General features: G+C 47.4%; 3 protein-coding genes across 4 annotated transcripts in view; all 3 read right to left on the bottom strand.

Moving 5' to 3' along the window:
• Nucleotides 1–1,364: 1,364 nt before the first annotated feature.
• Nucleotides 1,365–43,679, bottom strand: rab7a (RAB7a, member RAS oncogene family). 2 transcript variants are annotated; one of them, XM_086002125.1, is made up of 6 exons: nt 43,555–43,679; nt 20,923–20,984; nt 12,632–12,758; nt 11,460–11,678; nt 6,951–7,079; nt 1,365–2,449 (listed from the first exon to the last, which is right to left on the bottom strand). In XM_086002125.1, exons 2-6 carry the CDS (start codon nt 20,973–20,975, stop codon nt 2,354–2,356), a joined length of 624 nt encoding a protein of 207 aa, XP_085858251.1. In that variant the 5' UTR covers nt 20,976–20,984; nt 43,555–43,679; the 3' UTR covers nt 1,365–2,353. The 2 variants fall into 2 exon arrangements, with proteins under 2 accessions (XP_085858251.1, XP_085858252.1); XM_086002126.1 differs by lacking the exon at nt 43,555–43,679 and adding an exon at nt 41,777–41,847.
• A 39,274-nt stretch (nt 43,680–82,953) lies between these two features.
• Nucleotides 82,954–204,251, bottom strand: LOC147111333 (host cell factor 1-like). Its single transcript, XM_086002123.1, has 26 exons — nt 204,054–204,251; nt 163,164–163,312; nt 159,256–159,416; nt 157,174–157,382; nt 153,136–153,220; nt 152,894–153,000; nt 152,152–152,331; nt 149,465–149,827; nt 142,412–142,587; nt 141,153–141,350; nt 139,978–140,205; nt 134,708–134,809; nt 132,270–132,489; nt 128,337–128,473; nt 127,431–127,578; nt 124,498–124,697; nt 122,165–122,423; nt 121,048–121,208; nt 111,534–111,966; nt 108,684–108,986; nt 104,128–104,246; nt 100,584–100,724; nt 97,877–98,065; nt 90,747–91,044; nt 88,511–88,568; nt 82,954–87,514 (listed from the first exon to the last, which is right to left on the bottom strand). The coding sequence occupies exons 1-26, from the start codon at nt 204,211–204,213 to the stop codon at nt 87,469–87,471; spliced, it is 4,830 nt and encodes a 1,609-aa protein (XP_085858249.1). The 5' UTR covers nt 204,214–204,251; the 3' UTR covers nt 82,954–87,468.
• Nucleotides 204,252–218,203: 13,952 nt separating this feature from the next.
• Nucleotides 218,204–240,257, bottom strand: part of rpn1 (ribophorin I) — a 25,370-nt gene continuing 3,316 nt past the window's right edge. Inside the window, exons 2-10 of the mRNA XM_086002122.1 lie at nt 236,706–236,770; nt 233,198–233,504; nt 231,282–231,491; nt 228,869–229,061; nt 227,864–227,963; nt 225,481–225,619; nt 223,178–223,297; nt 222,106–222,351; nt 218,204–219,081 (exon numbers count right to left, since the gene is read on the bottom strand). Of these exons, the coding sequence (XP_085858248.1) occupies nt 218,899–219,081; nt 222,106–222,351; nt 223,178–223,297; nt 225,481–225,619; nt 227,864–227,963; nt 228,869–229,061; nt 231,282–231,491; nt 233,198–233,504; nt 236,706–236,770 (1,563 nt within the window). The 3' untranslated portion in view covers nt 218,204–218,898. The remainder of the gene's footprint in view (nt 219,082–222,105; nt 222,352–223,177; nt 223,298–225,480; nt 225,620–227,863; nt 227,964–228,868; nt 229,062–231,281; nt 231,492–233,197; nt 233,505–236,705; nt 236,771–240,257) is intronic.

The following is a 240,257-nucleotide window of genomic DNA, read 5'->3' as shown; positions in this document are numbered from 1 at the left end:
ACAGCCACTGCAGGTTATACACAAGGTAAATTGAGCAATTGGCTGGGAATATCATGTGGCTTATGTTACTACAATGTCCTGCAACTTGCTCAGAGGGAATGTTCCTCCTTCCCGATTATGTTGTAAATTGACCACAGGTTATTTTTTTTGCCTTTCCATGCGATACTGCGACTGAGTGGGTGGGATGGAGTTTTTAGGTGTACATAGCAGGATAGGGTGGTCTTGCCCCATACTTCTGGGCCAGGAAGATTGATCCATGGGATGAAAGGATTGTCCTATTAGGAAAGATTAAGCCTATACTCTGGAGGCAAGGAGAGGTGGTTTCCCCTGGCTGGAGAGTCTAGAACTAGGACATAGTCTCAGAATAAGGGGTCGGCTATTTAGGACTGAGATGGAGGAATTTCTTCACTCGGGGTTGTGAATCTGTGGAATTCTCTGCCCCAAAGAGCTGTGGATGCTGAATTGTTGAGTATCTTCAAGGCAGAGATAGATTTTGGGACTCTAGGGGAATCAAGGGATATGGAGATCAGGTAGAAAAGTAGAGGTCGATGATCAGCTGTGATCTTATTGAATGGCAGAGCAGGCTCGAGGGGCTGTATGGCCCACTCCTGCTCCTAATGCTTAGGTGCTTATTTACAAACCGGAGAGGGGGAGTGGAGAATGTGGGGAAATAGTTTGGGGGGTGTAGGTAGATGAGGGGGAAGGAAATTAAAGAGAGAGATGGCTAGAAACTGTGTCAAAGCAACATATTAGAGGGAAAGAAAAAAAAAGTGTGTTATTTCAGGATGAGCTAGATGGACCAAGTCTTTTCTGGTACAATAGCAAAATACTGCAGATGCTGGAAATCCAAAATAACAGTGCTGGAAAAACTCAGCAGGCCAGGCAACATCCGTGGAGAGAAATTAGAGTCGACGTTTCGGGTCGAAACCCTTTTTCAAAACTGGAAAGGAAATGAAATAGATCGAAGGCAGGGCTGGGAGAGATCGAAGGCAGGGCTGGGAGAGAACAAAAGTAGAGACATTAAGAGGTATTCAAAACCAGACAAGATGGTGATAGGACTAGTAAAGAGACAAAAGACAGCTCTAGATTAGGTGTGACATGTTCTGGCAGAATGGGAAACAGCTGCCATGTGGGAGAGAAAAAAAAGGGAGGAAGGGAAAAATCAAAACAAAGGGGTGGATAAAATATAAGTGAAAATGTAATAGGGGCCGAGGTTATGATCTGAAATTGTTGAACTCGATATGGAGTCTGGAAGGCTGTAAAGTGCCTAATCGGAAGATGGTGTTTTCTGGTCTTGTGTCTCCTCCTGATGTATTGAGACTGGATGAACATGTAACACCAAAAATGGAAGCACCACACACCAAATCACTCCTGTTCTTTTATTGGCAATATCCGCATGATTTACAGAAATTATTCATCCCACTTACTAGAATGTGAACCTTAAGAAAAGGAAGTACACAGAAGTGTTGGAATTTTGTAAGCTATGAAGCAAGACCAGTAACTTTGGCAAGTTGTCACTAGTACCAGACATGCTATTAGCAAGTCTGTTCAGAAGTAACTTGGTTACTAATCTCATCCATGGGTAGCTACAGGCAAAAGTCAACTTCTAAATCAACTTAATACTGATTTTTGCATACAGTACATCAAGCATGTTAAGTAAATCAATTTAAGAACACTTATAAACTGAAAAAACCCAGATGCTGAGATTAAGCAGTTGAGATAAATCTGGTTACAGAATATTGGACCAAAGTTACTTTCAGCATTTAGTTTTAACTGCCAATAAAATATTTTGGACCGGTTATGCAGTCTCCCAGGAATTGCAGGTGCCCATTTACCATGTCATTCTCCTTATCCCAAGATTGAATCAGTTCAAAGTACAATTCATGGGTTTAAAAATGGGCTTACTCAGTGATCTGGGAGGCACTGCACAAGACTAAAGAGGGAGCGGATAAGGAACGGGGTGAACACAATCCACACCAAGATGGCTTTCCTCAGTCATCTCCAAGAACCGGGTTCAATAACGGGCTTTGAAGAGGATTTGTGGAGAACTCTGGCCATTTCCAGTTCTCTCAGGACAGGAGACTTTTAAAAATCATTTTTAATTATTCATTTTACAGTACAATTGTAAAACACGGGTCTTCAGACAATAAACTTAGTTCAGTATACACATGTTTTTTTTTCCTTCCAATGTTATACAACAGGTCTGCTAATTAGACGCAGCTCTCCCTTGTGCACACACGGGCACTATGTAATGTGCATGAAGGAATCTTGGCTTGTGGTCAGAGGAAGGGGGAAGGGCAGGATGAGGACTGGTGTCAAAGGCCTGGTTCGTGGAAACTATTCCCTTCCACACTCAGCAACTACAACTCTCCGCTGAAGTCTTTGCCCGGTCATTCTTGTCTAGTTTGATTGGTTCTGGGAATTCGTTGTAGAGTTCCACTTCAGTTTCCTAGGAGACAGATCAGATCAAGTCTCAACTCAGGCTACAAATTAACAAGGCAATGCACACAATATGTAAAACTAGTATCTTTGGTACAGAAGCTCGATTCTGTATCAGCAGTTAGCACACCTGTGTGCACATGCAAGAATCCTCACCACCTCCAATGCAGCTGGGCAGAGCCATTAGCTACATACAGGAGTCAAAATAGAATTTGGTAGCACTGAGCCCAAGGAAATTGGTTCACCAGGACTTGTCCAAAAGGCAGCCAGTAACTTTGATGTCTACAGCAGTGGCAGAGTTGGGCATGATTTAATTCATTGACCTGATGTCATTAGGTAAATAAAGAGGGAGGAACACCAGGATGAGGCACACCAGAGTGGACCAATGGCATGGGACAATAAACCACCGAGATGTAGTGAATGTGTTGGGACACAAGTGGAGCCACAAGGAGTAGGGGAGAATGAGTGATTAACCATGGCAGACATTGCTCAGTCATAACCCATATTAGTGGCTGCCCAATAGGATGAGTGCATAGTTGGGTGGCAATGACTCATTCAAGGATTGGTTAGACGTGGGGTGGCATCAGGTGGGCTTTAACAAAAAGGTGAAGACAGCAGCTAGGATGTTAACAAATTGGGTAGTCAGGAGCTGGGCAGGGCAGGCTTCATTGAAGAGACTTTGGATAGGGTTGAGGGGGCAAGAAAGTGGCTGCAAAAATGCAAGGGGGTGGGGTGGGAGGAGACAGCATTAGGAGCAGGGTGAAGAGGTGGGGATAGACAGTTGAGCACCTGGCCTTGATTTTTTTGGAAGCAAGGTTGTCCAGATGCTCACCTTTAGATTGAGGTGAAGTGGAGGGAGGCACAGGAAGGTACGATGTAGGTTAAGTCATCAAAAAAAGGGGAGTTTAGGAATGGAAGGACACGGACTTTTCAAATTACAGATTGAAAGCTACTTGAAGAGCAAAGCACACAGGGACGACAGGCAGTTAGGAAGCCAGGGAGTGCAAGAAAGGAAACTGGGTGGCTAGTGGAGTTGGGTCAGGAAGGGATCAAGACAGGAGACTTAGACTGGAAAGTCCCAGCACTCATCCATTCAAATATTATCCCAGCAGTAAGTCAATCCTATCCTGCCTTCACCTTCCACTAACATTGGAACATATACATAGAAGATAGGAGCAGGACCTGAAGCTTCAATATGAAAACTAAGGAATAGGAGTATTAGGATGAAGGAGAGCTGTGGAGCACAAGTGACAAGGCTGAATGTTTATATACACACAAGCAGGAAAAGCATTGGTGATAAAAACCAGGGAACTAGAAGCATGAATTAGAGCCAGAATGTCAGTTGACAGAAATTGTCCTCTGCCAGAGCAAGGAACTACATTCTTGGCTGTAGTGTAGAGAAAGGAAGGCACCAAAGGACAATCACAGCACTAAAAAGATGCTTGGTAGAGGGTATTTGGAGTGTGTCTCAAGAAATTGGGGTACTGCAATTAGACAGACTGCCAAATAGGAAGAAGTGTGTAGACAATTCAAAGCTTCATTAGAAGCAATAATGGGGGACTTCATCCAGCAAGAGTGCCAGATTCTGGGTGAGGTTTACAGAAGATAGTTCTGAATGTTGAACTTGTACTGATTTGGAATACAACAAAGAGGCAGTGCTAAATCTGGTGTGGTTAATGAACCAGGACAAGTGACCTGGGTTGGCTACAAACTAAACATTCGGACCAGGAATATGAGGGGGGGGGGGGGGGCAACGAATGTGGGGGCAAAGGCAGAACATTTTCCATGAATAAATATTAGATCATACAAAGGAGCAGACTGACAGAAAACCAGGAATACCAAACAAGCAAAATAAGGATCAAGCAGTCAAAAAAAAAGTCAAGGATAAAGAGCTTTGAGCAGGATACCAAATAGGATAGTCAAATGTGCGAGTGGAGACAGTGAATGAGTGCAAGCGAATATATATATATTTTTAAACAAAGAGTGGGGCTTAAAACAGTCACCAGATCCAGGCAGTCTACACTCCAGAACAGATTAATGACAGCACTGCAGAGGCACTAAATCAGAAGTGAGAAATCTTTGCAAACAGGAAGTGTACCAGAAGGTGGAAAGTGTCACATCCTGGTTAAAACAGGGACAGGAATACACCAGGCAACCTCAGTAGAAGAGAACTGCTAGAGACAAGAATGGATAAGACAACACCAAGGAAGGTATAGGCTGAGCAGACAGCTCTACAGAGGTGGTCATGCTGGGCTCATTTAAAGCAAATTAGAATCATAGAATCAGAATTGTTACAGCACAAGTCCGTGCCGGCTCTCTGCACGAGCACTTCAGCTCCTTCCACTCCGTAGCCCTGCAAATCTCCCCTTCAGGTACTTATCCAATTCCCTTTTGAAAGTGATGAGTCTGCCTCCACCACCCTCAGGCAGTGAATTCTAGATCAACCACTCGCTGTGTAAAAAAACTTCATGTCGCCTTTGGTTCTTTTGTCAAATCACCATAAATCCATCCTCTGGTTCTCGACCCTTCTGCCAATGGGAACAGTTTCTCCATCTTGACCCCTCATGATTGAGCACCTCGATCAAATCTCCTCTCAATCTTCTCTACTCTGGAGAACCACCTCAGCTTCTCCAGTCTATCTACGTAACTGAAGTCTCTCATTCCCAGAATCATCCTTGTAAATCTTTTCTGCACCCTCTCCAAGACCTTCACATCCTTCCTAAAGTGCGGTGCCAAGAATTGGGCACAATACTCCAATTGTGGCCGAACCGGTGTTTTATAAAAGTTTATCATAACCTCCTTGCTTTTGTAGTCTGGGCTTCTAGTTACAAAGCCCAGGATTCCATAGGCTTTGCTTGCTCAACCTGCCCTCTGCAAACAATGTGCACATACCCCCAGGTCTCTTCATGCACCCCCTTTAGTTTATATTGACCCTCTTTCTTCCTACCAAAATGTATCAAGAGGAATTTACAGAGAAGGCAATTGGAATTCAGTGAATATGGACTATTTGGACTAATGGTGCCACATGAGATCAGCAGCCCATGGTACAAAAATGTGAAAGGTAAAATGGATAGAGGGATGGCTGAATGCTAGAAAGCAGACAGTAGATCAAGATGTAATTGGTGTCCCTGGCATCTGGATAGGATCTAGTGTTCTTCACATACCAATAATAGAAACATGGTTAGAGGGAATATCAAATGTCTATCAGCACCAAATTGAAGCAGGGCAGAAAGTGAAGAATGCAAGAATCTGAAACTCTTAAAAAAGGTGCAGAGAAACAGGATTAGAACAGGCAGCTCAGATTTGGAGCTAGCAACAGCAGGCATTGGCTGAATGGGTCCCCTTCTGCACTGAAAACTTACAATGCCAGAGAATGGAGACTGCAGCAAGGAAATACCAGAGCCTGGAGGGCAAGCACAATCATGGAGGTGGGAAGGGCAGGAGAGGGGCAGCGTTGCAAGGTGGAGAAGGTGGCAGAGGAGAATGGGCATAGGCCAGTAGTGACAACAAGTGCCATGCCAGCCCTTACTGGTTCAAGGTGAAAGGGCAACCTCAGCAAGAAGGAAAGTCAGTCAATCAAGGCCCATGACTTGCTCAGCAGGAAGGAGTACTGAACGGAGACGATTCAATGCAGGATAGGGGAAGTGACAGATTTTAAGAGCACCTTGTACAATTTCTCACATGGTGTTATAAACTATATGTAGTGAAAGGGACACCAATGAGTTTGACGATTTGAGCACGGCACCAAAAAAAGTACAACAGTGTCATTTGTACTCTTACCCTTCTCTGCACCCAATCTAAACTGGGACGTGAAACTCAAGGCACGAGCATTTAAAACTACACAGCAGGAGGGGGGGAAAGCAAAAAAAAAAAAAGGCATTGATGATCAAAGTGAAATGGCTCACTGCCCAATTCGTTCCCTCCTCTGGGAGGTTTGTTGGATTCAGGGTGGACAGATGGATGACAATTCTCTGTTCAAAGCCCCAAGGAGATTGGATAGTTAAAATGACCACTTGTAATTTAGCTCCAATTAGTCGAGCTGTCCCAGATGTGACAAGGACAGATGGTATAGGAAGAGGCAAAAAAAAAAAATCAGCAATAAAGAGGGGGGAAGGGAGTCCAACTCACCAATGTACCCATGCCTTCAGAGAACAGCACAAACTAGTCTGCAGAGAAGACTGCTGAATTTCACAAGTTAACCAGACCCAGACATTTGAGCAAAGCTGTAAATGGTAGAGGACCATCTGAAGGATTAAGTTCCTATGCTATGCTTTGTGTTCCACTCATGCAAGGTACTAAAAAGCTTGGGAGGATGGAGAACACCAAATAAGGCAATTCTGCCAGACTGCTGTGTTAGGATCACTCAATCTCTTCCCTATGCCTCATGAGAAAGCTGTGCTTGTGAATATCCCATCTCATGACAACTATGTGCAGTTTAGAACTACCCATGTACTAGTTCCACAGCCAGAATGAATAATAGAAAGAAGCAGGCCGAGTACTGCGGATTGTACCTGTTTAAGTGCATTCCGTGCAATTGTTTGAAAAGCCTGTTCCACATTTATTGCCTCCTTTGCACTGGTTTCAAAGTATGGGATATTATTTTTGCTCTGACACCATGCCTGTGCCCTTTTTGTGGTGACCTGGTGGAAGAGAAGAGATATGTCAACAGCAAATAACATTTGCAGTATTAGAAGAAACAAGTTTTCATAGTACCATTGCTCAGTGCAGGCATGTCTGGAGGGTTGTAGCCTCAATCCCTACACTGCCGAGGGGTTTGTTTTCTTGGGACGTAGGCTTGCCTGTGTCGCCCACATTTATTGCCCATCCCTAGTTGCCCTGAGAACAGGGTGGAGGGCCTTCTCCAAATTGCTGCAGCCCTTGTGGTATTGGTCTTAGATGGGGGATTCCAGGATTCTGACCCATGACAATGAAGGAATGGCACTAAAAATCCAGATCAGCATAGTGTGTGATTAGGAGGGGGGAACTGGGAAGGGATAGTGTTCCCAAATTGCTAATCTTATTAAATGGTACAGGTCACAGGGGAGGGATGCGCTGCTACAGTGCATCCTGCAGCCAGTGGTGGATACTGAATCCAGTGGCAGGGCACTGAGTGAACAGCTAGCCAGGTGAGTGGCGAGTGTTTCATTTACACACCTGATGAGCTGTGTAGATGGCAGAGGGGCTTTGAGGGTCAGGAGGAGAGCCACTTGTCACAGGATACCCAGCCCTGTTGATGTGGCTGGTCCAGTTCAGCTGCTCAATAGGGACTCCCTCAGATGTTGGTGGGGGAACCTAGCAAGTGTGCTATTGAAGGTCAAGGGGAGATAGCTGGGCTTGCTCTTGTTTAAGCTGTTCATTATCTGGCACAAATGTCACTTCAGCCCAACATTTTTCCAATTTGTACAGTAGCATACTTGCTAGAATAACTAGGGCTGTAAACTAATTAGTTGGGGGGAGAGGTTTTATGAGCACGAAAAATAAAAATGACAGCGGAGAAGGCAATAGAGCAAGGTAGCAGTGGGGGAATTAAAAACCAGAGCGTGTCAGGAAGGGACAGAATGTATAAAGATAAAAGTAGTAAAAGGGGTAAAAGCAGGAATAAATTGCCAGAAAACATTTGAAAGTTCTTTATCTGAATGCACGCAGCATTTGTAACAAAATAGACGAGTTGACGGTGCAAATAACTACACATGGGTATGATCTGGTGCAATTACAGAAACATGGCTGCAAGATGATCATGACTGGGAACTAAACATACAAGGGTATTTGACAATTAGGAAGGACAGACAGGAAGGAAAGGGAGGTGGGGTTGCTATGTTAATCAAGGATGGAATCATTGCAATAGTCAGAAATGATATTGGGTCAAAGGATCAGGATAGTGAAACAGTTTGGGTGGAGATAAGGAATAAGGGGAAAAAGTCACTAGTGGGCGTAGTCTATAGGCCTCCTAACAGTTGCAACTCTGTTGGTCAGTGTATAAATAAGGAAATAGTTGGGGCTTGTAATAAGGGAACAGCTATAATCATGGGGGATTTTAACTTTCATATTGACTGGACTAATCAAAAATTGGGCATGGCAGCCTTGAGGAAGAGTTCATTGAGTGTATTAGGGACAGGTTCCTTGAGCAGTATGTAACTGAACCAACCAGGGGGCAGGCAATCTTAGATTGGTCCGGTGTAATGAGACAGGATTAATAAAAAATGTCCTAGTAAAGGATCCCCTTGGAATGAGTGACCATATTATGGTTGCATTCCAAATTCAGTTTGAGGGTGAGAGAGTTGGATCTCAAACCAGTGTACTGAGCTTAAATAAAAAAGGAGACTATGAAGGTATGAGAGTAGAATTGACTAAAGTGGACTGGGAAAACAGATTAAAGTGTAAGACGGTACAAGCAGTGGTCTACATTCAAGGAGATATTTCACATCTTTCAAGATAAAAATATATTCCACTGAGGAAAAAGGAGTAAAAAAAAAGCCATCCGTGGCTTAGTAAAGTAATAAAGGATAGTATCCGACTGAAAACAAGGGCATATAAAGTAGCCAAATCTAGTGGGAGGATAGAAGATTGGGAAGCATTTAAAAGCCAGCAAACAATAACTAAGAAAGGGAAGAGAGATTATGAAAGTAAACTAGCAAAAAATATAAAAACAGCTAGCAAGAGTTTCTACAGCTATATAAAAAAGGGTGGCTAAAGTGAACATTGGTCCCTTAGAGGATGAGACTGGGAAACTAGCGGTGGGGAACATGGAGATGGCAAAGACGCTGAACAAATATTTTGTATCAGTCTTTACAGTAGAGGACACAAAATATCCCAACACTGGACAAACAGGGGGCAAGGGGGGGGGGGGGGGGGGGGTGAGGAGGAGCTGCTAAACACGATTAAAATCACTAAGGAGATGGTACTCGGTAAAATAATGGGACTTAAGGCAGATAAATCCCCTGGACCTGATGGCCTACATCCTAGAGTCTGAGAGAAGTGGCAGTAGGGATTGTGGATGCATTGGTGATTATTTTCCAGAACTCCCTGGATTCAGGAAAGGTCCCGGCAGATTGGAAAACTGCTAATGTAACACCCTTATTTAAGAAGGGAAGTAGACAAAGCTGGAAACTATAGACCAGTTAGCCTAACATCTGTGGTTGGCAAACTGTTGGGAGTCCATTACTAAAAGGAAACAGTAACAGAGCATTTGGATAAATATAATTTAATAGGACAGAGTCAGCATGGTTTTATCAAGGGGAAGTCATGTTTGACAAATTTGCTCAAATTCTTGAGGATGTAACATACAGGGTGGATAAAGGGGAACTAGTGGATGTAGTGTATTTGGACTTCCAAAAAGGCATTTGACAAGGTTCCACACAAAAGATTACTGATCAAGATTAAAAAAAAAAATTTAAAAACCAGGCATGGGTGGAAGATTGGCTAACAGAAAACAGTTGGGATAAATGGTTCGTTCTCAGGCTGGCAATCAGTAACTAGTGGTGTTCCGCAGGGGTCAGTGCTGGGACCCCAACTCTTTACAATCTATATTAACGATGGAGGAAGGGACCGAGTGCAACATATCCAAGTTTGCCGACGATACAAAGATGGGAGGGAAAGCAGTGAGTGAGGAGGACATAAACCAGCAAAAGGACATAGACAGGCTAAGTGAGTGGGCAGAGATTTGGCAGATGCAATATAATGTTGGAAAGTGTGAGGTTATGCACTGGCAGAAAAAAAAAATCAAAGAGCAAGTTATTATCTAAATGGAGAGAAACTGCAAAGTGCTACAGTATAAAGGGATCTGGGGGTCCTGGTGCATGAAACACAAAAAGTTAGTATGCAGGTGATCAGGAAGGCCAGTGGAATCTTGGCTTTTATTGCAAGGGGGATGGAGTATAAAAACAGGGAAGTCTTGCTGCAGTTACACAGGGTATTGGTGAGGCCACACCTGGAATACTGTGTGCAGTTTTGGTTTCCATATTTAAGAAAAGATATACTTGCTCTCGAGGCAGTTCAGAGAAGGTTCACTTGGTTGATTCCAGAGATGAGGGGGTTGACGTATGAGGAAAGGTTGAGTAGGTTGGGCCTCTACTCATTGGAGTTCAGAAGAATGAGAGGTGATCTTATCGAAACATAAGATTGTGAGGGGGCTTGATCAGGTGGATGCAGTGGGAGAGACTAGAACTAGGGGGCATAATCTTAGAATAAGGGGCTGCCCTTTCAAAAGGGAGATGGAGAAACTTCTTCACTCAGGGTAGTAAATCTATGGAATTTGCTACCCCAGAGAGCTGCGGAAGCTGCAACATTAAATAAATTCAAAATGGAGATAGACAGTTTCCTAGCAGATAAGGGAATTAGGGGTTACGGGGAGAGGCAGGGAAGTGGACGCGAGTCTAGATTCGGATCAGCCATGATCCTATTGAATGGCAGAGCAGGCCAGAGGGGCCTTATGGCCTACTCCTGCTTATGTTCTTATGACTAGTAATCCAGAGAATGCCAATTCAAAACCCACCATGGGCAGTTTGAGAATTTTAATTCATTAAAAAACCTGGTCTCAGTAAATGTGACCATGAAGCTGTCGTATTGACACAAAAACCCAACTGGCTCACGGATGTCCCTCAGGGAAGGAAACCTGTCTTTACCCAGTCTGGGCCTATAGGTGACTGCAATCCCACACCAAATGTGGTTGATTTGTAACTGCCCTCTGAAGTGGTCTAGCAAGCCACACTGTTGTCAGGGCAACCAAGGATGGGCAATAAATGCCAGTCTTGCCAGCACCAACATGAATTTAAAAAGCTTATGGGCAGGGGAGGAAGAGGAGGGGGTGAAAGTGCAACAACGTTCAAAAAAATCGTAAGCAACAAAGGAGAAATTCTCTACAGATTAGAGAATCTGTCGAGTGGCAGAGTGTCCTGCAATCATTCAAAAAAAGATGGTGGCAAGCCAAGCACCAGGTCACAATATAGCATAGAGGGACCAAAGGCATCAAGATAGCAAGTTTAATCAACCTAGTGAACATATCAAAAAGGGACTACACATACTTGTCTGTTTTCCAAGTCTATCTTGTTTCCAAGGACAACAAATGGAAAGTTTTCTGGATCTCGCGGGCTAGCTTGAATGAGAAACTCATCCCTCCAGCTATCGAGGGTTTTGAACGTGTTGGGCGCCGTTACATCAAAGACCAGCACACAGCAGTCAGCTCCTCTGTAGAACGCCACTCCCAATGACTGAAACCGCTCCTGACCTGCTGTGTCCCAGATCTGAAGACAAGAACCACAAGGTTTAAAAATCCATTCACAAATTCAAAGCCTTTGGACCCTTGGAGAGGAGCCCAGCAACACTGCATCTATAAAATTATAAAAATCAACTTTAAATGCCCAGTTTACAAGAGGTCTTGCCAAGAGATCAATGACGATCACCAAGCCACTTCACCCAAGCATTCCACAAGGTTCAAAACACAATCTAAAAGCTCAACTGGAAGAATTACACATCTAAATGAGGAAAATAGTGTGCTACAGTTTTAAAAATATAGCTTCAACACTTAGTCGCAGTTTAAGCTTAAATATTTCAAGATATAAAGCACAAAGTTGATCTTTAGATCAAAATACTGGATCAAGGTTAAATTCATACACAATGTCCAGTGAGCCTTGGGATTTAAAAAAAGTTGTCTGTATTAAGTCACTAGTCACAAAACAACATCTGTAAACCTGCAAGGGAGCCTACAAGTAGGACAAGGATTGGAGCATAACAAGTGAAGGCCAGAAGCTGGGTGGCAAGATGCCCACTTCTCAAACAAACAGATGGAGATTTTAAACTGATGGGCCGCCCCCACTAAGGATGTCTGCCAGTTGGAGCTCAAGCAGTTGAGCCACAGTAGAATGGCTTGCTTTCCGACGAGAAACAGATGCAGCACTGGGGCAAGGGGAAAAAACAAAAGAGATGGCAAATCAACTGGAGTAGAAGCAGTCACTCTCCTGCCCAAAGGAGCTTCATAGGAACTTTGAAGAGCATTTTAAGCACCTCAAGTTCAGCACTAGCATCCCACCATCCATCAAATTTGTAACCAGTTCAAGTTGTAGATACATTTTCAAACTCCAGAAAAGGGTTTGTACACAGAAAGTTAGAAGCAGAGAGTTGACTTTTACCAGCTCCCCAAACCAAGTCCCTGTAAAAAGCAATCAGACCAGGAATGAGACAAGTGGTGTAGCATTACCTGCATGGTCACCAGTCGATCGTCCACCATCACCTCCTTCGTTAGAAAGTCTGCCCCTATTGTTGCTTTATACTGGTTACTGAACTTCTTGTTTACATACTGGTTCATCAGTGAGGTCTTCCCTACCCTGAATAACCAAAAAATGTTGGTAAGCAAGGTGTGGTGTTGCAGTTTCACAAGACACAATTTGCCTTAAATCTGTGCCAAGTGCAGAAACTACTGGGAATTTATTACACTAAGTAGAGGTTACAGTATGACTGCTCTTTCACCTCATGCACCCAAGGTTCTGGCTACAAGTTGGCCCACTAGCATTCAATGTCCCCAGATTTACACCAAGATACAACCAAGGACCAGTGTAACATTCACAGAAACCCCCAGTGTGCAGATAGAGGCCATTTCGGCCCATCGAGCCTGCACCGACACATATCCCACCCGATCCCCGTAACCCCTACACCAACACATATCCCACCCTATCCCCACGTATTTAATCCCCCTAACACTAAGGGTCAATTTATCATAGCCAATCAACCTAAACCCGCACATCTTTGGACTGTGGGAGGAAACCGGAGCACCCGGAGGAAACCCACGCAAACACGGGGAGAATGTGCAAACTCCACACAGACAGTCGCCCGAGGCCGGATTCGAACCCGGGTCCCTGGCGCTGTGAGGCAACAGTGCCAACATTGAATGGAGCTCAGAGGCTTAGTAAATTCAGCATGGCCTGCGACTGAGCCACATGAACCAGAAGATCACCTGTTGATTTGGAATGCCTCAGTCGATGATACCAGGGCTAAAAGGGTTAAATGGAGACAGGTTGCACAGACTAGGCTTGTACTCCTTGAGCATAAAAGAGTAAGGGTTGATCTAATGGAGGTGTTTATACATGATCAAAAAGGAGTTGATGGGTAGAGGAGAGAAACTATTCCCTCTGGTGGGGAAGAGTCCAGGGCAAGGAGCATAACCTTAAAATAAGAGCTAGACCATTCAGGAGTGATGTCAGGAGGGTTGTGGAAATCTAGAATTCTCTCCCCCAAAAACCTTAAGGCCGGGGGGGGGGGGGGGGGGGAAGAGAAAGTCAAATTCAAGACTGAGATGGACAGATGTGTGTTAGGTAAGAATATCAAGGGGATATGGAACCAAGGCAGATAAAACAGAGTTGAAGTACAGATCAGTCATGATCCAACTGAATGAATGAAAGTGTTTGCTCAAGGGCTGAATTGGCATCAGCACCCTGGGCTAAGGAGAGTGGGGAGATCAGTCCAGGCCTGGGTGACATGCAGTGCTGACATTTCAAGGGACTATTCTTCATGCGACCCCAGAAGGCTGATGGTGCCTGTGGAACTGTACCCCAGTGGCGAGTCAGCACTGAGAAAGGGAACAGGAGCCATGGTGAAAAGTGGAGGTAACACCTAATGCACTTTAATGTAAACTCAGACACAGCTCACTAAAGACTTCAGCATTTAACATGATGTGGATGCAGATGAACAGGAAGGGGGGGGGGGCAAGGGATAAGAAACTTTCAAATATAGGCTTTATCAATGCTTTAAGGTGGAGGGAGATGGCAAGCAAAATGGGTTAGAGAGAATTAAAGAATAGGAGTGCAGTAACTGCACTGTGGGTGGAGCAGGAAACTGCTACAAGCAGTTTTGCACAGTGTGAAATCTCACATTTATGGCATTGACTGCAAAGTGGTTTTGCAGGATCAGGACCTTTTAAAATGGGGATGTGAAACCAGCAATATTTCTCTCAACAACTTAGTATCACAATGGCCTTTTCCCTCAACAAATGGACACACTGGGGTTTTGTAGAAGAGGCAGTTCTGCTTTCTATACACGAGCCTGAGACACATGTGGGTCTTAGTCTTCAGGTGGAAGGAGTTGGAGGGCAGAGAGAATTGGAGCAGGGCAAGCAGACCCAATTCCATCCGGATTTCACCCTTATTTATTTCAAGATTTATGCTCATCAAAACTAACTGCAAATGCCACAATTTACACAGGGCTGGTTGCACCAGAGGAATGTCTCGGCTCCTCCACCCGAGAAACAACTGGGATCTACTTTCTCCTTAGCTTTATTCCTGCGCAACTCTGTGCCCTGCACTACAAGCCTCGAGCCTTCACCTAGGTTTGAACAAACCCAGAGCTCCTATGTGCCAAAAGCCAATTGTCAGGGTTGCATTTTTACAGGTGACTGAAAAGTTTTTTTTTTGTTTTTTATTAAATCAAATTCCAGGATTTTTAGTGGTGTTTTGGAATCACCTGCAATTCTTCCCATTTTTCCATGAAAACTGGTTTCAGCCCTGCTAGCTGTGCTTTAGTTTCTGTATTCAAGGACAGAGTCCCAAGCAACAGTTGAAGAGGAACAGTGAAAGAATTATTTTTAAAATTTATTTACAGGATGTGGGAGTCACTGGCAAGGCCAGCATTTATTGCCCATCCCTAATCACCCTCAACAGGGGGAGCTGCTGCCTTGAGTACAGCAGAGTGTCTCGCTCAGCTATTTCAGAGGGCAGTTAAGAGTCAACCACAGTGCTGTGGGTCTGGAGTCACATAGGCCAGACCGGGTAAGGGCAGATAATTTCCTTCCCTAAAAAAAGACATTAGTGAACCAGATGGGTTTTTCCCCCCAGACAATCTGGTAGTTTCATGGTCACCATTACAGATACTATTTGATGTTTGATGCACGGTGGCATAGTGGTTAGCACTGTTGCCTCAGCGCCAGGGACCCAGGTTCAAATCTGGCCTCGGGTGACTGTGCAAACTCCACACATTCTCCCCGTGTTTGCGTGGGTTTCCTCCGGGTGCTCCAGTTTCCTCCCACAGTCCAAAGATGTGCAGGTTAGGTTGATTGGCCATGATAAAAAAAATTGACCCTTAGTGTTAGGGGGGGGATTAAATATGTGGGGTTACAGCTTGGGTGGGATGGCTGTCGGTGTAGGGCTGATCAGCCATGATCTTGTTGAATGGTGGAGCAGGCTCGAAGGGCCTACTCCTGCTCCTATCTTCTATGTTTCTATGTTTCACCACTGGTCACAGACCATCCACCACCCCTCAAGTGTATAAACTAGGGTGACTCAGTACAGAGGCAGCGTACTGCTGTGAGCACTTCAGGCAAGATATTAGATGGAGGTCCTCCCTTTTAGGTGGAGATTAAGAGACTCCACAGCACAGTTCAAAGAAAAGCAGGAAGTTGTCCTGGTATCCTGGCTAATATCCTGATTAACTGGGCAGTGACTGTTAGTGGGGCATGCTAGTGCAGAGACTTGTGTTTACCTATACAAGTCACTGCACTATGGTGCTACATAAATCTTTACCAGGTGAAGTCACAGTACCGGTTAGAGCGAGGGCCACTGTATGGAGATGGTCAACTTCAGTTTTAATGGTGTGGGATTGCAGAGATTCGATTTTGCAATTCTGTCCATATGCTCTCCCCACCCCCAAATTAAAAACCAGTCAGCTGCCTTTGTTATAGTAACCCAATGACATCTCAATATACAGAGCAGGATGTGATACCAGCCTTAAAGAAATGGATCAGGTTTCTGAATGCAATTCAATTTTGCCTTTTAGAAAAGACAATTGCTGTTGTTCATGACCATACCACCTCAAGGTAAGGTTACATCAGAGATAAGGCTAGAGTTTTAGGTCAGCATAAGACACTGAGGAGGGGAGAGAGGGGACACAATCAGTCTCTGCACTGTCATTTGAAATGCAATCCATTTTATTATGCACCACTTGTTTTGCTGGGTTTGAAGGCATGACGTCAGATTTGTTTATGTACAGGCTGCAGCTCCAGTTACAGCCACGGGTAAAGAACACACCACGGCAATGCCTTGCCTTCCTAATCTGTGGCTTTCGACACTGCAACTGAACAAACATCAAGCCTTTGTTACACTTGGTTTCCCCCAGAATGTATTCAGACAGGTTTTCTACTGACTGAATGTGGATTTTCCAGCAGCGAGTATTACACAGGCTCCTAAAGCTGCAGCCAGACAATGCTCAGCTTGTCACTGGAAAAATGAAGCCAGCAAATTTAAATTTTAATGTACCCAGAGGGCTGTGCTAAAACATCCCACACTAGAGGCTTTAATCAGAAGCCTCACTTCACTCAGTGATCAATGAAGAATAACTAAAACCCAACATCCTAGACTAATGATCACAAAGCACTGCTCTGGCCAACATTTCCCTCAACTACCAGAAACAGACCAACTAGTCACACATCACATGACTGGTGTCACAGGGCCTGAAACAATTGCATTTATAGTGCAGTCTCAAAGTTCAATATAAATCCAAGTGTCATGTCCCCAGCACCCTCGCCTCCAGCAGGGAGTCACTGGCTTGCCATTAGTAACATTGCACCACCTCCTGAACCCCAGATGCCATTACCGTGACTTGAAATAAAAAAGGCAGCCAGACCAGGCATCAAGGCTGGGGCGTTCCTGGTCTGTACGATTCAGTGGTAGGCACACATTTTAATTCCGGGTTCTCGGTGGTAATCAAGGGGAGTCAAAAAGAACCAGAGGCGACATGTGGAATTTAATATATAAATGCAGCGAGTTGATGATCTGGAATGCACAGCCTGATAAGGCGGTTGAAGCAGATTCAACAGAAACTTCAAAAAAAAGGGAATGGAGTAAATGTTTGAAGGAAAAACTTGCTGGGCTATGGGGAAGAACAGGGGAGTGGAACTAATTGGATTGCTCTTTCAAAGAGTCAGCATAGGCACGATAGGATGATGGCCTCCTTCTCTGATGACTGGGACTGACACCAAGTATTGGTACCGACCACAGACTAGATAAGAGTTTCTTTAATCTCCGTAGTACCCAGACAACATATTTTCACACAAGCCATCCTTCTAGTTAGTGCCATGTGATGGGAGCCATGTAGCCTCACCCACTGAAAGTGCCAGAAACCACCCCTTCTCAATCTGGCAGTCAAATCTGAATGAAAAAGACAGTTCTCCAACTGCAATCCTGCATCTCAAAACAGCCTGCACAAAGGCAGAGAGGCTAGTCAGTGCATGCTCAGCACCAAGCAGTAAAGGAATAACTCAATAGAAAGGTGGGAAAAAAAAACAAAGTGAATTTAATGTAAGTGAAACCGAGAAGCAGAGACGTTAGAGATCCAGCAGTTAATAGGAAACTATACTAACATAGGAAGCAGAGGGGATTTGCAACCAGGCAGAGCAGTTGGTCTGATGCCAGTTGTGGGAAAACCTCTTAAAATCCATAAAGTTACTGAACATTTAAAAATGCATGGATTAATCAATGACAGTACATTAAGGGAAGTCATAAATTAAATTGGGTAAATAAGTGACTGAGAGAATGCAGTAGATGCAATGAATATGGATTTTCAGATGGTGTTCAATGAAAAGTTTGTGCACATGGTAAGAGGATGAACAGAGTTGGGCAATTGGATTTTGCCTGCGTTGGAAGTGGTGTACTCCATGGGTCAAAATATGCCGAGGATACGAGGTTTGACAAGCAGTGAGGAGGACTGCGAGAGACATCAGAAAGACAGTGGTTAGCAGAATGGGCAGAAAAGCTCATGTGGGCAAGTGTTAATTGTGGACAACAAACAAGGAATGCATTCAATGGAAAGATGAAGGGTGTGGAGGAACAGAGACCTGGGGATTCAAATACATAATCACCGATAGATAAAACCACGAGCACAAGAGTAAAATAGTCATGACAAATTTGTACAACACCATGGTCTGGCCACAGCATTTTGGGTGCCCCATTTGTAGAAAAGGGCATTAAAGCAATGGGGCGTGTACAGCGTAAATGCGACTGGATAATACCAAAGATGGAAAACAATATATAGTTTTAAAAAAGAGATTTGAGATACTGGAACTATTTCCACTGGGAGCAGAGAAGGCTACAAAGTAGATTGAAGGTTTTTTTTTTAAATAAATGATGAAGGGTTGCAATAGGGTGAATGAGGAAATACTATTTCCTGTGCTTGGGGAAGTCAGTGGCGAGAGGTTATCAATTCAAAAAGTCTGCACCAAGAATTGTTTCTGTGGCAGTTGTTGGGAGAGTGGAATGCTGTGTCATGGGGAGTGGTTGGAGCAGAGACCAATGCACCTAGAGAAATTTGGACAAATATTTGAAATCAGAAGATACAGGGCTATGGGTAGACAGCAGGGCAACAAGGATTAGTTTTGGATTGCTCTAACAAAGTCAGCATGGGCACTTTAAATGGCTGCCTTCAGTCCCAGGTGTAGGTGATTCATCACAACTTCTGACAAAAGACTCCCCCCCAAAAGGCCAGGTTGGCTTTACTGACCAACTTTATGAACCTGCTGTTTTCACTTCACATTTCCAGCAGTTTTTACTTTCAACATCTAGACACAATGGCGATGAAATAGAATTCTGGCTGGGCTATATAGCCAGCACAGTAGAGTACGAAGCTACAGAGGTCATACCTAGGCATAATATACTGGACAGAACATTTCAGTATGCCCAGAGAAGCCACAGGTACTGGACAGGTGCAAAGAGCAAGGCAGCTCTGAAAGATAGTGTAGACAAGCTCAGAGCAATGATTGGGAAACCTGGGAGGTATAAATTAAATGGCAGAGATCAGGTAAATCCAGATTAATAAGTACAGATAGAGAACTTGGTTTTTCTTTTAGGTTGAAAAGGAATGGCAAAAACTTCCTTCCAGTAATAGTCAGTATAATCATCAACAACCTGAACAAGCCAAACTACCATTGAAACCAGCTGTACAGAATTCAGTTCAGCTAGAATGGTGAACAGTAAATTAGTACAATATGCTAAGAATATCAAAGGGCAGACAAATCTTTCCCCCTTTACTAAGTTTTGGTAAATCGCCAACCCAATTCTCATTCCTGCTTATGGTTTAAAGATGCCTCAAGCACCTCCTTCATGCAGACTTGTATAGATGCCAAACTAGATTGCCTTTGATACTATTTGGACTGGACTGCATCAAGCAGAGGCCCAAAACCAAACCACAGCAATGCAATACTCCTACTGCCAAGCATCACAGGTAAAGCCAGATACCGATGCATTACCAGCACTGTGAAAACAGCACACGATTAAACACTGAGTATTATAATTACTTGGTTCTTAAGATCAGCCTTAGCTGGGTTGAACAGTATACCTATATAGAATCCTAATGACGCAGGGCAGGAGGCCATTCACCCAATCGTGCCAGTGTCAGCTCTTTGAAAGAGCGATGCAAATAATCCCACTCCTGTGCTCTTTCGCCATAGCCAAGCAAATTGTTCCTTCAAGTATTTATCTAAATCCCTTTCGAAAGTGGTGAATCCGCTTCCACCACCCTCAGGCTGTGGATTCTAGATTACAACTTGCTGCCTAAACTTTGGACCCCACCTCCTCTGGGTCTTTTGCCAATTACCTTAAATCTGTGTCCTCTGGTTACTGACCCTTCTGCTACTGGAAACAGTTTCTCTTTATTTACTCGATCAAATCCTTTCAAAATTTTGAACACCTCTAATCAAATCTCCCTTCAACCTTCCCTGCTCCAAGAGAACAACCCCAGCTTCTTGCCACGTAACTATATTCAACGACTATTTATATAGCACCTTTAACATAGTAAAATGTCCCAAGGTGCTTCACAGGAGTGTGAGAAGGTAAAAAAAAAAACCAGAAGTTAGGGCAGATGACCAAAAGCTTGATCAAAGAGGTAGGATTTAAGGAGAATCTTGAGGAAAGAGGTAGAGGGAATTCCAGAGCTTAGGGTCTAAACAGAAGGCACAGCCACCAATGGTGGAGCGATTATAAAATCAGGAATGCTCAAGAGGGCAGAATTAGAGTGCAGATATCCAAGGGCTGGAGGAGGTTAGAGCTAGGGAGGGGCAAGATCATGGAGGGATTTGAAAACAAGGATGAGAATTTAAAAAAAAAGGCATTGACTTAACCATAACCAGGAGCCAATGTACCAGCAAGCACAGGGATGATGGTGAACAGGACTTAGAGAGTTAAGACACAGGCAACAGAGTTTGGGATGACAGAACAGACAGGCAAAAAGTGAACAAAAGAAACTTGCATCTTCACCCAAGATTCTCAGCTTCCACATGGTTTTGGACTCAGCTGGTGAAACGAGCACAGCTGATGAGCTGGTGTCTAGGTATCCAAGTGAAGTGAATCAAGCACAATTATTGGGCAGTACCTTCCAAGTCTTGTTCCAAGTATAACACAAGCAATCCACACTTGACAAGCTGGAGAACTGGTCACTTTTCTATTCATGTGGAAACAGCAACTAAAAATGTCACCTGAACCAAGAATTAATAGGATTATAAAAATGCATTCTTACCCTGAATCTCCCAAGATGATGACTTTCAGCAAAACCTTCTTCCTAGATGTCATCTTTCAAAGCTGGAAAATAGATTTAGTTAGTTTAGACAAACATTTACTATACACCAGGATCGCTGTTGAGATTAGTTGGGACATTATCAATCATCTCCTTGTTTCTCCACAATCCAAAAGGTTACAGTTATAGTCCAGCAAACCAGTTTAAAATGACACGTTGTGAAATGGAATTTAATAAAAATCAGTGGGCTGGCATCAGGAAAATACCATGCAAGCTGCTGGATTGTCAAAAACCCAACTGGTTCACTAATGTCCTTCATGGAAGGGAACCTGCCACCCCTACCAGGTCTGAACTACACAACTCCTTGCCTTCAGGGCAAGGAATGGTTAATATCACCTCACCAGTGTCATATTACAAGAATAAAACAGTGTCATCAGTTGCTAAAACAAACCTGGTTTGATTTCCCCCTCTAGGGGTGTTAATTGGTCAATATGGTGACAGCAGGGACAAGGTTCAGCTGAAGATTGCAAAGTTGAAGTCCAAATTGGACCCAACATTACTGCCATCATGAGAAAGAGTACTAGGCAAACTAATGGAACTAAAGGCCAACAAGTCCCCTGGACCCGATGGCCTACATCCTAGGGTCTTAAAAGAAGTGGCTGCAGAGATAGTGGATGCATTGGTTGTAATCTACCAAGATTCCCTGGATTCTGGAGCGGCCCAGCGGACTGGAAAACTGCAAATGTAACACCCCTATTTGGAGGGAGGAAAGAGCAGGAAATTATAGGCCAGTTAGCCTAACATCAGTCATTGGGAAAATGCTGGAATCCATTATTAAAGTAATATCAGGACATTTAGAAAATCATAAAACCATGTTGATTCTGCTTGATTGTATGAAAGGGAAATAGTGTTTGACAAATTTACTAGAGTTGAGAGAATGTAACGAGCAGGGTGGATAAAGGGGAACCAGTAGACGTAGTGTATTTGGATTTCCAGAAGGCATTCGATAAGGTGCCACATAAAAGGTTACTGCATAAGATAAGAGCTCACAGGGTTGGATACAGGATTGGCTAAGTTGGGATAAATGGGTCATTTTCCAGTTGGCAAACTAACTAGTGGGGTGCCACAGGATCAGTGCTGGGGCCTCAACTATTTACAATCTATATTAATGACTTGGATGAAGGGACGACTGTACTGTAGCCAAATTTGCTGATGATACAAAGATAGGTGGGAAAGCAAGTTGAGGAGGACAGACTCTGCAAAGGAATATATAGATAGGTTAAGTGAATGGGCAAAAATTTGGCAGATGGAGTAGAGGTTAACCACTTTGGTGGGAAAAATAAAAAGCAAATATTTAAATGGAGAGACTACATAATGCCGAGGTAGAGGAATCCGAGGGTCCTTGTACATGAAACACGAAAAGTTAGCATGCAGGTACAGCAAGTAATTAGGAAGGCAAATATAATGTTGGCCTTTATTGCAGAGGGGAGTATAAAAGTAGGGAAGTCTTGCTACAACTGTACAGGGCACTGGTGAGACCACACCTGGAGTACTGCGTAGAGTTTTGGTCTCCTTTTATTTAAAAAAAAAAAAAAAAAAAAAGTGGGATATACTTGCATGGGAGGCAGTTCAGAGAAGGTTCACGAGGTTGATTCCAGAGATGAAGGGGGTTGTCTTATGAAGAAAGGTTGAGCAAGTTGGGCCTATACTCATTGGAGTTTAGAAGAAGGAGGTGATCTTATTGAAACAAGATTCGGAGGGGCTGGACGTTTCCCCTCATGGGGAATCTAGAACTAGGGGGCACAGTTTCAGGTAAGGGGTTGCCCATTTAAGATGGAGATGGAGGAATTTCTTCTCAAGAGGGTCGTGAATCTGGAATTCTCTACCCCAGAGAGCTGTGGAGGTGGAGTCACTGAACATATTCACAGCAGAGAGACATATTTGAGCTCCAGGGGAGTCGAGGGTTACGGGGAGCAGGCAGGAAAGTAGAGAGTTGAGGCCATGATCTCATTGAATGTCAGGACAGGTTTGAGGGGCCATAATGGCCAACTCCGATTTATGTTCTTCTGTACAGTTCTGGTCACCACATTACAGGAGATGTGATTACACTGGAGAGGGTGCAGAGGAGATTTACCAGGATGTTGCCAGGGCTGGAGAATTTTAGCTATGAGGAAAGATTGGATAGGCTGGGGTTGTTTTCTTTGGAAAAGGGGAGACTTGGTGTATTAAATGATGAGGGGCCTAGATAGAGTGGATAGGAAGGACCTATTTCCCTTTGCAGAGGTCAATAACCAGGGGGCAGAGATGTAAAGTAATTGGTAGGAGAATGAGGGGAGTGGAGGAGAATTTCTCACCCAGAGGGTGGTGGGGGTCTGGAACTCACTGCCTGAAAGGGTGGTCGAGGCGGAGACCCTCATCACATTTAAAAAGTACTTGGATGTGCGCTTGAAGTGCCGTAACCCACAGGGCTACAGACCAAGAGCTGGAAAGTGGGATTAGGCTGGAGAGCTCTTTCAGCCACAGACATGGGCCAAATGGCCCCCTTCTGGGCATACATTTCTATGATTAGATCTGCTAAAATTTGAGCACCATTGTAAAGAGGCAACTGTGCAGGGTACCTTAAATCTTAGACCCATGGTTTGAGCAGAGTATACATCATTCTTTTCCTGGACACTTACAAATCAAAATTTAAACTAACCCACGACTCAATTTCTCCAGCATCCTCCACCTTCCATTAACCCTGAATCGGGTTGAATGTTACTCTGGTTTCAGAAGTGACCAAAGTCAGCTTTTTATAAGGAATGACTCCAGTCAAGTGGTTTTAAGAAGTGTTTAAGTGCACACTGCACTTGCAGGCTGACGTATCACAGCAATCAAGCATCCCATCAGTTAGTGTTGGACACTTGCTATTGAGCAATAGTAAAGATATGGAAATTCTTGAACTTTTAACTAAGAATTTCTCTTTGTCCATTCACACTGAAGGGTTTCACCCAAGTGCTTTTAAAAAGCTAGATTAGCCACTGCATCTAATTAGGGCCGCTCACACCCTCGGGGAATTACTCATCAAGGTCATTTATCCTCTAGAACACACATTAGGAAAAAGCAGCATTTCGCCAATGTACCCCTAGGGTAATTTTCCTGCAAACACACAGTAGAGTTCCTTGATTGATAGTCTGCAGGGCAAGTCATGTGTAGATTAAAGAGAGCTTCCTAGTACTAGGACAAAGAAAACATGCATTTATATTGCACCTTTAACATAGGAAAAGGTCCTAAAGTGCTTATTGTGCCGAGCAGGATTAAACTGAGTGTACTTAGTGTTTTATTTTGGAATTTGGAAAGAGTGGGAATTTGTGGCAAGTAGATGATGTAAAAAGTGAAATTTAGTTTAAGATTTTGATTTTAACCTAGAACTAAACAGTTCACGGCCACTGGCAGGCAGCCGTCAGTCAGTCAGCTGTCAGTGCTGGTCTTGACTAGGTGCTAATCACCAGGAGCAGGGGAACAGAATCCACACTTGTAACTTGGGCAAGGCCTTAGTGTAGTGCACTTGAACAGAGTGTTTTATTTGGGATTTGGGAAAGAGTTGTTGCTTTTTGCCTACACTACTTGTAGTGCTTTGTTACAGGTAGACATTTAATTTCAGTACCCTTAAGCTAGATCAAGTAAAAAAACTAGACTAAACTAAGTTACCCAATTACAAGCTTAATTAAATAAAACAAGGTCATATAGGGATGGCAGTGCAGGTGATGTGCCACAACTGTGTGGAGAGCACTGTGATCCTGGACAGCCACATCTGCAGTAAGTGCCTGTATCTGGAGGAACTTCAGCTCAGAGTTTGAGCTGGAGTCAGAGGTGCTGACATTGCAGGGCATGAGGGAGGGGGGAGTGTGACTTGGGCACTTATCCAGGAGGCAGTCACACCCCTTAGGTTAGGCAGTGGTCAGGGACAGGAGGGTGTGGCTGCAACTCAAGGTGCAGTGCTGGAAGAGCCTCAGCCCTTTTTCAACAGGTACAAGGTTCTTGCTGCCTGTGTGGATGAGGGAAAAGCCTGCAGGATGGACGAGCAAGCTGACCATGGTGCAGGTGGTCATTCAAGGGGGAGGGTTAAAGACATCTCCTCGCAGCTGGAGAAGAACTTGGAGTGGGAGGGGAGAGGATCCAGTTGTTGTGGTCCATGTAGGGACCAATGACATGGGTAACCCCACTATTTAAGAAAGGAGGGAGAGGAAAAATGGGGAACTACAGACCAGTTAGCCTGACATCATTAGCAGGGAAAAATGCTAGAATCTATTAAAGACATGGTAACAGGGCACTTTAATAGGACTGGGCAGAGTCACCACAGATTGATGAAAGGGAATGTGTTTGACAAATCTGTTTGTTTTGAGGTTGTAACTAGCAGAATAGATAAGGGGTGTTGGGGGGAAACCAGTGGATGTGGTATTTGGATTGTCAGAAAGCATTAGATAAGGTGCCAAACAAGGTTATTAAACAAAATTAGGGCTCATGGGATTGAGGGTAATATACCACCATGGATTGCAGATTGGTTAACAGACAGAAAAAACAGTAGGAATACACAGTTGGCAGGCTGCAACTAGTGGGGTACCACAAGGATCAGTGCTTGGGCCTCAGCTATTCACAATCTACATCAATGATTTGGATGAGGGGACCAAATGTAATATATCGAAGTTTGCTGATGATACAAAGCTGGATGGGAATGCAAGTCGAGGAGGATGCAAGGAAATACAGGCTAAATGAATGGTCAAGAACATAGCAAATGGAAAAATATGGTTATCCACTTTGGTAGAAAAGCAGTATTTTTTTTATTTTATTTTAATTTTATTTATTTTTTTTAAATGGAGGGGGATAGGAAATGTTGGTGTTCAGAGGGACCTGGGTGTCCTTGTACACAAATCACTGAAAGTTAACATGCAGGTACAGCAAACAATTAGGAAAGCAAATGGTAGGTTGGCCTTCATTGCAGGAGGATTGGAGTACAGGAGCAAGGATGTCTTACTAGAGTTATACAGGACCTTGGTGTATAAGTAAAGATATCACTGCAATTATATAGGGCCCTGGTGAGACCACACCTGGAGTATTGGGTAACAAGACCAAAATTCCACATAAAGGATATACTTGGCATAGAGCAAGTGCAACAAAGGTTCACCAGACTGGTTCCTGGGATGGGGGGGATTGTCCTGTGAGGAGAGATTGAGGCGACTAGGCCTATATTCTCTAGAGAGTTAAGAATAAGAGGTTCTCATTGAAACACAGAATTCTTACAGGGCTTGTCAGGGTGGATGCAGGGAGGATGTTTCCTCTGGCTGGGGAGTCTAGAACCAGGGGTCAGTCTCAGGATAAGGGGTTGGCCATTTAGGACTGAGAGGAGGAGACATTTCTAGAGGGTGGTGAATCTTTGGAATTCTCTATGCCAGAGGCGGCTCACTGTATATTCAAGACAGATTTTTGAATATTAAGGGAATCAAAGGATATGGGGATAGTGCAGGAAAGTAGGAGATGAGGTAGAAGATCAGCCATGATCTTATTGAATGGCAGAACAGGCTGGAAGGCCTGCTCCTATTTATGTTCTTATACTTCAGGAGTTCAGAGATATTTTACTTCCATGTGAGACACTGGACCACTGTAGCAAGATACGGTGTTAGAGCCGACAACATTCCTATTAGATAACCACCTCCCAAAAATGAACTGAATTTTCATCCAAAAATAGTACTCCTTTCTACAGCACCTGTCATCACCTCAGCCCCTTATGGTAATCTACTTTAGACTCCATGACTAGCAGGCTGACTGCAAGGCAGCTTTTACACAAAGTCATGTCTTCATTGCATCAATTCCAAATTATTCTTCCCCTCCCTCAACTTTTCTACAGTACATAGCAGTTGTCTTGGTACACACTGGGCCAATGTGTAGCAAGATATGGTGTTAGAGGATTCAGCAATATGAATGACTACTGACTAACAGATGGTCACCTAGTCTTTATTTCTGGCCAAAAATGGAATACGGAGGGTGAAAGGCCACCCTGGCATTTGACCAGTTTGCCAAGTTCACACAACTTGACCCTGTCAGCAAATGAAGACAAACACCCAGGTCATCAAATGTCTATTCAACCAGGTCCAGACAACTCAAGTGGAACATTGATTGTAAATGCCCTAGAGAACAGAAGGGAACTATAAAGTAAACTCGTTTTCCTGAAGCTCATACAGCACTACACATCCAGGAGCTGACAACAGTCCTATTAGATAACCACCTCCCAAAATAGATTGAATTTTCATCCAAAAATAGTAAAAACACTAATTTCTAGAGCACCTTTCACCACCTCAGGCCATCCCAAAGTGCTTTACAGCCAATGAAGTACTTTTGAAGTGTAGAACATGGCAGCCAATTTATGCACAGCAAGCTCCCACAAACAGCAATGGGAGAATGTCCAGATAATCTGCGATGTTGATTGAGGGATAAATATTGGCCAGGACACCAGAGATAACTCCCCTGCTCTTCAATAATACCATGCAATCTTTTACACCCACCTTAGAGCAGACAGGGCTTCGGTTTAACATCTCATCCGAAAGACAGCACCTCAGACAGTGCAGCACTCCCTCAGCACTGCACTGGAGTGTCGGCCTAGATTTTTGTGCTCCCCAAAAATTCTTCTAGTCAATCCCAACCTACAGCAGTGTTCCAAGCATCACTGGTCGATTCTTCTCCATCTGCCTTCAAGGTTTATTGGGGTAATTGCAGCAACCTGACTGCTGCCAACACGATCAGCTAATTCGTTAGGTGGCCTCCTGGTCTCGGCTATTTAGCTTGGTGCACAATGGGCAGTGACTGTACCCACTGGGCTACTGGAGGAGTTGGAGATACTTAAAATAACACTGGCAGCAGTAACCTTAAAAATCAGAGACAATCTAGAAAAGTGCTTTTTGCCAAGTGCATTCTGATGGCCGTACCTTCCTGTATGCAGGCCTTTCATTAATGAAGGGGAATTCAAACAGAATAAGAGGTCAGAATTTTGCATTTAAGATTACAAAGCAAAAATACAGTTCTATGTATATACATCAGTTCTGCCAGAACTGATAAAAATAGGTAGCAATTACAAAATTCAATCCCGTACTAGATATTCCCTTGGGGTCAGGGTCAGAATCACCAGTCACTCTTGTAAACAGACCCTGCCTATGATCAGGAGGAGTATACTGCCACTGCCCAGTAGCTAGTTATACTACTATATAGTGTGATCTGGGGACCTATCAGTGACTCCTTGTGTGCACTGGATACTGTAATCTCATACCTGCCTCTGGGTGAGTTTGTCATTTTGGGAAGGCAGACTTTGCAAAATGAGGTGTATAAAAATAAGCCCGTCAGCTAGTTTACATGAAATATGAACAGACAAGTTTTCCAGTAACATTCAATCAATTCCCTGCTCCTTACATTAAAAATAAATTGCATAATCACCACTTTTGGTATGGGCCTGCTTCATAAAAGTGACTGACACTATCTTCAGAAAATAAAGAGGCTGCTCTGACTATTTGACTCAAGCTTGCTAAAAGCAGCAAGGGGAAGAGAAAGCAGTTTGACCTCTGATCAGTGCCTCAGCTGCATGAAGATGTGCAGCTTGGCAAACCAACATTACAACCTTGAAAGACAAATCTCCTCTTCCTTCTTGGAGGCAGAGACCATTGTTTAAAAGGCCACTGGAACAATGAATATGACCAATTATGAAAGATTGAATATCAAATAGGCTAGGAGAATGGAAAGATAATAGCAGATGAAGTTCAACATTAAAAAAAGGACAAATACATTGAGTAGAGAAAGGAAACATAGCAACAATATGCACAGATAGCAGAATTTCCCAATTCCGGTAAATCTCCTCGGCACCCTCTCCAAGGCCTCGACATCCTTCCCAAACTGTGGCACCCAGAATTGGACACAATACCCTAGCTGAAGCCTAACCAGTGGTTTATAAAGGTTTGATTTAGCCTAACTTCCTGCTTTTGTACTTATTTATATAGAGTCAAGGATCCTGTACACTATCAACTTGTCCTGCCACCTTCAAAGATCATGGACATGAACCCCCCCAGGTCCCTGCACCAGCTTTAAAAATTGTACCATTTAATTTAGATTGCCCTCATTCACTTCACGTGTCTCTGCATTAAATTTCATCTGTCATGTATCTGCCCATTTCACCATGTTCTCCTGAAGTCTATCTTCCTCACTTGTCTCATCTGCACATCTACAAACTTTGAAATGTTTACGTTCAGATGACAATGTGTAGTTTAATTTTTGTTGGTAAAATGGCAGACAAAAAGCACGTGTACGAGTATTTTTGATCATTGTGTGCACTTTACTTACTTGGTCACCTGCTAAAATGGTGTGCAACAGGCGAGTGCGCCAGACTGCAAGACCATGGAAGTGCCAAGGGAGCAGTTGTGGTAGTTAGTTCAACCAATCAAAATAACCACTAAAGGCCAGAAGAAAGCAAGGCCAACCCATAATAAGCCATTCTAATAGAGCAGAAATAATCAGCATCCAATTGCATTACAGAGCCAAAGGAGGAGACATTAGGACAGGTGACCAAAGGCTTGGTTAAAGAGGTAGGCGACAGAGCAAAAGCATTTTAGCTTAGGGCCTAGACGGCTGAAGGCACAGGCTAATGGTGGGGTGAAGGGAGTGGAGGATGGACAAGCAGTCAGAATTAGAGGAACGCAGAGTTCTTGGGAGGGTTGTAGGAGGAGGTGGCAGATACAGGGTCAAGGCTGTGGAGGGGTTGGAGAACAAGGATGATTTTCTTTAAAACCAAGGCATTACTGGACCAGGAGCCAATGTAGGTCAGCGAGCGGTGGTGCTGGCACCCTACCATAGGATGGATATAAAAGCAATGGGAAACATGCAGCATAGTTTCACTAGGATGTTACAGGAATGAGGGATTATAGTTAGAGAAAAGTCAAGGCTTCATATAAAAATGGTATAGTACTGAGGGAGGTGCAGTTCTTCGGATGACATTTTAAACAGAGGCCCTGGGTACCTGTTGGTATACTTGTAAAGCAGGGACTTCTGGCATTCCAGCCAACATTTAGCCCACCAACAAAACAGTAACTGACCATCAGCTTAGAGTATTTTGAAAGCAGGATGTGTCAGTTCTGAGAAAGTAGCCAAATCGACCCAGCTGACCCTGAACCGTAAGGCATTACTAAGTCAACCAACCAATCAGGTAGTAGTTTAATTAGACAACTGCATTATACTCAAGTAAAGCTTAGATTCATCATCTTGAAAGTTTTGGCATTTTTCCACAACAAAATCTCAGATCCTCTTTTACAGGACACAAACTAGTCACATCTACTGAAGGCTAAAAAAAAAAATCACAGCTACTAAAACATTATATTGGAGATAACAACAGAAAATGCTGGAAACACTCAGCAGGCCAGGCAGCATCTGCGGAGAGAAAAACCAGAGTTAACGTTTCAGGTCTGTGACCCTTCAGATGAAAGGCCCCAGACCTGAAACGTTAACCGTTTCTCTCTCTCCACAGAAGCTGCCTGGCCTGCTGAGTGTTTCCAGCAATTGCTGTTATTTCAGATTTCCAGCACCTGCAGTATTTTGCTATTATATTGGAGATAAATGTTGCTAGAGAGCATGGAGCTTGTTCCACTACCAATAGTAAATTTCAGTTTCATAACTTACTGGTTTTCTTTGCAGTGGAATTATTCTAGGTTGCAGAATTTTTAAAAAGTGTGTTTAATATTCAGCCAGTTAAATGTTAAAACATTAGTGACCAGTGAACCAACAGTGCACATGTTCACTGCTTCAAGGTGTGAATGGGAGGCAGAGATGAGCAGTTGCATTAATCAGCCACTGAATGTTACCATTTGAGGTAGACTAGAGCAATCTAGAGATGGCATTAATTGAATCCAGTTAGCTTCCTGATGACTGAGGATCCCCACAGGGCAAATCTCTCCTAGCTGAGAGATCAGAAGTGAAAAGCTAAGGAGCCAAGGCACTCTAAGGTGTGCTTTCATTTAAGGGCCAAAGAGTAGCATAGGCCTGCTTCCCAAACTGGACAATCTCAGCCCTAGAACATTGCTGCACGAGTTCCTCGGGGCAGCATTCTAGGCCCAACTATCTTCAGCTGCTTCAATGACCTTCCATTCATATCAGAAGTGGGGCTGTTTGCTGATGGTTAGAGTGCTCAGCTCCACTTGCAACTCCTCAGATAATGAAGCAGTCCATGCCCATGTGCAGCAAGACCTGGACAACATCCAGGCTTGGGCTGCTAATTGACAACTCATTTTAGCTACACAAGTGCCAGATAATGATCTCCAACAGGAGAGTCCAACCACCCCAATGGCATTAGCAATGCTGGATCCCTCACCATTAACACAAAAGGTCACAATTGACCAGAAACTCAATTGGACCAGCAACATAAATACCATGGCTACTGGAACACATCAGAGGCTGGGTATTCTGCAAGTGGCTCTCTGACTCCCTAAAGCTTTTCCACCACCCACAAGGCACAAGTCAAGTGTGATGGAATGCTCTTCACTTGTCTTGTTGCAGCCTTCCAGGCAAGAAGCTTGGCACTATCCAGGACAAAGCTGTCCACTTGACTGGCACTTCACCCACCAGCCTAAACATCCAACCCCACCAGCATACCATGGCTGCAGTCTACAAGATACACTGAAGCAATGCACCAAGGCTTCTTTGGCAACACCTCCCAAACTTGTCCTTCATGATGAAAGAGGACACAAGGGAAGTAGGTGGTGCCTGGGATCACTATTACAAAGTCTCAATCCTAATTTAGATATAAAATTGGCTTCCCTTCATAGTCACTGGGTCAAAATCCTGGCACTATCTACCCAACAGCATTGTGGGAGCACTTTCACCACAGACTGCAGCAGTTCAAGAAGTCAGCTCACAACATACTTAGATAACTAGGGGTGGCCAATTAATGCTGGCATTGCCAGTGACACCCATATACAAAGAATGACATTTTACATGAGTGATACAAATCTCAGTTCATGCATGGAGATTAATTCAGGCTGAAGATCCAAAGACTATGGGGGCATTCGCCAAATTTAAATGCCCAAAAGCCTCAAATCAGATCCATTAATCACTCCTGATTAATGACAATGGTAGGGGAAATTGCAGATGCATCATTCAGGTCTCGCATGCAGCCAATACTCTGACTAGGTACAAGGTGGTTAGTCTCAAACAAAACCCCATGATCCTTAAATTCCCTCAATCAGGCCTGTTCCTGTTGACAAATGGTTCCTGACCTGCATTTTGTTTCAGCAAGTTGGCATCCATTTTAACTCTAGCTGCTTCAGGACCAAGATAAAGTACATAAATACCACATCACCTCAGGACTACTGTCTGGCTAATGAAGGAATTGGTGTTCATGTAAACTATGGAGAAGGAAGAGCCAATATTTCATCTAAGCTTTGGTCATCTATATTTTCTACCTCTTGACCAATTAAAGTAAATGTTGACAAAGTAAACAGACGAAGACCACTAAAACTACCTACACACAAGTCAGTTTCTATACCAAAAAAAAAAAGTCTTTGACCTGAAACTTTAACTCTTTCTCTCCACGGATGTTGCCTGGCCGGCTGAGTTTTTCCAGCGTTTTCTGTTTTCAGTTTCTATACTGTTTGTTGGTACCAGTCTATGTACACTGAAAACAGACCTGCTCTTCCAAATATGCACAGGAGTCAGCTGACATGGTGTGCCAATGCCATGACTCATTACTGGTAGGATACCTGGCCTTCAGTTACCCATCAATAATTAGAATCAGATTATCCAAGAGAGCACATTCACCTGAATCTTAGAATAAAAGTTCTTCTGAAATCATTTTTGCACTAGTTGTATCCAAGACATCCATCTCACCTGTGTAAATGAAATATTGACTCCAGACAATTGTATGACAGATTTTAACCCAATGCTGAAACAGCAGCATATTGTAGCAGACATTAATCCAAACTGGATCACTGTCCAGTAGCCATTTTATTTAGAGATCTAACATGCACACTTCCAAGTCAACTTTTAGTAAATGTCCACATTTAGAAGAAATGAAAACTAGCCACGTAAACAGGTCACAACACCACCTTCCTGCTACACCTGCACCACCAGCAGAAGGGGGATTATTGTGACAAGCTTACAGGTAGTTTTCAATCTAAATGCAGAAACAAATATTTATAATGGAAAACCAAGAACAGAATGTAGGATTTTTAAACAGGGGTCTGAAATACATCTGCATGTCCTGGTCCAATGATACCCCAGCTCAAGCCCACTTCACAATGACACTTGATCTCTGTACACAACAGCATGGCAGATTGCTGACTGACAGACTCCTAGCAACCATGCACCAAGTGCAACCATAACCATCTTGGAATACATGCCATTTCTCTCAACCACTCTTCATTTGAACAGATGGAATTCATTGTTTCAATGATTCCATGACCAGGAGGTCATTACCATTACTGAAAACTAGAATCAATCCCAACACAAACATCTGCTTGGAAGGGAGTAGAATGATAGCCTGCTTCATGATTCAGCCTGCTTGCATCATGAAGCCAAGTTATGTTGCAAGAACCAGTTCTATGCATTTTTGCATGCCAGGAGGTAGTGGATCCTACAACACAACACCCACAAAAATTAGTTCTGTGCTGCTCAGGCCTATGAGGATTTTTTTTTGGCGTGCAATTGGCAGCAAGAAACATGCACGTCTGCAGTCAACCATGCTCAGAGGCAAAAGTGTCACTACCTGAAGACTAGAGGTTTTGAATTAGATATACACAATGGAGCAGAAAGTTATTACAGAAGCATGGCTCTTCCAAGATGGGAGTGAATTCCAAATACAGGGGTGTAGACTGCTCAAAATATAGAAGGGAGAGATAGCTTTACATAGAGTATAATCTGGAAACAGGGAAGCTGAATGGATACCAAGTGCTTTAAAAGTCACCCAAGCTGGTCTTTTCCTGTCCTTCATGTTCACACAAGTCATGAGGTTGTGAAAGGCACAATATAAAGCAAAGGCTTTTTAACCATAGACTGCTTCACAGGCAGACTATTAGTACCAGAGTACAGTTAAGTTGAAGAAATACATTTAACAAACTGCAAGTGAAATGTTTCTGCCTCTATTCTGAGCATTATGTTCAAAATGTAGTTTGAAGGGATGAGCTTTGTGGGGATGCATGATCCTCAACTTTTACATAGCTGGTAATACTCAATGCTTCACCTCAAATTGCTCCATCAGCAGGTCCTACAAGCACCAGCATTCACTTTTCCTTCATTATACAGCTCAAAAAAGTGCCTCAACAACCCAAGTTTTGTAGGACAGAGGCCCAATTTCACTGCTGCATTTCTCTACACTTCAAGAGGACATGGTCTGAAAATTTAACTAAGTGTTTAATCCTAGTGACTGCACCAAATGTACCAGTCGAGTTAACTATTAAGGGTCTGAGAATCCTCATACTCCCTGTATTAGCTTTTTACTGGGCAAAGGAACAGCTTCACATACCTGTATGTCAAACTGCTTAGCTGGTACCAACTATTGCTACTGATCCAGACAGACCACATTCAATTAGTGGTCATTGTTGGGTTAGATGCACCCACCAGGACAGAGGGGCTGTTACAACTTGCCATCAAAAGCCTAGAGTTTGGGCTAGAGTCAGGGGATAAAGGAGGAAAAAAGTCAACTTTGCTTCCTGCCTCTGAATTACTATTCATTGTCACCTTTGCTGAAGTGTTAGTGGGTTAGGACAGTTTGAGCTCAGCTGCAATTTCACCCTCCATCTGGTCAAATATCTTGTCAACACTCACCATAACTTCAGGGAGGTAAAGAACAAACGAACTTGCATTCAAATATAACGTCACAACCTCAGGACATCCCAAAGCACTTTACAGCTAATGAAATACTTTAAGTGTAGTCACTGTTTTAATGTAGGAAACAGAGCAGCCAATTTGCACAGCAAGCTCCCACAAATAGCAATGTGATAATGACAAGATAATCTGTTTTAGAGATGTTGGTGGAGGAATAAACATTGGCCCTCGGACACTCGGGAGAACTCCTCTGCTGGTGCTCTTCAAATAGTGCCAAACAATATTTAAGTCCACCCAAGGGGGCAGACAGGACCCCTGTTTAACATCTCAGCCAAAGACAGCACCTCCCAACAGTGCAGCATTCTCAGTACTGCACTGGGAGTGTCAGCCTACATTACAAGGGCAAAGTGATACATTTGGTAGGAAGAACAAGGAGGCAATATAAACTAAAGGGTACAATTCTAAAAAGGGACTGCAGGAACAGAGAGACCTGGGGGTATATGTGCACAAATCATTGAAGGCGGCAGGGCAGGTTGGGTTGAGAACAGTTAAAAATGCATATGGGATCCTGGGCTTCATAAATAGACAGAGTACAAGAGCAAGGAAGTTATGACGAACCTTTATAAACCACTGGTTCGGCCTCAACTGGAGTATTGTGTCCAATTCTGGGCACCGCACTTTAGGAAGGATGTGAAGGCTTTAGAGGGGGTGCAGAAAAGATTTACAAGAATGGTTCCAGGGATGAGGGACTTCAGTTACATGGATAGACACAAGAAGCTGGGGTTGTTCTCCTTGGATCAGAGAAGGGCAAGAGGAGATTTGATGGAGGTATTCAAAATCATGAGGGGTCTAGATCGAGAAACTGTCCCCATTGGCAGAAGGGTCACGAACCAGAGGACACAGATTTAAGGTGATTAGCAAAAGAACCAAAGGCGACACGAGGAAAAACTATTTTATGCAGCGAGTGGTCAGGGTCTGGAATGCACTGCCTGAGGGCGGTGGAGGCAGACTGAATCATGGCTTTCAAGAGGGAATTGGGCAAGTACTGGAAGGGAAAACATTTGTAGGCTACGGGGAAAGGGCAGGGGGACTGGCTGAAGTGCTCTTGCAGAGAGCTGGCACGGACTCGACAGGCTGAATGGCCTCCTTCTGTTGTAACTGCTCTATGATTCTGTGCTGAAGTCTCTGGCGTGGGACTTGACTCGGGTGAGTGCACTACCAACTGAGCCACACCAGATGGTCAACAGAATTATATTCAGCAATCCTTGGGTCAAACAAGATCAAACCCCCAATATTCTAGCTCCCTCAGCAATTCACTTTATTCCATCAGGGGGTGAAACAGCATTTGAAGTTCTTTTAACTGCATGGGAGGGTAAACATCCAAGAAGACTGCTAAAGTTTTAGCATTAGCAGCCAGTGCAGAGTCTGATGGCACTTTGGGGCAGAGACTCAAAGTTGGACAGCAATCAGGAACCACAGCCCATGAGATACACAGGTTTGATGTTCAAAAAAAAAGTGTAACCTAGTGACAGATTGGATTGGTCAAGAATATAATTTTTAATAAAGGTCAGCAACCTGAAACATCACAGATGCTGCTGGACCGGTTGAGCACTTCCTGAAGAAAAAACTGGCTTAAACAGGAGTAGCAGCAAATTGTTCAGAGATGATCACATTCAGTCTCACCAGCATGGAACCAGAATTTCAAGAAGGATTGGACAGAGGTCATCAATAAACAGAAGTTAGAGAAAGACAGGGCAGCACAGCAAGACAGACTTCAGATGGAGTAGCTCATTACAGGGTAGCAACTTTCATTTATATAGCACCTTTAAAGCAGAACAGCCAAGGCACATACATTTAGTGGCTAATAGGACCAAAAATCAAGCTTCACAGGTACAACACATTCAGCTGCCAAGCAGTTTACAGGAACCAATTTCATCCAAGTGGATCCTTCAGTGATCTGTTGCAAGGCAAAAGCCACAGTTTAACTGCTCAATTGACATTGGCCAACAACTTTCAATATAGCAAACCATTCTAAAGCAGATTACAACATGGGTCAAGACTGAAGGCAGAGAGAAACAAAGGCACATTGAAGAGGCAAGTTTTAAGCAGGCTGTTGAAGGGGGAAGACATTACAAGGCAGAGTATTGGGGTGGGGGGAGGATTTCAAGTGTGGGGGCAAGATTGCCAACACCAAAGGCAGAGCAGGGTGGGGGACACAGTATACCAGAGTAGAAAGACTGAGGGTGAAAACAGATACTGATGCAGGAAGGAGAACAGTTAGAGGGATTTTAAAAAAAGTGGCCAAAAACAAGGAGTCACTGGAGGCAGCAATAAGGGAGCTAGGTGAGAATAGGATGTGGGCACATGTTCTGCATGAACTGGAGTTGATCATTGAGTTGGAGATCAGCATGGAGCATGTTTAAAGCGTCTACATGTGACAAGGGTTTCGGTAGCAGTGGGGCAAGGTATGTACAGACATAGGTGATGTTTCAAAAAAGGTGGAAGTACACAGTCATTGTTCATCAACAAGCTGAAGATAGTTTGCAGGGGGGTTAGAAACTTACTGGGCAAGAGATGAAGAAAATTGGCCTTAATGCAAAAATAAATTCCCCATCTGTTGTGCAGCTTAGCAAAGCTTCACAGCCTCAAGTCTAATCCAGTTACATAAAGCCCTGCTGCCCAGCCAAGGTTATGCTCACTATACATTGATTAAAAGAGCAGCATCACTATCTTAACCAGGAGTTCAAGGCATCATGCTCGTGGGTTTTGTCTATTTATAACAGTCCTTACAGCAGTATGACAGGCACCAACAAGCTGGCACAATAGATGAACTAGCAATGCCAGAAATACTCTAGTACAACATTATTGACTACAATTATCCACAATAGGATACACTTCCCTATACAAGTAATTAAGCTTTAAACTCTTTCATCCTGATCACAGACCCATCTGTGTGGCTTAGAGCTAGGTGTTTCAATGACTTAACTTGTTCAACATCCCATGCTGCTGGCAATAAATAGAGAAGGCTGTTGTAGTGTCCAGTCCTGGAGGATTCTTTTAAAAAAAAAAGTCGCACTCCATTCATTAGCTTTAGAATCAGAGCACAGGCAGCCATTCGGCCCCTCTTGCCAGCTCTCAGCTATCCAATTTAGTCCCACTCACCTGCTCTTCCCCCACAGCCCTGCAAATATTTACTCATATCTAATTCCCTTTTGAAAGTTACTATTTAATCTGCTTCCCCCTAACCTTTACAAACAGTGCATTCCAGATTACAAACAGCACATTCCAGATCACAACCCCCCCCCTCTGGTTCTTTTGCCAATTATCTTAACGTGTCCTTTGGTTACTGACCCCCCTGCCAGTGGAAACAGTTTCTCCATCAAAACCCTTCCATAATTTTGATCACCTCTTAAATCTCCCTTAAATCATCTCTGCTCCAAGGAAAACAATCCCAGCTTCTCTACGTAACTGAGGTCCCTCTGGTAAATCATCTCCGCACCCTCTCCAAGGCATTGACACTTCCTGTGGGGCCTAGAATTGGACATTACTCTAGCTGAGGCTGATCCAGTGATTTATGAAAGGTTTAGCAAAACTTCCTTGCTTTTGTACTCTGCCACTATTTATAAAGCCAAGGGTCCCCTTTTGCCCTGTCACCTTAAAAAAGGTGCGTGTACATACACCCAGGTCTCGGTTCCTGCAACCCCTTTAAAATTGTACCACTAGTTTCTATTGCCTCATTGTTTCTCCCAAAATGAATCTTCACTAGTTTGCTGTAGCCTCCTGGCACCGTACAAGAGCCTTTATCCATTTAGTCACCGGTAATTTCACTATTTGGGAGTAACTTTAAAGGGCTGACTAATGCAGCGTCATTTAAATATAGAAAGGCCTAATCAACCTTGCCTGCCGTTAAAAATTGAACACCTTCCAACTAAACATATTTTGGGCTGACCAGGCTCCATGTGCGACAGGATACCTAGAACTGTTTAAACTCATATGGTCCAGTTGAGGGTGGACATTTACCCAGAGGGCAGTCACGAGCAGAATACAGTATATGCAGTTAGGTCCTTCAAAAGCCTCAAGCTATGGCTGCCAGTGAAATAAAAAAACAAAACTGGATATCAAATTTACAACAGCCAGAGGCCAGCAGACTTCCTGTAAAGTCTGGGTTCTGCAACAAGTCTTCAGGTGAACACCTGAAATTTGCCCTTTCACCCAAACACTGATGACTAACTGCATTTAATCCCACACTGCAACACCTGACTGCAAACAAACACAGGGATGGGCCTGTACTTGCAACAGGCAATCCCAAACTCAATGCAGGGCTCCATTCCTGCTGTTTGATCAACCTCTGTACTAAAGTGCAGAAGCATTACAATTGTGGTGCTATCTTTCCAAACACTTTCACTCTGTTCAGTTAATTCACATTAATGCCCTGTACAGAAGGAATTTTATGCTGCTATTGGAAGCGGGGACACTACTTTGCCCATCAGACAAGTGCACCAAAAGAAATGCATTGGTTTTGTGAAACACCTGGGGGCATTAAGGTGCTATATAAAAAAAGATTGTTGCAATAAAACATCTAATTCTACAGCAACACAGGAATAGATTCTCCATCTGGCCAGCCCCAGCTTTTAGAAACTCAAGACAAAAGGTGTACTGGCAAAATAGTCAAGAGAACTCCATCAGCATCTCTTGAACACCAAGATGCCAAGTCAATGCAAACGGATAACAGGCGCTGGACAGACACCCACACATCTCTGCACAGCAACTCCTGTAGAACGTGCAAGCGAGATCCGCACAGGTGGGATTCCCACACCAAATGCTGACATTCACCATCTAGGTTCGTGCATAAAGAATGGCCACTTGGGTGAACGGGAGGGAAATTGGTACCTTTGGAACTGGACCCAGTAAGTCAGCATATTGAGGAGGATTCTGCAGTGTTTAGAAGGCACAGGTGTGGGGTTTTTTTTGGGCAGTGACACCACAATCATACCTGGCTTTTGGTGATCTGTGGGAGGGGCACTCCCAGCTGCTCCACAACTACTGCTGATCAAGACATATATTGGCACCAATAAACCTCATTTCAGGTTTTCCATTTTGCAGAGTGAAATGCAGTGCCGAGAGCAAACCTGTATTTATACTACACCTTTCATGACCTCGGGGTGCCCCAAAGCACTTCATAAACAACCAAATGCTTGCTTCATTAGTTAAGAGATTTTTAAAAAAACTCCCCTGCTCCTTCAAATAGTGCCATGGGATCTTTTACATTCACTCAACGGCAGACAGGGGCCTCAGTTTAACATCTCATCCAAAAGACGGCACCTGACTTCAGTGCAGTACGCTGAGCGCTGCACTGTCAGCCTGGATTACATCCTTAAGTCTCTGGAGTGAGGCTTGAGCCCATGACCTGTGGACTAAAGGAAAATAAAAGTGTGCTACCAGAGAGCCACGGTTGACAGAATTTGAGCAACCCTAGAGTTCACATTTTGGGCCCTTGCCTCTATTTGGGCTGCCAGTGCAGTTATATCAGGAAGAGCTTTAATTATAAAAAAGTTTTATAAAGTACACACTGAAGTATGTGCACATAATAATGCAAGTCACCAACACATCTAAACCAAGAGTGCCATGTGGCAACATCCAACAATTTGCATTTATATACAGCACTTTTAACATAGTCAAACATCCCAAGGTGTTTCACAGGCACATTAACAAAACTCAACACCCAACCACATCAGGAGATATTAGGGCAGATGACCAAAAGTTTGGTCAGAGTTTCTTTTTAAGATGCTCCTTAAAACTGGAGGTGGCAGTGTTTAGGGAGGGCATTCCAGAGGTTAGGGTCTTGGCTACTGAAAGCACAGCCACCAATGGTGGAGCAATTAAAATTGTGAATGTTCAAGTGGCCAGAATTGTAGCGATATTGATACCATAAACTAGATTTTAATTATAACTATTCATCTTGAAGGTGCAGCCTAGCCCAGCCCCATGACATGGGAGTACGCTCTGCCCATCCACCATTGTGGGAACAGACTAAAAGGCAACCTGCCAGCAAAACAACTACTTTTTGGAGCTGTGCTTCAGCTGGCTTAGCAGCAAATTACAGCATCAACAGTGCCACAAGGGGAAAACACCAAGAGCTGTTTCAATACCCACTGTGCAATGTGGCTATCCTCACCCCCTCACTGCTCTGGATAATGGTCGGAGCAGCTGCAAGTGAGAATCAGAGGGGTGCATTAAGTGCGTTTAATAAGAGCAAGGAATGCAAGTGCTGGGAAATGGAACACATCCAATACCCATCAGCCAGAATCATCCTGGTTGCAACACCTCTACAAGGAAATAAAGCTCCTGAACAGTCAGTTTCACAGACAACAGTCCTCACTGGTACTCAGCCGAGTCACACGAGGTACTTAAGCAAGTGTCATGTGAGCCATTGACACTAGTACTTAAATACACTTATGCACCACTCAAATTCTCACCGACAGCTGCTCCCACCATCACATTTCATTCACATTGGAATTCCAGAGACATTAATGCCATTGAAACAGCAGGTTTGCTAGTAATTCACAAACTGCTGCTGCATATGCTGTAGCATTCCACCCTCAGCCACAGCTTTTTAAACAAGGATAAATCCAACTCAGTATAAACTGGAATTCTACACTCCCAGCCACTTACCTCATTTGAGGAGCAAGTCAAGTGATTACCCAATGCCAGTCACATCTGGACAGCTGTACTTTGCACTACAAACCACACCGTGCGCACACTTCCAAAAATCACCCAATTCTGGACAAGGTTCCATGTAGAAGAAATTTAAACATTACTATTTCAAGTACTTTTCTTACACACAAGCCAGATGTCAGGAATAGAAAAGGAACTAAACTAACCAAAAGCAGTCTTAAACCAGCCATCAAAACACAATAGCATCCTGTAGCACCAATCTGTGGAATCAGAGCCCACGCCCTCAGGGGGGGGGAGAAAAAGAAGAGAAAGTATCCTACCACAAGGAAACACCCTTGGTGATCCCATGGTAACTTACCCAATACATGAATCCAGTGTCCCAGCCCTGTTATTCAGAGACTAATGATAAGTCATGTGTTTCATCAGCTGCGAGAATCACGAGGCGCAAGTCTGAGACTTAGCATCGCCACATAATCTTATTTACGCACAAGGAACCGCCCCCCAATTTTTCCAATTGGACAATGGTGGTCAGATGGATGCATTCAGGTCTCAATTGGCTCATCTAGCTGCCCATCATCCAGCGTGGCTACAAAGCAAATCAACCGTCACAGTAAATAGGCAGAACAAAAAAAAGGTACTGAATACATTCAAGTGACAGCTAGATAATTACAACAGGACACCTATACCAAGAGGGGTGAATCAGTGGCAAGATTAAGCTAACTAGGTTACAAAACACAAGCATAACAGAAGTAAAGAGCCTAAAATAAAGTTGCCATTTTAGACAAAAAAAATGAAATTTCACTTTCAGTTCTGTGCACGAGAAACTTCCTCAGCAGCAAGACTTTAAATAAAATTGGCAATAACTGACCAGATACAAAATTATATATTTAGTATAAACACAGCCAAGTAAAGGGACTGCAAACTTTAAAATGTTAAAAAAAAGCTTTAAAAAATTGAGCTGAGTCATCCTGAAGCCTGCAGATAAGTTTTGGGCAGTTTTACTGAAACCACCACTGGATCCACAGATGATTTGAATATTCAATTCCTCAAAACAGGCATTTTATGTTTGAGAAGGGACGGGGGGGGGGAGAAAGAAAGAGAATCACCTTTATCAAGTAGCCAGAACATAATTACCCACAAACATTAACTACATAAAAAAAGTACCTCGATACAAATAAAGAGAGAGAGATAGCTATGTAGAATAGAGAGAGACAGAGATAGAGACAAAGGAGATGTATAGAAAGATATCACTTGTACAACACTTCAAAGTGAAGTCATGGTTAAAGCTACAACTGAAGGCATTGCTGTTAAAGATATAAATGGAACATAATTAAACCCAATATTAGAGATTTGCAATTTAGCTTTAAAACTACAAAAAGTGTTTGCACCAAAGCAATGCCCATTCGGTGATGATTTTTGTTGTTGTATGGAATGATTATTAAAGAGGAAGAGCTCCCCGGCCCGCGGGGGCTCATGAATATTGGATGCAGCGCAGATGCTGCTGTGCCCGTGCCCGGGGCTCCTGTCAACCCCGGGGGCCGTTGCTAGGGGAGAGGGGGCTCCTGTCAATCCCGGGGGCCGTTGCTAGGGGAGAGGGGGCTCCTGTCAATCCCGGGGGCCGTTGCTAGGGGAGAGGGGGGCTCCTGTCAATCCCGGGAGCCGTTGCTAGGGGTGGCTCCTGTCAATCCCGGGGGCCGTTGCTAGAGGAGGCTCCTGTAAATCCCGGGGGCCGTTGCTAGGGGTGGCTCCTGTCAACCCTGGGGGCCGTTGCTAGGGGTGGCTCCTGTCAATCCCGGGGGCCGTTGCTAGGGGAGAGGGGCCGCCTGTCAATCCCGGGGGCCCGTTGCGGGGGGGGGGGGGGGGTGCTCCTGTCAATCCCGGGTGTCGTTGCTAGGGGAGAGGGGACTCCGGTCAATCCCGGGGGCCGTTGCTAAGGGGGGAGGCTCCTGTCAATCCCGGGGGGCCCGTTGAGCAGGCCTAGGCCCAGACCTCGGCCTCCCGTTCCGTCACCGCCCCGCCGCTGCGCTCCCCTCAGCCGGTCACCAGCAGGCCAGGCCAGGCCAAGCCGCGCCGCTCCACCCGGGCTAAGTCGGCCTGTACTGGTGTCGCTCCCTCCGAGGCCGCAGCCGGACTAACCTGAACCTGAGCTGGGGTGTGTCGCTGTCGAGCCGCCTCTCAGTGTGCCGTGTAGTGAACTGAGCTGCGCCGCCTCTCTCTCTCACTCCCGCTCCCTCCGCCGCTTATCAGCCGCAGCCTGCGTCACCAGACCTGACGTCAACGTCACCCGGCGCGTGACGTCACGCGCAAACTTCACTCGCCCCGCCGGGGCTGACTCCGCGCGGTCCTAGCGCGTGCCCGCAGCTGTAAAGCGCTTTGAGACGTTGACTCTGTCTCGCTCTCCACGGATGCTGCCTGGCCTGCTGAGTGTTTCCAGCATTTTCTGTTGTTATCTGAGACGTCCGGTGGTCATGAAAGGCGCTATAGAAATCTCTCCCATATATAAAAGTGGAAACAAATCAGACCCAAATAACTACCGCGGCATCTGTGTCAACAGTTGTCTAGGGAAATTATTCTGCAGTATTCTAAATAGTAGATTACTGGATTTTCTTAACAAACATAATATCCTGAGAAAAAATCAAATAGACTTTCTCCCAAAACACCGCACCACCGACCATATCTATACCCTTCACACTCTCATTGAAAAACATATACACCAAACAAAAAATGGGAAAATATTCGCTTGTTTCATTGACTTCAAGAAAGCCTTTGACTCTATCTGGCACGAAGGGCTCTATTATAAACTTCTTCAGTGCGGAATAGGGGGCAAAGTCTATGACCTTATTAAATCGATGTATCTGAAAAATAAATGCGGGGTCAAAATTGGAGACAAACGCACCGGTTTCTTCACCCAGAGAAGAGGCGTCCGGCAGGGCTGCAATTTGAGCCCGACCCTGTTCAACATATACATAAATGAATTAGCAAACATGCTGGAGCAAAGCGAGTCACCGGGTCTCTGTCTCCTGGATGGAGAAGTGAAATCCCTGTTCTATGCGGACGACCTGGTTCTGCTGTCTCCCACAGAACAGGGATTACAGCAACAACTAGACCTACTCGACAAATACTGCCAAAACTGGGCTCTAACAGTAAATCTAAAGAAAACCAACATCATGATTTTTCAAAAAAGGCCCAGGTGTCAGGAAAACAAATACCAGTTTACTCTCAGTGATACCATCATAGGACACACTATGAGCTACACTTACCTTGGTCTAACCATTACAGCATCAGGGAGCTTCAGCATAGCAGTGAATGCACTAAAAGAAAAAGCCCGAAGAGCCCTATATGCAATAAAAAGAAAATTCTACAACATCCAAATCCCAATCAAAATCTGGCTCAAAATATTTGACAGCGTAATCCTGCCCATTGCGATGTACGGTAGTGAAGTATGGGGCCCGCTAAATCACCATAGCTACACTAAATGGGAAAAACACACAATAGAAGCCCTACATGCAGAATTTTGCCGAAGCATCCTTCGCACCCAAAGGAAAACACCAACAAATGCATGCAGAGCCGAACTAGGCAGATACCCACTGATAATAAACATCCAAAAACGAGCACTAAAATTCCTAAATCACCTCAAAACTAGCTCCCCAGACACCCTTCATTTTAAAGCCTTCCAGACCCAAGAGCTAAACCCAGAAAAGAGTCCCCTGAGTCAGCTGCTACTGAAACTAAGTACTCCTACTCAGCCGGACCCTGACCAGTCCCAGACCAACACAGTGAACCAAATCATTAAACAATGCAAAGAAACCTACCTGGAACATTGGAACAAAATAACCAAAAGCCAAAGCAGATTAGAATGTTACCGGGCCCTAAAAAGAGAATATAAACTGGCAGACTATCTCTCGACCATCAGAGACACAAAACAGAGACAGACCCTCACCAGGTACAGACTAAGCGACCACCAACTGGCAATTGAAAAAGGGAGATACAAGAAATCCTGGCAGCCTAGAGAGAATAGAATATGCGATCAATGTCTGACCGGCGAGGTTGAAACAGAAATGCATTTCCTCCAAAAATGCGAAAAATTCAACACATCAAGAAACATATTATTTAACAAGCTCAGCCAAACAACCCCAGATTTCAAGGATTTGGATGACCTGTCAAAATTAAGATTAGTCCTGGGTGAGGGAGACAGACCATACCTTGGTGCCAAATATGTAACAACATGTCACAACCTGAGGACTGTTTAAAATTAATACTGAATGTACCCAATGATGTACAACGACTGTTTAAATTAATATTGTTTAAAAGTAATATTGTATGTACCCAACAAGGGTCAAAATTGTTTGACACCTACAGAATGTTGGAAAACTGTACTTTTTTGTTGTGTAAGCTTTGGCAATATGGTTCTCTGTAAACTTTCATGCCAATAAAGCATTTGAATTGTGAATTGTGAAATTGTAACAACAGAAAATGCTGGAAATGCTCAGCAGGCCAGGCAGCATCCGTGGAGAGAGAAACAGAGTTAACGTTTCAGGTCTGGGACCCTTCATCAGAACTGGAAAAAGCTGGAGATGTAACAGATATTAAGCAGGGGCGGATTTAGGAGGGGAGGAAGGAATTGAAGGAATATACTGTACTTTTGTAAGAGGCAGGAAAGACAAAATGTTGCAAATGGGAGTGGCAAAAATCATACAGCATGAAAAATGGGGGCAGGGATAATTATCTGAAATTGTTGAACTCGATGTTGAGTCCAGAAGGCTGTAAATTGCCTAATCGAAAGGCCTCAGAGTGTCGGCGGGAAACTCGAGTGGCAGCGGGGCTATAAAAGGCTCCAGAGACCAGGTAAGGCCTCAGTGCGTTGGCGGGAATTTCGGCGGTGGCAGCGGGGCTCTAAAAGGCTCCAGAGACCAGGTAAGGCCTCAGAGCGTCGGCAGGAAACTCGAGCGGCAGCGGGGCTATAAAAGGCTCCAGAGACCAGATAAGGCGTACCAGTCTCCGAACTCTGAACTCAGAGGGACAGAGAGAGGTAAAAAGAAATCGAAGTGTGACGTCACCAAAAAGCAGGTAAGTGATTGGTTGGTGAGTATTTCTCTCTTTTTAAACTTAAACTCTGGTTTATAGTTTCTAAGGTGCGATATTCATCATCTAGAATCGGGGCAGAGGGTATTTAAAAATAATATTAATAAATTTAATTAATTACATAGAATGGGAGATCAGGTGATGTGTTGCTGCTGCAATATGTGGGAGCTGGTGGACACCATTGATGCTCACGGTGATCACATTTGCAGTAAGTGTTGGCTGCTCGAGGAATTCCGGCTCTGTGTTGAAGAGCTGGAGTCCGAGCTTCAAACACTGAGACACATCAGGGAGGGGGAGAGTTACCTGGACTCTGTGTTTCAGGAGGTAGTCACACCAATTAGATTAATTAATTCAGATGTAGTCCGTGGCCAGGGTCAGGATGGTGTGACTAGAAGTGAGGCAGGTACGGGGATCCAGGAGGTAGTGTTGGAGGAGCCGCAGCCCTTGCTCTTGTCCAACAGGTTTGAGGCTCTTACTCCCTGTGAGGATGGGAACGAGGGCTGCAGGGAGGATGAGCAACCTGGCCACAGCACTGTGGAGCGGGGGGCCATTCAAGTGGGGGGAGTTAAAAGAAATGTTGTAGTGGTAGGGGATAGTATCGTTAGGGGGATAGATAGGGTTCTTTGCAGCCGAGAGCGAGAGTCCCGAAGGCTGCGTTGCCTGCCCGGTGCCAGGGTTAAGGACATCTCCTCTGGGCTGGAGAGAAACTTGGAGTGGGAGGGGGAGGATCCAGTTGTCGTGGTCCATGTTGGTACCAACGACATAGATAGGACAAGGAAAGAGGTTCTGCTGAGGGAGTTTGAGCAGCTAGGGGCCAAATTAAAAAGCAAAACCACAAGGGTAATAATCTCTGGATTACTACCTGAGCCACGTGCAAATTTGGCTAGGGTAAATAAAATTAGAGAGTTAAATGCGTGGCTCAAAGACTGGTGTGGGAGAAATGGGTTTTGCTTCTTGGGACACTGGCATCAGTACTGGGACAGGAGAGAGCTGTTCCATTGGGACGGACTTCACTTGGCCAGTGCTGGGACTAGACTCCTGGCGAATCGAATAACTAGGGCTATAGAGAGGGCTTTAAACTAATTAGTGGGGAGGAGGTTTTAAGAGAGCGAAAAATAAAAATGACAGCGGAGAAGGCAATAGAGCAAGGTAGCAGTGGGGGAATTAAAAACCAGAGCGTGTCAGGAAGGGACAGAATGTATAATGGTAAAGTAGTAAAGGGGGTAAAAGCAGGAATAAATTGTCAGAAAACATATTTGAAAGTTCTTTATCTGAATGCACGCAGCATTCGTAACAAAATAGACGAGTTGACGGTACAAATAACTACACATGGGTATGATCTGGTGGCCATTACGGAAACATGGCTGCAAGATGATCATGACTGGGAACTAAACATACAAGGGTATTTGACAATTAGGAAGGACAGACAGGAAGGAAAGGGAGGTGGGGTTGCTATGTTAATCAAGGATGGAATCACTGCAATAGTCAGAAATGATATTGGGTCAAAGGATCAGGATAGTGAAACAGTTTGGGTGGAGATAAGGAATAATAAGGGGAAAAAGTCACTAGTGGGCGTAGTCTATAGGCCTCCTAACAGTTGCAACTCTGTTGGTCGGTGTATAAATCAGGAAATAGTTGGGGCTTGTAATAAGGGAACAGCTATAATCATGGGGGATTTTAACTTTCATATTGACTGGACTAATCAAATTGGGCATGGCAGCCTTGAGGAAGAGTTCATAGAGTGTATTAGGGATGGGTTCCTTGAGCAGTATGTAACTGAACCAACCAGGGGGCAGGCAATCTTAGATCTGGTCCTGTGTAATGAGACAGGATTAATAAAAAATGTCCTAGTAAAGGATCCCCTTGGAATGAGTGACCATAATATGGTTGAATTCCAAATTCAGTTTGAGGGTGAGAGAGTCGGATCTCAAACCAGCGTACTGAGCTTAAATAAAGGAGACTATGAAGGTATGAGAGTAGAATTGACTAAAGTGGACTGGGAAAACAGATTAAAGTGTAAGACGGTACAAGAGCAGTGGTCTACATTCAAGGAGATATTTCGCATCTTTCAAGATAAATATATTCCACTGAGGAAAAAGGGGAGTAAAAGAAAAGACAGCCATCCGTGGCTTAGTAAAGTAATAAAGGATAGTATCCAACTGAAAACAAGGGCATATAAAGTAGCCAAATCTAGTGGGAGGATAGAAGATTGGGAAGCATTTAAAAGCCAGCAAACAATATAAAAACAGATAGCAAGAGTTTCTACAGCTATATAAAAAGAAAAAGGGTGGCTAAAGTGAACGTTGGTCCCTTAGAAGATGGGACCGGGAAACTAGTGGTGGGGAACATGGAGATGGCAAAGATGCTGAACAAATATTTTGTATCAGTCTTTACAGTAGAGGACACTAAAAATATCCCAACACTGGACAAACAGGGGGCAATGGGGGGGGAGGAGCTAAACACGATTAAAATCACTAAGGAGATGGTACTCAGTAAAATAATGGGACTTAAGGCAGAAAAATCCCCCGGACCTGATGGCCTACATCCTAGGGTCTTGAGAGAAGTAGCGGTAGGGATTGTGGATGCATTGGTGATTATTTTCCAAAACTCCCTGGACTCAGGAAAGGTCCCGGCAGATTGGAAAACTGCTAATGTAACACCCTTATTTAAGAAGGGAAGTAGACAAAAAGCCGAAAACTATAGACCAGTTAGCCTAACATCTGTGGTTGGCAAAATGTTGGAGTCCATTATTAAGGAAACAATAACAGAGCATTTGGATAAACATAATTTAATAGGACAGAGTCAGCATGGTTTTACGAAGGGGAAGTCATGTTTGACAAATTTGCTCGAATTCTTTGAGGACGTAACACACAGGGTGGATAAAGGGGAACCAGTGGATGTAGTGTATTTGGATTTCCAAAAGGCATTTGACAAGGTTCCACACAAAAGATTACTGATCAAGATAAAAAATCACAGGATTGGGGGTAATACACTGGCATGGGTGGAAGATTGGCTATCTAACAGAAAACAAAGAGTTGGGATAAATGGTTCGTTCTTGGGCTGGCAATCAGTAACCAGTGGTGTTCCGCAGGGGTCAGTGCTGGGACCCCAACTCTTTACAATCTATATTAACGATTTGGAGGAAGGGACCGAGTGCAACATATCCAAGTTTGCCGACGATACAAAGATGGGAGGGAAAGCAGTGAGTGAGGAGGACATAAAAAACCTGCAAAAGGACATAGACAGGCTAAGTGAGTGGGCAGAGATTTGGCAGATGCAATTGATACGCTTGTCAATTACTCCATAAAAGACGATGAATCAGGAAGGTGATGAAAAGGCTTTTATTAACTAGAGAACAGAGCATGCCTCTCGTGGGTGGCTGGTTCCAAGAAGGAAGTGAGTCGGCGAAACCCCCACCTTTATACCTGGTCATGTGGGCGGTGTCAGCTGAGGCATGCCTTGGTACACAGCGCCACCCAGAGGTAACAATATACAATAACAGTGGTTTACCACATTCACCCCTTGTTTAAAATTAAGTCCGGCGGGGTGAAGGGTACTACAAGTTCGTGTAGTTAAGTCTATCAGGAGGCCTTGTCTGACGTCCTGATCGTCGTGGTGGCGGCGGCGGTGTTGCAGCATCCAACGTCGGATCTGGTGTCTGGGTGGTCAACGAAGGGTCCTGGGGCTCCGGCATGTCGTCTACAGGGGTTGGATTGGGAGGGGTGGTGGGGGATAACAGTGGTAGTTCAGGGGTACCCGAGGGTGCGAGATCTCGTATGGAGACCGTGTCCTCCCGCCCGTCTGGGTATGTCACCCAGGCATACTGGGGGTTGGCGTGTAGGAGGTGCACCCTCTCGACCAGGGGGTCCATTTTATGGGTCCTTACGTGCCTCCGCAGTAGGACGGGCCCAGGAGAAGTCAGCCATGCCGGTAGCGAGGTTCCCGATGTGGACTTCCTGGGGAAAACGAACATTTGCTCATGAGGGGTGGCATTAGTGGCAGTACAAAGCAGTGACCGGATGGAGTGGAGCGCCGCAGGGAGGACCTCCTGCCAGCGAGAGGTCGGAAGGCCCTTAGATTTTAAGGCTAAGAGGACGGCCTTCCAAACCGTCGCGTTCTCTCTTTCCACCTGGCCGTTCCCCCGGGGGTTGTAGCTGGTGGTTCTGCTCGTAGCAATACCTCTCGCTAGCAGGTACTGCCGAAGTTCGTCGCTCATGAAAGATGAGCCCCTGTCGCTATGTATATAGCTAGGGAACCCGAACAAGGCGAAGAGGTCATTCAGACATTTGATGACCGTGGTACTGGTCATGTCTGGGCAAGGGATGGCAAACGGGAAACGGGAGTACTCATCAATTAGTAACATAGTAACATAGAGATAGGAACAGGAGTAGGCCATTCGGCCCTTCGAGCCTGCTCCGCCATTCAATGAGATCATGGCTGATCCTCGTCTGAGATCATAGCTGATCTTACCAGTTCAGTACCCCGTCCCCGCCTTTTCTCCGTAACCCTTAATCCCCTTAGCCTTCAGAAATATATCCAATTCTCTCTTGAAAATATTTATTGAATTAGCCTTCACAGCCCTCTGTGGCAGGGAATTCCACAGGCTCACCACTCTTTGAGTGAAGAAATTCTTCCTCATCTCTGTTTTAAATGATTTGCCCGCTATTTTTAGACTGTGGCCCCTGGTTCTGTGCTCCCTGGCCATTGGAAACATTCTCTCTGAATTCAGCCTGTCCAGGCCTGCCATAATTTTATATGTTTCGATGAGATCCCCTCTCAATCTTCTAAACTCCAGTGAGTACAAGCCCAAACTATTTAATCTCTCTTCGTAGGTCATTCCCGCCATTCCAGGTATCAGCCTGGTGAATCGCCGTTGCACTCTTTCCATGGCAAGAACATCCTTCCGCAGATGGGGCGACCAAAACTGTACACAATACTCCAGATGCGGTCTCACCAGCACCTTGTACAGCTGTAGTAAGGTATCCCTATTCCTATACTCGAACCCCCTTGATATGAAGGCCAACATACCATTTGCCTTCTTAATCGCCTGTTGCACCTGCATGCTCTCCTTCAGTGACTGGTGCACAAGAACACCCAGGTCCCTCTGCACTTCCCCATCTCCCAATCTATTGCCATTTAGATAATAATCTACCCTCCTGTTTTTACCCCCAAAGTGGATAACCTCGCATTTATCCACATTATAGTGCATCTGCCACGTATCCGCCCATTCCCCCAACCTGTCCAAATCGCACTGTAGCCTCCTGACATCCTCATCAGAGCCCACCCCTCCTCCTAGTTTAGTGTCGTCAGCGAATTTGGAAATATTGCATCCAATTCCCTGATCCAGATCATTTATATATATTGTGAACAGCTGGGGTCCCAGGACAGATCCTTGCGGCACCCCGCTGGTCACTGCCTGCCACTCTGAAAACGAGCCGTTTATTCCAACTCTCTGTTTTCTATCCGCCAGCCAGTTCTCTATCCACGTTAATACTTTGCCCCCAATCCCATGAGCCTTAATTTTGCATGACAATCTTTTGTGTGGAACCTTATCGAAGGCTTTCTGGAAGTCAAGGTACACCACATCCACTGGCTCTCCCCCATCTATTTTACCAGTTACTTCCTCAAAAAATTCCAGCAGATTAGTCAAACACGATTTACCCTTTGTAAATCCATGTTGACTCTGTCCGATCCTTTCCCCATTTGTCAAGTGCTCCGCTATTTTATCCTTAATAATGGACTCTAGCATTTTGCCCACAACCGATGTAAGGCTTACTGGTCTATAATTCCCTGCTTTCTCTCTACCCCCCTTTTTAAATATTGGGGTAACATTAGCTACCCTCCAATCCACGGGTACTGTTCCCGAGTCAATGGAGTTCCGGAAGATGATCCTTAGAGCATCTGCTATCTCCAGGGCCACCTCCTTAAGTACCCTAGGATGTAGTTTATCAGGCCCCGGGGATTTGTTGGCCTTCAGTCCCCTCAACTTACCCAACACCATATCCCTAGAGATACTAATTTCTGTCAGCTCCTCCCTCTCATTAGTCCCTATGTTTGCCGATATTCCTGGGAGGTTATTTGTGTCCTCCTTTGTGAATACAGAACCAAAGTATGAGTTTAATTGGTCTGCCATTTCCTTATTCTCCATTATATATTCTCCCGAATCGGACTGCAGGGGACCGACTTGGGATTTTACCAGTCTTTTCCTCCTGATATACCGATAAAAGCTTTTGCAGTCTGTCTTTATTTTTGCTGCAAGTTTACTTTCGTATTCTATTTTCCCCTTCCTGATTAATCCCTTTGTCCTCTTCTGCTGTATCCTGTACTGCCCCCAATCTTCCGGTCTGGTGCTTTTTTTTGCCAGTTGATATGCCCTTTTTTTTGATTTTATGCTGTCCCTAATTTCCCTCGTTATCCACGGTTGAGTCACCTTTTTAGGTTTATTTTTATGCCAAACCGGTATAAACATGTTCTGGAATTCTTCCATTCTATCTTTGAATGCTTGCCATTGTCTATCCACTGTCAATCCCCCCAGAAACACCACCCAATCAATCTTACCCAATTCCCGTCTCATACCCTCGTAATTCCCTTTATTTAAGTTCTGGACCTTAGTCTCTGATTCAATTTCCTCACTCTCCATCTCGACTGAGAGCTCGATCATATTATGATCGCTCTGACCCAAGGGGCCTCGTACAAGAAGATTGGTGATAAGTCCCTTCTCATTGCACAATACCCAGTCTAAAATGGCCTGATCTCGAGTCGGCTCCTCGACATATTGGTCCAGATAACCGTCCCGAAAACATTCCAGGAATTCCTCCTCCTCAGAATTTTTACTCATTTGGGTAGTCCAATCAATATGTAAATTAAAGTCACCCATGATGACAGCTGTGCTCTTATCGCACGCTTCTCTAATTTCCCTTTTTATGCCTTCCCTCACCTCCATATTACTATTTGGAGGCCTATATATCACACCCACTAACGTTTTTCTCCCCTTGCTATTTCTCATTTCTACCCATACAGATTCCGTTTCATCCGAGTTAATATCCTTCCTTTCCATTGCATTAATCCCCTCCTTTACCAGCAATGCTACCCCACCTCCCCTACCTTTTTGCCGATCCTTCCTAAATATTGTATATCCCTGGATGTTAAGTTCCCAGCCTTGCCCACCCTGCAGCCACGTTTCTGTAATCCCAATCAAATCATACTTGTTTACCTCTATTTCCACAACTAATTCATCCACCTTGTTCCTAATGCTTCTAGCATTAAGATACAAAGCCTTCAGGCTTGCTTTTTTCACACTCTCATTATGAATTAGTTTGGCCCTTTGTGTTTCTCTCCTTTGCTTATTGCTTCTCACCTTTCTACCATCTATTTCTGACTTCATATGACTTCCATCTTTTCCACTACCTAGGTTCCCATCCCCCTGCCAAATTAGTTTAAATCCTCCCGAACCGTCCTAGAAAATATTACCCCGAGGACATCGGCTCCCTCACAGTTCAGGTGTAGACCGTCCCCTTGGTACAGGTCACTCCTCCCCAAGAACTGGTTCCAATGCCTCAAGAATTTAAATCCCTCTCCCTTGCACCACTGCTCAAGCCACGTATTTAGCTTATCTATCTTACTCTCTCTAATCTTATTAGCTCGTGGCACTGGTAGCAATCCAGAGATTACTACCTTTGAAGTCCTACTTTATGTTGAGGAAGTACACATTGCGGTCAGAGGAGGGGAGGGGCCCTTTAAAATCGACGCTCAGGCGCTCGAAGGGGCGAGTGGCCTTGATCAGGCTTGCTCTGTCCGGCCTATAAAAGTGCGGTTTGCACTCGGCACAGATTTGGCAGTTCCTGGTCATGGTCCTGACCTCCTCGATGGAGTAGGGCAGGTTACGGGATTTGATGAAATGGAAGAACCTGGTGACCCCCGGGTGGCAGAGGTCATTGTGGAGGGTCTGCAGTCTATCAACCTGCGCGTTGGCGCATGCACCACGTGATAGGGCGTCTGGGGGCTCATTTAGTTTCCCGGGCCGGTACAAGATATCATAATTGTAGGTGGAGAGTTCGATTCTCCACCTCAAGATCTTGTCGTTCTTGATTTTGCCCCTCTGTTTATTATTAAACATAAAAGCTACTGAACGCTGGTCAGTGAGCAGGGTAAACCGTTTTCCGGCCAGGTAATGCCTCCAGTGACGCACCGCTTCCACAATAGCCTGGGCCTCCTTTTCGACAGAGGAGTGTCGGGTCTCGGGGCCCTGGAGGGTCCTTGAGAAAAAGGCCACGGGTCTGCCCGCCTGGTTAAGGGTCGCAGCTAGGGCGAAGTCGGATGCATCGCTCTCCACTTGGAAGGGGATCGACTCATCCACTGCGTGCATTGTGGCCTTCGCGATATCGCTCTTGATAAGAGTGAAGGCTGCACACGCCTCTGGTGTCAGGGGGAAGGAGGTGGATTTGATGAGGGGTCTAGCTTTGTCTGCATAGTGGGGAACCCACTGGGCATAGTAGGAGAAAAACCCCAGGCATCTCTTCAGTGCTTTTTGGCAGTGGGGGAGGGGTAGCTCCATTAGGGGGCGCATTCTGTCGGGGTCGGGCCCGATGACTCCGTTCTCCACCACGCAGCCAAGAATGGCGAGGCGTTTGGTGCGAAACATACATTTCTCTTTATTGTACGTTAGGTTCAGCCGTTGGGCCGTACGGAGGAATTTTTCTAGATTAACGTCATGGTCCTGCTGGTCGTGGCCACAGATGGTGATGTTATCCAGATAGGGAAAGGTGGCCTGCAGCGCGTTCTCGTCAACCATCCGGTCCATCTCCCTTTGGAAGACCGAAACCCCGTTGGTGACGCCGAAGGGAACCCTAAGGAAGTGGTAGAGGCGGCCGTTCGCCTCGAAGGCAGTATACTGGCGGTCCTCATGGCGGATGGGGAGCTGGTGGTATGCTGACTTAAGGTCAATGGTGGAGAATACTTTGTATTGCGCAATCTGGTTGACCATATCAGATATGCGAGGAAGCGGGTATGCGTCCAGCTGAGTGTACCGGTTTATGGTTTGGCTGTAGTCAATGACCAGGCGGCGTTTATCAGTGGTTTTAACGACTACAACCTGGGCTCGCCAGGGGCTAGTGCTCCCTTCGATAATGCCCTCCTTCAAGAGCCGCTCCACCTCAGAGCTAATGAAAGCTCTGTCCCCGGCGCTGTACCGCCTGCTCTTGGTAGCGATGGGTTTACAGTCGTGGGTGAGGTTAGCGAACAAGGGAGGGGGGGGGACCTTTAGTGTGGAAAGGCTGCAGGTGGTTTGCGGCGGGCGATTTAAAAGGTGTTGGTTGCAGACTGTGAGTGGGGGGAGGGGTCCACCGTATGTTAATGTGACACTTTTAAGGTGGCACTGAAAATCCAACCCTAGCAGCACGGCAGCGCAGAGACGGGGCAGGACTAGAAGTTTAAAATTTTTATATTCTGTGCCCCCAACCGAAAGGGTCACCACACAGTAGCCGCCGACGTCCATTGAATGGGACTTGGACGCCATAGAAATCCGATGGCGCGTCGGCAGGACCGTGAGGGAGTGGCTACGTACCGTGTCTGGGTGAATAAAACTCTCTGTGCTCCCGCTGTCGATTAGGCAAGTGGTGGCGCGGCCGTTTACCGTGATATCCATCATGGAGCTGGATAGATGATGAGGGAGGGCTTGATCCAGCGTAACGGAGGCCAGTGTATGGCTTAGTGAGTCGGTATGGTCGTCCGACGAGACGGTGGTCGAGTCCGGAGACGAAGTGGCGGTTGAGTGCGGCGAATAAAATGGCGGCGGCCATGCGGCCGGAGGTGCACAAAATGGCGGATAAGATGGCTGCCCCCATGGTTCGCACGCGGTGCTGCTGGCGTTCGCTGGTTTCCCCCTGCAGGCATTGGCGTAATGGCCTTTCTTCCCGCAGCCCGAGCAGGTAGCGGTCTTAGCCGGGCAGTGCGCTCTAGGGTGTTTTAACTGGCCACAGAAATAGCATTTTTGGGCCTGGTTACGGGGCATCGCTGCGGTTCTTACCGGGGGCGGCTGTCCCAGTTGATTTCGGGACATCGCTGCAGCAGTTGGTGCCGGGGGCAGCGGTCCCATGTCCCACGGTCGCGATGGCCATGGCGCGGCGCCGTTACGTGAGTATGCTTCGAGGTTTCGGTGGGCCGCATCTAGCGAGAGCGCAAGGGCTACGGCCATCTTCAGGTCGAGCTCCTTGCTTTCGAGCAGTCTCTGCCGGGAGTAGTCGGACTGGAGGCCCCTGACGAAGGCATCGCAAGTAAGTCCCTCCGCGTGCCCCGCAGCCGTTACCTCCTTACAGTCGCAGTCTCTGCAGAGTGTCTGTAACGCCCGTAAAAATGCCTCTACCGATTCACCCGGTTGCTGCCTGCAGGATCCCAAGAGGTGTCTGGCGTAAATCGTGTTCACTCGGCGCGTGTATTGCCCTTTTAGTAGTTCGAGGGCCGCCGTGTACGTAGTAGCGTCCCGGATGAGCGTATATACTTGAGGGCTCACCTGGGCGGTCAAAACTTTTAGTTTGTTCTCCTCCGATGTCACGGCGGAGGCTCCTAGGAAGGATTCAAAGCAGCTCAGCCAGTGTTCGAAATTGGTTGATGAACCCGCTGCTTGAGGGTCGAGGTCCAGGCATGCCGGTCTGAGGGCTCGCAGCAACGCCTGCTGTTGTTGCTGTTCAGGTGTCGCCATTTTACTTCTAGTTAATAAAATTGATACGCTTATCAATTACTCCATAAAAGACGATGAATCAGGAAGGTGATGAAAAGGCTTTTATTAACTAGAGAACAGAGCATGCCTCTCGTGGGTGGCTGGTTCCAAGAAGGAAGTGAGTCGGCGAAACCCCCACCTTTATACCTGGTCATGTGGGCGGAGTCAGCTGAGGCATGCCTTGGTACACAGCGCCACCCAGAGGTAACAATATACAATAACAGTGGTTTACCACAGCAATATAATGTTGGAAAGTGTGAGGTTATGCACTTTGGCAGAAAAAATCAAAGAGCAAGTTATTATCTAAATGGAGAGAAACTGCAAAGTGCTACAGTACAAAGGGATCTGGGGGTCCTGGTGCATGAAACACAAAAAGTTAGTATGCAGGTACAGCAGGTGATCAGGAAGGCCAATGGAATCTTGGCTTTTATTGCAAGGGGGATGGAGTATAAAAGCAGGGAAGTCTTGCTGCAGTTATACAGGGTATTGGTGAGGCCACACCTGGAATACTGCGTGCAGTTTTGGTTTCCATATTTAAGAAAAGATATACTTGCTCTCGAGGCGGTTCAAAGAAGGTTCACTCGGTTGATTCCGGAGATGAGGGGGTTGACTTATGAGGAAAGGTTGAGTAGGTTGGGACTCTACTCATTGGAGTTCAGAAGAATGAGAGGTGATCTTATCGAAACATATAAGATTGTGAGGGGGCTTGATCGGGTGGATGCGGTGAGGATGTTTCCACTGATGGGTGAGACTAGAACTAGGGGGCATAATCTTAGAATAAGAAGCTGCCCTTTCAAAACTGAGATGAGGAGAAACTTCTTCACTCAGAGGGTAGTAAATCTATGGAATTTGCTACCCCAGAGAGCTGTGGAAGCTGCAACATTAAATAAATTTAAAACGGAGATAGACAGTTTCCTAGCAGATAAGGGAATTAGGGGTTACGGGGAGAGGGCAGGGAAGTGGACGTGAGTCTAGATTCGGATCAGCCATGATCCTATTGAATGGCGGAGCAGGCCCGAGGGGCCGTATGGCCTACTCCTGCTCCTACTTCTTATGTTCTTATGTTCTTATGTTCCTCGAGCTTATGTTGAGCTTCATTGAAACAATGTAATAGGCCGAGAAATGCAAGTCTTTTGCTTTTTTTTACAGCCAATGAAGTACTTTTTGAAGTGTAGTCACTGTTGTAATGTAGGAAACGCGGCAGCCAATTTATGCACAGCAAGCTCCCACAAACAGCAATGCGGTAATGACCAGATCATCTGTTTTTGTTATGTTGGTTGAGGGATAAATATAACGCCTTAAAACCTCCCAAGGCACTTCACAGGAGAGTAATCAGACAAGATTTGACACCGAGCCACATAAGGAGAAATAAAAAAAGAACTAGTATCATGGTGACCATGAAATACCAGATTGTCGTAAAAACCCATCTGGTTCACTAATGTCCTTTAGGGAAGGAAATCTGCCATCCTTACCTGGTATTAGAAAGACTGGCTGTACTTAAAGTAGATAAGTCACCAGGGGAGGATGGGATGCATCCTAGGATGCTGAGGGAAATGAGGGCAGAAATCTCAAAAGTACTGGCCATAATATTCCAATCCTCCATAGATATGGGGGTGGTACCAGAGGACTGGAGAATTGCAAATGTTACACCATTTTTCAAAAAAGGGTGTAAAGATAAACCCAGCAACTATAGGCCAGTCAGTTTGACCTCGGTAGTGGGGAAGCTTTTAGAAACAGTAATCAGGGACAAAATTAACAGTCACTTGGATAGGTGTGGATTAATTAAGGAAAGCCAGCACGGATTTGTTAAAGGCAAATCATGTTTAACTTGATTGAGTTTTTTGATGAGGTAACAGAGAGGGTTGATGAGGGTAATGAGGTTGATGTGGTGTACATGGATTTCCAAAAGGCGTTTGACAAAGTGCCACATAATAGGCTTGCCAGCAAAGTTGAAGTCCATGGAATAAAAGGGACAGTGGCAGCATGGATACTGAATTGGCTAAGTGACAGGAAACAGTGAACGGTTGTTTTTCGGACTGGAGGAAGGTATACAGTGGAGTGCCCCAGGGGTCGGTACTAGGACCACTGCTTGTCTTGATATATATTAATGACTTGGACGTGGGTGTACAGGGCTCAATTTCAAAATTTGCAGATGACACAAAACTTGGAAGTATAGTGAACAGTGAGGTGGAGAGTGATAGAAGTCAGGAAGACATAAACAGGCTGGTGAAATGGGCGGTCACGTGGCAGATGAAATTTAACGCAGAAAAGTGTGAAGTGATACATTTTGGTGGAAAGAATGAGGAGAGGCAATATAAACTAAAGGGTACAATCCTAAAGGGGGTGCACGAACAGAGAGACATAAGAACATAAGAAATAGGAGCAGGAGACGGCCATTTGGCCCCTCGAGCCTGCTCCGCCATTTAATGAGATCATGGCTGATCTGATCTTGGCCTCAGCTCCATTTCCCTGCCCGCTCCCCATAATCCTTCACTCCCTTATTGTTCAAAAATCTGTCTATCTCCGCCTTGAATATACTCAGTGACCCAGCCTCCACGGCTCTCTGGGGCAGAGAATTCCACAGATTCACGACCCTCTGAGAGAAGAAATTCCTCCTCATCTCCGTTCTAAAAGGGCGACACCTTATTCTGAGACTGTGTCCCCTAGTTCTAGATTCCCCCACGAGGGGAAACATCCTCTCAGCATCTACCCTGTCGAGTCCCCTCAGAATCTTATATGTTTCAATAAGATCACCTCTCATTCTTCTAAACTCCAATGAATATAGGCCCAACCTGTTCAACCTTTCCTCATAAGTCAACTCCCTCATCTCAGGAATCAACCTCGTGAATCGTCTCTGAACTGTCTCCAATGCAAGTATATCCTTCCTTAAATAAGGAGACCAAAACTGTACGCAGTACTCAAGGTGCGGTCTCACCAACACCCTGTACAGTTGTAACAGGATTTCCCTGCTTTTATACTCCAGCCCCCTTGCAGTAAAGGCCAACATTCCATTTGCCTTCCTAATTACTTGCTGTACCTGCATGCTAACTTTTTGTGATTCATGTTCAAGGACCCCCAGATCCCTCTGTACTGCAGCATTTTGTAATCTCTCTCCATTTAAATAATAATTTGCATTTTTATCTTTCTTAACAAAGTGGATAACCTCTCACTTCCTCACATTATACTCCATCTGCCAAATGTTTGCCCACTCACTTAGCCTGTCTATATCCCTTTGCAGATTCTTTGTGTCCTCTTCACAACTTGCTTTCCCACCTATCCTTGTATCATCAGCAAATTTGGCTACAGAACACTCGGTCCCTTCATCCAAGTCATTAATGTAGATTGTAAATAGTTGAGGCCCCAGCACCGATCCCTGTGGCACCCCACTAGTTACCGTTTGCCAACCGGAAAATGACCCATTTATCCTGACTCTCTGTTTTCTGTCAGTTAGCCAATTCTCTATCCATGCTAATATATTACCCCCAACTCCGTGAGCTCTTATCTTGTGCAGTAACCTTTTATGTGGCACCTTATCCAATGCCTTCTGGAAATCCAAATACACCACATCTACTGGTTCCCCTTTATCCACCCTGCTCATTACCTCCTCAAAGAACTCCAGCAACCCCAGATCTGGGGGTATATGTGCACAAATCGTTGAAGGTGGCAGGGCAGTTTGAGAAACCAGTTAAAAAGGCTTACAGGATCCCGGGCTTCATAAATAGAGGTACAGAGTACAAAAGTGTGGAAATTATGATGAACCCTTATAAAACACTGGTTCAGCCCCAACTGGAGTATTGTGTCCAATTCTGGGCACCGCACTTTAGGAACGATGTGAAGGCCTTAGAGAGGATGCAGAAAATATTTATGAGAATGATTTGATAATTCATGAGGAGTCTGGACAGAGTAGATAGAGAGAAACTGTTCCCATTGGCGGAAGGGTCGAGAACCAGAGGACACAGTTTTAAAGTGATTGGCAAAAGAACCAAAGGCGGTGTAAGAAAAAAAATTTACGCAGCGAGTGGTTATGATCTGGAATGCACTGCCTGAGGGCGGTGGAGGCAGACTGAATCATGGCTTTCAAAAGGGAGTTGGGCAAGTACCTGAAGGGAAAAAAATTGCAGGGTACAGGGAAAGGGCAGTGGGACTGGCTGAAGTGCTCTTGCAGAGACCTGGCATGGACTCGACAGGCCGAATGGCTTTCTTCTGTGTTGTAACCGTTCTATGATTATGTGCTGTACCTGTCCTGGGAGTGTTTGATGGGGACAGTGCAGAGGGAGCTTTACTCTGTATCTAACCCGTGCTGTACCTGCCCTGGGAGTGTTTGATGGGACAGTGTAGAGGGAGCTTTACTCTGTATCTAACCCGTGCTGTACCTGCCCTGGGAGTGTTTGATGGGACAGTGTAGAGGGAGCTTTACTCTGTATCTAACCCGTGCTGTACCTGCCCTGGGAGTTTTTGATCAGACAGTGTAAAGGGAGCTTTACTCTGTATCTAACCCGTGCTGTAACTGCCCTGGGAATGTTTGGTGGGACAGTGTAGAGGGAGCTTTACTCTGTATCTAACCCATGCTGTACCTGGCCTGGGAGTGTTTGATGGGACAGTGTAGAGAGAGCTTTACTCTGTATCTAACCCATGATGTACCTGCCCTGGGAGTGTTTGATGGGTCAGTGTAGAGGGAGCTTTACTCTGTATCTAACCCGTGCTGTAACTGCCCTGGGAATGTTTAATGGGACAGTGTAGAGGGAGCTTTACTCTGTATCTAACCCGTGCTGTACCTGCCCTGGGAATGTTTGATGGGGCAGTGCAGAGGGAGCTTTACTCTGTATCTAACCCGTGCTGTACCTGCCCTGGGAGTGTTTGATGGGACAGTGTAGAGGGAGCTTTACTCTGTATCTAACCCATGCTGTACCTGCCCTGGGAATGTTTGATGGGGCAGTGTAGAGGGAGCTTTACTCTGTATCTAACCCATGCTGTACCTGCCCTGGGAGTGTTTGATGGGACAGTGTAGAGGGAGCTTTACTCTGTATCTAACCCATGCTGTACGTACACTGGGAGTGTTTAATGGGACACTGTAGAGGGAGCTTTACTCTGTATCTAACCCGTGCTGTACCTGCCCTGGGAGTGTTTGATGGGACAGTGTAGAGGTAGCTTTACTCTATATCTAACCCGTGCTGTACCTGCCCTGGGAATGTTTGAAGAGACAGTGTAGAGGGAGCTTTACTCTGTACCTAACCTGTGCTGTACCTGCCCTGGGATTGTTTGATGGGACAGTGTAGAGGGAGTTTTACTCTGTATCTAACCCGTGCTGTACCTGTCCTGGGAGTGTTTGATGGGGACAGTGTAGAGGGAGCATTATTCTGTATCTAACCCGTGCTGTACCTGCCCTGGGAGTGTTTGATGGAGACAGTGTAGAGGGAGCTTTACTCTGTAGCTAACGCGTGCTGTACCTGCCCTGGGAGTGTTTGATGGGACAGTGCAGAGGGAGCTTTACTCTGTATCTAACCCATGCTGTACCTGCCCTTGGAATGTTTGATCAGACAGTGTAGAGGGAGCTCTACTCTGTATCTAACCCGTGCTGTACCTGCCCTGGGAGTGTTTGATGGGACAGTGTAGAGGGAGCTTTACTCTGTATCTAACCCGTGCTGTACCTGCCCTGGGAGTGTTTGATGGGACTGTGTAGAGGGAGCTTTACTCTGTATCTAACCCGTGCTGTACCTGTCCTGGGAGTGTTTGATGGGACTGTGTAGAGGGAGCTTTACTCTGTATCTAACCCGTGCTGTACCTGCCTTGGGAGTGTTTGATGGGACAGTGTAGAGGGAGCTTTACTCTGTATCTAACCCCGTGCTGTACCTGGCGTGGGAGTGTTTGACGGGGCAATGTAGAGAGAACTTTACTCTGTATCTAACCCATGCTGTACCTGCCCTGGGAGTGTTTGATGGGACAGTGTAGAGCGAGATTTACACTGTATCTAACCTGTGCTGTACCTGCCCTGGGAGTGTTTGATGGGACAGTGTAGAGGGGCTTTACTCTGTATCTAACCCGCGCTGTACCTGCCCTGGAAGTGTTTGATGGGGCAGTGCAGAGGGAGCTTTACTCTGTATCTAATCCGTGCTCTACCTGCCCTGGGAGTGTTTGATGGGGACAGTGTAGAGGAGCTTTACTCTGTATGTAACCCGCGCTGTACCTGCCCTGGGACTGTTTGATGGTGGGTGAAAACTTGCCACTGTCCAGCCCTGGGCTTGATGAGCAGGAAACTCCCCGAGCATCTTAATCCCTTTCTTATTTTGTTACGATAACTGAGAGAAGGAAGTAGTACATTGTCGCTGTTGGCTCAAGTGAGTACTCAGTGTGGGGCTCAGCTCACGCATCAGCACTGTCCCAGGTTCAATCCCTGGTTTGTCCTGAGTTAGGGAACCTCAGCCAGGGAAAGAGGAGAGCGTTGAATTGGGTGGAGAATAGGACAGGTTTCCTGCTGATCAACGGTCCCTGCACACGTGTGGATCTTAAAAGAAATACTTGCATTTCTATCGCGCCTTTCACAACCTCAGGACGTCCCAAAGCGCTTCAGAGCTAATGAAGTACTTTTGCAATGTTGTCACTGTTGTAATGTAGGAAATACGGCAGCCAATTTGTGCACAGCAAGCTCCCACAAACAGCAAAGAAATAACTGACTTTAGGTTAAGTTGGGCGGAGTTATGAGCCGACTTTAGCTTAGGTTCAGGGGGTCACGCGCTGACTAGGTTAGGTTCAGGGGTCACGCGCTGACTTTAGGTTAGGTTCAGGGGTCACGCGCTGACTTTAGGTTAGGGTCAGGGGGTCACGTGCTGACTTTAGGTTAGGGTCGGGGTCACGCCCTGACTTTAGGTTAGGGTCGGGGGGACACGCGCTGAATTTAGGTTAGGGTCAGGGGGTCATGCCCTGACTTTAGGTTAGGGTCATGGGGTCACGCGTTGACGTTAGGTTAGGGTCAGGGGGTCACGCGCTGACTTAAGGTTAGGGTCAGGGGGTCATGCCCTGACTTTAGGTTAGGGTCAGGGGTCACGCGCTGACTTTAGGTTAGGGTCAGGGGGTCACGCCCTGACTTTAGGTTAGGGTCAGGGGTCACGCGCTGACTTTAGGGTAGGGTCAGGGGACATGCGCTGACTTTAGGTTAGGGTCAGGGGGTCACGCGCTGACTTTATGTTAGGGTCAGGGGTCACGCGCTGACTTTATGTTAGGGTCAGGGGGTCGCGCGTTGACTTTAGGTTAGGGTCATGGGGTCGCGCGCTGACTTTAGGTTAGGGTCAGGGGGGGTCATGCGCTGACTTTAGGTTAGGGTCAGGGGGTCACGCCCTGACTTTAGGGTTAGGGTTAAGTTGGGGGTGCTGCTCTTCGGGTTACGGATGTACAGGCTGCTTTACGTGTTAGCCCATGTTCCTCCAGATGGTTAAGTTTTGTACAACCCGTGAGAGTGAAGCAATTTCCTTCTGTGCCCAGGGCATTACATCATCCCGATTGCTGCTTCCTCATATTTTTCTGGTTTTATTCTTCCTAGTTTCCTCCCCTCCTCCAGCTGCTTTGCGCTCACTTGCTGGGCTCCGCCTTCCTTGAGGATGGGACATTCATGGAACCTCATCCTGTTAGTTGCTTAACAATCCTCCACCATTCAGATGAGACTTTAACCAAGGCCCCGTCTGCTCTCTCAGATGGACTTCAAAGATCCCACGGCCACTATTTCGAAGAAGAGCAGGGGAGTTCTCCCCGGTGTCCTGGGCCAATATGAATCCCTCAACCAACATCGCTAAAATACAGATTATCTGGTCATTATCACATTGCTGTTTGTGGGATCTTGCTGTGCGCAAATTGGCTGCCGTGTTTCCTACATTACAACAGTGACTACACTTCAAAAAGCACTTTATTGGCTGTGAAGCGCTTTGGGACATCCTGAGGTTGTAAGCACATAAGAACATAATTAGGAGCAGGAGTCGGCCATTCGGCCCCTCGAGCCTGCTCCACCATTCAATAAGATCATGGCTGATCTTCTACCTCAACTCCACTTTCCCGCCCATTCCCCATAGCCCTTGATTCCCCTAGAGTCCAAAAATCTATCGATCTCAGCCTTGAATATATTCAACGACTCAGCATTCACAGCCCTTCGAGGTAGAGAATTCCAAAGATTCACCACCCTCTGAGTGAAGAAATTCCTCCTCATCTCAGTCCTAAATGGCTTACCCCTTATCCTTAGACTGTGACCCCTGGTTCTGGACTCCCCGACCATCAGGAACATCCTTCCTGCATCTAGTCTGTCTAGTCCTGTTAAAATTTTATAAGTTTCAATGAGATCCCCTCTCATTCTTCTAAATTCCAGCGAGTACAAGCCCAATCGACCCAATCGCTCCTCATACGTCATTCCTGCCATCCCAGGTATCAGTCTGGTGAATCTTCGCTGCACTCCCTCCATGGCAAGAACATCTTTCCTCAGATAAGGTGACCAAAACTGCACACAATACTCAAGGTGTGGTCTCACCAAGGCCCTGTACAACTGCAGCAAGACATCCTTGCTCCTGTACTCGAACCCTCTCGCTACGAAGGCCAACATACCATTTGCCTTCTTAACTGCCTGCTGCACCTGCATGCTTACCTTCAGCGACTGGTGCACAAGGACGCCCAGGTCTCGTTGCACTTCCCCTTCTCCCAATCTATTGCCGTTCAGATAATAATCTGCCTTCCTGTTTTTGACACCAAAGTGGATAACCTTGCATTTATCCACGTTATATTGCATCTGCCATGCTTCTGCCCAATCACCCAACCTGTCCAAATCATCCTGGAGTTTCTCAGCATCCTCCTCACAGCACACACACCCACCCAGCTTTGTGTTATCTGCAAACTTGGAGATATTACATCTAGTTCCCTCGTCCAGATCATTAAGCTCTGGAATTCCCTCCCTAAACCTCTCTGCCTCTCTACCTCTCTCTCCTACTTTAAGACCCTCCTTAATACCTCCCTCTTTGACCAAGCTTTTGGTCACCTGCCCCAATATCTCCTTTTGTGGCTCGGTGTCAAATTTTGTTTGATAGTCGCTCCTGTGAAGTACCTTGGGGCATTTTACTAAGTTAAAGGCGCTGTATAAATACAAGTTGTTGTTGTGGAACCCGTCGCCCCCCAGCAAGGAATCAATGCCTTCAGGAGAGGAGGGGAGATTGTTGGAATTGTTAGAAACAAATCAGACAGGCAGGTACCTGCAGATTGCTTTCAACTGATGTGAACACGCACTTGGGAGCTAGTCACCCAATGCCACCATCTTGGCTGCGCACTATGTAAACACACTGGGGCTGGCTCACCTGTTATTAAAAGGAACCGTCTGTGAGTCCTGCCACAGCGATAGCCGGAAACCATTGTGTTCATCCAAACTTCTGCTGCTGACTCATGTCTCCTCAGCCCATGGCTCAGTGGGCAGCACCCTCACCTCTGAGTCAGAAGGTCGTGGGTTCAAGTCCCACTCCAGGGACTTGAGCACATAAAACTAGGCTGACACTCCCAGTGCAGTGCTGAGGGAGTGCTGCACTGTCGGAGGTGCCGTCTTTTGGATGAGACATTAAGCCGAGGCCCCGCCTGCTCTCTCAGGTGGACGTAAACAATCCCATGGCCACTACTTCGAAGAAGGACAGGGGAGTTCTCCCCGGTGTCCTGGCCAATATTTATCCCTCAACCAATATAACAAAAACAGATTATCTGGTCACTATCACATTGCTGTGTGTGGGAGCTTGCTGTGCGCAAATTGGCTGCCGCGTTTCCCACATTACAACAGTGGCTACACCTCAAAAGTACTTCATTGGCTGTAAAGTGCTTTGGGACATCCGGTGGTCTTGAAAGGCGCTATATAAATGCAAGTCTTTCATTCTTTCTTTCTCTCTCTGATCACGTGAAGATACTTTGAGGATCGTGTACAGTAACATAGGTTGGTTCTGTTTACAGAGGATGACAGAACCTCCTCCTTCCATTGTCGTGCACTGCAGTTAATCATCTTCCTTTGATACTGATCCATTTTCATACAAGGCGGCTCTTTGAAGGATCAGCTTGGCTCAGTTGGTCGCACTCTCTCCTCCCTGGACCAGAAGATCATGGGTTCAAGCCCCACTCCAGGACTTTAGCACATAATCTAGGCTGCCTGTTCATCAGAGGTGACGTTCTTTGGGTCAGATGTTAAACCGAGGCCCCGTCTGCCTCGTCAGGTTGACATTAAAGATCCCACGGCACTATTTGAATTACCCTAACCAACATGGTAACATTCGCACCACAGAAGTGCCAGGCAATGGCTATCTCCAACAAGCGAGACTCTAACCACTGCCCCTTGACATTCAACGGCATTACCATCACCAAATCCCCCACCATCGACAACCTGGGGGTCACCATTGACCAGAAACTTAACTGGACCAGCCACATAAATACTGTGGCAACAAGAGCAGGTCAGAGGCTGGGTATTCTGCGGCGAGTGTCTCACCTCCTGACTCCCCAAAGCCTTTCCACCATCTACAAGGCACAAGTCAGGAGTGTGATGGAATACTCTCCACTTGCCTGGATGAGTGCAGCTCCAACAACACTCGAGAAGCTCGACACCATCCAGGACAAAGCAGCCCGCTTGATCGGCACCCCATCCACCACCTTAAACATTCACTCCCTCCACCACCAGCGTGCCATGGTTGCAGTGTGTACCATCTACAAGAAACACTGCAGCAACTCGCCAAGGCTTCTTCGACAGCACCTCCCAAACCCGCGATCTCTTCCACCTAGAAGGACAAGGGCAGCAGGCGCGTGGGAACACCACCACCTCCAAGTTCCCCTCCAAGTCACACACCATCCTGACTTGGAAATATATCGGCCGTTCCTTCATTGTCGCTGGGTCAAAATCCTGGAACTCCCTCCCTAACAGCACTGTGGGAGTACCTTCACCACACGGACTGCAGCGGTTCAAGAAGGCGGCTCACCACCACCTTCTCAAGGTAACTAGGGATGGGCAATAAATGCTGGCCTTGCCAGCGACGCCCACATCCTGTAAGGAAATTTTTAAAAATTCAATCCATTAGCTAACACCCAAAAAAACTGGCAGCTTAACATGTTGCTGTTTGTGGGACTGTGCTGTGAGCACAATAACTGCACCGTTTATTTACATAACAACAGTGAGTATTCTGTCTGTGTAGCTGAAAGTGATAAGTGGCTACATAAATGCAGGCCTTTTCTTTGAATGGGAGTGTAGTTTTCACACTCTCAGTGAGGGAGCTGTTCGGCTTCAGGGGCGTGCTTGCTGATTCGAGGTTCCTTGGTTACGTGGCAGAGCGAGCCAAGTGTTTGATGTAACCGAACAAAAGAGGAACTGAAATTCTCATCCCACTTTGCTTTGAAACACTTTACCCTTAGAATATTTGTTGGTCGACTCCACCCCCACTCCTCTCTTGAAGTCTTCGGCTGTATCCAAATCTCTGCTGCTCCGTGTCCTAACTCACACCCAGTCCCGCTCACCCATCACCCCCTGTGCTCACTGCCCCGTGTCCTAACTCACACCCAGTCCCGTTCACCCATCACCCCCTGTGCTCACTGCCCCGTGTCCTAACTCACACCCAGTCCCGTTCACCCATCACCCACTGTGCTCACTGCCCTGTGTCCGAACTCACACCCAGTCCCGTTCACCCATCACCCCCTGTGCTCACTGCCCCGTGTCCTAACTCACACCCAGTCCCGTTCACCCATCACGCCCTGTGCTCACTGCCCCGTGTCCTAACTCACACCCAGTCCCGTTCACCCATCACCCCCTGTGCTCTCTGCCCCGTGTCCTAACTCACACCCAGTCCCGTTCACCCATCGCCCCCTGTGCTCACTGCCCGGTGTCCTAACTCACACCCAGTCCCGTTCACCCATCACCCCCTGTGCTCACTGCCCCGTGTCCCAACTCACACCCAGTCCCGTTCACCCATCACCCCCTGTGCTCACTGCCCCGTGTCCTAACTTGCCCCAAGTCCTGTTCACCCATCACCCCCTGTGCTCACTGCCCCGTGTCCTAACTCACACCCAGTCCCGTTCACCCATCACCCCCTGTGCTCACTGCCCGGTGTCCTAACTCACACCCAGTCCCGTTCACCCATCACCCTCTGTGCTCACTGCCCCGTGTCCTAACTTGCCCCAAGTCCTGTTCACCCATCACCCCCTGTGCTCACTGCCCAGTGTCCTAACTCACACCCAGTCCCGTTCACCCATCACCCCCTGTGCTCACTGCCCGGTGTCCTAACTCACACCCAGTCCCGTTCACCCATCACCCCCTGTGCTCACTGCCCCGTGTCCTAACTTGCCCCAAGTCCTGTTCACCCATCACCCCCTGTGCTCACTGCCCAGTGTCCTAACTCACACCCAGTCCCGTTCACCCATCACCCCCTGTGCTCACTGCCCGGTGTCCTAACTCACACCCAGTCCCGTTCACCCATCACCCCCTGTGCTCACTGCCCCGTGTCCCAACTCACACCCAGTCCCGTTCACCCATCACCCCCTGTGCTCACTGCCCCGTGTCCTAACTCACACCCAGTCCCGTTCACCCATCACCCCCTGTGCTCACTGCCCCGTGTCCTAACTCGCACCCAGTCCCGTTCACCCATCACCCCCTGTGCTCACTGCCCCGTGTCCTAACTCGCACCCAGTCCCGTTCACCCATCACCCCGTGCTCACTGTCCCATGTCCTAACTCGCACCCAATCCCGTTCACCCATCACCCCCTGTGCTCACTGCCCCGTGTCCTAACTCGCACCCAGTCCCGTTCACCCATCACCCCCTGTGCTCACTGCCCCGTGTCCCAACTCACCCAGTCCCGTTCACCCATCACCCCCTGTGCTCACTGCCCCGTGTCCCAACTCACACCCAGTCCCGTTCTCCCATCACCCCCTGTGCTCACTGCCCCGTTACCTAACTCACACCCAGTCCCGTTCACCCATCACCCCCTGTGCTCACTGCCCCGTGTCCTAACTCACACCCAGTCCCGTTCACCCATCACCCCCTGTGCTCACTGCCCCGTGTCCTAACTCACACCCAGTCCCGCTCACCCATCACTCCCTGTGCTCACTGCCCCGTGTCCTAACTCACACCCAGTCCCGTTCACCCATCACCCTCTGTGCTCACTGTCCCGTGTCCTAACTCACACCCAATCCCGTTCACCCATCACCCCGTGCTCACTGCCCCGTGTCCTAACTCGCACCCAGTCCCGTTCACCCATCACCCCGTGCTCACTGCCCCGTGTCCTAACTCACACCCAGTCCCGTTCACCCATCACCCCGTGCTCACTGCCGCGTGTCCTAACGCACACCCAGTCCCGTTCAGCCATCACCCCCTGTGCTCACTGCCCCGTGTCCTAACTCACACCCAGTCCCATTCACCCCATGCTCACTGTCCCGTGTCCTAACTCACACCCAGTCCCATTCACCCATCAGCCCCTGTGCTCACTGCCCCGTGTCCTAACTCACACCCAGTCCCGTTCACCCATCACCCCCTGTGCTCACTGCCCCGTGTCCTAACTCACACCCAGTCCCGTTCACCCATCACCCCCTGTGCTCACTGCCCCGTGTCCTAACTCACACCCAGTCCCATTCACCCCCTGTGCTCACTGTCCCGTGTCCTAACTCACACCCAGTCCCATTCACCCATCACCCCCTGTGCTCACTGCCCCGTGTCCTAACTCACACCCATTCCCGTTCACCCATCACCCCGTGCTCACTGCCCCGTGTCCTAACTCACACCCAGTCCTGTTCACCCATCACCCCGTGCTCACTGCCCCGTGTCCTCCACACAGTCCCGTTCACCCATCACCCCGTGCTCACTGCCCCGTGTCCTAACTCACACCCAGTCCCATTCACCCATCGCCCCCTGTGCTCACTGCCCCATGTCCTAACTCACACCCAGTCCCATTCACCCATCACCCCCTGTGCTCACTGTCCCGTGTCCTAACTCGCACCCAGTCGCGTTCACCCATCGCCCCGTGCTCACTGCCCCGTGTCCTAACTCACACCCAGTCCCGTTCACCCCATCACCCCCTGTGCTCACTGCCCCGTGTCCTAACTCACACCCAGTCCAGTTCACCCATCACCCCCTGTGCTCACTGCCCCGTGTCTTAACTCACACCCAGTCCCGTTCACCCATCACCCCCTGTGCTCACTGCCCCGTGTCCTAACTCACACCCAGTCCCGTTCACCCATCACCCCCTGTGCTCACTGCCCCTTGTCCTAACTCACACCCAGTCCCGTTCACCCATCACCCCGTGCTCACTGACCCGTGTCCTAACTCACACCCAGTCCCGTTCACCCATCACCCCCTGTGCTCACTGCCCCGTGTCCTATCTCGCACCCAGTCCCGTTCACCCATCACCCCGTGCTCACTGTCCCGTGTCCTAACTCGCACCCAGTCCCGTTCACCCATCACCCCGTGCTCGCCGCCCCGTGTCCTAACTCACACCCAATCCCGTTCACCCATCACCCCGTGCTCACTGCCCCGTGTCCTAACTCACACCCAGTCCCGTTCACCCATCACCCTCTGTGCTCACTGCCCCGTGTCCTATCTCACACCCAGTCCCGTTCACCCATCACCCCCTGTGCTCGCTGCCCCGTGTCCTAACTCGCACCCAGTCCCGTTCACCCATCACCCCCTGTGCTCGCTGCCCCGTGTCCTAACTCACACCCAGTCCCGTTCACCCATCACCCCCTGTGCTCACTGCCCCGTGTCCTAACTCACACCCTGTCCCGTTCACCCATCACCCCCTGTGCTCACTGCCCCGTGTCCTAACTCGCACCCAGTCCTGTTCACCCATCACTCCCTGTGCTCACTGCCCCGTGTCCTAACACCCAGTCCCGTTCACCCATCACCCCCTGTGCTCACTGCCCCATGTCCTAACTCACACCCAGTCCCGTTCACCCATCACCCCGTGCTCACTGCCCCGTGTCCTAACTCACACCCAGTCCCGTTCACCCATCACCCCCTGTGCTCACTGCCCCGTGTCCTAACTCACACCCAGTCCCGTTCACCCCTCACCCCGTGCTCACTGCCCCGTGTCCTAACTCACACCCAGTCCCATTCACCCATCACCCCCTGTGCTCACTGCCCCGTGTCCTAACTCACACCCAGTCCCGTTCATCCATCACCCCCTGTGCTCACTGCCCCGTGTCCTAACTTGCACCCAGTCCCGTTCACCCATCACCCTCTGTGCTCACTGCCCCGTGTCCTAACTCACACCCAGTCCCGTTCACCCATCACCCCCTGTGCTCACTGCCCCGTGTCCTAACTCACACCCAGTCCCGTTTACCCATCACCCCCTGTGCTCACTGCCCTGTGTCCTAACTCACACCCAGTCCCGTTCACCCGTCACCCCCTGTGCTCACTGGCCTACATTGGCTCCCGGTCCGGCAATGCCTCAATTTCAAAATTCTCATCCTTGTTTTCAAATCCCTCGCCCCCTCCCTATCTCTGTAACCTCCTCCAGCCCCACAGCCTCCCCCGTTCCTCGATATATCTGCGCTTCTCTAATTCTGCCCTCTTGACCAGCCCTGATTATAATCGCTCCACCTGATGTGCCTCAATAATTCCGAGACTCGACGGTAGCAGAACAAAACAAGGCTTTTATTAACTTAGAACGAAACACGTAAGCGAGAGAGATGTCGTCCTTCTGGAGAATGGGGCTAGACTGAAGCTAGCTTACAAACGGGGCCAGGTATGGGCGGAGCCCTACACACAGCACATTCCAGTATACAATACAGCACATTCCAGTACACAATACAATGAGGTCTGGGGGAAGGGAAATGACACTGAAACCGATCTCAGTCACAGGCAGTGATGAATGGAAATATTTCATCACACCACCATTGGCAGCTGTGCCTTCAGCTGCCTGGGCCCTAAGCTCTGGAATTTACTGCCTAAACCACTCCGCCTCTCTTTCCCCCTTTAAGGCACTCCTTAAAACCTACCTCTTTGAACAAGCTTTTGGTCACCTGCCCTAATTTCTCCTTATGTGGCTCGGTGTCAAAGATTTTGTCTTATAATACTCATGTGAAGCGCCTTGGGATGTTTTACTAGGTTAAAGGCACTATATAAATACAAGTTGTTGTTGTAACAGGGGAGGGTGGCAGTTCTCTCGGTATCAGCCCATTGTCCAAGTGCCCCATCTTCATGTGTGAGCCGAGTGCAACAGGAGAGGCATCACCACCGAGGCCCAAGGTCAGCAAGCTATTTGACCACTTATGGCATCACAGTCCAATCTGAACCGATATCCATACACTCGCCAGCAAGAGACACTGCACAGTGATGAGCAGACCTGTTGGCTCATCTTCCTCCGCCTCCAGGGGCATCAGGGGTCTAGGTTGCCGCCCGCACTGCCCCCACCCACTGCCTTTGAGCAGAAACTGAGAGCATCAGCTCTCTGGACTCACCCTGGGTGAGGGTCGATCACTCAACCAGAGTCAATGCTGTGTCAATGAGAGTTTATCTTCAAAAAAAAAGTTTTAAAAAATGTCACAACCCAGGTTTTTTTTTAAATCTGATTTTTCCCAAAGAAATATTTCGGGAAAAGAGTTAATTTTAACTTTGTGTTTTAACGTAGCATGTATTTGCTCAAGTGTTAGGGGGGGAAAAACCAGAGCTACGAGAACCAATACATCAGATGCTAATTAGTTGGCTTTGATGTTGTTTCCTCATAGCCTGTAAATAATAAACAATCCATTAGGCTGTTGCTCCAATCAGAAAACACCTCGTACCCATTGTGTTGGATAGTCTTTGATCCCTTTCTGGTGTGAACAGGAGACAAACACCGAGACAGACACTGGTTATTTATACGATGGCAAAATACTGCGGATAATAAATTTCTGATTTCCAGCATCCGCAGTATTTTGCTATCGTATTAGTGTTTGGTTCACTGCCACCCCTCTTCTAGGAAAGCCCAACTTGAAGAAGTTCTGCTCTTCTCTTCGACGGGATCTCCGTTTGGCTCTTCAACCTTGTTTTTTCATCTGTTTCATTTCCTGCTTTTTTCTCAGTTCTGACGAAGGGTCCCAGACCCGAAACGTTGACTTTGTTTCTCTCTCCCCGGATGTTGCCTGGCCTGCTGAGTTTTTCCAGCGTTTTCTGTTATTACAGGCTATTTATATATTTTCATTACTATACCCTGTTCTTGTAGCCCTATGGCTGATCCAGTTAAACTGCTGGTGTCGATGGTGGGGAAATACGAGGGTGCTGCTGTTGAACGTCATGGGTAGAAGGCTTGGCGCTCTCTTGTTGGAGATGGTCATTGACTGGCACTTGTGGCATGAATGTTACTTGCCATTTGTCAGCCCAACCCTGGATGTAATCCAGGTCCTGCTGTGGTCTTTTTTAAAATTCATTCACAGAATGAGTGTCATTGGCAAGACCATTTATTACCCATCCCTAATTGCCCTCGAGAAGTTGGTGGTGAGCCACCTTCTTGAATATAACTTGAGTGGCACAGGACAGTTAAGAGTCAACCACATTGCTGTGGGTCACATATAGGCCAGACTATATGAACCAGATGGGTGGTTACTAGCTTTTTATTCCAGGTTTATTTAATTAACTGAATTTAAATTCCCAGCTGTCTCCAGATCATTAGTCCAGTAATAATCATTATGCTACCGTACCTTACTGCATCTTGGTCAGTGAACGGTGTCACTAGTGGCGCAGCAGGTGGAGAAAGGAAACTCAACATTGAATTATCATTCTAGTCTCACTACATATCATCTTTGTAGGATGCAGTTTATTCTCTTTGAGGCGGTGGCGTAGTGGTTATGTCACTAGACTAGTAAACCAGAGGCTCAGTCAAATGCTCTGAGGATACGGGTTCAAATGCCACCACGGCAGCTGGTGGAATTTAAATTCAATTCAATTCTGGAATTAAATGTTAGTCTTAGTAATGGCGACCATGATACCATTGTCGATTGTTGCAAAAACCCATCTTGTTCACTAATGTCATTTAGGGAAGGAAATCTGCCGTCCTTACCCAGTCTGGCCTACATGTGACTCCAAACCCACAGCAATGTGGTTGACTCTTAATGCCCTCTGAAATGGCCTAGAAAGCCACTCAGTTGTAAACAGCTGCTACGAAAAACAAGAAGAATAAAACCACCCGGCATCGACCTCGGCACCGGGAACGACAACGACAACCCCAGCCCTGTCGACCCTGCAAAGTCCTCCTTACCAACATCTGGGGGCTTGTGCCAAAATTGGGAGAGCTGTCCCACAGACTAGTCAAGCAACAGCCTGACATAGTCATAATTACCAAATCATACCTTACAACCAATGTCCCAGACACCACCATCTCCAACACATATCCTGTCCCACCGGCAGGATAGACCCACCGGAGGTGGTGGCACCGTGGTATACAGTCAGGAGGGAGTAGCCCTGGGAGTCCCCAACATTGACTCAGGACCCCATGAGGTCTCATGGCATCAAGTCAAACATGGGCAAGGAAACCGCCTGCTAATTACCACCGACCGCCCTCCCTCAGCTGATGAATCAGTACTCCTTCATGTTGAACACCAATTGGAAGAAGCACTGAGAGTAGCAAGGGCACAAAATGTCCTCTGGGTGGGGGACTTCAATGTCCATCACCAAGAGTGGCTCGGTAGCACCACAACTGACCGAGCTGGCTGAGTCCTAAAGGACATAGCTGACAGACTGGGTCTGCGACAGGTGGTGAGGGAACCAACAAGAGGGAAAAACCTACTTGATCTCGTCCTCACCAATCTACCTGTTGCAGATGCATCTGTCCATGACAGCATTGGTGGAAGTGACCACCACACAGTCCTTGTGGAGACGAAGTCCCGTCTTCATGTTGAGGATACCCTCCACCGTGTTGTGTGGCACTACCACGGTGCTAAATGGGACAGATTTTGAACAGATCTGGCAACTCAAAACTGGGCATCCATGAGGCGCTGTGGGCCATCAGCAGCAGCAGAATTGTATTCAACCACAATCTGTAACCTCATGGCCCGGCATATCCCTCACTCTACCATTACCATCAAGCCGGGAGATCAACCCTGGTTTAACAGAGTGCAGGAGAGCATGCCGGGAACAGCACCAGGCATACCGAAAAATGAGGTGTCAACCTGGTGAGACTACAACACAGGACTACTTGCATGCCAAACAATGGAAGCAACATGCGATAGACAGAGCTAAGCGATCTCACAACCATCAGATCAAATCAAAGCTCTGCAGTCCTGCCACATCCAGTCATGAGTGGTGGTGGACAATTAAACAGTTAACAGGAGGAGGAGGCTCCAAAAATATCCCCATCCTCAATGATGGTGGAGCCCAGCACGTGAGTGCAAAAGACAAGGCTGAAGCATTTACAACTATCTTCAGTCAGAAATGCCGAGTGGATGATCCATCTCGGCCTCCTCCTGAGGTCCCCAGCATCACAGATGCCAGTCTTCAGCCCATTCAATTCACTCCACGTGATGTCAGGAAACGGCTGAAGACACTGGATACTGCAAAGGCTATGGACCCTGACAACATTCCGGCAATAGTACTGAAGACTTGTGCTCCAGAACTAGCTGCACCTGCATGCTTACCTTCCGCGACTGGTGCACAAGAACACCCAGGTCTCTTTGCACTTCCCCTTCTCCCAATCGATTGCCATTCAAATAATAATCTGCCTTCCTGTTTTTGCCACCAAAGTGGATAACCTCACATTTATCCACATTAATAGTGCATTTGCCATGTTTCTGCCCAATCACCCAACCTGTCCAAATCATACTGGAGTTTCACGACATCCTCCTCACAGCTTACCCTCCCACCCAGCTTTGTGTCGTCTGCAAATTTGGAGATATTACATCCAATTCCCTCGTCCAGATCATTAATATATATTGTGAACAGCTGGGGTCCTAGGACCGATCCTTGCGGTACCCCCCTAGTCACTGCCTGCCACTCGGAAAACGACCCATTTATTCCAACTCTGCTTTCTGTCCGCCAACCAATTCTCTATCCAAGTCAATACCTTGCCCCCAATCCCATGTGCCTTAATTTTGCACGCTAATCTCTTATGTGGGACCTTATCGAAAGCCTTCTGAAAGTCCAAATACACCACATCCACTGGTTCTCCCTTATCTATTTTACCAGTTACATCCTCAAAATACTATAGGCCCCCAAACAGTCAGGGGGAGATAGAGGAACAGATATGTAGGCAAATCTCAGAAAAGTGCGAAAATAATAGGGTAATAATAGTGGGGGATTTCAACTTCCCCAATATAAATTGGGATAGTCAGAGTGTGAAAGGCTTAGAGGGTGCAGAATTCTTAAAGTGCATCCAGGAGAGCTTTTTGAGCCAACATGTAGAAAGTCCTACAAGAGAGGGGGCGGTACTGGACCTAATTCTGGGGAATGTAGCCGGGCAAGTGGTGGAAGTGTCAGTAGGAGAGCATTTTGGCGACAGTGACCACAATTCGGTGAGATTTAAGGTGGTCATGGAAAAAGACAAAGACGGCCCGGAAATAAGGGTTCTAAATTGGGGGAAGGCCGATTTTAATATGATAAGGCAGGATCTGGCCAAATTGGACTGGGAGCAGCTACTTATAGGAAAATCCGCATCAAAACAGTGGGAGACTTTCAGAAGGGAAATAGAGAGAGTACAACGCCAACATGTTCCTGTAAAGGTCAAGGGTGGGACCAACAAGCAAAGGGAACCTTGGATGACAAGGGATATACAAAAATGCATTAGAAATAAAAGGGGGGCTTTTGGCAGTTACAAAAGACTAAAGACGGAAGAAGCCCTAGAGGAGTATAAAAAATGCAGGGGCATACTTAAAAAAGAAATTAGGAGGGCGAGGAGGGGCCATGAAATAACACTGGCGAGCAAAATAAAGGAAAATCCTAAGATGTTTTATAAGTATATTAAGGGCAAGAGGATAACCAGGGAAAGGGTAGGGCCCATTAGGGACCAAAGTGGCAATCTGTGTGTAGAGCCAGATGATGTAGGCGGGGTTTTAAATGAATTTTTTGCATCTGTGTTCACTATGGAGAAAGACGATGCAGACATAGAAATCGGGCAAGGGGGCTGTGACATACTTGAACATATTAGCATCGAGGGGGAGGAGGTGCTAGCGGTTTTAGCAGGCCAAAAAGTGGATAAATCCCCAGGCCCAGACGAGATGTATCCCAGGCTGCTGTGGGAGGCAAAGGAGGAGATTGCAGGGGCTCTGACACAAATTTTCAGAACCTCTCTGGCCACAGGGGATGTACCAGAGGACTGGAGAACAGCTAACGTAGTACCATTATTCAAGAAGGGTAGCAGGGATAAACCAGGGAATTACAGGCCAGTGAGCCTAACATCTGTGGTAGGGAAATTATTGGAAAAAATTCTGAGGGACAAAATTAGTCTCCACTTGGAGAGGCAAGGATTAATCGGGGATAGTCAGCATGGCTTTGTCAAGGGTAAATCATGTCTGACAAATCTGATTGAATTTTTCGAGGGGGTGACTAGGGGGGTGGATGAGGGAAATGCTGTGGATGTGGTTTACATGGACTTCAGTAAAGCTTTTGACAAAGTCCCGCATAGGAGACTGGTCAAGAAGGTAAGAGCCCATGGGATCCAGGGTGCCTTGGCGCGTTGGATCCTAAACTGGCTGAGTGGCAGGAGGCAGAGGGTGATGGTCGAAGGTTGCTTTTGTGACTGGAAGCCTGTGTCCAGTGGGGTACCTCAGGGATCGGTGCTGGGTCCCTTGTTGTTTGTGATCTACATAAATGATTTGGATGAGAATGTAAAAGGTATGATCAGTAAGTTCGCAGATGACATGAAAATTGGTGGGGTGGTAAATTGTGAGGAAAGCCTCAGGCTACAGGACGATATAAACAGGTTGGTCAGATGGGCGGAAAAGTGGCAAATGGAATTTAACCCTGAAAAGTGCGAGGTGATGCATTTTGGACGGACAAATAAGGCAAGGGAATACACAATGAGTGGTAGGACCCTAGGAAGTACAGAGGGTCAGAGGGACCTTGGTGTACATGTACATAGATCCCTGAAGGCAGCGGAACAGGTAGATAAGGTGGTTAAAAAGGCATATGGGATACTTGCCTTCATTAGCCGAGGCATAGAATATAAGAGCAGGGAGGTTATGATGGAACTGTACAAAACGCTGGTGAGGCCACAGCTGGAGTACTGTGTGCAGTTCTGGTCGCCTCACTATAGGAAGGATGTGATTGCTTTGGAGAGGGTGCAGAGAAGATTCACCAGGATGTTACCTGGGATGGAGCGCCTCAGCTATGAAGAGAGGCTGGACAGGCTGGGGTTGTTTTCCTTGGAGCAAAGAAGGCTGAGGGGGGACCTGATTGAGGTGTACAAAATGATGAGGGGCATAGATAGGGTAGACAAAGAGGAACTTTTCCCCTTAGTAGGGGGATCAATAACAAGGGGGCATAGATTCAGGGTAAGGGGCAGGAGATTTAGAGGGGATTTGAGGAGGAACTTTTTCACCCAGAGGGTGGTTGGAATGTGGAACTCAATGCCTGAAAGGGTGGTAGAGGCAGGAACCCTCACAACATTCAAGAAGCATTTGGATGAGCACTTGAAATGCCATTGCATACAAGGCCATGGACCAAATGCTGGAAAATGGGATTAGACTGGACAGGGATGGATGGGCGGCGCAGACACGATGGGCCTCTTTCTGTGCTGTAAAACTCTATGACTCTATGAAATTCCAGATTAGTCAAGCATGATTTACCTTTTGTAAATCCATGTTGACTTTGTCCGATCCGGTCACTGCTTTCCAAGTGCTCTGCTATTACATCTTTTATAATACTCTAGCATTTTCCCCACTACCGATGTCAGGCTTACCGGTCTATAATTCCCCACTTTTTCTCTACCACCTTTTTTGAATAGTGGGGTAACATTAGCTACCCTCCAATCCATGGGTACCGTTCCAGAGTCTATCGAGTTCTGGAAGATGACCAGCAATGCATCTACTATCTCTAGGGCCACTTCCTTAAGTATCCTGGGATGTAGACCATCAGACCCTGGGGATTTATCGGCCTTCAGTGCCATCAATTTTCCTAACACCATTTCCCTTCAAATACGGATTTCTTTCAGTTCCTCCCTTTCATCAGACCCTATGTTCCCCGGCCTCTCTGGGAGGTTATTTGTGTCCTCCTTTGTGAAGACAGAACCAAAGTATGTATTTAGTTGGTCTGCCATTTCCTTGTTTCCCATTATAAATTCCCCTAATTCTGACTGTAAGGGACCTACGCTTGACTTCACCAATCTTTTTCTCTTCACATCTATAAAAGCTTTTACAGTCAGTTTTTATGTTCCCTGCTAGCTTACTCTCATTCTATTTTCCCTTTCTTAATTAATCCCTTTGTCCTCCTTTGTTGACTCCTAAACTGCTCCCAATCCTCAGGATTATTGCTTTTTCTAGCCAATTTATATGCCCTCTCCTTGGATCTTGTGCTATCCCTAATTTCCCTTGTTAACCACGGTCGAGTCACCTTTTTTGTTTTATTTTTATGCCAAACTGGGATGAACAAATTCCAGCAGCAGACGCATGGGAACATCACCACCTACAAGTTCCCCTCCAAGCCACACACCATCCTGACTTGGACCTGTATCGCCGTTCCTTCACTGTCGCTGGGCCAAAATCCTGGAACTCCCTAACAACATTGTGGGTGTACCTACACCATATGGACTGCAGCGGTTCAGAAGGCGGCTCACCACCATCTTATCAAGGGTAATTAGGGATGGGCACTAAATGCAGGCCTAGCCAGCGATGCCCACAGCCCATCAATGAATAAAAAAAAACAAATTCTCCCTTCTTCTTTGAAGCACAATAAAGGAGCAACATCCCTTCAATTGATTGGCCATTCACTATGCAAGTCTAGACTGAGTGTAGGTGGACTATACGACTGTAGAAGGCACCACCATAGCCCAGTCAGAAGTCCATTATCTCACACTTTGCAACAAAAGGTTACTCAGTAATGTACAAGGAACTCTGGTTGATTTTTCTCTAAGCCTGGGCCAACTGAGAGTAGTGGTGATCGGTTGTTTAATTGGACTGGAGGAAGGTATACAGTGGAGTTCCCCAGGGGTCAGTTCTAGGACCACTGCTTTTCTTGATATATATTAATGACTTGGACTTGGGTGTACAGGGCACAATTTCAAAATATGCAGATGACACAAAACTTGGAAGTATAGTGAACAGTGAGGAGGATAGTGATAGACTTCAAGAAGACAGACAGGCTGGTGGAATGGGAGGGGGGTTGGGTAAAAGGCACGTGGCAGATGGAATTTAATGCAGAAAAGTGCAGTGATACATTTTGGTAGGAAGGACAAGGAGAGGCAATATAAACTAAAGGGTACAATGAACAGAGACACCTGGGGGTATATGTGCACAAATCGTTGAAGGTGGCAGGGCAGGTTGAGAAAGTGGTTGAAAAAGCATACGGGATCCTGGGCTTCATAAATAGAGGCATAGAGTACAAAAGCAAGGAAGTTATGATGAGCCTTGATGAAACACTGGTTCTGCCTCAACTGGAGTATTGTGTCCAATTCTGGGCACCACACTTTAGGAAGGATGTGAAGGCCTTAGAGAGGGTGCAGAAAAGATTTACAAGAATGATTCCAGGGATGAGGGACTTCAGTTACGTGGATAGACTGGAGAAGCTGGGGTTGTTCTCCTTGGAGCAGAGAGGTTGAGAGGAGATTTGATAGAGGTGTTCAAAATCACAGGGGGTCTGGACAGAGTAGATAAACTGTTCCCATTGGCAGAAGGGTCGAGAACCAGAGGACACAGATTTAAGGTGATTGGCAAAAGAACCAAAGGCGACATGAGGAAAAACTTTTTTTTTTTTTTTTTTTATAAACTCAGCGGGTGGTTAGGATCTGGAATGCACTGCCTGAAAGGGTGGTGGAAGCACTCAATTGTGACTTTCAAAAGGGAGTTGGATAATAATCTAAGTGTCTGAAGGAAAAAAATAGCAAGGCTACGGGGAAGGGCGGGACAGGCTGAAGTGTTCTTGCAGAGCTGGCATGGGCTCGACGGGCCGAATGGCCTCCTTAGGTGCTGTAACCGTTCTATGATCCTAACTGTGGCCCATTCTACTGCTGCCCTGGTTACAATCAGCCATGTTAATGCAAGGAATTATCCGCATCAAGTCCCTGTGCTCGCTGACCTACACTGGCTCCCAGTTCAGCAACGGCTCGTTTAAAATTCTCATCCTTGTGTTTAAATCCCTGCATGGCCTCGTCCCTCCCTATCTCTAACCTCCTCCAGCCCTACAAACCTCGGATATCGGCGCTCCTCCAATTCTGGCCTCTTGCACGTCCCCGATTTTAATCGCTCCACCATTGGCGGCCGTGCCTTCAGCTGCCTGGGCCCCAAGCTCTGGAATTCCCTCCCTAAACCTCTCCCTCCTCCTTAAAACCTGCCTCTTTGACCAAGCTTTTGGTCACCTGCCCTAGTATCTCCTTACGTGGCTCGGTGTCAAATTGTGTTTGATTTACACTCCTGCGAACTGCCTTGGGGACAGAATACTACGTTAAAGGCGCTATATAAATGCAAGTTGCTGTTGAAATTAACTTGGGGCCAGATTGCCTACATAGCTCGTCCGCACTCAGAGCCTTGGCGTATAACATTTCACCGGACGGACATAGGAGGCGGAGAAGATAAACCGTGACATCTGAAAATTCAAATGCAGGAACAGCAAAGTGGGTTATTTTAACATTTCAGGGAACCAACAAAAAAAAGATTTATTCAAAAAAGGTTTTATTCAAAAAAAAGCACAAAAAAGGTAGCAAAATGATTTATAATTTGACTTTTCTACAATGGACAATGTTTTTTTCTGCATTTTTCCTTTAAATCCAAAAAAATATAAATTCATTACAACTGGTGAAAGCAGCAGGGAAGGACATATAAATGGTACCAACTTCACAGCATGAGAAAAACAGCTACATACAGAATTCGGGGCGAGAGAGAGGGGGAAACATCATCTTCCCGCAAGCAAATTCTAAACTACCTGTATTTCCCCCCTCCCCCCCCACCCCATTTTAAACATGTAAAAACTATACAAAACCCTTTTTAAAAAAAAAAACACATTAGCACATACTTCCTATCCAAGCTGTACATAATATTACAAAATGACTGGAGCCAAACTCAGGCCTCTTTTTTTTGTTGCATCATTTAAAGACATACCCTGTACAGAGAGAATAGCTCTCCCCCGATAACCAAAAACCTTCCAACTTCACCACTGGCCCGCCCGTCAAAAGCAGCGAGGAACCGCGGGCCATTTTCTGAAAGCTTAAGCCAAAGGCCTCTGGCGTACGACCTGGGGGATTGCCCTTTGAACTGAAGACAGTTAAGTAGAACTGGTCCAGGGAGAGGGGGGGGGGGGGGGAAAGAGAGAGGGAGGGAGGGAAACCCAAAGTATATGTACAGTTTCTGAAGTTGTGAAATCCAGATAGACACATCCTACATATATAAATCTGAGAAAAAGGGGGATTAAAAAAAGTGGGAGAAACCATCAGTATTTTACCTCCTCCCAGGTCTTTGAAAAAAAACTATATATATATATATATATTATTAATAAAAGAAAGCAGGCTACCGATAATTATATTAAAAAAAAATCTTAAGTTTTCCACACACTGACAAACAAAGCCAGGGTGATTATTTTGCTGTCTGTGTTGGAGATGCTGTTCGAAACATCTGGCCGGATAAAACGAGCGTGGTTCTGCGTGACTGAGAATAGGATTGCAATGATGCTGCCGCTTGCCCGGGCTCATCCTGACTGTTGGGTAGAATTTCTGATCATTTGAAGAAAACAATTATAAAAACTGGGCCTTGGTCTGTATTCCAGCAGCAGCCCAGATGTTTCTGGCATGCTGGGTTACTGAAGGAGTTTAATTTGACATAAAAGATAGGATTATTCCGCTAGGTTTTGTCCGACGAGCTTTTTCTTTCAGAACAGAAAGGTCAGGGAACAGTCATGGATTAAAAAAAAATCCACAGAGCAAGTATATATTTTTTTTAAAAATGCTGTTTTAAATCGGAAGTCAAATGTAGCTTATAAATAAATTGAGATGCCCAGGTTTTTGGTAACAATGGGTGTGCCAAATTTTCATACTGTGCCCAATCAAAGTTAAAAATCACCCGGTTCAATCAGATATCGTTCTTCCAAACCTGGTGTCTGCAGAGAATAGTTTGGATCCATCTAACACCAGGATCAAGTACTGGTGGGTACAGGTCTGTCACTCTATAACACTAGGGTGTAGTAACTGCGGGTATACGTCTGTCACTATACAACATCAGGGTACAGTACTGGTGGGCATTGTTCCCTTTAACTTATTTTTGGTGCGCGGCCCATTCAAAATACCGCGCGTGCGTGTTTTTTCCTATTTAAAAGCCAGTAAGCCGGCTGCGCAGCCCACAGCTTAAAGGGAACATTGCTGGTGGGTACAGGTCTGTCACTGCACAACACTGGGGTACAGTACTGGTGGGTACAGGTCTATCGCTGTATAATACTGGGGTACAGGTCTGTCGCTGTATAACACTGGGGTACAGGTCTGTCACTGTATAATACTGGGGTACAGTACTGGTGAGTACAGGCCCATCAATGGAGATGGGAACAGTTGAAGGGATGAATAAAGAGCATCACACAAGTGTATTGGCACATCAATGCATAGCAGGTTTTCGTATAATATAGTGGTACCAACATGTTAAAGAAATCCTAGGGACAACAGTGAAAGACATTGATCAGGAAAGAATCTGCACACCTTCCAATACTTCAGTAGTGAATTTTTTTTGTTGTTGAAAATAATGATAGCTAGCACTCCGCCCTTAGCGGGTAGTGCGGAGCAGAAAGAGCACACAAGATCCAGCATGTTTGGTTGTTGAAAGGTGGGGTAGACAACTAGCTTAAAAAACAGCCCCCACCACGTGGTTTCAGACATCTTCTACCCCCAGTGGCCGTTCTTCATGTGTCCGCCTAGAGACCGTGAGTGTTGGTAGGCTCCAAGGGCATCATAGAGCCCAAAAGCGGTCCCAACCCAACCCCAGCACATTCCTCCAGCAGGGGTCACTGGGCAGTGATGAGCAAGGCTGGCCGGCCGAGGCTCCCCAGAGGCACTGACCGACTGTGGAACCACCCACTGCTGCCCGGTTGCCATCACTCACCTCAGAAGACGACGGGTTGTGGAACACGGGACCTATTGGTCTGTCTGCTTGACTCAGTGCTACACAGGCTGTGAGATTACTCATCGAACCGTGGGAACTTGGCTAGCTATCACCCCACCCGACTCAAGACCTTTCCAAACCAGGGATGTGATCACGGGGCTCTGTGCTCGGGTCATGCCCCTACATGTCGAACACAAGGTTGGACACACCCACCCACGCAGGTTGGCTACAAAGTGACTCAGCCCCACACTGCTTCAGTTGTTTGTGCAGATCCAGTTCCAATTCACTTTACTTTACTTTTATTTTAGTGGATGCCTGCAGGGGCTGTGTAAAGCAGGGATAGTTGCTTCTCTCCCGTCTGGGCACCCTCCCATCCCACTCTCAATCTTCTGCCTTTCATATCACCATCCAGTTACAACTGTGGATGGGGGAGGAGCGGAAAGAAACCTCACATATCCTGAACAAGAGGGACTGTGCAAGGACTGAGAATAGCATCAGAGATGGACACACACACAAACGTGCGCTGTGTTTTTCTGCGGCACTTTGTGATCGTGAAATGATTCTATTCAGAGTTAGAATTAGTCGTCTCCTCTACAGGACTGTGGACCCCCCACCACCCCCTCCCCTGGGCATGCAGGACAGACAGGCAGTAAATGCTGGCCTTGCAAGCGACGCCCACATACTGTGAGTGAATTTAGAAAACAGCGAAGAACCCTTGTGAGAAATCAGTGTTTCTCCCCCTCTCACCCCAGTTGGACAAAGCTTTAAGGGATGCATTTCTATTTCCCAATTGACTACATCCTACAAGTCTATGCAGACCAGCATTACCCAGCATCTGGCTATGCAGGATAACCAGGTACTTCTCATCCCACCCACTCAACATACAGCTGCCTTGCACACTCTTAAAACTGTACAGAAGGTTAGAAACTTGCGTTAAAAAGCTCCGTTTTGCTCCCTCCCGCCCCCCAACAAAAGGTTCAGTTTCCGCCACTGAAATCCACCACACCAGAATTCACTGCATTTCTAGTCAACGAGTTAAACCCGTTCCTCTCCTTCCCCCCCGCCACCCCACCATAAAACCGTAACTCATTCTGAAACATTTACACAGTTGAGGACCATTCCGGACGAGCAAAGGCTGCAGCTTTCTTGTGTAAACCCGTGACAAAATGGCACAATACTTGTGCACACAAAGCCTTGCGTCGTGGCAGTCTAAAACCATAACACTATATATTCTCAATTCCCTCTAAGTATCATAATGCAATAGCACACACACACTGAAATGCTCCACAAAAGGGAAAGAGGGGGGGGGGGGGGGGGGGAGGGCAAGTGTTGCTTCAGTTGTCTTCTGCTGAAGAGGTTCGTGAGGAGGAGGAGGAAAGAGGTGCTTTGTACAGAAAAAAAAAAAGTTTACAGCTCAGGATTCAAGGGTGCAATTTCCCACAATGATGTGGGGAGGTTGGCGGGGGGGGGGGGGGGGGGGGGGGAAAGAAAGAGAGAAAAAAGACCCCAGTTCCTCTGGGAAGGACAAATGCTAACAACCTTCAATAGGTCCACTGGAAGTAAGACATGAGAATTCCAAGTGATGCTTCCCCCATTAGAGGCTGCAACACGGTTGATAACACTGGGTGCGTATTCTGATCGAGATGTACATGTTGTCAAAGTAAAATCAGTTGGAGACACACAGAGTCGCGTGATGTGGAGAAACTGTTCATTATTTCAATAACGTGGTTCTTGGAGGAGAGAAGGAGGGAGATGAGAAGAGGAGAGGGAGAAGGAGATTTTAAAAAAAAATCCTTCTCTGATGAGAACTATCAGTATAAATGGTTTGGCGATTTGGATCATTTGGCAGGTAAATGCACTTCAATACAACAGGGTGCCTTTCCTTCAAATAATACCATCAGTTCACTGCAGGTACTTTCAAATTAGGTCCAATTCTCTTAAATGAGCAGTAATAAAAGTAGGGACTGTGTTCTTCAGAAGCAAAGTCCTCCGGCCGGGGGGGGGCGTGTCGATGTACCAAGGCGGATTCTAAACCAAGTCGAGTTCTTAAGTCATTTAAAATAAAAGAGGTGACAGTTCACAATGCCCATGGGAATTAGGACCCATCGGCCTTGGGCTTCTTATTCAGGTTTAATAGCTTGCTGTTTGTGGAGAGAGAAAGACAGAGTGTTAACTTTACAAAAGGACCATCACATTTGTGCCCCCTTATGAACAGCAGCAAAGGTGCTACCCAATGAGTCAGGCAAACCACTCAGAAGTCAGGTTGGGATGAAGACCCTTTGGCCCATTTGATGACATCCTTCCAGAACCCCAACCCAACAGATCTTCTCATTGCAGCATCTTGCCAGCTCCTAGATCAGAATAAATATTCTGGTTTCAACCATTCGTGCTGGTAACCCATTTGCAAGATAGATTCGAAACAGGTCTGAGCTATACAGACCCAGTGTCTCCCTGGTCTGTGCCGCGTTCGCTGATCTCAGGCGTGGCAGCAATAGGGGCACCACAACTGGCCTCAGCACGGGAAAGAAAGAGGGCAAAATCAATTCAGCTCCGGCCTCCCGCTCCGGGTGGCTGTCCAGGACAGTATCAGGGTTGGCTGTGATTCACCACCACAGCTAAATGGCCTGTCAACACCCAGAGGCAAGAATCAGACATGAATGGCAATTTGGGTGTCAGACCGGAGGAAACTTTTATTCAACAAGAGGGGAGTGGGTGGTGTAACGGGTTAGCAGGTTAGCCTTGGGTGCCATTGACTCTGGATCTGCTTCCAGCCCAGGAACTGCAGTAGGCTGTTCAGTCCATCAAGCCATTTTTTTTTTAAGCCATGGCAGCTCTATCTTGTTCATTCCATTACAGCAAGGATTAGATACAGAGTAAAGCTCCCTCTACACTGTCCCATCAAACACCCCCAGGGCAGGTACAGCATGGGTTAGATACAGAGCAAAGCTCCCTCTACACTGTCCCATCAAACACTCCCAGGGCAGGCACAGCATGGGTTAGATACAGAGTAAAGCTCCCTCTACACTGTCCCATCAATTTGCTTTAGTCCCATTCAGAAGAGCGTCCCTTACTGCACCATGTCTTTTCTCTATGTCCATTACTTCCAAAGTATCGATCTCCCAACACAAAATACTCACTCATCGGGAGATGCAACAGGACGCTTGGCTGCAGGCCTTGCCCCATCTTTGCTGGCATCTAAAAACAAAACAGAAACTTATTTAGATCAGACTTCATCGATACCCTTCTCTCCCAATCCAACTTTAGGTGTCAGCCGTGGCTCAGTGGGTAGCACTCACCCGAGTCAGGGGTCATGGGTTCAAGCCCCACTCCAGAGACTTGAGCACAAAAACCAGGCCGACACTCTAGTGCAGTACTGAGGGAGTGCTGCACTGTCGGAGGGGCAGTACTGAAGGAGTGCTGCACTGTCGGAGGGGCAGTACTGAGGGAGCGCCGCACTGTCGGAGGGGCAGTACTGAGGGAGCGCCGCACTGTCGGAGGGGCAGTACTGAGGGAGAGCCGCACTGTCGGAGGGGCAGTACTGAGGGAGCGATGCACTGTCGGAGGGGCAGTACTGAGGGAGTGCTGCACTGTCGGAGGGGCAGTACTGAGGGAACGCCGCGGCCCGTCTGCTCATCTCAGGTGAATGTATAAGATCCCATGGCACTATTTGAAGAAGAGCAGGTGAGTCTTCTGGCCAATATTTACTAAAACAGATTATCTGGTCATTATCACATTGCTGTTTGTGGGAGCTTGCTGTGTGCAAATTGGCTGCCGCGTTTCCTACATTACAACAGTGACCACTTCAAAAGTACTTTATTTGCTGTAAAGTGCTTTGAGGCGTCCTGAGGTCAGAGAAGGCTCTATAAAAATGCAAGACTTTCTTTCTCCAACTCAACACAGACATGGATCGGATCAAAGGTCTGTCAAAGGTGTCAAACCAGGTGATGAATGTAGCCAGCCAGCGGGGAGCAGTGGGTCAGACATTCCCTATTTAAATTGCAGGAGATGCTAAAACCAGCTCTTAGCCGGTTACTAAAACCTCCCTCTCTGTCCTCTCCCCCTGGAGAATTGTCACAGCGTGAATAACTTATAGACACGCACAGAACATTTAACACTGGACAAAAATATATGACGATAAATCCTTTAAAAGCTTGACGACCCGACACAAGGCAAGATAGATAATTAGAGCCCCTGAAATGGACTTTCCACATCTAAAAGGATCAAAGTAGGACAATAAAAATCCGCAGACTATTTGATGTATATTAAAACATGCAGGAGGCAGATAAAACCCACTTTTCTTCAAAAAAAAGCAGAGATACATTCCACGAGGGCACCGCAGCAGTATTCCTGCTAAGCTGTGCGGTTATCTGCAAGGTCTTGCGCAGGCTGCTCACCGCCTTTCACATTGCAGATATCATGCAAAAAATTGGAATGGGCGCGCAGTGGGGGAGGCAGGCTGCGCACTTCAGTATCAGGAAGACCTCTGAAAATTCGGACCCATTGTTATAGATAAAAGAAACAAAAATTTGAAAATGCTGGAAATACACGGAAAAGAGAAGAGATAGATTAACAGTTCAGGTGTGGAGATTGCCTCAGTTCTGAAGAAGGAACACCTGAAACATTCACCTGCCTTCTCTGTAGATGTGGACTGACTGACCTGCTCTGTAGCTCCAGCATTCTGTACAATTAACTAGAGTGATCGTTAACATATTTTCCCCATTTAGCCTGAAATGAGTTCAGTGAAAAGAGCTGAACAAGACGTAGGGAGAGACACACAACCGAATGGCAATTTGCACCCCACTGTTGTCAGCTCCCTCAGAGTCTAGGCTTCACTGGAATGAGGTAGTACAGGGTGAAGAATGCCCATGGAACTGTACCTCAACACGCGGCAGCATTTGCTGAAGGGAGGAGGCAAAATAGGAACAGGAGTAGGCCATTCAATCCCTTGAGCCTGTTCCACCATTCAATTGCTGAGCTGTACCTCAACACCACCGACCCACTTTTCTCCATATCCCTGAATTCCCTTACCCAACAAAAATCCATCTTGAACTCGAGTGAGAAAATCCAACATCTTCTGGTGCTTTCTGCCAAGGCCCAAAACCTCTCCGCCTCTTCACCTCTCTCTCCTTTAAGACGCTCCTTAAAACCTACCTCTTTGACCAAGCTTTTGGCCACCTGGCCCAATATCTCATGTGTCTTGGTGCCAAATTTTGCTTGATAATCGCTCCAGTGAAGCACCTTGGGACATTTTACTACATTAATGGCGCTATATAAATGCAAGATGGTGCTGTAGCCTCTGCGACATTCATGCTTACACAACCCAACTGATCCTCCCTCACTCGGTGTACAAGAATATGGATCATCCCAGCTCACCTTGTAGCCACCTGACCTGGGTGGCTGGCCCGTAGCCCTTCTCATTCTTGGCCGCTATCCTAAAGATTATTGCAGGCTTTGTGGTGGTATCAATGTGTGCATTTGCCAGGTTGGTTGAAGACACGAGACAGCTGGGAACTGGCCCACAGTAAACACGGACAAAGAGCAGATGGGAAGTTCCCGTGGGTTTGGGATCTGTTGCCTGCGACCCTGGAAGTGCCAGATACACGGAGTATTCGATGATGTTCCCGGAGGTGACGGCAGGAGGCTCCCAGGAGAGCTGTGCACCTTCAGTAACCTACAAAATAAAATGCATTTGAATTTATGAAGCTCGTTCAATTAAATTCTGAAACAGGTTTTCTAAACCCTCAAATACAACACAAAGCGCTACAGTAGAATCTGGTTACAGGGATCGATATGGCCAGGAGCTCCAATGGTCACTTTATCAACTGATCAGTAAGTGATCCGTACACTCGATTCGCCATGTCTACTATACTGCTAACCAATATTCCTGCTAAGCTGTGCAGTCCCCTGCAAGGTCCGGCTTTTACATTGTAGGTACCGCGCATCGGTGGAGGCAGGCCGCGCAGGAGGTAGTGCGGCTTACAGGGACATTGCTGCTAACCGGTGCTTTAAACAGCAAATAAGCAGCTGCTCAACCTCTAGTTGCTAATACACTGCTCAGAATGTTAGTCCACTTTAACATTCATGGTACAGGCAGTGATCAAATAAAGCTACGAGAACCGAGCCTTGGCTTCATCTCCCAGTTAGGTGGTCATGGATTCAAGCTCCACTTCAGGGGCTCGAGCACATAATCTAGGCCGACACTTCAGTGCAGTACCGAGGGAGTGCCGCACTGTCTTTCGGATGGGATATTAAACCAAGGTCCTGTCTGCCTGTTTAAGTGGATGCAAGAGATTCTGTGGCACTATTCGAAGAGCAGGGGAGTTCTTTTACCCCCTCAGCCAACACCAAAGAGGTTAACTGGTCATTCCTCTCATTGCTGCTTGTGGAACCTTGCGGTGTATAAATTGGCTGCTGCGTTTACCTACAAAACAACAATGATTACACTGCAAAAGTAATTAATTGGCCGCGAAGTGCTTTGGAACGTCCTGAGGTGGTGAAAAGTGTATCTTTTTTAGTGGATTAAATATTTTGAATATCAGCTTCTGCTGGTTTTGAATTGCTCACTGTCATATAATCTGAAAAATTTGAATGGATGAGGGGGCAAGGAAATAACACTTGTGTTATAAAGCAGGGCGTACAGTTGGCACAATGTTTATTGACTGTTCTTGATTGGGTCTTTCCTGGTTTAGTAAATGCTCAGCAACAGGACTAGGGGCTGGGTCGAATGACCAAGTGAAAAGAAACACAGTATTAGCGGATCTCAGCCAGGCGGTAGCTGCAACCTGCCTCAGTGCCTCTGGGTGTGGTTGGAGAGGGAGGAGCAATGTTCCCCTAATTTGTTTTTTTGGGTGTGCAGCTCCTTTAAGGGGCTGTGCAGCCCATTCACAGTTTCACGCATGCGCGAAATTTTTAACATTAGAAAAGCCAGACCCGGGCTGCGCGGGACCGGAGGTGAGCTGCGTGGATGCATAGGCTTAGAGGGATCGTTGGGGAGGAGTAGAGGGAATATCAGTCAGGAGCCCCATTCCCGATCCAGCATCCTTTGCTATTAGTGCATACGTTGATGTCAGGCGTGGAAAAGATTGGACTCAGTTGTGATGCCTCCCGCAGTTAAATAATCCAGGCTCATGCATGAAAAGCAGCTACAATATGTACCGACGGACCTGCATCATAGGGACAGGAGTAGGCCACTCAGCCTGTCGAGCCTGATCCACCATACGAACAATGATGGACAGGTAAAGGCCCTCTTGTTCATCCACCCTGACCCACACAATTGTGATAACCTGTGTATCACAATATGTACACTCCATCCCATCCGAAACTGTTGTGTATGTAACCGTTTACCTTTAAGGGAACTATAGAATGTAACCGTTCGCCTTTAAGAGCACTACTTTAGGGTGGCACTATCTATTGGCTCATGTATACTGTAATACCGATAGTGACCACACCAGTATATAAGGGTTGTGATACGTTAACTAGGGCAGAATCGCCCGAGCCTCTGAATAGTAAAGACGTGTTTTATTTTGTTAACAGTGGAGTCTGTGATTATTTATAATACAACCCACAGACTTAACATTGGCGACGAGTCAGGATTCGAACCCTGCGGCAGTTGTTCCACGGCGGCTTCGTCCGAAGACAGGACGTTGAAGAGAGGTTTCAATCCTCACCAGTCTGGAACCGACAGGCTGGAAGCGACAGGCATTAGGACCCTGAAGCCTCCATAACCTCGTGGGTAAGCCGCAGCGTTGGCTGCAAAGACAGGGCGATCGCAATCCCTGATAAGAGCCGCGGTGAAACGCGCGAGCGGGTAAGCCAGAGCCCGGGAGGGAGCGAGCAAGAGCCGCGCGAGCGGGTGAGCCAGAGGCCGGGGGCCGCTTTCAAGTGCGAGGCGCAGCCGGGCCATCGATCGCATCCGCTGATAAGGCCCGCACTCGGCCTGAAAGTCAGCGTCGGGGAACGGGTGATAACCGCCATTGAAGTGGGCGGAGAGCGCCGAGAAGCGCGGGAAAACCGCCATCGAAGTGGGCGGGGAGAGCGAGAAGCGCGGGAAAGCCGCCATTTTTCGCGGGGAAACCGCTGAAGAAGAAGGAAGAAGCGGGAAACCGCCATCTTGGAAATTATTAAGAATTTCAGGAAAGTAATAAGATTTTTCAGAAAGGCTGGTGTGTTCTCAAGAAGAGAGGGAAAATAAGTATAAGTAAAGCAATACTTGTGGTGTTCTCAAGAAGAGAGAAGAAAATTAATTAGAATTTTCAGAAACAAGAAATAAGTAAAGCAATACTTGTGGTGTTCTCAAGAAGAGAGAAGAAAATTAATTAGAATTTTCAGAAACAAGAAATAAGTAAAGCAATACTTGTGGTGTTCTCAAGAAGAGAGAAGAAAATTAATTAGAATTTTCAGAAACAAGAAATAAGTAAAGCAATACTTGTGGTGTTCTCAAGAAGAGAGAAGAAAATTAATTAGAATTTTCAGAAACAAGAAATAAGTAAAGCAATACTTGTGGTGTTCTCAAGAAGAGAAGAAAATTAATAATAAGTAAAGAAATACTTGTGCTGTTCTCGGAAAGAGAAGATGCCTAAGCGAGGAAATATTAATGATTTTAATGCTGAAATAGAAGACAGGGCCACGTATGGGGAACGCATAGGAATATATTGCGTAGCCATATACGCCAAGGCAATAACTTTGTTAAATTCGATGGGAGCAAAAACATACGGGCTCTTGAAACATCTAATAGCACCAGTTAAACCAGTGGACCAGACCTTCGAAGAGATCGTAGCAGTGCTGAAGGATCAAATTACTGCAAGCATTTCCAAATGCTACCGTTGTGGAAAGACAACGCACGACCAGAATCAGTGCTGGTTTAAGAATCAAGAGTGCAGGAAATGTGGCAAACTGGGTCACATCGCGAAGGTATGCAGGTCCAGAAAGAAGACCAACAAACAAAGGAAGCCACCACCACAAGAAAAGTACAACAAGGTGCATCAGGTGGCTGAAAAGAGTTCAGACGAACAAAATTCAGACTCAGACCCAAACAGCCAGGAGTTGGATAGTCTGAGAATCCACAATGTGGGTAAAGTAACTGATCTACAGACGATCTGGGTCACACTAAAAATAGCTGGAGTCCAAGTACGAATGGAGCTGGACACGGGATCAGCTGTATCAGTCATCAACCAAAAGGACTACCACCGACTATTCTCTCACATACCCTTAAGAAATACCAAGTTCGTATTACAGACATACACGGGGCATCGCGTATACCCCATGGGGAAAATAAGAGTCAAGGTGAGAGATAGGGGTAAAGTACACCCAAGAATGAATTTGTACGTACTACCTGAGGGAGGACCACCACTTCTAGGACGGGAGTGGATCAAGAAAATAGACATGGAATGGCACTACCGACAAGCAATGACGAGTGAGGACTCGGTGCAGACAAGCAGCTCAGACTCTGAGCCGGAAGACGATAAGTCCAGCTTATGTATGAAAAACAAGGTTAACATTAACTCACGGACTAAGGTTGGAAAATCGATGGCGTGCATAAAGACAGAGAATTCTGAGTCTGTTCAAGCTACAGACATATGCATTACGGAGGAACACCGGGCTCGAACTCAACGCTATTTCAAAGTACAACAACAATTAGAACAATTAAGTTACCGCCTCGTACAAGAGATGAAAACAATGAAAAAGTTCTATGACACCGAATGGGAGAGTCTGGAAAGACAACAGAACCTACTGGCTCAAGCAGAGAGCGACCATAGAGCCATCGTGACCAATTACCGATCACATCTCCCTGATGATGTTCAGGGGTTAGAATATTTGCATGATCTAGAGATACAGCAGAAGGGCAAATCACGCTGCACTGAGGATTTTGTTCTGCAATTAGAGACGGAGCTAGTGCAGGCAAAGTTAAGAGAAGTTGAATCACAGGGTGCTCTTAAGGAGATGCAGAAACAAATCTTGGACATGGAAAAGAGAAACGCTTCTTTACCTGATGAGAATAATGTGGCCATGTTGCAAGAGGAGCTTATAGGGGCGAAACTGAAAGAAGCTAAGCAAAGGATGTTGGAACTTGAAACGCAGAACCAAATCAGCGGTAATCAGCTATGTCAAGCAGAGAAGGAGTGCAAGGGTCTACATGAGAAGGTGCAATATCTCTCAGCCCAAAATAAGGGACTACTCACTCAGTTAAATGAAAGTAAACGGGAAATGGCTGAGATGGACTGCAAGAATAAAGAAGATTTGATGGCAGTGAGACTTCGAGAGGCAGATAGCATAGCAGCCTTGGCTGAACTCCAACAGGAAATTGCGAAAGAAACAAATGAAGAGGAATCTTCAGGAAGCCAGGATTTTATTCCAGTTCTTCTCTACGACTCCTTACAAGCAGAGTGCGAGAAGTTGAAAAAACAGTATGAACAGGCCCAGACTACAATTCTGGAGGGGGTTAACTCAGCAACCTCCGAAAAGCTAGTTTCGTTGGAAGTATATGAGCAACTAAAGGTTGAACATGAGCAAGAAGTCCAAAGGCTACAGGAAATTCTTGAGGAGCTCAGGGCCGAGACAGACTCATCGGTAGAAGTTCCATACATAGATGAGGATGTAGAGGTGAAAGACATGGCAGAACTCAAAAATATGGAAGGAAGCCCAAGACAAATATGAGGCGGCAATTACCGAGGTTGACCGACTTGAAGAACAGTTTCAACTGGGAATGGGCCCTGAACATGAGCTAGAGAGCATCGAGGCGCAACTTCTCCAAGCACTGGAAGCCAAAGTACAAGAGGAAGAGAAGATGAAAGCATTGGAGAAAATGATGGATGAAATGGAGGAGTACGCTGAATTACGTCCAGGGGAACAGGAGAATGGGGAAACAGCTACTTCAGTAGAAGGATTAAATAGCCTGATAACGAAATCCCTGAAGGAAGGGAAAGGATTGAACGCACAAATGAGGCCAGGAGGGAAGGAAGGGCAGACATCCGAGGAAGAGCAGGATGAATATGATTGCTTGAAGAAGGGTTTTGACCTGTTGAGTGACACCGAATGTTATGAGGATGTGGTCTGCCCAAATTGTGATGGGAACTCCCAAAGTGCTGAAATCCTGAGGAAGCACTTAAGGTCTAAGGAACATAGAGAGTTGGTGGCGCTACAGATGGCAGCCGGGAAAAGAGCTCGGAGAGTTTCAAAAAGGCAGAAAAGAAAAAGAAGCAGAAAATAATAACTGTTTAAAATATTATTACTTCTACTACCTCAGTCCGAACACTACGAAAGGTGCTAAATTTGTAAAAAAAATCCAGGGACATTATCAAGACAGCCAGTGGGTTGTATAAGTCCGCACTGCTGGTTCAACAGGACGAAAGTACAAGCTGTTAAAAACAAAGGCTATGGAGGATGCTGTCTGGAACGAATTAATACCAGAGACTGAATTTATGAACTGTTCCCACAGAGACTGAACCTGTAAACTGATTCCACTGAGAGTATGTTTGTAAACTGTTATATGACGTTGACTCCATTGAGAGTATATCTGCAAACTGTTTATATAAAGTTGAAGATTGTATGTTTAACGGGATTCTGTAAGTAATAAGCTAGGAAGGGAGGAGTGTTGTGTATGTAACCGTTTACCTTTAAGGGAACTATAGAATGTAACCGTTCGCCTTTAAGAGCACTACTTTAGGGTGGCACTATCTATTGGCTCATGTATACTGTAATACCGATAGTGACCACACCAGTATATAAGGGTTGTGATACGTTAACTAGGGCAGAATCGCCCGAGCCTCTGAATAGTAAAGACGTGTTTTATTTTGTTAACAGTGGAGTCTGTGATTATTTATAATACAACCCACAGACTTAACAGAAACCATGTGAGCTCCTGGGAGAGGCAAAAAAGATTAAAAAAACCCAGGCCAATTTGATGGGGAAAAATATCTGGGAAATTCCTCTCTGACCCATCTAGGCGATCGAAACTAGTCCAGGAGATCACACTGTCCCTGAATTCCATTCAATTAGATCATGGCTGATCTATATCTCAACTCCATCTACCTGCCTTGGTTCCATGACCCTGAATACCCTTGCCTAACTAAAACGATCAATCGTAGTAAGGTGGCAGCACTTTCGGGAAAGGAAGGGTGAGTGTAGGCGATGAAAGGGTAAAAGGTTAGCCCAGGGTTAGCACCAGTCATGTTCACCAACAGCAACAGGAATAGAATGACAGTAAGTCAACAAACACAGAAAAAGACAACTCTGCTCACGACAAACCCAGCTGCAGACGGATATCTGGAGAGCTCAGGAATCTGCAAAACCCAAGTCTGAAAGCCCCTATGCCCTACAATGAAGCTTCTCCTCAGGGAAGGCCTTTAGCATTGCTGATAACCCAAAGATAAAATGGAGCTGCACCCTGGAGAGAAACTAAGTGTGAGGCTACTAAAACAGGAAACCACTTGAAATTATTCAATGGCCATTCAGGTTAGAGGTTAAGATTCAGATCTAGAAGTTGATTTAAAACGATTGTCACTTGCCTTGCTTATCTTGATGGCGGATGGTGCGCCCGGGAATCCTGGCATGCAGGTCTTAAAGGCAGAGATTTCGCTGAACGGACCCCGCCCGCAAGCGTTTATACCGGCCACTCGGAATTTATAGGCAGTACCCGACTGCAGCTTCACAGTCTTCAGGTTGCTGTGGTCCGGGACGTTGTCTCCACTTCCATCCTGTGGGAAAGAAACATCAAATAGAATGAACCTTTAAACGGATTTCACTTTCCCTTACAATCAAAGGTTCAGTCCCAATCAGGTAGTAAAGGTTCCAGGCAAAGTTCCCTGTAATTTTTCTTGGCGTCGCGCGGCCCCTTCAAAATACCGCGCCTGCTTTTGCATTGAAAAGCCGGCAACACGGGTTCCCCGGAGCGTCGTGCAGCTTAACGGGAACATTGGTCCCAGGTTACATCGCGTGTACGGCCCAGGAACAGGTCATTCATCCTAACAGGTCTGTGCCGGTGTTTATGCTCCACTCGAGCCTCCTCTCACCCTACTTCATCTCACTCTATCTGCATATCCTTCTATTCCCTTCTCCCTCATGTACTTATCGAGCATCCCCTTAAATGCATCTATGCGATTCGCCTCAACCACTCCCTGTGGTAGCGAGTTCCACATTCTCACCACTCTCTGGGTGAAGGAGTTTCTCCTGAATTCCTGATTGAATTGATTAGTGACTATCTTATATTTATGATCTCTGGCACAGACCAATGATCAAACCTAAAGGGAGAACGTTGGCCAAGACATGGGAGAACTCCCCAATTTTCTTCAGAAAGTGTGACGGGATTTTAAAAATTCCACCCGAGCAGGGAAACAAATCCACGGTTTAAGTTCATCCGAAGGATGGCACCACTGATAAAGCAGCACTCCCTCAGTAATGCACTGAAGTGTCATCCTAGGTTACATGCTCAAGTTTGCAGGGGTGGATCAAACCCACAACCTTCTGACAGCAGAGGCGAGAGTGCTACCAACCGAGTTAAGCTGACACAAGTCCTTTCTTTATGTGGTGCAATCTAAATAAATAAAAGCTCTGCTTTAAAATGCCGCGATGCAGAAAGATTCACTGCCCTATTAATAATGCATGTAAAAGACTGCACTGCTGAACCAGTGCTTCAACACCAGTAGGACTACAAGAATGAACATGCCTTCCCTGCCCATCACAATCTAATTAGCTGCAACAATGGAATACATGGTGCAAAGACAACACAACCGTTCTTCGAGATGATACCAGAACTGACAGGTTATACGCCTCAGAAAAGGCTGAACGGGCCGGGGCTCTTTTCTCTAGGGAAAAAAAGAGAGAAGGCTGAGGGGTGACCTGATAGAGGTCTTTAAAATTACAAAGTGTTTCGACAGGGTAGATGTAGAAAAGATGTAGGGGAGTCGAAAACTAGCAGTCATAAAGATAAGGTAGTCACTAATAAATCCAATAAGGAATTGAAGAGAAACTTATTTTACTCAGAGTGGTGAGATTGTGGAACTCACCACCACATGGAGTGGTTGAGGCAAATAGCAAAGATGCCTTTCAGGGGAAACTAGATAAGTATGAGGGAGAACCGGAGATGGTGATAGGAGGCTCGTGTGGAGCAGAAACACCGGCATGGACCAGTGGGGCCAAGGCGCCTGTTTCTGTGCTGTGAAATTCTATCTAATTCTGAGCAGTTACATTATTTTGTTAAAAAAGGAGGCTTGTCCGTTATAAAGCAAGAGGTTCCAAAAAAAAGAGGCAACTAAGGGATGGCATTGATGAGGTCGTGTGAGAACTGCACTTTTCTAAAAAGGTGGGACAAATTAAATAAGCTAAAGCAATCAGGCACCTCCTCCAAATATGAATAATGCAATTTATTTTAGTGTAATTTGTAACACAGACTCCTTCCCCCTTGCCCCAGATGGCGGAGTGAGGACTTGCAGCACCGAATTGGAGAGACCAGGAGGGCTGCAGCTTTAATCTCAGCAATTGGGACACTGTAATCCCTAGGGGCTGCAAACCCCACCCGTCCTCCCACAATCAAACAGCCTGCTGGTGCACAATGTTTGGGCTTCCGTATGAAGGACAGCCACTTGGTGGTGGGGAAGAGAATAGGTAATGGAGAGAAATAACAACAGAAGACGCTGGAAAAACTCAGCAGGCCAGGGGGCAACATCCGTGGAGAGAGAAATAGAGTCAACGTTTCAGGTCGAAGACCCTTCGTCAGAACTGAGAAAAATAGGCAGGAAATGAAACAGATTAAAAGGCAGTTTGGAGGCTGGGAAATGGGATGAAAGAAGAGGCATTAAGAGATACTCAAGGTGAGACGAGATGGTAATCGGACAGGTAAAGAAACAGACAATGGCTCGAGATGAAGTGTGAAATGCGCTGGCAGAGTGAGAGACAGCTGCCGTGTGGGAGAGAGAGGAAAAAAAAAGGAAAAGGCACAAACCAAAAGTGTGGATAAAAAAATATAAAAATATAATAGGGGCCGAGGTTATGATCTGAAATTGTTGAACTCGATATGGAGTCCAGAAGTAATGGAGAGAAGCCGGTGTCCATTGAACCATAACCCCTGCAAGAGTTTGTGCCTTTAGGACAGCAAGGGGGATAAAATGTACCAAAATACAGTTGAAAAGTATGCGGCTGAGGATTGGCTGTATTTAAAGCATACATTAAGGAAAAGGTGTGACCACTTTAACAATAATATTTGCGCACACATCTTACCTCTTCTCCTTGGGAGCCCTCTGCAGGCAGGAAGTAGGAAACCACCACCGTGCTTGTAGTTTTAAACACACCAACATCATACCACTGATTGGCTTCCTTCCTGGCTGCTGGCTTCGGCTGGGTATGAGATGCATCCTGTTTCTGAGGAATCATATTGAAAATATTGGTCACCCAGAAAGTACTCGGCTTTAGATTGCCACAAAAGAGTTGGAGAATAAAATGGTGCAAACCAGCAGCGATCAGAGAGAAAATACTGCCGGTGAATTGTGACCAGGGGTGCATACCCAAAATGCTGACCTTAATTTTAAGGATGCTGGCAGATCTGCTGTGCATTTCCAGCGATTTCTGCTTTAAAAGGTACGAGGCACAGAAGCAAAGGTTGGAAAGTTTCTCTCTCCTCCTACAACAACGACTTGCATTTATATAGCACCTTTAGAAAAACATTCCAAGGTCCTACGCATATTCTCTGCTCTGGAGTTTGAACAGTGCACTCCATACTCTCTGGCCTCCCTACAGGTGGACTATACCAGCCTGCAGGTTACCGGCCCGCTCCATCGCATCACCTGGCCATGTTCCATTGCCCACCTCTTGATCTATTATCGCCAACAGCCCAAATAACTTCCCTTATGACTGTCATAACATGGTGGTTGCTGCCCTGGGACGCGCTTCAGTACCAGCTGATGACAGAGCTCTTACAGGCAGAAACGTTGAATTGTATTCTAGCCTGTGCGGGATTGTCTCCACAGTATCGAGACCGAATTGAAGCCAGAAATTTAGTATCGCGATCATGACTTTCAGCTGTTGTGAATGCTGCCCTCCGAATTTTGTTCTGCAACATAAAGTCGCGACGAATTTCGAGCCTCACCGTACTGTGAATTAGGAGCAGGCGCAGGCCAAATGGCCCCTCGAGCCTGCTCTGCCATTCAATAAGATTGTGGCTGATCTTCAACCTCAACTCCACTTTCCCGCCCAATCTCCTTATCCCTTGATTCCCCAGAGTTCAAAAATCTATCGATCTCAGCCTTGAACATACCCAATGACTGAGCATCCACAGCCCTCTGGGGTAGAGAATTCCAAAGGTTCACAATCCTCAGTGAAGAAATTTCTCCTCCTCAGTCCTAAATGGCCGACCCCTTATCCTGAGACTATGCCCCCTAGTTCTAGACTCTCCAGCCAGGGGAAACAACCTCTCAGCATCTACCCTGTCAATCCCCCTCAGAATCTTGTATGTTTCAATGAGATCACCTCTCATTCTTCTAAACTCGAGAGTATAGGCCCAAACTGCTCTAGTGGCTATCTATTGTAATAAAACACCCATATACCAGCCACATCACAGAATCTTTACAGTGAAAGCATGTGCTTGTTTATATAGGCAAATATGCCAGTCATTCCATTCCAGCAACATTACACAACTGCCTCAGGGTAACTTGCCAGCTCATCATGTCAGCGTTGGTTGAGGGCAGTTGAATGCCAGTCACGAGAACTACTTGCTCTTCTGAGTGGAGCCATGGGACCGTGAACGCCGATCTGATCCGCTGGAACGGGCGGACGGACAGGTCCCCTGCTCAAAGCAGCGGCTGCCACCTTTCCCGGCACAATGACCACTGCCATCCAACAGGAATTGTGTGGGGGAACGGCGCCCTGGCCATATTCCTCCTTGAATAAATACCCCCAAAAACGGACCAACTGGTCATTCATCTCAAGAGGGTTGTGGGATCTTGCTGTGCACAAAATGGCTGCCAGATCTGCCTACATAGCACTCAAATAGCATTTCAAAGTAATTCAGTGTATGTGATGTGCTTTTGAGTTGTTTGGTTGGGGGTGGGGAGAAGAGGAGGAATGTGATAAGCTGCTACATAACAGCAAGTGTAATTTAAATCGCATGCATGCAAACAATCCAACCCTAAAAGTCGTCTTCTTAGGTAGTCCCTGGGAGCCGAGGATGACTTGCTTCCACACTAACAATGAGTTCTCAGGTGACTGATGAGTCCAATGCGGGACCTACAGTCTCTGTCACAGGTGGGGCAGACGGTGGTTGAAGGGGCAGGTGGGTGGGGTGCTTGGGTTGACGTGCGCTCCTTGTGCTTGGCTTCTGCTTGCTCCCAGCGAAGAGACTCGAGGTGTTAAGCGCCTTCCCGGGTGCTTCTCCTCCACTTTGTGCAGTCTTGGGCCCGGGATTCCCAGGTGTCGGTGGGGATGTTGTACTTTTTCAAGGAGGCTTTGAGGGCGTCCTTGAAGTGTTTCCTCTGCCCACCTGGGGCTCTCTTGCCGTGCCGGAGCTCCGAGTAGAGTGCTTGTTTTGGTAGTCTCGTATCGGGCATGCGGACGATGTGACCTGTCCATCAGAGCTGATCGAGCGTGGTCAAAGCTTCGATGCTGGGGATGTTGGCCTGAGCGAGAACACTGAAGTTGGTGCGCCTATCCTACCAATTCATTTGCAGGATCTTGCGGAGGCAGCGTTGGTGGTACCTCTCCAGTGCTTTGAGGTGCCTGCTGTACATGGTTCATGTCTCTGAGGCATACAGCAGGGCGGGTATCACTGCTGCTCTGTAGACCATGAGCTTAGTGATGGGTTTGAGGTCCTGGTCTTCAAACACTCTCTTCCTCAGGCGACCGAAGGCTGCACTGGCACACTGAAGGCAGTGTTGGACTTCGTCATCGACGTCTGCCCTTGTTGACAATAGGCTCCCGAGGTATGAAAAGTGGTCCACGTTGTCCAAGGCCTTGTCATGGATTTTGATAATCAGGGGGCAGAACTGTGTGGCGGGGACAGGTTGGTAGAGGACCTTTGTCTTACGGATGTTTAGTGTAAGGCCCATGCTCTCGTACGCGTCGGTGAAACTACACTTTACTTTAAAGAAATATTTTCAAACTGATTTTTATTTTTATTTTTATTTATTTTTTTAATTTTTTTTTTTTTTAAAACAGAATACCAGTTTTAGATAGATACTGGACTTTCATGACATGGCAACCGTTTCCTCAAGGGCATGCATGTGCTCATCATGGCAAAAGAAGTTTGTGTTGGGGAATGTAACACTTTCCCATTTCGGAGACCCAGTGCATCAAGTTGTCCCGGGTAAGGACCATCACAGCTGAACACAGAGGAAGGTTCCCTCTGCTCCAGCTCAACTACACGTCTCAGCCACACCTGCAAGAAGCACCCCATGCAACAGCAACACGTCCCATACGAGTGGGATTTCAGCACGACTTAGAACTTGAGTCAGCTTTGTGCTGTAGACCCAACAGGAACCAGGTGGAGACTGAAGGACCCTTACAACCGGCAGAAAGAGATGTCCTTCTCACCAGTCTGTACTGGATATGAATCCATGTCCCACAGACAAAAGACAGTCTCATTCAGCATTCCTAACAATTTATTCTATGAAGTTCTGAGATGTTGCGACATTTTAATAAGACACTAAAATTTTAAGTAATTCTGCTAACTTTCATTTGCACATTTTGAAGTGTCTGGGAGTGGTAAAAGCCAACCAATAATTGACATGGGAGGCAACAATATCAAATTGCCTGTCCTTACAGGAGTACTTACCGATGCAGGAAGGCCAATCCCATTGGCCACTTGGGTTAAAGCAGTAGCTGCCTGTAGTTTCATTGGACTGGAGACTGAGTTGGTTGATGGTGTCAATAGAGAAGTGTATGGTGTCAAACCTGTTTTACAATAAAAGAAAAGCACCAGTCAATTTTACTATCATACTTCACTCACATACAATTTGTATTTCAAAAGCCCCAGCCATGGGCTTTTAATATTCTTGTCCGGCAACCGAATGGAAATTCAATTCCTATTGTGAGGGAAATGTTTGTCTCACGATACGAGCCCATGTCCACCATACATCGTGCTTGCTAGTTGACATGTGCGTTAAGTTGAGACGTCAGCTGTGGCTCAGTTGGTAGTGCCCTTGCCTCTGTCAGCAGGCTGTGGGTTCAAGTCCCACTCCAGAGACCTGAACACAAAGATCCAGGCTGATCCTCAGTAGTGCACTGGTGAGTGCGCTGCACTGTTGGAGGGGCCATCTTTCGGATGGGACGTTAAACCGAGGCCCCGTCTGCCCTCAGGTGGGCGTAAAAGATCCCACGGCCACTATTTCGAAGAGCAGGGGAGTTCTCCCCGGTGTCCAGGGCCAATATTTATCCCTCAACCAACATCACTAAATCAGATTATCTGGTCATTATCACATTGCTGTTTGTGGGATCTTGCTGTGTGCAAATTGGTTGCTGCGTTTCCTACATTACAACAGTGACCACACTTCAAAACAAATACCTAATTGGCTGTAAAGTGCTTTGGGACGTCCGGAAAGGTGCTATAGAAATGCAAGTCTTTCTTGTCTTATCACTAAGTTAAAGACAAGAGATGAGGACTATTTAAAAAAGGTGGTAGAGAGAAAACGGGGATTTATAGACCGGTAAGCCTGACATCGGTAGTGGGGAAAATGCTAGAGTCCATTATAAAAGATGTAATAGCAGAGCACTTGGAAACAGTGACAGGATCGGACAAAGTTAACATGGGTTTACTAAAAGTAAATCATGCTTGACTAATCTACTGGAATTTTTTGAGGATGTAACTGGTAGAGTAGATAAGGGAGAACCAGTGGATGTGGTGTATTGGGACTTTCAGAAGGCTTTCGATAAGGTCCCGCATAAGAGATTAGCATGTAAAGTTAAGGCACATGGGATTAGGGGCAAGGTATTGACTTGGATAGAGAACTGGTTGGCAGATAGAAAGCAAAGAGTTGGAATAAACGGGTCTTTTTCCGAGTGGCAGGCAGTGACTAGTGGGGTACCGCAGGGATCGGTCCTAGGACCCCAACTATTCACAATATATATTAATGATGATCTAGACGAGGGAACTAGATGTAATATCTCCAAGTTTGCAGACGACACAAAGCTGGGTGGGCGTGTGTGCTGTGAGAAGGATGCCGAGAAACTCCAGTATGACTTGGACAGGTTGGGTAATTGGGCAGATGCAGTATAATGTGGATAAATGCGAGGTTATCCACTTTGGTGGCAAAAACAGGAAGGCAGATTATCTGAACGGCAATAGATTGGGAAAAGGGGAAGTGCAACGAGACCTGGGTGTCCTTGTGCACCAGTCGCTGAAGGTAAGCATGCAGGTGCAGCAGGCAGTTAAGAAGGCAAATGGTATGTTGGCCTTCATAGCGAGAGGATTTGAGTACAGGAGCAAGGATGTCTTGCTGCAGTTGTACAGGGCCTTGGTGAGACCACATCTTGAGTATTGTGTGCAGTTTTGGTCGCCTTATCTGAGGAAGGATGTTCTTGCCATGGAGGGAGTGCAGCAAAGATTCACCAGACTGATACCTGGGATGGCAGGAATGACTTATGGAGAGAGATTGGGTCGATTGGGCTTGTATTCGCTAGAGTTTAGAAGAATGAGAGGGGATCTCATTGAAACGTATAAAATTCTAACAGGACTAGACAGACTAGATGCAGGAAGGATGTTCCCAATGGCAGGAGAGTCCAGAACCAGGGGCCACAGTCTAAGGATAAGGGGTAAGCCATTTAGGACTGAGATGAGGAGGAATTTCTTCACCCAGAGAGTGGTGAACCTGTGGTATTCTCTACCACAAAAGGCAGTTGAGGCCAATTCATTTAATATATTCAAGAAGGAGTTAGATACACTTCTTAAGGATCAAGGGATATGGGGAGAAAACAGGGACAGGGTACTGAATTTGGATGATCAGCCATGATCTCATTAAATGGCGGAGCAGGCTCAAGGGGCCGAATGGCCTACTCCTGCTCCTATCTTCTATGTTAGTCAAGAATAGGTAATTAGGCGATGCCTAACTGGGTGAGCAGAAGAAAAAGAGCGATAAAGGTGAAAAGGAGGGCGGGAAGAAATAAGTTACCTTTAGCAAAAAGGTCACTAACAGCCAAGAGGGTTGGTCAGCATGGAACAAGTGTTTGGAACAATTTGTCAGGAAGGATAGGAGACAAAACCACCAGGGACCAATGCTCCCGCCTGGAGCACCCGCGCAGGCCACTTGCTGGCTTTACAATAGGAAAAACCGTGCATGTGCGGGAATGTGAATGGGCTGAGCACCCAAAAATAATTAAAGGGAGCATTGCTAGGGACCACAACAAATAGGAATCCTGTCTCTCAAAATTTATATACATTGTACGTATACAGTTATAGAAGCAATGGCTTGCTTATATTAGTGGTCTCTGGAACACAAAACAAATATATGCATATACCTTAAAAAAAAGAAGTTAACGGGGCAGTCAAAACCCATCATGCTATAATGGGAACAGGCCACCAATACTCAGTGTACCTGTCCAGCAGCTACAACCTTCCTCGCTGTCCGTGGCATATTACAGGCACAGAATAGCTGTCGTTTATAACCTAGATAACACTGCACTCCAAAAACGATGAAGTGCTTTGAGACATTTCAGCAATGGCGGTGTAGCTTGGGAATAACGCAGCTATGGTGTAGCATACAAGGTTTTTAATGAGTTATTGGACTGATACACATATGGGCCACGCCTGCATTTAGATTGCACTCCAAGTATGAGCCTTCCCCAGGTTGAAACTAGTCAGTAATGTGGATGTAAGCCCACACCCCCAACTTTCCGTTTTTCGCAATTAAACAAAAAAGTGGTACCGTACTTGTCTGAGTTAATACGCTACTTTGGAATGCTTGGGTATCCAATCTGAATGGGATGTTCCTACCCATTGCTGTTACTACAGTAGTGTAGAGATTATGGTACTGGACTAACAGCTTCGAGGTTGAGAGGTCACATGCCATGTTGTGAACCTGAATTGCCAGCTGGCACCGGCTGGGGGAAAAGTGACCATGAAAGCTGCTAGACTGTTGTAAAAACCCATCTAGTCCACCGGCGTGCTGCCGGGAAGCTGCCACCTCTACCTGGTCTGGCCAGCACTGGACTCCAGGTCCACATCACGTGGTCAGCTCAAAGCTCGAGCAAGGCACTTGGTGAAACTATGGCTCTAAAATGCCACCGTACCCTTCTCGCGCGGCTGTACCACCATCGGCCACATCCTGAAAACAACAACTTGCATTTATATAGCGCCTTTAACGTAGTAAAACGTTCCAAGGTGCTTCACAGGAGTGTAAATCTCACAAAATTTGACAATGAGCCACGTAAGGAGATATTAGGACAGATGAGTTTTAAAGAGCTTCTTAAAAGAAGAGATGTGTAGAGGGGCATAAGAACATAAGAAATAGGAGTCGTCGGCCATTCGAGCCTGCTCCGCCATTCAATAAGATCATGGCTGTTCTTCAACCTCAACTCCACTTTCCCGCCCGATCTCCATATCCCTCGATTCCCCTAGAGTCCAAAAATCTATCGATCTCAGCCTTGAATATATTCAACAACTGAGCCTCCACAGGGGACTGGTGTAGAGAATTCCAAAGATTCACCACCCGCTGAGTGAAGAAATTGCTCCTCATCTCAGTCCTAAGTGGCCGACCCCTCCCTGCATAGACCCTGTCAAGCCCTCTAAGAATTTTATATGTTTCAATGAGATCACCTCTCATTTCTTCTAAACTCTAGAGAATATAGGCCTAGTCTACTCAATCTCTTCTCACAGGACAATCCCCCCAACCCAGGAACCAGTCTGGTGAACCTTCGTTGCACTCCTTCTATGGCAAGTGTATCCTTCCTTAGGTAAGGAGAACAAAACTGTCCACAGTACTCCAGGTTTAGGGAGGGAATTCCAGAGATTAGGGCCTTGGCAGCTGACGGCACGATTAAAATCAGGGATGTGTAAGAGGCCAGAATTCGAGGAGTGCAGAGATATCGGAGGGTTGGAGGCAATGCTCCCTTTCGTTTTTTTTGGGTGCACAGGCTCTTTAACTGCCTGTGTGGGGCCTCCAGACAGCGGTGCGGCTTAACAGGGAACACTGGTTGTAGGGCTGGAGGAGGTTACAGAGATAGTGAGGTGAGGCCACAGAGGGATTTGAAAACAAGGAGGATATTTTAGAATCGGAGCAGGAGCCAATGCAGTTAGCCATCACAGGGAGTGATGGGTGAACGAGTCAGGATACGGGCGGCAGAGTTTTGGCTGACAACAGACGAGGAAAAAAAAAAAGCTATTTTGCCGTAACTCACCTGTGGTCTTCAGAATAGGCATCGGAACACTTGCGACCGCGCTGGCCAGTTCCTGTGGCCCATTGGTCTCCGAGGTAGCATCGTTGAGACTATCTGCTGGCGCTAGTGTCTCTGCTGGCCGGGAGGGCTGGTTGCTCTCTGCAGCTTGCTGCTGGCGTGCTCTTTCTATGTCCTGCTGTGCAAGCTCGGCTAGCGGTACGATAGACTGCAGGGACACCAGCGTCTGTAGTGCCTGGTGCGACAGCTGTGCCGGCTGTATTGGTGCTAAATCTGTCGGTGAGGTATCCATGGGCTCTTGCCTGGCTGCAGTTTAAAGAAGGGGACAAATGGTAACTAACTAAAAACTGCTGCAGCATTGGTAAAAATCAGCAGCTCGCAGAGCACAAAAATTGGGTAATTATTTACCAGGACTGCACACATCAGTTATAAAAAGAAAACACCCAGGAACGCTGGAATGTCTATTAACGTATTAAAAGAGAAGAAACAGAAAATGCTGGCAATACACTGTGGGTTTGTCAGAATCTGAAAACAGCAGACAGGTTAATGTTTTGGGTGGACATTCTTCATAAGAACTGGCGAAGGCCATCACCGCCGCCCTTCCCTATTCTGCGGTGAAGAATCGGAGACTAGAATGATAGAGGATACCTGCAATGCCCATCTGCAGGGCTCCTCCTCCACCTGGCGTCATGTGCAAGTGTACAGCACTTGATTGGCACCCCATCCACCACCAGCGCACCGTGGCTGCACAGTTTGCCATCTACAAGATGCACTGCAGCAACTTGCCAAGGCTTCTTCAACAGCACCTCCCAAACCTGTAACTGCTACCACCTAGAAGGATGAGGGCAGCAGGCGCATGGGAACACCACCACCTCCAAGTTCCCCTCCAAGTCACACACCATCCTGACTTGGAAATATATTGGTCGTTCCTTCATCATCGCCAGGTCAAAATCCTGGAACTCCCTCCTCAACAGCACTGTGGGAGTACCTTCACCACACGGACTGCAGCGGTTCAAGAAGACGGCTCACCACCACCCTCTTAAGGGCAATTAGGAATGGGCAAGAAATGCTGGCCTTGCCAGCGACGCCCACATCCCATGGACGAATGAAAAAAATGCAGATCCGAGTGAACAGAGACAGCAGTTTACCTGTGCTGGAGGCATTTTAAGAACAGTGTGTTCTCGCATAGAAACATAGAAGATAGGAGTAGGCCATTCGGCCCCTCGAGCCTGCTCCGCCATTCAATGAGATCATGGCTGATCATCCAAATTCAGTATCCGGTCCCTGCCTTCTACATAAGAACATATCCCTTGATCCCTTTAGCCTTAAGAAATATATCTAACTCCTTCTTGAATATATTTAATGAATTGGCCTCTACTGCCTTCTGTGGTAGAGAATTCCACAGGTTCACCACTCTCTGGGTGAAGAAATTCCTCCTCATTTCTGTCCTAAATGGCCTACCCCTTATCCTTAGACTGTGACCCCTGGTTCTGGACTCCCCCGCCATCGGGAACATCCTTCCTGCATCTAGTCTGTCTAGTCCTGTTAGAATTTTATACGTTTCAATGAGATCTCCGCTCATTCTTCTAAACTCCAGTGAGTATAAGCCCAATCGACCCAATCTCTCCTCATACGTCATTCCTGCCATCCCAGGTATCAGCCTGGTGAATCTTCGCTGCACTCCCTCCATGGCAAGAACATCTTTCCTCAGATAAGGTGACCAAAACTGCACACAATACTCAAGGTGTGGTCTCACCAAGGCCCTGTACAACTGCAGCAAGACATCCTTGTTCCTGTACTTAAACCCTCTCGCTACGAAGGCCAACATACCATTTGCCTTCTCAACATTCCACGCAGTGAAAGACGCACCACTAACCTCATCCTGCTTGCCTGAAGCAGGGACAGGCCTCACAGAACGGCTCCTGTCCAGTGGGGTTTGTGCTCACTGAAGCACGCAACTCGCATCATCTCCAGTATCTGCCCGAAACCCAATTAACAAACAGCGATCACCTTTTCCGCTGTTTCCCAATTTCCCCCCTCATCCTCTCCTTGCTGGTGTACAGTTCCACGGGCAGCATGTGCCCTCTGTAACCTTGCCTAGGTAGACGCTCTCCACGTGGTCACAAGCAACGAGCCTTGGGTCAGACCCCATCTGGAGTATTGCATACGGTTTTGGGCACCGCACCTCAGGAAAGATATATTGGCCTTGGAGGGGGTGCAATGCAGATTCACTGGAATTGTACCAGAGTTAAAACACGAGGACAGGTTGCATAGACCAGGCTTGTATTCCCTTGAGTTTAAAAGATTGACGGGTGATCCGATTGCGGTGTTGAAAATGCTATAAAGGATTCGATAGGGTAGGTACGAAGAAACTATTTCCTCTGGTGGGGGAAATCAAGAATGAGGTATATAATCTTAAAATAGCTCGGCCATTTAAAGTGGGAAATCAGGAAACACTTCTTCCACACAAAGGGTAGCGGAAATCTGGAACTCCCCTGAAAGGCTGTGGGTCAATTGGAGTTCAAGACTGAGATCGATAGATGTTTGTTGGGTAAGGGGATCAAGGGATATGGAGCAGAGGTGGGTAAATGAAGTTGAGCTATAGATCAGCCATGATCTTATTGAATGGCGGAGCAGGCTCGAGGGGCCGTAAGGCCTACTCCTGCTCCCAATTCTTATGTTCTTAGGAATCGGCTACAGAACTGCGGAGGTGATCACAATCACGCCCACGCCATCCGTGCAATGTTTTTGTTTGGACGACCGTGCCTCTAGCTTAGCTTGCCGTCACTTGTAACCATACGTCCCACTTACTACCCACAGAGTTTGGAATCAAGTTCTGCACCGTGCACCTACCTGCTGCCGCAGCCTCTTTAGACGCCAGAGCCGCCTGGGCCGCCGCTTGTGCCGCTGCTGCCGCCACCGTCCTGGCTTCTTTCTCCAGCGCCGCTGAGCGGGCTGCCTCCTCGGCGGCTGCTGCCACGGCCAGCTCCTCGGGGGACAGGCCCAACTCGGCGAGGGTCTCGGGTCGGCTGTCGGCCAGCAGCTCCCGAGGAGGGAGGAGCTGGTCCTGCTGAAGGCTGACGCTGGGCTGAGGTTGCTGCGCGCGTGTCGCAGCGGTTTCTCTGTTCACAACGCCGGGGACCAGAACTACTTCCAGTTTTGCTCGAGGAGCCAATGTGACATTGGCTGCAGTGCCGGATGAGCTGGCAGGCAGAATCTGTCCAACAGTCTGTCCCACTGTAGACACGGAACCTTGCTCACTGTTATTTTCAGTTGATGGGGCTGCCTGCAGGGAGAAAAATAATTTGGGAGCTCAAAGATTTATTCTTATTCACTATATTGTGATACCAATGACCTGGACTTCATTTAATTAAGCCACAGCACCAGCTAGTTGCAGCTCCAAGAACTGCACGGAACAATCAATAATCAATCTGGAATACTCAGAAGGAATTAACCTGAAATTCGAAGTGTCTGATCTCCAGCTCTTCAGTGATGTTAGCCAGAAATTCAACCAGGGGCTTGGGCAACTCACGGTCATCCTCAGTTCACCGAGAACAGCAGCAAATCAAAACAAAAAAACACATACTGCGAATACCAGCTCCCCCCTTGGCTAAACAGTAGGGAGGAAATCCTCTTGGAATTTCACCAAATAAGGAAACCACAATTGCTAGCAATAAAAAAAACCACTTGCATGAAATCAGAATTGGTGAACTGAATGAAATACTTTGTGATGGTACTGGGGAGGCCTGTCAGAATTATCTGAGCTGCAAGAGTTAAGTGCACTGAAGTCCCAACACTGTTTACATGGTGTGAAAGGTGCACGAGTGTGTGTGTGCGTGTGTGTGTGTGTGTGTGTGTGTGTGTGTGTGTGTGTGTGAGTGAGCGACACGTGGGCCTGTAAGGACATGGCCCATTTATCAAGTATAGATACAGGTTAGCAAAAGCCAAGGCTCAGGGACACACAAGTAAGCACAGAGGTACTGCTGCAGTTTAACCATTTACAACTAGGCAACCTACCAAAAGAGCACGATCAGCTTCTCACTGCTGCTCCAACCAGGACCAGAGTATATGGCTGCTGGGCTATCTGGTATGAGTGGGAAGAATTCAAGCTCTCTGAGAAAGGTCTACATCTCCAAGTCCCATTAACAAGCTAGGCCAGCTGCTCATCATCTGCGTCCAGGAGTGCCCCAGACCGGCATGGCTCATGTATCAGATTACCAAGTCTGCCAGAAATGTCAACTTAAAGCAGCTCAAAAGGACCATGCTTACTAGTTGGTCACTAGACAACTGATGAATGTGGATTTGAATGTGAATTGCAGATACAGGAAACTCTCGATTTACCGGCACCTAAATAACCGGAAATCTCCGTTAACCGGCAAAATTCAGGAGTAGGTTCAGGTACGTTTTACTTCATATTAGTGGCCGTTCCTGGATCCCTGCACCTGTTGCTATGCAACAGGGATGCCTGGATCTGTGGCCGTGTACGGGGCTCTCGTACCTTTTACTATACCTCTCTGTAATCCGGACTTTTTGATAAACCGGCACCACGCCGGTCCCGGATAAAAAAAAGAATTTCCTGTATTAGGAGCCGTTAGTGAGCAGCACAACTCACCATAACATCGGTGAATGCATTGCCATCCTGGCCAGAGCACAGACAAACGTCTTACCCCCACCCCCCCGAACGGTGGCTTCACCGGTTGGAGATGTCGAGATTTAGCAGCAGCTGCTTACCATTCTACAACCAAATCAGTCAGACACCAATCTCGGGATAAATGAGCACATGGTCTCATACCTGGCCTCCAGGTAGTGTTTACCAGTAGCTACTGCTCAAGTTTCCTAATCAGCTATTTAATGGACATTAGTTTTACATGCCACAAGATTAACCCGCCTTTGGACTTGGATGCCATCAAAGAAAAACACAAAGGAGTAGCCAGACCAGATACAGATGGAGTCTGTCCCTTACAATGCCATCCAAGAAGATACCGATTAGGATGGGCGACACTGGACAACCATGCCTCACTTTAAGAGAAATAGGTTCAGTGATTCTTCCAACTCCCGTACACGGATGGTGGGGCTACAGTACACGTCGCAGGTAAATGCGAAGATTTGGCCATGTATCCCCATAGCTTCTAGCTTAATAATGAGGCTTTATGCCGAGGCTGAAGGCGAATGCTAGCAGATTTCCCTGGGCCTTATAACAATTTGCATTCTCTTTAAAGCTACAACATGTCATACACATTCCTCACAAGCATTAAATTTAGCCTGTCCTTTTCCATAACTCTGTGGGCCTGCGAAGCACCCAATGTGTGTGCCTCGACAGCTTGAAGAACTAACTACGGAGCGTGTGAAATCAGTTAGATTCCGCAGCAATTTTCAGTCTCACTAGGATGCCACTTCCACAACCCTGTTCACCAGTCTCAGAAGGGAGGTTTGGGAGGTGCTGTCGAAGAAAACCTCCGAAACACATGACTTCTACCGCCTAGAAGGACAAGGGCAGCAGGTGCATGGGAACACCACCACCTCCAAGTCACACACCATCCTGTCTTGGAAATATATCGGCTGTTCCTTCATCATCGCTGGGTGGATAGAAAGGAACTTTTCCCCTTAGTAGAGGGGTCAATAACAAGGGGGCATAGATTCAAGGTAAGGGGCAGGAGGTTTAGAGGGGATTTGAGGAAACACTTTTTCACCCAGAGGGTGGTTGGAATCTGGAACTCGCTGCCTGAAAGGGCGGTAGAGGCAGGAACCCTCAACATTCAAGAAGCATTTGGATGAGCACTTGAAATGCCATAGCATACAAGGCTATGGACCAAATGCTGGAAAATGGGATTAGATTAGATAGGACTTGATGGCCGGCGCAGATGCGATGGGCCGAAGGGCCTCTTTCTGTGCTGTATAACTCTATGACTCTAAAATCCTGGAACCCCCTCCCTAACAGCACTGTGGGAGTACCTTCACCACACCTGCAGCGGTTCACCACCACCTTGTCAAGGGCAATTAGGGATGGGCAATAAAGGCAGGCCTTGCCAGCGATGCCCACATCCCAGGAACGAATAATAAAAAGGGCAGCTCCAAGGTTAGCCAGCTTTGGCACGGTTTTCCAAGCCTATTGCAGTTTTCCCCTCCTACCCAACTCAACAAGAGCAGTTTTTCATCTATCCAAGCATATTTCTTAGCATTAGTTAGATGACACAATATGGGCTCCACTTCCTCTCGGCAAACAGGCTCATTAAGGCTTTTATTCTGTGCAGCACACTATTATGAACTGTTGGGTCAAATGCCAACTCAGTTTGACACTTTCTCTAGACTCTGTCCTCACAGGATCGCTGCAGAGCACCAGACGTAAGTAATTAGCATTTTTGACCATGATGGACAAGACTTTAGTCAACAAAAAATGGATTGCAGATTATTTTTGCTATGGTGTGCCCTTGCAGATGAATGCAGCCCACCAATCCTACTTCAGTTGCCTAACGACAATTTTTGCCTCATCTACCTTTGCACCAGCTTGTGATTGTACTAAAAAGGCTTCAAGTACAGCTTCAAAGACCCTCTGGTTTTGTCCAACAGACCACCAAGGGGCTACTGAGAGCAAGGAACTTCAAGTAATTAATATCAGTAGAGAAAAAGTACTAGAGAAACTAATGGGACTAAAAGCCGGCAAATCCCCTGCACCTGATGGCCCACATCCTAGGGTCCTAAAAGAGGTGGCTGCAGAGATAGTGGATGCATTGGTTGTGATCTTCCAAAATTCCCGAGATTCAGGAAAGGTCCCAGCGGATTGGAAGGTAGCAAATGCTATTCAATAAAAGGAAGGAGAGAGAAAACCGGGAATACAGACCAGTTAGCCTGATCAGTCGTCAGGAAAACGCTGAAATCTATTGGTAAGGAAGTGGTAACAGGGTACTTAGAAAGTCATATGATTAGGCAGAGTCTACATGGTTTTATGAAAGGGAAATCGTGTTTAAACATTTTTTAAAAAATTGGCAGAGTTTTTTGAGGATGTAACGAGCAGGATAAAGGGGAACCAGTGGATGTAGTATATTTGGATTTCCAAAAGATGCCACATAAAGGTTGTTAAGCAAGATAAGGGCACATGGGGTTGGGGGTAAGGCATTAGCATGGATAAAGGATTGGTTAACGGACAGAAAACAGAGAGTAGGGATAAACAGGTCATTTTCAGGTTGGCAGGCTGTAACTAGTGGGGTGCCGCAAGGATCAGTGTTGGGGCCTCAGCTATTTACAATCTATATTAATGACTTAGATGAAGGGACCGAGTGCAATGTATCCAAGTTTGCTGATGATACAAGGCTAGGTGGGGAAAGTAAGCTGTGAGGAGGATGCAAAGAGCCTGCAAAGGGATATAGACAGGTTAAGTGAGTGGGCAATAAGGTGGCAGATGGAGTATAATGTGGGGAAATGTGAGATTATTCATTTTGGTAGGAAGAATAGAAAAACAATATTTTTTTTAATGGTGAGAAAGTATTAAATGTTGGTGTTCGGAGAGATTTGGGTGTCCGAGTACAAGAAACAGCTAGCATGCAGGTACAGCAAGCAATCAAGAAGGCAAATGGCATGTTGGCCTTTATTGCTAGAGGGTTGAAGTACAACAGTAAACAAGTCTTGCTACAACTGAACACATCTGGAGTACTGTGCACAGTTTTGGCCTCCTTATTTAAGGAAGGATATAGTTGCCTTAGAGGCAGCGCAACGAAGGTTCACTAGATTGATCCCTGGGATTAGGGACCAAAAAGGAGACCGATGCATGGAGGCAGAGGGTGTGGCCAAGGTGCTAAATGAGTACTTTGCATTGTCTTCACCAAGAAAGAAGATGCTGCCATAGACATAGTGAAGGAGGTGGTGGAGGAGATACTGGCTGGGATAAAAATTGATAAAGAGGAGGTACTAGAAAGGCTGGCTGTGCTTAAAGCAGATAAGTCACCAGGACCAGATGGGATGCATCTTAGGATGCTGAGGGAAGTGAAGGAAGAAATTGCGGAGGCACTGGCCATAATATTCCAATCCTCCTTAGAAATGGGGGGGGTGGTGCCAGAGGACTGGAGAATTGCAAATGTTACACCTTTGTTCAAAAAAGGGTGTAAAGATAAACCCAACAACTACAGGCCAGTCAGTTTAACCTCGGTAGTGGGGAAGCTTTTAGAAACAATAATCAGGGACAAAATTAACAGTCACTTGGACAAGTGTGGAACAATTAAGGAAAGCCAGCACGGATTTGTTAAAGGCAAATTGTGTTTAACCAACTTGATCGAGTTTTTTGATGAGGTAACAGAGAGGGTTGATGAGGACATTGCGGTTGATGTGGTGTACATGGATTTCCAAAAGGCGTTCGACAAAGTGCCACATAATAGGTTTGCCAGCAAAGTTGAAGCCCATGGAATAAAAGGGACAGTGGCAGCATGCATACAAAAATTGGCTAAGTGACAGGAAACAGTACACACAGAAACACACACAGTGCAGATAGAGGCCATTTCGGCCCATCGAGCCTGCACCGACACATATCCCACCCGATCCCTGTAACCCCTACACCAACAGATATCCCACCCTATCCCCACGTATTTAATCCCCCTAACACTAAGGGTCAATTTATCATAGCCAATCAACCTAACCTGCACATCTTTGGACTGTGGGAGGAAACCGGAGCACCCGGAGGAAACCCACGCAAACACGGGGAGAATGTGCAAACTCCACACAGACAGTCGCCCGAGGCCGGATTCGAACCCGGGTCCCTGGCGCTGTGAGGCAACAGTGCTAACCACTATGCCACCGTGCTGCCCCAGTAGCGGTGAACCATTGATTTTCAGACTGGAGGAAGGTATACAATGGTGTTCCCCAGGGGTCGGTTCTAGGACCACTGCTTTTCTTGATATATATTAATGACTTGGATGCGGGTGTACAGGGCACAATTTCAAAATTTGCAGATGACACAAAACTTGGAAGTATTGCGAATAGTGACGAGGAGTGTGATACTTTAGGAAGGATGTGAAGGCCTTAGAGAAGGTGCAAAGGAGATTTACAAGAACAATTCCATGGATGAGGGACTTCAGTTATGTGGATAGACTAGAGAAGCTGGGGCTGTCCTCTTTAGAGCAGAGAAGAGCGAGAAGAGATTTGATAGAGGTGTTCAAATATTGAGGGGCCTGGACAGAGTAGATAAAGAGGAACTGTTCCCATTGGCGGAAGGGTCGAGAACCAGAGGTCACAGATTTAAGGTGATTGGCAAAAGAACCAAAGGTGACATAAGAAAAAACTTTTTTTACGCAGCGAGTGATTAGGATCTGGAATGCACTCTCTGAAAAGGGTGGTGGAGGCAGATTCAATCGTGGCTTTCAAAAGGGATGTGGTTAAGTACCTGAAGGGAAAAAAATTGCAGGGCTACGGGGAAAGGGTGGGGGAGTGGGACTGGCTGAAGTGCTCTTGCAGAGAGCCGGCACGGGCTCGACGGGCCGAACGGCCTTATTCCGTGCTGTAACCATTCTATGATGAGAGGATTGTCCTATGAGGAGAGATTGAGCCTATACTCTCTGGAGTTTAGAAGAATGAGAGGTGATTTCATTGAAACATACAAGATTCTGAGGGGGATTGACAAGGTAGATGCTGAAAGATTGTTTCCCCTGGCTGGAGTGTCTAGAATTAGGGGCATAGTCGCAGGTTAAGGGGTCGGTCATTTAAGACTGAGCTGATGAGGAATTTCTTCACTCAGAGGGTGGTGAATCTTTGGAATTCTCTGCCCCAAAGTGCTGTGGATGCTTAGTCATTGAGTACATTCAAGGCTGAGACAGCTAGTTTTTTGGACTCCAGAGGAATTAAGGGAAATGTTGAAAGGGCAGGAAAGTGGAGTTGAGGTCGAAGATCAGCCATGATCTTGCTGAATGACAGAGCAGGCTCGAGGGCCCGTATGGTCTGCTCCTAATTCTTATGTTCTCTTTGCAGCTACTTTGGCAGGACCCTGTTTATTGGGGTAAACAGTCAGCAGGCTCTACCTTCAGGTTCTTTATGACTTTGGTGGCCGAGGATTGAATTGCTCCGTAGCTATTAAATCTGCCCCCATCGGCAGTCACACGGACCTGGTCCCAGACGTCCGAGCTGACAATATCCTTTTCCGTGGTCGGGTACCGTGGCCCAATCACTTGTAGCACAGAGGACAACAGCTGCTCTGACCTGGCAGTCGCCCACTGTTTGCGGAGCAGGCGAGGGGGCCAAGTAGCCTATTCCTGCTCCCATTTCTTATGTTACGGGGCAACATTTTGCCCAAGACAGCTTTTGAAGGAAGGCAATAAACCAGCAGAAGTTTCCCAGAGAGATCGAACAATACAATTGAAAGCAAAGGACACGCCAAATTATTCACAGCCATGTGACTGAGTGCTACATCGCTCTGAACCCCACGTTGATGCCACATAGTTGGCCAACCTTGGATAGGAAGCACTAAGCACCGCTGTTGGAGGCATCTGCACCCCAGGCCTGACACATTCCACTCATCTATAAAGAGCAATGGACAGTCAGAAAACTGTTCTGCAAGGCCAACCAGAGACAGGTAAAGGTGTATACCTATCCACCCTCTCTCAGGTGGATGTAAAAGATCCCATGGCAGTATCCGAAGAGGAGCAGGGGGAGCTCTCCCCGGTGTCCTGTGGCCAATGTTTCTCCTTAAACCAACACCGAAAAGAGAGAGATTATCCGGTCATTATCACATTGCTGTTTGTGGGAGCTTGCTGTGCGTAAATTGGCTGTTGCGTTTCCTACATTACAACACTGACGACACTTCAAAAAGTACTTCATTGGTTGTTAAGCACTTTGGGACGTCCTGAGGCTGTGAAATATAAGTCTGTCTTTCAATTTTAGCTGTTTGATAGGTGGGTGTGCTCAGCAGAGGGTCCCAAATGCCCCCCTATAGCGAGGAAGAGGCAAGGAAAAAGAATTCTAATCACTCCAAGCCGTGTAGTGCTTACACAACAGAAGCCCAGAGGCAGGAACACAAAGGTATGGTAAAAATTAAACTGAAACACCAGAGAAAATTTAAAAAAAAAGTTTCAATTGACTTATGTACAAAAGGATAGGATTATCTTGTTACTGAAAAACAAAGACCAGGATTTCAATCTGCCCAGAATGCACCTTAGATGTATCAAAGTTCAATTTTTTTGTTTCAATAAGTCTTCCATTGATAGAGCACCTCATCACATTTCGTAAATTTCCCAAAATGCTTCACATGTCATCCTTAACTTTAACTTAGCCATCTTATTAGGCCCCCACCGCAAACTTTGTAACCGCGCCACTAATTCCATCCGGCTGCCTGCCTCAAGTTGAACCAGGCCGATTGCAACCTCGGCGTCTGTTTTGACTCCGAGCAGAGCTTCCGACCCCATATCCTCCCCAAAGAGACCGTGTACTTCCACCTCTAACATTGTTCAGCTCAACCCGTGCATCAGCCCATCTACTGATGAAAAACGTCATCCATGCCTTTGCAATCTCCAGGCTTGACTATTCCAATGCTCCCGACAGGCTCCCCTCCTCCAGCCTCCACAAACTGGAGCTCACCCAAAACTCTGCCTTTCCTGCACCACATCTGTCTCGCCTGTGTGCTCGCTGACCCGACACTGGTTCCCAGTCTCCCAACGTTTCAAATTTAAAACGCTCTCCTGCATGTTTAAAATCCCTTCATGTCCTCGCCCCCTCAGCCTCCGTAACCTACTCTAGCCCTACAATTCGGAGATCTCTGCTTTCCTGCAACTGTCCTCTTATGCATCCCCCAACTCCTTTCGCCCCACCATTTGTGGCCATGTCTTTGGTCGTCTAGACCCTACGCTCTGGAATTCCCTTCCTATACCTCTCCGACTCCCTCTCCTCATTCAAGATCTCTCTGAACAAGCTTTTAGTCACCCCTCCTTTGGCTCAGCACCCATTTTTGTCTGATTACACTTCTGTGAAGTGTTTTGGATTGTTTTTCTGTGTTAATGGTGCTATATAAATGCAAGTTATTCCAGTTGGTGTATGGAGATGAATACAGTATCCTGCTCTGCACAGCAAGATTCCAGAAAAAGCAATGAAATAAGTGACACGTCAATCAGTTTTTTTTGGTGGTGTTGGTTGAGGGAGGAGGAATGTTGACCCGGACACTTGGGAATGCCATGCTCTCTGAATAGTGCCACGGGATCTTTATATCCACATGGTTTAATGTCTCACCTGAAGGCTGGCTCCGCTGGCAATGCAGCATTCCCCAAATACGACACTGGCGTGCCGGAGGAAACTATCTGGAAACTCCCCATTATCGAATTAGTGAGCAAGCACTCAAGTGGGTTTAAGCCCACCTTCCTGTACCAGCGCCATACACCCGTGTAGCTCTTCCTCGCCTTACCTGTGTGGAGGGCCCAGGCGCAGGTGTGGACTGCGTTACCATGGTAACCGCCCCGCTCTGAGCCGTAGAGGCAGTGGTTGCGGTGTTTGTCGTTCCCGCTGTTGCTGTTTCACCGTGCACACTTTCAGGGATACCTTGACTGTTCATGGCAGGAGGCTGGACTGAAAAAAAGAAATTTAAATAGAAAATTATGTTAAGCTGTAGCTTCAATGTTGTTACAAGACTTATTTAGCTTATTGGTACCAGTACACTACAGGAAAAAAAAGACAACAGGCTTCATTATTAATAACAGAAAACGCTGGAAAAACTCAACAGGCCAGGCAACATCCATGGAGAGAGAAAGAGAGTCAACGTTTCAGGTCGAAACCCTTCTACAGTTCTGTAGAAGGGTTTTGACCTGAAATGTTGACTATTTCTCTCCACGGATGTTGCCTGGCCTGCTGAGTTTTTCCAGCATTTTCTGTTATTTCAGATTTCCAGCATCCGCAGTACTTTGCTATCGGCTTCATTACAGGAAACTTTCGATTTACCGACACATAAATAACCGGAAATCTCGGTTAACCGGCAAAATTCAGGAGTAGGTTTTACTTCATATTGTATTTGCCTTCTTCCAGCTGTAGCTGTGCAAGGGTGTGGCTGCAGCTGTTGCTAAGCTACAGAGACGCTTGGAACTTGTGGCCATTGTTCTACAGTCAGGGTTTGTTGCTTTATACGGAGTTATCAGCTCTCCCTATCTTTTACTATAGCGTTTGGTTATCCAGAATTTTTGATGAACCGGCACCACGTCGGTCCCGTCCGTGCCGGATAAAAAAAAGTTTCCTGTATTAAGCTTCCCTTGTGATAAATTAATCTCCAGTTACTAACTTGACAACGCATCATTAAAAGCTGGCCTACGATGAATGGCTACTTGGGTGAGACACAAGCAAAGGAACAGGAGGAGGCCGTTCAGCCCCTTGCGCCTGTTCAGCTATTCAATTAAAATCATGGCTGATCTGTATCTTAACTCCATCTCTGGCTATGATTAGATAGACAAGACAGCTATCTGGGGTGATTAACAAAAATAATAATGAGTAAGTCAGTAAACCAAACTATGCCCCGATTCCCGCTGTGCACTTACCCTGGTTCGCTGCAATGTTTGCTATGGTGGTTGTAGATGTGTTGGTGGTGTTGGTTTCTGACGTCTCGTGGGGAGGATTTGAACACCTCACCGGCACTTCTATCAACTCGAGCTGCTGGGTCTGAGTGCCAGAAGACATGGTGGAGACCCTAGAAGCTGCAACCAAAGCTGACCCGGAATTTACCAGCTGTTGTGCTTGCTGCGTCACCATGCCACTGGGGGAGGCGACGATCGTGACCCGGTTCGGCTCAGGCACGGGCTGAAAGGAATTCACATAGACACAGGTCAGAGATGGCAAATAGGAGAGGCCATGTCAACAGGTCATTGTACTTCACCCATTCAAAACCATTAATGGAAGGGTGCACAGCGACAAAGTACAAGCAATGGGCTGAATAAGATGGAGTTTTTGGGGAATTCCCTCTGCTGGATCAGCAGGCGACAGATCAGTGGGTAAATACAAGGCATGAAATCAAAATGTCTGGTCTGGGCCGAGCTAACTATTGTCAGCTGGGGGGTGGGGGGTGTTATAGTTGGCCGTGGGCTAGGGAGGAAAACATGGCCACTATTTCCAGCAGACCATGCTTGCACATGAAGGACAACCACCTGGGGAGATGCAGAAAGAAAGACAGACTTGCATTTCTACAGCGTCTTTCACGACCACCGGCTGGCCCAAAGCGCTTTACAGCCAATGAAGTACTTTTTCCAAGTGGAGTCACTGTTGTAATGTGGGAAACGCGGCAGCCAATTTGCACACAGCAAGCTCCCACAAACAGCAATGTGATAATGACCAGATAATCCTTTTTAGTGATGTTGATTGAGGGATAAATATTGGCCACGACAGCCTGGATTTTGTGCTCAAGTCTCTGGAGTGGGACTTGAACCCGCAACCTTCTGACTCAGAGGCGAGAGTGTGCTACCCACTGAGCCACTTAAAGGAAGGGTGGCCAGGCATTTGTTTGACCAAATCGTGCAAAAGGTCAATGCCTTAAGGGATGGGAGAGAAATTGGAAAACAAAAAGATGTACAGTATCGTCTATCACTAGCTGGTGGGCTCTATACGGGCCTCCTTTTTAATTCAGATTCTGGGACATCACCAACCATAAACCCTCCTGGCACTGACACTACTAACCTGGCTCCCTTGGCAGGGGATTCATAGGCCTAGAAATTCAGGCATGCCCATTTATGGGCACTGGGATCAATTCCCGTTCCTGAATGGAGACCCCCCCCACCCCCGAGGCGTATCCGATATTGGGCCTCCTTTCCATCTGGCCGGCGAGCAGCGGGCAGCAACAGGCAGCTTGCGGGCGAAGTGGCATTGAAGATAGAGCTTGTTCCTCCCATCTCCACATTCAGCCAAGTATATTTTACAACCTCACCTTGTTGGTTGGGGCCCAACAGGCGGTCCCTTTAATACCTGATTTTCTGTGTAGAGCCAGCGCCGGCTGCCTCAGGGCAAACCAATCTTGCAGTGGATGCCTCACACAGGCATTAGGCCCAATGCCCATTTCAGGCACGGGCACTGCAGGCTGATTTTTTTTTTGGACCTTTATCAATATGGCGGGAGACGCAATCCCGGCTCGTAATGAGCGCGCACTTCCTGCCTGCATATTGGAGGCTTAGGAGGCCGCTTAGCACCCAAAAAACAGGCGCTGGCAGGTCAAATTTCTAGGCTATATATAGGTTTTTGTTTAATGAGCCTACGAATATGCCACTGGCTTTAGAACTTTTTTAAAAATTAGCTCATGAGGTGTGGGCGTCGCTGGCAACGCCAGCATTTATTGCCCATCCCTAATTGCCCTCGAGACAGTGGTGGTGAGCCACCTTCTTCCACTGCTGCAGTCCGTGTGGTGAAGGGAGTCCCAGAATTTTGACCCAGAGATGAAGAGATGGCAATATATTTCCAAGTCAGGATGGCGTGTGACTTGGAGGTGATGGTGTTCTCATGAGTCTGCAAACACCAGCACCTGACTCACTGAATCCAAATTAAAATTAGATCAATATAAAAGCAACTTGTGTGCCTTGTCTGCTCTGGTGGTTGGGGATCAGTGTACTTCACACATTGTGGTAACTGCAGAGGTGTACTTCATCAGTCCCTGATGTAATATCCATCTGTCCCAGCACATCAAATACCATCTGTCCCAGCACATCAAATACCATCAAAGTTCTCTTTGCCAGGCTCTTGATCCACATCCATTAACCTTGCTACACTCAACTTTCCCATTGGAATGAAATAAGGGATCATTTTTAAAATCAACACCAACAATTTACAAGGTTTGGGTGCAATGTGGTCTGGTTAGGTGGGGGATAAAGTACTACTGCAATTGGGTTCCTACCTGAACGGTGATGATGGGAGCTGTGGAAGTGGTTCCAGTTACAGTGGCGAGTTTCTGAGTGGTGCTGGGGGATGCGCTGATTACCTGGCCGGTAAGGTTGGCGATGGTGCCAATGGGCGTGTTGATTGTGGGTGAAACAGAGGACACTCCTGTAAGTGTTGTGCCCATTGTACCCGCTAACGTCCCCAATGTATTTGCACCTAACAAACAATTTAAAAACAAAGTCAGTGAGAAAATTGAAACACAGCTTACAATTAATTCCAAATGCCAAAGACAAAAAATATACTTGAACCAAATTATCCCCGAGACTTTTATTTTAAGAACATTTGTAGACTCTTGTTCAAATTTCCATTTTTAGGCAAGTTCCCCCTTTTTGTTTTTGTGTTTCCACTCCATATTCTTTGTCCACCTGGCTTGACACCTGAAGCAGGAGCACACGGCCAAGCAACAGCATAGTCCATGCATTAAGCCTCCAGGAGGGACCCGGGATCCTCCCTCCGGTTTTTACAGGTGCCAACAGCTTTCCACTACTTCTCCCAAGTAGCTATTGTTCAAGAGTCAGCCTACATACAAGTACTAGAAGGTTATTCCTCTGTGGAAGGCATTACAACCATGTCCAATCCCATCCACATCCACTTAACAGCAGGGGGTGGGGGAGTGATTGTGTAGTGATCATGAGCACAAGCTTTTGCTGTTATTTCTCCAATCCCGAGTCCACGTGTGCCAGAGTCAATGGCATTGTCACCCTGGCCGAGATTAGCTAACTCAGTGGAGACTGGCAGATCAAACTCGAGACCTTCCTGAGCTTTATGGGACAGTGCGGTGCTGGGTACAGTATTTGCCTGAGTGACCATTGCTGTGGGTCCCCTACTACCCATCCAATCCATATTGTCCTTCAAAATGTCCTCTCCCTTGTGAGCAAGATTCTCATCATCCTGGATAAGGCTATAGACATCCAGGTCCTTACTGACACTTGGCTCAGATAGCGACTCCCTCGTCCCCCTTCATTGACGTAGCCCTGCTTAGCTTCATGTTCCACCAAAACACCATGGCAATGATGTGGCCCTCAGCCAAGTCCCACCTCAACTTGTCCCCCTTCCTCCTTTGGCACCTTAACCCTCCACTGTCCTACCCTCCACCCTCCTACCCTCCCTGGCTTCCTCAATGAAATTTTCTCCCTCCTTAGCTTCTCTGCTCAACAATTCTTCATGCTTGCTGATTTCGTCCTTCATCTAAATTCCTCTAACCCCACCCCAGGTCTCCACACTCCTGTCCTCATTCATCTTCACCTTGCACATCATCGCCACCAACCATCCCCTCAAACTCATCTCTCGAGATGTAGGCATCTCTGACGTTTGTCTCCAACCCACTTTCTTTGTCTCGCTCAACATCCACATCTTGCTGCCTGCCTCCATCTTGGGAAAAGACTACCGCCAGCTTTCTCTCCGCTCTTGGTCTGCTCAACAGCTCCCTCACCTCTGCATTCAATGTCCCTGTGTCCACCATCCCTCACCAACCATTCCCCTTGGCAAAATTCACATTTCCACACTCTTAAAATCAGAGGCTACAGGCTTGAGTGCACCTGCTGGCCTGCTATTCACCATCTGACTGGGTCGCCTCAAGTGTGGCCAAATCTTCCCACTACTCCAGGATTATTCTGAAAGACAAGGACAACCCAAACTTCTCCCCTCAATGACAAACTACCTCTTCCGACCCCTTCATGTGCTCCCAGCCATCCGCATCTCCAACTTTAAGTCTATGGAGCTAATGATCCTCCACTTGGAAAGCTCATCTCCCCCACCACAGCACGTTCATCATCTCCACAAGACCCACCCTCAATCCTCTCCCATCCCAACACGTTGCCAGGTAACCACCTCCCTTCAGCCCAATGCTTGCTGACAGTCAATGCCGTCCTTTACTCAGAATCCATTCCCCTTACTCAAAATTACACATCCTTGACCACTTCATCTTTTCCTACATCACCCTATGTCCAAGCTACCTTCCCTCACAGATCCTGAACATGTTGCCGTTACCTAGTGCCATGCCCACACCTTCCACCACATCCTTTCAGAATGCTTCCTGCTCTTCTCAAAGTACTAAGACTGCCCTGGTCAAGGTCACAAATGCCATCCTTTCAGCATGATCATGGTACCTTACCGATCCTTGACCTCCTCAGCCTCTTGTGGTATTTAACAGTCGATCACTCCATATGCCTCCATCGTCATTCCTCTGTGGTACTACCATCACTTGGTTCCACTCCTAGCCATCCCAATGCAGCGAGCACATCTTCAGCAATGACTTCTCAGCCAGGTCACCACCAAAATGGTCTGCTTTCACCTCTGCAACATCAGCTGACTCACCTCCACTGAAACCCTCAGCCAGGTCTTAATCAACTCCAGGTTTGACTACTTCACTGCTCTCGAGTCCCACCCTGCATAAACTGCAAATCATCAAAAACTGACACCTATATGCTATGATACATTACATCCCACTCCCTTATGGCCCCCATTTTTGCCACTGCATCAAATTCATAATCCTTGAACTCATCCATAATACCTACATAGCCTCTCTCCTCCCTACCTTTACTACCTTCTTCAGTTCTAAATGCCAGTGCATCCTCCATATCTAGCTTCCTCTCCATTCTTCCTTCTGTCACAGACCCTTTGTAGTCTGGGCCCTACTTTATAATGCTCTCCTTAAACCCCTTCACCCTGGCACTTTCTCCTGTCTTTTAAAAGGCTTAAAGCCTCGCTCTTTGACTGTGCCATTGCTCACTTCCCCCAACCCTCGTCCCACCACTGCTTGGTGTGTGTTTATTTCTGAAACATTTTGGGACATTTTATAACATTTAAGAAGCACTACATAAATAAATAAGTAGATGGCATCAGTAGATAGCTTAACAAGAACTATACACACATGGCATAAGTATGTACCTGTGGTCCCTTTCACTACCAAAGTTGTGAGTGTTGGTTTGGCCGCAGATACAGTCACTGGGGTGATCAGCCTGACTCCACTCACCGGTGCCCCAGAGAGTGTTCGCAGGATAGTGCCAGGCTGTCCTGCAGCACCTTTCAGCAATACCTTTGGGGGGGGGTGGGGGGGCGGGGGAGGTGACAAAAAGAGATATTTTAAAAACATTTTATTGCTTAATTACATACACAGACAAGAGCAAATACAATGTAAACATTAAACCAGTTTCCATGCTCAAGACAGTTAAAACAATACAGTGAAGCTCTTTCCGACTCTCAATCCCATTCTCCAGGAATGTTCGCAGTTTTGGATTGAAGCAGGTCCCTTGGTGCCAGCCATTTAGTGCTAATATCTATCCCCCAGGGAAGAGAGCAAGACATTTTCCTGTGGAATGTGCTAGATGCACAGTCTCTGCTGCACTTGTAAAGAAGACTGACTGTCAGAGCGAGCGAGATCAGATACAACTTCTGATCTTCTGGATGGTCTAAGAAACCTTCCAACCCGGATATCTCCTACCAACATCTCCACTGCCCCAACAGCGCAGGCACCACGGTCTACAGGACTTTTCTTGCCCCCGGCAAGTTTCCATCTGTTCTCTTGAATTCTTAATAAGGATTTCTCCAAGTGTCCAGCAGTAATTAGAATATTCTCCAACCTAGGCTAAATTCTGCACTACAGCCTTTATCCTTCATTTGGGTTTCTTGACATAAAACCCTGCTTACAGAATATTTAAAAGTGCCTGACCCAACAACTCGCCTGTGATTGTTATCCATTTTACTATATTTTTTTTTGAGGGGGAAGGGTAGACAGGAAGGAAATTTAAATAAAAACAAAAAGACCATTCACAACAGTACACATCCTGTGCTAACCTGGGTGAGTCCCTGTTGCCCTGCTTGCAGTTTGGGCACAGCAGTGATGAATTTTGTCGGTGTTCCAGTCCCTGACGTCATTACTTTTGTGGTGATGATGGTAATCGGGGATTTCATACCTGCGCCCCCCGCGACACCTGAAATAGCAGGGGAAGGAAAACATGGTGAAATTGAGATCACTCACCCCTCGCACAGACATGAATTTCTAATGTTATGACATGGCAACTGGATTTGTCCGACTCATCTGGTAGATGAATAGATAGACTTGCATTTCTATAGTGCCTTTCACAATCTCAGGATGTCCCAAAATGCTTTACAGCCAATGAAGTACTTTCTGAAGTGTGGTCACTGTTGTAATGTAGGAAACGTGGCAGCCAATTTGCGCACAGCAAGCTCCCACAAACAGCAATGTGATAATGACCAAATAATCTGTTTTAGTGATGTTGGTTGAGGGATAAATATTGGGCCCAGGACAGTGGAGAGAACTCCCCTGCTCCCCCCAACTCCTGAAGGGATGTAACCTGTCACCCCTGATCCTCTCTAACTTTTACCGCTGCACAATAGAGAGCATCCTGACGAACTGTATCACAGTATGGTATGGCAGCTGTAGCTACTATGACCGGAAAGCCCTGCAGCGGGTAGTCAAAACTGCCCAACGCATTACCGGCACCCGGCTACCAACCATAGAGCACATATACCAGAAACGTTGTTTACGGAAGTCACGGACCATCATCAAAGACCCTACCCACCCCAGCCACAGTCTGTTCGCCCTCCTGCCATCTGGGAGATGCTACAGATGCATTCGCACCCGTACGACCAGATTTAGGAACAGCTTCTTTCCCAGGGCTGTCATCCTACTGAACTCCACAAATAAACTCTAAAGCCTGCACATCTGCCAATGCACTTTATAATGTTTATGTTAATATACTACAAGCCAAATGAATGTTGAATGTTTAAATGTCTTAATCTAAATGTACACTCTCGGGAGCCGCAAGCCTACATTTCGTTGTACTGCACTTGTGCACTAACAATGACAATAAAGTTGATTATTATTATCTTTGAATAGCGCCATAGGCTCTCTTATGTGCACCCGAGAGTGCAGACACGAATGTGTATTGCATTACATGACAACTGGTAAGAGAACTTATCCAATTTTAGAGCAACGAAGCAAATTAGTTGTTTTAACCCATAAAATAAACAAAGCGAGGAACTGATATCAGCTGCCTAACCTGAAACCTTAAACACAGTACTTTGGGAAACACCCTAAAATGGCTTATCCTTCAGCCAATGTTACTCTAATTTTTTTCCCAACCCTGCAGCCCTTTAAAGAGATTGCGCGTGCCATTCAAAACTCCACGCATGCGCAGTTTTTCTATTTAAAAGCCAGCTCACCAGCTGCACGGGACCTCCAGAGCGTGGCGCAGCTCACCAGCTGCACGGGACCTCCAGGAGCGCGGCGCAGCTCACCAGCTGCACGGGGCCTCCAGAGCGCGGCGCAGCTCACCGGCTGCACGGGACCTCCAGAGCGCGGCGCAGCTCACCAGCTGCACGGGGCCTCCAGAGCGCGGCGCAGCTCACCGGCTGCACGGGACCTCCAGAGCGCGGCGCAGCTCACCGGCTGCACGGGACCTCCAGAGCGCTGCGCAGCTCACCAGCTGCACGGGACCTCCAGAGCGCGGCGCAGCTCACCAGCTGCACGGGGCCTCCAGAGCGCGGCGCAGCTCACCGGCTGCACGGGACCTCCAGAGCGCGGCGCAGCTCACCGGCTGCACGGGACCTCCAGAGCGCTGCGCAGCTCACCAGCTGCACGGGACCTCCAGAGCGCGGCGCAGCTCACCAGCTGCACGGGGCCTCCAGAGTGCGGCGCAGCTCACCAGCTGCACGGGGCCTCCAGAGCACTGCGCAGCTTAAAGGGAACATTGCCTCCAGCCCTTAAAAGCAACAATCAAACCAATACTCTGCTTTCTCTCCAAAATGTCCTTTCTGCCCATTTCCATTGATGGTGTTGCCTTCCTTACTGGGGTAATATTTCTACACAAAACTGACTTCCCCCTCACAGCTGGGGTACAGTGTCATGGTTACCACAGTAAACCCCCATACTTCACCACCATGTACAGCAGCCTAACCACCTGCGACGAGAATCACAGCGGAGCCTGCTTTTCGCCTCTTCTCTCCTACTCGATCATAGGGTTGCCTCGTGCTGTCCATCACCTAGGTTTACATACACACACCCTCTCTGATAATTAAAACACCAAGTTAATACAGAGCAGTAGCACCTGCCTCTCAAATGAAACAATCATGGGTTGAAGTCTCAGGTGCAACTCAAACAAAATAATCTGGCTGGACTGAGTGTCGCACCAGAGTGGGATACTGCACATGGGCAAGGAATTAAAAAAAAACACACAGCTCACTCGCTAACACCTTTCTCCAACCAACTGTGGGACAGAATTGACACCATCGTGTGGAGACCTGCTGCTTAGCTCGATCCATTCTCCCAGTTAAAGGAAGGTATGAAATATAAAATAGCATTGAGATGAAAAGATGTAAACTGAAAGAAAATATACGACTGAAAATAAAACACAAAAAGCATGTTATCTGTACAGTACACAGTATTACACAGCACAGAAACAGGCCATTCAGCCCAACAGGCCTATGCTGATGTTTATGTTCCACACGAGCCTCCTCCCACCCTACTTCATCTCACCCTACCAGCCTATCCTTCTATTCCGTGCTACCTCATGCGTTTATCTAGCTTCCCCTTAAATGCATCTATGCTAATTACCTCAATCACTCCCTGTGGTAGTGAGTTCCTCCTTATCTGAGGAAGGATGTTCTTGCCATGGAGAGAGTGCAGTGAAGATTCACCAGGCTGATACCTGGGATGGCAGGAATGACGTATGAGAGGAGATTGGGTCGATTAGGCTTATACTCGCTGGAGTTTAGAAGAATGAGAGGGGATCTCATTGAAACTTATAAAATTCTAACAGGACTAGACAGACTAGATGCAGGAAGGATGTTCCCGATGGCGGGGGAGTCCAGAGCCAGGGGTCACAGTCTAAAGATAAGGGGTAAGCCATTTAGGACAGAGATGAGGAGGAATTTCTTCACCCAGAGAGTGGTGAACCTGTGGAATTCTCTACCACAGAAGGCAGTTGAGGCCAATTCATTAAATATATTCAAGAAGGAGTTGGATATATTTCTCAAGGCTAAAGGGATCAAGGATATGGGGAGAAGACAGGGACAGGGTACTGAATTTGGATGATCGGCCATGATCGCATTGAATGGCGGAGTGGGCTCGAGGGGCCGAATGGCCCACTCCTGCTCCTATCTTCTATGTTTCTATGTCACCATTCTCTGGGTAAAGAAGTTTCTCCTGAATTCCCGATTGGATTTATTAGTGACTATCTTACATTTATGGGCTCTAGTTCTGGTCTCCCCCACAATTGGAAACATCTTCTCTACATTGACCCTGTCAAACATTTCATAATCTTAAAGGTCCAATCAGGTCACCTCTCAGCCTTCTCTTTTCTAGAGAAAAGAGCCCCAGCCTGTTCAGTCTTTCCTGAAAGTTAAACCCTCTCAGCACTGATATCTACACCAACGCCTCTATATCCTTTTTGTAACATGGAGTTCTGTGAGCAGTTGTGGTCTCCAAGTGTGGTCTAACCAAGGTTCAATACAAGTTTAATATAACTGCGCTGCTTTCCAATTCTATCCCTCTAGAAATAACCCCATTGCGTGTTATTTTTTTTAAATGGCCTGGTTAACCTGCGTTACTGCTTTTAGTGATTTGTGTATCTGTACCTCTAGGCCACTTTGCTCCTCTACCCCATTTAGACTCCTATTTTCTAAGGAGTCGGAACCCTCCTACCAAAATGCACCACCTCACACTTAGCTATAATGAAACAGATCAGTGCCTTCCCTGGTCCATACCTGTAGCCCCGGGCTGTGAAATAAGTGCAGACATGGGGATGGTTTTGAGAATGGTGGTTGCTGGTTTAGAAGAGGCGGGCGACATGCTGCCGAGACTGACAAACGTCTGCTTAAGGCCCATGTTTCCCGCCTGGGAGGTGGTGATGATGGTGGCGGGCTTCCCGTCTGCCGAAGTAACGAGCTTCAAAATGGTAGCTCCCGGAGGCAGCTGACCTTTGGTCTGTCGAGTTAAAAAAAAAAACAACAAACAAGCCATCAGCTCTACTACAGGAGAATGAGTCCAACAGTTCAAAGTAATTCGCAGGCTGGAAGACATTTCGCTCATGGAAGCCATGCAAATGCTGACAATGCATCCAAAAGATATCTTTTTAAAATAAAATCTCCACCACAAACATGCAACAGAATTGCAGGAGCAGCAGCAAAAGCGAGTCACTGCACAATAAAACTACTTTAATACAATACAGGAAACTCTCTCTTAAGCGGCAAAATTCAGGAATAGGTTCAGGTAAGTTTTACTATATATTAGTGGCCGTGTAACCGGGGCTCCTGCACCTGTGGCCGTGCAACCGGGGCTCTCGGACCTGTGGCCGTGCAACCGGGGATCCTGCACCTGTGGCCGTGCAACCGGGGCTCCTGCACTTGTGGCCGTGCAACCGGGGCTCCTGCACCTGTGGCCGTGCAACCGGGGCTCCTGCACCTGTGGCCGTGCAACCGGGGCTCCTGCACCTGTGGCCGTGCAACCGGGGCTCCTGCACCTGTGGCCGTGCAACCGGGGCTCCTGCACCTGTGGCCGTGCAACCGGGGCTCCTGCACCTGTGGCCGTGCAACCGGGGCTCCTGCACCTGTGGCCGTGCAACCGGGGCTCCTGCACTTGTGGCCGTGCAACCGGGGCTCCTGCACCTGTGGCCGTGTACGGGGCTCTCGTACCTTGGTATGTATGCCTCTCTGTAATCTGGACTTTTTGATCAACCGGCACCATGCCGGTCCCATCGGTGCCGGATAAAAAAAGAGTTTCCTGTATTTTGCAGTTAGCCAGAACATCTTAGAATATTAATTTTAAAAGTGTTAACAACCAACGTTCCCACTAAGCTGCGCAATCGCACATCGGTCTGGACGTCCCACACAGGCCGCTCATCGGCTTTACAATGGAAATAACAGCGTTTGCACACAAAATTGAATGGGCCACGCAGCCAGTTAAAGGGCACATGCACCAAAAAAAAATTACATGTAACACTGTTTGCAACATCTAGGTTTAAAAAAAAGTTGCGAGTTATTCATGCTTTATATACATGTTTTACACTTTATGAATAATTTGAGAATAACCCGGAACGGTTTACCGCAGAATATTTAAAGGTCGTCATTACACAATCCTTTTACAGTAAGCAAGCAGTGAGCCAAAAGCAGTTTCCATCACTGAAACGGTTAAGTTTTAGTACTGCTGCATGGGGAGGGGGCATACATCACCCTATACCAGAGGTTTCCACACTGGGTCCATGAGGGGCACCCATGGGGCTTACGAGGACACCGACTAACATTTTGAGTTCAAAAGGTTGTAGTGTCAGTACAAGCTGCGGGCACAGGACTGTGCAAAGACTAAACGTGATGTTAGCGATGGGGCAGGGCATCAGCTTAAAATGAAAACACAAGGGGCATAGCGACTCCTCGTGCCGAGATATGGGCTGGCGCTCTCATCGGCATGGCATCGTTTCGCTCCCAGGGTTCCCGACTTGTGAATCGTGGCTGTGTGCTCCCAACTGCAGGCGTTGGGAACAGCACTCTGACTAGCTGCCTAACAGAATGTGTAGTTAGGCTGCATTCACACTAATGGTAACATTCCCCACACCCCGCAATACCCAAAGCTTATGTGCAAGGATGTCAAATTTAAACAAAAAACTTGTACTTTTTTTGGGAACTGGAACTAAAGCCCTTGGAATTAAACAGAGCTTCTTTCTGATATGACCAGAACAGGAGCTCCCTTCGAGAAGGAAGTATTGGATGGGGCTGGTTGGCACAATGACAGTTCTCCACTTTCACATCCAACTGCTGACAAATTTCACTGGGAAGCAGGGGGGGGGGGAAGAGATGGGACATATGGCTCCCAAGCTAAAGGAAAAGGCCCCTTATACTGGTCAGAAAGACTTCGCATGATGTCTGAGGAGTTGCTGGGTTGGAATTACCTGGGTGAGGACTCACAGGGTTATACAAACCCACTTGCTTTAGTCCAACTTCACAACATTGCGCCCAGACAGAAATGACAGGCGGGGAAAGGCCAGCTGGTCAGTCAAGCCTGCCCCTTGTTTCACAGGCTGTTGCACTTCCTACCTCGATCAAGAAACGCAGGTATTATTTTCCAGTGACGGCATTAAAAAAAAAAAGCACAAAGTTAACCTGAAAAACAAACCACTTATATGTTTCGCGCCGCAGTGCAATTTGCCAACCTGGAAGATCTGTGTAAGTGGCCTAATGGAGCTTGGGCCTGGGATGGTGGCCTGTTGCCCTGGTTTGGCCTGCAGGGTTAGCACTTTGCCCAGGTTGGAAATCTAGGATGAGAAGAGTGGAAAATTGCAACATAGGCAAAACACTGGACAAATCATTACTTCACCCGTCCAAAGAGAGACTAAATGACAACACAAACACCAGGGTTCACCTCCAGGGCTTTTCATACTTTTGTTAAGTTTGCTTCAGTAATTACTGAAGCAAACTTAACATATTAACTAGTAGCAGGAGTCGCCATTCGGCCCCTCGAGCCTGCTCCGCTATTCAATAAGATCATGGCTAATCATCGACCTCAACTCCACTTTCCTGCTCTGTCCCCATATCCCTCGATTCCCCTAGAGCCCAAAAATCTATCGATCTCGGCCTTGAATATACTCAACGATTCAACATCCACAGCCCTCTCGGGTAGAGAATTCTAAAAGATTCACCACCCTCTGAGTGAAGAAATTCCTCCTCACCTCAGTCCTGAATGGCCGACCCATTATCCTGCGACTGTGCCCCCTAGTTCTAGACTCTCCGGCCAGGGGAAACAACCTCTCAGCATCTACCCTGTCAATCCCCCTCAGGATCTTATGTTTCAATGAGATCACACCTCATTCTTCTAAACTCCAGAGTATAGGCCCAATCTACTCAATCTCTCCTTATAGGACAGCCCTCTCATCCCAGAGATTAATCTAGGTGAACCTTCGTTGCACCACCTCCAAGGCAAGAATATCCTTCCTTGGATAAGGAGACCAAAACTGTGCACAGAACTCCAGGTGTGGTCTCACCAAGGCCCTGTACAATTGGAGCAAGACTTCCTTACTCTTGTACGCCAACCCCCTTGCAATAAAGGCCAACATGTCATTTGCCTTCCTAATTGCGTGCCATACCTGCATGCTAAGTCTGTGTTTCCTGTACGAGGACACCTAAATCTCTCTGAACACCAACATTTCATAGTTTCTCACCATTTAAAAAATATTCTGTTATTCTATTCTTCCTACCAAAGTGAATAACCTCACATACTCTATCTGCCACTTTATTGCCCACTCACTTAACCTGTCTATATCCTTTTGCAGGCTCTGTGTCCCACCCCACCCTCCCCTCCCCTCGATACGCCATCATAAATTGTACAAGTCATTTTGCCTTGATGGAATCTCTCGGCTCATCACCCACGTGGCAAACATTGTTAAGCACAGAACCTGAAACTCAATACTGTAGTGCAGGTTAAATCACAGGCACCACACTACCAGGTCAGAGAGAGAAGCGCCACATGTACCAGCATCTAAGTGGTCTCAATTCATGCGTGGCCAAGGCACTGAGTGCTAACGGACTATTCCTTCGCAGAAGGCATCACAGCCAAGCCAACTCGCTCCTCCCCGCTGCATTGTCCAGCACAGGTTACTGGGCAGTGATTAGGAGCGAGAACCCTGGTTCCTCCCTAGTCCATGAATCCTGCCGTCAACATTAGGACCTCTACCAGCTCCCTGACCGAGACCAGTCTAATCTGGGAATCGCGCCATGGATTTTCCTGATCCACTGCTCAGTTCTACTCGGAGCAGCACAGTTACCAGCTGGGCTACAGGGGGAGCAGTGAAGGATTGAACTTCACAGTTTTTTTTTTACAACATTGGTTTTTGATATTGACAGATTTGAAATCAATTTTACTTTTAAAGTAATTGGAACAGATTTCCCATATGGCATCAGACATTCATATACATAGCAAGACACAGAATGTACTCTGGACAGGGGGCCTTAATGTCCATCACCAAGAGTGGCTCAGTAGCACCATTACTGGCTGAGCTGGCCGAGTCCTGAAGGACATAGCTGCCAGTCTGGGCCTGGCCTGCGGCAGGTGGTGGAAGAACCAACACGAGGGTAAAACTTACTTGACTTCGTCCTCGCCAATGTACCGGTCACAGGTGCATCTGCATAATGTGGATAAATGTGAAGTTATCCACTTTGGTAGAAAAAACAGAAAGGCAGAGTATTTTCTAAATGGTGAAAGATTGGGGAATGCAGATGCTCAAAGGGACCTGGGTGCCCTTGTACAGGAGTCGCTGAAAGTGAATGTGCAGGTGCAGCAAGCCATTAGGAAGGCAAATGGTATGCTGGCCTTCATTACAAGAGGATTTGAGTACAGGAGTAAAGAAGTCTTACTCCAATTATATAGGGCCTTGGTGAGACCACACCTGGAGTGCTGTGTACAATTTTGGTCTCCTTACCCAAGGAAGGATATACTTGCCATAGAGGGAGTGCAACAAAGGTCCACGAGATTGATTCCTGGGATGGCGGGACTGTCATATGAGGAGAGATTGAGTAAACTCGGCCTGTATTCTCTTGAATTCAGAAGAATGAGAGGGGATCTCATTGAAGCATACAAAATTATTACAGGGCTTGATAGGGTGGATGCTGGGAGAATGTTTCCCTTGGCTGGGGAGTCTAGAACCAGGGGCCACAGCCTCAGGATAAAGGGTAGGCCATTCAGGACTGAGATGAGAAGAAATTTCTTCACACAGAGGGTGGTGAATCTTTGGAATTCTCTACCCCAGAGGGCTGTGGAGGCTCAGTCATTGGGTATATTCAAGACAGAGATCGATAGATTTCTGACTAGTAAGGGCATCAAGGGATATGGCGATAGGGCCGGTGAATGGAGTTGAGGCAGAAGATCAGCCGTGATCTCATTGAATGGCGGAGCAGGCTCGAAGGGCCGAATGGCCGACTCCTGCTCCTATTTCTTATGCCCATGATAGTATTGGTAGCAGTAACCACTGCACGGTCCTTGTGGAGACGAAGTCCCATCTTCACACTGAGGACACTCTCCATTGTGTTGTGTGGCTCTATCACCGTGCTAAATGGGATAGATTCAGAACTGATCTGGCAGCTCAAAACTGGGCACCCATGAGGCACTGTGGGCCATCAGCAGAATTCCACCACAATCTGAAACCTCATGGCCCGGCATATCCCTCACTCTACCATTACCATCAAGCCAGGCGACCAACTCTGGTTCAATGAGGAGTGCAGAAGAGCATGCAAGGAGCAGCACCAGGCGTACCTAAAAATGAGGTGCCAACCTGGGGAAGCTGCAACACAGGGCTACATGTATGCTAAACAGCGGAAGCAGCACGCTATAGACAAGAGCTAAGTGATCCCACAACCAACGGATCAGATCAAAGCTCTGCAGTCCTGTCACATCCAGTTGTGAATGGTGGTGGACAATTAAACAACTAACGGGAGGAGGTTCCATGAGTATCCCCATCCTCAAAGATGGTGGAGTCCAGCGCACGAGTGCGAAAGACAAGGCTGAAGCGTTTGCAACCATCTTCAGCCAGAAGTGCCAAGTGGATGATCCATCTCAGCCTCCTCTGGAGGTCCCCACCATCACAGAAGCCAGTCTTCAGCCAATTCGATTCACTCCGCGTGATATCAAGAAATGGCTGAGCGCACTTGATACAGCAAAGGCTATGGGCCCTGACAACATTCTGGCTGTCGTGAAGACTTGTGCTCCAGAACTAGCCACGCCTCTAGCCAAGCTGTTCCAGTACAGCTACAACACTAGCATCTACCTGACAATGTGGAAAACTGCCCAGGTATGTCCTGTCCACAAAAAGCAGGACAAATCAAATCCGGCCAATTACTGCCCCATCAGTCTACTGTCAATCAGTAGCAAAATGATGGAAGGTGTTGTCGACAGTGCTATCAAGCGGCACTTACTCACCAATAACCTGTTCACCGATGCTCAGTTTTGGTTTCGCCAGAACCACTCGGCTCCAGACCTCATTGCAACCTTGGTCCAAACATGGACAAAAGCGTAGAATTCCAGAGGTGAGGCGAGAGTGACGGCCCTTGACACCAAGGCAGCATTTGACCAAGTGTAGCATTAAGGAGCCCTAGTAAAACTGAAGTCAATGGGAATCAGGGGGGAAAACTCTCCACTGGCTAGAGTCATACCTAGCACAAAGGAAGATGGTTGTGATTGTTGGAGGCCAATCATCTCAGCCCCAGGACATCGCTGCAGGAGTTCCTCAGGGCAGTGTCCTAGGCCCAACCATCTTCAGCTGCTTCAATGACATTCCCTCCATCATCAGGTCAAAAATGGGGATGTTCACTGATGATTGCAGTGTACAGTTCCATTCGTAACTCCTCAGATAATGAAGCAGTTGATGCCCGCTTGCAGCAAGGCCTGGACGACATTCATGCTTCAGCATATAAGTGGCAAGTAACATTCACGCCACACAAGTGAAAGGCAAGGACCATCTCCAACAACCACCGCCCCTTGACACTAAACGGCATTACCAGCGCCGAATCCCCCACCATCAACATCCTGGAGCTCACCATTGACCAGAAATTTAACTGGACCAGCCACATAAATACTGTGGTCAGAGACTGGGCATTCTCCCCAAAGCCTTTCCACCATCTACAAGGCAAAAAGTCAGGAGTGTGATGATTGCCTGGCACCCCATTCACCACCTTAAACATTCACTCCCGCGACCTCGATCACCTAGAAGGACAAGGGCAGCAGGCGCATCGGAACACCATTCAAGTTCCCCTCCAAGTCACACACCACCCTGACTTGGAAATATATCGCTGTTCCTTCATCATCACCGGGTCAAAATCCTGGAACTCCCTCCCTAACAGCACTGTGGGAGTACCTTCACCACACGGACTGCAGCGGGTCAAGGCGGCGGCTCACCACCACCTTCTCAAGGGCAATGAGGGATGGGCAATAAATGCTGGCCTTGCCAGCGACGCCCACATCCCAGGAAGGAATAAAGATAAAATAAACTCTTTCAAAACCAGTCAATATAATACAGAACATCAATTCTTTGAAAACTTTAGTTAACACTTGGGCGAGGTACCAGATTGACTGGCGCATGTAGCCCAGCAAGGAATTAACACCTTCCGGAGAGGAAAACGACAGGAACCAAAAACTACACGGCAGGTCAGAAGATACAAGCTGTCCAAATGACAGACATCATTTGAAGTCAGGAAGTGCAATAAGACAATATCAAAGAAAGAGTCCCAGTGTTCAGCAACAGCATTGATATAAGTCCAGTTTGACTTTCAAAGCCTTTTGAGGCTTTTTAAAAGTCACAATTTAAAATTAAAAAAACAATTGAGGTAATAATTTGCAAACATTCTCCTGACATTAATGTCGATAGTAATCGCAAGCTCACCAGTTACAGAGCGGCTAAAATAACAGGCACAAACAATCAAGCGTTGATGTCCTTACCAGTGTGCTTCCTCCCGCCATGGAAATGGGACTCTTGACCAGTGTAATGGTTTTTGTGACCCCACCCACCACAGTGGTCACCACCTGTGCCTGCTGGGCCACAGTGACGGTCCCTGATTTGTGCACCGTGATGATGGGTCTAGCTGGAGTGGTGGGAGTGGCAGCGGGAGTGGGAGTCACCAGCTGGGCAGCAGCAGTCTTCAACATCGAGGTTGCTGGTGTGTTGACCTGGAAAGCAGAGGCAAATTCGCATCAGGATGAGTAGGTGAACAGCCTTCCAGGAAGGACATCATCCCACCCCCGTAATGTTTGGAATGAAACTACAAATACAAAGACTTCACGCTCAAGGGGTCGTTGATATTGCCCGCCTTCCCACCACTCTTCTAAATACAGACGTGAAGCTCCCCCAAAAAAGTCAGAAGAGTAAAATACCACCCAATATTGCGCTAAGAAACACAGATTATCGATCCCAAGTTTGATACCTGTTTAGAGATCTGTGGATGTTGAAATTCATAGCACCCACTCCACTCTCCGAACTACAGCTGCAATATTGATTTGGGGATGTGGAAGGTTGTGGAGGTGGGAAAGGGGTAGAAATGTAACAGGTTAACATAATATGGCTAATCCTTCAAATGGCATTACAAGAGGAGGAGGAGACTGGGGGGGGGGGGGGATACGGAGAGTTCTACGTTGGCGGGGCGAGCCTTTGGCTTAGTGGTAATATCCCTGCTTCGGAGTCAGATAGGTGCAAGCTTCAAACCCCACTCTGCAGTCAGTCCCGGTGAGTGGAGAACGGAGCTCTGGTTCCGAATTATTTTATTCATTCATTCTTGGGATGTGGGCATCGCTGGCAAGGCCAGCATTTATTGCCCATCCCTAATTGCCCTGGAGAAGGTGGTGGTGAGCAGTCTGCGTGGTGCTCTGGGTTAACATCCAGCGGGATACTCAGTGGGCAAGTCCCCCTCATTGTATGGCTTATGGGAGCCCATAAAACCCTCCTAGGATTAACCACCCTATTGGCTGGTATAGAGATGGTCACGGCCATGGAAGGAGCGTTCACATTCACTGTTAATCAGCAGAATCCTTCCACTACTTTGTACTCTTCCATTGGAGAATGGTGTGAACATACGAAAAACAACGAGTTATTAGCAATGGTTTTTAGAGAAATGACATACCATGACTGATGGAGGGGCTACCTTCACAGTGGTTGGCAGGGTACTGGCTCCAGGGGCGACTGCCATCGTTTTCACCATGGTTGTGCCAGGATGAAGTCCGACCGAGGTAACTGCTGTGCTGGATGGAATCTTCTGAGTGGCAGCGGCTGCCGCAGCCAAAGCTGCCATTCCACTCATCTGTGGGCTGGAGGTAAGTGGCTGGGAGAGAGGACGGTAAAAAGAAAAATCACCAATACAGGCAAGAATAAAATGCAACACCAACCTCCAACACAGCGCCAATCTTCCCCTTCACCAGAACACATCACAAAATGCATTTGTAAATGGGCACCCTCCAGGTCAAGCTTGCAAAAAACCTCCACTGCTAAATGGTACAGAGGTCATAGATGTAGGCTCTGGCTTCCCATTTTCCCCCCCTGTCTCTAAGGAGTGGAGACTAAGCAGTCCACAGGAAAAGCAGAAGTCAAAGGCAGCATTGCAACTGATGGCATATTCATGTGCCTCTTGGCCTGTCTGTGGTCTCAGGAGGACGGAGACAGGTAAAACGGGTAGACACATGGCAGATGAATTTATCGCAGAGTGAAGTGATTCATTTTGGTACGAAGAACGAGGAGAAGCATTGCTGGCAGGGCCAGCATTTATTGCCCATCCCTAGTTGCCCTCGAGAAGGTGGTGGTGAGCCGCCTTCTTGAACCGCTGCAGTCCGTGTGGTGAAGGTGCTCCCACAGTGCTGTTAGGGAGGGAGCTCCAGGATTTTGACCCAGCGACGATGAAGGATCGGCGATATATTTCCAAGTCAGGATGGTGTGTGAATTGGAGGGGAACTTGCAGGTGGTGGTGTTCCCATGCACCTGCGGCCCTTGTCCTTCTAGGTGGTAGAGATTGCGGGTTTGGTGCTGTTGAAGGAGCCTTGGCTTACCAACAGCCATCGAAACAGCCACAAGAAAACATTTTTCTACTGCAGCACACTATGTAGCTGCCAATGCACTTACATGTGCAAAATACGAGTTACGAGTTACAACAGCCTACAATGTAGGCTGTTAAACACATACCTCAACTCACTGAAGCTTTGCTTATACAGTGGTAGCGGTAATGAGTTTCCTGAATATTTTATGTTACCCAGCCTGAGGAGTATGGCCAAAAATTACACCAGGTTTTGAGACAATCATCAGTTACAGTATACAACACTGCACCTGCGAAACAGTTCACCGCACACCATGCTCTACAGAAACCACAACACAACACACAAACACGAAACTTACAGTGCCTGCTGTGGTCTGTGCTGGCATCACCATGCGAACACCTGGTGGAAGGGTCGCCATGGTGATGGGCGCTTTGCTCGGAGGTGCAGCTTGCCGTTGCACGGTGATGATGGATGCAGCTGAAGCTGCTGATGTGACCACCGGCTGGCCTGTTGCGGCCCTGATCATCGTCGTTGCTGTAATAAAGGAGACGTCAATTAAATATTGGCCCAAAGAAACCAGTGAGCCTCAAAGAGAAAGACTTGCATTTCTATAGCTCCCTTCACCTCAGGACATCCCAAAGTGCTTTACAGCCAATAAAGTACTTTTGAAGTGTAGTCACTGTTGCAGCCAACAGCCAATTTGCGTACAGTAAGGTCCCACAAATAGCAATGTGATAATGACCAGATCATCTGTTTTTAGGCATTGGTTGAGGGATAAATATTGGCCAGGACACTGGCGAGAACTCCCCTGCTCTTCTTCAAATAGTGCCATGGGATCTTTTACATCCACCCGAGGGCGCAGACGGGGCCTCGGTTTAACATCTCATCTGAAAGACAGCACCTCAGCCAGTGCAGCACGCCCTCAGTACTGCACTGAGTGTCAGCCTAGATTTTGTGCTCAAGTCTCTGGAGTGGTATCTGAACCCACAACCTTCTGACTCGAGGAGAGTGCGCTGCCCACTGAGCCACGGCCGACAGCTCAAGCAGGAGTGCCCAAGCCTTTAGTCCTTGCGAGCCTCTTTGGGGCAGACCATGGAGCCTTGTAAACTGCACGGAAAGTTTCTACCATTATTCTGCATAAAGCTCTGGATTAGAGATAAAAGAAAAAAGGAAGAAAAACTCCCATTTGTATAGCACCTTTCACATCCACAGGACGTCCCAAAGCGCTACACAACCAATGGATTACTTTTGCAGCGTAGTCACCGTTAATCTGTAGACAAATGCAGAAGCCAATTTGCACACAGCAAGGTCCCACAAACCACAAGCACCATAAATGACCAGTTAATAAGTTTCTGTTGGTCAAGGGACACCTGGCAGAACGCCTGCTCTTTAAATAGGACCATGGGATTCTTTATGTCCCTGAAGCCAATTGTAGTGCCCCAGTGTTACTCCTTGATGAGGGCAGCTAAACTACACACAGAGCAATGATCAAACTTCTGGCCTGTGCAGCTCAACACCACACTAGATGATGCATTTACCCAGTCATTGAGCGCTATAAACACACGTGCGTGCATAAACTCAGCAGCTTGAGAGAGAATACACTGACCCAGAATTTGCTGGAGCGGGGCATCTAGGGACGTGCCCCGTTTGTTAGATGTATTTCCTCACCCTTCAGCTTGAAAAATGTGCGCCCCAAATTGCTGGTGTGAGGGCAACTGAGCCCGTGGTGAACGATGGGACCAACAGATCATCGCCTTAACCAAATGAGATTGAAGGATAAAGAAAGAAACCAAGTGAGCGACGGCAAAGGAAATAGGGTGAATTGTAGTCAAATTAGATACAGAAAAAGTAAAAAGAGGGAAAAGAAAGATTGGATTAAGAGTGAGGGGGGAAAAAAAAGTGACAAAAGAATTATTTTTTTTAATTTAAAAAACTTCTAGGAACAATTTACTACCTGCAAGAATGAGACTCCACAGTTTCAATTGTTCCTTTTCTGGGTTGGAGAGGTTGAGAGGCATTGCAGGAACATAAATCTGGTCATTAAAAAGGTCCTTGCTTAAGTACCAGCCATAAATTTCCGCGGCAACTGTAATTAGTTTCAACAGCGCAAATGCAGCAATTTCTTGAAATTGATGGCGAGGTGTCATTTTCACGAGGCTAACAGCGATTTGCAGCTCACGGCGTATCACTTCCTCACCACAAATTGCTGGATTATTGATATACCTATCAATTCCTCCAATAAAAGGCGAAGAGTTACGAAGGTGACTAAAGGTTTTTATTGACTAAATAACAGAGCCCACTCTCGTGGGTGATCCGATCCAAGCAGGAGGAATACCAGCCAGTCGCTCACCTTTATACCTGGCCTGGTGGGTGGAGCCAAGGCGGAGTCGGCAGTGGTCATCCCAGGTATAGCAGTGTGGCAAGAGGCGACCTCGTACCGTGATACAATAGTGGTCAGTGATACAGTTATAACGAACAGTGGTGAACAGTGCTAACTACTAACAGTGATACGATAGTGAACGTGGTTTACCACATTCACCCCTTGTTTAGAATTAAGTCCGGCGGGGTGAAGTGTACTACCAATTCTGGTAGGTCAGTCTGTCCGGAGGCTTCGTAAGCCTCTCCGATCGCCGCAGCGGTGGTGTTGCCTTATCCGGTGCTGGTGCCTTATCCGGTGTTGATGCTGGTGTTTGCGTGGTCGGCGAGGGCTCGTGGGGTTCCGGCATGCCGTCTACCTGGACTGAGGTTGGGGGGGGTGGTGGCGGTGTTTCCGGATCGGCTGAGGGTGCGAGGTCTCGTAGGGAGACAGTGTCCTCCCGCCCGTCTGGGTACGCCACGTAGGCGTACTGGGGGTTGGCGTGCAGGAGGTTCACCCTCTCGACCAGGGGGTCCGTTTTATGGGTCCTCACGTGTTTCCGCAGCCAGACCGGCCCCGGGGCGGTCAGCCAGGTTGGTAGAGTGGTTCCCGTAGTCGACTTCCTGGGGAAAACGAACATTCGTTCATGGGGGGTGGTGTTAGTGGCCGTGCAAAGTAATGACCGGATGGAGTGCAGCGCTGTCGGGAGGACTTCTTGCCAGCGGGAGGTTGGGAGGCCCTTAGACTTTAAGGCTAAGAGGACGGCCTTCCATACCGTCGCGTTCTCTCTTTCCACCTGACCGTTACCTCTGGGGTTGTAGCTGGTGGTCCTGCTTGCTGCAATACCTCTCTCTAGGAGGAATTGCCGGAGTTCCTCGCTCATGAAGGAGGAGCCCCGGTCGCTGTGTATATAGTTCGGGAACCCGAACAAGGCGAAGAGGGCATTCAGGCACTTAATGACCGTGCTACTGGTCATGTCGGGGCAGGGGAAGGCAAAGGGGAAACGGGAGTACTCATCAACGATGTTGAGGAAGTACACATTACGGTCAGAGGACGGGAGGGGCCCCTTAAAGTCGATGCTCAGGCGCTCGAAGGGGCGGGTGGCCTTGATCAGGCTTGCTCGGTCCGGCCTATAGAAGTGCGGTTTGCACTCCGCACAGGTCTGGCAGTTCCTGGTCATGGTCCTGACCTCCTCGATGGAGTAGGTCAGGTTGCGGGCCTTAATGAAATGGTAGAGTCTGGTGACTCCGGGGTGGCAGAGCTGGTCGTGGAGGGTCTGAAGCCTATCGATATGCGCGCTGGCGCATGTCATTCGTGAAAGGGCATCAGGGGATTCGTTCAGCTTGCCTGGCCGGTACAAGATCTCATAATCGTAGGTGGAGAGCTCGATTCTCCATCTCAAAATCTTGTCATTCTTGATTTTGCCCTTCAGCTTGTTATTAAACATGAAAGCCACCGAACGCTGGTCGGTGAGGAGGGTAAATCGTTTGCCTGCCAGGTAGTGCCTCCAGCGCCGTACTGCCTCCACGATCGCCTGGGCCTCTTTCTCGACCGACGAATGTCGGATCTCGGGGCCCTGTAGGGTCCTTGAGAAGAAGGCCACTGGCCTCCCCTCCTGGTTTAGGGTGGCGGCTAAGGCGAAGTCGGATGCGTCGCTCTCCACCTGAAAGGGGATGGACTCGTCCACTGCGTGCATCGTGGCCTTGGCTATGTCTCCCTTAATGAGGGAGAAGGCCGCGCACGCCTCCTCCGTGAGGGGGAAGGAAGTGGCTTTCAGGAGGGGTCTGGCTTTGTCCGCGTAATTGGGTACCCATTGGGCATAGTAGGCGAAAAGCCCCAGGGTTCTCCTAAGTGCTTTAGGGCAGTGGGGGAGGGGTAGCTCCATGAGGGGGCGCATTCTTTCTGGGTCGGGGCCGATGATTCCGTTCTCCACTACGCAGCCGAGGATGGCAAGGCGCGTGGTGTTAAACACGCATTTCTCCTTATTGTAGGTGAGGTTCAGCCGTTGGGCCGTACGGAGGAATTTCTCCAGATTCGCGTCATGTTCCTGCCGGTCGCGGCCGCAGATAGTGACGTTATCTAGGTAGGGGAATGTAGCCTGCAGTTCGTTCTGGTCAACCATCTTGTCCATCTCCCTTTGGAAGACCGAGACCCCATTAGTGACACCGAAGGGGACCCTAAGGAAGTGGTATAGGCGCCCATTCGCCTCGAAGGCGGTATACTGGCGGTCCTCAGGGTGGATAGGGAGTTGGTGGTAGGCCGACTTCAGGTCGATGGTCGAGAATACTTTATACTGTGCAATCTGATTGACCATGTCAGATATGCGGGGGAGGGGGTATGCGTCCAGCTGGGTATATCTGTTTATGGTCTGGCTGTAGTCGATGACCAGGCGGTTTTTATCGCCGGTCTTTACGACTACGACCTGGGCACGCCAGGGGCTGCTGCTCCCCTCGATAATGCCCTCTTTCAGGAGGCGCCGCACCTCAGAGCTAATGAAGGCTCTGTCCCCGGCGCTATACCGCCTGCTTTTGGTAGCGACGGGTTTGCAGTCAGGGGTAAGGTTAGCAAACAGAGAGGGTGGCGGGACCTTGAGGGTGGAGAGGCTGCAGGTGTTACGCGGTGGGCGGTTTAACGTTTGCTGGTTGTTGACTGTGAGTGGGGGGAGGGGTCCACCGTATGCTAGGGTTACGCTTTGGAGGTGGGATTGGAAGTCCAGCCCTAGTAGGACGGCAGCGCAGAGATGGGGGAGGACGAGGAGTTTAAAGTTTTTATACTCCGTGCCCTTAACCGACAGGGTCACGACACAGTAGCCGCTGATGTCCGTGGCGTGGGACCTCGATGCCATCGAGATTCGGCTGCGCGTTGGTAGGACAGAGAGGGAGTAGTGGCTCACCGTGTCTGGGTGGATGAAGCTCTCCGTGCTTCCGCTGTCGAACAGGCAGGTCGTGGCGTGGCCGTTCACTTTGATGTCCATCATTGACTTGGACAGATGGTGCGGGCGGGCTTGGTCCAGGGTGACGGAAGCTAGTGTGTAGCTGAGCGAGTCGTTGTCATCTGCGGGCGAGGCGGTCGGGCGTGGTGAGTAAAATGGCGTCTCCCACGAGGTAGGGCCCCATGAGGCACTATTGGGGTCGGTTGCCTTAATCAAAGATGGCCGCCCCCATGACTCATGTGTGGGGATGCTGGCCTCAGTTGCCCTAAACAAAGATGGCCGCCCCCATGACTCATGTGTGGGGATGCTGGCCTCAGTTGCCCTAAACAAAGATGGCCGCCCCCATGACTCATGTGTGGGGATGCTGGCCTCAGTTGCCCTAAACGAAGATGGCCGCCCCCATAGTTCGCATGCGGCACTGCTGGCCTCTGAGGATCCGCTCCTGCAGGCCTTGGAGAAGTGGCCTTTCTTCAGGCAGGTTTTACATATGGAGTTCTTGGCTGGGCAGCGCGACCTCGGGTGCTTCTCCTGGCCACAAAAAAAACAGCCGGCGGCCCGATCGCGGATGCCCGATGTCGGGGCCGGTGCCGGGGGTGGCGGGGCCGGTCGGGTCCGGGACGCCGACGCAGAGGTAGGTCCCGGGGGCGGTGCTGGGAAGGGTGCTGTGGTAGGGGTCGGGCCCGAGTCCCAGGGTCGCGAGCAGTACCTGGTGAATGCTTCCTGATCTTGGTGGGCCACTTCCAGGGAGATAGCGAGGGCTTCAGCTTTTTCCATGCTGAGGTCTTTAGCTTCCAGCAGTCTTTGCCGTGAGTACTCGGACCGTAGGCCTTTCAGGAATGCGTCGCGGATATTATCTTCAGTATTTTCGGCTGCCGACACCGATTTAAACTCACAGTTCCTGGCGAGTGCATATAGCGCCTGTGAGAATTCGGCTACTGATTCTCCTGGCTGTTGCGGCCGTGATCTTAGGAGGTGCCTAGCGTACATGTAGTTTACCGGGGTCCGGTACTTCTGTTTCAGCAGGTTGATGGCGGTCTCGTAGGTAGTCATGTCCTCGATGAGAGTGTATACTCTCGGGCTCAGTTGTGCCTGCAGGACACTTAGTTTGGATGCCTGAGGGACGCTGGATTCTCTCAGGTATGATTCGAAGCAGACCAGCCAGTGTTTAAAGTCTGCGGCTGAGTTTGCTGCTCGTGGGTTCAGGTCCAGGTACGGCGGTCTGAGGGCTCGCAGCCAAGCTGGCTGGTGTGGCTGTGCTCCTGGGAGCTGCGCTGGTGGCTCCTCCGCCGGTTGTGACTCGTTGTCGGACATCATTAAATTTAGTCAATAAAATTGATATACCTATCAATTCCTCCAATAAAAGGCGAAGAGTTACGAAGGTGACTAAAGGTTTTTATTGACTAAATAACAGAGCCCACTCTCGTGGGTGATCCGATCCAAGCAGGAGGAATACCAGCCAGTCGCTCACCTTTATACCTGGCCTGGTGGGTGGAGCCAAGGCGGAGTCGGCAGTGGTCATCCCAGGTATAGCAGTGTGGCAAGAGGCGACCTCGTACCGTGATACAATAGTGGTCAGTGATACAGTTATAACGAACAGTGGTGAACAGTGCTAACTACTAACAGTGATACGATAGTGAACGTGGTTTACCACAATTATTTACACGATGATATCGGCAGGCGCATTAAACTTGGTCACTTTGTCAGCAGATTCTGTGCCATTACAGGAAACTTTCTGGTATCCGGCACTGACGGGACCGAGCTGGTGCCGTCCCATCAAAACTGCCGTAGAAACCAGCGCTAATGTTAAAACATACGGAGCTTCTGAGCTCCGTGTGAAGCAACAAACCCTGTTGCTTAGCAACAGCTTCAAAACAGTCGGCGTAGTTTGCAAGCGTCTCTGTAGCTAAGCAACAGCTTCAGCTAGACCTTGCAGAGCCACGACTGCAGAAAAAAAGCAACGAAAAGAAAAAAAAACTTATCTGAACCGACTCCTGAATTTTGCCGGTGGATAGAGCTTTCCGGACATTTAACCTCCGGATAAACGAAAGTTTCCTACACATCTTAAACAGAGCCTCCATTAGTAATTCTTCTACCAAAATAAATAGTCAGAGGGAGTATCTTACCTGGCCCGCGTGGAGCAGCTACGGCAGCAGGAATCCTGACTACGGCCGGAGATATTGCACCAGGGGTTAGGGATGCAGCCTGTGCACCCAGGGCAGCGGCCGTCTGTGTAACAAAGCGGATTGCTGGCTGTGCCGGCGAGGGAGACATCGGCGCCGCTGCCGCGGGAGCGGGACTGTTGGGCAACCGGACGCCCGAAATGGCGGAGTTTGACAAAGGGGTCACGGCGGCAGTGGCTGCCGGGACGTCGTACTTCTGCAGCTGAAGCAAGTAGCCATCGCCGGTGGGTATCGATCCCCAACTGACCTCCAGGGAGTTGGTGCTTGCTCGAACCAGCTGCACTTTGCCGGGAGGAGGAGGTTTTTCTATTAGGGAAAAAAAAGCAATAGGAAACTCAGTTTTCATAAAAGTAGGAAGAGGTGGGGACGGGATGTAGTAGAGATGAGGGGGGGCATTTGGCCCATCTAGCTCACCCTTCTCCCCATCACAGCATCTACCTCGAATGACGGCGGAATTTCTGCCTTCACCATCTTGCCTGGAAGCCCAATCCGGGTATTGCTCATTCACAGTGCAAACACATGTTCCCCGACATTGGGCTTTAACTCACGTTTATCAGTTTGCTCCTATTCCCCCTCATTCGACAATTGTGATTTTCTTGCTTCGTACAGTACCGCAGAATCTTACAGTACAGAGGGAGACCATTTGTCCATCCTGTGTCGGCCGATACCAGCTCTCAATGTGCTATCCACCTAGTCCCAATCCCCTGCCCTTTCCCATACACTCATTTATTTTCAAGCATTTAACCATTACACTTTTAAAGCTACAGGAAACTTGTTTTTAATCCGGCACGGACGGGACCGACGTGGTGCCAGTTCATCAAAATTTCCGGATGACCGAACGCTATAGTAAAAGATACGGAGAGCTGAGAGCTCCGTATAAAGCAACAAACCCTGTTGCTTAGCAACAGCTTCAGAACAACGGCCACAAGTTGCAAGCGTCTCTGTAGCTTAGCAACAGCTGCAGCCACACCCTTGCACAGCAACAGATCGAGGAAGGCAAGTAATAAAAGTTACCTGAACCTACTCCTGAATTTTGCCGGTTAACCGAGATTTCCGGTTATTTAGGTGCCAGTAAAATCAAAAGTTTCCTGTATTATGGATTCATTTGAACCATTCCTTCTGGAAGTGCCTTCCATTTCCCAACAACCATTTGCGTAATAAAAATCTCTCCAAACCGCTCCCTTTGTCCTTTTGCTAATGGATTCCCTGACCCGCGGAAACAGCTTTCTCCCATTTACCTCATCAGAACTCCCTATAATTTTAAACATTGCTATCAGTTCTCTTAACCTGCTCTGTTCTGTTAAGAGCCCAGTTTCTCATCAGAACCAAAAGCCTCTCATCCCTAGCTTCACCGTAGCAAATCCTACTACATGGCCCTGAAAGCCTTATTAAAGTAGGGTGCCCAAAACTGGACATAATATTCTACCCGTGGCCTAACCAATGATTTGTATAACTTTAGCACTCTATCGTTACTTTTATAAAGGAAAGGACCTACAATTATACAGCACCTTTCTCAACTTCAGGACCTCCCAAAGCGCTTTACAGCCAATTAAGTACTTTTGAAGTGTAGTTACTGTTGTAATGTCGGAAATGTGGCTGCCAATTTGTGCATAGCAAGCTCCCACAAACAGCAATGTGATAACATAACAGAAGATAGGAGCAGGAGTAGGCCATTCGGCCCCTCGAGCCTGCTCTGCCATTGAATGCGATCATGGCTGATCATCCAAATTCAGTACCCTGTCCCTGTTTACTCCCCATATCCTTTGATCCCTTTAGCCTTAAGAAATATATCTAACTCCTTCACACAGAATCTACAGTGCAGATAGAGGCCATTTCGGCCCATCGAGCCTGCACCGACACACATCCCACCCCATCCCCGCAACCCCACGTATTTAATCCCCTAACACTAAGGGTCAATTTATCACAGCCAAATCAACCTAACCTGCACATCTTTGGACTGTGGGAGGAAACCGGAGCACCCGGAGGAAACCCACGCAGACACAGGGAGAATGTGCAAACTCCACACAGACAGTCGCCCGAGGCCAGATTTGAACCCGGGTCCCTGGCGCTGTGAGGCAACAGTGCTAACCACTATGCCCATCCTTCTTGAATATATTTAATGAATTGGCTGGCCTCAACTGCCTTCTGTGGTAGAGAATTCCACAGGTTCACCACTCTCTGGGTGAAGAAATTCCTCCTCATCTCTGTCCTAAATGGCTTACCCCTTATCCTTAGACTGTGACCCCTGGTTCTGGACTCCCCCGCCATCAGGAACATCCTTCCTGCATCTAGTCGGTCTAGACCCGTTAGAATTTTATAAGTTTCAATGAGATCCCCTCTCATTCTTCTAAACTCCAGCGAGTATAAACCTAATCGACCCAATCTCTCATACGTCATTCCTGCCATCCCAGGTATCAGTCTGGTGAATAACGACCAGATAATCCGTTTTAGTGATGTTGGTTGAGGGATAAATATTGGCCAGCACATTTATGTACTGTTATTTATAAATGTATAAAACCTGGGACCTCTAAAATAATCCCTTACCTCACCTCTTTGCAAGCCTGTAGGCTTTCTAACATATGGTGCTGTATAAATGCACAACTGCAACCCGTTCCCTAAACTGCACTTACCTGTTTCAAGATACCACAAGTCCTTACAACAGACTTGATTGTTCCAAGCTTTCCTGTAGCCATCTCGCCCACTCCACACATAGAGGCGTGTGCTTATGGAGACCGAGCAGTGACCAGCTCTGGCACGAGGGATGCTGTCCTCAAACGATTCGGTAGAGATCTGCGTCCAAGTCATTGTTTCTAGTTTGACGGAGAAAGGAAAGATTAATGGGCCATCAAAGGCATGTTGGTGCAGCGACGTAACCTCGCACCAAGGAATCGTCATTTGTATTCACACGTGCTATGCTGGCCAGGTGCTTATTGAAAGGAAAGGAATGGGGAGGCATCCAGAAAAAGAGGCAAATATAGCTTAGAGAGAAAGTTTCTTACCTCCCCGTCCCCACCCCGCTCCCAAGCCTCAGAAACCAGCCGATTCCATCTCCAAGCCAATGATACCAATGAAAAATTGTAGATGTACGGGATTGCTTATGAAGGCAGTAATCTCATTTCACGGTTCAGGTGATAAAGAACAACTAAGTTGAATGGTTTATATATCATTTGACTGTCCTTGATTCGAGAGCACAATGGCTTGAAATCACTCCCAGCTATCCACTATTCTGAATTTTCGATTATGATCGAATGAAATACCAACGCCAATTTTGGTGTTTAGTCGCTTCCCGTTAATAAAATAGCACAGGGACAATAAGCGTTGAGGGCCGGGGGTGGAGGGGGGAAAATAGAGTTAAGAAGCAACACATCATACCCAGATCCAGACACGCCAGAGTATTTGTGCACTTCCACTCTTTCTCATGCGTGGGAGCTTTGACATCTTCCAGCACAAGGGGGACCCAGCCACCAAAAACATACATTCTGGGGGGAAAAAAAAAGGACACAATAAAATGAAGTGTGTCGCTGGATGCAAGCACAATCAGCTCAAACATGAAACATTTCAGTGCAATTCCTCTTTCAGTGCAATTCCTCTTAAGGGCAAGAATAGATTCTCACTTGCTCCCAATCATTGTGGCAGAATGCAGGCTTCGGGGCAGTGGCGGGACTCCGGCAACTTCTGGTTTGTTCCACGTTAAATTCTCTGCATCACACAAATAAAATTCATTAAGAAATTTTGCCAACCTGAAAGTGTAAAAGGCTTTGATAAATAAATACCACAGTCTAAAATGTTACTTCCAGCAGCAGGAGGGTCAGTAACCAGAGGACCCAGATTTATGGCAATTGGCCAGAGATCCAGGAGGGAGACGAGGAGATTTTTTTTCCCCCCACACAGTGAGTTGTTGAAAGCTGGAATGCATGGCCCGATAGGGTGTTGGAAGCAAATGCAATAGGAACTTTCACAAGGGAATTGGATTAAATAGTGGAAAAGGAAAAAAAATTGCAGGTCCATGGGGAAAGAGCAGAGGAGTGGGACTAATCTTTCAAAGAGATCAATGGACTGGTCAGGTGGGCAGAACAGTGGCAAATGGAATTCAATCCGGACAAGTGCAAGGTAGTGCATTTGTGGTGGGCTAACAAGGCAAAGGAATACACAACAAATGGTAGGACACCGAGAAGTGTAGAGGAACAGAGGGACCTTGGAGTGCATGGCCACAGATCTCTGAAGGTAGCAGGACAGGTAGATAAGGTGGTTAAGAAGGCATACGGGATACTTGTATTCTATGCCTCGGCTAATAAAGGCAAGAGCAGGGAGGTTATGCTCGAACTGTATAAAACACGAGTTAGGCCGCAGCTAGAGTACTGCGTGCAGTTCTGGTCACCACATTACAGGAAGGATGTGATTGCACTAGAGAGGGTACAGAGGAGATTTACCAGGATGTTGCCTGGACTGGGGAATTTTAGCTATGAGGAAAGATTGGATAGGCTGGGGTTCTCTTCTTTGGAACAGAAGAGGCTGAGGGGAGACCTAATTGAGGTGTATAAAATTATGAAGGGCCTAGATAGAGTGGATAGGAATGAACTATTTCCCTTAGCAGAAGGGTCAATAATCAGGGGGAATAGATTTAAAGTAATTGGTCGGAAGTTTAAAGGGGATGTGAGGAGAAATGTTTTCACCGAGGGTGGTGGGGGGTCTGGAACTCACTGCCTGAAAGGGTGGTAGAGGCAAAGACCCTCATCACATTTACAAAGTACTTGGATATGCTCTTGAAGTGCCGTAACCTACAGGGCTACGGACCAAGAGCTGGAAAGTGGGATTAGGCTGGAGAGCTGTCGGCCGGCACGGACAAGATGGGCCGAATGGCCTCCATCTGTGCTATAAATTTCTATAATTCATTCTATGATTCCATGAAAGAGCCGGCGCAGGCACGATGGGCCAAATGGCCTCTTCCTGTGCTGTATGATTCTACAATCGAAGCATCTTTACAGTTTTAACATTCAAAAATGTTTCTAAGTACTAAAAACTTAACTTTCTAATTGTTTACAGAATTCATCCAGTTAGTAAACCGAGTCAGCCGTGGCTCAGTGGGCAGCACTCTCTCTCTCTCTCTCGCCTGAGTCAGAAGGTTGTGGGTTTAAGTCCCACTCCAGAGACTTGAGCACATAATCCAGCTGACACTCCAGCGCAGTACTGAGGGAGTGCTGCACTGTCGGAGGTGCCGTCTTTCGGATGAGACACTGAACCAAGGCCCCCTCTGCTCTCTCAGGTGGACGTAAAAGATCCGATGGTGCTATTTCGAAGAAGAGGAGATGGGGAGTTCTCCCCGGTGTCCTGGGGCCAACATTTATTCCTCAATATCACAAACAGATTATCTGGTCATTATCACATTGGCGTTTGTGGGAGCTTGCTGAGCACAATTGGCTGCCACGTTTCCTACATTACAATAGTGGCTACACCTCAAAAAGTACTTAATTGGCTGTAAAGTGCTTTGGGACAGCCTGAGGTCGTGAAAGGTGCTATAGAAATGCAAGTCTTCCATTCTTTCTTTTTGAGCCAGACTAACCAGGAAGGTCCCAGGTCCAAGTTCGGTGTCACCTGGGGTGGCGGAAGGGGCATTACAATTGGTTTCAGCTGGAGTGAGGGGCAGGAGAAGAGGGTCTCTATCCAGTGATCCTCAGTTATCTGAGGAAGGATGTTCTTGCCATGGAGGGAGTGCAGCGAAGATTCACCAGACTGATACCTGGGATGGCAGGAATGACGTATGAGGAGAGATTGGGTCGATTGGGCTTATACTCGAGGAGTTTAGAAGAATGAGAGGGGATCTCATTGAAACTTATAAAATTCTAACAGGACTGGACACAGGAAGGATGTTCCCGATGGCGGGGGAGTTCAGAACCAGGGGTCACAGTCCAAGGATAAGGGGTAAGCCATTTAAGACTGAGATGAGGAGGAATTTCTTCACTCAGAGAGTGGTGAGCCTGTGGAATTCTCTTCCACAGAAGGCAGTTGAGGCCAATTCATTAAATATATTCAAGAAGGAGTAGGATATATTTCTTAAGGCTAAAGGGATCAAGGGATAGGGGGAGAAGGCAGGGACAGGGTACTGAATTTGGATGATCAGCCATGATCTCATTGAATGGCGGAGCAGGCTCGAGGGGCCGAATGGCCTACTCCTGCTCCTATCTTCTATGTTTCTATCCCTGCTGGAAACTGCATGTGTGCGCGGATGCCAGGGAAGATCAGGATCAAGCTCAACAGCGATTCCCTCCACTCCCGAATGGCCTGCCAACACTCAGTCTGGACTCAGACGTGAAGTACAGCCACTTGGGTAAGGTAGCAGAGTACAGACACATGCGTCGAACCGCACCCCAGCAAGTGTTGGCACCGTCTGGAGGAGGAGGGGGGGGAACAAAGCTCTACAGCTCAGTGCATGATGTTGCCCTACAGACCACAAGAGGTCTCGAGTTTGACCTATTGCCTGTGCTGAATTATCCAATCTTCGCTAAGGCAGCTGTGCAGGTGCCATGATCGGCCTGCGTGTCACCATGTTAGAGAGGAGGGAAAAAAAGACGGTGGCTCTCGGTTTTCACCGTCACCCAGTGAGCTTTGCTGAAATCTCATCTGTGTAATTGGTGGATCAGGCTTGGCTGCAATACCTTGCTGCCTCCCTCCACACAGTCCAACTGATCAAAGATTACAAGTCTCCCAGCACGGGGTTAGGAGAACAGTGGCAAGGGATGGTAAAAGGGGACAAAAAAATGAAAGGCATATAAATGTACTGAGGAACATAATCAAACGCCTTTTGGAAGTCCATGTACACCACATCAACCAAATTGCCCTCATCAGCCTTTGTTACCTCACTAATTAACTTGAGTGAGTTCTTTGAACACTATTTGTCTTTAACAAATCTGTGCTGGCTTTCCTTAATCAATCCACACTTGACCCAAGTGATTGGCAGAAGAACCAAAGGCGTCATGAGGAAAAACTTTTTTTTACACAGCGAGTGGTTATGATCTGGAATGCACTGCCCGAGAGGGTGGTGGAGGCAGATTCAATCGTGGCTTTCAAAAGGGAATTGGAGAAGTACCTGAAGGAAAATAATTTGCAGGGCTACAGGGAAAGGGCGGGGGAGTGGGACTAGCTGAAGTGTTCTTGCAGAGAGCCAGCACGGACTCGACGGGCCGAATGGCCTTCTTCTGTGCTGTAACCATTCTATGATTCTATAATCATGCTTTCTGAATACCAGCTCACACTTTCCACCTATTTCTGCATCTTCCACAAAACATTTAATCAGCACACTTTGACCTCCTGTATCTCTAAAGGTGCTTTCACGTGGGAAGAATGCAGCAGCTGGCAGCCACAAGCTGCACCCAAGTGGTCTTCTAAATAGAAACTACCCCACCTTCTTTGTTCCAATGAGAGTCCCACAAGCCACCATCAGGTCGCTGCTTAAAAGTTAAAAAGCTCAAAGTTGGCTTCCCTCGCTTGTCGCAATGGGAATTAAGAGTCTCAGATTTCAACAGGTCTTCTCTAGGAGATGTGGCACCGTGTGAAATAACCCGGAGGCCAAATATCTCCGCTTGGACACTGACTCTCCAAATGTGAAAGTCCCTAAAAACACGCTTGTTGCAGGTACAGAAATAAAAGACGTTTACCAATATCCAGCATCCACAGGTCTCCGAGTCGGCAGCCACTCATTCCACCATAGATGACCAGCTTTGGTTTTCTGTTATCCTTGTTGCGATAGACGACCGCAGTGTGGGACTCCCTGGGTGGTGGAGGGGTTCCATAGGTGACTGGTATATCCCATCCTACAACTCCAGACCCTGGTTTCAGCTCCAATATATACAAGTCATTTAAATACCTTTCAAAAAACAAGAGTTTTTGTTTGCATGAAAACCAAAATATATAGATTTTACTGTTCAACACAGCAGTTAAACCGGGAAGTGTGGTGGTTATGGCAGGGACTAGCAACCCAGAGGTCACAAGTTCAAATCCCACCATGGCAAGTTGTGAAAGTGTATTCAATGAATCTGGTCATTTCTGGTCTGGCACCAGGGGTAAAAATGATCATGAGCTGCCATTTTGTCATAAAGACACAACTGTTTATTAATAACCTTCAGGATGATTTGGACAGATTGGTGATTGGGCAGAAGCATGGCAGATGCAGTATAATGTGGATAAATGCGAGGTTATCCACTTTGGTGGCAAAAACAGGAAGGCAGATTATTATCTGAATGGCAATAGATTGGGAGAAGGGGAAGTGCAATGAGACCTGGGTGTCCTAGTGCACCAGTCGCTGAAGGTAAGCATGCAGGTGCAGCAGGCGGTTAAGAAGGCAAATGGTATGTTGGCCTTCGTAGCGAGAGGGTTTGAGTACAGGAACAAGGATGTCTTGCTGCAGTTGTACAGGGCCTTGGTGAGGCCGCACCTTGAGTATTGTGTGCAGTTTTGGTCGCCCTATTTGAGGAAGGATGTTCTTGCCATGGAGAGAGTGCAGCGAAGATTCACCTGGGATGGCAGGAATGACGTATGAGGAGAGATTGGGTCGATTGGGCTTATACTCGCTGGAGTTTAGAAGAATGAGAGGGGATCTCATTGAAACTTATAAAATTCTAACAGGACTAGACAGACTAGATGCAGGAAGGATGTTCCCAAAGGCGGGGGGAAGTCCAGAACCAGAGGTCATAGTCTAAGGATAAGGGGTAAGCCATTTAGGACTGAGATGAGGAGGAATTTCTTCACCTAGAGAGTGGTGAACCTGTGGAATTCTCTACCACAGAAGGCAGTTGAGGCCAATTCATTAAATATATTCAAGAAGGAGTTAGATATATTTCTTAAGGCTAAATGGATCAAGGGATATGGGGAGAAGGCAGGGACAGGGTACTGAGTTTGGATGATCAGCCATGATCGCATTGAATGGCGGAGCAGGCTCGAGGGGCCGAATGGCCTACTCCTGCTCCTATCTGCTATGTTTCTATGATCGGGAAAATAACTTGGAAAAAAAAGTCTCCCTTAAAAGAGCAGAAAATAGTGTAAATCTTGACCATCTCCTAATTTGCACTGTACTTGCACAGGATTGCGTTCTCACAAATTTGAGGCACTTTTGCACTGCACCACAGCTGGAGGGATCCCAAGACGTGCACGGTCAAATGGAATACTGCTGGCATTTGTTAAGACAGGCTGCTGGAAAAACCCGTTTGCATCAGGTTTCCACCGTGTTTTCAATGCTGCTGGCGTCGAGAGGCTCGGCAGTACAAAGCCCACGCTTTGAGCTGCTGGTGGCACTAAGGCAACACGAAACCACCTATATATTTTCATTTCTCATTTGCTCCCTGCACAAAGTGTGAATTCACCCGATCCCAGTGTATGAGGTGCAAGTTTAAGAAAAAGAATTGACTTGCTTTTATGCAGCGCATTATCACTTCTCTCCATCATCATGTAGTTCTCGAGCTGCTGGCTCTCGCAGGACAGGTTTCACCACTCCCTTGGCACTGGTCTCACTCAGCCAGCGGAAACACGGAAGATGAACTGGTCTCCCTCCCAACTCCAGGATGCACCGGTGCCTCCTTAATCCTAACTGCACCAGAAAGCACCTTCCATTTCCAATTCCCAACCTGAACAAATATGCATCTCTTTTGGAATTTATCCACTACCAAATTTGGTCACATCTGTAATTCTGGATTGGTGTCAAGCTTGGAAAAGGAGAAGGACAAATAGACACACAGGTTTCTTACCGTGGAATATTATTTTTTGGATCTTCACTGTCGTTGGCTAATCCCCCGAATAAATAACATTTATTGTCAATTACTGAAAAGCAATGCCCAAGTCGTGCACACGGTGGGGGACCATTTTTGGGGGCCCTGGCCTTCAATTTTTTCCATTCCCATCTGCTTGCCTGGAAAACAAGAGCACAGCAGCATAAGTTACTGGCGATTTCTTCCCTGAATACCATCCAACAGTTCAGAGTCTCAATGGCTCCAACACTTATGCAGGGATTTCAAAATTAGTATTGCAGGCTAAATCTTGGACAGCAGCCCCATTCATGAGTGAAGAGTTGCTTCTCCAAAACACTTTTACCAGCACAAACTTGGATAATTAACAGCCCTTTGTATTCCACAATGAGCTGTATAGAATGTGAAATAAATCAAATAGGTAACTTAAAAATATTTTCTTCATGGGCAATTTCCTATGGTAACAGTCTGGTTCTTAATACTTTTACTGTAATCACCCAGATTTGTTCAGGGAAAAGAAACAACTCCCAGTTTACTGGGTAACTGCATTGCACGGTATGATTCCAAGTTGGATTCCCAGTCTGTGGTGAAGTTAGCTGGTTTCAGCTGCAAGGGCTTAAAAGGGTGCTGCAACTGGCCTCAGCGTTTCCAGGCTAAGAGAAAGAGAAAATCAACTAGAGCCTCCACTGCTCATCGCCATCCAATGACACCACCCCAACCACCACCACTCCCTGCCCCTGCTAAAAGTGCACGTGTGGTGGGGGGGGGGGGGATATGTGAGGATCTAGCTTGGCTGTGAAGTGCCCCCGTGGTCAGACAGATTTAACGTCTGGGCTTGTACTTGTAATCAAAAAGGTGGGCACTTGGGCAAGGTGGCCACCTGCCCCAGTGGAATTATATCCTAGCATGGGTCAGTGCCTTCTGAGCAGGAAAACAAAATGAATGCCACATCCGATTCTACTGATTAGGATTTAATGCCCGATAACACCATTAGATTTTGAACACATCTGATGACCCAGCTAGACATCAAATGAAACCACCCCTGTCCAGAGTCCGATTACCTGGGACAACCGGATTTAAGCGGACAAAATAACTATTCTCCTTGCATGGACGGCCAGTAATTCCTGGTGTCCCAATTAGTCCTTCCCAACCCCCAACATTTTCTCGCCAAAAATGCATCCAAATCTATGGGAGGAAATTCAGTCTCTTTATATTTCTTCATGCAGAGGGTTCCTGAGCATCAGAGAATGGTTGAGGCAGAGACCATGGGATCCTCCAAGTGAAAATTGGATAAATATTTGATACCGGGCTATGGGAAGGAAGCAGGGCAGTGGGATTAGTTTGGGATTGCTTTAGAAAAAAGCTGGAACAGTCACGATGGGCCGAATGGCGACCTCCTGTGTTGTAAACGTCTATGGTTTCACCCACAGCGAGAGAATGTTTTGAAGAGGGGAACTTCTCCATGAAACTATTATGGCTTGCGAAGGCTTTGGGACAATACACGCAGTCAGAAATAAAAGTTCCCTGATCAGCTGGCTCAGAGTTATAGCTAAACATCACTGTGGTTAAAATAAAAGCTCACTGGAAAATCATTGGAAAGAGGCTGGATTTTTTTTTCTTAAATTGCAGCTACAGTAAACAGAAGGCTAGGTTTATCCTGCCCGGCCCAAAGAGAATTTGTTTTGACCAGGACAACACTCATTTCTGAAGACTCCATGTAAGATTTTATTTTGGAAAACATTTCCTGGAACTGGAGAATTTGGATAGTGTTCCAAACGCACGACGGTAATTTATGGCTACCAGAACCTCAGTATGAAACAGCTGTCAGAAAGTAAAGGAAAAGTGAAGTAACGTTGAACTTTGAAGAACATTTCACTGAAATTGTGAACTCACTTTGCAGATACTAAAAAGCTGCCAGCATTGGTCGACCTGCCCAATGATTTAGCAGCTATAAATGATGCACACTACGTGCCACCCAGACATTTGGGACTCGGGCCCAATCTGTAGACTGTTAACAGATGTCAGGTGGACAGCAGCAGGGGAGGAGGAACATTTGGCCTCAACATCTCCCGAGCTACGTGGGGAGGGGTGGAAGACGAACAAGAGGCCTGCCAAAATTGCAACTCGCTTCCCGTCAAGTGGCCCCTGGTAGAAGTGCAACTATTTTCTACATAGGAGTTTCCTGCATATTCCACATATTCACAACCCAACTTCTGTTGGCTCCCTAGAGGAAAACTGTGTTATCACTGTAGAAAAGGTTTTTAATTTTTTTTAATAAACATTAGTAAAACTTGGCCCTTTAAAATCTTAAAGTCTCACAGTGTATTAATGTATGAATGGAAGTCAAGTCGCAAGGATCAATGTTCCCGTTAAGCTGCGTAGTGCTCTGGAGGTCCCGCACAGGCTGCTCAGTCTTTTCAATATAAATAACCGTGCATGCGAGAAAAATTGAATGGGCCGCGCAACCCGTTAAATGGGCCACGTACCACCAAAAATTAGAGGGAACATTGCTCAGGATGTCTCAAAGCTCTTTACAAGCAAGGGAAGTCTTCTTCTCTTCTTAGGCAGTCCCTCGGAACCGAGGATGACTTGCTTCCACATTAAAAATGAGTTCTCAGGTGACTGATGAGTCCAATGCGGGACCTACAGTCTCTGTCACAGGTGGGGCAGACGGTGGTTGAAGGGGCAGGTGGGTGGGGTGTTTAGGTTGACGTGCGCTCCTTGCGCTTGGCTTCCGGCAAAGAGACTCAAGGTGTTCGGCGCCTTCCCGGATGCTTCTCCTCCACTTCTGAAGTGTAGTTATTGATGTCATGTAGGTAAAGAGGGACTTGCCACCAGGCGTCCCAAAGCGCTTTACAGCCAATGAAGAACTTTTTGAAGTGTAGTCACTGCTGTAATGTAGGAAATGCGGCAGCCAATTTGCACACAGCAAGATCCCACAAACAGCAATGTGATAATGACCAGATAATCTGTTTTAGTGACGTTGGCTGTGGGATAAATATTGGCCCAGGGCAGTGGGGAGAACTCCCCTGCTCTTCTGCGAAATAGTGCCATGGGATCTTTTATATTCGCCTGGGAGAATAGACGAGGCCTGTGTCTAACGTCTCATCCGAAAGACGGCCCCTCCGACAGTGCGGCACTCCCTCAGTACTGACCCTCCGACAGTGCGGCACTCCCTCAGTACTGACCCTCCGACAGTGCGGCGCTCCCTCAGTACTGCCCCGACAGTGCAGCGCTCCCTCAGCACTGCCCCTCCGACAGTGCGGCACTCCCTCAGTACTGCCCCTCCGACAGTGCGGCACTCCCTCAGTACTGCCCCTCCGACAGTGCGGCTCTCCCTCAGTACTGCCCCTCCGACAGTGCAGCTCTCCCTCAGTACCACACTGGAACGTCAGCCTGGATTTTTGTGCTCAAGTCTTTGGAGTGGGGCTTGAACCCACAACCTTCTGACTCAGAGGCGAGGGTGCTGCCCACTGAGCCACTGGCTGACACACTGTGGTAATGTAGGAAACGCGGCAGCCAATTTGCGCTCCACAAGCTCCCACAAACACAGTCAGTGTGTGTACAGCGAGGTCTCGCAATCAGCAAATGAGTGAGCAGTTACAGTTTTTGATGGCATTGGTTGAGGGAGGAATGGTGACGAGTACACAGGTTCTTCAGGTGGTTCCATGGGATCTTCCACCGCCACCTGGACAGTCAGCTGGCACCTCCGATAATGCAGCACTCTTCCAGTAAAGCCTAGATAATGGACTCAAGTCCTAGATTCGGACCCAACTCCACATATTCTATAATTAGTAAATATATTTAACCGAGACATTTAGATTTTCTCCAGATAATTATCAACAGCCACTGTCTAACCTGACAAAATAAAGCAGGCGAGATGATTTCCCCTGCCCCCCTTCCGCTCTTACCTGTAGCTCATACAATTCATTGCTGTACTTCCCGTACTCCACCATACCACCGAACACCAAAAGTCGAGTCCCATCGCAAACAAATCCGTATGCCGCACAGCCTGCAGGAATGTCCCCCCTCACCGCTGGGATGAACCATTGGTTGGTCGCTAAGGGCAAAAAGAAATGAAGTGACATTTCTCTATAGCAATATGATATTTCCCTATAGCAATACGATAAACAAGGCCAGTTACTTGCATTTATATAGTAATTTATCATAACACTAAAACGCCTCAAAGTGCTTCACACAATGAATTAATTTTGGAGTGCAATAACATGTCGGCAAACACAGCAGGAGGCTGAGACACTCATTGCAACTCCACATCCGCCCCCATGCAAAAGCAAATATTAATTTTACACAAACTAAGAACTAATCCAGAAACGCCAACATGAAACAATAACTTGCATGTATATCGTGCCTTTATTGTAGAGAAACATCCTAATGTGCTTCAGAGGAAGGGGGAGGGAAAGGTTAAGAGAGAGGTCTGAAGGCTTAGTTGAAGAGATGAGTTTTAAGAAAAAGTTTTTCTAGGTAGAGAAGTGGATGAAGTTCCAGAGAGTAGGGCTGAGACTGCTGAAGGGTCTACCACTTAAGGTGGGGGGGGGGGGGGGGGGAGAAGGCCAGAGGACACAGGATGGGACACAAGGCTGGAAGAGGTTGCAGGGGTAGAAGAGGGCGAGGATTTTAAATTGTATGCATTTGGGAGACAAGTCGGATGGGGATGACTCTCGGGTGGGGCTTAGCGTGGGTCGCGAAATGGGCAGTGGAATTCTGGACATGTTGGGATTTATGGAGTTTGGGAGACTGTCAGAGGTTGTTGGAGAAATCAAATTTAGAGGTGAAGAAGCGTGGATAATATTTCAGCACTTTCCCCACCCCTTCTGTTCTCAATTGTGACTTTAATTTCATAAAATAGGAAAGATACTCTGAGATGAGATCACACACATATAAAGAGAGACGACCCCAAGATAAGGTCCACATCCCACTGCCCGTAAACTCACAAGTGATAAAAGTGGAGAACACGTTTCAGTTGGCGTCACAAAAAGGAACCCACAGGCAACGGATCCTCTAATCAGATCAGGTTAAAAATTAAACGTAATGAGGCAGAGTTTAACGTTAACTATATTCCTTTGTGCCTTGGTCTCAAAACAGCTGCAGGCAGCACAAGAACTAATAACAATAGCAAAATACTGCGGATGCTGGAAATCTGAAACAACAAAAAACGCTGGAAACACTCGGCAGGTCAGGCAGGATCCGTGGAGAGAGAAAAACCACAGTTAACGTTTCAGGTCTTTGACCCTTCATCAGAACTGGAAAAAGTTGGAGATGCGACAGGTTTTTAAGCAAGTGCGGGAGCAGGGAGGGGGAGAAGAGAACAAAAGGGAAGGGCTGTGATAGGGTGGACGGCAGGAGAGGTTAAATGACAAAAGGGAGGATAGGCAAAAGGAGATGGTAATGGGACAAGAAACAAAAGATGACTAGATGAAGTGTAAATGGCACTGGCAGAATGGTCGACAGCTGCCATGTGAGAGAAAATAAATAAATAAATAAATAAAAAATTGGGGCCGAGGTTATGATCTGAAATTGTTGAACTCGATGTTGAGTCCAGAAGGCTGTAAACATAGAAACATAGAAGATAGGAGCAGGAGTAGGCCATTCGGCCCCTCGAGCCTGCTCCGCCATTCAATGAGATCATGGCTGATCATCCAAATTCAGTACCCTGTCCCTGCTTTCTCCACATATCCCTTGATCCCTTTAGCCTTAAGAAATATATCCAACTCTTTTTTTTAATATATTTAATGAACTGGCCTCCACCGCCCTCTGTGGCAGAAACTTCCACAGGTTCACCACTCTCTGGGTGAAGAAATTCCTCCTCATTTCAGTCCTAAATGGCCTACCCCTTATCCTATGACCCCTGGTTCTGGACTCCCCCGCCATTGGGAACATCCTTCCTGCATCTAGTCTGTCTAGTCCTGTTATAATTTTATAGGTTTCGATGAGATCCCCTCTCAATCTTCTAAACTCCAGTGAGTGTAAGCCCAATCGACACAATCTCTCCTCATACGTCATTCCTGCCATCCCAGGTATCAGCCTGGTGAATCTTCGCTGCACTCCTTCCATGGCAAGAACGTCCTTCCTCAGGTAAGGCGACCAAAACTGCACACAATACTCAAGGTGTATAGTGCCTAATCGGAAGATGAGGTGCTGATCCTTGAGCAAGAACTAATTACTCTGTTGCCATGGGATGCAAGTTTAAGGTGCCCATTTCAAAACCTTCTCTTCAAATGAGTTAGTGCCACAAAAAACATTCGAGTGATTAGAATGCAATGTGATTCCATTTCCATGCAACAGATTAACGGACATCACCAACGGGGACATGCTGAGCTTTAAACCAAATCATTTCAGCACAAGCAAACTGGCCTCTCTACTACTTCAAGCTATCATGGGAGAATAGCTGGTTTACCAATAAATTATATACAGGGCGCAGTTACTACACAAGGGTTTCTTTTCTTTCAAATGCTTTACAGTCTGGACAGTTTAAAGCTTTCGCACCAGAAGTTCATTTTGGTATCTTTCTATCAGATATTTTAGCCTCAAAATCTTTCCTCACAAAATTTCCCTTCCCCACAAATTGCTCCGTTTGTACAACAACAACTTGCATTTATACAGCGCCTTTAACATAGTAAAACGTCCCAAGGTGCTTCACAGGAGCAATTATCAAACAAAATTTGACACCGAGCCAAATAAGATATTAGGGCAGGTGACCAAAAGCTTGACCAAAGAGGCAGCTTTTAAGGAGCGTCTTAAAGGAGGAGTGAGAGAGAAAGAGAGGGAGGTTTAGGGAGGGAATTCCAGAGATTGGGGGCCAGGCAACCAAAGGCACGGCCGCCAATGGTGGAGTGATTCAAATCAGGGATGTGCAAGTAGCCAGAACTGGAGGAGCGCAGAGATCTTGGAGGTTGTAGGGCTGGAGGAGGTTACAGAGATAGTGGGGGGGGGGGGGCTGGTTGGGTGGGGTGACGCACACTTGAGAAATCATGGTGAAGGGGCAACATGAAGTGTGTGTAGGAACACTGTCCCACAGGCAGGACAGACCCACCAGGGGTGGCAGCACAGTGGTATACAGTCGGGAAGGAGTGGCCCTGGGAGTCCTCAACATTGATTCCAGACCCCATGAGGTCTCATGGTTTCAGATCAAGCAAACCTCCTGCTGATTACCACCTACCACCCTCCCGCAGCTGATGAATCAGTACTCCATGTTGAACACCACTTGGACGGAGCAAGAGTAGCAAGAGCACAGAATGTACTCTGGGTGGGGGACCTCAATGTCCATCACTAAGAGTGACTCGGTAGCACCACTACTGACCGAGCTGGCTGAGTCCTGAAGGACATAGCTGCCAGTCTGGGCCTGCGACAGGTGGCGAGTGAACCAACACGAGGGAAAAACCTACTTGACCTCATCCTCACCAATCTACCTGTCGCAGATGCATCTGTCCATGACAGCATTGGTAGCAGTGACCACTGCAGTGTCCTTGGGAGATGAAGTCCCGTCTTCACACTGAGGACAACCTCCATCGTGCTAAATGGGATAGATTCAGAGCAGATCTAGCAGCTCAAAACTGGGCATCCATGAGACGCTGTGGGCCATCAGCAGCAGCAGAATTGTATTCCACCACAATCTGTAACCTCATGGCCCGGCATATCCCTCACTCTACCATTACCATCAAGCCAGGGGACCAACCCTGGTTCAATAAGGAGTGTAGAAGAGCATGCCAGGAGCAGCACCAGGCGTACCTAAAAATGAGGTGCCAACCTGGGGAAGCTGCAACTACATGCGTGCTAAAAAGTGGAAGCAGCTTTCTATAGACAGGGCTAAGCAATCCCACAATTAACGGATCAGATCAAAGCTCTGCAGTCCTGCCACATCCAGTCGTGAATGGTGGTGGACCATTAAACAACTAATGGGAGGAGAAGGCTCCATGAATATCCCCATCTTCAATGAAGTTGGAGCCAAGCACGTGAGTGCAAAAGACAAGGCTGAAGCGTTTCAGCCAGAAGTGCCGAGTGGATGATCCATATCAGCCACCTGCTGAGGTCCCCACCACCACAGAAGCCAGTCTTCAGCCAATTTGATTCACTCCACGTGATATCAAGAAACAGCTGAGTTCACTGGATACAGCAAAGGCTATGGGCCCCGACAACATCCCGGCTGTCATGCTGAAGAATTGTGCTCCAGAGCTAGCCGCGCCTCTAGCCAAGCTGTTCCAATACAGCTATAACACTGGCATTTATCTGACAATGTGGAAAACTGCCCAGGTATTACCATCGCCGAATCCCCCACTATCAACATCCTGGGGGTCACCATTAACCAGGAACTTAACTGGACCAGCCACATAAATACTGTGGCAACAAGAGCAGATCAGAAGCTGGGTATTCTGCAGTGAGTGTCTCACCTCCTGACTCCCCAAAGCCTTTCCACCATCTACAAGGCACAAGTAAGGAGTGTGATGGAATGCTCTCCTCTTGCCTGGATGAGTGCAGCTCCAACAATACTCAAGAAGCTCGACACCATCCAGGACAAAGCAGCCCGTTTGATTGGCACCCCATCCACCACCTTAAACATTCACTCCCCCCACCACCAGCGCACCGTGGCTGCAGTGTGTACCATCTACAAGATGCACTGCAGCAACTCGCCAAGGCTTCTCCGGCAGCACCTCCCAAACCCCCAACCTCTTCCACCTAGAAGGACAAGGGCAGCAGGCGCATGGGAACACCACCACCTCCAAGTTCCCCTCCCAGTCACACACCATCCTGACTTGGAAGTATATCGCCGTTCCTTCATCGTCGCTGGGTCAAAATCCTGGAACTCCCTCCCTAACAGCACTGTGGGAGTACTTCACCACACGGACTGCAGCGGTTCAAGGTGGCGGCTCACCACCATCTTCAAAAGGGCAACTAGGGATGGGCAATAAATGCAGGCCTTGCCAGCGACGCCCACATGCCATGAACGAATAAAAAAAACCACGTGCTTATGCTTTACACATTTGGAGTAATTGGTGGGGAGAGAATTCTGTAACGAAAGATTGTGTGACTGAAAAATGGTTCGTATTTTTGCTTTGTGCGCATTCTTTCAAGGAACTGCCCATAATCATCCCATTTGCAGGCGTCAGTGGGTAACACTCGCACCTGAATCAGAAGGTTGGCGTGTGGGTTCAAGTCCTACTCTAGAGACTTGAGCACAAATATCTAGGCCGACACTCCAGTGCAGTTCGGAGGGGGCGCTATACTGCCGGAGGTGCCGTCTTTTGGATCAGATGTTAAGCCAAGGTTCTGCCAGGTGGACGTAAAAGATCCTATGACACTATTTCGAAGAAGAGCAGGGGAGTTCTCCCCCGGTATCCTGGGCCAATATTTATCCCTCAAATCAACATCATTAAAACAGATGATCTGGTCATTATCACATTGCTGTTTGTGGGAGCTTGCTGTGCCCAAATTGGCTGTCGCGTTTCCTACATTACAACAGTGACTACACTTCAAAAAGTACTCCAGTGGCAGTAAAGTGCTTTGGGGTGGAAAGCACAGAGTCAATGAGGCTGCAATGATGGTGTGAAAGGCGCTATATAAATGCAAGTCTTTCTTTTCTTTCTTTATCACCAACATACCCCAGGGAGCACAGAATCACACTAAAAAAATGCCAATCTACCCATCCAGCTGAAAATCAGGAACGTCACCTAAAAATATCCCGAAGCAATAAAACCCACACCTCCTCCCCCCCAGTCTTTATTCCCCTTGGAGGTATCTGCCAATCACACGTGGTAGCAAGTGGCAGACAGCAGGTCCCAGTGGTACATCTATAGATCGCATTCCTGGAATGCAGCCTCCTGCAAAAACTAACTGTAGCGTCACTAGGAAGAATCTTCTGAAAGGGCTCTTAACATCACCGGTAACATATGGAAAAAAACAGAAAAACTGTGGGGCACCAATTTTGCCATTAATTTCCATTGCTTCTGATGACACTCCCCGTCATGAATCTTACCATTAGTGTAGAAATGACGCATGAGATAACACTGGGCGGCCAGCTGGTGGCGCTGTCCAAGGAGTATAAATACTCGGGCGTGGGCCCAGCTTGCTCAGGATGTTTCTGTAACCAGGAACTAGTGATGTAACTAGAATCTCATGGTTGTGAAACAGTTGATTAAAGCCTGGTTTTATACTCAAACCAAGGGCTTATAGTTTTCCTACGTCACTCCCCATCCCCAGAAACCTACCCCTCAGGCTGGAGACAGGAGCCTAGGCATTCTGATTGGTGCAAAACCATTTATCTTAGAGTTAACGCCAGTGTTAAAATAATGTTGACCTGAAAATCTAATCTAGATTGTTTTTCATACAGACCCCAGCATCTGCAACATTTGACCCCTTGTGACCCCACCTCATTGTTCTTTGATGTAATGTTTTCCTGACTGACCTGTTTGGACACCATTCACACCTTTGATTGCTGTGATTATCTCTCTGCCGAGGTGTGATAAATGGCAGTCGGAAAGATTACCTGTAAACATCTGACATTATTCTCTGACTATATAAGCTGTGTCTTTATGCATTTTTCCACTTCACTTGACGAAGGAGCCGCGCTCCGAAAGCTTGTGATTTCAAATAAAGCTGTTGGACTATAACCTGGTGTTGTGTGACTTCTTACATTTGTTTCAAATCATGACATTTAGAGATTTTTAATATCATAACACAAGAATGGGAATATGCAGACTGCTGTATTGGTGACGTTAGGGCTCAATCACAGCAACCCAAATATCAATTCATCAACACTTTAAATTAATAATTCCATGAAACAATTTTTTTTTTTTTTAAAAACTTGCAGTTACACAGCAGCTTTAATTTAGAAAATGTCCCGAGGCACTTGTAGCTTAACTATAGAGCAGAGAAGGACAGCGGAGCTGCTCATCTACACAGAAGAGAAAACGGACACCGAGTAGAGGTGGAAAAGTCAGAAGAGGAGACCAAAAGCCTGGTTGAGAGGACAGGTATCGAGGAGGCTTTGAGAGATGGGGTGGGGTTACGGCATGGATGGGCTTTAGGAAGGAGCTCTCGAGCTGAATGCTCTGCCGCTGATGGTTCAGCAGGTGGCGAGGAAAGCAGAGAGTCAATGAGGCTGCAAGATCACAACGTTCCAGACTAGGTACAAGCTCCCGGAAGCCCAAATCACCGATGCCCTGCCAAAGGAAGCATTAGCCACTGGGACAATGAAGACCTGCATACACCACTGAGGCAACTCAAATTAATTTTGAGCGATAAAGAATATTTGCAGTCAAAAATTACAGCTGGAACATTTGGGGCTTATACTTTAAAAAAAAATAAAGTTATTCACAATTACTGGTAACTTGTAAGATTTCCAACCTTCAGTTTTAGTTTTTATAAACTCGCCAAATTTCCAGACAAAAACCACCAGCATTTATGTCGTGAATCTCCCTCCAGTACCTCCCCTATTATTTATATGTGACTTGTCAATGAGAACCGGCAGGCAATTGAACCATGGAGGGCACAATAGTTGAACCTGATGCTACCCTCAGCCACAGGCCACATCTCTGGGCATCCAGCAAGGGTCACTGGCGAATGATCGAGAGTGGGGACATTGGCCGAGTTCCCCTCTCATAACCCAGCAGTGACGGGGCCAATGGTAGCATCCCAGCACCGCTTTGGGTGAAATCATAAAACATGGCACAGACTGAGATTACACCAGGAATCTTCCTCGCCTGTTGGGCTCGGCTTCTCAGTGAACCCACTTAACCATTCAACAAGATCCTTTAGCTTTTTTTAAAAAATGAGCTGGAGTCCGAGATTCAGACCCTGCGACACATTAGGGAGGGGGAGCGTTATCTGGACACTAAGTTCCAGGAGGCAGTCACACCCACTAGAGTATTTACTTCCAATTTGGCCCATGGTCAGGGACAGGAGGGTGTGACTACAAGCGAGGCGGGTGTTGGGATCCAGGAGGTAGTGGTGGAGGAGCCTCTGCCCTTGGCCTTGTCCAACAGGTACGAGATTCTTGCTCCGTGTGTGGATGAGGGCAGGGACTGCAGGGTGGATGAGCAATCTGACCACAGCACCGTGGTACAGGGAGCCATTCAAGTGGAGGGAGTAAAAAGAAATGTTGTAGTGATAGGGGATAGTATAGTTAGGGGGATAGACACTGTTCTCATCAGTCGAGAGTGAGAGTCCTGAAGGCTGTGTTGCCTGCCCGGTGCCAGGGTTAAGGACATCTCCTCTGGGCTGGAGAGAAACTTGGAGGGGGAGGATCCAGTTGTCATGGTCCAAGTAAGCACCAATGACATAGGTAGGACAAAGAAAGAGGTTCTGCTGAGAGAGTATAAGCAGCTAGGGGCTAAATTAAAAAGCAGAACCACAAAGGTAATAATCTCTGGATTGCTACCTGAGCCACGAGCGAATTTGCATAGGGTAAATAAGATCAGAGAAATGAACGAGTGGCTCAAAGACTGGTGTGGGAGAAATGGGTTTCGGTTTGTGGGTCACTGGTACTGGGATAAGAGGGAGCTGTTCCGTTTGGACGGGCTTCACTTGAACCATGCTGGGGCTAGAGTCCTGGCAAATCGAATAACTAGGGCTGTAGAGAGGGCTTTAAACTAAATAGTGGGGGGGAGGATCCGGGTGAGCGGGAAAATAAAAAGTCAATGAGAAATGAGAAAGCAATAGAGCAGGATAGAGATGGGGGAAATCATAACCAGAATGTGACAGGAAGGGACAGAATGTTTAAAAATAAGAGTGCAAGAGAAAATGGGGCCAAAACAAGGACAATTGGTAAAAAGACAGTTAAAAGCTCTATATCTGAATGCACACAGCATTTGTAACAAGATAGATGAGTTGACGGCACAAATAGATACAAATGCGTATGATCTGATTGCCATTACAGGGACGTGGTTGCAAGGTGATCAGGGCTGGGAACTGAATATTCCAGGGTATTTGACAATTCAGAAGGATAGACAGAAAGGGAGGTGGGGAGGCTTCGTTGGTAAAGGATGGGATCAGTGCAGTGGTGAGAAGTGATATTGGCTCAGAAGATCAAGATGTAGAATCGGTTTGGGTGGAGATAATAAAAATTAATAAAGGGAAAAAGTCTCTGGTGAGCGTAGTCTACAGGCCCCCGAACAGTAGCAATACTGTTGGACAGAGTATAAATCAACAAATAATGGAGGCCTGTAAAAAGGTACGGTAATAATCATGGGTGATTTTAATCTCCATATTGATTGGACAAATCAAATTGACCATGGTAGCCTTGAGGAGGAGTTCATAGAGTGCATCCGGGATGGTTTCCTAGAACAGTATGTAATGGAACTGACCAGGGAGCAGGCTATCTTAGATCTGGTACTGTGTAATGAGACAAAATTAATAAATGATCTCATAGTAAAGGATCCTCTAGGAAAGTGATCATAGCATGGTTGAATTTCAAATTCAGTTGGAGGGTGAGAAAGTTGTATCTCAAACCAGTGTCCTGATCTTAAACAAAGGCAATTACAATGGCATGAGGGCAGAACTGGCTAAAGTGGACTGGAAAAATAAATTAAAGGGTAAGACAGTTGAAATGCAGTGGCGGACATTTAAGGAGATATTTCATAACTCTCAACAAAAATATATTCCAGTGAGAAAGGAAAGTTTTAAGAGAAGGGAGCACCATCCGTGGCTAACTAAGGAAGTAAAGGATGGTATCAAATTGAAAATGAAGGCATACAATGTTGCTAAGTTTGGTGGGAGACCAGAGGATTGGGAAATTTAAAAAAACCAGCAAAGGATGACTAAAAAGAGAGAGAAGATCAATTATGAGAGTAAACTGGCAATAAACATTAAAACAGATAGTAAGAGCTTCTACAGGTATATAAAAAGGAAGAGGGCAGCTAAGGTAAACGTTGGTCCCTTAGAGGATGAGACTGGGGAATTAATAATGGGGAACGGGGAAATGGCAGAGACTCTAAACAAATATTTTGTATCTGTCTTCACGGTAGAAGACACTAACAACATCCCAATAATGGATAATCAAGGGGCCACAGGGAGGGGGGAACTAAAGACAATTATCACTGAGGAAATAGTACTTGGTAAAATAATGGGACTAAAAGATGACAAGTCCCCTGGACCAGATGGCCTGCATCCCAGGGTCTTAAAAGAAGTGGCTGCAGAGATAGTGGCTGCATTGGTTGCAATATACCAAAATTCCCTGGATTCTGGAGAGGTCCCAGTGGATTGGAAAACCGCAAATGTAACACCCCTATTTAAGAAAGGAGGGAGACAGAAAGCAGGAAACTATAGACCAGTTAGCCTAACATCTGTCGTTGGGAAAATGCTGGAGTCCTTCATTAAGGAAGCAATAGTAGGGCATTTGGAAAATCATAATGCAGTCAAGCAGAGTCAGCATGGTTTTCTGAAAGGGAAATCATGTTTAACAAACTTGCTGGAGTTCTTTGAGGAGGTAACAAGCAGGGTGGACAAAGGTGAACCAGTGGATGTGGTGTATTTGGATTTCCAGAAGGCATTCGATAAGGTGCCACATAAGAGGTTACTGCATAAGAGCTCATGGAATTGGGGGTAATATATTAGCATGGATAGAGAATTGGCTAACTAACAGAAAGCAGAGAGTCGGGATAAATGGGACATTTTCCAGTTGGCAAACGGTAACTAGTGGGGTGCCACAGGGATTGGTGCTCGGGCCGCAACTATTTACAATCCACATTAATGATTGGATGAAGGGACCGAGTGTAATGTAGCCAAGTTTGCGGATGATACAAAGATGGGTGGGAAAGCAAGTTGTGCAGAGGACTCAAAGAACCTGCAAAGGGATATAGACAGGCTAAGTGAGTGGGCAAACATTTGGCAGATGGAGTATAATGTGGGAAAGTGCAAGGTTATCCACTTTGGCAGGAAAAAAACAGCAAATTATTATTTAAATGGAGATTACAAAATGCAACAGCTCAAAGGGACCTGGGGGTCCTTGTGCATGAAACACAAAAAGTTAGCATGCAGGTACAGCAAGTAATCAAAAAGGCAAATGGAATGTTGGCCTTTATTTCAAAGGGGTTGGAGTATAAAAGCAGGGAAGTCCTGCTACAACTGTACAGGGTATTGGCGAGACCACACCTGGAGTACTGCGTACAGTTTTGGTCTCCTTATTTAAGAAAGGATATACTTGCATTAGAGGCAGTTCAGAGACCATTCACTAGGTTAATTCCAGAGATGAGGGGTTTGACTTATGAGGAAAGGTTGAGCAGGCTGGGCCTATACTCATTGGAATTTAGAAGAATGAGAGGTGATCTTATGGAAACAGAAGATACTGAGGGGGCTCGACAAGGTAGATACAGAGAGGAGGTTTCCCCTCGTGGGGAAATCTAGAACGCGGGGGCACAGTTTTAGAATAAAAGGTCGCCCTTTTAGAACTGAGATGAGGAGGAATTTCTTCTCTCAGAGGGTCGTAAATCTGTGGAATTCTCTGCCCCAGAGAGCTGTGGAGGCTGGGTCATTAAATACATTTAAGGTGGAGATAGACAGATTTTTACAAGATAAGGGAGTGAAGGGTTATGGGGAGCGGGCGGGGAAGTGGCTTTGAGCCCAAGATCAGCCATGATCTTATTGAATGGCGGAGCAGGCTCGAGGGGCCAAGTGGCCTATTCCTGCTCCTATTTCTTATGTTCTTATGTAAATAGCAGCTGTGCACGCGGTATCTTAGACGGAACAGCTTGTGAGCGGCCTGCGTGGTACCTTCTAGATTGCTGCGCAGCCACGCATGCACGCAGCTTAGAGGGAACATTGCTCCATAGTGCTGTTAGTTAGGGAGTTCCAGGATTTTGACCCAGCGACGATGACGTAATGGCGATATATTTCCAAGTTAGGATGGTGTGTAAATTGGAGGGGAACTTGGAGGTGGTGGTGTTCCCATACGCCTGCTGCCCTTGTCCTTCTAGTTGGTAGAGGTCGTGGGTTTGGGAGGTGCTGCCGAAGAAGCCTTGGCAAGTTGCTGCAGTGCATCTTGTAGATGGTACACACTGCAGCCACGGTGCGCCGGTGGTGGGGGAGTGAATGTTTAAGGTGGTGGATGGGGTGCCAATCAAGTAGGCACTGCGGGAATAGCTTCACCACACGGACTGCAGCGATTCAAGGCAGCAGCTCACCATCACCTTCTCAAGGGCAAAATACCAAGACGGGCAGTAGCAAAACAGGACAGAGAAAGGACAAAGAAAAGCAACTGTTCATTCCTGTCCAACTCCGACTGCAGCTTACAGGGCAACACACAGCTGGAGAAAGAGTGGACCGACGTTGGCAAGACCAGCTGGACTGAAGGTACAGTAGCTTCACCAACTACAGTGCAAACCATCAAATGGGCACTTCAGGATAAAGTCAAAATGGTCACGAGGATTAGGAATGTTGGGTGTGAACATTTTTTTGCATGACGTCACTTGAACCTTGAAGAACACTCAAGACTACAATTAGATTCCGTCCTTCCAAAATTGGGTTGCAGAGCGTTTTGAGAAATATCATTAGGTCGAAGTACTGGTAGGTACAGGTCTGCCATTGGTGGTGGAAGCAATCTGAGGTAATGAATTACATGCATCACACCATTAAATGTATTGGCTTAAGTGAAATGTTTCCATACATGACTGGCCTGAACCTACCAGCACTTCAACCCAAACACATACCTCAAAATGCTCTTTTCAGATACAAGCTAATTTTGGAAGAGCAGAAGTAAATATACAAGCATCCAGTGACAACACTGAGCATCCTTCAGTAGTCACAATGCTCCCCTTCCCAATCGGCACCTCAATCATTTCAGCACCTCTTTGGATTTGCACGCCTATGGAACCCCTTTTCTCATTCCTTCCAGATTCCAGCACGCTGCCTGCTCCTCACAAACCCCAGCACCCACCTCCCATTGCTCCACGACTCCCAACACACTACTCCCAGACCACCACACCCACTATTCACCATCTACCACAACCCACTCACCCAATAGGTGCATACCCAAAGACCCCGCCCAGTGCTCCCAGAGCCAACACCATCACCACTTCCTCCCACATCCAAGGGCCATTCAAACCCCAAAACACCATCAACACTCCCAGAATACCGTGCTTTAATCTGCCAAGGCCCGAAGCTCTGGAATTCCCTCCCATAACCTCTCTGTCTCTCTACCGCTCTCTCCTCCTTTAAGACGCTCCTTAAAACCTACTTCCCACCTGTCCAAATCTCTCATGTGACACGCAATGTTCCCAAGGTGCTCGCGTGTGCGGCTGCGCAATAATCTGAAAGGTTCCGCGCAGACTGCTCACCAGCTTTTACATTGTAAATACCGCACAGGCGCAGAAATTTAAAGGGACCGTGCCTTAAAAGAAACAGGCCGCGCAGAACAAAGCACAGCTTACAGGGAACATTAGTGGTACAGTGTCAAATTTTGGTCGATAATGCTCCTGTGAAGCACCTTGGGACATTTTAGTACATAGAAGATAGGAGCAGGAGTAGGCCATTTGGCCCTTCGAGCCTGCTCCACCATTCAATAAGATCATGGCTGATCATCCAAACTCAGTACCCTGTCCTTGCCTTCTCCCCATATCCCCTGATCCCTTTAGCTTTAAGAAATATATCCAACTCTTTCTTGAATATATTTAATGAACTGGCCTCCACCCCCCTCTGTGGCAGAGAATTCCACAGGTTCACCACTCTCTGGGTGAAGAAATTCCTCCTCATTTCAGTTCTAAATGGCTTACCCCTTATCCTTAGACTATGACCCCTGGTTCTGGACTCCCTGGCCATCAGAAACATCCTTCCTGCATCTAGTCTGTCCAGGCCTGACAGAATTTTATAGGTTTCGATGAGATCCCCTCTCAATCTTCTAAACTCCAGTGAGTATAAGCCCAATCGACACAATCTCTCCTCATACGTCATTCCTGCCATCCCAGGTATCAGCCTGGTGAATCTTCGCTGCACTCCTTCCATGGCAAGAATGTCCTTCCTCAGGTAAGGCGACCAAAACTGCACACAATACTCAAGATGTGGTCTTACCAAGGCCCTGTACAACTGCAGCAAGACATCCTTGTTCCTGTACTCGAACCCTCTTGCTATGAAGGCCAACATACCATTTGCCTTCTTAACCGCCTGCTGCACCTGCATGCTTACCTTCAGCGACTGGTGTACAAGAACACCCAGGTCTCTTTGCACTTCCCCTTCTCCCAATCTATTGCCATTCAAATAATAATCTGCCTTCCTGTTTTTGCCACCAAAGTGGATAACCTCACATTTATCCACATTATATAGTGCATTTGCCATGTTTCTGCCCAATCATCCAACCTGTCCAAATCGTGCTGGAGTTTCACGACATCCTCCTCGCAGCATACCCTCCCACCCAGCTTTGTGTCGTCTGCAAATTTGGAGATATTACATCCAATTCCCTCGTCCAGATCATTAATATATATTGTGAACAGCTGGGGTCCTAGGACCGATCCTTGCGGTACCCCACTAGTCACTGCCTGCCACTCGGAAAACGACCCGTTTATTCCAACTCTTTGCTTTCTGTCCGCCAACCAGTTCTCTATCCAAGTCAATACCTTGCCCCCAATCCCATGTGCCTTAATTTTGCACGCTAATCTCTTATGTGGGACCTTATCGAAAGCCTTCTGAAAGTCCAAATACACCACATCCACTGGTTCTCCCTTATCTATTTTACCAGTTACATCCTCAAAAATTTCCAGTAGATTAGTCAAGCATGATTTACCTTTTGTAAATCCATGTTGACTTTGTCCGATCCAGTCACTGCTTTCCAAGTGCTCTGCTATTACATCTTTTATAATGGACTCTAGCATTTTCCCCACTACCGATGTCAAGCTTATCGGTCTATAATTCCCCGCCTTTTCTCTACCACCTTTTTTGAATAGTGGGGTAACATTAGCTACCCGCCAATCCATGGGTACCGTGCCAGAGTCTATCGAGTTCTGGAAGATGACCAGCAATGCATCTACTATTTCTAGGGCCACTTCCTTAAGTACCCTGGGATGTAGATTATCAGGCCCTGGGGATTTATCGGCCTTCAGTCCCATCAATTTTCCTAACACCATTTCCCTACAAATACGGATTTCTTTCAGTTCCACCCTTTCATCAGACCCTATGTTCCCCGGCATCTCTGGGAGGTTAGTTGTGTCCTTTGTGAAGACAGAACCAAAATATGTATTTAGTTGGTCTGCCATTTCTTTGTTCCCCATGATAAATTCCCCCGATTCTGACTGCAAGGGACCTACGCTTGACTTCACCAATCTTTTTCTCTTCACATATCTATAAAAGCTTTTACAGTCAGTTTTTATGTTCCCTGCAAGCTTACTCTCATATTCTATTTTCCCTTTCTTAATTAATCCCTTTGTCCTCCTTTGTTGAATCCTAAACTGCTCCCAATCCTCAGGATTGTTGCTTTTTCTGGCCAATTTATATGCCCTCTCCTTGGACCTTATGCTATCCCTAATTTCCCTTGTTAGCAACAGTTGGGTCACCTTTTTTGTTTTATTTTTATGCCATTAAAAGGCACTTTATAAATACAAAATTGTTTTACGTCAAAAACAGTTTGACGCATTCATCCACCATAAATTAGTGGTGCTGGTTATTTATTCTAGGTAAAATGGAATAAGACAGCACATCCTCCGACGCAACAGAGTAGAGCCATGGGAGAACCAGTAGTTGTTTAAAAATAACTAAAATCATTAAAAACAGGAGACTTGTTAGTTTATGGCTATTGCAGGGCCTGTGCACAGAATATTCTTTTAAGTAACCATACCCTCAGGAGGGGTAAAGTGATGCAATTTATTATTTTTAAACAACGCGTTAAAATTTCTAACACGCTGCTGTTTCAGTTTGCTTTCAGTCCCAAGTGTGTTGAAGCAAGGCCAGCGAGATTAGCCAGCAAGGTAAGCACTCACTCTGGACAAAGCTTAAGGTAAACATTCACTCCGGACAAAGCGTTGCCACTTCGCGCTACTTTGCAAGAACCTGCTATGCACCCTGCCATTGAGCAGTGGGACAGCGGAGGAGCTAACCTCATCCAGTCACTGTAGGATGATGGCAAGTGAAGGTTAGGCAATATCCAACAAGGAGAGAAAGAAAAAGACTTGCATTTATAAGGCGCCTTTCATGACCTCGGGACGTCCCAAAGCGCTTTACAGCCAATGAAGTACATTTGAAGTATAGTCACTGTTGTAATGTAGGAAACGCAGCAGCCAATTTGCACACAGCAAGCTCCCACAAACAGCAAAATAAATGACCTGTTTCTTTAGGTGTTGGTTGAGTGATCAATACTGGCCAGGACACCGGGGAGAACTCCCCTGCTCTTCTTCCAATAGCATCATAGGATCTTTCCCATTCGCCTGAGGGGGCAGACGGGGCCTCGGTTTAACATCTCATCCAAATGACAGCACCTCAGTCAGTGCAGCGCTCCCTCAGAACTGCACTGGGAGCGTCAGCCTGGATTATGTGCTCAAGTCTCTGGTGCCAGATCATAACAACTCGCTGCGTAAAAGGTTTTTTTCCTAGTCGTCTCTGGTTCTTCTGCCAATTATCTTCAAGCTGTGCTCTCTGATTAGAGTCCCACCTGCCACTGGAAACAGTTTCTCCTTATTTACTCTCATCAAAACCCTTCAAGATTTTGAACACCTCTATTAAATCTCCCCTTAATCTTCGCCACTCTAAAGAGAACAACCCCAGTTTCTCTAGTCTTTCCACATAACTGAAGTCTTTCCTCCCTGGTACCATTCTAGTAAAATGTCCTCTGCACTCACTCCATGGCCTTGACATCGTTCCTAAAGTGTGGTGCCCAGAATTGGCCACAATAGTCCAGCTGGGGCCTAACTAGTGTTTAATAAAGGCTTGGTGTAACTTCCTTGCTTTTGTACTCTATGCCTTATTAAACAGCCTTCTCAAATTATCTTGCCACCTTCAAAGAGTGTCTCACCTCCTGACTCCCCAAAGCCATTCCACCATCTACAAGGCACAAGTCAGGAGTGTGATGGAATACTCTCCACTTGCCTGGATGAGTGCAGCTCCAACAACACTCAAGAAGCTCGACACCATTCAGGATAAAGCAGCCCGCTTGATTGGCACCCCATCCACCACCTTCAACATTCACTCCCTCCACCACCGGCACACTGTGGCTGCAGTGTGTACCATCTACAAGATGCACTGCAGCAACTCGCCAAAGCTCCTTCAACAGCACCTTCCAAACCCGCGACCTCTACCACTTAGAAGGACAAGGGCAGCAGACGCATGGGAACATCACCACCTACAAGTTCCCCTCCAAGCCACACACCATCCTGACTTGGACCTGTATCTGGTTTTTCGCCTCTCCCGGGAGATCACATGGGTTCGGGTGGGATGGAGAGTGATAGAAGATTTGAGGTTAGGATCAGATCAGCCATGATCTTATTGAATGGTGGAGCAGGCTCGGGCGGCCGATTGGCCTACTCCTGCTCCTATTTCTTATGTTCCTTCACTGTCGCTGGGCCAAAATCCTGGAACTCCCTTCCTAACAGCATTGTGGGTGTACCTGCACCATATCGACTGCAGCGGTTCAAGGCGGCGGCTCACCACCATCTTCTCAACGGCAATTAGGGATGGGCACTAAATGCAGGCCTAGCCAGCGACGCCCACATCCCATCAATGAATAATAAAAAAAAGACTTGCGTACGTACACCCCCAGGTCTCTGTTCCTGCAGCCCCTTTAAAATTGTACCATTTAGTTTATATTGCCTCTCCTCATTCTTCCTACTAAAATGCATCACTTCGCATTTCTCTGTTAAATTTCATCTGCCATGTGTCTGCCCATTTCACTAGTCAATGTCCTCCTGAAGTCTGTTACTATCCTCCTCATCGTTTACTACATTTCCAAGTTTCATGTCATCTGCAAACTTATGCCCTGTACACCCAAGTCCAGGTCATTAACATACATCAAAAAGAGCAGTGGTCCTAATACCGACCCCTAGGGTACACCACTGTATACATCCCGCCAGTCTGAAAAACAACTGTTCACCACTTCTCCCTTAGCCAACATCGTATCCACGCAGCCACTGCCCTTAGTCCCGTGGGCTTCAAGTTTGCTAACAAGTCTACTACAGTATGTGGCACTTTATCAAACGCCTTTTGAAAGTCCATATACACAACATCAACCGCAAGAAAAAACACTGAAGCAGCCAAAGGGGAAGATGGGGAGAATCGAAGTGTAAGCTGTAATCTGTAAACGCTTGTTCAAATAGAACTTGTTCATGATAATCAAAAATAACTGACGACATCATCCCACAAAATGCAGATTGTGATGAGATACATAGGGATTATCAGATGAAGACAGACCACGGTCCATCTAGTCCGCCTTCTACCATCTTGGTAGTCGTATGATGCCATGATAATGGAGTTGCTGACTGATCATAGTGATAGCAGATTAAGGGTTTCAAGCTGCTTGTATTCTCAATGTACCAAATGCAGAATAAAAAAGGAAAATGTCTCACTGTGATTCTTTCAACATTTTAAAAGATTATACCCACGTTCAACAAAATAAAATCCGTTTTTTTTTTTTTAAAAAGACAGGACTGAGTATAAATACTAAGTTCAGACATGAACAGAGAGGGTCCACACTAGGGGTATCTTTTAGTAATCTTTTCTTGGAGCTGCGCACCTCAGTTCAGCGCTCCTGGTGGCTGAAAGGAAACTGGCCAAGAATCCGCCAAAATAAATAAAGCACTAAATTATAAAGTGCGGGCAGCATTCCCTCCCCACCAGGGCAGCCATCTTATTCACAGCTGTAGTAAGCAGACGGAATCTAGTCTGATGAAAGTTCATCAACCTGAAACATGAGCTCGGTTTGCCTCTCCACAGATGCTGCCTGACCTGCCGAGTAGTTCCAGCACTTTGTTTTTATTTTAGACTGAATGTATTGTTCTTCACATGAGTGAGAGGCCAGACTAGAGCGCGAGGGAGTGTCAGCTTCGATTACATGCTGAAGTCATGTTCGGGTTCGAACCCACAACATTCTGACCCTACGGATCAAGAGTGCGACCAACTGAGGTGAGCTGACACAGCTTAAACAATAATACAATAGCAAAATACTGCGGATGCTGGAAATCTGAAACAACAACAGAAAATGCTGGAAACACTCAGCAGGCCAGGCAGCATCCGTGGAGAGAGAAACAGAGTCAATGTTTCAGGTCTGGGACCCTTCATCAGAACTGATGAAGGATCCCAGACCTGAAACGTGGCAGCATGGTGGCGTAGTGGTTAGCACTGTTGTCTCACAGCGCCAGGGACCCGGGTTCGAATCCGGCCTCGGGGGACTGTCTGTGTGGAGTTTGCACATTCTCCCCGTGTTTGCGTGGGTTTCCGCCGGGTGCTCCGGTTTCCTCCCACAGTCCAAAGATGTGCAGGTTAGGTTGATTGGCTATGATAAATTGACCCTTAGTGTTAGGGGGATTAAGTACGTGGGGTTACGGGGATCGGGTGGGATATGTGTAGGGATTACGGGGATCGGGTGGGATATGTGTTGGTGCAGGCTCGATGGGCCGAAATGGCCTCTATCTGCACTGTGGGGTTTCTGTGATTCTGTGAATGGTGGCTAGATGAAACACTCAGATTGTGCCCATTTGAACTGCAGAAAAGATCTACTAGTAAAACTATAGATCTTGCGTGTGGCAAGCGTATTTTGAACTGTGGAACCCGTGTAAGCAGTATTGGTGGTGGCTTTAGGGGGAGCGATTTGAACGAAGAGCTTCGCACAGGGAATATTTTGGATTGAGTGTGTACCAATAATAAAGATAAATAAACCCAATGGCAACTCCCGACGGCTTGGCTGCATGTGAAGGGGTTTCAATCCGACCTACCAAATTTGCACAGCGAGTTCTGACACTGAAAGCAACCGGAGGTGATGCACTGCACAAGTATCTACATGCTATGGTGCATATTATGGATTATCTGCAGGGTCTTCTAACTGTGGTTCCAACTTTTTGCAAGAGCGTGGAAGGGGAGTTTTAGAATGGCGCGGACACACACTTACTTCTCATGACAACTTGAGATGGGCAATCGGCGCAGCCTTGCTAGTCCAGAGAACATTAAAAAAATGGAGTAAGCCTGACCGAGATTAAAGCACAAAATGTTTAACAAATTGAATTACACATAAATGCCTTGTGTATATAGGCCTCACCCCGAACTTCAACCCGCTCCAGGAGAAAAATATCATAATTTGCAGTCAGGGCACCAATTCAGACACTTTGCTGTAAAAGCAGTCTATCTGGCGAGTGGGTCATTAACTGTAGTGTATGTGCCTTTAAGAGCCCCATGTGTACTGTAATGCCGGTAATGGCCACTCGGGCTATATAAGCCTGTGTATTGTGTTGTATCAGTAGTTCCCCTCCAGACTTTGTTCAGTAAACACCTGTGAAACCAACTCCTTTTTCCGCAACCGAGGATTCCCCTCTACCGTGGTTGACACTACCCTCGACCGTGTCAGTTCTATCTCCCGCACCTCTGCCCTCACCCCTGCCCCTTCCTCCCGGAACCACGATAGGGTTCCCCTTGTCCTCACCTTTCACCCCACCAGCCTCCACATTCAACGGATCATCCTCCGGCATTTCCGCTACCTCCAAAGTGATCCCACCACCAAACGTATCTTCCCCTCCCCTCCCCTTTCAGCATTCCGCAGGGACCGCTCTCTCCGAGACACCCTAGTCCACTCCTCTATCACCCCAAACAGCCCTTCCCCTTCGCCTGGCACCTTCCCGTGCAAGCGGAGGAGATGTAACACCTGCCCCTATACCTCCCCCCTCCCCACTGTCCAGGGCCCCAAACACCCCTTCCAGGTGAAACTGCGATTTACTTGTACTTCTCGCAATCTAGTATACTGTATTCGCTGCTCACAATGCGGTCTCCTCTACATTGGGGAGACCAAACGCAGATTGGGTGACCGCTTTGCGGAACACCTCCGTTCAGTCCGTAAGGGTGACCCCGAGCTTCCGGTCGCCTGTCATTTCAATTCACCGCTCCATTCCCACTCGGACCTCCCCGTCCTTGGCCTCTTGTACTGTTCCACGGAAGCTCAACGTAAACTCGAGGAACAGCACCTCATCTTCCGATTAGGCACTCTGCAGCCTTCCGGTCTCAATATCGAGTTCAACAATTTCAGATCATAACCTCGGCCCCTATTTCATTTTCACTTATATTTTTCCACTCCTTTCCTTTCCCCCCCCCCCCTTTCCTTTTGTTTCTCTCTCACACCTGGCAGCTATCTTTTGCCCTGCCAGTACACTTTACACCTAATCACAGCCTATTACCATCTCGTCTAGCTTCTAATCTCTTTTACTTCTTTTGGTTCTTTTATTCTTTTGTCCGATCGCAGCCCTGCCTTCGATCTAGTTCCTTTTCTCTCCAGTTTTGAAGAAGGGTCAAACCCGAAATGTCAACTCAAATTTCTCTCCACGGATGTTGCCTGACATGCTGAGTTTTTCCAGCATTTTCTGTTGTTATTCCTGTCTTCAGTGTCTCTATTAACACACGGACACAACAGTGGCGACGAATTGGAAACGGACTTACCTGCAATTCAGCAGCACCTCAAGGACATCGATTCCTCTAGCGTCCAAAGTTGAAGAAAAATCAAGAAAAAGAAAAAGCTGTGGTTTCACCAGCTAGCCAAGCTGGTGGCAGGTACTGCAATAATCCTTCCTGGGCGTTGGGCTGGGGCTCCAGCGGCTGGCTCTGCAGCTAGGCCAAGCAGCGAAGGCGGAGGCAAGCAGTAACAGATGGGGAGGGAGCACTCGGGAGACGGCCGGCGCTGCAAGCAGGTCGGCGTTCAGACCGAGAGAGTCCGGCGGGAACGAGTCTCCAACTGTAAATAAATAAATAAAAAGAACGGAAACCGCGGGAAACAGCGTCGTCATCGGCAGCAGCGGCGGGGAAGCGCCATATCTTTTCTGCAGAAAAGAAAGAGAAGCGCGGGAAGCGCCATTTTTTTTCTAGGATGCCTAAGTCTGGCAATATTGATGCTTTTGATAACGAGATAGAGGATTGGACCACATGTGGAAAGAGTGGAGGTATATTGCGCCGCAAATGGAATAGAAAATGGAAAAAAAGCATCAATACTGCTAAATCTAATGGGTGCAAAGACATACGGGCTGTTACGAAATTTAATCACTCCAGCCAAACCAACGGACAAGAATTTTAAAGAAATTGTTGATACCCTACAGGAGCACTTAAACCCAACACCGCTGCTGATAGCGGAACGATTCAAGTTCTTCAAGAGAAATCAACACAAGAATGAAAGTAACGCTGATTACCTCACCGAATTAAGAAAGCTATCAAAACACTGCCAATTCGGGGCAGGACTAGCAGATTATCTTCGAGACAAATTCGTCTGCGGTCTCCTAAGTGAAGGAACACAGAAAAGGCTGCTTTCTGAAAAAGATTTAACACTGGACAAGGCTTTCAGTATGGCTGTATCATACGAAGCAGCCGCAAGAGGAGCTGCAGAGATACAACAAAAGACACAGGACTTCGGCACCCATGAAATAACACAGGGTTTCGAGAGATGTTATCGCTGCGGCAGATCCACCCATGACCAGAGGGACTGCTGGTTCAAGGACAAAGCATGCAGGCAATGCGGAAAGATTGGACACATTGCACGGGTATGCCAATCTGGACAAAAGAAATCCACGGACAGGAAAAAAAAAAATCAATAAAGTACAGAAAGGTACAAATGATGACGGACAATAACTCCGAAGACCAGAAGAGCGATAGCGACTCCGAAAACAAGAGACTAAGCTGTCTCAAATTACATAATGTAATTGCCAAAGATGATTACCAGACCATTTGGGTTACCCTCACGATAGCAGGGTCCCCAGTTAAAATGGAGCTAGATACAGGATCAGCTCTGACCATCATAAATCGACGGGATTACGAGCGGCTATTTCCGCATATACCTTTAAAAGACACATCCATTATCTTGAAAACATATACGGGGCAGAAAGTATACCCGAAAGGAAAAATAAGGGTGCCTGTTGTATACAACGGCAAGGAAATACAAAAGTTGTATTTATACATTCTACAAGATGGTGGTCCACCGCTGTTGGGACGTGAATGGATCAGGAAAATACGTTTAGACTGGCACTCCATTCAGGCACTGACGGTGACCGGTAAGAAAAAAAACAATGATGATGTCATACCTGAACGGTGAAAAGACATCTTGGCCAACGCCAAAGAAGTGTTTCAAGAGAAACTAGGAACCTTGAAAGGCATCACCGCCTCAATAAAAGTGGAAGATGCAGCAATTCCCAAGTTTTTTAAGGCAAGGCCGGTGCCATACGCAATTCGTCCAGCAGTCGAGGCAGAGCTGGAGAATTTGGAAAAGGCAGGCGTATTATCCAAAATAGATTGGAGCGAATGGGCAACACCCATCGTCCCAGTCATGAAGAAAGCATTGAATAATGATAGATCTGAAGAACAGAGAAAAATTTGCATCTGTGGAGACTTCAAGGTGACTGTAAACCCAGTCCTTCACACGGTACAGTATCCTCTTCTGAGGATAGAAGATATTTTCGCCTCACTATCCGGAGGGAAACATTTCACCAAAATTGACTTGGCACAGGCATATCTACAGATGGAGGTTAAAGAGGCCTCTAAAAAATCTCACGATAAATACACACAAAGGTCTGTACCAGTACAATCGACTGGTTTTCGGAGTAGCATCCGCTCCAGCTATCTGGCAAAGAGCTATGGAGCAAGTCCTCCAAGGGATTCCAGGGACTCAATGCTACCTGGACGACATCCTTGTAACAGGAGAAAACGACAACGAGCACCTTGCCAATTTGGAGCAGGTGCTCACTAGGCTGAGAGAACGGGGCCTACGAGCAAATCGCCCCAAGTGCGAATTTTTCTAAAATCAAATATCATATTGTGGCCACATAATTAATAAGGAAGGGTTGCATAAGTCACCTGAAAAAATTAAAGCGGTCATAAAAGCCCAGCACCTGAAAATGTTTCACAATTAAGGTCGTTCCTGGGATTAATAAATTACTATCATAAATTTTTACCGAACTTATCAACTCTTCTACACCCTCTTAATGAATTGCTACAAACAGGAGTAATTTGGAAATGGAGCGAAGACTGTAAACGTGCCTTCCATAAATGCAAAGACTTAATCACGTCCAAAGAAGTTTTGGCTCATTACAACCCATCACTGCCAATCAGACTGGCGTGCGATGCATCCCCTTACGGCTTAGGAGCAGTATTATCGCATAAATTCCCTGATGGCTCGGAACGGCCGATAGCTTTTGCGTCACGCTCATTGAACTCAGCTGAGCGTAACTATGCCCAAATCGACAGGGAAGCACTCAGCCTGGTATGGGGAGTGAAGAAATTCAACCATTACCTACACGGACAAAAATTTACCTTGTTGACTGACCATCAACCCCTCATCTCCATATTCAACCCTAAAAAAGGATGTTCCCATTATGACAGCGCAAAGGCTACAGAGGTGGTCCCTTTTTCTAGGGGCACACCAATACAACATAGAATACAAAGGATCAAAACAGCATGGGAATGCTGACGGGTTATCACGCCTACCATTGCCAACGGCAGAAGAAGCACCTACCGTAGACCCAGTGGAGATTTTCCACCCTACCATAGTCGAATGTCTACCAGTAACAAATTCTGCCATTGAAAGGGAAACTAGAAATGACCCGACTCTCTCACGAGTCTACGATTTAACAGTGAAGGGATGGCCAGCACATGGCGAACCACTGTTGCCAGCATTCTCGCAAAGAAGAGAACAGCTGTCAGTGTGCCGAGGAACCTTGATGTGTGGATCCAGAGTGGTGATTCCACCCAAACTCCAGGATAAAGTTCTAAAAGGAGCTTCACGAGGGGCATCTGGGTGGAGTGAAAATGAAGAACCTAGCCAGGGCGTTTGTATGGTGGCCAGGTATCGATGGAGACATCGAAGAAATGACCAAGAGCTGCCTAGGATGCCAGAAGGTCCAAAACGCTCCACCACAAGCCCCTCTACATCCATGGGAGTGGCCCTCATCTCCATGGCAAAGGGTACACATCGACTTTGCTGGTCCATTTATGGACTCAATGTTCTTAATCGCGGTTGATGCACACTCCAAGTGGCCGGAGGTAATAAAGATGTCCTCCACCACCACGGAAAAAACCATCACAGTATTAAGGACCATATTTGCCAGGAATGGGCTGCCAGAACAGATCTGTTCTGATAATGGACCGCAATTTGTGTCCGAAGAATTCAGGAAGTTCTTAAAAAACAATGGGGTTAAGCACTACACGTTCGCCCCAAACCATCCCGCCACCAATGGATTGGCTGAAAGGTTTGTCCAGACCTTCAAGAAGGCCATAAAGGTCATGGGTAATGAAGACATAAAACTTCAGCACAAGGTGGATAACTTCTTGTTCGCATACAGGAATGCAACACACATGGTTACAAACCAAACTCCCGCCATGATGTTCTTCAATAGAAGCCCAAGATGCCGGCTGGATTTGATCAAGCCAAACATCAGAAGGGACGTGGAGAACCGGCAATTTCAAGGCATGAATGAAAGGCCAACTGGAACCTTCCAGATAGGTCAACAAGTTTTGGCCCAGGACTACCGTACCGAGAAATGGCAGCCTGGAACTATCTGCACACGACTAGGACCGCTGATGTATACCGTGGACATCGGAGAAAGCATAATAAGGCGCCATGCTGACCAAATCATAGTCATCCGAAAAGGGACAACCTACACCACAACTCTATACGCCTAATGATGAAGTAGAGATACCCATATCTACCTCCGATCCGGTGATACTGGAACCCGATGAACCCGACACACAAGTCGAATCAGCCTTGCCAAAAGAACCTACTACACCACCAGAAACTACTACACCACCGAGGCGTTATCCGGACCGAGTCAGGAAGCCTCCAGAGAGACTGACTTATAATTAATTAACTGCAGCAATGTGTAGATTATTTTTCTTGTAACATGTAATTAATGATTACTTAAAATATTATGTATTGGTTGGCTAAAAGGTGAGGAATTGTAGTGTATGTGCCTTTAAGAGCCCCATGTGTACTGTAATGCCGGTAATGGCCACTCAGGCTATATAAGCCTGTATATTGTGTTGTATCATTAGTTCCCCTCCAGACTTTGTTCAGTAAACACCTGTGAAACCAACTCCTGTCTTCAGTGTCTCTATTAACACACGGACACAACAATAACCAGAGGTCATAGATTGAAAATCACTGGTAAAAGATCCGAGGGGGGAGATGAGAATTTTTTTCCCCCCACTCAGTTGTTGGGGTCTGGAACACTCTACTTGAAAAGGTGGTGGAAGCAGATTCCATAAATAATGTTAAACGGGAGTTGGACAGGTATGGGACCACTCGACTGCGCTTTCAGAGAGCCAGCACAGGCCCAACGGCCTCCTCCTGTGCCGCAAGTTCCTGTGATTTGTACGTCAGTACAGTACCTGTTTCACTGCACTGTTAAACACTGATTCATCGCTGCTGGATAATGCTCGACATTAACACCAGGACAAGAGGGCACCAGTTCAAACTAGCAAATGCTTTATTTGGGACTGAAATCGTGAAATTCTTCCCAACACAGTAGTGAGGTTAAAAACTCTGGAATCATTTAAACAACGATTGGATTCTGCAACAGGATTGGTAGAAGTCTACAGATTTATTTATTTATTTTTATAACTGGACGAGTTCTTTCTCTGATCAGTTTTGTGATTTCCCCAACTGAAAGCACCAACACTTACTCAAGTGCAACCGCACAGGCACCATCCACCCAATTGTCAGCAGACTGTTCATGCAGGGGAACGCAGCCAAGACTGACCCTGTCCTCACCCGCTGTATACACAAACCACCCCCACCCACACCGCACCACCCCCCGATAGTGAATTCAAATCCCATCACAGCAAGTTGTGAATCTGAATTCAATAAATCGGACAGTTTGTGGCCTAGCACCAGACAAATGACCACGGAACAAGCTGCAGTGTCTCACCTCCTGACTCCCCAAAGCCTTTCCCCCATCTACAAGGCACAATCCAGGAGTGTGATGAAATACTCTCAACTTGCCTGGATGAGTGCAGCTCCAACAACACTCAAGAAGCTCGACACCATCCAGGACAAAGCAGCCCGCTTGACTGTCACCCCATCCACCACCTTAAACATTCACTCCCTCCACCACCGGCGTACCGTGGCTGCAGTGTGTACCATCTACAAGATGCACTGCAGCAACTCGCCAAGGCTTCTTCGACAGCACCTCCCAAACCTGTGACCTCTACCACCTAGAAGGACAAGGGCAGCAGGCGCATGGGAACACCACCACCTCCAAGTTCCCTTCCAAGTCACACACCATCCTGACTTGGAAATATATCGGCCGTTCCTTCATCGTCACTGGGTCAAAATCCTGGAACTCCCTCCCTAACAGTACTGTAGGAGCACATGCAACACACGGACTGCAGCGGTTTAAGGTGGCGGCTCACCACCACCTTCGCAAGGGCTATAAATATTGGCCTCGACAGCGACGCCCACATCCCGTGAATCAATTAAAAAAATACAGGACAAGCCGGTAAAAAGAAAAAAAGACTTTCACGACCTCGATGTCCAAAAGCACTTCACAGCCAATGAAGTACTTTTGAAGTGTAGTCACTGTTGCAATGCAGGAAACACAGTAGCCAATTTGTGCACAGCAAGCTCCCACAAACAGTGATGTGATAATGACCAGATAATCTGTTTTTAGTGATGTTGATTGAGGGATAAATATTGGCCAGGACACTGGGGATAACTCTCCTGCTCTTCTTTGAAATAGTGTCATGGGATCTTTTACGTCCACCCGAGAGAGAGATGTGGTTTAACGTCTCATCCAAAAGACGACACCTCCGACAGTGCGGCGCTCCCTCAGCACTGCACTGGAGTGTCAGCCTAGATTTTTGTGCTCAAGTCTCTGGAGTGGGACTTGAACCCACAACCTTCTGACTCAAGAGAGAGCGTGCTGCCCACTGAGCCACAGCTGACACAGGGGGAAGAGGCAAGACATCTGGGTCATTTTAGTATTCAGTGTCTTACCCACCTCATTTCTCACCTTCCTCACCAGCCCCCACCCCCCCAGCAACCCAGGGAAGTTGGGATCTGAAATTCAATCCCTTCAAATTATTAGCAATCCATCATTGAAAATTGTAAGATTTTCTGCAACAGGAACTTTGATGATTGTAGACACTCCGTGGCCCGAGGAAAAATTAATGCTGAATAGGAAAAGGCAAGGCTCAAAAAGCAGGGGAGAAAAACATACATAATCAGACTTAATTTTTGAATTCAATGGGGACAGAACAGGCGTGAAGCAGAAAGAATCGCTAAAATGACGGGAATAACTGAAATTCAAATTAACCAGAGGGGAAAAAAGACAAAAACAGGACTTAAGAACAAAATTTACCTGCAGACAAAATAACATGGCACCTCGGCTTTGCACTTTTTCCAGAGAGGTTCTGTGAGGATGTTCAGAGATAAGGCACAAAGCTACCATGTGGCCAGTTAGATTGAGTTAGATATATTTCTTAAGGCTAAAGGGATCAAGGGATATGGGGAGAAGGCAGGGACCGGGTACTGAATTTGGATGATCAGCCATGATCTCATTGAATAGCGGAACAGGCACGAGGGGCCGAATGGCCTACTCCTGCTCCTATCTTCTGTGTATCTGTGTAGGTACTGCAACCACAGCATGGAAAGCTTGCACAGGTGAATCCCATTATAAATTTGGATATAGGAATTTATTATTGGGGGGGGGTAAGTAAGTGACCAAAACATGGCAGCTGGACCTGGCTTATTTCCGAGCTGTTTGTGTACACGTGAAGCCGCGGTATTTGCACAGAAATAAAAACAAATGATTGAGGATTCTATTATATGGACAGACCAAACAGTCGCTTTCAAACTTTTCTGCGTGAGGCACCCCCCTGAAAATATTAGCACATTTCCAGAAACCGCCCCCCCCCCCCCCACCCCACCGTATTAAATTCCAAAAGACCATGTCGGCTAACCAAAGGAAAACGGCACCATTGTTGCAGAAGACATTTATATTGACATATACAGCAACACAAGTGATGCGCAGTTAAATACAGAATACTGAATTTGAGAGCGTGAGAGCTCGCGACATGTGGCAAGGCTCGCCCCACCCAGATGGCGCGGTGGATGCCGGTTTAAAATCAAACATAAATTCACACACACTCACTAACGAGCTGCATGCAGTGAGCGTGTACGGCTGCTGCGGCTGTCTGTTCACTTTCAATGAAGCAAGTTACACTTATCGGCTCCAAACTATACTACCACATCTAGTAAGAACATAAGAAATAGGAGCAGGAGTAGGCCAATCGGCCCCTCGAGCCTGCTCCACCATTCAATAAGATCATGGCTGATCTGATCCTAACCTCAAATCTTCTATCACTCTGCATCCACCCGAACCCATGTGATCTCCCGGGAGAGGCGAAAAACCAGGTAAAGACCCAATGGCCAATTTGGGAGAAAAAAATCTGGGAAATTCCTCTCCGACCCATCTAGGCGATCGAAATTCTTCCAGGAGATCACTCTGTCCCTATTTTCTACAGTACTTACCTTCTGTAAAGGCGATCTCCACCCCAGCCAGGAACAGGAATAAAACCATCTCCTGAAATCTAACACAGAATTAGAACACAGTAGGAGCAGAACAAGGCTACACGGCCCCTGGGCCCACTCCACTACCCACAGGGCCATGACCATTCCGAACCTAGACTTATGTCCAATTCCCTGCCCGCTCCCCGTAACCCTTAATTCCCTTTACTTCTAGGAAGCTATCTATTTCTGTTTTAAATTTATTTAATGATGTAGCTTCCACAGCTTTCTGGGGCAGCAAATTCCACAAACCTACCACCCTCTGAGTGAAGAAGTTTCTCCTCATCTCAGTTTTGAATGAGCAGCCCCTTATTTTAAGATTATGCCCCCTAGTTCTAGTTTCACCCATCACTGGGAACATCCTCACCGCATCCACCCGATCAAGCCCCTTCACAATCTTATATGTTTCAATAAGATCGCCTCTCATTCTTCTGAACTCCAATGAGTAGAGTCCCAATCTACTCAACCTCTCCTCATATGACCACCCCCTCATCCTCGGGATTAACCGAGTGAACCTTCTTTGTACTGACTCGAGAGCAAGTATGTCTTTCCTTAAGTATGGACACCAAAACTGTATGCAGTATTCCAGGTGCGGTCTCACCAATACCTTGTACAACTGCAGCAATACCTCCCTGTTTTTATATTCCATCCCCCTAGCAATAAAAGCCAACATTCCACTGGCCTTCTTAATCACTTGCTGCACCTGCATACTAACTTTTTGAGTTTCGTGCACCAGGACCCCCAGATCCCTTTGTACTACAGTACTTTCCAGTTTCTTGCCATTAAGATAATAACTTGCTCTATGATTTTTCCTGCCAAAGTGCATAACCTCACACTTTCCAGTATTGTATTCCATCTGCCAAATCTCTGCCCACTTACTTAGCCTGTCTATGTCCCTTTGCAGGTTTTTTATGTCCTCCTCACTCACTACTTTCCGTCCCATCTTTGTATCATCTGCAAACTTTGATATGTTACACTCGGTCCCCTCCTCCAAATCGTTACTATAGATTGTAAAGAGTTGGGGACCCAGCACTGACCCCTGCGGAACACCACTAGTTACTGGTTGCCAATCTGAGAACGAACCATTTATCCCAACTCTCTGCTTTCTGTTAGAGAGCCAATCCTCCACCCACGCCAGAATATTACTCCCAATCCCGTGATTTTTTATCTTGAGCAATAATCTTTTGTGTGGCACCTTGTCAAATGCCTTTTGGAAGTCTAAATACACTACGTCCACTGGTTCCCCTTTATCCACCCTGTATGTTACTTCCTCAAAAAACTCAAGCAAATTTGTCAAACATGACTTCCCCTTCATGAAACCATGCTGAGTTTGTCCTATTAAATTATGTTTATCCAAATGTCCCGTTACTGTCTCCTTAATAATGGACTCTAACATTTTACCAACCACAGATGTTAGGCTAACAGGTCTATAGTTTCCAGCCTTCTGCCTACTACCCTTTTTAAATAAGGGTGTTACATTAGCCGTTTTCCAATCTACCGGGACCTTTGCTGAGTCCAGCGAGTTTTGGAAAATTACCAATGCATCCACAATCCCTACCGCTACTTCCCTCAAGACCCTAGGATGCAAGCCATCAGGTCCAGGGGATTTATCCGCCTTTAGTCCCATTATTTTACCAAGTACCACTTCATTAGTGATTTTAATCGTATTTAGTTCCTCCCCCCCTAGAGCCCCCTGTTTGTCCAGTGTTGGGATATTCTTAGTGTCCTCTACTGTAAAGACTGATATAAAATAATTGTTCAGTGTTTTTGCCATCTCCATGTTTCCCACCATTAATTTCCCGGTCTCATCCTCTAAGGGACCAACATTTACTTTAGCCACCTTTTTTCTTTTTATATAACTATAGAAACTTTTACTGTCTGTTTTTATATTTTTTGCTAATTTACTTTCATAATCTATCTTCCCTTTCTTAATCAATCTTTTAGTTATTTTTTGCTGTCTTTTAAAGACTTCCCAATCTTCCATCCTCCCACTAGATTTGGCTACCTTATATGTCCTTGTTTTTAGTCGGATACTATCCTTAATTACTTTACTTAGCCACGGATGGCTATCTTTTCTTTTACACCCTTTTTTCCCTCAGTGGAATATATTTTTTTTGGAAGTTGTAAAATAACTCCTTAAATGTACACCACTGATCATGTACCGTCTTACCCTTTAATCTGTGTACTGCGGCATTCCGCACTAATCATAAAACCGTGTATTTATATAGCGCCTTTAACGTAGTAAAACGTCTCAAGGCGCTTCACAGGAGCGTTATCAGATAAAAATTCGACACCGAGCCACATAAGAAGAAATTAGGGCCGTTTCCAGTGGGGTTCCACAGGGCTCAGCACTAGGTCCCTTGCTTTTTTTGGTATATATCAATGATCTAGACTTGAATATAGGCGGTATGATTAAGAAGTTTGCAGATGATACTAAAATCGGCTGTGTGGTTGATACTGAAGGAAGCTGCAGACTGCAGGAAGATAGCAATAAATTGGTCAGGTGGGCAGAACAGTGGCAAATGGAATTCAATCCGGAGAAATGTGAGGTAATGCATTTGGGGAGGGCTAACAAGGAAAGGGAATACACATTAAATGGTAGGGCACTGGGTAGTATAGAGGAACAAAGGGATCTTGGAGTGCATGTCCACAGATCCCTGAAGGTAACAGGCCAGGTAGATAAGGTGGTTAAGAAGGCATACGGAATGCTTGCCTTTATTAGCCGTGGCATAGAATACAAGAGCAGGGGGGTTACGCTTGAACTGTATAAAACACTAGTTAGGCCTCAGCTAGAGTACTGCGTGCAGTTCTGGTCACCACATTACAGGAAAGATGTGACTGCACTAGAGAGGGTACAGAGGAGATTTACAAGGATGTTGCCGGAAGTAGAGAATCTTAGCTATGAGGAAAGACTGGATAGGCTGGGTCTGTTTTCCTTGGAACAGAGGAGGCCTTATTGAGGTGTATAAAATTATGAGGGGCATCGATAAAGTGGATAGGAAGGACCAATTCCCTTAGCAGAGGGGTCAAAAACCAGGGAGCACAGATTTAAAGTAATTGGTGGAAGGTTTAGAGGGGATTTGAGGGGAAATTTCTTCACCCAGAGGGTTGTGGGGGTCTGGAACTCACTGCCCGAAAGGGTGGTAGAGGCAGGAACCCTAACCACATTTAAAAAGCACTTGGGATGCTGTAACCTGCAGGGCTACGGACCAAGAGCTGGGAAGTGGGATTAGGCTGGATAGCTCTTTGTTGGCCGGCGCGGACACGATGGGCCGAAATGGCCTCCTTCCGTGCTGTAATTTTCTATGATTCTATGACCAAAAGCTTGGTCAAAGAGGTAAATTTTAAGGAGCGTCTTAAAGGTAGCGAGGGAGTTCCAGAGCTTAGGGCCTAGGCAGCTGAAGGCACGGCAGCCGAGGGTTGAGCAATGATAATCAGGGATGCTCAAGAGGGCAGAAGTTGAGGAGCGCAAATATCTCCGGGGGGGGGTGGTGTTGTGGGGCTGAAGGAGATTACAGAGATAGGGAGGGGCATGGAGGGATTTGAAAACAAGGATGAAAATTTTGAAATTAAGGCGCTGCTTAACTGGGAGCCAATGGAGGTCAGAGAGCACAGGAGTGATGGGTGAACGGGACTTGGTGTGAGTTAGGACACGGGCAGCCGAATTTTGGACGACCTCAGGTTTACGTAGGGTGGAATGTGAGAGGCCAGCCAGGAGTGCATTGAACTAGTCAAGTCTAGAGGTAACAAAGGCATGGATGAGGGTTTCAGCAGCGGATGAGCTGAGGCAGGGGCGGAGACGGGCGATGTTACGGAGGTGGAAATAGGCGGTCTTTGTTATGCTGCGGATATGTGGTCGGAAGCTCATTTCAGGGTCAATTAAGGCACCAACGTGGTGAACAGTGTGGTTCAGCCTCAGATAGATGCTAGGGAGTGGGATGGAGTCAGTGGCTAGGGAATGGAGTTTGTGGCAAGGACCGAAAACAATGGCTTCAGTCTTCCCAATATTTAATTGGAGAAAATTTCTGCTCATCCAGTACTGGAGTCTGACAATTTAGAGACCATGGAGGGGTCGAGAGAAGTGGTAGTGAGGTAGAGCTGGGTGTCGTCAACGTACATGTGGAAACTGACGCTGTGTTTTCAGATGATGTCGCCAAGGGGCAGCATATAGATGAGAAATAGGAGGGGGCCAAGCATAGATCCTTGGGGGACCCCATTGCAGGTGATTTTCTCACTAAGATTAGATAAATAAGAATGGAACCAGGTGAGTGCAGTGCCACCCAGCTGGACGACAGTGGAGGCATTGGAGAAGGATGGAGTGGTCAATCCGTGTCAAAGGCTGCAGACAGGTCGAGAAGAACGAGGAGGGATAGTTTACCTTTGTCACAGTCACAAAGGATGTCATTTGCGACTTTGATGAGAGTCAACGTAGCACAGGAGGCCACCATTCGGCCCATCAAGCCAGTGACATCTCTTTGAAAGAGCTTTCCAATTCTAGAATAGAATCATAGAATGGCCTCCTTCTGTGCTGTAACTATCCAGCCCGTGCCGGCGCTCTGCGAGAACACTTCAGCTAGTCCCACTGCCCCGCCTTTTCCCGTAGCCCAGCAAATTGTTTTCCTTCAGTTACTTATCCAAGATACTTAACCAATTCCCTTTCGGAAGCCGCGATCGAGTCTGCCTCCACCACCCTTTCAGGCAGTGCATTCCAGATCCTAACCACTCGCTGGGTCACTTTTCCCCCTCATGCTGCCTCTGGTTCTTTTGCCAATTACCTTAAATCTGTCTCCTCTGGCTCACTTCTGCCACTGGAAACAGTTTTTCCTCATTTACTCTATCAAAACCATTCATGATTTTGAGCACCTCTATCAAATCTCCCCTTAACCATCTCTGTTCTAAAGAGAACAAATCCAGTTTCTCTAGTCTCTCCATGAAACTGAAGACTTTCATCCCGGATGCCATTCCAGTAAATCTCCTCTGCATCTGAAGGTCTTGACATTCTTCCTGAAGTGTGGTGCCCAGAATTGGACACAATGCTCTAGCTGGGGCCTAACCAGTGTGTTTTTTTTTTAAAGGTTTAGCATCATTTCCTTGCTTTTGTACTCTATGTCTCTATTTACAACGCCAAGGATCCCTGTGCCCTTTTAACAGCCTTCTCAACATGTCTTGTCACCTTCAAACAACAACTTGCATTTATATAGCACCTGTAATGTAATACAACATCCCAAGGCACTTCACAGGTGCGTTATCAAACAAAATTTGCCTTGAGCCACATAAAGAGCTAATAGGGCAAATGACAAAAGCTTGGTCGAAGAGGTAAGTTTTAAGGAGCATCTTAAAAGGAGGAAAGGTAGAGAGGCAGAGAAATTTAGGGAGGGAATTTCAAAGCTTGGGGCCTAGGCAGCTGAAGGCATGGCCACCAATGGTGGAGCGATTAAAATCGGGGATGCGCAAGAGGCCAGAATTGGAGGAGCGCAGAGATCTCAGAGGGTTGTGGGAGGTTACAGAGATAGGGAGGGGCGAGGCCATGGAGGGATTCGAATCCAAGGAGAAGTATTTTTTAAATCAAGCTGTTGCTGGACCGGGAGCCAATGTAGGTCAGCGAGCACGGGTGAACAGGACTTGGTGCGAGTTAGGACATGGGCAGCGGATATTTGGATGAGCTCAAGTTCAGGGTGAAAGATGGGAAGCCAATCAGGAGTGCTTTGGAATAGTCAAGTCTAGGAGGTAACAAAGGCATGAATGAAAGTTTCAGCAGCAGATAAGCAGAGGCGGCGATGATATGGAGGTGGAAAGAGGCAGTCTTGGTGATGGTCTGGATATGTGGTCAGATGATCATCTCGGGGTCAAATACGACACCAAGGTTGCAAATGGTCGGATTCAGCCTCAGACAGTGACCAGGGAGAGGGATGGAGGGAACGATGTGTGCATGTACACCCACTAGGGCGCTCTGTTCCTTCCACCCACTTTAAAAAAGATTTATATAACAGATCCCCAAATAAGAGCACAGACTAATGACATAACTCCACAGCCCCAGAAAATGCCTGAAAATGAGGAAATCTTTTAACCTTGCACATTTTGGGTACCTTGATTCTGCACCATACAATGCGCATAATCTGAACTAGGGAAGAAATAAAAAGTATTCAGTGCGGTCTCTCACTTCTGATCACTAGATTGTGAACACTTGTATTTGGAATGCATTCCTCACATAAAGGAGAAAGAAAAACAGACACTGAGCAAGGAGGGGTACCTGGGCTTCAGGGAGAAGGGGGGCTATAAACTGGTCTTGGGGCCCGCGGTGAGGGTTTCAAAAAATCCGACCACGATTCCTGATCACCTGTGCTGCCATTATGGATATCAGCCGTGAAAAGATTGGGTTCAGATGTGATGCTCCCTACGGTCAAAAATCCATGCAAAAAGAGTGGCTACTTGGAGTGAGCCATCTACAAGCTGCACTGCAGCCACTCGCCAAGGCTTCTTCGACAGCACCTCTCAAACCCGCGACCTCTTCCACCTAGAAGTGCTATTCTACATTAACAGTTGCGTCGAGGTCGTCACGACCCATAAAAATATCAGGACATACCCCAACCAGAAACCCTGGATGAACGGAGAGGTCCGCTCGCTGTTGAAAGCTCGCGACGCAGCATTTAAATCTGGCGACGCGGCGGCTTACAGTGCAGCTAGGACCAACCTAAAAAAGGGTATCAGGACTGCCAAAAGGAAACAGACACTGTGGATAGAGGATCATTTCCACAACAACTCGGACCCCCGGCGCATGTGGAAAGGCATCCAGTCCATCACTGACTACAAGAGCAAAAACACCAGCCCCCCGGTTAGTGATGCCTCCCTCCCGGAGGAGCTTAACAACTTCTACGCTCGCTTCGACAGGGACAACATGGAGCCGGCTACCAAAGCCTTGCCACTCCCGGAAGACCAGGTGCTCACTCTGTCGACCTCCGACGTAAGGGGTGTTCTACGCGGAGTGAACACACGAAAGGCTGCTGGACCGGATAGCATCCCTGGAAGGGTACTCAAGGAATGTGCTGATCAGCTGACTGATGTCTTCACCGCCATCTTCAATCTGTCATTGGCCCAGGCAGTAGTCCCTACATGCTTCAAGACCGCTACCATTATTCCTGTGCCAAAACAAACGGCTGTGACGTGCCTGAATGACTATCGACCTGTCGCACTCACACCCATCATAATGAAGTGTTTCGAGAGACTGGTCCTGGCTCACATCAAAGCCAGTGTTCCCGCCTCTCTTGACCAACACCAGTTTGCCTATCGTGCAAACAGATCAACGGAGGATGCAATCACAACTGCTCTACACTCTGCACTGAATCACTTAGATGGTAAAGAGACCTACATCAGAATGCTGTTCATAGACTACAGCTCAGCATTCAACACTATCGTCCCCAACAAGCTGGCCACCAAACTCCACACTCTTGGCCTGAACACTTCCCTCTGCAACTGGACCCTGGACTTCCTAACAACAGACCCCAGTCTGTCAAATTAGGTAACCACACCTCCCCCCCCGACCCTGAACACGGGGGCCCCACAAGGATGTGTGCTGAGCCCCCTCCTCTACTCCCTCTTCACCCACGACTGTGTGGCTGTTCATGGTTCCAACACCATCAAGTTTGCGGATGATACCACGGTAGTAGGCCAGATCACCAACAACAATGAGTCAGCCTACAGGGAGGAGGTCCAGCATCTCGTGAAGTGGTGCGCCGATAACAACCTGGCCCTTAACATCAAGAAAACCAAAGAAATCATTGTGGACTTCAGGAAGTCTAAAGGCAGAAGTCACACCCCCATTCACATCAATGGGGCTGTGGTGGAAAGCTTTAAGTTCCTCGGAGTCCACATCACAGAAGACCTCTCCTGGTCCCTCGATACCTCCTCTCTGGTGAAGAAGGCCCAGCAGCGCCTATATTTCCTAAGGAGGCTGAAGGGATGTAACCTGTCACCCCTGATCCTCTCTAACTTTTACCGCTGCACAATAGAGAGCATCCTGACGAACTGTATCACAGTATGGTATGGCAGCTGTAGCTACTATGACCGGAAAGCCCTGCAGCGGGTAGTCAAAACTGCCAACGCATTACCGGCACCCGGCTACCGACCATAGAGCACATATACCAGAAACGCTGTTTACGGAGGTCACGGACCATCATCAAAGACCCTACCCACCCCAGCCACAGTCTGTTCGCCCTCCTGCCATCTGGGAGATGCTACAGATGCATTCGCACCCGTACGACCAGATTTAGGAACAGCTTCTTTCCCAGGGCTGTCATCCTACTGAACTCCACAAATAAACTCTAAAGCCTGCACATCTGCCAATGCACTTTATTATGGTTATATGTTTATGTTAATGTATTACAAGCCAAATGAATGTTGAATGTTTAAATGTCTTAATCTAAATGTACACTCTCGGGAGCCGTAAGCCTACACTTCGTTGTACTGCACTTGTGCACGAACAATGACAATAAAGTTGATTATGATTATGAAGGGCAGCAGGCGCCTGGGAACACCACCACCTCCAAGTTCCCCTCCAAGTCACACACCATCCTGACTTGGAAATATATCGGCCGGTCCTTCATCGTCGCTGGGTCAAAATCCTGGAACTCCCTCCCTAACAGCACTGTGGGAGTAACTTCACCACACGGGCTGCAGCGGTTCAAGGTGGCGGCTCACCACCACCTTCTCGAGGGCAACTAGGGATGGGCAATAAATGCTGGCCTTGTCAGCAACACCCACATCCCGTGAATGAATTTTTAAAAAGCTACTGGAAGGCTGCCAATGCCCAAGGAACTTTAACCTAGCATGGGTCAGGCAGGAGGAAATTGGGGCTATGAAGAATTAAATAAAAATTGGATTAAAAAGCCTCTTGATTCAGCAACATTAGGAGAAATGTAGCTTTTAACGTTTGTATCTGGGGATGAAACTACACATGAATGTTTTAAAAAATTTTTGGAAAGTATGATGCGTATAAACACAGGGTTTTCACACAACATTGAGGGAGTTAATTTCTCTACAAATCACACTAATAGCCATAATGAGGGAGTTTTATAAAAGTAAAAGCTTCAGCAAGTCCTTTTTTCTTTTAAACACCCAAAAATATCAGCAATATCCAATAAATTGAATAAAGCAACATGAAAAAGCAAAGTAGGAATTTAACGCTAAAACATTAATCAGATCTTTTGAATTAAACATCTTTGAATTCAGACTAGATCCCACGCTGACTGCAACAATCTTTGCAACGTCAATGAACCAAATATCCCAGTACACGCCAGGCAAGTGATCAATTTTAGAACTCAACAAAAAAATTTCGATCAGAAAATATTAAAAGATAAATGTATACGTCATTTTTTTGTGGAAATGCAGCAAAAAATATCCCAGACAGGAAATGATGCATAAAATTTTTATTTAAAAAAAAGGCAAGAATTCTCTACCACAGAGGGCAGTAGAGGCCAATTCATTAAATATATTCAAGAAGGAGTTGGATATATTTCTTAAGGCTAAAGGGATCAAGGGGTATGGGGAGAAAGCAGGGACCGGGTACTGAATTTGGATGATCAGCCATGATCGCATCGAATGGCGGAGCAGGCTCGAGGGGCCGAATGGCCTACTCCTGCTCCTATCTTCTATGTTTCTATGTAAATTTAAAAATGTGGATTTTGAAAATATGAACATTTTGCAGAATTGGATTGCACGATGCAGATTTTTGCAGGTGTCAAGCTTCCTTGATTGCTGAGGACTTTAAATGTCTTTAACCTCCCTTTACACACGAAGAAGCCTTTGAGGATATCTGCGCTCCTCTAATTCTGCCCTCTTGAGCATCCCTGATTAGAATCGCTCAACCTTTGGTGGTTGTGCCTTCTGTTGTCTGGGCCCTAAGCTCCGGAATTCCCTGCCTAAACCTCTCCGCCTCGCTACCTCTCTCACCTCCTTTAAGACGCCCCTTAAAACCTACCTCTTTGACCAAGCTTTTGGTCACCTGCCCCAATTTCTCCTTATATGGCTCAGAGTCAATTTTTTTTCGTCTTTTAATACTCCTGTGAAGCGCCATGGGATGTGTTACTACATTAAAAGGCGTTATACAAATACAAGTAGTTGTTTTTTTTAATTAGTTTGTGGGATGTGGGCGTCGCTGGCAAGGCCAGCATTTATTGCAGCAGTTGTTGTTGAGGCTCCTTCCCTTGACAACCAAAGAGAAATGGCGTCCTGGTTGTACACGAGAGAGAAAGAGAGAACTGAACATCAAACCGTGACTGCTTGACTCCAAACACTGGGGTACAAACAGGCCCAGTGCACCAGCCTCAAATAACAACATAACTTGAGGGGGGGGGGGAAAAAGACAAAATCAAGGCAAGAAATGGAGCCATGTTAAGTTCCCTAATAGGGAACTGGACATTGTAAAGGGTTCGATTCCCCCTCAGGGAAAAATGTAAAGGGTTCAATACCCACAGAAACCCCACAGTGCAGATAGAGGCTATGTTAAAATAAATAATTCTGGCAAATTGCATTATATATAAATAAAAATATTCATATACCAAAAAAATTTGCATTTTATATGTAAATAAAAAAATTAAAATATACATACACAAAAAATTACATTACCTGTATATATATATATACACAAAAAGTAAATAAATATGTAATACAAAAAAATATACATAAATACAATATATGTAAATATATAATACAAAAATATATGCAAGTAAAAATCTATATAAAATACACATTATTAAAAAAGATGCAGCATTTTTTTTTAAACATTCCTCTCTCTCTCCCCTTTAACAATCGTTTCCCACGATGGGAATTAACTGCCTTCCCCTCAGGATTTGCTCCGATGGATGATTTTTGAGCCGGTTTGTGTGTTATTTTGCTGTAATGTTTTGGCGCCAGGATGCGAGGGCTGGGCTGTCCGCGGGCCGGGCCGGGCGGCCGCCATCTTGAGGCGGTCCCAGGGCGGGCGGGGGGAGGGGGGAGGGGAACCGCTCCGGCTCCATCTTGTTTCTCCATCTTCCTCATCCTTCACCATGGCGGCCGCGCGCGCACCCCCGCTCCTTCCCACCGCCGCTCCTCCTCCTCGACACGCAACTTTTTTTTAAAAAACGGATTATTATATTTATTAAATATTCACCTGAATTGTAAACGTGCAGCTCGTCCACGATCCCTTCGTTGCCGCCGCCGAAAACCACCATCAGCTCTTTGATGGAGACGGCGCGGTGGCCGTGGCGAGGCCGGGGCACCGGGCCGCTGCAGTTGGTCACCCGCTTCCAGCGCAGCATGGGAGCCGCCATCTTGAGCGAGCGGCCGGCCGAGAAGAAGAGAGCCCGGATGTTGTGGGCTCAGGACCCCCGGAGCCGGGGCCGGCTGCCCCGCCCGCGCCTGCACCACACACCCTACAACAACAACTGCACCACACACTACAACAACTTGTATTTACATAGTGCCTTTAATGTAGTAAAACAACTTGTATTTATATAGTGCCTGCACCACACACACAACTACTACAACAACTGCACCACACACACTACAACAACTTGTATTTACATATAGTGCCTTTAACATAATAAAACAACTTCTTTTTAGATAGCGCCTTTAATGTAATAAAACAACTTGTATTTATATAGCGCCTTTAACGTAGTAAAACATCCCAGGGTGCTTCACAGGAGTATTTTAAGACAAAGAAATATGACACAAGGAGACATTAAGACAGGCGACCAAAAGCTTGGTCCAAGAGGTAGGTTTTAAGGAGCGTCTTAAAGGAGGAAAGAGAGGTAGTGAGGTGGAGAGGTTTGGGGAGGGAATTCCAGAGCTTAGGGCCTCGGCAGCTGAAGGCACGGCTGCCAATGGTGGAGCGATTATAATCAGGGATGTTCAAGAGGAGAGAATTGGGGGAGCACAGAGATCTCGGTGGGGGGGGCGGAGGTTGTGAGAATCTGTGAAACAGAAACAGACAATGCTGGAAACACTCAGCGGGTCGGGCAGCCTCCCCGGAGAGAGAGAAACAGAGTCAACGTTTCAGGCTGGCGACCCTTCGTCAGAACTGGAAGAAGCGGGAAACTGGAAAACCTTTTTCCAGAATAACAACAGAAAATGCTGGAAAAACTCAGCAGGCCAGGCAACATCCCTGGAGAGAGAAACAGAGTCAACATTATAAAACTTTCTTCCCGTTCTGACGAAGAGTCTTCGCCCGGAGACGTTGACTCTGTTTCTCTCTCTCCGGGGAGGCTGCCCGACCCGCTGACTGTTTCCCAGCGTTGTCTGTTCCTGTTTCACAGTCTGCTCCGCCATTCAATAAGATCGGGGCTGATCGTCAGTGTGTGCCGGCCTTGGCTCAGTGGGCAGCCGCTCTCTTTCTCTCACTCTGCCTCCACTGTTTTAAGCTGGGTTTTAAAGTAAGTTGCCTGGAAACTTGTCACTTCGAAGCCAATTCCTTTCTTTTATTATTTTAAAAAATCTATGATTTTTTTTCACATTAAATGCAGGGCTCCCACTTGATTAAAAACATTCTTTGGCAGGCTCCTGCTTCTCAGGCAAACATCAGGGACAGCTCAAAGAAGGCGTGGCCGCAAAAGGCAGAAGACCCGGATGTCAGAATCAGGCCCCCGTTATAAAATCAATAAATTCTTCGGCCGCTTCTCTAAATAAAAGTTTCAATGATATTTTCGGGGAGATGTTTTTCTGTAGAGAATCAGATGGTTTAAAGATTGTCGGAATCTGTGACAGGCAATCTCCGCGGACACCGACAGACGGTCCCCGGATGGAGGGGGAAAGACCCAGGAATAAAGGAGAAAAAAATCAGCCTTTCAATAAAAATAAAAACCATCTCCAATGTTACTAAATCCCCCCATTTAAATACACAAACACACACCGGAGGAAAAGAGAAGGAAAAAATTAGTCCGATGAAACAGGCAATCCGTTAGCCAGCTATAAAATGAGGCCACAGGAAGGACCCCTCCATCAGCAATTTAAAAAAAAGTTTAAAAACGGAATAAAAAATATTTCTTGATATTTTCTGTGCTTTTTAAGGCGGTATTTGTGCAGGTAATTGTGCAGCGGCTGGATCTGAGCGGCGGGCTGGGGGTTTCCAATCAGGCGCAGGAGCTGGACAGCTCGGCCCGGGTCCTGGCTGCAGAGGGAATTGTTTCAGATTTTACAACAAGTGGCCGCGAGGGGGCGACAAACACTGAGCGAGCCGGATCACTGGGAACTGGATCACTGGAACCTGGTCACTCTGGGACCTGGTTCACTAGGAGAGCTGGTTCACTTTGGGACCTGGTTCACTTTGTGAGACCTGATTCACTCTGGACTCCTGGGTCACTTTGGGACCTGGTACACTCTGGTGGACCTGCTTCAATCTGGGAGACATGGTTCACTTTGGTACTTGGTTCACTTTGGACTGCTGTTTGACTCTGGGAGACCTGGTTCACTCTGGGAAACCTGGTTCACTCTGGGATACCTGGTTCACTCTGGGAGTCCTGTTTCACTCTGGGACCTGGTTCACTTTGTGACCTGGTTCACTCTGGGACCTGGATCACTCTGGGAGAGCTGGTTCACTTTGGGACCTGGTTCACTTTGTGAAACCTGGTTCACTCTGGACTCCTGGGTCACTTTGGGACCTGGTTCACTCTGGGAGACCTGGTTAACTCTGGGAACCGGATCACTCTGGGAGACCTGGTTAACTCTGGGACCTGGATCACTCTGGGAGACCTGGTTCACTCTGGGACCTGGATCACTCTGAACTCCTGCTTCACTTTGGGACCTGGTTCACTCTGGGAGACTTGGTTCACTCTGGGAGATCTGGTTCACTCTGGGAGTCCTGGTTCACTCTGGGAGACCTGGTTCACTCTGGGAGACCTGGATCACTCTGGCAGACCTGGTTCACTCTGGGAGACCTGGTTTACTCTGGGACCTGGATCACTCTGAACTCCTGGTTCACTTTGGGAGACCTGCTTCACTTTGGGACCTGGTTCATTTTAGGACCTTGTTCGCTCTGGGAGTCCTGGTTCACTCTGGAGAACTGGTTCACTCTGGGACTCCTGGTTCACTTTGGGTGATCTGGTTCACTTTGGGACTTGGTTCACTCTGGGAGACCTGGATCACTCTGGGAGACCTGGATCACTCTGGGAGACCTGGTTCACTCTGGGACCTGGTTCACTTTGTGAGACCTGATTCACTCTGGACATCTGGGTCACTTTGGGACCTGGTTCACTCTGGGAGATCTGGTTCACTCTGGGACCTGGTTCACTTTGTGACCTGGTTCACTTTGTGACCTGGTTCACTCTGGGACCTGGTTCACCTTGTGACCTGGTTCACTCTGGGACCTGGTTCACTCTGGGACCTGGATCACTTTGGGACCTGGTTCACTTTGTGACCTGGTTCACTCTGGGACCTGGTTCACTTTGGGACCTGGTTCACTCTGGGAGATCTGGTTCACTCTAGGAGAGCTGGTTCACTCTGGGAAACCTGGTTCACTCTGGGATACCTGGTTCACTCTGGGAGTCCTGTTTCACTCTGAGACATGGTTCACTTTGTGACCTGGTTCACTCTGGGACCTGGATCACTCTGGGAGAGCTGGTTCACTTTGGGACCTGGTTCACTTTGTGAAACATGGTTCACTCTGGACTCCTGGGTCACTTTGGACCTGGTTCACTCTGGGAGACCTGGTTAACTCGGGGACCTGGATCACTCTGGGAGACCTGGTTCACTCTGGGACCTGGATCACTCTGAACTCCTGGTTCACTTTGGGGCACCTCCTTCACTTTGGGACCTGGTTCACTTTGGGACCTGGTTCACTCTGGGAGACCTGGTTCACTCTGGGAGATCTGGTTCACTCTGGAAGACCTGGTTCACTCTGGGAGTCCTGGTTCACGCTGGGAGACCTGTTTCACGCTGGGAGACCTGGATCACTCTGGGAGACCTGGATCACTCTGGGAGACCTGGTTCACTCTGGGAGACCTGGTTCAATCTGGGAGTCCTGGTTCACTCTGGACTCCTGGGTCACTTTTGGACCTGGTTCACTCTGGGAGACCTGGTTCACTCTGGGACCTGGATCACTCTGAACTCCTGGTTCACTTTGGGAGACCTGCTTCACTTTGGGACCTGGTTCATTTTAGGACCTTGTTCACTCTGGGAGTCCTTGTTCACTCTGGAGACCTGGTTCACTCTGGGACTCCTGGTTCACTTTGGGTGATCTGGTTCACTTTGGGACCTGGTTCACTCTGGTGGACCTGGTTCACTCTGGGAGAGCTGGTTCACTCTGGGAGACTTGTCTCAGTCTGGGACTCCTGGTTCACTTTGAGACCTGGTTCACTTTGGGAGACCTGCTTCAATCTGAGAGACCTGGTTCACTCTGGTGGACCTGCTTCAATCTGGGAGACCTGGTTCACTTTGGTACCTGGTTCACTTTGGACTCCTGTTTGACTCTGGGAGACCTGGTTCACTCTGGGAAACCTGGTTCACTCTGGGATACCTGGTTCACTCTGGGAGTCCTGTTTCACTCTGGGACATGGTTCACTCTGGGACATGGTTCACTCTGGGACCTGGATCACTCTGGGAGAGCTGGTTCACTTTGGGACCTGGTTCACTTTGTGAAACCTGGTTCACTCTGGACTCCTGGTTCACTTTGGGGCACCTCCTTCACTTTGGGACCTGGTTCACTTTGGGAGACCTGCTTCACTTTGGGACCTAGTTCACTCTGGGAGACTTGGTTCACTCTGGGAGATTGGTTCACTCTGGGAGACCTGGTTCACGCTGGGAGACCTGGTTCACTCTGGGTGACCTGGATCACTCTGGGAGACTTGGTTCACTCTGGGAGACCTGGTTCAATCTGGGAGTCCTGGTTCACTCTGGACTCCTGGGTCACTTTGGGATGTGGTCACTCTGGGAGACCTGGTTCACTCTGAACTCCTGGTTCACTTTGGGAGACCTGCTTCACTTTGGGACCTGGTTCATTTTAGGACCTTGTTCACTCTGGGAGTCCTGGTTCACTCTGGAGACCTGGTTCACTCTGGGACTCCTGGTTCACTTTGAGTGATCTTGTTCACTTTGGGACCTGGTTCACTCTGGGAGACCTGGATCACTCTGGGAGACCTGGATCACTCTGGGACTCCTGGTTCACTCTGGGAGACCTGGTTCACTCTGGGAGACCTGGTTCACTCTGGGACTCCTGGTTCACTCTGGGAGACCTGGTTCACTTTGAGACCTGGTTCACTTTGGACTCCTGTTTGACTCTAGGAGACCTGGTTCGCTCTGGGACCTGGTTCACTCTGGGAGATCTGGTTCACTCTGGGACCTGGTTCACTCTGGGACCTGGTTCACTCTGGGACCTGGTTCACTTTGTGACCTGGTTCACTTTGGGACCTGGTTCACTCTGGGACCTGGTTCACTTTGGGACCTGGTTCACTCTGGGACCTGGTTCACTCTGGGAGATCTGGTTCACTCTGGGAGACCTGGTTCACTTTGGGACTCATGGTTCACTTTGGGAGACCTGGTTCACTCTAGGAGAGCTGGTTCACTTTGGGACCTGGTTCACTTTGTGAGACCTGATTCATCTGAACTCCTGGGTCACTTTGGGACCTGGTTCACTCTGGTGGACCTGGTTCACTCTGGGAGAGCTGGTTCACTCTGGGAGACTTGTCTTAGTCTGGGACTCCTGGTTCACTTTGAGACCTGGTTCACTTTGGGAGACCTGCTTCAATCTGAGAGACCTGGTTCACTCTGGTGGACCTGCTTCAATCTGGGAGACCTGGTTCACTTTGGAACCTGGTTCACTTTGGACTCCTGTTTGACTCTGGGAGACCTGGTTCACTCTGGGAAACCTGGTTCACTCTGGGAGTCCTGTTTCACTCTGGGACATGGTTCACTTTGTGACCTGGTTCACTCTGGGACCTGGATCACTCTGGGAGAGCTGGTTCACTTTGGGACCTGGTTCACTTTGTGAAACCTGGTTCACTCTGGACTCCTGGGTCACTTTGGGACCTGGTTCACTCTGGGAGACCTGGTTAACTCTGGGTCCTGGATCACTCTGGGAGACCTGGTTCACTCTGGGAGATCTGGTTCCCTCTGGGAGGACTGGCTCACTCTGGGAGACCTGGTTCACTTTGGGACCTGGATCACTCTGAACCCCTGGTTAACTTTGGGGCACCTCCTTCACTTTGGGACCTGGTTCACTTTGGGACCTGGTTCATTTTGGACTCCTGTTTGACTCTGGGAGACCTGGTTCGCTTTGGGACTCATGGTTCACTTTGGGAGACCTGGATCACTCTGCGACCTGATTCACTTTGGGACCTGGTTCACTCTGGGACCTGGATCACTCTAGGAGAGCTGGTTCACTTTGGGACCTGGTTCACTTTGTGAGACCTGGTTCACTCTGGACTCCTGGTTCACTTTGGGACCTGGTTCACTCTGGTGGACCTGGTTCACTCTGGGAGAGCTGGTTCACTCGGGGAGACCTGGTTCACTCGGGGAGACCTGGTTCACTCGGGGAGACTTGTCTCAGTCTGGGACTCCTGGTTCACCTTGAGACCTGGTTCACTTTGGGAGGCCTGCTTCAATCTGGGAGACCTATTTCACTCTGGGACCTGGTTCACTTTGGACCTGGTTCACTCTGGGACCTGGTTCACTTTGTGTCCTGGTTCACTCTGGGAGACCTGGTTCACTCTGGAGACCTGGTTCACTCTGGGAAACCTGGTTCACTCTGGGAGATCTGGTTCACTCTGGGAGACTTGGTTCAATCTGGGAGACCTATTTCACTCTGGAGCCTGGTTCACTTTGGACCTGGTTCACTCTGGGACCTGGTTCACTCTGGGAGAGCTGGTTCACTTTGGGACCTGGATCACTCTGAACTCCTGGTACACTTTGGGGCACCTCCTTCACTTTGGGACCTGGTTCACTCTGGGAGACCTGCTTCACTCTGGGAGACCTGGATCACTCTGGGAGATATGGTTCACTTTGAGACCTGGTTCACTTTGGGACCTGGTTCACTCTGGGACCTGGATCACTCTGGGAGATATAGTTCACTTTGAGACCTGGTTCACTTTGAGACCTGTTTCACTTTGTGACCTGGTTCACTCTGGGACCTGGTTCACTCTGGGAGAGCTGGTTCACTTTGGGACCTGGGTCCCTTTGGGACCTGGTTCACTCTGGTAGACCTGGTTCACTTTTGGAGAGCTGGTTCACTTTTGGAGAGCTGGTTCACTCTGGGACCTGGTTCACTCTGGGAGACCTGGTTCAATCTGGGATTCCTGGTTCACTCTAGGATTCCTGGTTCACTCTGGGATTCTTGGTTCACTCTGGGTGATCTGGTTCACTTTGGGAGACTTGGTTCACTCTGGGATTCCTGGTCCACTCTGGGATACCTGGTTCACTCTGGGACTCCTGGTTCACTCTGGGTGATTGGTTCACTCTGGGACATGGTTCACTTTGGGAGACCTGGTTCACTCTGGGAGACCTGGATCACTCTGGGAGACCTGGATCACTCTGGGAGACCTGGATCACTCTGGGACTCCTGGTTCACTTTGGGAGACCTGCTTCAATCTGGGAGACATGTTTCACTTTGGTACCTGGTTCACTTCGGGAGACCTGGTTCACTCTGGGAGACCTGGTTCGCTTTGGGACTCTTGGTTCACTTTGTGAGACCTGATTCACTCTGGACTCCTGGGTCACTTTTGGACCTGGTTCACTCTGGGACCTGGTTCACTCTGGGACCTGGTTCACTCTGGGACATGGTTCACTTTGTGACCTGGTTCACTCTGGGACCTGGATCACTCTGGGAGAGCTGGTTCACTTTGGGACCTGGGTCACTTTGGGACCTGGTTCACTCTGGTAGACCTGGTTCACTTTGGGAGAGCTGGTTCACTTTGGGACTCATTGTTCACTCTGGAACTCATGGGTCACTTTGGGAGACCTGGTTCACTCTGTGACCTGGTTCACTTTGGGACCTGGATCACTCTTAATTCCTGGTTCACTCTGGGAGACCTGGTTCACTCTGGGAGACCTGGTTCGCTTTGGGACTCTTGGTTCACTTTGTGAGACCTGATTCACTCTGGACTCCTGGGTCACTTTTGGACCTGGTTCACTCTGGGACCTGGTTCACTCTGGGACCTGGTTCACTCTGGGACATGGTTCACTTTGTGACCTGGTTCACTCTGGGACCTGGATCACTCTGGGAGAGCTGGTTCACTTTGGGACCTGGGTCACTTTGGGACCTGGTTCACTCTGGTAGACCTGGTTCACTTTGGGAGAGCTGGTTCACTTTGGGACTCATTGTTCACTCTGGAACTCATGGGTCACTTTGGGAGACCTGGTTCACTCTGTGACCTGGTTCACTTTGGGACCTGGATCACTCTTAATTCCTGGTTCACTCTGGGAGACCTGGTTCACTCTGGGAGACCTGGTTCAATCTTGGATTCCTGGTTCACTCTGGGAGACCTGATCCAATCTTGGATTCCTGGTTCACTCTGCGACCCCTGGTTCACTCTGGGAGACCTGGTTCACTCTGGGAGTCCTGGTTCACTCTGGAATACCTGTTTCGCTCTGGGAGACCTGGTTCACTTTGGGAGACCTGGTTCACTCTGGGTGATATGGTTCACTCTGGGACCTGGTTCACTTTGTGACCTGGTTCACTCTGGGAGACCTGGTTCACTCTGGGAGACCTGCTTCACTCTGGGAGACCTGGTTCACTCTGGGAGACCTGGTTCACTCTGGGAGACCTGTTTCTCTCTTGGAGACCTGGTTTGACCTGGTTCACTCTGGGAGACCTGGTTCACTTTGGGAGACCTGGTTTACTCTGGGAGACCTGGTTCACTCATTGATAATAAATTGATAATATAGGGGAAATAAACATATTTTAAACCTTGATGGCCCATTTGATGATGGCAAGAACTTGCATTGATAGGGCAGCTTTACCTCAAAAGGGTGTCCCGGGATCAATATTTATCCCTCAACCAACATCACTAGAACAGATATACAAAAAGAAAATATTGCAGATGCTGGAAATCTGAAATAAAAACAGACAATGCTGGAAATACTCAGCAGGTCAGGTAGCACCTGTGAAGAGAGAAACAGAGTCAACGCTTCAGGTCATGGAGCTGAAACGTTAATTCTGTTTCTCTCTTCACAGATGCTGCCTGACCTGCTGAGTATTTCCAGCATTGTCTGTTTTTATCACTAGAACAGATGATCTGGTCATTGCTGTTTGTGGGAGCTTGCTGTGTGTAAATTAGCTGCCGCGTTTCCTACATTACAACAGTGAATACACTTCAAAAAGTACTTCATTGGCTGTAAAGTGCTTTGGGACGTCCCGTGTCCGTGAAAGGCTCTGTGGAAATGGAAGTCTGTCTTTCTTACAGTGCTTTATAGCCAATGATAGACTTCGACCTGAAACGTTAACTCTGTTTCTCTCTTCACAGATGCTGCCTGACCTGCTGAGTATCTCCAGCATTTTCTGTTTTTATTATAGACTTTTTTGCAGTTTTTAAAATATTCATTCATGGGATGTGGGCGTCGCTGGCAAGGCCAGCATTTATTGCCCATCACTAATTGCCCTCGAGAAGGTGGTGGTGAGTTTCCTTCTTGACAACTGAGTGTCTCGCTCGGCCATTTCAGAGGGCAGTTAAGAGTCAACCACATTGCTGTGGGTCTGGAGTCACACATAGACCAGACCGGGTAAGGACGGCAGATTTCTTTCCCTAAAGGACATTAGCGAACCAGTTGGGTTTTTAATGACAATCTGGTAGTTACATGGTCATCATTATTTATACTAGTTTTTTAAATTCCAGATTTATTTACCTGAATTTAAAATCCCCAGCTGCCATGGTGGATTTTCAACTCGCGTCTCCGGATCATTCATCCAGACCTCTGGATTACTCGTCCAGAAACATAACTACAGTGCTACCCGTCCCATAATATACACCACCTTTCAACGCGCTTTACAACCAGTGGAGTACTTTTGAAGTGTAGTCACTGTTGCAATGTAGGAAATGTGGCAGCCAATTTGCGCACAGCAAGCTCCCACAAACAGCAGTGTGACGAATGACTAATCTGTTTTGAGTGAGGTTAGTTGAGGGATAAATATTGGCCCCAGGACACCAATAGAATAAGTGGAGAGGAAATAACTTGAGCCCACAGCAGCACACACTTCTTCTTGTCACACTTTCCCGTTATAAATTCACATTTAATAATGCAAACTGCCCGTGTAAACTAGTCATGCTGTAATTTACACCCACCTGCCAGTTTTGCATCTTCCAGCTCCTTAGCCTGGATCACCCAAGAAGCCCCTTCCCTCCGATCAACTCTACTTCCTAAAATGCTGTAGGTTTTGTTAACGACAGGTTCATGCAAAGAACTTTAAAAATGGGTCTGAATTATGTCTGCACATCCTGGTCAAATTATCCCCCCTGCCCCTTCGAACCCAGCTTCATCTGAAGACTGCACACAAACTAGCATGTCATCCAATCAGGACACCGGAGCTTGTATCTGACATGAGCTTTCTGAGCAAAAGCAATCGAAAATTTTCAGTTCTACCAAAGTCAGCCACATGATTGAACAGCTGGTTTGATTTTGAGGGGCTAGGTTCAAGTCCCAGCCATGACAGATGGGTCGAGGCTCTTCGAATCTGCTGCAAGAGGTCCTGTGTGAAGCAAATTCTGGGACTGTCAACCCAGTTCTTAAAACGTTGTGGATCCACAGCACACAATTGTAGTGTCAGCTGTGGCTCAGTGGGTAGCACCCTCGTCTCTGAGTCAGAAGGTTGTTGATTCTAAGTCCCACTCCAGAGACTTGAGCACAAAAACAAAATCTAGGCTGACATTCCCGGCACAGTGCTGAGGGAGCGCTGCACTGTTGGAGGTGCCGTCTTTTGGATGAGACGTTAAACCGAGGCCCCGTCTGTTCTCTCAGGTGGATGCAAAAGATCCCGCGGCACTATTTCAAAGAAGAGCAGGGGAGTTATCGCCGGTGTCCTGGGCCAATATTTATCCCTAAAACAGATTATCTGGTCACATTGCTGTTTGTGGGAGCTTGCTGTGCGCTAATTGGCTGCTGCGTTTCCTACATTACAACAGTGACTCCACTTCAAAAAGTACTTCATTGGCTGTAAAGCACTTTGGGGCCTCCGGTGGTTGTGAAAGGCGCTATAGAAAAGCAAGTCTCTTTCTAATTCAGCACCGAATTAGCAATTTAACCAGAGGCTACAGGTGTAAAAATAGTCCAGGGGCTCCCTCTGGTGGTTCAATTGGTTAGTGCACCTAGTATTGATATTCAGGACATAAACAGGACTAGGATAGGTTGTAAATCATTGTTCACCTCGAGATAGGAATGAGTTAGGACTGTAAAGCAATTTAAAAAAAATCGCAATTAAAATTTTAAATGTTAATCTTGGTTTTAATCACATTTAATTGGTACAGTTGCTAAGTATTTACGTGCCAGCTTTACTTTTACTGTAAAAGTCATTGACCTGAAATGTTAACTGTTTCTCTCTCCACAGATGCTGCCTGACCTGCTGAGTATTTACAGCATTTTCTGTTTGTATTTCAGATTTCCAGCATCCGCAGTATTTTGCTTTGGTTTTACTTTTATCGTTTCTGACTACCATGTCGCTTCTAGTGGTGCCTGTGCTCCAATGTCAAACTGTTCTTTACTGTTACTAGCAGGGGATTTGTCTGTCTGAACAAGATTGATTATATATAAGGTAGATAAATCAGTACAAGGGTCCTTGAGGTTAGAATTAACAGCATAATACAAGAGTCAGATATACTCAAAAATCTTACCTGAAAACTAAAGTAATGGAAAGTTACTTTTCAATCGTTCCCAGTCAATGGTAAAGGTAACTAGTGCCCGACTAGAATGTTTGGTGTAACTGAGTAGATGGGGTCCTGCTCGACTCCAAACTCTGCTTCCAAATGACTCAGGCTTTCCCCAATCCCCGCCCACCCCTCTCCCCGTATCCCATTCCGCCCTTGCCCAAACTCCCTGTATCCCATTCCCCCCTTGCTGTGCTCCCTCTTCGTATCCCGTTACCCCCCACCCATGGCCTGCTGTATGCCTCAGTGATACCTGCCCTGCTGAATGCCTCAGAGACATGGACCATGTACAGCAGGCAACTGAAAAGCAGTGGAGAGGTACCCCTAATGCTGCCTCCGTAAGATCCTGCAAATCCATTGGCAGGATAGGCGCACCAACGTCCGTGTTCTTGCTCAGGCCAACATCCCCAGCATCGAAGCTTTGACCACGCTCGATCAGCTCCGATGGACAGGTCACATCGTCCGCATACCCGATACGAGACTCCCAAAACAAGCGTTCTACTCGGAGCGCCGACATGGCAAGAGAGCCCCAGGTGGGCAGAGGAAACGCTTCAAAGACACCCTCAATGCCTCCTTGAAAAAGTGCAACATCCGGGAATCCCTGGCCCAAGACCGCACAAAGTGGAGAAGCATCTGGGAAGGTGCCAAACACCTAGAGTCTCTTCGGCGGAAGCCAAGTGCAAGCAACGCACGTCAACCCAAGCATCCCACCCACCCGCCCCTTCAACCACCGTCTGCCCCACCTGTGACAGACTGTAGGTCCCACATTGGACTCATCAGTCACCTGAGAACTCATTTTTAATGTGGAAGCAAGTCATCCTCGGTTCCGAGGGACTGCCTAAGAGTAAGAGATGCCTTGCTCCCACCTCCGTACAATCTCCACACGTTAGAAAAATTAATGTTAATCAGCCAAGTTAACTGCAATTAATTAACAGCCCTAGTGAGTATATCCTTCATTAATCCTGTACAAAAATTGACAACTTAAGATTGAATCAACATTGTTTTATTTTCCAACTCTGTTGGCTCCTCTCTCGTGTTGGTGTTCAGTATATTGTCCTGCTGTTCTTCATGAGCTAAGCCAGCTATTCGACTGTAGGCATCACAGTGGAACTCTCAGCCATCCTCAGCCCACACAGGGAGTGAGGTTAGACTCCAGCCTGGCAACAGGAGCCAGAAACCTGGCTGACTCTTTCTTTGCCCAGAGTTGCTGAAACCCTCCCATCGAGTAGGACTTGTCCTGTCAAACTGGTCACATACACTCGCTGGTGAGTCTGGACACACATGCAGTTTGCTTGACCAAAGCAACTGACTATTTACACAAAGCTGGCCAAATTTGCATACACTAAGTATTTGGGTTGGGGATTTGCTTGCATCTAATGTCATTGGTAACACACACGATACAGAATCATCAACAGAAGTATACATCTTAACTGGATAAGGCTGAGGAGGTGGGAAATGTTTTTTTTTTTTTTTTTTTTTAAGTCAGTATTTCACTTCTGCAGTGTCCTGGTCTGATATAATAGAAAAACTTACATTTCTAGAGCACCCCCACCACCTCAGGACATCCCCAATCGCATTGCAGTCAATGAAGTACTTTTGAAGTGTAGTCACTGTTGTAATGTAGGAAACGCAGCAGCCAATTTGTGCACAGCAAGCTCCCACAAACAGCAATGTGATAATGACTAGATAATCCGTTTTGGCGATGGCGGTTGAGGCAGCAATGCTGGCTCCAGCGTGCAAATGAGTTAAATTCTGAAGTGAATGAGTGTTGCATTGGGGCAAGCTGTGAAGTTAACAGGCAAGTTTGAATTTTCTCCCCAACTCTTTCTGGGGTCCAATTCCAGGGTGTGAAGAACTGGCGGGCTGGGGGAACTCCGTGTAATGAGCTAGGTGCTTGTAGTTCCACACAGGCATCCACACAACTGACCATCCATCGCGTGTGAATCAGGGAATGGTGACAGACCGACTGTTCACCTGAGGCCGGTCCTGACCAACACTCCCGCAGCGGTCTGGAGCTCTCGCGCAGGCCGCTCACCAGCTCTTCAATGGAAATAACCCCGCACGTGTGAAGATGTGAACGGGCTGCGCAGCCGGTTAAAGGGACTGTGCACCCAAAACAAAAATTACAGGGAACATTGGTCCCGGTCTCAGCCCCGGCTGATGGTCACACACTCACTTCCCAGCTCGGGAACACTCCATAGCAACTGGGAGTTGTCGCTGGCTGATGTTTTCTCTCTCTCCTCTCCTCCTTCCACCCCAGGCCTATTGTTAATAAACACAGAGACTGCTGGGTGGAGGTTTAGCAGTTGTCCGGTGTGCTCCTCTTGAGCAGTGCGCCTTTCCGTTAGGATCCAGCTCTGGCTTGCCCTCTAACTCTCCCTCCCTCCCTCAGATCGCCCCAGCAGCGCACAAGAGAGAAGAGATGCAAAGATTTAGGTAAAAATTACACGGTGAACAGTCACAAGTATCAGAGAGACGGGGAAACGGGTTCAGTTGTACTTTTAATTTTCTCTCTATCCAATTTGAAGAAATCCAGGAGGGTTGGAATGGAGCCGGCTTCAGACTGGGGGGTGGGGTATGGGACGGGGGAAGGAAGAGGACCCCCCCCCCCCCAACCCCCTCACAGAACTGCCGCCCAGCGTTCTGGCGGTCTCGCCAACGATTCATGGTAGGAAAACAGCTTTTAAAAAAAAAAATCTGCCGTAACAAAAAATAACAAATTCACAAAGAACCGATTACACGAGGGGGACATTCGATCCGCGATGGGTTGTACAAATTTAAAAAAAATGCAGCGTGGTCATTTTCACACCCAGCTCCTCGCACCGAATCCCGCCCCGCGCCGAGACACTGCCCCTTGTTCCGGCTGGAGTTAAAACCACAGAAAGGACAAGTTGGCCGGGCCCCGAGGGGGGGGGGGGGGGGGGGGGTGGGGGGGGAATGCTCAAGAACTTGAAAAAAACTAAATGGAACAAACTCTCCCACACGTCAAAAAAAGCCTCAAAGTCTGAAGGATTCACCACCCCTCAACCCAATTATACTCAACCCACATTATATAAAAAAGAAACACAGCGATTCGTTTTAATACCATCCGATCTTTCATTTACAGGGGAGGACGTGGAGACGATAAACCAAATGCTCGCAGGTTTCCACTGCTGGTCTGGGCCGGTCCGGTCACTACTACAAGGTGTCCAGGATGGTATCAATCCTGGACACCAGGTCCTGCCGCTTGGAGGACAGGTGTTTGTCGCTCTCGATGTATGTGTCTTTCTTCACTTTGCCGGCCACCAGCCGCTCTGCCTCTTGAGACGCTTTCAGCGCCAGCTCCTTCACCTGACCGTCCAGCTTCTGGATCTCGGCCACCTGCGGGGAGAAAGTCAGAGGCAGCCCGTGAGTCACACGCATCTCAACGCAGTCCTTTACAACCCCAGCCTCCCTTCAGGAGTCAGTCAGCTCAGACTGAAGGAGACAACGGAGGCCGAGAATATGACGAAGATGCATTTACAGTAAACTTTGGTTTATCCGGAGGTTAATTGTCCGGAATGCTCGAGCCACCGGCAAAAATCAGGAGCCGTTTCGTTAGTTTTTTTTTCTTTTCGTTGCTTTTTTTCAACCAGTCAGGCTCTGCAAGGTCTCGCTGAAGCTGTTGCTAAGCTACAGAGACGCTTGCAAGGTACGGCCGACTGTTTAGAAGCTGTCGCTAAGCAACAGGGTTTGTTGCCAGATACGGAGCTCAAAATCTCCATATGTTTCAACATTAGCGCTGGTTTGTCCGGCAGTTTTGATGGGACGGCAACAGCTCGGTCCCGTCGGTGCTGGATAACAAAGTTTCCTGTATATAGCACCTTTAACATAGTAAAATCGTCCCAAGTGGGAATAGGGTCGAGGGAGCAAGAGGTGGGTCTCATGGACACGATTAGCATGGAGAGGACATGAGGGGAGACAGGAGAGAAAGATGATAATTCAGGGCTAGGGCAGGGGGGAACATTGGGGGAAGTTTGGCCCGGTGGGCATGGGGAAGGGCAGGAAGTGGCAGAGGCAGCTGAACGGATGGTCTCAACCTCAGTGACAAAGAAGTCCATGAGCTCCTCACACTAGTTGTCGTCGAGGGTGGAGGAAACAGGGGAGAGGGGCTGAAGGAGACTGTCTGTGGTGAAGAGGAGAAACCGGGGGTTATCTTTGCATTCCAGGATGATTCTGGAGCAGCAAGCAGTTGTGGCAAGAGAGCTGGACCTGATAATGCTTTATGAAAACACACTCCTCCACAGTACAGGGGACACAGACCACAGACTTCCCCTCCCTCTCCCAAGTTTAATATGGTCAGCTCTTCAAATAAATGAGAGCGACTGAACTTCGTAGAATTTTAATTCAGAGAAATTCTTCAGGATTTGATTATCTACAGATTGGACTGAAAAAAATTGCAGCAAACGTACATTCTGCTTCCCAATAATCAGCCAGTTAACAGTAAGTAGAGGTACCTGCCCTGGGAGTGTTTGATGGGACAATATAGAGGGAGCTTTACTCTGTATCTAACCCCGTGCTGTACCTGCCCAGGGAGTGTTTGATGGAGACAGTGCAGAGGGAGCTTTACTCTGTATCTAACCCGTGCTGCATCTGCCCTGGGAGTGTTTGATGGGGCAGTGCAGAGGGAGCTTTAACATAGAAACCTAGAAGATAGGAGCAGGAGTGGGCCATTCGGCCCCTCGAGCCTGCTCCGCCATTCAATGCGATCATGGCTGATCATCCAAATTCAGTACCCTGTCCCTGCCTTCTCCCCATATCCCTTTAGCCTTAAGAAATATATCTAACTCCTTCTTGAATATATTTAATGAATTGTCCTCAACTGCCTTCTGTGGTAGAGAATTCCACAGGTTCACCACTCTCTGGATGAAGAAATTCCTCCTCATCTCTGTCCTAACTGGCTTACCCCTTATCTTTAGACTGTGACCCCTGGTTCTGGACTCCCCCACCATCGGGAACATCCTTCCTGCATCTAGTCTGTCTGGTCCTGTTAGAATTTTATAAGTTTCAATGAGATCCCCTCTTATTCTACTGAACTCCAGCGAGTATAAGCCCAATCGACCCAAACACTCTTCATATGTCATTCCTGCCATCCCAGGTATCAGCCTGGTGAATCGTCGCTGCACTCCCTCCATGGCAAGAACATCCTTCCTCAGATAAGGCGACCAAAACTGCACACAATACTCCAGATGTGGTCTCACCAAGGCCCTGTACAACTGCAGCAAGACATCCTTGTTCCTGTACTCAAATCCTCTCGCTACAAAGGCCAACATACCATTTGCCTTCTTAACCGCCTGCTGCACCTGCATGCTTACCTTCAGCGACTGGTGCACAAGGACACCCAGGTCTCGTTGCACTTCCCCTTCTCCCAATCTATTGCCGTTCAGATAATAATCTGCCTTCCTGTTTTTGCCACCAAAGTGGATAACCTCACATTTATCCACGTTATATTGCATCTGCCATGCATCTGCCCAATCAGTCCAAATCATACTGGAGTTTCTCGGCATTCTCCTCACAGCACACACGCCCACCCAGCTTTGTGTCGTCTGCAAACTTGGAGATATTACATCTAGTTCCCTCGTCTAGATCATTAATATATATTGTGAATAGCTGGGGTCCTAGCACCGATCCCTGCAGTACCCCACTAGTCACTGCCTGCCACTCGGAAAAAGACCCGTTTATTCCAACTCTTTGCTTCCTGTCTGCCAACCAGTTCTCTACCCAAGTCAGTACCTTACCCCCAACCCCATGTGCTTTAACTTTACACGCTAATCTCTTATGCGGGACCTTATCGAAAGCCTTCTGAAAGTCCAAAATACACCACATCCACTGGTTCTCCCTTATCTATTTTATACTCTGCATCTAACTCGGGCTGTACCTGCCCTGGGAGTGTTTGATGGGACAGTGTAGAGGGAGCGTTACTCTGTATCTAACCCGTGCTGTACCTGCCCTGGGAGTGTTTGATGGGACAGTGTAGAGGGAGCTTTACTCTGTATCGAACCCGTGCTGTACCTGCCCTGGGAGTGTTTGATGGGACAGTGTAGAGGGAGCTTTACTCTGTATCTAACCCGTGCTGTACCTGCCCTGGGAGTGTTTGATGGGACAGTGTAGAGGGAGCTTTACTCTGTATCTAACTCGGGCTGTACCTGCCCTGGGAGTGTTTGATGGGACAGTGTAGAGGGAGCTTTACTCTGTATCTAACTCGGGCTGTACCTGCCCTGGGAGTGTTTGATGGGACAGTGTAGAGGGAGCTTTACTCTGTATCTAACCCGTGCTGTACCTGCCCTTTAATGACAGAGGGAGCCAGACATGAGAACGTGTCCCAGGACGGACCCAGCACTGAGCAGAAAGACGAGGATCCCATACCTTCTCGGCCAGGTCCGATCCCTCGGTCTTCAGCTTTGACTGCAGGGAGCTTATGTCGCCGGATAGACCCCGGTGTTCTGTCTCCAGGGTCTTGCGGCCACTGTTCAGCGTGCCAACGTCCCTCGACTGCTTGTACTTGTTTACAGCCTCCTCAAAATGGCGGTACAATCCCAGCCTTTTGTTCACCAAAGTCAGGACCTGCTCTGTGATGGAAGCCACCTTCATCCTGGCTTCTGCCGCTGGGTCCTGCACGGAGAGGGGAGGGAAAAACAGCAGAGAAATAAAGTAAAATGACCAAGAAATGCTGCTGATACACGCAGCTGGAAATATGCACCCGTCAAAATGACGTCTGTGCAGTTCAGCGTCTCCACAGTCCCTGGGATTTTGGAGCAGGGGAGGGGAGGAAGAAAAATCAAGAAAGAAAAGAAAGCAGATTCTGATACAGTAAGTTTAATGGAAGGTGTGAAGTTGCAGAAATTAACTATAGCGCCTTTAGTGTAGTGAGAGGTAGATTTTAAGGAGTGTCTTAAAGGAGGAGAGAGGCGGAGAGGTTACATAGAAACATAGAAGATAGGAGCAGGAGTAGGCCATTCGGCCCCTCGAGCCTGCTCCGCCATTCAATGAGATCATGGCTGATCATCCAAATTCAGTACCCTGTCCCTGCTTTCTCCCCATATCCCTTGATTTAAGGAGGGAATTCTAGAGCTTCGGGTCCAGGCAGCTGAAGGCACGGCTGCCAATGGTGGAGCGATGGAAATCGGGGATGTGCGGGAGGCCAGAATTGGAGGAGCGCAGAGATCTCGGAGAGTTGTAGGAGATTAGAGAGAGAGGGAGGGGCGAGGCCATGGAGGGATTTGAAAACAAGGACGAGAACTTCAACAACAAAAAAAATGAAGATGTTGCCAGAGGAGGTCAGCGAGCACAGTGGGCAATGTGTGAGCGGGACTTGGTGTGAGTTAGGATACGGGCAGCAGAGTTTAGGATGAGCTGAAGTTTATGGAGGGACATATTAAGGGGCAGCACTGTGACACCGACAGGATTAAACACGTTCGAGTCACTTTAAGCAGCTCACCTTGGTGATGGAGAAATCCAAACGCACGTAAATGATGACGGTGAAGAAGAGAATGTAGAACACACCGACCACAAGCAGGGGCTCCTGCAGCATCAGGACCTTGTTGAAAGTGTAGTGGATCTAAAAGAGAGAGACAACCATGAGCATCCGTATCATTGCGTGCAACTCCCCGATGGTTCAATGGTTAAACGCCCCCACCCCCCCCGCCCGCAGCGGGACACTGAGCCACACGTGTCCCTGGTTTGACCCCCGCTCTATGCGGAGTTAGACAGCCGGGGCAGAGCCAACAGCCGGGGAGCTGCAACTGGCCTCTGCCCCCCTCGCACTGAGGGGAGGCAACGAGAAACAAAGGTCAGCCGGGGGTCCCGGTCACGACCCAGCAACTGTTGCTGGGTACCTCGCGCGTGCTGACACTATTAAGCTGGGCTGTGATCAATGTTCCACTCATTTTTTTTGTGTGTGCGTGTGGTCCCTTTAATGGGCTGCGCGGCCTGCGAAATTTCACATTTGAAAAGCCGGTCTGGGACTGCGCGAGACCAGCAGACGGGGGTGCAGCTTGGAGGGAACGTTGGCTGCGAGGCCACACGCGGTAAAATAGCCTATCGGCAACCACCGTACGGACTCACAGATCAAGAATCAGCTCTTGGGGGGCGAGCTATTAGAGAGCACCTCAAAACCAGGAGCCCACAGCGAAGCAGAGGGAAAGGCAAGCACGATCACTACAACAACAATGTATTTCTATAGCGCCTTTAACGTAGTAAAACGTCCCAAGGTGCTTCACAGAAGTGTTAGAAGACAAAAAAATGACAACGAGCTGCCTAAGAAATTAGGGCAGGTGACCAAAAGCTTGGTCAGATGTAGGTTTTAAGAAGCATCTTAAAAGGAGGAGAGAGAGGGAGCGAGGCGGAGAGGTTTAGGCAGGGAATTCCAGAGCTTAGGGCCTCGGCAGCTGAAGGCACGGCCACCAATGAGCGATTATAATCAGGGATGCTCAAGAGGGCAGAATTAGAGAAGCGCAAATATCTCAGGGGGGCGGGCTGAAGGAGATTACAGAGATAGGGAGGGGCGAGGCTATGGAGGGATTTGTAAAGAAGGATAAGAATTCTGAAATCGAGATGTTGCTTAACCGGGAGCTGATGTAGGTCAGCGAGCACAGGGAGTGATGGGCGAACAGGACTTGGTGCGAGTTAGGACATGGGCAGCTGAGTTTTGGATGATCTCAAGTATACGTAGGGTGGAATGTGGGAGGCCAGCCAGGAGAGCATTAGAATAGTCAAGTCTCGAGGTCACAAAGGCATGGATGAGGGTTTCAGCAGCGGATGAGCTGAGGCAGGGGCGGAGACGGGCGATGTTACAGAGGTGGAAATAGGCGGTCTTAGTTATGCCACAGATATATGACACCAAGGTTGTGAACAGTGTGGTTCAGCCTCAGACAGATGTTAGGGAGAGGGATGGAGTCAGTGGCGAGGGATTGGAGTTTGTGGTGGGGACCGAAAACAATGGCTTCGGTCTTCCCAATATTTAATTGGAGAAAATTTCTGCTCATCCAGAACTGGATGTCGGACAAGCAGTCTGACAATTTAGAGACCAGAGAGGGGTCGAGAGAGGCGGTGGTGAGGTAGAGCTGGGTGCCGTCAGCGTACATGTGGAAACTGACCCTGTGTTTTCGGATGATGTCACCGAGGGGCAACATGTAGATGAGAAACAGGAGGGGGCTAAGGATAGATCCCTGGCGGGGGAAACCAGAGGTAACGATGCGGGAGCGGGAAGAGAAGCCGTTGCAGGTGATTCTCTGGCTTTGATTAGATAGATAAGAATGGAACCAGGCGAGTGCAGTCCCACCCAGCTGGACAACGGTGGAGAGGTGTTGGAGGAGGATGGAGTGGTCAACAGTGTCACAGGCTGCAGACAGACCGAGAAGGATGAGGAGGGATAATTTACATTTATCACAGTCCCAAAGGATGTCATTTGTGGCTTTGATGAGAGCTGTTTCGGTACTGTGGCGGGGTGGAAACCGGATTGGAGGGATTCAAATAGAGTTGTGGGAAAGATGGGCAGGGATTTGGGAGGCGACAACACGTTCAAGGACTCGAGAGGAAAGGGAGGTTGGAGATGGGGCGGTAGTTTGCAAGGACAGAGGGGTCAAGGGTTGGTTTTTTGAGGAGAGGGGTGATGACGGCAGATTTGAAGGAGGGGGGAACAGTACCTGAGAGAGAACAAACCATTAACCCCGCCATCACTGCGCACAGCACGGGCCCCGCTATCACTGCACACGGCATGAATTTCACGTCCTGCCAACTTACTACAATATCCTGAATGTGCTGCTCCACCAGGTTAGACTTGTGAGCAATGATGACGGGACGTCCGAACGTGTCCAGGTAGGTGTAGTGTAGCTCGTCGGGCTTCCGATCTATCTCATACGGAGTGTCCACGTGAATGTTCCTGTGGAAAGGAAGGGCAGAATGGGCTGACTGAGTGGTTTGTGCGCATCAAGGCGAGGGATTTTAGTGCTGGATAATGGCATTCTTCCCACTTCAGGGACCCACTGTCCCATCAAACATTCCCAGGGCAGGTACAGCACGGGTTAGATACAGAGTAAAGCTCCCTCTACACTGTCCCATCAAACACTCCCAGGGCAGGTACAGCACGGGTTAGATACAGAGTAAAGCTCCCTCTACACTGTCCCATCAAACACTCCCAGGGCAGGTACAGCACGGGTTAGATACAGAGTAAAGCCCCCTCAACACTGTCCCATCAAACATTCCCAGGGCAGGTACAGCACGGGTTAGATACAGAGTAAAGCCCCCTCTACACTGTCCCATCAAACACTCCCAGGGCAGGTACAGCACAGGTTAGATACAGAGTAAAGCTCCCTCTACACTGTCCCATCAAACACTCCCAGGGCAGGTACAGCACGGGTTGTATACAGAGTAAAGCCCCCTCTACACTGTCTCAATAATCCACCTCAGCCAAACCCCAGGAGTGTGTCCCCTACTGCACCAATGTGACAATTTTCCATTTCCCTCACCAGCCACTTGGGACCTGTGATTGCACATTTCCCCGCCATGTGTTGGTTATGGGGAACACGGACCCAGTAATGGATCGAGTAAACCCCAAATTTACAACATCCAGTTTACAAATGGCAAGTCCTCACATGGAAACATCTCAAAGTGCTCGGCATGTTAAATTGCTGTTTAAATGGTGTGTAGGGACACTCCCCCTCCCATCACCCCCGCAAGCACAGACACTCCTGGGGACGGTGAGTCCTAATTTCCTAAAAGACAGTCTCAGCTATCCTGTCACAGCTTTGGGGAGAGTGCAGAGGAGAATAACTGGAATGTTTCCAGGGATGAGGGCCTTCAGTTACATGGAGAGACTGGAGAAGCTGGGACTGTTCTCCTTAGAGCAGAGAAGGTTAAGGGGAGATTTAACAGAGGTGCTTGAAATCATGTGGGGTTTTGAAAGAATAAATAAGGAGAAACTGTTTCCATTGGAAGGTGGGTCAGTAACCAGAGGACACAGATTTCAGGTGACTGGAAAAATAATCCAGGGGAAAAAAAATCAGATTTTTAAAAATATAAACACAGCGAGTTATGATGACCTGGAACGCGCTGCCTGAAAGGGCGGTGGAAGCAGATTCAATAGTAACTTTCAAAAGGGAATTGGATAAATACTTGAAAAGGAAAATTTTGCAGGGCTGTGGGGAACGAGCAGCGGGGAGTGGGACTAATTGGAGAGCTCGTTCAAAGAGCCGGCACAGGCACGATGGGCCGAATGGCCTCCTTCTGTGACGCAGGATTCTATACTCAAAGGGAAAGTGTGCTGCCATTGCCGAGAATGTTTATTATCTGCAGCAAATCTCCACATGTACAGATGAGAAAAATAAAACAGGAGTCAAAGCACTAGCCTTTCAGCGCTGTTTGCCCAGTTTCACAGATTTGATGGCCTCAGGGTCTTCCTCACGTCCTCTGGTTTTAAATTTGTCGCAGCGGAGTTTTCCTTGTATTATCTGCTCCTTCCTCCACCATCAACTTCCCACTAAAACAGTTTCTCTCCATTCAAACAAAGCACGCCACAGGTGACCCGAGTGGTAAATCCGATGCCCAGTGCGGCAGCGAGGACTCCGGCTCCATCCCCAGTCTTTGCAGAGCACGTGAATTTCAAGTCGGGGCACTATAATTGGAGCCAAGAGGGGCTGGGGTGGGAGGAGGTGAACCAAAGTGACCAGCGTTCCCGCTAAGCTGCACATCGGTCTGGAAGTCCCGCGCAGGCCGCTCGCCGGCTCTACAATGGAAACAACCACGCACGTGCAGGACCGTGCAGCCACTTAAAGGGCCCGCACACCAGAAACAATTACAGGGAACATTGAAAGTGACCTAGGATTGCAGCCCCTGATCGCTGACCCCTCCTGGAAAGTGTATTTGTGTGTGTTTGTGCATGTGTTGGTAGAGAAGCTGGTCAGACGAGGGCAGGATTGAGTTTGGCCCCGGGTTAGAATAGTGCGCTAACACCAGGAGCTGACAGGTGAATAAAGGGCACTTTGACGAGACTAGTGCTTAACAGACTGCACCCAGCGAGGGCCGGTACCCACAACAGAGGAGCAATTCCCAGGAGTAAAAAAGAAAATACACCAGACTCGGATTGATCCCCTCCCCAGACCCCCCGAGAGTCTGGGTCATCACTTACCGTGCTCCCTCTGGTAGAATGAGCTTCACAGTGAGAAAATCAATCACTTGATCGTCAAACACGTGATCGACAAACCTCATCTTCAGCGCGTACTGATCACCTGACAGGAGACAAGGAAAGTGATACACGCGGAACTGACCAATCACAGAACGGAGGCAAGCAATGTCACACGCGCGGAACTGACCAATCACAGCAGCAGAACAGAGGCAAGCAATGTCATACGCACGGAACTGGCCAATCACAGCAGCAGGGCAACACTACTTGCTACTTTCAGCGTCAGAGATAAGTGCAGCACCCCCTGGTGGGTCAGTGGGCAAGTGCAAAGCCTGGCACCGAGCCACAGACACCAACGAGGTCCGATCTGCCCCAGGGCAGCAGTTGGAACATTACAAACAGCCTCAGGAAATCTGAACCTACGGAGGGAGAAAGAGCCACAGTTCCCAGCCCTGATCTCTATCCAGTAGAAAGTCTTCCTGTATGGATGGTGGGCCTGGGCTTGCATCGAGTTACATGGAGTCTACAGCACTGAAACAGGCCTTTTTGGCCCAACTTGTCTATAACGACGTTTATGCTCCACACGAGCCTCCTCCCACCCGCTATGATATGAAGCCCTCCAAGGTCGAATAACCTGCCGACACACAGTCTAATCTTGCACATGAAGGCCGGTGACTTGGGCAAGGTACTGCCAGGAACACTCACCACAAGTCATCACTTTCAGAAGAGACACAAAAATAAAGTGGCTAGGGAGGAGAAAGTGTGTGTTCTGGGCAGTGCTGGTGGGGCACTTTCCCCTGGGGTCAGATGGCTTCAGATCAGCCCTCAGGCCTGTCCACAATTCCAGCCACCGTCCACAAACAAACAGTGCCAGTCAGGCAGATCACCCCCCGGATGCCTTTAGAAAGAGTCGCGACTGGATGGGAATAACATTAGCAGGTGGATGCTGCGGGACCACACTGAACAAACAGCGCTCACTGCTGGACCTTCCTGGCCGGGACGGGTACTGACCGAGGTTGTAAAGATACTCGTAGCTGGGCAGGTTGTATCCGATGACGTAGTGAGTCTTCCACCCGCCGAAGAGCGGGAAGCGAGGACGGACTTCCATCTCCACGGAATCATCCAGGATCACTAGGTGGCTGGTGGAGATGTTCCCGATATCATCCCGATAGTAAACATCCTGGGCTGCGGCCGGCAGGATGGTCTGCAACAGATAGGAAACAGGACTAGTACCACAGCTGTTTCTGATGTACATTCAGGACTTGGACTTGGGGGTACAGGGCACGATTTTGAAATTTGCAGACGACACGAAGCTTAGAAGTGTAGTAAGCAGTAAGGAGGATAGGGATAGACTTCAAGAGGACATGGTCAGGCTGGTGCAATGGGCGGACACATGGCAGATGAAATTCAACATAGAAAAGTGTGAGGCGATACATTTTGGTAGGAAGAACGAGGAGAGGCAATACAAGCTCAATGGTACAATTTTCAAGGGGCTGCAAGGAGAGAGAGACCTGGGGGGGTTTGTGCACAAATCTTTGAAGGTGGCAGGACAGGTTAATAAAGCACATGGGATTCTGGGCTTTATAAATGGAGGCACAGAGTACAAAATCCAGGAAGTTATGCTAAACCTGCAAAAAACACTTTCAGCCCCCGCTGGAGTCTTGTGTCCAATTCTGGGCACCACACTTTAGGAAGGACGTGAAGGCTTTGGAGAGGGTGCAGAGGAGATTTACTAGAATGGTTCCAGGGATGAGGGACTTCAGTTCTGTGGATAGACTGGAGAAGCTGGGTTTGTTCTTAGAGCAGAGAAGATTTGATAGAAGTGTTCAAAATCATGAAGGGTTTAGATAGAGTAAATAAAGAGAAACTGTTTCCAATGGCTGAAGGGTCGATAACCAGAGGGCACAGGTTTAAGGAAATTTGCAAAAGAACCAGAGGCGATATGAGGAAAACCCATTTTACGCAGCGAGTGGTTAGGATTTGGAACGCGCTGCCTGATAGGGCGGTGGATACAGATTCAACAGTAGCCTTCAAAAGGGAATTGGATAAATACTTGGAGAAAAAACTGCAGGGATCTGGGGAAAGAGCGGAGGGAGTGGGACTGACTGGATTGCTCTTCGAAAGAGCCGGCGCAGACTCGATGGGCCGAATGGCCTCCTCCTGTGCTGTGCTATTCTATGAAATGGATTAAAGTCGGCTACAAGGTGCCGCCCAGAGGAACTGAACTCTGCCTCCACTTAAACAAAATCGGGTGCCTCGCACTTCCTTACAATTAATAAAAGAGGAAGCCAGTCACCGACCTGGAGCCTGAAATATACAAGTGGTTGCAATCGCCCACTAATTGATCTTAGCAATTCTGAAATAGCTATAATTACCTGCATTTGGCCCAATTTCCTTAAAAAGGGATGTGCTGGGTTACCAGCTATACATCACGACTGGGCTCCAGGCTACCCACGAGCAATGTGGTGGGAGATTAGCTAGTTTATTTAGTATGGTTCGCGGATTTCAGGTTTTGCTGTTTGGGGAGGGGGGGGGGGAAAGAGGGGAGGAGACCTCATCCTACTGACATGCTCCAGTAACCCCACCCTCCTCAACAGCGCCCACCTCCCAAAAGGACAACGGTGCCATCATTCCAACAACATAAAAATAATCAGATTTAGGATGCAACAACGGGAATATAATGCACTAGGAAGTCAACCAGCACAGGAAAAGGGAATAGAGAATGCGGAATTCCTGGCACTGCTCGCAGTATGCCCTGCCCCAGACTGGCAAATCAGACCCCAGCTGGTAAAACTGGGTCAAAGAGGATCAGATGTACCGCTACCTCTGAAAACATGGGGCCTCTAGATTCCAATACCTGAACGTGTCGATTCAAGCACGTGTGCTAACAAATGTAGGCAACCTACTTAACTGTGCGGGGCCGTCACTGCCAAGCACAATAGCTTTCAGCACAAGTTGCTGGATAGCGATTGGGAGTCGGAGAGCCGGACGATATTCCCCCTCCCTTACTCCCAGGATCAATCGTTGCCCACCTGATGAGATCTGCAGGCTGGGCACGGTCCGAGAATTGTCCAGAGTCTCTGTGGTCCGTGCGGCTCTAATACACCACATGGATTTAAAAACAAAATATATAAACAGGATGTAAAAGCAGCAGGTGGCGTGAAGTTAAGAGTTGAACCCCGGTCCCTCTAGTTATAGAATGACACAGCACAGGAGGAGGCCGTTTGGTCCATCGCGCCGGTGGCGGCTTATCCGGGATTGAACTCGGGATCTCTCGCAATCAGTGAAAATCCGTAATCGAGAATCATACCCCCAGAGCAACAAGTCGAACAATAGTCTCTCAGTAACACTGTACCACGTTGTCCTGTGGCATTCTACACATCTCCACTGTAAAGTGGAGCAACAGCTGGACCGTGAAAAGTACCTTGAAAGATTTGACGGAGGAGATCCCGCTGTCAGGCTGTCTCTGGTAGTCGTAGCGAGAGAATGGCCCCTTCAGGACTGCGCCGCAGTGCTTCAGGTCAATGGTCTCCTCCACAGCAATGTTTCCCCAGTGCGACACCTCGATCAGACGGGTCATGCCAACAATGGCCAGGAAAGGGCTGTTGTTCTCGTAGTGCACCCTCAGCGGGTCCTGAAACGCCAAGAAGGAAGAGAGACTTGCATTTATATAGCGCCTTTCACGGCCTCAGGAGGTTCCCAACGCACTTTACAGCCAATGATTGGCACCCCATCCACCATCTTAAACATTCACTCCCTCCACCACCGGCGCACCGAGGCTGCAGTGTGTACCATCTACAAGATGCACTGCAATAACTCGCCAAGGCTTCTTCAGCAGCACCTCCCAAACCCGCGACCTCTACCACCTAGAAGGACAAGGGCAGCAGGCGCATGGGAACACCACCACCTCCATGTCACACACCATCCTGACTTGGACCTGTATCGCCGTTCCTTCATCGTCACTGGGTCAAAATCCTGGAACTCCTTTCCTAACAACACTGTGGGAGTACCTTCACCACACGGACTGCAGCGGTTCAAGAAGGTGGCTCCCCACCACCTTCTCGAGGGCAATTAGGGATGGACAATAAATGCCAGCCTTGCCAGCGATGCCCACATCCCAGGAACGAATTTTTAAAAAGTACTTTTTGAAGTATAATCACTGTTGTAATGTAGGAAACATGGCGGCCAATTTGCGCACAGCAAGCTCCCACAAACAGCAATGAGAAAATGACCAGTTAATCTGGTTTAGTGATGTTGATTGAGGGATAAATATTGGTCTGGGACACACAGGATAACTCCCCTGCTCTTCTTCGAAACAGTGCCATGGCATCTTTTATGTCCACCTGAGAGCAGACGGGGCCTTGGTTTAACATCTCATCTGAAAGACGGCACCTCCGACAGAGCAGCACTCCCTCAGCACTACACTGGAGAGTCAGCCTAGATTTTTGTGCTCAAGTCTCTGGAGTGGGACTTGAACCCACAACCTCCTGACTCAGGTGAGGGTACTACCCACTGGGCCACGGCTGACACAACGACAGGCCACACAGAGCGAGTCATCGGCGGGAAAAACATCTGAAATTCGGCTCAACACTCTCTGTCTAGGTCCCACCTCATTACCTTTCTAATAGGCTTGAGCTACATTTCCACAGATACCTCGTACAGTGCAGAATTCAGGGAATCTGGAGGGAGCAGGGTCGACCGCTCGTTCCACGTCTCTGGGCCTTTCCACAAGCACCATCTAAAACCCAGGGTAGGGGCACCAGCAGCACCGCGGGTAGGGGCACCAGCGAGTGGGCAACAGTCACAGGACACGCGTCTCTGCCGATCAGAGTCTGGTCCTGTTGGGCAAGCGCTTCCTCACGGAGCGGGAGAATCATTTCAGGCTCTTCGAGTGTGTGAGCGAGAATGTGAGAGAGAATAAATGAATGAAAGAAATCACCCCAGACCAATTACTCGCTGTGCACAAATTGACAAGTCACATCTGCCTGCATAATAACCGCCACGGCACTTAAAAGCAATTAATTAGCTGCGAAACGCTTCAAGACGTTTGGGAGACGCGATAAAGCGGTCAACCAGTGCAAGCTCTTTCATTCTCATAGTAGCTGGACTTGGATCAGATCTAGTAGGTGCCATGGGGCAGATTACCATCGGGCCTTTGGTAAATGGGGAAGGCTGGGTCCCAGCTGGAATGTTAACTGGTCACGTCTCTGTTGCCTTGATTGACCCACAATGTCAACACCGTGTTTCATGTGTCAAATTTCAGTCATTGAAATTAGAGGTGCAGGAAAAGCCAAGGAGCTTGGGAGGCAGAGAGGGGAAAGACCACAAAGCTGTTGTCACCTGACTGTAGGCAGCGATGTCCTTGAATGGCCCGTAATCAACGGAGTCCTCGGATTTGCTGGGGTTACCGAGCTTGGTGTAGCTCTCTATGTTTTTCGAAGCGAGCTTGACCCGAGTGGTCTGGGTCTTGGTGGGGTACGGCGAGTAGAAGTAATGGCTGCCCTCGAACACCACAAACTGCTTCTCGGCCTGGGTGATGTGCGCCGGGAACGGGCGCAAGACGTGCGTGAACGTGGATTCAAGCGCCAGCTTGACTTTGGCGCCGGCGGCCAGGTGCATCCCGAACTTCACTTTGAAGAACCTGCCACTGCAAACAAAACAGAAAGTGATGTCCCAATAACACTGCTCGTGTAGCCACGAGCTTTCTTTGGCCCATTAGTCCCAATAAACAAACCCCCCACCAGTTAACCCAATACAGCTTTAATGCCATGACATAATCAAGGAGCTTCCACATTACGGCCAGGTGATGGGAAATTATTGGTTCTCAGGATGTGGGGGACGTGGGCAACGCCACATTTATCGCCCAATTCTAGTTGCCACAGTGGGCCTTCTAGTTGTGGTTCATAGGCCACTTCATAGCAAGGGACTGGAGGTCCATGTAGGTCAGTCAAGGTAGGGGCAGCTCTTACCCGAGAGTGAACCCGCTGGGTTTGTACAACAATCCATGGTCATTTTTCTTCAGGCGCTAGCCCACGGGTTTCACAACTGGCCCTGGTGGGATATGCACTCACGATCTCTGGGTTGCTAGTCCAGTTACGTAACTACTACACTACCGCCCCCGCTGATTCGCTTGCTTTTAGCTGTGTTCCTGAACAATAACCAACCCTTACTTCCTTGTTCAAAGGCAATGGAGACAAGAGATTTTCCTGGGTCCGTGAGCTGCCATGAGTTTCAATAAAACCAGAGAGACAGATTCCCACACTTGTAGTCACAGGCACTGGGGCAGCCGATTTTATATTTAGCTTAGTGCATTCAGTACCACAATTTCCTGACATTACATAGAATCACATAGGCTATACGACACAGAAACAGGCCATTCGGCCCAACCAGTCCATCCCGGCATTTATGCTCCACTCGAGCCTCCTCCCGTCTTTCCTCATCTAACTATCAGCGTAACCCTCTATTCCCTTCTCCCTCTTATACTTGTCCAGCCTCCCCTTAAATGTATCTATACTATTCACTTCACCCACTCCGTGGTAGCGAGTTCCACATTCTCACCACTCTCTGGGTAAAGAAGTTTCTTCTGAATTCCCTATTGGATTTCTTGGTGACTATCTTATATTGATGGCCTCTAGTTTTGCTCTTCCCCACAAGTGGAAACATTCTCTCTGTATCCACTCTATCAAAACCTTTCATAATTTTAAAGACCTCTATTAGGTCACCCCTCAGCCTTCTTTTTTCAAGAGAAAAGAGACCCAGCCTGTTCATCCTTTCCTGATATGTATACCCTCGCAGTTCCGGTATCATCCTTGTAAATCTTCTCTGCACCCTCTCCAGTGCCTCTATATCCTTTTTATAATATGGCGACCAGAATTGTACGCAGTACTCCAAGTGTGGTCTAACCAAGGTTCGATACAGGTTTAGCTTAACTTCCCTACTTTTCAATTCTATCCCTCTAGAAATAAACACTAGTGCTTGGTTTGCTTTTTTTATGGCCTTGCTAGCCTGTGGCGCAACTTTTAGTGATTTGTGTATTTGTACTCCTAGATCCCTTTGTTCCTCTACCCCACCGAGACTCGCACCCTCCAAGTGATAAGTGATCTCCCTATTCTTCCTACCAAAATGTAATACCTCACATTTATCTGTGTTGAACTTCATTTGCCAATTATTTGCCCATTCTGCAAGTTTATTAATGTCCTCCTGTAATTTGTTGCAGTTCTCCTCAGTGTTGACTATCCCCCCAATTTGGGGTCATCCGCAAATTTAGAAATTGTGTTTTTGATTCCAAAGTCTAAATCGTTAATGTAAATTGTGAACAGCGGTCCCAGCGCTGATCCTTGTGGAACACCACTACCCACCTTCTGCCACTGGGAATAGCTACCCTTTACCCCTACTCTCTGCTTTCTGTCTTGAAGCCAGCCAGCAATCCATCCTGCTACTTGTCCCCTGACTCCACATTCTCTGACCGTGTTCATCAGTCTATTATGGGGCACATTATCGAAGGCCTTTTGAAAATCTAGATAAATGACATGTGCTGCATTACCATTGCCAAGTTGAGGATATTAAAGGGAACAGATAGGGTAGAGAGAGAGAGAGAAACTATTGCCGCTGGTTGGGGAGTCTAGGACTAGGGGGCATAGTCTAAAAATTAGATCCAGACCTTCCAGGAGTGAAATTAGGAAACACTTCTACACATAAAGGTCGGTAGAAGTTTGGAACTATCTTCCGTAAATGGCAATTGATGCGAGATCAGTTGTTAATTTTAAATCTAAGATGGATAGATTTTTGTTAACCAAAGGTATTAAGGGAGATGAGTATATGGAGTTAGGTCTCAGATCAGCCAGCGTCTCATTGAATGGCGGAACAGGCTCGAGGGGCTGAATGGCCTCCTCCCGTTCCTATGAGGGCAGAATCTATTCTCACATGGCTGGGTGTTTTCCCACAGTTCAAGTGGACATGGTATGAAAAACACACACAGCCACCCACCGTTACATCGCACCGACACGCTACACGGCATGGACTCGAGTCAAGATAAATGTTCCAGCTAAAATAAACTAGACGGGAACCACTTCCCAGAAAAGGGCAAGCTGCAAAATACAAGCCCCCTCGATGAGGGCAGCACCCCCCCACCCCACCCCTCCCTGTGCTGGAGTGACTAAGCTCAGCTGGGGGGGGGCAGCAGTAGGAGTGCTCCAACAAGCCTCCATCCTGCAGGCTAAGGAATGAGTGGGAAACGGGGGAGGGAGGAAATAAAATAGGAGTCAGAGAAAGCCATTCAGCTCCTCGCGCCTGCTCCGCCGTTCAAATTAAATCACGGCCGATCGGTATCTCAATTTGCTCACCGTTGCTCCATAGCCCTAGATACCCTTACCCAACAAAAGGCGAGCGATCTCAGTCTCGACAATTACCACTGACCCAGCATCCACAACATTTTACCACACGGTCTGCCGTTCCCGATTTAGCCCCACAATCCCAGTCACGCCACGGTTACTAAGCGACTAGAACATGACGGTGTTGGTTTTTATTTTGAAAAGAAAACAAATCCCCAGGAATTTTTTGGACCCTTCAAATACAGATGAAATGGTAATCGGACAAATTGTTGCATTAGCACCACTCACTCAGGAAAGGAAGGGGCAGGTTTTTGGGAAGCTGGACACACCATTTGCAGTACAAATCCAAGGACAATAAGTGAGAAAACTGGGTGTTCAATTTGGAGGATAATGAATCCCATCCCTGGCCTCAGGAGGGGAAGCGAGAGAGAGAGAAAAATCTATACATTTTTCATGAACTATGTATGGCCTTGAAGGGAAGAGAATGGAGACAGGCAGGATGGGGATAAATCACTTACCTCTGCCCTCTGACCGGCGTCTCTTCCAGAACCAACGAGGCTTCTTCTTCATCATCAGTTTTTAACTGGAGCAAAAATAAATAAAGTCCAATTATTATAAAGCAAAGTGGGGCTCTAACAATTAAACAATACCCCTACCAATAACACCTACCCCCCCCGCTCAAAAATAAGCAATGGTGAAACCAGCAGCAACAAAAGACATGGCAGAGCAGCAAGGGGTGGCGTTGTGGGCCGAGGAACACTTCTCCCCAATGTCTGAGCTCCCATTCTCAGTTTTGCTGTTTATTCCCTCCCATTTTCTCCCCATCACCCTGAAGGCATTGACTGCTAAGCTGGGGTGCTGTCTCACTGGCATTAGCTACTGTTTGCTTTCTCAGCCAAATGGACAATCTCCGTTTATGAGCCCAGATATCGATTGTCAGCAGACTATTTGACAGAGGGCGTCAGAGGCCAAACCTGCCCACACACAGCACTTTCCACCAAGAGGCACTGGATAGTGATCACTTGGGTTTTTCTTTGTTCAGTCCATGGCTGGAATGGCAATCGAAAAGAACTAACAAACCTGAGCTTATATATCACCTTTCACAGCCTCAGGACGTCCCAAAGCACTTCATAGCCAATGTGGACAGGGCCGTGGTTTAACATCTCAACTGACAAGACAGCATCTCATCCAGTGCAGCGGAGGCTCCCTCAGTACTGGAGCGTCAGCCTAGATTACATGCTCAAGTCGTAGAAATGGCGCTTGAGCCCACAACCTTCTGACAGAGGCGAGAGAGAGTGCTACCACTGAAGCACGGCAGACACACACAATCACTGCACACCAACTGCCTCCTGGCTTCGATCAGGTAACTCAGCACAGATTGAGGAAGAGAAGAGAGGTTGTGGGAAGGCGCAGTCCTGTGGTAATAACTGGCCACAGGGACTGACATTGGCTCTCCACTGATGGAAACGCTGCCAATTCCAGCCCAACTACAGGTTGCCTGCTGCCTTGAAGGTCCAAAAGGAGGAGTGTGGACAGTCTCAGTCCAATCTCAGAGGAGTGTTGGCTCAACAGCACAAAACCGCTCATAATCCTGCATTAAGTGAATCTCACTCAAAGGCCGCAAGGCAGCTGGTGCGAGAAATGGAAATAAAGGAGCGCTGGTACATCTTAGCTGCTTTTCTTGTATCTGCCCTGGGAGTGTTTGATGGGACAGTGTAGAGGGAGCTTTACTCTGTATCTAACCCGTGCTGTACCTGCCCTGGGAGTGTTTGATGGGACAGTGTAGAGGGAGCTTTACTCTGTATCTAACCCGTGCTGTACCTGCCCTGGGAGTGTTTGATGGGACAGTGTAGAGGGAGCTTTACTTTGTATCGAACCCGTGCTGTACCTGCCCTGGGAGTGTTTGATGGGACAGTGTAGAGGGAGCTTTACTCTGTATCTAACCCGTGCTGTGCCTGCCCTGGGAGTGTTTGATGGGACAGTGTAGAGGGAGCTTTACTCTGTATCTAACCCGTGCTGTACCTGCCCTGTGAGTGTTTGATGGGACAGTGTAGAGGGAGCTTTACTCTGTATCTAACCCATGCTTTACCTGCCCTGGGAGTGTTTGATGGGACAGTGTAGAGGGAGCTTTACTCTGTATCTAACCCGTGCTGTACCTGCCCTGGGAGTGTTTGATGGGACAGTGTAGAGGGAGCTTTACTCTGTATCTAACCCGTGCTGTACCTGCCCTGGGAGTGTTTGATGGGACAGTGTAGAGGGAGCTTTACTCTGTATCTAACCCCGTGCTGTACCTGCCCTGGGAGTGTTTGATGGGACAGTGTAGAGGGAGCTTTACTCTGTATCTAACCCCGTGCTGTACCTGCCCTGTGAGTGTTTGATGGGACTGTGTAGAGGGAGCTTTACTCTGTATCTAACCCCGTGCTGTACCTGCCCTGGGACTGTTTGATGGGACAGTGTAGAGGGAGCTTTACTCTGTATCTAACCCCGTGCTGTACCTGCCCTGGGAGTGTTTGATGGGACAGTGTAGAGGGAGCTTTACTCTGTATCTAACCCATGCTGTACCTGCCCTTGGAGTGTTTGATGGGACAGTGTAGAGGGAGCTTTACTCTGTATCTAACCCGTGCTGTACCTGCCCTGGGACTGTTTGATGGGGCAGTGTAGAGGGAGCTTTACTCTGTATCTAACCCCGTGCTGTACCTGCCCTGGGAGTGTTTGATGGGACAGTGTAGAGGGAGCTTTACTCTGTATCTAACCCCGTGCTGTACCTGCCCTGGGAGTGTTTGATGGGACAGTGTAGAGGGAGCTTTACTCTGTATCTAACCCCGTGCTGTACCTGCCCTGGGAGTGTTTGATGGGACTGTGTAGAGGGAGCTTTACTCTGTATCTAACCCCGTGCTGTACCTGCCCTGGGACTGTTTGATGGGACAGTGTAGAGGGAGCTTTACTCTGTATCTAACCCCGTGCTGTACCTGCCCTGGGAGTGTTTGATGGGACAGTGTAGAGGGAGCTTTACTCTGTATCTAACCCATGCTGTACCTGCCCCGGGAGTGTTTGATGGGACAGTGTAGAGGGAGCTTTACTCTGTATCTAACCCGTGCTGTACCTGCCCTGGGAGTGTTTGATGGGACAGTGTAGAGGGAGCTTTACTCTGTATCTAACCCATGCTGTACCTGCCCCGGGAGTGTTTGATGGGACAGTGTAGAGGGAGCTTTACTCTGTATCTAACCCGTGCTGTACCTGCCCTGAGAGTGTTTGATGGGACAGTATAGAGGGACCTTTACTCTGTATCTAACCCATGCTGTACCTGCCCTGGGAGTGTTTGATGGGGACAGTGTAGAAGGAGCTTTACTCTGTATCTAACCCATGCTGTACCAGGCAGGGAGTGCTTGCTCCTGATCCTGGGTGTCTAAAAGCTTATTTTTCCATTCTTCAACACTAACTCCCTCACCTTGATGAGCACAAGAGCTCACATTAAAACAACACCCAAATAATCACCGCCTCCGACATACGATCTGTTTGTAGGAGTGTCTCCTCTAATACACACCCACTGAGAAAGCTCTTGAAACAAACAGCCACCGACAAAAATCAGATTGTGTGTTTATTACATGGAATTCTGAGATTGTGCTTTGGGATCACACTCTGCAGTAGCATCCTGAAAATAGCAAGTCACTGGCCTTCCCAGTAATATATGGGGGGGGAAGACAGCTACTCGGTATAATTAGGGCCACTGATTTAATGATGGAATGAGTCAAATTCAGTTTTTAAAATTGTACTGGAGTTGCAATTGCGTATAATGTTTTGGGCACAGCAATTAGCAAGTCCATCCATTTAACGGTGAAAATCAGCAGTGTTCGATGTAGTTAACACATGGAGCAGCCCTTTAAGCTCATGACCTCAATGAAGCATGGCTACCTCAATGAAACACAGTCGCGGCCATTCACCAACTCGTTAAGGAAGTAAAAGGTATAGTGAGCGACTCCCTGCACACTCAGCTTACCACCTCGCCCAGAGTTGTTGGGAGGCCGATGTTGACAGTGTTATGTTGTGTTTTGGACAGTGTTTGAGACCCG

The sequence above is a fragment of the Somniosus microcephalus genome, chromosome 11 (assembly GCF_052327205.1).
Source record: "Somniosus microcephalus isolate GS21.2 chromosome 11, FLI_Smic_1.0, whole genome shotgun sequence".
Taxonomy (NCBI): domain Eukaryota; kingdom Metazoa; phylum Chordata; class Chondrichthyes; order Squaliformes; family Somniosidae; genus Somniosus; species Somniosus microcephalus.
This window is presented reverse-complemented; position numbering and strand designations above follow the sequence as displayed.

Coding starts and splice junctions, on each gene's coding strand:
- rab7a (XM_086002125.1), bottom strand. CDS start 20,975: ATGACATCTAGGAAGAAGGTTTTGCTGAAAGTCATCATCTTGGGAGAT. Junction 7,080..11,459: donor TAGACTTGGAAAACAGACAA/GTATGTGTAGTC, acceptor CTCTTCCACCAG/GTCACCACAAAAAGGGCACA. Junction 2,450..6,950: donor CACGGAATGCACTTAAACAG/GTACAATCCGCA, acceptor TCTGTCTCCTAG/GAAACTGAAGTGGAACTCTA.
- LOC147111333 (XM_086002123.1), bottom strand. CDS start 204,213: ATGGCGGCTCCCATGCTGCGCTGGAAGCGGGTGACCAACTGCAGCGGC. Junction 127,579..128,336: donor GGCAACAGGGACTCACCCAG/GTTAGCACAGGA, acceptor CCCCCCCCAAAG/GTATTGCTGAAAGGTGCTGC. Junction 108,987..111,533: donor TAAAGAGGCTGCGGCAGCAG/GTAGGTGCACGG, acceptor TTTAAACTGCAG/CCAGGCAAGAGCCCATGGAT.